The following is a 270,889-nucleotide window of genomic DNA, read 5'->3' on the forward strand; positions in this document are numbered from 1 at the left end:
ATTGCAGTAGCATTTCTTGAATGTATTTAGGAGGCGGTTTAATATTAATCCCGTTATATTGCTCGTTCTTTGCAAAGGATAAAGGAAATACGCAGCGCGGTTGCATTGTCTGGCTAAATGTGTTCCGTTGAATTATCCGTTACTGGAAGGGTTATGACGCCGTGACTCTCGATGCTACTCGTTAGCCCGTCTATGGTTTTGCTTTTTGCATCGTGCGTTCGGATTAATGAAGCGCATGGAAGGCAAAGTTTTGCGCCGGTCTTAATTGTCTCATTACTTTTGTTTTAGGGTTGCGCTGAGTTCGTTTGCTGCTAGTAAACTTCAACCGAATAGTGATTCACCTTGAAGCTTCTTTTTGGAAGAATTTTCCACGTGCAGACGGCTGCTGCTGCTGCTCGCCAACAATCGCCCAATCGACGGCTCGTATTCGGAGTCGCTTCACTTGCGTCTCTAGGCGCCACTCGATTAACGCAGGCGGTTGTAATCACGTTCATTATTTATGGAAGTTTACTATTTGCGGTTGGGCTCAGTCCCTATCCCCTCCCGTGAACGGAGAAGGGGTGGAGGGGCGTCGGGGGGGGGGGGTTCCACTGTATAAGGTATCGTCTTCATGTTGCAGCGAGCACGGACCAGAGCTGCGCCTCAGCAACTGCTTGAAAGAGGAGAAGAAAAAGGGGTTGCAAAGCCAACGGGCTTTGTTGTTTGTCCTCCCTTCTCATCTCGGGGACCATTTAAAAGCACTCATCGTAAGTGGCTGTTCACCGAAGAGTATATATTGTAATGGCGACAGACGGACACTCGACGCACGGTCCATTTGTGCCATGGAGGTAGCGGGAATGGGGGTGGGGGGGGGGGGGGCATGAAATGACTTGTGGAAAAGGTTAGCGCAATTTGGTCAGCGCGGGAAAAAAATAATAATCACATGGGATGAAAATGCGGGTCTTGACACTTACGGAAAGGTCTCGACAACACGTACGCCCGCTCTTATGACACTTGCGTCACATCTGGGGACAACGTTACATTTATCGAGACATTTGCACGCAGCGTATTATTAGGGACACCTGCGCAATCCAATGACAGATGTGTCTGTGCTTGTCGAGGAGGTTACGATGAACCCCCCCCCCACCCCCGTAAGTGAAAATTCATGATAAAGAAAGAGCAGAGCAAAGCATTTTATGGTCGTCCCCTTTCGCAGATGCTCGAAACACATTTTAACTTCTTATAGCGCGCTTTTAAAAGCAGGGAAACGAACAACAACAAAAACGCACAAGAATAAACTGTGCTGAGAATACGGTGCATGTTGTCGTGTCTCTGTGTGACGTCAAATCTGGATGCGAGTGTCTGGGTGTGAGCCGTGGTCAACAACAGCACAGCATGCACCAGAGGAAGAATAGTTTTTGAATTTGTTTTTCATTCTGTTTTGAGTTTTTTTGTTGTTTTTTCTTTTTAATTGAGTTCATTTTTTAATTCATCAGGGAATTTGTTGGTTTTTAATAGTTTTAGTTTTTGGGGAAAATGCTTCATTTTAGTTTTTATGAGGGGTTTTTTTTTTCATCATGGCAGCTATTGCGTCATAAAAATCGAACAAAAAATATAATTTTCAAAAAGAACCATACACAAATCAATGATAGGTGCTGCAAAACAGCCGATGCTTGTTGATGTACAGACATCATGAGATGCAAACTGTTAATGTAAACTGTGCTATTTTTCATCATTAAAAACAAAAACCAAACAAAACAAAAAAAATATATATATATATATATATATATACATTTTTGGGGTCTTTTTTCCGGGGGAGAAGCTGGAACTAATGACGTGTCCATTCTCTTCAATGGAGAAAGGTCATCGGATTGGATTCTAAATTGGAAGCACCACTGTCCGCTATTTGAGGCGATAGGCCAAACAAATACACTGTACTGGAGATCTGGGGCAAAAGTTTCAAGCTCATCCACACGTTTCGCTTGCATAGCAACACACAGCTCGTACGGCAGCAACACTATTACGGTGCTCATGCATGCATGAAAACATACACGCGTGTGCGCGCACACACACACACACACACACACACACAGGAGGATACAGCCAATTAGGCCCACAACCTTCAGAGAAACACCAGTAAGACTTGGAGTCCAGCGCGTCTCCAATACCTAACACAGTCATAAGGCAGAAATAACACACGCACACCCGCGCGCGCACACACACGCACACACACACAGCATGTGAAATAACAAGGCAAAGACAAAACACCGCATTCCATCTCTGACATTTCCAATATCTGTCCATCCCTCAAAACGCCGACTTCAGCCATAAAGTGACTCATTGCAGGGCCGCACACACGAACGCACGTTCCATCAATGCGGCCGCTGTCTGCACCCCCCACCCCCACCCCCACCCACACACACATGAGCCAACCCCAGCCCACCCGGCGACTCCCCACCGATCCCTCTCATAATTACTCAATTATTGAACCGCCTCCGCAATCTTCCCCAATCGGCAGCTTTTTGCAGCACAAATGTGCCCCGACTGATTCCTGGAAGTAACTACAGTACATTATTAGACTTACTGTCTACAAAATGTGACAATAGATATTCTGCATGTCATACGGAGTCATGTTTCAAGTGTGCAAACGCATGTGTCGATAAAAGTGTCTCATTGAATATATGGTGTACGTTTTTGCGTTTTTATTTTCCCCCATCGTTATGTCATTTGTGAAGCGCTTTGTTACAGCTGCAACTGTTGTGAAATGGGCGACATACAGTAGATGAAGTGGGATTACATCGCGTTCTAGCCATGTCCAGCAGAGGATAAAGAATATATGCGAGGGAATATTGTTATATTGTCTGTCTCCATGCACCACCTGCACGCATGAAAAGGGCTAAAATGCCACAACATGGATGCTCATTTGGCTAGCGCGTCAAGGGCCCATTATTTTCTTTGTTAGCATTAAGCCAACGGAGATTGATGAGTCAAAGTTGAGTGGTTGTGTTACGCACACATGTGACTCTCTTCGCTTCATGTTGAGTTTGATGGAAAACTTCAATTGGGGGCGGCATGAGAGAGGTTTTTTTCCCCCCTCTATTTTCAAGTATGCTGTCCTCATCTAATATTTAGTTGTAGGTCTCACAAGTTAGGTCACTTGTAAACTGAGCGACCACTGACCTGAGTTGTTTTTTTTTTTTTTCCAGTACTTCCACTTCAGTTGCGAGTGTGAGTAAGTTTGCTCTCTCAAACGAAACGGCGAACTAATTTTTCCACTTGTAGCGCAGTCGTTTTTGTTAAAGCGGCACTTAAAATGACTCTCTCTGCAGTTAATCGACGCCTTTAGGATGGCCACAGTTTTGATTTCCGTGCCACCGTTCTTCCTTCAATCTTCCCCGTTTCGCCGCGGTCTTCCCTCGCTCCCCCCCCCCCCCCCCCCCCCCCCTCCGCGTATGTGAGCGCGCGCCGCGGCACAACAGCCAGACTATGAGTGAGAGTGCAGGTGATTTAGAGCGGAGGATCAATAAGAAATTTAAAAATCAATGCACTTAGCGCCAGGAAATCAATGGGCCTAATCGGGGTGCCAATCGGAGCAGTCAAAACAATTAAGAAGCAAGAAAAATGTTTAACAACCTCGCCGACACACCAAAGAGAGCCGAGAGGAGAGAGGGAGAGATGCTCAGCCCGAAGGAGGACTACGGGAGGCGGGAGAGGGATGAGATGGAGTGATGTATGGGAAGGAAAGGGCTCAGCGGGCGAAAGCTCCCTGGCTTAGATGGAGCCGGGGAGGAATTGGAGGCTGGGAAGAGGGGAAGAGGATGGAGATGAAGGAGGAATGGCCCAACGCTCAAGGGGAAAGGATGCAGTCCTCCTCGGTTCATGTGATCGGGGGCGGGGACTCTTATTTAGGCTTTAGAACGACACCGGAAATCTACTTCATCAACGGGCAGCACACATTGACCTCTTTGGCGGGTGGTCAAGGCCCAAATTGTTGATTCGCGATACATAAATAAACAAATAAATAAATAAATGCAAGTCAAATCGATTTTACAGAAAATTGGATTGGATTGGATTAAACTTTATTGTCAAATGTACTGTATGTGAAACATACAGCACAGATGAAATTTCTTCCCTCTCAACACAAAACAATTATATAATAATATATAATAGAATATAATATATATTTATATATATATAATATAAAATATTTTACGGTTCCAATTTCTCATAACAAAAAATATTGAACAAAATTGAACAAACAAAGATGTTTCACAATCCAGAATGGAAATAACAGAATTTGATTTTTTTTTCAAACAACAACAACAACAAACCCGAAATGAAAACGTGTTTAAAAGATCTTCCAAAGTCCCAATGAAAGATAAAAGCACACTATTTCAAAATAAATTGAAAAGTTGCAGATACAAAATGAAATAAATAAGAATGCCGATTATCATGCAATCAAAATAAACAAAATACAAACTAAAACAAATACAACTTTAAAAAATATATATATTTTTTTGTAACTCCCCAAAATGTGTAACGATTCAAATTAATGTTATTTAAATTAAAAATGTTAACGTTACTGATTGCTGTGAAGGACTGGGAAAAAAAAGTTGTAAAGAGACGTTGCGTACCATTCCAGAGGATTCTTGTTCAAGTAACTTCAAAGCATTTTTCTTCGAAGTAATAAATAAGTAAATCGTCACGGTAAAAACGTGGCTTGCGTGTGATTAATTTTGGCCTCAACTGTACATGGCAGTCGCTTGCACTTGCCATATAATGAGCCAACGTCACTGTTGTAGTTCAAAATATTTTTCGGTTGGTTCTATTCTTTTTTTCTCAAATGTACTGAGGCCCGGTACATTGACCTTATTTCACCAACTCATTCCAATCCAGAAATTCCATCGAATCAACGTAATCTCCACTCCCGATCATACGCCATGTTTGTCAGCAGCCAATGAGGACTTCTCCAGCTGAGGGATGGAAGGAAACGACATCATTGATTGGCTGCAAAGTGGGTGGCGTTGAGAATGTGTGTGGGTAGAGGTGGCGGGAGGGTGGGGGGGGGGGGGGCTAATTTGGGGTCAATCAATAGATCTCCTCTCTCTCTATCTTCTTCCTGCTCACAACGCTAAAAATCAATGACACAGCCAATAGTTCCCCGCCCCAGTGTGGATTAGTGAACACACAACTAATCGGCCAGTCACTGAAACTGACATCTGGGCTATTAACCTATTGATACGGAGGACACGTGTTGAACACGCGCCCGCGTGCGCACACGCACGCGCCCACATTCCGATACAAACATCTGGCTTACCGAGCGATGCCCCCGACAGCTCGCAAACACAGCAAAAAAGACGAGGAAGACTTTTGACTGTTGGAATTACCGCATCAACTGTGTGGGCCTTTAAGAGGTGTGGCCTAGTGAGCCACTGACTCTCCCCGTGATGATAAATCGTATTATTTTTCAAATTTATACCTAAAGGGAGGGGGGGGGCACCTACTTGAGGAGGACTGTACTCGTCTCCTATGCTAGTGAAAAAATCCTGCACAAAAAAAAAAAATCAGCAAGTGTATCTTATCGTGTGTGGCGGACTCGAAATGAGCAACGCAAAGCATACCAACACAGTTAATCCTATCGCCGCTGACAATTGTTTTTTCCTGTCTCAGTCACAGAATCTGCGGTCCGGCTGGCTCCGGTGTTGACCACCCGAATGAGGAATTGCGACTGTCCAATGTTGAACAGGGTTAACGTTTCGATTGTTGGCCCTTGACAGATCGGGGAGGGGGGAAAAAAAACAACAATCACTCTTAACACCCCATGTCCAAGATATCTGCCAAGTGGGTCTTTGCAGATTTATTGAAAGGGTTTGGATGTTTAACATCATGCGTGTACGCCACTTTTATCATTGTCAGCACCCGACCATATAAATGATATGTGCCCACTTTTTCGAATGTCTGCCTTGATTGTTTTCCGATCCGATCGAAGGGGAAGAACACCACCGGATAATCACTCAGGTCTGACTTTGAGCGTAAATGTGCTCAAATATGAGCTGGTGATCCGTAGGTGTGCGCCCTACGTAAATGTTCACATTAGGAAAATCAGTGCTCCCTTATTCAAGCATCCATGTTCCCAGTCGAGAGAATTAAAAAGAGCGTCAAAAGACCTCTTTTGGTACCTCCTCGGGGAGGTAAAATAATTTGTCGCTGCTTCTGAGGAGGAGCTGCGCGACACCTCCGAAATCACAGCCCGACTGTGGCTTTCATCCCACACTTTTGAAAGCCGTCTTGTTTTCTTGACTTCCTGCGTTCCCCCCCCCCCCCCCGCGCCCTCCGTTCTCTCTCTCCCTCTCTCATGTTTGACTTTTCGTACGTCGGGTTTGTTCTTCCTCATTTCCTCCCCTTGTGTAAAGGAAAAAAAATGAAAGGCCTGGAAACGGGAGTCTTTTTGTCTGACGGTTCCACCGTGCAGTCGTGCAGCCACAAAGCCGTGCATGTCCGACAACCCACTGAGTGAAGCTGCATAAACAAACGGCTTTTTAAATCCCTTTGGCGCGCACAAAAAGCCCAAAGCTTCTTCCGTGGGACTTTGATGCACAAAAAAATATGGCAGCCACGCCGCAGTACATTCCACAAACATGACGGGCAAGCAGCCACAGAGATGGCGGCAAATTTAACCCCGACAACTAACATGGCGGACAAGTTGCGATACAATCTAGCAACATGGCGGCGTGACTGCAACACACTCGGCAACATGGCGGCAAAACTGCAACACACTTCACAAACCCGGTGGACGAGTTTTAACACGCTCCATAAAAACGACAGTGCTAGCGCGACGCACTCCACAAAGGTGGCGGACAAGTTGTAACACGGTCCACCAAAACTGGGCTGTGACCACAACACGCCCCACAAAAATGGTTGAGTTGAGTTGAGACACTCCACCATGACGGCGGCAAAATTGCAACACACTCCACAAAGCCGGCGGACGAGTTTTAGCACAACACACCTCACAGAGGTGGTGGACCAGTTGTAACACATCCATCCATCCATTTTCCGATCCGCTTTATCTCCACAAGGGTCGCAGGGGGCGCTGAGCCTATCCCAGCAGTAGGTGGATGACACCCTGAACCGGTTGCCAGCCAATCGCGGGGCACGCAGAGACGAACAATCATCCGGGCTCACATTCACACCTAGGGACAATGTCGAGTGTTCAATCAGCCTGTTTTTAGTATGTGGAAGGAAACCAGAGTACCCGGAGAAACCCACGCAGGCCCGAGGAGAACATGCAAACCCCACACAGGGAGGCCGGAGCTGGAATCGATTCGCATTATGAGGTCAATGCGCTAACCACTCGAGCACCAGGCCGCCAAGTTGTAACACAGTCCACCAAAATGAGGCGGTGTGACCACAACACGCCCCACAAAGATGCCGGATGAGTTTCAACACCCTTCACAAAGATGGCGGCGATACTGCAGCACCTTCGACAAAGATGTTTGAGCGACTTTAAAAGCGTCAGTGCATAAAGCCGCATGGACAACAGCCTTTAAATCCCATTGGCACGCAGCAAAGGCGCGCAGTGTCCCATGCATGTGTTTTGTTTACATGCGCATTATAGTGTGTCCGATTCCCCGAAATTCAAGTGGGGTGGGGAAAAAAAAAAAAAGGGAAGCGGAGTGGATTTATGACCATTTTTTTTCTACACTGGGCTACACGCACTTCATTTCTACGGTGGAGCTCCGCGATGAGTCACGCTTCAACTCTACATGTGGGCCCATAATCCGCACCTCTCGCCTCCTGATAGAGATGACGAAAAAAGTTGAGCGATGCACTATGCGGCTTCGGCCCGGACGCATCGGTTCCGTATAACCTTCCTATTGAACGGACGGGTCCCGATTTCTCGCCCCCCTCTGAAGTCAATATCAGAGTAAATGGGGAGGATACGGCGGCAATGTGATACAGCCTGGGAATACGGCTCTTTTCCCTCTTATCCCGCTCAGCCATATTGATGTAGCGCCGCCCCGAACCCCCTCCTTCATTTTTGAGCCTTTCACGGCTCAGCCGAAATGAAGTCTTTCAAGGCCACGCGACTATTGGCAGATTAGGAAAACATATCCTATTTTGCAGCTTTCTTGATATGAGGAATAATAGAAGGCGCTGAGGAGGCGAGGAGACGCCGTTTGTCACACGGCTCGCCTGAAATGAGAGCCCTGATCTGCCTCGACCAAGAAAGTTTCCCTATCACCAACGCCGTAATGAACAAGAGAATTGATTGAAAGGGAAAAAAAAAAGAAGAGATGGGAGGAAAAGTCTGTATCATATTCTTTCTTAAGCCGCACAGAAGAGAGGAGGGGGGGGGGAATAAACGAGGAGCAATGTGGCATCGGTGGCACCTCACAATGACGGGCGGAAAATCACAGAAAATTGATCGCATCCCACAAAATGGCTGCAGTGACCAAAGAACAAACACACACACACACACACACATATGCGCACGCGCACACACACAAAAGAAAACCGTGTGAGGTTGCTAGAGACAGAAGAGGAAGCGGGGAAAGAAATAAGCAGCAGGTGCAAAGGGGATGGATGGAAGCGCTGCACTTGCACTGACAAATGACGAGGGACCGAGCACTTTGCAACACATTGCTGCAGTGAACATTTTCCACATTTGGGATTTTCTTGTATTTTACATTGTCTAATTTATTATGTTTTTTCAAAAAATATTTCAGTATTTATTATATGAGTTATACTAAGTGCCTGTAAAATTGTGGGGGGGTTTAAAATATTAAAATAGACCATTAATCTATATGAGGTAAATATATTTTAATAAAATGCTATGTGTTGAATAAATCTCGATGTTTTAAAATTTTAAATTCACAATTTCTTTTGCGTCCCCCCCATGTTATTTTTATTTATCTGCCTCATTGGGGAGGGCTACACATACATAATACAGTATGTATTTAATATAAAAAAAGAAAAAAATATGACATTATGCCAATTAGAATCAAATATGGGTAAAAGAATAACTATCAGAAAAATCAAAGTATGAATAAAATATTTTAAATTGAAAAAGAAAGAATCTATAGCATTTGAGAATTTGCACTCATTTTTGCAAAGCATTGGTGTAAAAAAAACTAATAAATGGATAGGATAGCAAAATAAAGACATTCATCTAAAGGTTTTTTATATATATAATTATTATCCCTTCCTATTTGCTCGGCACAATTTTAGATTGGTTGTTCATTCCAAACTCCCTATTAGAATATGTTTCAATGCTTTATGCAGCATGGCTTCATAAAATAAAATCAAACTAAATTAAATTAGTTTTTGTTTGCTGATTATCATTGATATATATATATATATATATATATATATATATACTGTGTATATTTTTTTTGGTGTAGTCACAACAGCTTTGCCGTCGTGCTGTGTTCAAAATCAAACAAATAAGAGCCATCAAAAAAAGCGATGGTGGCGTAGAAAATGGGGTGTCAAGGTGTTTCGCTGAGAGGTGGAGTGTTCAGAGGCGGTATCGAAAGAAGCAGACGGAGGGAGAGGAACAAGTGGGGAAAAAAAGGGGGCTGGGATGTGGGCTAAAAAGGATGCGGATTAGAGGTGCTACCGCTGGGGCGGCTGGGGGGGGCCACAAAGTGGGAAGTGGGAACCATCCAAGACGCAAAAACCCAACAAGTCAGCTGAAGACGAAAACCCCCTCAAGACACTTCTTTTCCTCCCCTGGGTGTGACACAACTGGAAGACAAGAGAGGACTCTTTTCCCCTGGACAGCAAGGGCATCGGCTTGCTCTCTGCTGACCCCCGCAGGTGGACGGCCCGTCATTGCACGGAGGCCAATCCATCCTACCCCCCACCCTGAGTGTCTCGCTGGCTGATGTGGTGATGATGGCGGCTGGCTAAAACGGACTCACGATTGTCTTGTTCGGAGCACTAGAACAGCAGCCAGAATTAAGAGTTGACGCGCTGCGGGGCATCCAGAGCAAAATAACACTCACTTTAAAAAAAAAAAAAAAATTGGGAAAAAAAACGTCAAGGAGTAAAGCACGTTGACTTGATCAATACGTTGGAGGGGCGCCATGTTGCCGAGTGTTGCCCTAACAGGCTACTTGCAATTGTAGCGGGGGGGGGGGGGGGGGGACACTCTAATATCTAACATAGTCATTGACATGATTAAAAAACATTTTCAACCTTGTTATTGAAGAGGAATTATTTGTGGCCGTGGGGGTTATTTAAAGAGATTTGGAAAAAAAATTAATACGATGCGTGGCATTATTGGGGGTAAATATTTAAATCATATTTATCCGGCTGATAAATAATAACTTGTAACCATTGTTACAAGTAGTTGTAATCGCATCCATTGACAAATAATCAGACCATTAGCATTGTTAATTAAAAAGATGGTGAAATTAAAACGTTACTAAAAGACGTCTTCCATAACACGTGTGAATTCTCAAACTGAATATTTTGAAAGAGGAATATTGTTTTGCATAATTTTACCGACACTAACAAAAATGATTATTAGTTCATACATAGATAAATAGTTCTGCAGACAATTTCATGAAGATGCACACTAAACAAAATATTGTTCAACGTTAATCAAGGGTTCAGAAAATGGCGGCATGGATGGATGCATAAACTACACAAGACCTACACACTATCAATGTAAAATTCCCCAAAATTTAAAAAAAGAATAATAATAATAATAAAATAAAATTCTCCCTGTTTTGGGTGATAATCGTGGTTAGTTTTCATGACCACATTATCGTACTTCAATTTCAGTCACTGGAAAACGCACTTGCGTTGGCCATGTATACTTGCATTGATGGATTATTACATATTGACCGCAGCATTAGGTGATACGGTGGCCACTTCTACGCGACTTGCTAGTCATTGCGTTTCTCTCTGTCACGCATGCACACACACACACACACACACACACACACACACACACACACACACACACACACGGGAATTGGAAGGTGGACAGGTCATGTGAAAGGTTGCATGTGTTTGTGTGTGAGTGTGCGTCTGTGTATGTGTGGGCTAGATAGCATGTTTGCTAATCTGGAGCGTTGGGGGTGTAGGTTAGGGTCAGTGCTATGAAGAAGGGGAGGGGGACATACGTCGCAGTTGTCGTATGACGGTGGTGCCATGGGATACGAGTGACCCGAGTTTTTTTTCATACAATCTGAGATTGGGACTTTTTTTTTGTTTGTTTGTTTGTTTTTGTCTTTGACTTGTTGTGAGCACACACTTCAGATTTGAGTGTTATATGGTGGCAGTCAACTCACTTGGACTCACTAAAAAAATAAGCAGAACTTTGTCAGAAAGGAATAAAAAAAGCCGTTTCATGCCATCCACTCTCGGGTGATGTTTACTTCAAAGCTAAACGTAAAACAAAACGATTTATAAACAATGTTGCCTTAGGAAAAGCAACTTAGCTAAATGCTAATATAAAATGCCCCTGACATGCTAACAGTTAGCATCGCTAGTTGCGGTTTTAGAGCCCTTTCAGCAACTGATCACAAGTGATTGAGCAACACATTGGGGGAAAGGGGGCCGGGGGGTGAAATTTCATAACGGTAAGAAATAGATAAAGTAGTAATTATAGTAGTAAACGTAGACATTGTAGCTGTATGAGCAGTCATTGAAGCAGTAGTAGACATATTAGACTTCAAGTCCAAAAGAGAGGCACCTAATGTCATACTCATACAAAACATCTGTTTGCGGTGACTCAAACAAAAAAAAAAACAAGACAAAACAAACAACAACAAAAAAATAGCCCACAAGCCACATGCTGCTTCACAGAGTCTAAACGCAAAGACAGCACACAGAGGATCATCATCTTTCAAGCACTTCCAGAATGAAATTCAAATTGGCCCAATCAATTATCTGTGGCTGTGTGTGTGTGTGTGTGTGTGTGTGTGTGTGTGTGTGTGTGTGTGTGTGTGTGCGTCACACTACACAAAAGTCAACTGTTTCACAAGCAGATCTGGACCCAACAGCACAGGATAATGGCTCAGGACAAAGCCTCAAAATAATCTTTCAGAGACATTCGACAAACAGGCCTTTGGTGACTTTGGTTGGAAGAAAATGTTCACATTTGTTGCAATTATTGTTACGTGTGTACCCCCTTTTACAATTGTTGTCCTCAACCATTTGCCGAGCAGATCGGGTCGGGCAGAAGAAAAAAAAAATCCTTCTTTGCAAATTGCCACGCCACAAGATCTCAGGAGTGTGTATTAGTGAGATGTGATGAACTATTATCGCAGTGCTCAAATTAGGCCAGGTTGTCAGCCTGTCCCCACTCTGTTTTAGCCATTATCAACACGAAAATGGAATTTGTTTTTTTCAATCACACCCCACACCACAAGCTAATCACTCTGATCAATTTTGAATAGGCATTTGTGATTTGGGCCTTTGCTGGCCTTGGTCAAAAAAGCGGGAAAATGCCCAAATTAGGTCTGATTGATTATCGTTCATGTGTACCATGCTTTCGCTATTATCACAATTGGGGAGGGAGTTAAAAAAAAAAACACTCTTACAGCACCTCAGAATCGCTCAGGATATTCTTTTCCAACAATTGAGCCTTTTGAGCATATGGTCAAGAAAAAAAATGCTCAAATTAGGCCTAATTATTGTATGCGTTTACGCTGGGGGGGGGGGGGGTGATGACTTTGAACAGACCCCACCACAGCGCTCAGAATATCTTTGCTGATTTTGATGAGGAGAATCGCCCCGAAAGAGAGACCTGACAATCGGGAGGGAGAGAAAAGGCTGAAATTGGCCCAACTTTGAGTTCCCCACTGCACATCTTGGATTCTTTTCCAATTGAACTCCCATCGTGGCTCCCCCCCCCCCCCCCCTTGACGCTTGTGGACCCCAAATAAGGTCGTTCGGTCTGCAGGGGTCATCAGTCTGGGATGAAGCCTGACCTCTGACTCCTCCAGGCCTTGATGTATTCCGAGCACAAAAGGCGGCAGACTGCCGTGGCCCTTTTGGATCAAATTTATCACCTCGCTGGCGTGGCTTTGTGAAGGTGCCGACCGCCACCGCGGGCTTGACCGCCGCCATTTTGCCTCACAGTCGCGCTCGGCCATCTTCACCCGCCATTGATCCGAGCCCCGTTTATCAGCTAATCAATACGGCCATGATCGGGAATTGACTGTTGACTCTATTCAATCGCCACTACGCGTCTCGCACATGGACACACACACACGCACACACACACAAAACCGTGCATTTATACCTTCTGTCCATATACCATATTTACCTATGTAGCAGGCATCTATGGGTTAAAAGGTGTTGTTTTGTTTTGTTTTTAAAGTGGAGGCCTTTAGTGTCATTTTCAAAATAACATCAACTCATATTATATGTGGATTTCTTTTTCTCCTATTTTTACACAACTGCTGTGGAGGTGGGCATCCATACAGAGGGAGGCTTTTATTTCAACACATTTTTAGAACAACACCCACATATATGCCACTTTTTTAGGTACACCTCCCCAGTATGGTCAAAACACAACCATTGCCAAAAGAGCGAACTCCATAATTACGAGACTATCAACATGGACTCACTGACTTGTCGGGCGTTCCTTTTTTTCCATGACGTCACACACTACGGAAATATGACACAATCATCAAAATAAGTGTGCCAATGTGTGTGTGTGTGTGTGTGTGTGTGTGTGTGTGTGTGTGTGTGTGTGTGTGCACCTTGTGACTGGTGCGTATTTGCCACACAGGCCACGAATACATTCTGGTGGTCACTGTTGTCCCACTTTTTGAAATGCACGCGCGCGCGCATGCGCACACGTGTGAAAGGAGACAAGGTGCAATTGCAGTCTCTCGCATTAATTGAGAAAATGGCCGAGCGACCTTTGAACCCTGCAGGTCATTACCGCATTGTGCGGCGGGCCCGAGAGAGCGAGGGGACGTTTGGGAGGTGTGGAGGGGGTTCGCCGTGCGCAGAAAGTGGATTCGATTTGTGGCTTGATATTGTGTTTAAAAAAAAACTAAACTGTGCGAAAGGATTTGGAGAGCACGTTTTTATTTATTTTTTTTTTGCGAGTTTGAATACCACGTGGAAAAACGTTGAAGAAGCGGTAGATAATAAATTATCGTACGTCCAACATGTCCACTCAGCAGTATTTCCTACTTTCGTTTTTTTTTTAAACCAACAATCCGCGCCAAATGCAACATCGAGTGTCGTTTCTTCGGTGGTCCACCGGTGAAGGTATATTTTGTATCAAATCAAGTTGCACGTCACCACATGTGCTTTTGAGGAAAAGGCGATATTTAACTGCGTCCTCGCGTGATAAACGCTGACCTATTTTTCCTGCCATTCATTTGGCATAATATGTGTGCGCATTTCAAATGATTATTGACAAGGTTAATTTCGTTGCATTTACAACGAAAAGTGATTTTTTTAAACAGAATTTCGTAACATTAAACTGCATTTCCATACATTTGCTTTTTTTTTTTGCGGGGGGGGGGGGGGAGCATTTTTAACTTGAGCACGCAGCAGTGCACCAAAAGTCCAATCACAACAAGAACAAAAAAAATAATTTTAAAGGATGTCATTGAAAGACGCTAAATGATGATACGAAGTGAAGTTGAGCTCTTTAACGGTTGTAAAATATATCAGTTTGAAACGTTGAAAGAACCGATCAGTTTGATTGCCGGATTGGGACCAGGAGCAGTCTTCACACGAGCAAAACCTTGCAATTCGATTTTTATTCATTTGTACGCAAATTTACAAAAGAGTCTGCAACGTTGTTGAACACTCCGGGAAAAAAAGACACAGAATAATTACATGCAACGAAGATTATTATGCATTCATTGACCCTCCGTTTTGGGGTGTTTTTCAATATTCTGTGGATTGGGTTTCAAACTATGTGGTTAAAATAAAACAACTACGTTTCAATTGGAAAAAAAATAATGTAAAATATATTATAGTATATATTATATATATATATATATTATAGTACACACACACACACACACACACACACACACACAAATAATAACACACTAATAATACAAACTGTAATCCGAGCCATTCAAAAAAAGCTAAGCAAAGCCTTACCAAAGACAATTTAGTGTCATTAAAATGACCACTAACATTATTTTGTTTATAAGGGCAGAATTGTTGATCAAGAATCTCGTTGTTTGGATGCTGGTCACCCCCCCCCCCCCCCCGCCTCTTTCTGCACTGAATGATTAAATATGTCGTTGTTACTTTGCATGATAATGTAAATTAAAAGAAATGCACGCACACACACACGGACACGTTACTCTCCAAGGTTGATCAAAGGGGCAAATGAGTTCCACTTCCAACTTTACAATTTACAACATTAGTGAGAGAAAACCCAAATAAAAAGCTAATTGACCACGAATACAACTAAAATGAGCAAAATATATTTTTTTAACAAGGCAGGATTGTGCAAGTAGCCAGGATTAAACATTGCATGTGTACCTAATGCCATGTTCAATGAGTGGATTCTTTACGTATAATTATGCCCCTCACCCCCCAAGCCAAAACAAAAACACGTGCAGAGTTACACTAACTATTGTACAAGGTTGATCGGACCCACGCAAATGGCGCTCCGCTGAGAGTCACGCTCACACTTCATGCATCATTCCTCAAAATATGCCACAATTAAAACAAACACACAAGTGCACATCACAAAAACAAAACGCCGTTGAACACTGAACACGTCCATAAACGAGGATATAGAATAAAACAAAGTAGTGTCAGTCATCAATCCAGCGCGCCAGGAGCGAGGGCGCAGCGCGGCCGGCCACCGAGCCAGCGTCCCGGGGCCCGGATGTCTCCGGGTCCCCTTGGCCGCTCTCCTCCTCGGCTCCGCCGGGGAGAGAGAGCCGCTTGCCCGGCCTCTTTATATACAACGGCCGGGCGGATCTGCCTCCTCCTTTTAATTGATTTTCCCATAATTAACTCAGTGTGTCCATCGATTTCCCCTCCACGGCATCGCCTCAACGTGGACGCTGTGTTATTGTGGACACCAGCGGCTCGACGGCGACAACCGGGAGGCAATATCGACCACGCGTGCTGCACTCATCGCGCGAGAAGAGGATGAGCGGCGTGCAAAATCGCGGACCTGCACTATCACGTGTCAGTTATGAGAGGCTCGGGTGGTGTGTGTGTGTGTGTTGGGGGGGGGGGGGGTTACACAGGTACACGCGTGACATCGGTCCGCGCATATTCCAAGTGGGGTTTCCAATCAATATGAAACACACACACACTTCACACACACAAAACGTGCGTGCGGGCTCCCCACGAGTCCCGCCTGGAAGTTGGCAACAGAACGGAGGTGGTACAAAAGAAATGTAAAAGTAGGCACCCCACCCCCCCCCCCAAAACACTTTTGCCACTTTTGAAAGAATCATAATAATCATCAGGAACATTACCAGTGCTTCCATCGGCGAACGTCTCCATCCACGCGACGCGAGCCACCTTGTCTGGACAACAGTGGGGATGGAGGGGATGATGGGGTACATGGGGAGGCAGCAGAGGTGGCGGGTGGGTGGAGAGGAGGGGGTCCTTGATGCGGCTGGGATAGGGGGGCTCAGCAATAAAGCGAGGGGGCGTAGGAGAGGGGGGCGAGTGGTAACTCCCCATCCTTTTATAAGCCCCCCCACCGCCCTCCCTCCCTCGTCTTCTCCCATTCTTTCCCCATCCCTCATCCTCAACGTGGAACTCGCTCAGCGGTTGCCATAGCGACCCGGTGGCTGTGATGCTGAGGAGAAAGAAGAGTGAGAGGGAAGGTGGGATGGATTTTTTTTTGGGGGGGTGGGGGGCTGCGCGTAAGAAAAATTCTTAAACTTTGCTCTTCGATGTGTTTGTGACGTCACACACCCACCGTGCATCTTGCTTCCCGCCACGTGAATAACAGGGCCTTCCATTTGGCGCCAGTGGAGCGCTCGCCTCATTGGCGCCCTCTCTAGCAGACAGTTGGAATTACACAGGATAAAGGAAAAGGGAAAGACGGAAAAAAACGAGTGAGAGAGAGAGAGGACAAAATAAATTTATTTTTTGTGTGGCTGTGAACAGTTGCACTGGAAAAAGTTCATTTTGTTGTGAACATTTTTGAATGTGATATTAAGAAAATAGAGAAATAATTATGTGTTTGTAATGATTACATGTAAGCAAAATGGACTCTGGTACAAAGCAACTTCAGATTTTTTTTTTAAACCAGCGCATGAATCTCAAACGTGTATAATATAAATTTGTGAATTCAAATTCTACCCAACTATCTAAATCAGGGATGGGCAATTTACATATTGGGCGGGGTCGGAGTTTTTCATCAGTGTGAATGGCGAGGGATGTCTTGCAAAAAAATTACAGTTCAAGGATGCCACAAAACTGGTGTGCAAGAAATCAACATTTAGTGCAGGAAACCATTTTGTACAACCCCCCCCCCTCCACCCCCTAAAATCATCTCACTCAAAATTGTAATATCATTGAGGTAGGCTTTGGTTTGTCCTGTATATCATTCCAAACCGGCCCAAAAAAATATTAGGCCGACTTACACTTTAGTATAAGGAAGCACAGTATAAGACCCAGTGCATCTAGGACACATCTAGTGCTGAAGGGTGATATTACAACATAACACTGCAGCTGACCAATGTATAGACCCCCGCACATTCAAAGATTAAAAAAATGCTATCAGTAAAGTATCTGCCAGCATCGGATCTCCCCCCCAGGTGTTTCATTTCCTTGCCAAAATCTTCTCAAAGGTTCTATTTTTGCAAAATGGCAAGCACCCTCAGGGAGGTTGAATAATTAAGTCATTCTCGGCTGACGTACGGCACACTGTTACATGAATTTACGGCTGTGGAAGATGACATTTTCCAATGGAGCGGGTCAATAAGCAGCAGCGGCGAGAAGCACCATACCCCGCAGGTTAGACAAACAATAACGCCGGTCCCCGTGGGTCGATAGTGTCTATCAGCTTTAGATGACACGTTTCAATAGCGTGCTGATATGGGCGCCCGAGACGGTTGGCGTCTCCATCCAATCAAGAAGGTGAGAGGAACACCTGCGGACGGCGGAATAAAGTGGAAGGCCGGCCGCTGCTCGGCCTTGCGCCGGGCCCGCGTGGCATTAGCTTCTAGTTGCGCCATGCAATTTGCACACACCAGAACACCTCTGATGGTGTTTTAGGCCAATAACGACAAGTGTGTGTACGTAATAGAAATGTTTCAAGTAATTCACTCAAGGTTATTCCCTGTGTGATTTGACAAGAGCGCCATAGCAACGGCTCCTCCAAACCCCCTCGGGAACCCTTGACCCGGATGGCGATGGGCCAGGCTTCAGGCTTGTCGACTGGCTGTACAGCCAGTCGCTGTATCTCCGCTGGTCTAAACACTATCAGGGGCACTTGCTGACATTTACGATACAAATTAAATTGTAGCCCCCTTTCCGAGTAGGAAAGAGGAGAAGCGGGAGGAAAACAGGCCAAAATCCAAATGTCAGGGCCGAGGTCAAGCAAGAGACTAGCTGTGTGCGAGGTGTCAAGTCAAGTTTAGTTGTACAGTCCGTAGGCTTCTGTGGCGGCACAGGGTGAAGTCTGACAAGATTTGTTGAAATATTGCATTAATTAATCACGTAAACAACAATGTAAATACAAAGCCCGGGAAGGTTGAACTTGCGGTATGAGAGGCCAAGACTCCACCAGTTTCTCTGGCAAGCAGCGGCAGCGGGGCTTACCCAAGAGGGAGGCATTCTTCGGAGAAAGGGGACATGACAGAGCGTCAGGATCGTCATGCGGACTTCCCAGGCAGCGCTTCACTTTGCAGAAGGCATCACAGCCTTGAAGGAGCAGCGCCCTGCAGAAGCGTGAGACTTTGCAACCACTACGATGGCCCAAGGCGGGCTTGGAGCACTTTGGCTGGCCATTTAAAAAAATAAAATAAAATACTGTGAGACGATGCTTTTTAAACAAGATATAAATTTGTATTTTCCCAGCCCATGAATCAAAATAAACATTTGATTTCATTCCACTATACACATGTATATTTTGTTACACACACACACACACACACACACACACACACGACAAAATAGTGCATTGTAATTTGTGGAGAACTTGCATATTTCGCAACAATATTGCAGCAGGGAGACAAACTTCAAGTTATTTGAACGTAGGAGTTGCAGGTATAAAAGTGGCAAAGTGGACTGCAGTAAAAAAATCTTGAACAAAAAGTAGTTAGACAACAGACCTCAGGGGCACTCCAAGTACATCCAGTCGAATGTAGATCTCTTCGGGGGCGGGCGGGTGAAGAAGCACGGCAATGGTCCCGGTCAATTGAATCAGGTGTGTTGCAGCAGGGAGCGATGGAAAACAGGCAGGACAGCGACCCCTTAGGGCCGACTTTGGAAACCATCTGCTCTCGTGGCAGTGCCAAGATTTTCTCTTGAGATCTCTCTGCTTGAGCACCAAGATCGTAGAATATGATTACACCAAATAACATTTCTGGTTTAAATGGTGACTATCAAATCTTTAAGCGGATGGGTGGGTCAACCGCTGGCAGATTTTCACGACAGGGCTCGGCCGCTATCCCCCATGAACGGTTTGGGATTGCTTATACTGTATATATCGTAAGCCTTCCGGCACATGTGTCAAACTCAAGGCCCGGGGCCCAGATCTGGCCCACCACATCATTTGATGTGGCCCGAAAGCAAATGTTGACTTCTGATGCTTGCTAAAAATTGTGCCAAAATTTCAAAATGTCGTATGTAATATATGAGAGCTATTTTAAGTTTTCTTGTTTCCAAAACCCTCATTCCAGTAACTTAAACTACAGTTGACCAAACCATTATTCTTGACTTCCTTATATGATTTCACCGTCATAACGGCCCTCCAAGGGAACCGCTAACTATAAGGTAGCCTGTGACAAAAAGGAGTTTGACACCCCTGCCTTACAGTATATACAGTGGTGCCTTGAGATGCAGTAAACTTGCATTTCAAGGCAACATTGTACATACTGTAATGGATATTTTTAGCAAGAAAAAAAAAAGACAACGCTAAACAGATTAAGGGCAACCACACCTTTATTAATTGTATTAGTATTCACCCATATATTACCTTCTGAATATAGTTAAACATAATGTGAACCGGCACGCATTTGTTTTTTAAACAAAGTTCTCAAGAAATACATTTTTCCTTCAACATAATTACATTTACAAAAAAATGAACACCCCCTCGTCCCATAAAAAAGGAACCCACCTCCCGACAAAAAAACCTCATGTCCGGTCCTGTGGAGTCGAGCCCTTCTGACCAAGCCAGTCTTCTTCTAGTGGTTTTCCACACGAAAGCAGGGGGGCCTTATTGATCGCTGTCTCCAAGTGAAGTCCGGGCATTAGTTCCGGCAGGGTGACCAGACAGGGTTCCGTCAAAGACACTCTAGCAGGGATGATCGCACCCCGGATGTGTGCACTTTGGATTTTGATCTCCTGAACATCACTCGTATTGAGCGACACACTGTCCAGTCTTGTACGCGTATGACTTGCTGAGGGAAGCACTTGAAGCTCACACACACATCTGAAATTATCATCCCGGCAGCTGTGAAGATGACTTGTCCACGGTGGGCTGAAGCCGGAAGCTAATCACTGATGTCATCTACTGCTGACCACTGACTGCAGCAATCACACGCCGCAGAGTTATCTTCTTAGGACAATCCGGGACTCGGCTCGCTTATCTTAAGAGAGCGTGTTTGTGTGTCACCAAAGTTAAGACGCAAAGATGACTTTTTTTCCCTCGCCTCACTTTTCGACTTCAAACATATTACAGGAAGGTGACAACATTTTTATTCCCGAGGAAACCATGTCAAACGTGAAAACCCGAGCACTGGGGCCAAGTGGAGATTGTGTATGATAACGCTAAGGGTGAGCTTCTATAGCATGTATACGCGGGAGGGAGAAAAAAGCCTTCGACTCATCTCTGTTTCCCAGTGCAAAATTTGTTATGGTCAGACGGCAAACTTTAACCGCAAGGAAACTGTGGTCAACAGGAAAAAAAAAAAAAAAGCTGGGAGGTACAGTAAGTGTGACACTGCAATGTTTCAAGTTAAGGTTAAGACGCAACATTTTTTGCCCACTTATAGTACAAAAATATTGTGGACAGGAGAGAAATTGTATCCATAATGAGACTGTGGGCAGTCTGAATATATTTTAGTGTCGTGACCGGATTTAAGGGTGATGATGTCCACAGATGCAAAGATCACTTTTGTCACTTTGGTTTTCGACTTCAGAGTAAATACCAACATTTTATCAGAGGAGACTGTGAGCAATAAAATAGAGCGCGGGAGCCAAGTGGGGACGATGGGACTGCGAGACTACAGCTCCTTAAATTACGATGCACAGATCTTTATTTTTCACCGACTCGCCTCAGTTTTCCACTTAAAAATATATTGCGGCAGGGAGACAATGTTAACCTCAAAAGCAGACTACGGGCAGAACAAAATCAAAGTGCTGAAGCCAAGTGCAACGGTAGAATACGAAATTGTAGCATCCCTAGTTAAGGGTGAGCGGCAACCTTTTTTTCCCTAATTTTCCCCGTCAGCTTGGTTTGAAATTTCATCTGCAAGGAGACTGCGGCCGCTCCGGCAAAACGGTCCCTGTGGGCGATAATCCTAGAGGATACAGAGCTATGAGTAAGGTTCTTCAAAGTTAAGGCCCAAAGATTTCTTTTCCTTCTACTCGCCTTGGTTTTCCACTCTGAACATTTCGCAGCAGGGAGACCATTTTCAGCCAAAAGGAGACTATGGGTTGTATAAAAACGGAGCGATAACGCAAAGTGGAGACTGCGGTGTATTTTATACACCGCAGCAACCTGAGAGAAAGTTATCATAGGTTGCGACCAAAACATTGATTTCTACGACTTGCGTCGGTTTTAAATAAAAATAAAAATAAAAAAAAGATCACAACTAAAATGAACAAATTTTATCCAAATGGAGACTGGGGGCAACTAGAAAACAGAGCGCTGTGGCAAAGACTTTTTTTTTCTTTGTCACAGAAAAGTTTGAAACAAAAACGTTCGTTGTATCACTTATAATTTAGTTGTAACTTTTCCCATATTGACCGGTACTGTATTTGGAATGGACGAGTTTTGAGGCTTTCAAGCAACACACGTGAACGCCCAACTGAATCGGATTCAGCTCTGACTCGTGTTAAGTGCGGCTTACCACTGTGTGTCCTTTTGTTGGTCCTGCTTCGCCTTGTCCTAACATTTCCTTCTGCTGTCTTATAAGGTCGTCGCCTGGATGTGAATTCAAACGGAAATCAGAAGCATTCGTTGTCTCAACTTAAAATCCAAGGGTCAAGGCTTACAGTCAACGAGCGGTGCTTGCTACCATCTAGTGGCCGCTAGAGGCATTACACCAAAGGAAAAAACCCCAACACCCTGCACCTTTCAACAACATGCCAATATGGTATCATAGCTTAAAGTCCACCTACATCCCTCAGTGATTGTCCTTGTGGGCGGCAGCGGATGACGGCGGCGCCACGCCGGCACTCAGCAGCCGGCGGCCTTCCTCGTAGTCGTCCTGGTCCACGCTGATGAGCAGCCGGACACCCTCGGAGCCCGCCGCCACCCTCAGCGAGTCGGTGATGAAGACCCCTTTGAGGGCCTCCAGCAGCGCCCCGCTCAGGTAGTCCACCCAGAAGGCTTCCAAGTTGTCCAGCTCCGTGAATTTGATGTCGCACACGATGGCGCCCAGGTCTCGGGCGCGCAGCAGCGAGTCGGCCTGCCTGAACAGCTCGAACTGGCGCTCCAGAGGTTGCCGCTTGTCTGACGACACGCCGTCGCGTAGCGCCGACTCGTGCTCCAGGTACTCGGCCCGTACTCTCAAGCGGATGTCTGACAGCGGGAGATGATGATGATGGTGGTGGTGGGGGGCCCGATGGAGGGAAGTGGGGGGGGGGGGGCGGGAAGAGAAACAGGGACAGCAGTCAGAAACATCAAAGCGATGGTGATTTTACACTGCACGGTACCAGTTTGGCCCTGCTCAGCTTGAATCACTTGTCTCACTTTGCACATGGCATCCATCTAGACTACAACAAGGATATTATTACAGATATTGAAAACTAAAATTGAAAAAAAAAATAGTTAAAATAAAAGTGAGTGGTTGGCAAAAAAAAAATCCAAATTGCAATTACATTCTAAAACTAATTGTAATCAGAGCAAAAAATGTCCTTTGTTTTAGACTGTTAATTTTGTCGGTGAGCTTTCATGGTTTATTTCGGTCTTACTGTATGAAGGAACAGAAGAAACAAGGGCATTTTCAAAATTATGGGAATTGTAGCTGAGCTTATATAATGCTTTTTGTGGCCATTTTTTTTTTTTGCACAACACATTTCATACATTAAAATATATACTAAAACCGATAAAAACTAACAAGCCTGCTCTTAAAAATTGAATGTAAAAACCAGTGTTGCCCTGGTCTCGAGATGCAACTTGTCATCGATTAAGTTGTTGATCCTCCCCCCCTCCCAATTCAATTGAAAATTTGTTTCGGAAAAAAAACTAATTATTGCCATTCTTTTATTCAAAACATGTTGACAGTGCAGAAAATGCAGAGTCATTTGGTTGGTATGGTGATAAAAAGTAAGCAAAAAGCAAATCTGCAACTGTCACATGGGCGCCCGTGTCTGGAGTGGTCTTTAAGACACTTGTCGGACGCACTAACCTCCAGGAAAATACATTAAAAAACATTTTTTAAAACTTATGTCATCCATATGACCCCCCACCCTACCCCCCCAACCTTTGACTGAGAGAAATTGTCCCTGGTTTTGAAAGTGGAAAAGCATTAATAATGAGAGCAGAGCCAAGTCGGTAGCACACGGTGGAAACTGGATGACATTGGTTGGGGAAAATCACACAACGCCAATCACATCAAAAGGGAGCGAAGTGAAAAGCGCTTTCTCCAATAGGAGCCTGTGACCAAATAAGCGGAACACAAACTGGACTGGGCATGTGCACATTGTCGTTCTTTGATTGAGCTTTTGCTGAAAGCAGCACAAAAAAGTGTCAGGGAACAACAACAACAACAACAAAAAGAGTCAGGTAGAGCAAAGGAGCCATTTTTGTGAACTGGGAAGGATAAATACTGCTGCCATGGAAGCGGTTGACTTAGGAGACGGTGTCAGCTGCGCACTCGGCAGTGGAAGCTTAGCAATGTGCGGCTCAGGAATTCGGTGTTTGGTTATTTTTTTTTTGGGGGGGGGGGGTGAAACGATGAATCTGCTCGGAACAGGACCGGCGGTCATGCAACAGCACAGCGAGGAAGGATCAGAGGATACATACTGTGCTGAGCACGAGCGCCGCCGACAGACAGCGCGGTCCCCGCGTGTCACTATTCCAGAAGAGCGCAGTGGAAAGCGGCCGCTCGACGACTTTGGCTGCAACAGAAACTCATCTGGGCCCCTCCAAAGCTCTCTTTAGTGAGGAACAACAATATCGATGGAACCTTTCATAATTATTAGAAATTAGGCCATCCTCTACGCCTACAACAGTGAGGGAAAAACAAAACATTGCAACAGGTTTAGGGCTACAACTAAAGATGATTTGAATGAGAGCTTCATCTGTCAATTATTATTTTTTCAATCCAAAAATGGAAGTGGATTAAAAAAAAAACAACACTCTTAATTTCGTATCCCCTTTTCCAAAACAAGACATTATTTCAAATTGCCAGTGCATTTCCTGCACTGGCAATTTGAGTTCATTACGGGTTTTGGTCCATGCCAGAAAAATCCGCCAAAACGCGGAGCGTTGTTTTCCAGAGAAAAGCAGGTGCAAATGTCTGATTTTGATGAAACGCAAAGACAATCGGTCCGCTTTCGAGGAAGGCAACAGAACCCCGAGAAGAGGTCTTCTGTCAAGAGGCTGCAATTAGGAGAATGTGGGCAAGTTTGACGTCTCGAATCAACGTCTCTGAACCATGAATCTCTTGGAAAGATCGCGCTCGCTTCACGGTCGAGCCCTTACAATATGGCCAAATGACCGTTTCGAGAGGAGGAACGCCATCGTTTGAGTGCAGTTAATCATCCTCCTGCTAATGAACGTTCAAAGTCAACCCTTGAGTGCCATTTGTCTGCGTCGGACTCCAGCGGGGCAAAGTTTGCAAAATGCCAACATTAGGGAGGCAAATGTCAAATTCATTCGTGCATCGATTCTTGCATAGCTTAACATTTTACAAAAGAGCGGACACTGCAATTACACTGAGGGGGGAAAAAAACAAAACAATTCAGTGCGGTCACAGTGAAATCGGTCGGAATGATTCGGCACCGAGATCCCTTCGGTAGTTCTCATAACACACTGGGGCATTCATTACGATCAGATGTGGTCAACCACGGCGCCACATCTTCGATGATGGCACCCTTAAGTGTGAAAAGAAGTCAACTGCTGTCAATAGCAAAAGTTGGTGAAAACAAAATACTTGCTTTGTCTTATGTCACATGAGCTCCGGTGTGTTTTGAATGAACAGCAGATTTTTTAAAAGTGGTCTGAACTCACATTTTCCTCCTGTCAATTTCAACAGTAGAACAACAGCAGACAATTTGACTCCGAAGGTTCCCCCTGGCTAAGTCAAAGAATCCTTTTCGAAATTAATTGGTTCTGGAAGAAATTACTTAACTAGAACATTTTGTAAGTAGAAACGCGTCTTCTGTTCCAAGACCCCTCAAAATTCAGACATAAATGTGTTCTAGAGCATAAAAATATGTAACAAATGCCTCCTCTTTCCTCCTTTTATGCCGCCAACATCACGAAGCGCTCAAGAATTCTGATCGACTGTGGCAGCGGAACACGGTGGAAAAGGGGGATGAAGGAGCAGAAATGAAATGTAGGTTTCGATGCAAGCAGACAGATCCAGACTCGGGATGGGCATGGGGAAAACTATCAATTAAATGTTTGTATTTTGTTTTTGTTTTTTAAATAGATAGGACAGTCTCTGAATGTTCTGGACCCCCCGTTTCCACACCGGCGCTGTTGAGCAGACTGACAGCCCGCAGGAGTTTGCATCACAGTGTGGATCGGAGATGAGCCACGCAAGAAACGCAAGATGCCGATGAATGCGACCTTTGAAAATCATCACTGCGACTGGCGTTCCCACACAATCAAAGCAACAACAAAAGTTCAAAAACCGTACAAGGAGTACATCCGAACGACTTGTGTGGAGGGAGCCCCGGTTGCAGTCAAGCGGCGCTCTCCATGACGCGGCAAGAAACGATTGTTCTGTTCTTAAAATTGCATTTGTACAACCATCCCTAATTTAAACTTTTTTTTAAATTCTTGTGGTATGAAAATCACATGCAGAACAGATGGATGATTCGACTCAAACTGAGGGGACTGACATTGGAGTTTAAAATTGTATTCGTATGTCGTGTGCAGCACCGAAACACATTTGAGTGTCAGATTATTCGATTCTTCTTATATTAACTTGGTTTGTCAATGACTTTCAGTGCAGGGAGGCCGAGTGTCACATGATCACATACTGGAAAAGGCTGCAAGGTTTTATTGACTTCGGGTCATTTAGTGAATACCAGACTGGGAGCCAAAAATGAAGAATGTGTTTTTCTGAGTGGCAGTTGTGCACGTTGGGAGAATTTGCCAAGGATTATCCCACCACTGGAGCATTCAAACGATAACATCATTTGAATGTTAAATCGGAGCGGACATGACAGCCAACCGTCAATGTGCTTTGGACGAAAGTGAAGAAAGCAACATTCACATCTGCATAAAAGATGCCCGTGTTTGTAGAGGTATCGCGGTTTTAAGACAAAAATGACTTGGTATGCGACCATTTGATGCGTTTCATCATGGCAGCAGCAAAGCAAAGCTTGGAGACGCGGCATGGATAAGGGGGGGAAAAAAAAAACAGGGCATGGTTTTGCGTCAGAGAAAATGTGCAGGGCATAGATAGACGATCGTCGACTCTGAGGGAATGAAGGTGCTGTTCTTACTGCATGATGCTTTCTGAGCTGGTGCTGCTGGTGGCAGTTGCTGGGCCTGCCTGCCGGTCTTCTTGGGCTTGCGACTCCAGCCGTGCCCTTTTCGTCGTTGTCTTCTCCTCTGCAGGGAGACTCCAGCCACTGCAGGGTCAGACCCTGAGACGCAGAGCACAAATATGAGTTGGGATATTTGTCATAAGGTGGACAAAAGTAGTGGTCGTCAGTCATGTACTGAGGTTGTTGTGACGGATGAAAACCCGCTTCCATTTCATCTAAGAGATTAATCGGTTTAAAAAAACCCCCCTGAAATTCATGTATTCATTAAACCCTCCCATAGCTGGTGGCAGTGGAAGCATTTATTTCATAAAAAAAACTTTTTTTTTTGTTTTTGTTTTCCCCGTCATCACGCCCACTCTTCACTAATGGTTTCATTTTGCTGTCTGTTTGCTCAGTTTTGACCCATTTCAGAAATACATTGGCTGGACGATGATCTGGCTTTCCAGACCACTGGAAACGTACCTGAGCAAAGTAGGCCTATAGGGTTCCTGGAATGGTAATTGTAGCCTTGAATGAGCAGTCCTACCTGTTCTCACTTGCTGTGTGGAGGGAGGAAGGGACATTTCTGCGTGTCTATAGGAGGACACCCTTGGGCCAGAAGTGCACAACACCTCTCTGTGCTCTACCAGGCTTCGTTTGTCAGTTCTTTCTGGAGACACTGCAATGTCAGAAACATACGAGGTGAATATTCATCAAGGGGTGGGGGGGGGGGGGGGGGGTACAGACTGAGACAGTAAATAAACACCTCTCTTAAATACCCCCCCCCCCAAAAAAAAACATGGTATGACTTCACACTACCGTTTGCATGTGAAGATTATGGAGTTAACTGCTGGGCCCATTTGTGGTCTCTTGTTGACCAACATAGCAACAACTACTGAGGCGTGCCACTCGGATGAATTCAGGGATGGCGTTTTAGGGGAACAATGACTTTGTTGCGAATATGAATTGCTTTAGTCGCCTCAACCTCTCAAACAAAAACAAGACGACCAAAGTGCTTATGATGGCAAAAATAGTCCTTTCCTTACAGACGTACAACTATGAGACACGAGTGCCCCCTCGTTCCCTCCATTCTCACGGTATGACACATACTGTGTTTATACCAGACATATGCAGTCGACCCAGCACACTAGCGCTTTTGCGAAAGCAGACTTTCATATTCGCTGACTCTTTTCAATCTATTTAAAAATACGGCCAGTGTTTTTTAATCAAATATAATTTATAAATCCTGACTACATTTGTGGTCGTGCTATCGGACTTCAGGACTCACCTGTTCGTCTCCTCTTGTGGGACACGAGAGGCAGCAAGTCGTGTCGGGTGAGGACCCTGAGGAGCTGCAGAAGTGGCTCCAGGTTGCCTTCACTAATATACCCTCGCCTCTCCAGCTCAAGCAACAACTCAAGTCCGCTCCTGGGCTTGAACCAGGCCACCATGGGTTGCGGGAAGCCTTGCGACTGCAAGCGCTTCCAGGCCGCCAGGAGCTTGGGACTCGGGGCCTCGCCGGGATTGAGCGGGTTGTCTTCTTCAGGCATCACCGTCCAGCCGGCGGGGTCCATGGGGTGAACGGGGGTGCAGGTTTCACTCAGGAGGAAAGAAAGCACGTCGATATCGGCGTCTGTCAGTTGTGAGCCGACAACTTTGAAGACCTCGTGGAGGGACAGCAACCCGTAAAATTTGAGGCACTGGGTTTCATCCCAGTCAAGTGAGCGCCTCAGCGAGCAGCTGGCCATCTCGACGTCACACAGCCACTTTAATATGTTACCTGTGTCAACACAATGAAGTGGGGGAATGCATATCGCGTATAAGTCACCACTGAATTTCATTTTGAAAATCAGTTCATGTAGCATGCGGTACCTGAAAATTCGACAGTACAGTAACGACGCGTTTACATCCCACCACTGATACGTCACGAAATCATGGCTTGAAACAGGTGTCTTAACAAGCTAGCTGAACCAACCAGCTAACTGTGTTCCAGGCAGAGATAGCCTGACATTCACCGAAAAATGCCTCCCTCTTATTGTTTTTGTTGTATTAAATTCACCTTTCCAAAGTATTTCCCCTGTGAAACAAAACAAACAAAAAAAAGGGGCTGGGGAGGTCGTTCGTCAGGTGAACACCTTCGGTGGAATTCCCAGCGTTGAGAAATGACACCAAGCCTGCGACGGGAAACACGAACATTACAAGAGTGTTTAAACAGCAGACGTATACTTACTACTTACTACAGTAGAAATAACTAATAACACAAGATTTATCGAGTATATATCTCAATATTGCACTTACAAGCGTGAGCTTCGGTTACCACGGGATGATAACGGTGATAGCTACGTTGCGCTAATTATACAGGTCTTCATAAGAATGAACTATAGTCGATAAGCACGCCTTTCCGGGCTGATGAAGCTATAGAAGTTAAACTGTCATTGCGTTGACAGGACGATATTTTAACAGACAACAGAGGAAAAACAACTCCTCCCTTTAAATAGACAGCGTGACAACTTCCTTACGTTGAGAAACTGGCCAATCACAACTCGAGTTCTGCTCAGAGACGACGCATTTACGGCTGGTTTGGTGTCAGATTTTTACTGTCATCCAAGGGGTGGGAACCCCTTCCCCAAAAGAGAATAGCCGATCTCAGGTCAGGTAACACATTTACATTGCCGCAGACCATAGATTGATGGTCTTGTGTCAGTTTTTAATCCATATCGCCACAGTAAACAAGAACTCCCAAAGCTGATTTCAGATCTGTTTGGACCAAGTGCTCTCCGTGTGTGGTTTTCCAACCAGATCGTCGGAATAACACGTCACTTCCGTCAACACCCGGAGACAACTCGGATTTCTTCGATTGTGTGAGTTTTTTTGCTGCAATTAGTCATCTAAACCTCACCTTTATCCATCTGTTAGGGTGAACCTCCAGTGAAGTTGACCAGTTTTGTTCTATTGTCAACGCATTTGAAACAAAGACGAAGAAGCCACTGGTAGAAAAATAAGTGACGCGTCGTGAATGTCTTTCGCTGTTGTCGTAGCTCGTTCACCCGTTAAAGCAATGTTGTTTTTGGCGTGTCGGACTCGCTGAATATGTGTCTGACTCATATTTTCCAGTGGAGAAACATCACTGTTTCCACGGTTGGCCACCATCAGCCACATTAATGATCCAATGTTAGATGTTCAATAACCAAGTTAAAATAAAAACCGAACAGACTATTTTTGTAAAGTCACGTTTTGGAAGTATGTCTCGTCTAATGTTAGCAACTTCTCGTTTTAGGGTTCAAGAAAATTAGTAGATGCAGGTTCCAAAGGGTGAGAACTGCCAGGTGGACATGGAGAGCAAAGCTGGAGATGTTTTTGGTGCTGAGGATGCTCGTCTGACGGGCACGGCTGGTGTAACTGGGATCCTTGCTAAGTAAGACGTTTAGTATCAGGCCTGCGCAAATAATTCAAATGTAAACTTTCCATGATGTGTCCATCCTCAGGCTGGGCCTCCCCAAAGGCTTTTCAGCCAGCGTGGCTAAAGAGTGGTTGGACCGGCGGCGGGTGTCCATCCGGCCGTGGGCCAGTTTCGCAGACCAGCGCAAATTCTCCAAGCCACGCAACTTCGGCGAGATGTGCCAGCGCGTGGTGAAGAACGTGGACACATACAACAGCAACTACACTTTCATCTTCCTTGGTCTCATCCTTTACTGCATGTAAGCAAAGTTTCAGTCATTGGATGACACGTCTACACTACCCGTGTGTGAACGAGCATTTTTTAAATGTTTTAATTAAACAGAAGATTATTTCATGGCCGGGTTTATTTCTGTTGTGTGATGATGGATATCGGGAATGTTTTCATTTGTCTTCAGAATCAGCTCTCCCATGTTACTGATAGCGTTGGCCGTGTTTGTTGGTGCCTTCTACATCATCCACCTTAAATCGCTGGAGTCCAAGCTGGTGATCCTTGGTAAGTATTAGGGCCTGACTGATCAATTGGCCGACCGATCTTACTGGCCAATATTTACTTTGCTTCCCAAATTATTATTTTTTTCTCCTTCCTGCACTAAAGTTAAAGAAATATGAAAAAGGCCAATGTTTTGTAAATCTGTCAACTGTCACAAGGCAAGGCTCCACATAAATCCGTAATTTTGTACGCCTTTGTTTTTAGTCTGCACTATTGCTTTTATTTTTCAGGCAAGGAGCTGACTGTCCCGCACCAGATGAGCCTGGCCGGAGGAATCTCCTTACCAGTCTTCTGGTTGGCTGGAGCCGGAGCCGCTGTCTTTTGGGTTCTGGGTGAGTCCGTTATTTAAACACATTTCTCAACTAGTGGCCGATTTTAGAATTACACCCAAAATAAACAGGAAGCAGAACAAAATAGATTAAGAACAATCCTCGAAATAAGGAGACCTCGCTTGTCATTTACGTTTTTCTGTGTCTTTGAGCCTGACATTCACCCAGATTGAGTTACAACCATGAGTTGTTGAATACACCACATTGACTAGATAAATGCTGACAAAGTCATCCTGAAGGGCGTTTTTGGTAAAACAGAGAACCATTTCATCTCGACTTGTTTTTATTATCCCCCCCAAAGGTGCGACCTTGTTTGTGATTGGCAGTCACGCTGCATTCCGAGAGCTGGAAAACTCCGAGATGGAAGAGCTGCTCATGGAGGCCGTGTGATACACGTAACCTTGGTTTCAACGCATTGCTGTTACACACGTATGATCATAATCATCGTTTTACGGCGCATTCAAGTACATGATCATGGTATGCCAAATTTGACTTCTTTTATACACGGACGCATCTTATGTCACCATATTGTATTGATGCACCTCTGAATGCTACTAAAGTGCACGTTTTGAACACATTGAATCCGATATTCATTCTGCAGTACTAAAATTGCCTCTTTTTTTCTCCATTTGATTTGAGCTTGTGACATAATGCTGGCGGGTGACGAATTTTGACATTTCATGTTTTCATCGGGTCATATCTCAGGTGTATGTGATAAAGTTCTTCCATACAAGCAAAAAAAAAAATGTCTTGGTTTATTGGCTGACCTCTCCTCAAGCACAACATGTATAAATATGGAATTTTGGACAAACCTGCATCTCCAAGGCATGCTGTTCAAGGTCAAAGTTTGGCATCCTAGATACAAAATGTGACGGACTGGAAATTTCTCACTCAGGTTCAACTCTATTTGCTCTAAAAACAAACCAAAACATTTACTTTTATTTCACTTTCTTTGCTCAGGTTGCTAACCTTCAGCAAACAGGCCTCACCCTATACCTAAAATCAGTCTGACTTGAAATTTCTCATACGGTTTTCAATTCAAGCTGTTGTAAAACAAAACAAATCTATCATTTACTCTATTTGACTTTCTCTGCTCACGTTGGTATTGTGAGCAGACAGGTCACAGCCCTCACCTCAAATCATTCAAATTGACTTGAAATTTCTCACCGTTCAACTCAATTTGCACTGAAGAAAAATAGCCTAAAATCAATGACGACAACATCACAGTAATGTGGACTTTGCTTGAAATTTCACTCACAGATGCAATTGAATCTACAAAACAACCTCAGGAAAACGGGGGTGAAAAATTATAGCACAAGTAATGTGCGCAGGTGAATTTTGAGTAAAATGCGTCTTTCATTTTCTCAGTATACTCCATGTTTGAAGCGGGAAGGGACATTTGCTCTTATCTTCCATCTCGAGCTCTTGACTCAAAATGTGGCATCACCTCCCCGCGCTCACCCTCACCACCCTTCTTATGACCTGTGATATCCGTGCTCCAGAGGAACCCCATTGCTCAGGTTACCATGGCAATGACCTTGGAAACCGCCCCCCCTCTCTCATGTGTCTCTCACACATGCCGTCTTATTCACTGCAGTAAAGGCGAGGATCGATATTCTATTAAATGGAGTGTGGTTGAAGGTGTGGGAGGGAATGGGGGGTGAGTGAATTCACACTGCAGTGAGATGGGGAGGAAAAATACAGGGCGACGTAAAGCGAGTGTGTACTCGATGTTTGGATGCTCGTTAAATGTTCTTTTTAAAACTGATGTGAATCGTATGAGCCTTTGCTTTATTATGCTGAGACAAAAGCGATGTGCAATGTTGGGAGTCACACTAGGTCGCAGCCTAGTCTTATCGTCACACATTTCAAAAATCATCGCTTGAAATTACACAATATTTAGACATGCATATTGAGTGTATATATATAAAATTATATATTATATATATATACATACCTGTAGATAGATACATACACACACTTACCCAAGGAAAATCCACGCAGGAATGGGGAGAACATCCAAACAGGAAGGCCAGAGCTGTGGTTTGAACGGTGGAACTCTGTACTGTGAGGCAGACCTGCTAGCCAGTCGACTACTGTGCTGCTTGCATTTGTACATGGCATTCTAATTTGTTTGACGGCAACTGTTGTCGGTCCTTACTTCTTGGGAGCTGGTTGAACCATCCTGGGTGTCTCCTCAACCCAATGGCCCCCGGATGTAGGCGCCCGGGTCCCGATTCGGCCCTTCCTCAGTGCGCTGGCACAGCACATCCGTAACATTACAGCAGATGGCAAACATGAATGTGAGCCAGCGTTCAATCACTGCTACATTTCCATAGGCACACTTATAGGATTTAATTGCTTGTGCTAGGGCGGCCCGGTAGTCCAGTGGTTAGCACGTCGGCTTCACAGTGCAGAGGTACCGGGTTCGATTCCAGCTCCGGCCTCCCTGTGTGGAGTTTGCATGTTCTCCCCGGGCCTGCGTGGGTTTTCTCCGGGGCGGGGGCTCCGGTTTCCTCCCACATTCCAAAAACATGCATGTCAGGCTGATTGGACGCTCTAAATTGTCCCTAGGTGTGAGTGTGGGCGTGGATGGTTGTTCGTCTCTGTGTGCCCTGCGATTGGCTGGCAACTGATTCAGGGTGTCCCCCGCCTACTGCCCGGAGATGGCTGGGATAGGGTCCAGCACCCCCCGCGACCCTAGTGAGGATCAAGCGGTTCGGAAAATGGATGGATGCTTGTGCTAGGACATCAGAAGACCTGCCAAGACCTGTCCCAATGGGCAGACCATAGGCCTACTTGAGGCATGGACCTCTGAAAACTAAAAAGAAACGTATTTATATTATTTGATTTTATCACAGTAGCTGCAGTATTTTGTGTTCCAAGTATTAATGTTGAATTTTTGGCCGTTTGTGAGACTGCCAAATAGCGGGAGTCGACTACAGGGTAAATAAACAAGTTGAATGGATAGAGTGGTTAACGTGTTTTTTAACTTGCTGATTGGCTCCGAAATTTTGATCGTGTAAATTGTATAACCGAACCTAAACTGGAAGTTGTCGCTTTGTGTTATGCCAAATATGGAAGCCAAACTTACCACAGTTTAACCTGATAAGATTTAATGTGAATTAAAAAAAAGTTCTTGAACAAGGAGGGGCGACACCACCAATAAGGGTTTTCCTGGGAAAAACAGATGGCAGAATTGCTCAACTTTTGCCAGCCAATCAGCAATCAAGAAATACTGTTCTGTTGTTCTTTTGCAAAACACACACACACACACACACATTTTTTTTTTCAAAGAAAAAGCCAAAGTCTGCATGAGGTTGTATTAAATGTTTCTAGATGTTTTATTGGTGTTGCTTTCATTTCTTTGACACACGTTTGTTCTTACCAAGTAGCCTCTGTTTGGATTCTTTTCAATTGATCTTGAACGACAACCTTAAGGCAGCCAGCCTGAAACCGCACACAAGCGGACCAGGACTGTCATCTTCATCCTCACACATGATCATCATCATCATCTCCACCATAGCGCACACCGACAGCAGTGGCGGCCATTTTGAAACGGAATGGGCCAAAAGAATTGGATTAATAAAATGGGTTGTTTTCTTATTACGTTTTTTCCCCCCAACATTTCCCATCTTTTATTGTATGGGTGTCATTTTAAATTCAGTATAGAATTATATAGATTTCCTAGAGCACACAAAGATTGGTGATGTGATGGTGGGAGGCGGTTTCATAGTAAGAACAAGAACAATGCTGTCACACAGTGTACACAAACGAGAGACAAACAGAGGGGTTGGGGGGGGGACTGGAGTGTGGGGGTTGCGGTGCCTAGGTATGCCCTCTACCCCTCCGTGATAATAATAATAGAAAAAAAAACCAACAGTCCCCCTACCTGACATATTAAAAAAAATTAACACAACAACAACACTGTGGCGCAGGTGGGAGTCAGTCAGTGTGATGGCTATTTGTGTATGAGGGGGTGGGATGGGGGTGGGGTAGATTGGAGGGACATGGGAGAGCAGGGTGGCCCTTTTTCAGCCGAATCGGCTCCTTGGAATCTACCTGTACATAAGACAATATGCAGCTGCCGTTTGGTAGATATTATTATTGTTATTCTTATTATTATTATACTGGTTTATGTACACAGCAGTGAAAGAACACATGCAAAGACTATCATATGGGAGGGGGCAGTGATGGAGGGGTGGAGTGTATGTCGAAAGTTGTAAAGGTGCTTTTGCTGTTTTGAATCTTTGGGGCAGTTGGGATGAAAATTGCTTCAAAGCGTTTTTTTTTTTTTTCTTGGGTGGGGGAAGGGGAAGGTGATTTGGAGGTGGTGAAGTAAGTGGAAGAAGATGAGGGAGAGAGGGAAGGGAAGGGGAATGTTTTGGGGCGATGAGGAACAAGATGCTCCAACGATCAATAATAAGTCTCCTTCTCCACCCAACCTGCATGAGAGAAAACAACAAGGACAGCACACGCACACACACACACACACTTCGCCATTAACTTCAGTTGCAAGAAAAGGACAAAGGCAAAACAAACACAACAAAAATACAGTAATGCTAAACTATTTGAATAAGAAAAAATCAAGTAACAATAAAAATTAGCTCATTATTTAACTAGATGATGAGTTTATACAAAAAAATAATCAAAGATATGGAACATTAAAACGGAATCAAGCTATATTTACATAATAAATAACATAACCCCCCAAAAGTAAAAAGGTGCAAAATTAATCAAAATAACATTTCATTTATGAAGATGAAAATTAAATAAAACAAATCAAAAAGAAGCACAAATAAATCAATTGAATAAATAAAATAAAAATCAAGTAAACCTAATTAGAAGAAAAACACACAAAAATGACATTACACAGACAATAAAATAAAGTGGATGACTGAAATGAAACTTGAAAAGTAAAAAGCAATGAAAAAATCTTAGGAAGAAATAATACCCCCCCCTGAAAAAAAATCTAAAAAATAGAAACTGAATCAAAAATAAAGTACACAACATAAAGTTCAAATGAGAATGCTGATAATGTGAACTGAAACTGACCTCCAGGGTTCCGGCGGATGAGGAGCTTTCGAATTTCATCATAAACAAAGATGAGGAAACTGTAAGGGAAGGCGCAGAACCACCAGGAAGGCCTGCAAGCACACACACACCAAAAAAAAATCTGAGTTGAGGAGCAGCGTGGTGCGGCGCTCACGCTTCCAAAGGGATCGACATCCTTTGGTTAATTTTCCGAGCATCATGAGTCGGTGTGATGAACCATCGTGATTACAATAGTGATTAAAGAACAGCGAGGAGCATTTTGGCCATGACGTTGGTGCCGCCGTCATCATCGGTGGGAGGAAAGGAGGCAACTCTTACTTGAGGGGGTACATCCTGAGGGCCACATCCATGCCGGGGCAGTAGGACAGGAAGGCAGCCAGGGCCGTCTCCTCAAACAGGCCGAAGATCAAGATCTTGTTCCTGTTTGGGGCAAATAGTGAGGACGATTTTTAAAGAGTCGTCTGGCTGGCCAGCCATTTTCATGAGGGCGGGCGGGGGGGATGCTGCACTGACTTCATGCCCTGCTGGAAGACGGAGTTGCGTCTGGTCTTGCAGATGATGACGTCGGCCCACTGCACCACCACGATGCTGACGAAGAAAGCCGTGTGGCACGTGAACTCCACGATCTTCCTCTGCTCGTACGTCTGAAGGCGACATGGCAAGTCGACAAGAGTCGCAACGTCGTCCGCCCCCACCCCCGCAGGATGGTACGGTTCACGCGAAGAAATGAAGAATACGGAATGTTCTTATGTCACATCGTACCCATTGCTGTCCATAGCTGTCCTCCAAGTCGTTGCAGGCGCGGTCGTCCCAGTCCAGGCGGATGCCCACCAACCGGCTGGGCAGGAAGCCATTTTCGGCCAAGATGACAAAGTAGGAGAAGAAGCCACCCAGGGCCTGGATCATACCTAACAGGGGGGGGGGGGGGCGGTAGGGGAATCAACAAGCCGAGGAGGCGGTCAGCTTCACTCTTTCACACAAAGACACGGCAAAATGCACACAAAAGGGGGCTGGACCCACCGATCTGTCCGTAGGCGATGCTGATGAGGCGCTCGTTCACCAGCTTGTCCCTGAAGGGGTTCCTCGGCTGACGCTTCATGATATCGCTCTCTGCCGCTTCGTAGGCCAGCGAGATAGCTGGGACCTGAGTAAAAGTTAGCGTGTTAGCATGGGTAAGAAACGCTAATTAGATTTTGTGGGGGAAATATGCCTTATAGGCTAAAATTGTCCTCATGCTTGATGTCGGCATAGTACGCAAGCTATCTCATTGCATCTCCTTCCGCTATTTGCTCTCTAAGTGTTTCTTGCTTTTTCTTTGACTGTTTTTATTTCTGAGTTTTCCAGTTTTACATTTTTTGATTAACTGAATGGTGTCCAGCCACAAGTCTCAATCGTAAACAAACACAGTGCAGCTTAGAAAAAAACAAACAAACCCCAAAACAAAACAAAAAACAAATACAATCCCCCCACTTTTTGAATTATTAACAATGCATAGCCAAAGAGATCAAGACAATTTCAACAAAATAAAAAAATTGCAAACATACAGACACAGCAACTGACCAATTGTCTAAATTTGTGAAAAACCAAATAGGAAAGTGACCATATGTGAACCCCAGGAAAGTGTACCTCATTAACACCCACTCCTAATTGATGTCAATGGGAAATTCCGTTTTGAAAGTCCTAATGGAAGTCGTCTTGCGCTGACAAGAGCTGGGCGGCGCTCACCATGTCGGTACCCAGGTCAATGCAGAGGATGGTGATGGTGCCCAGTGGCAGAGGAATGTTGACGATGATAAACAGGAGGAAGGGTGTGATCTCTGGAATGTTGCTGGTCAGCGTGTAGGCGATGGACTTCTTCAGGTTATCAAAGATCAGGCGGCCTTAAACAGTAGTGGCATCAACAATTCAGGATATGAAGAAATGACTGATGCAATGGAGTCGTCCGCACTCACCTTCTTCCACTCCGGTGACAATGGAAGCAAAGTTGTCATCCAGTAAGATCATGTCCGCGGCTTGTTTGGACACGTCAGAGCCCGAGATTCCCATGGCGACGCCGATGTCGGCCTTCTTGAGGGCAGGAGAGTCATTCACACCGTCGCCTGTCACAGCCACGATGGCACCCTGGGAGAGATGGGGAGGTTAAGGGCTTGTTCAGTAGGCCTCGGTCGCCATCTGCTCTCTTATTTCAGTACTGCACAAAGACCTCCATTTAACCTTCAAGGCGCAATGTCGGCTGGCCATTCGCTTTGACCCTTTTCTTTCAGATGTGTTCATGCAAATGTCAAAACATCACTGGGGGGGGGGGGGGGGGGGGTTCATTGATAATAGTGTTGATAGGAAATTTTACCTATTGTGGTCACTTTTGGCCATTTGAAAACTACATACAAACTAAAATTTTATTTCTGAGTTTTCCAGTTCTCCCCGGGCCTGCGTGGGTTTTCTTCGGGTACTCCGGTTTCCTCCCACGTTCCAAAAACATGCACGGCAGGCTGATTGAACGCTCTAAATTGTCCCTAGGTGTGAGTGTGAGCGCGAATGGTTGTTCGTCTCTGTGTTCCCTGCGATTAGCTGGCAACCCATTCAGGGTGTCCCCGCCTACTGCCTGAAGACGGCTGGGAAAGGCTCCAGCACCCCCCGCGACCCTTGTGAGGATAAAGCAGATTGAAAGATGGATGGGTGGATTGTTTCCTGAAGAAGGTAGCTGACTGTCCTCCAGTGGAGCAAATGAATGAAACAGCTTTTATTTTAAACATGTGAAGAAACCCTCTACTGACCATTTAATTTAAGAAAGCGGAGGCTCCCTCTACTCACTTTAATGAGACGATGAGCCCATTTCAGAAAGGCTCTGCATGATGTGTGCATTTTCTTTTTAAATTATTTTTTTTTTTCAATCTTCTTGGTGTTTTAAAAGAAGAATGTTACTGGAATTTTATTAAGACACCTGGGGAAAAAGGCATCATATATCTTTTTGAAATCCAACATAGTGTACATTACCTGTCTCTGGCAGCCCTCCACAATGATCAGTTTCTGCTGAGGGGAGGTTCTGGCAAAGACAATTTCAGTGTGGTTCCTCAAGATGTCGTCCATCTGATCCTGAGAGAGATCTTTCAGGTCAGTGCCATGGATAACGCAAGCCTTGGCATCTCTAATAAAAACACAGAAGCAACGTTAGGGGTCTTTCAAACATTTTAAAGGGGAATTTGTACCTGAGAGTCTTACCTGGGGTTGACTTGACTGACGGGGATGTTGAGACGAGCTGCGATGTCCTCCACCGTCTCGTTGCCTTCGGAGATGATGCCCACTCCCTTGGCGATGGCCTTGGCTGTTATTGGATGATCTCCAGTGACCATAATGACCTAAAAATAAAAAATAAAAAATCAACGAGCATACGCCATGAAGCAACTTATGTGACAGAGAATTGAGACTTGGGTTTCTTCTGAAAGAGGCTCTACCTTGATACCAGCAGATCGACATTTGCCCACGGCATCAGGCACGGCGGCGCGGGGAGGGTCGATCATCGACATGAGACCCACAAAGCAAAGGTTGTCCGTCTGGAAGTTGACGTCATCCGTGTCGAAGGCGAAGCCTTTCGGGTACTGGTCCTCTGGCAGCATTAAGTGGCAAAAGCCTGGAAGGTGCATAAAATGGATCAGTCACTGAAAACTGGATGAAGTGTGAATCGATGTTTCTGACTGATTTATATCGAAAAAGACTATAATTCAGAATATGATTATGAATTCACACAAATGGGTCACTTACACCATTGCACTCTAATTAAAGCAGATTTGCTTTGGTTTCCAAGCTCTTATTTACACTGACTGGAGTCCTGACTAATAGAAGAGTAGTGCCTTGCTGCCATCTTGTGGCACCACATCTCTTCTTGTTGAACATTGGTCGATATTATGTATAAGAAAAATACTTTCCAATATTTATCTCTATTTCTGATACTGTATTTGTGTTTTTCACCTCAGATTTTTGTATTGCTGAATATTTGTTGTGGGGGTTTTATGCGTGTGTGTGTGTGTAATAATAAGTCAGTTTTTGGCCCATTACAGAAATTTTCAATATTATTTCAGAATATTACTTTCTGTCACAAAGAAATAAAATATTTGTGCCTTTTTACGCACCCTTGCAAGAATTCCTAGGAACTACAGGTATATTTGGGGAAAACGCCCACATTAAGTTCTTTGCGCGGATAATGATTTGTTGGTGAAAAAGAAAAAAAAGCTACATGTATATTTTTGAAAAAATATTTTAAAAATGCATTTGTACAATCAAAGGCCACACTCACCCCAAACGGATTAGTAAATAAATACCATTGGCCACCGAGTGAAAAAAAAAGATAAACGTCTGTGATGTGATGATGAGTGGATGAGAGAAACAAAAGCACTTGTCCTTACCCAACACTCTCTCTCCCAGTCCTCCCAACTCCATGTAGGCATTCTGGAAGGCCTCCTTCATCTCCTCGTCCATGGGCTGCTCTTTGCCCTGCAGCAAAATGGTTGAGCAGCGATCCAGGATCCTCTCGGGGGCTCCTTTCATCACCAGCAAGTAGCGGTTGTCATTGGGGTCCTCCGTCTCGTGTACGGAGAGCTAGAGCGGATGAACACAAGGCGTGTTTCGGATGAGATGCTTCCTTTTAGGTGTAAAACGACAGCATCTTCTGTCGCAACTTACTTGGTATTTGTTGGTGGAGTTGAAGGGGATCTCGGCCACCTTCTTGTTCCTCTCCCGCATCATCCTGACCGAGCCGCAGGACAGCTCGATGCACTTGAGCAGGGCCGACTCGGAGGCGTCGCCAGCCACGTCGCGCTTGAGGATGGCCACAGAGTCCTGTCCCGCCTTGAATTGAGCGCGGTTGCACAGGGAGGCAATGCGGGCCAGCCCCTGCCACGTCACCGAGCTCTTGTCGAACGAGGCGCCTGGAGGAAGAGGGAAAAGCAACACTTCAGGTTTAAAAGTGGGGATTTCCAAAGATGAAGGCTGAACAATTAATCGTATTCAAATCGGCATTGCAATGGAGTAGAATGCTATTTTCAAATGGCATATTTTGTAACGGCTTTATTTTTAATATCCATATACTGTACTGTATTTGATCTGTTTATTCATTTGTATCATGTATGGATAAATATCAGTTCTTAAGAAGTGCAGTGCAGATGTTTACAGATCATTGCTTCACGAAACATGAAAATTAGGCACAGATGTATATTTTCCCGTTATAACTGCGGATATGGCGATGCTCCGAATTAAGGGGCGAGCACAGAATTGCAAAACTACTGTGCAGTTAATAAAGGCAGATAGGAACATTTTGGCTTAATTGCACATTTGTGTCCGTGACCGCCTCAGAGTTTCTCACACTCACCAGACTGGTCCTCGGTGGTGTCGGCCTCATGAATCTGGTTGTCGAACCACATGTGGGCCACGGTCATTCTGTTCTGGGTCAGGGTGCCCGTCTTGTCGGAGCAAATGGTGGAGGTGGAGCCCAGCGTCTCCACAGCTTCCAAGTTCTTCACCAGGCAGTTCTTCTTCGCCATACGCTTGGCGGTCAGGGTCAGACAGACCTGGACACATGGCGTGTCAAAATGGACTCTCATGTGCAACATGGCAGAAATCAATGCAGGATGAACCCCACTCACAGTGACGGTAGCCAGCAGGCCTTCGGGCACGTTAGCCACAATGATGCCGATGAGGAAGATGACAGCCTCCAGCCAGGAGTAGCCTAGGATGATGGCCAGGACGAAGAAGCTGACGCCCAGGAAGACGGCCACGCCGGTGATGATGTGGATGAAGTGCTCGATCTCCTTGGCGATGGGGGTCTTGCCCGTCTCCAGGCCAGACGTCAGGGTAGCGATGCGACCCATGACCGTGCGGTCTCCGGTGCAGATGACGATGCCACGCGCCGTGCCTGGTTTTGGCAGAAAAGCGGAGTACAATTGAGTCGGTTTGCAGATTTCTTTTCCCTTGGTTTGTTCTGCCAAGGGAGTATCTTGGTAGATACTCCCTTTTTAAAACGCTAACATTCCCATTACTTGAGTTACAACGAACTCAGCCTTCTGGCTCCACGTACAGATTGCCCCCTAACACGAGCGCCTTCATCCTTACTCATATGCAAATGTTTTTGTTTTTTTTTAATAGAAGGTATGGGGAGACCGTTTTTGTACATTTGCTTTTTTTAATGTGACATCTTGGTGTCTTATGTTGGTGTTCAGCCTCGCTTCAAGGTAGTGGGGATGTAGACGTGGCCCTTGCGCACATGTCTGCCCACACCTGCTTCGAGACATTTGTTGATAGAAATTTAGCAGTACAATTCTGAAAACTGAACCGTTAAATGGGACGAACAGAGTTCCCTCCCACTCTGTTGCCTGAGAAAAACTATATCAATTGTTTGGGGAACACACGTGTTAAGACTAACATACAGTACCTTCCACACAGTTGGTAGAGAAGAAAGCCACATTTCGCGTTTCCAAGGGGTTGTCATGGGTACAGTCGGGTGACCTGCTCTGAGGCTCTGATTCACCGGTTAGGGAGGAGTTATCCACCTATTCAGGTGAAAGAAGACAAGAATGTCGTGAGTTTGTTGGGATATCTTGTTTCACGACCACGCCGCGGTCCAAAAGCTGCTTGTCTCAACCTTGCAGCCGTGTGCTGAAACCACCCGGATGTCGGCAGGGATCCTGTCTCCTCCCTTCACTTCGATCAGATCTCCGGCCACCACTTCTTCCGCGTTGATTTGCACCTTCTCTCCCTCTCGGATCACCAGCGCTTGCTGTAAGGGATAGTTGGAAAAACATACCATGAAGGCTCACGCAAAGGCAAAAACACTTGACTAAAATCTGACTTTTGGGTCGCGTTACCTGAGGCACCATGTTCTTGAAAGACTCCATGATTTTGGAGCTCTTGGCCTCTTGGAAATACGAGAAGCAACCGGTAATGACGACGACGGCCGTGAGCACAATACCTAGGTACAACTACACAGACAGGCAGATCACAAATGTGATATGAGCAGATGAGAGACAGCACACATGATGGACAGGCATGTGACTCACATTGTCTCCAGCGGGGTCGTCCTCGGTGGCGGCCTGAATGGCGTAGGCCAGGAAGCAGAGGATGGCGCCGATCCACAGCAAGATGGAGAAGCCGCCGAAGAGCTGGCGACAGAACTTGACCCACTCCGGGGTGGTGGGGGGCGGAGTGAGTGCGTTGGGGCCATCCCTGAGCAGAAACTCTGCTGCCTTGGCATTGGTCAGTCCCTGGAGGGGTTTCCAGATAAAAAGAGAGTCTATGTTATATTTCAAAGCATTTTTCCCCCCCATCAATGATGGAATAACATGTACTACTTGGTATGGTTCTTGAGGCCAAAGTACTGTTTTGGAAATGGGACAGAATAGTACTTACTTACTCCATTCTGTTGGAACAGAATGAGCCTTGTTGGCTCACTATTTCGCAAAAATGAGGAACTTGCAGCTGGTTAATCAAGCCAGAAATGTTGTAAGTGACTTAATTGCTGTTCTAGAATCTACAGTCAGCATCGGCTCAGTAGTTGGCAAGTCCGAGCCAAGGTTATTCGTCTTAACAAAAACTAACAAAATAACATTAAGAAAATAAAATGAAAAGGAAAAGGCTAGTAAATAAAACAAAGACTAACTGGAAAAATATATGTATAGTCGTGAAAATGTCATGTGATTTTGTCTTTGTCAATTAATATCATACATGAGCTTTTGGGGTTCATTTTAAATGTATTTATGTATATTTATACTTACAATACCTTTTTTGGCACTTGACAGATACTTCCATTTATTTTTAAAAAGTTCAATACTGAAACTACTTAAAACTAAATTAAAATGAAATACTGTTGAAAAAAATAGAATACAAACCAACTTTATCTAGAAACTAGATATACTAGAAACCACATATAGATGTGTATCATTGTATTACATTTTAATTGTTGACTTTTATTCCTTATGTACAACACTTAATTACAGGTGCTGATGATGTGAAAGAGTTGAGATAACTAGTCCTTGCTGGACTGAAGTGCTGTGAGGCCATCTAGTGGACAAAAGTAAGAACAATAATTTACTGTACCTGGACAATGTCCGTCTGAAATTTCCGGCAAACTTCTTCTATGGACATCTTGTGTTCCGTCTGGGGGAAAAAAAATGAAAAAGAAAAAATATAAGAGAGGGGGAGAAAAAGTACAATCATGACACATACACAGATTTAACTTGCCTAAAAATTATGCATGCAGGATAAACTATGGTCGGCCGACCGGGGCAAGCGAGCGGCCAACGGCCGAACGCTGCAAACACACACGCACGCACTAAACAACGCTGCAGGTAAGAAATGCTGCTAATGTCCAAAAATGACAAACACAGAACTGTTCCAAACAAAAATACATAAAGACATAAATGCAGAGAAAGTGGAAGCAAACGTTACAAACCACAACACACATTTTTGCATTTGTTTTGTGGTACTAATGTAGCTTTTACTTTGTGTGTTTGTTTTTTTTTGCACGTATGTTTTTGTCTCTCTGCATTTTCATGTTTGTTTTTTTTGTATGCATCATTTCTGCGTTTGGACATTTGCAGTGTTTTTGTTTTACAGTTCTTTTGTGTGTTTTTTTTTTAATTTGCATGTGTCTATGTCTTTTTTTGTTTGCATTTTTTTCCCCATGTGTTTTGCAGCATTCCTGTGTTCAGAGCGTTCGGCTGTTTGCAGCACGTTTGCCCACGTCGGCCATTGTCATGATCAAAGTGTCCAAATTAACACTGGCAATCGCTCTTGATTACAACCAGAAACTTTGAGGAAGCTCTTGGACTTGCTGAGGATCGAAATGGGCTCCATGCGTGCATTTCACCCGACAAAGTGTATCATGGCAGCCAGTTGAGTCTGCGATGAGGCATCAAAGTGGTGACTTCCTGATATGTCTTATCAGCGAAAAAAATCATAATATACTGTATATTTTTAAAAAATCAGCAACATTTTTTTTTTCATCCTCAGTATGATTTAGAAATTTTCATTCTCTTCGCACAGTGTCCGCGCCGGATGTGAGAGACCCTAGTTAAATGCGAGGACATGAGATGTAAAGCAGACTTGAGAAGTAAATGTAGAGGTTTTTTCTTTTTCATACTCACAATGGGCACTTCCTTCTTCAGGTCGTCCATGTCTTTAGTTCCCGTAGCCCCCCCCTTCTTCTTCTTGGGGGATCGGTCATCTTTGTCCTGTGTGGTGGCAACGCGGTAACTGTCTGACCGGCCATACTACAGACATACACATAGGTTTTATACATGCCTTCCAACTAAAAGTGTACAAAATAATAGCTTGTGTTCCTTTTATCTCAGGGGCGGGGTGGGACTGGTGGTGGTGGTAGGGGAGAGGGTTGGGGGGGTATCCTATTCCCACTCACAGAGGGCTATTTTGGAGAGCTGACGACATCAGAGCATAGTAGAAATGGGCATAATAGCGTTTTGTTGTGAATAGACTGTTGAGTGATGATGTCTTGAAACAACGGAAGCAAAATGGAGTGGACAAATTGGCTGCATTCCGCAGAGCTTCTGCTGAGTCTCAACCAGTTTGCTGTCTGAAGTAGGACAACATGAGAGCACAGGGAAGTTGAGCTCATCCGGGCAGCAAAATTGTACTCGCTATGACTAATGTATCGAAATGGGAGTCCATTTGAAATTGAATTTGGTTGAATGCCCATGCCTAGTACGTAACACACCCTTGCGAAGCGGCCTAGAGAAGTGCAGTTCTAAAGTGAGTGGCACATCAACAACAACTGAGGCAAATTTGAGCATTTTCCCTCCCTTGCGATGAAAGTCAGAAAAGGCCCGATGACAGAATATTTCAAAAGAAGATCGTGAGTTTAGTTTGGGGTGGCTATAGAGTCATCTGTTTGTTTTTGTCTCTGATCCCAAAATGATCCAGTCGATGACAGTAAAATGGTAAACGTGTTCAATAGTTCGGATCACAGGTTCACAATAGAAATAACAAGGTGAAGAGTTCGTAACTTTACTGTAGTGCACTGTCCTTTACTTGTATTGATACAGCCCTAGTTTTAAGCAATAATTTTTCAAGTATACTTCTTCATGCCCTCACATGCGTTGTCGAAATAGTAAAACAATACACGGAAGCTGCTGTCAGCCACGGGCTACATCACAAGCCACCCCGCCAGGCCCCGCCTCTTAAAGGTGCAAGAATGACAAATAATCCTGAACATCAGACTTTTTTGTCTTTATGAAGTAAATCCCAATGTTGCTTTATTTCCCTTCCATTGTGTGAGGATCTGTCATGTTTTTTTACAAATCTGTTCATATGTTAAAAATGGCGTGTGCTCCACTTCACATGCCAAATGTCTATTAAACTGTGAGAAAGACGCTCACATTAATCAGGCAGTATTAACATCGCAGATGAGGCACACTTGGGACATGAAAGCGTCGGCCTGAGCTGTTTTGCGTTTGATCACTGTTGATCAAACCGTTCGGGGTGAACGGACTGGAATGGGCACACGAGGATCTGTAATCAACAGAAATGAGGTGAACCCACTAAAACGTTACATCACACGACAAAGCAAGACATCACAAGTGCACTTTCCATCGCTCCAGCCTCGCTCCCGTTGCTGAGGTCGACGCAAGCGTCCTATCAATACGAGGTGTTTTTTTGTTTTTGTTTTTGTTTTGTAGCATTGCTGAACTTTGTGTCATTTATTCTGGGATTTAGTGTGGGCGTATCACAGTTCTGGCATTTCAAATGCGAAACAGGTCAGTGACTTGGAGTATCGTGGGTTTCTGTTTTGCGGTTGGCCTACTAAATATAGCGTCAGTCACGAGATGGGCAATCGCTCGCATTGTCAAGTGCCGTTGCTCCACCCCGGTCGTTATGAAAGATTATGCTACTTATTTGCATGAGAGAAAATCACATCCTCACACACCCACAAATGGACATGAAGTGTGCCGTCATTTTTTTCCCCCTTTGTGTATTTGGACTGAGATATCAAAACAAGAGAAATATTTTAAATTGAGGAAAAAAAATGTCAGAAAATGGGCAGCACGGTGATGGACTGATAAGCATGTCTGCCTCACAGTGCAAAGGTGCAGGGTTCGATTCGGGCTGCGACCTTCCTGTGTGGAGTTTGCAGGTTCTCCCCGTGCCTGTGTGGGTTTTTTGCGGGTGCTCTGGTTTCCTCCCACATTCCAAAAACATGCATGGTAAGCTGATTGAACACTCGAAATTGTCCCTAGGTCTGATTGTGAGTGCAAATGGTTGTTTGTCTGTGTGTGCCCTCCGATTGGGTGGAAACCATTTCAGGGTGTACCCCGCCTACTTCCCCGAAGACAGCTGGGATAGCCCCGCGACCCTTGGAAGGAAGAAAATACAGGTACATTTCCTTTCCAACCAGTTTAGACTTCAAATGATTCGACAAAGACTGATGTTCGATTCTGCAAACGGGCCAAGTCAGAGCTGGACCAGCGCCGCGTAACAGATCAAGCGGGGAGCACTTTGGAAGCCCTGCCAAAAAGGCACACCTAAAACTTGCAGTGGACTATGATGGTAATTCGCTAACCACAAAGCTTTGACATTCGTCAAGGCAGTGCAGCGGCAACATTGGTGAGGCTTCCGCCCAAAACTGCACAAAAACACACACACACACACACACCTGCTGAGTTAGACGCAAGACAAATATTAGCGCTTTGCGTCATCTCCTGGCTCGACTGTGTGAGGCGGCTCGAGTCAAATACGGTCTATGCATAGCGGACCTGACTTTCTGGTTTAGTAGACATTTGAAATAAAGATTGATGGCATCTCTCGCTCGACCCAAACTAGCTCACTAAGCCTTTTGTTGGGAGTTTGGCAGTGAAAAAGGAGCGGTTTGACATACACGCACACGTGCACGCGCACACAACCCGAGACCTCTTCCTGTACTCTGACACAGGTGAGCAAACCTCAGACTGTAGCAAGACCAGACAGGCCTTGTGAGGTAGGCGAGTATAAAGATGCCATGGAAAAGTACCCATGCGAGAGTGACAGGAACAATGAAAGATTGTCACTTTCTATTCAGGCACAAAAAGGTTCGACTGAAACCGAACAGATGACTGCTGGTTAAATGGATGTACAATACAGGTGACAACATACAGTAATTAGCGACACTCGTGACGATAACCAGCACGGATAATGGGTGGAGTCAGACGCAGTTGAATGCAGATCTCTGCCAAAGATTCGCTTCAACGTTCAAGATTACAAAGGAAGCTGTAGATTGTCATGTGACTGTGCCAGTGGAACATCGCAACAACAACAATTAATCGCATGAATCGACAACTAATCGATTATCAAATTAATCGCCAACTATTTTATTCATCAAGGAATTGTTTCAAGCCATTGTTTAAGTTACATTTGTCCATAACGTCTGATTTCAGCCTCTCAACAATAAGTGGTCTTTAATTTCTGTAGTCCGCTGTAAAAGCAGTCTGAATATCTTTTGTGTTTAAATCTCCGGCTGGCTGATAATTGAATATCAATTCCATCGACATGTGATGGACATCAATATGCCTTTGATAAAATGTTGAACAGAAAACAAAAATAATGGAGGCAAACCCGACCCCGGTATTGTGCGTGTTGTAGGCAACGCGCAGCTGACTCCAAACACAAAGAAGCAGGACGTGTGCATGCGCCAGTGGCGTATTCACGGGGAACGTGAGTGTGCCGTACCTTGGTTCAAATAAAGGACCAGTCGACCTAGTACAACTCTCGCAAATGATATTTTACATCAGGGGTGCCCATCTTTTCAAGCGGCCAACCTCCCGCGATCGACCCGTTGCCGATGGTCTTGGAGGTTCTGCTGCAGTTGCCTAATATGGCGGCTTGAGTAGCATCGACAGTCGTAAGTGTGGCGCAGCAGCGCTGAGTGGAATGCGAGGCAGGCTGGTGACAGACAGGAGCGCACACATGGAACAGGAGACACGAGTGGGAGGTGAGAAGCCGGGCCAGATCGAGAGTGAAACAAAGCAGGTGGCATTGGGGGTGGGTGCTTTGTTATCCATCCCCAAAAGCCTCGAATTAGATATTGAGCGCAATCTTTGTCCACTAGCCTTGTGTCAGCCTCTGACAAGCACTGACCCAAGTCCAAATAATTGCACCTCACTTAAGGTATTTGTGTGTGTATCCGTGGCCGTCAGATAACGCAACTCAACTGTATTTCTTGAGCGCTTTAAAACAAACACCGCTGTACACAAAGTGCTGTACACGGAGCAAAAATAATTCATACACCCACAAAAAATAAATTAACCAAAGCCAGCAGAAATCTCAAAAATAGTCTAACTAAAAATCAAGTCTCATGATGAGTCACAAGCCAAAGAATAAAAAAGATTTTTGAGGTGACTTTTAAAGATGGGCAGGGAGGGGGCTTGCCGAACGTTCATTCCAAAGAGAGGGACCAGCAACGGAAAAGGCTCGATCCCCTCTGAGCATCCGCTTCGTTCTCGGTACCTTGAATAGTGTCTGGTCCGCAGACCTGAGACACCGGGCAGGAGCGGAGGAGCTCAGAGAGGCAAGGTGGGGCCAGGCCCTTTCAAGATTTAAAAAGAATGAGCCAGAGTAGGAGTTATATGCTCCGTCTTACGAGTACCGATCGAGAGACGAGCAGTGGCATGTATGTGGGTTCATAAGTGCAAGTATGAGAACATTGTGTTTGGATGAGTGTGGATGTAAGACATTGTAACAGTCTATGGAGAATGTGCGAGGTGTGTGTGCTTGGGACTGAAGCATTGACGGCCGCAGGGAGGATCATACCAGGCTGTCTGCCCGCAAAACACACCCAGCTTGCTGGCAAACAACTCGCACGAGCGTGAACAGGTGTCATACCCTGGAAACTGACTGACTGCTACTCCAAATAAACTGGACATACCATGCGACAAATATTAGTGGCGGAACAAATAACTGATATTGCGATACAACATATTAGCTCTGATGGCAAAATAACTGAAGAACAAACCACGTTTAAACCACGACTCTAATCCCGAATGGGCACTTGTACCCCTTAACCCAAAACCAAATCCGAACCCAAAGTGTGAGGACTTTTACAAGGATGATCGCCCAAAACATTGACTTCGCCCATGAAATTCCGTGACAGAGACTCTCCATGCTTTGCTTCGCCACAGGTGAGGTGCTTCTGAATTTATAATCATAGTTATTTGTAATGTAAAACAGGGTTAGCTCAGCAATGTTGTGAGGCCATTCACCTATGAGTCAAAATTTCAAATCCCCAAACTATTGGCTACTCTGGTCACCCACTCATGAAAACTAGTTGCAGCACCACCGATGTTATGCAACAGTTAAGTCGTGTTCGGCCATGTTGCTCAATGTCCAGCAGGAATAACTTTGCCCAAGACTTCCCCAAGTGATTAATCGTCAGCTGTTAAACCGGCACATTGGAATAAACCGACACAATGGCGTTCTCTGTTAACAGTTCAGCTAGTGGCCCCGTTCACAATGCCTGTCATGACCAGTTTTGCTCCCCATGCTACGGGTAAAAGCGATAAAGCCACTATCTGGTAGTGTCAGAGACGTATCACAGACAATGGTGGTCTGACACCAACATTAGGCACTCACTCCTCACCCCCCCCGGTGTGATGAAAGCAATTGCTGCCGCCCGACAACCATTTCATAGGTCACTCCACAGGCTAAACGTTTAAGCAAGTTCAAATTGACGTCACAGCGTAGTGTCATTTAATTGCCAAATTACAAAGGCTGCAATTTGGGACGTGAGGGAGGGGGGATGTGCGGACTTCACTTTAGTCCGATAGTAAGCTGTATTTCTTGATCATTGTTTCATGAAACGCTGAAGTGTTTGAGCTGCAGGTTATTTTGCATTAGTGTTGGGTAACTTACGTTGACGGCACACTTGTTTGGCTGAATTTTGTAAAGTTGGAGTGAACGCTGAAAGGACTGCAGGTCAAAGTATTTAGTAACAACTAAGTCAATTAGATAAAGAAAGTCTCTTTCATATTCATTAATGGTTCGTTTACCTAGCATTGGAAGAGGACCGTGAAAAATAAATTGCATATTGAAGAGCAATATCGCGGGGGGGGGGGGGGGGGGGGGGGACTAAAAAAATCTAACTGAGTTGGACCATTTTTCAACACCTTTCAGCACGAATCAGTCCAGATACTGGCGCCGAGTTGCTAAGTGTATCCATTTTGAGCGTGCTACGGATGTAACGCAAGAAACCTGGGGCACTTGAAAGTCAAGGTCGTGTTGTTTTTAAAATTTTTTTTTCCCAAACATCAAAGTGTGAGTGTCCAGCTGTCGTGCACGTCTCTGCATTATGTGCCTCTGTGTAGTTCCACAGAGGAAACAGAGACCCGTGTCTGGAATTACAGCCGCTCCTGCAGCTAAAACAGGTGAACGGAGCGACACACAGCTCTGACATCATCGGGCGCTGGCTCCAGGCTCCCTTCTGGGTACCTTAAGCTAATTACCCTCCACCGTGTCACTTGTGGACCTGAAAAACGGTCTTGAAATGCCAGTAAGTCGATAAGTCAGTACTGCGGGTCTCGCTGTTGATTCGTTTGCGCAGGCCGGCTGACATTTTGAGAGTGCCGCCATGGCGACCGACGCTGTGGCTACAAGGGTCCCCTGATGGGATGCGGGACAAGTAATAATTGATGCATGTGTAAGTGAAGACCGCATTCCCGGTTTGTATGTGTTATGGGTGTGCGACGTTAGCGGATGTGATGGTGGAGGAGGCACGCATTGCGGCAGAGAGAGGTGGCGGGAGATAGACTGGAAGAGAAAGAGGGATAGACAAAGACAGTGTAAAAATGGCGGAGTGACGAGCTAGTGACGTGGGCCAAGTTTCACTCTTAGTTTTGCGGCGGAGCGTACCAGGAACGGGAAGCGGACAGTGGGCAGAACGTTGCTTTTTACGTGCAACTTCATTGAGGAAGTAGTTTTGTGCGGTTTGTTTCACTTTCTCTTGAAACTGATCACAGAGTCTGCACTGATCGCGCGACCTGTTCACAACTCTCTTTTAATCACAATGACAGCAGGGCATTTGACTATTTTTGATTGGCGTAATTAACAATCAATTACTGTTTACATTCTAGTGCACCGGTGTCAAACTCAAGGCCCGGGGGCCATATCCGGCCTGCCTGGTCATTTTCTGTGGCCCGCGAAAGCAAAATCGATGCTAAAATCTGGACCGAAATGTCGAATTGTCATGTGTAATAAATGTTGAGATTTTGCGATACTTTTGTTACCCTGTTTACACTCACTTGAACAATAATTGAAGAAACTATGATAGTTGACTGATTTAAAAATGAGTCATCTATTAATTTGTTGTGTGCAAGTAATATTTTTGTGGTTTCACTGTCATAACGGCCCTCTGAGGGAAGACTTAACTCCAAATTGGCCCGCGGTTGCAATGGGTTTGACACCCCTGTTTTCGTGGTATCTTAATTTTGGATATTAATTTGTTGTCAAAGGAATGGAGTTCAATGTGGATATGGTGGTAGGCTTAGGGGAAGTGTGTGCTTGCGTGCGTGCGGATGTCCTTGCATGCATGCAAAGATGTGTGACCTTGCAAGGTTATTGGGCCATCTGTTGCTCCTTGCAGCAGGGCAGCGTTCCCTCTGGGACGTCGTAGAGGGGCTCAAGGGGACGGGGGGGGCGTGTTTATCGGATGGGATTAGCCATACGTTGGATTGGCCCATTGGGTTAAGTCTTTTTCACCGCGATACAAACATATGTTTCAATAGAGTTGTGTGGTCACCAACAAAACCATAATTGGGATTAGGATTGCTGGTTGACTTTGAAGTTGTTTTCATTTCAAAACTTAGTCGCTAGTACTTGATGACCACCTTTCCTACATCCTAGTGCCTGTACAATGGTTATCATGCTTCCCTCTATAAAAAAAAAAACGGGCATCCTTGTGCAAATTGCATTGCTCACATGTTGAAGTCTCGTGAAATTTGACGTATAAAGTTTTGCTTGAATTTTAACATTTAATCTTTTGGTTGAATGACAAATTGTCACACTTTTGGTGGGTTTGACTTCAGAGTAACTAAATCAGTGCAAACGAAGATCCGGAGGAAAAAGATAAAGTGCGATGTGCTCCTGCCATGCCTTTGCAAACGTGAGCTTTTTGGAGCTGGGGAATGGACGAGACCACCTAAAGTCTGCTTGGTGACACCCACGCCCACAAAATGCGCAGATGGGTTCCGGATCAACTGAAAGGCTGCTGAAAACTCAACAGTTAAAGCAGTGGAATCAGAGATTATAAAACTTCAAAATCTTTGTATTAATTCAAAACAACATGAGGCAGAGGAGGATAATAACTACAATGATTGCATGTATTAAAAAAAATAATTTGGAGCCTGACAGATGCAATTTTTTTTTATTGGCCACTGCTGATTCTGATATGTAGCAGACTAAAATTCAGATAACTAATCAGCTGATCAATTAAAAAAAAATGATAAAAATGTCCTTTTTAGACCCTTAACACTCAGGCCAATAAAGATATGAATTACAGGCAGAACATTTGACGGTTGTACAATATTTTGTGCTTTAGGAAAGTAAAATCAGCCAGTTTTTTGCAAATTGATTTTTTTGGGGGGGGGGGGGGGGGGTGTATGAATGTCTTATTTTTTGTTGTAATGTGTTATACACACACACACACACACACACACACACATACTGGTCCTACTCGCGTGAAAAAATGTCATACAATTGCGGAAGGCAAGAGTGAATAGTAAGACAGTTCAGTTGTCTGACTAGTGAGGACCAAGTGAAAACTAACACATGGACCTTAAGATGTTTCAACCTTAAGGGTTTTGAATAAACGATCAAACGTCTTCCCAGAGTCGAAGCCTTTGTTGCTGTGGGTGCCTTAGTGTCACACCTTGTGTTGCAACATATTCAAACATGGAGCACGCAAACATCTCCAGGACAACAAACACCCCGATTCAGACACGTCCTTGTTGTCAGGCAACGCGACGTCCTCAAGGTAGCCACTGTGTCCATGCCTCACGTTGAAGATAAACTTGACCATGAGAAGCAAGGCAGCGCTGACCTTTACGTTTGAATGGCATTACATAAGCTACTGCGGGGCACTGCTAGCACTGATGCTAACTGTAACCTTTCTTCTTGCTGACCATCCTTCAGCGTAGGACAATGACCTGTGTACGGTGATACTTATTGATCAGAGAACTTCAAGAGGAGAGAGACATTGGGTCTTTAACTGACCGCCAGGCCACAAGCGCAAAAGCAGAGGGATATCGTCTTGACGGACCAATTATTAGATTAGCAGATTACTTTGACAAAGGTTTGTAATTTAAACCTGTGTGGATTAACCGCAGTCTTATTTTAAGACACGCAGCTATCTGCCATCTTTTCCGGCCATTGCAGTGAAGTTGTAGACAAATCTCATGTACTGTTACTACTCCCGAGTGACAAACCGCATCCGATCCAATGGTTTAACGTAACAAACAAAAGCTGTTGAATTGATAATATAAATCATATTTCGGGCTGGTTGGGTCAACACCTTGGACTGGTTGCCAGCCAATCACAGGGCACATGTAGACAATTATTCACACTCACGTTCCCACCAGTTGACACGATCAAGTCTTCAATGAACCTAGCATGCTTTGGGATGGGGAGGACGGATCGCTCCGTAGTTTATCAAGAGAATGCAACGACCCAAAACGTTCAGACGGTTTCTGACAAAGTGTGTTTCCATCAACGAAATCGAATGCCCTCTAGTACAGCGCTCAGCATGAACTCACTGTGGTAGTGCATGACAATTTTGGTCGAAAACGAAGTTTCGGTGTGTACTCATTTCTGACAACTCTCATTTGCAACCGATGGCTCTTGGGTGCAGATTATTTAGTTTCGTAGTTTAGTGTGCCTTCGAAAACCTTGATTGTGAAAGCCAACTCAAGGTACCGCAATCCAACAGATCTGTTGTCTCATTCATGCTCAACGCCGTAGTCGCTCAATTTGTTCTCCTTTTCAGACACTTACGAATGCTTTATTTTAGATTCGATAAGCTCTTCCCTTCAATTTCAATTGAGGAACATTGGCCGATCGGTTTGATCCAGCGCTGCAGGTACAGTGGGGAAGGACGTGCAGCACTCTGCACCAAAGCGAGGGCTGGGCCTCTGCAGAGGCCACACTCATCCATCTCTAAAACGAGCACCCACTTTCGCCGACACAAGCCTGCCATCCTCATTAGCAGAGGGTGGGGGTGGTATGATGGTGGGGGTCTCAACACTATTCAGCAGCCATGATGACCTTCTGACAAAAGCTGCAGTAACACCACTTCCACCTTCATAACTTTAATCCGCAATTTCGACCTCTCAAGCAGAGACCACACCCTATGGAAATCCTCCACCTGACCTCCTTCCTCATCCCATCTGTCCTCCCTGATTACCCGGCCCCCACAATGCACCGCGACCAGGAAACGAGAGCCACAGTCATGTGAGCCCCGGGGGTCATTATCCTGTAACAGGATCTACAGCCAGGCAGCCCCTCCCTCACCTCTCCCCTCTCGTGTAAATCCATCTCGCTACACCTGCACTTGTGTCCTTCCTTTCTCACCGTCCAGCCCACTTTCCAGCTAACAAGTCAGGGATGTGAAGGTGAAAATTGCTCTCGGCATGCACCGGTGCAAATCAGAACAAAAGAGAATTCACCATTCTTTTTATGTATTCATTTAATCATTTTTACACGTGCTTAAAAAGCAAATGCAGCGTCGCACATTTCAAGCAAGGGCCTATCGCGGCTCTGCACTGGGAATTTCCACAAAAGAGGCCCCGCCCCCACTTTGACGCAGCACGCACGTTGCATGCGATGTGCCCCCTGCGGCCTTGGGAAAAGGACAGCTGGCGCACCACATTCATCGTGGTGTGCCAATGATACAAAGCCGCATCATCCAAAGAGAGGAAAATCATACGACTATCCACATGCCCAACGTTTCTACTTCTGCCTGAGCATATTTCCCCCCACCGAGGTGATGGTTTTAAACCCTCGCATCCCCTTTTTGACGCAGCGGCCTGTCACCTCCCTCTGCAGGGACACTGCAACGTGCAAGGGGGGGGACCCCGTCGGCTGCCTGCTGTCACTGCAATGACACCGGCCCCCTTCTGGCTTGCAGCGTCACGCCACTGCACTGCATCCCGGATTGATGCAGTGGTATACACACGCACATACACATTGCGCAATAGCTTGCGTCTGCATTTACATACGCCGGGATGATTTTTTTTGTCCCCTCTGGTGTTATTCTCAACAAATTACACACACAAACCTAACAGGATCCATCTATATTTTTTTTATCCTCACTTTTATCGGAGTGTGGGTAAATGTATTCACTTATAGTGATTCGCACGTCTCTGTTACATCACAAATTAAGGGGGAAATAAGCTGGTGAGGTGCTTATTCCCGGTAACCGCATTATGACGCATGGGTCACCGAGGGTGCCGGGTGATGAGACTGCGTAGAGCTTCAGGGGGACATGATGCGGGGCTTTGGTGGAGGTGGATAGGTTGGGGTGCAGGTTGGCGGGCATGGAGAAAAATGATGAGGGGGTGGGGCGACATGGAGGTCATGGCAATAAAGCCACTCATGTCCTCTCGTGGCCCTAAAACCAGTATTTTACTTAAATCTTGAGTGAAAATATACACTAGCACCTCACCTTCTCCCCCCTCCCCTTATATAAACCGATTAAGGCCTACCTAAAATGGCTGGCAAGGTTATAGGCAAAAGTGAGGCCTATGAGGAGACACAGAGGACACTGGGTACTCGTGTTCTTTGGGGCCTTTGAGCAACACTTTCCATAATGAAAAGGGTGACTGCCCAAGTGTGTGCGCGCGCGCGCACGTGACAGTGAAAGCTATTATGACAGCAATAAGACAGTAATCTACAACAAGAGGACAATGCTCAAGAGACGATGGCAAAAATGAGCGAGAGTGAAAGCTAAACGGTAGCTACAATTGTTTTGTCGCAGTGTGGCTGGAGGCAGTTCCGCATTACCGTCAATGTCACTCAACCATGCGCGGGATTTCAAATCAGGGAAAAAAATACAATGACATCACGTTTTCATGTCGGGGTCGCCCACCCACTACCCTCCCAAGCACCAGCAGCTCCCGGTTTAACGTCCTCGCCAGTGAGGTGTTGGTGATGGCGGACTACCGTTCGCTTCTCAGACCGCTTCGGGTGTGTGTCAGTACGGAGTTGAAGGTGGGAGGGTGGTGGTGGTGGTGGTGGTGGAGTGAGGAAGATGGCCTTACCCCCATGTTGGCGCAGTCGCTCTTCTTATCCTCCTCGCAGGTTGAGAGGTGTGCTCTCTCTGGAGCACCCTTAAAACGTCTTGCGGTAGACGGGAAGGGGAAAAAGGGGAGAAGAAAGAGAAAATGGTGGAACGACCAGTCTTGAGGTAAGACAAGCGGGAATGCAATGGAGTCTTAAGGTTAGTGCGTCACCGACAAGTTGCCGTTCCTAACGGGGCTGTCGCAAATTCAAGCTCGGCGAAAACGTCTACGAACAGCCCCAGTCGCGTTTTGTGAGCCTTGCTTTAAAAGAAACGTCGCGGTCTCACTCCGAGCATCACGCGTGGATTTACCACTCCACCAAAAGGACCGGCGTTCCTAACTCACGAGCCGCACTACTCTGCCTGCGAAACGCTTGTATCCCTCCGCGGCCCGGTAACAGCGCGAACTGCTTGACGCAGTACAGTCTATCCTCGCGCCGCACAACTCCGCCTGTGAAAGAAGCGCCGCCCGCAGCGAATGGCTAAAAAGTCGGATTGCTGATTTGAATACGCTCCGCCCACCACCAATACCGTCGCCAGTGAGCAACACCCATACTTCACCGCTGGGTTCGTTGTCCAATCATGAACCTGAGCATCTCTTCTATGATGACCAATGGGCGTCAAAGTTATGTTCCCGCCGGCAAATTAGAGGCAAGCTTGGCCCCTCCCGCTTTACTGCAGAATTCAGCGGCTAGCTTGCCGTGTCGCTAATTGTAGCCACGGCAAGATTGTAATGTAGAAACTGAGGAAAGGTTAGATTGGACTAGCCGTGCCTTAGTGTTTGTTCTCGTGTTGCATGACAAGCAGTTCAGGGTTCTTTGTGGCATGTCGATGTGTCACGTGGTCAGAAACGACCGCTATCAGGCTGTGTGTGTGTGTGTGTGTGCTGTTACAGATGCATCAATGCACTTAAGCAGCAGCAGTAGCAAGAGAGCATTGCTCACAATGCAGAGTCAGCATTTACGTATAAATTATTCATTGCGGTAGTACAGGGGCGGGGGAACCTTTTTCTGCATTGCAATTTTATAACGTCATAAATGTATAAAATATGAGGCAGCAATGGGAAAAATAATGATGTGAAAATAAGCAATTGAGCTTGTTTTAGGGTAAATCAGAGCCACTATAAATCAGGGGTGCCCCTTAAGCAGATCGTGAGTGATCGGTAGCTCGAGAAGGGACTGTGGTTGTGCTTATGGCAGTACAGAACAGTAATTCAATCACTGCCTAAAGCACTGCAAGTTTTATCCTATTGATCTAGCTGCCTGTCAACGACAGTGAACGAGTGTGTGTGCGTGTGCGCGCACACATACACGTTCACAGAGGCGGCCCGGTCGCAATGTGTGGAGTTTGCATGTTCTCCCCAGGCCTGTGTGGATTTTCTCCGGGTACTCCCCTTTCCTCCCACATTCCAAAAACATGCGTGGCAGGCTGATTGAACAATCCAAATTGTCCCTAAGTGTGAGTGTGTATGGTGGTTTGTTTCTGTGTGCCCTGCGATTAGCTGGCAACCGGTTCAGGGTGTCCCCCGCCTACTGCCCGAAGACAGCTAGGAAAGGCTCCAGGAGTGTGTAGACTTTTTTATATCCATTGTAACTTGGCTCAATAAAGGTTAGGAATCATTGCACTTGACGCTCATGAAATGTCCTTGTTTCCCTAAATGGAATCAAATGCTCAAATGTTCGCCACCCGTGCTGTAGTGAGAGTTCAGCAGCAAAGGTATCATGTTTTTATTTTGCATTCCGCAAGTTGACACTAAAAAGAGCAGCCTAAGCTCCAGGCCAACCGTGCTGGATTAGCTATGAACGTCATTTTATGTAACCGTGCCACAGAATCAGCAGAAGGCGACCCTTATGCAGCATCCACGAGTGACGTTTCGTCCCCGCCGCATTTCTTTCCCATGCGAAGGGATGACGCAGCGGTGAGGCTTCAACCATGCACTGCTAATTTGCAAGGGAAAAGCAGAGCCTGTTCTAACACAAGGCCCCCAAAGCGTCGCACAAACACGGCACTACCGTTTGACGTGCTTAAAGGGGGCTCGTCGCTTTCCAATCTGCTTGCAAAATGGCTGCCGCTGCCTATCCTTTCCTTCCTATGTGTTTTGGAGGAGAGGCAGAGGCTGGAGGCAAGGAAACAAAATGCACCCAACAATTCTTGGTTGCCACAGCAACACAAGTCAGATGACCTTGTCTGAGGGTTTGTTCTGCTGAGTCAGAAACTGAGGGATGAGGGAAAAGAGGGGTGCTTGTTTCCCCATTATGTTGTTGTGGTAGGATGCTCATCAATTCGGCGGTTGCAAATGTACCCTGTACCCTCCATACTTAAAATATAAATACTTGAGTAAGAAGCGACTGTGAAAAGTAAAAATATTGATTAAACGCCTGTACCATACAAAAAAGTGTAGCCTGAAATGTACTTCAGGAAAAATGAATTGTTACTATGCAATCCGTTAGTAGAATTATTTTTTGCACATTTGTGGATTTTCTCTACTCAGGCTCGTTAACTTTCCCCCATCACTAGCGGGGAAACACTGAATATGCATAGCATCCCCAAACAAAACCTATACTCTGCACACAAAATATTGCCCCCCTTTCACTAATCTACACAGTTTTAAACAAACAAATCACATTTCTTGTGGCGTGTTGTTCAAAACAACGTGTTCCTCCAGCTTTGTCACATCACAGTCACCTCCCCCACCCCCCCCCAAAAAATGGTCAATTAGCTCATGACAAAAAATAAATAAATCCATAATTGTAGGTCTGTCGGATGCAATCGTCTCATCTCCCAAAGCACTAGTTTTCAGCAAAAACCTGAAACAAAATGTAAACAAAAATCCAAAACACCATCTTGCTTGAGTTACCAAAGCATTGCATTGTTCCAGTTGGTAGTGTACCTTCTATTGTGATCATTGACTGGTACCATCGTGCACACAGATCTCAACACGACACAACCTCAAAACCATGTGCAATTACAAATTTTAACCACCCGCCCCCCGCCCCAAAAATGGTAATTAATTATGCTGTAGTAACTACATGCTATCCTACCGTAGCATGCCAGCCCCGGCCGTCCACATCAAAGACTGCACTCACACTCACCCGCTGACCACACAAAAAGCCTTTCATACATCACAAAAGCAAACCACTGTGCTTCTATCATCTTCCCCAAAATGCTTTTTCAAAGGTCTTAGAGCCACGAGTGGTGATGCATTAAATAAAAACGATGAGCTGACAAAGCACTGTGATGATTTTTTTTTTCAGCCTTAAAAGACACCCAAGTGCACAATGAATGAAGTAACACGTCAATTGGTCCAAATTAAGTAATATAGTGAGCGCAACTAAAAAGTTGTCAGAATAAATAACATCAATAGTGGGGTAAAGAAGAGGTACCTGAAAAAAAAAAACACACCACTGGTCCTCATATCTAGCACGGTGTCACGCACATTCACAAGTAAGCGCACGGGCTGAGACAAATGACGGCCATGGAGAATTTTTGGAAACGTAAGTGACGTGAGCCGTGAGTCAGGGCAACGGATGGATGCCGAATGTCACAAGGTCTCAGTGTCATGCACCGCAGGCTCGCAGTGACTCCTGTGCTTTATTTAGAATCACACATACTGAATAATTTTGTTGTGTGTGTGTGTGTTTGCTACTTGCATTATATTTCAAAAGAATTAATTGCCTGATTAGGTTTTTTTTTTCCCCTCCTATGTATCGGAACAGGAATCAGGAACCATATCGGTCAGGGCCTATTACAGGCTATAGGTTAGATTAATAGTGGGAAAAAAAAAGTCTTGAAATGATTTGTCTTACTCTCGTTACTTCATATCACAAAAAAACGTGACTAGATCCAACCCCAACGGTGGTCCACGGACCCCAGTTTGAATAGCATTATGTGGACATTTTCATACATTTCTCGCATTGGCTCATGGATGTCGTAAAACACAAGACTAGTACAGAGAGTGCTACTTGTTTGCCATCCATTTCAAAACAAAACCGGCAGTGACATGCCAAAAAAGAAGCTTGTCCACACTTGCACGAGCATACTTTTGATTAGAAAGGGTCGTTCGCATGGGAGTCATCTACGCGCGTTCGCGTGTGTGAAGGTGATCCCGGCTAATCCGCTTTTAGAAACGTCTGACATAATCTGTGCTTCACTCGCAGGGTCGCCAGCAGTGAGAGGGGAGAGTAAGGCGCGGAAAGGAGGGTGTGGGGCTAAACACAGACTCTGGATCACCGGCGATGGATGATGAGGTTAAGGAGGATCGCCAGAAAGGGGGAAAGGGAGGGATGGAGAAATGACGGACACGAAGGAGTGAGTCAGGTGGGTGGGGATGGAAAATTCCAGTGGGTGTTAGCGTGAATGACGGATAACAACGCAAAATATAACTCTGACCGCGCTTCAAGTCATCTGAGTGCCATCTGGCCAATGGAATCCACATCGCAAGTGGACCATGTCGCACGCTCACCTATGTTACGAAAGAAGAAGAGGAGGAAAGATCGAATCAGCCGACCGAATCAACAGCACTTTTTCTGCTGGGTCATCGTTGTTAATTCGGCATCTACAGCGTTAGATGCAGCGGCCCGACGGTTAAACGGCTTTCAGAACGAGAGCTGGATGAAAAGCTCAAGTTATCGTTCCAATGGAGGTCAAACTCCACTATAGTGACCAAAAAAAAAATACAGCTATTCGAAAGTAACTTAAAATTGTAGAATTAGCAGACAAAAAAAAAAAAAAAAAGCACAAAAATGCAAAGAAAAAAAGTTTACTAGGCTAAGGGCAAACTAGCTTTCTGCTGCTCTTATCGCTCATTGGTGAGCAGTGCTGCACCTGCTAGGCGCACATGAGACCGAGCAATGGGTTTGTTTTTTTTGTCTTTAGTATGCTTGTCTCTTCCTGTCGTGCTGGAAGAGCAGGTGGCTGCCGGCTGGCTAATTTTGGAGTCGGGGAGGGGGGGTGGGGGTCATTGTGTGCCCAGACGCTGTTTGCCTTTCAGGTCTGCTGAGCTTGTAGTGTGCCACGATGCCATAAAGCAAAAGGACCGTGTAGGCTGTCTGGAGGCACGTCACAAGCACTGATTTTGTCGCCCCCTTTCCTCACTGCAAAAGTAAGCTGTGTGATAAGTGAGCTGCCACGCAGAGGGCAGCCAGGGGTCCAAGCACCCAAAGGGCCAAACGTCGTCTCCTTGTAATTAGAGTAGTCATAGTGCAAAAAAATATATTGGGGAAAACATTTTAAAAAAAGCACACAAACGTTGGAAATAAATACATGTATTCTAAAATATGAGACGATATTAAATAGAAGAAAGGGGGGAAAATGCAAAAATATTTAAGGAAAAGTTTACAAAATACAAATAATATAAAAAAACGTTTTTAAAAGTTTGACAAAATAAAAAACTTACAAAGTAAGATTAGATATTACATCATTAGAAAAGCATGAGGAAAAAACATCAACATCAGAAAAAAAATCTACAAACGTTTGGCCCCCAAAAAATGAGTGGGGAGGAAAAAAAGTGTAACAACATCACCATCACTTGATTAGTATTATTTTTGATGAGCAGCGCACGGCAACAAACTGACGAATAAGTTCGTCACCATCTTGTAACACTACATGAGCGTGTGCGCGTGTGCATGTGCACAGCGGCTCCTCGAGGAGCGACGGGAGTGCTGCTGCACTGGAGGCCATGTGCACATGTATGTGAGGAGGAAGCGGCCCTTTAATACCTGCCATCCAATCACGCGGCGGGAAGGGGGATGCTGGGAGCCGGCTGTCCTTGGAAATAACCTTGCGGGGAAGCTGACAGGGAGGGCCTCGGGAATGGCGAGGGGAGATGCAGCATGCCACATACAGTATGTGTGTGTGTGTAAATTGTACACATACACGTGCTCAGTTGCAGAAGACGAATGAATGAGAGCAAGCCAGATAGTTGAAGGACGCGAAAAGGATTTCAAAGTTCAGCAGCTCCCGACTGTCTGGTCCTCTAACACCGGAGAAGAATTTCTCCGAAACCAAGTTAAGATCATGTCAAATCATCATACATGCTTGAGTCACTGGCCCCATAGGAGGAGCTGTTGCAATCAACACCTGTCACAGGCATGAAGCAAGAGAAAATCATCAGCATGTGGCGAGCTTCTATTTCAGTGGCGGTTGCAATGGTGGGGAGGGGGTAGAGGGGGGGGGGCCTCCCCCCCACCCACTTCCGAATAGGTGCTATGCAATGCCTTATACTGCGTCATTGCCATGAGTGTATCACAGGCGGACAGGATACACAGTGATGACACTGAGAGGCAATTAATTATTATAATTAATACATAGAGTAAATAATTACAGTGAAGCAATCCATACCATATGGTGTGAATACTTGTGAGCGTTTGTGCGCACATATACATATATACACACACACACACACACACACACACACACACACACACACACACACATATATAAAGGGTCGCGGGTGGGCGTGCCAGAGCCTACCCCAGCGGGTACACACTGAACTCGTCGCCAGCCGATCCCAAATTTCAATATTAAAATGAAGTCAAATTACTGGAACAAAGTCTTCATGTTCATATAGTATTTGAAAAACATTTGACGTTTATGAGAAAAGTAACCATTTTACAAAGAATAAAGTCAGCATTCTGTTTAATAGGAGTCTAAATCATCTACAAAAAAAGTCAAGTTTTCATCTTTTCATGACTGATCAGTCTTAAACAGGCACGTTGGATGTCGAACATCCATTGAGGATGATTGACAGGTCACCTCCATAAGTGGAATGTTCATCCTTGAGCCGATATGGAGGGCGCTGCCCCGTCATGGCCGCATATGTCACAAAACCCTGGTGAGTGAAGGTCGCCGTGGCGACCATAAGACCCTCCAATTCATTTCACTCCACGTCACATTGCTCATCTGTCACACGCCATAACACACACACACACACAAACGGTACAATCACGTGTGTGTGTGTGTGTGTGTATTTAACTTAAAATGTATTTAATTTTATTGTGCTTTTTTTTATCTGCACATTCAGCTGTTAATTTATTTTGAATGTAGTGGATTTCATTTCACTGTATATAACTGTAAATGTATTTCTTTGCCCTTTACTTTGTTTTTGTAGTTGACGTCGTTTAGAACAGTAGGTGTTGAGGGTGTTCCTAATACTTTGGGTGCATGAAGGGGCCTCTCTTAGTCTGATGCCGTGCAATGGTAATAATGAACTATTCAATTGAACATTGTATTTTCGGCAAGGGTATTTTTATTTTTTTTGTGTACTGCATGCACCGAATGTTCGTGTCTATGACTAAATGGCTAGCCCCAAATAGTAAAAAAAAAAAGAGTGTGACTCAACACTACCATTTTGTGATTAGAAGCTGGCCTCGTCAAGGCTGAACTTTTTCTTTTTTAAATATTAATACATTGGATTATTGCCAGCATCCCGACAAGTGGGAGTCAGCTAACATCTTGAATGCCGGCCACAAATTAGGCCGCCCACAGCATGTCTGCTCCGGGCTTCTCCTCACCGCTAATAAGTGCACACAAGCGCATCTGGCCTAAGAAAAGTGCTTACTCGTCAAACACGTCAACAATACAAAGAATGACAAGTGAGAAAACAAAGCTGCTAGGTCAAGCTGTTGCTGCAACTCCCAACTGAAGTTGGCTGCAAAACTGACACAAAAAAAAAGAATTGTACCAAGCCCTATAATTTAATCTAACGAAAGTCTGCTATCTTAATGCTAATATACAATGGAAATGCCATAGACATGCTAATGTAGGCTAACAGCAAACCACTTAAGCGCACTGTGGTTTGTAAGTGTTGCTGCATAGTTTATCTTACTTCCAGTGTAGTACCTGGTTGCGCCCCAATACGTTGGGCCGCACTGGGAGGGAGGCGGTATCATGAATGGCAAGAAGAGGCAGAGAAGGTTCCCATCTAACACGGCTGTCCGCAACAGTAATTTCTGTTGTTCCCACAGAGCAGAGCACAGTGGAGCCTTGAAATACGAGTTCAAATCATTCCATCACCATGAAATCACTCATATCGCAAATCATTAGTCACCATTCAAATGACAACAAAACAAAAATAATGAGGAAAAACAATAATATGAATATTAATAATATTGTTCTGCATAGAAATGGTAATGACTTCAATATATTTGAATAGTTTTTGTCACGCTGAATCAATTTATTGCTGCTCCTTCTGCTGTGGCCACCTGGGGAGTATGTAGCTGGGCAGTATAAAAAAAGACAGATGAACACTGTTCACCGAGATCTCTCAACTCCTCTCTGAGCTCATTGGTACGGCACTAATATTAGTCATTCTACACAGTAGATAAAAAATAGATGACTTTAAGTACTGTTATTGAACCCACGTGTTCAATCTGTGGCTCGAGGGGTTGAAGTGGCGCAACATAGGTAGCTATTTAGCATTAGCATCAAGCCATCAGACTAAAAGACGAAGCTATGGGGTTGTTTCAAATCAACAAGTTGTAAAGTTTCATTCTCTTTTGTTTTGTGCGTCAAGTTTTACACTAATTATCAAGCGGGCATGACAAAGAAACAGTTTGTAGCAAGCACTTCAAGCCTCTTGTATGTGTGGAACGGACTATCGTTTAAAAAATGATATGGTCTCTATACAGTGGATTGCGAGTGGTATCCCATCATCCATATCCAACGCTGTTATCCGATTTATGACTCAGCACTTTTTGTGTGTCTTTCTAGCTCTCGGTTCTCTCTCCTCTCCTCCTCTCCTCCTCTTCTTCCCTTAAGAGTCTATTTTTAGCTCCCACTCGACGTCTTATCGGCCTACATATTTGCATCTTACATGTGCCCTCTTCCGCACGCGGCGGACATCTTGCGTGTGAAGTGATGGGTGGCGTGGAGGCGATGACGAGCATCCAGAGCCTCACGGCTGATTGACTCGCGAATCACCCCTCCCACCACATGCAGTCCTGTGAGACATTCCCTGATGCTCGGAGGAAGGAGAGCTCCCAAGGTTATACTGTATATGTGCCAAGACACGGAAGGGGCGGGGGGGGGGGGCAAGCTATGTGCGCGCACACACACACACACACGCAGGCTTACTGTCTCCTTGACAAAGCTTGAGGGGTGTTGATTGTCAGATTTCCATTTAAAGTGTGACACACATGTGACGGCACCAGATGAGAGGTCATCGGGTGGCGTCAGGAAAGCCAAATGAGTGACACGCAAGGACACACGTGTGGCCATGAATGCATCACGACCAATCGGCCTTTTCATTTTTGATGTCTTACTCTAATCATAGCGTGTCATTCATTTGAGTTGGATCATTCTCCCGGCTGTATTCTAAAATTCACTCGTATTTTATTCATTTATCATGGTATTACTTTACTATTTGTCTTTGTATTTACACATCTGACACCCCTTCAAGGCTTATCTCATTTAAAATATTTGTTGTAAGATATAAAGGAATGGAAAAGTACATGTAACACATGACAAAATTACGTCAATTTCTTTGATGATTGAGTTATTGTTTTTAACCTAATTTTCCAGAATTAGAACTGCTTGAGACTAAACATGACATTTGTTTACGCACGGCTGAACTTGAAAAAGGTGTTTAAATATTATTAGAATTAAAACATTTCATTTTCTCTACTTTGATTTTTAAAATGTGATATTTAAAATATTTTTTTGTCTTACCACATCTAAAATATTTATTTTACATTTTATTATGAAAATATACATGAATTTTGAACCTTTTAAATTTTATTTTAGAAATCCATAATAGTAACAACGATTTTATACCAATCGCTGTTTAGGAACTTTTTTTGCACTTTCCAAACCAAAAATAATTACACTTAATTTTAGGATAGTCCATATTTAATGCTCCCCAACATTTCCTGACCTTTCAGGCACTGCCCCCCACCCCCCTCAGTATTTAAAGAGCAAAGCAGCGCATGTTGTAATTTTCGTGTCTGCTCTGCAGATCACCCACAATGCAACAGTGCAAGTCTGTGGCATCCAGTTGTTCACATGGGCTGTATTAGCCACATTATTGTGCCCGGGGACGTGCTCAGTGGCTGAGCTCAATTAGGATTAAGTTGTGGCATATTAAAATAGACCTGCATAGTCGGGCGCCAATGTCAAACGGTTAATCTCAATCTGCGTGCCACAGAATCAGGACGAGTTTTATAATTACAAGGGAGGCTATTTTGCCCTTGGAATGTTTCCTGTGTGGACATGCGGCCTTCTAATAATAATCCAATGACAGCCAAAGGAAATCAGAAATTGAAGCAGTGCAATGGCAAGCCAGCAATATTTATTGGGCACGTTTCATATACAAGGTAGCTCAACGTGCTTCACAGTGTTAAAGATGCAACTCAAAGGCATTTACGAAACAGGGAATAAAAAGTCGTCTTTACATGTAGCGCAAGAACAAGATTTTGGAGAAATTGAATATACAAGTGCTTGACAAGACCTTAATCATACTTACCCTGATAACTAAACAACCGGTCTACCTCCCATCCACCTATTTTTAAGCCTTCGCCTTGCCTACCTACCTACCAACCGACCCAACTTATTATTCAAATATTTGATGTACGTGCTGACATACTTTATACAAACAACTGACTGAAATAATTCCCTTGTAAACAACTACGTTCATGACCTACCTATTTACATAACCATCCAAACAACTCACCTGCCTACTTGGCAAAGCAAAGCAAAGGAAACGCCTAGCAACAGTAGCTGCTCTCATGCACCAACAACGCTCAGGACAGAACATTTCCAGATTTTTCACCGAATACTTACGTACTCTTACTCAAGTCACATTCCAAAGTATCAGTAGCCTACTCTTACGGGAGTATAATTTTGGGCTACTTTGCACAGGTTGTACATGATAAATCATGTTGAGGCCGCTGAGTACATAGGAGCCCAAGTCATTGAAAGAGTGTTTGGGTTTAGGTACACACACACAAAAAAAGTTGTCTGTGTTAGGAAGGGCATCTGATGTAAAATTTGCGCCAAACATCCACCTATCCTGGGGGTGCTGGAGCCTATCCCAGCCATCGGCGCTCACACAAACACACCTAGGGACAATTTCGGGTCTTCCATTAACCAGCCACGCATGTTTTTGGAATGCGGGAGGAAACTGGAGTACCCGGAGAAAACCCACACAGGTACAGGGGAGAAAGTGCAAACCCCACACAGGAAGGCCGGATCCGGAATCGAACCCTGCACCTCTGCACTGCGAGACCGGCGTGCTAACCAGTCGACCACCGTGCCGCCTTGCGCCAAACATCTGCCAGCGATTGCTGTGACGATGTCTGACAGGAGAAAGTAAGCGCCATCTTCGAAAATGTTCGTCATAAAACGACTATTATTTTGGCGTATAGCTATACTGGTAACCTGATCATCCATTTCTTGGTAGCTTTAACTCATCAGTATGGGTAGTTGTTCTTATTCAACCTTGTTGGATCAAAGTCTTGATCCAACGTGCTGGATCTAATCCACAACCCAGTGCACTTAGTATAAATAACCCAACATTGGCTCGATCCCTGTTTGGACAAGGCGCTGGGTAAGCAATTTGGGTTACGTACTTTGAACCCAACAGTTTTAAGAGCGTATGATTAGATGTGGGTTTCACAGCTCGAACGGGTATTCTGAACAACAGTGGCTGTATAAGCAGGAACGCCTCACTAAAGTGCAAACATGAACGAGTAATTCAAGATTTGTGTACTCTAAAAGGAAGATGGAGGCCATTAACCAGTGATTTATTTTCCCTCTTCCCATTTCACTGTGTTGTTAGAAGCATTTCCAGTGTGTGTGTGTATACGAATGAGTCGACATGTTTGCACTTGTGCCCAGAAATGTGATACAGGATTAAAATGAAAGGAGTGCCATTGACGACAATGATGATGATGATGATGATGATAATGATGATGGTGGTAGTGGTGAAGAAAGAAGCAAGCTAATCAAATAAAAACAAAACCAAACAAAACGTCCCGTGCCAGATAAATGTAGATATCAAAATGAGTGTTGACTGCCAACGGACATCTGGATGATTGTATTTTAGTGTGTTTGGTCTGGATCAGAAAGGAAACACTAAAAAGGGAGCCACAAAGCAGCTATACAACAAGGCAACTCGAGCTTTTGTCATCAAATATTCATCATTTCAAACCCTCTGGCAATGTTATTGCACACAGAAAACATACGTACTGGGACCAACAAAAAAAAAGTCAAACAAACATACATTACAGTAAAATGTATGTGAACATTTTAGGAAAAATATGAAAATAAGATTTTGTTGGACAGTGATACTGTGTGTAATATATACCGGTATATATAGATACGGTATATACTGTATATACCGTATATATATATACACACACACACATTTTTTAATGGAGAAATTAATTGTCTCACAAAAAAATTTGAAGATAAATGCTTTTAATGGATGCAATGCTACAAAAATACATAAGTATATAATATATTAAATATTAAAGAGTACAATCTATACACACATGTAAGAATTCATACATTCTTATTTGGGGTCAAATCCAATTTTAGGCTCATCTCAAAAAATGATATAAACCGTTTTAAAATATACTAATACCATTAACCTTGTTTTGTTCCTTGAATTGATATATTATCATAAAAAAATGAAATAAATATATTTAGAGATACATGATCTGTTCGCTATGCGTGTTGTGTATTCTCTTCATGATATGTCGCTCCATGATAATCGCACTCAAATTTGCCTGACAGTGTCGGACAGGTACTCATTTACAATATGATCACAATCAGGGTTGTACTTTGCTGCCCCTTTTCGTGATTGGATCTTTTGATCCAACCTTTCATTCCTTTCCTAACACACACTTTTCCTCCCGCCCAAGCGCCAGGGCGTTTTCTCCAAAGCATCACTCACCACGTTGCTGGCGCTCATCCCGACACCTTCCTCTTGTTCTCCTCTCGCACATGGTATTCTTCTGGCCTGGTGTTTGCACAAATAGCGTACACGTGATGAACCAGGGAGTAGAGAGAGAGAAAAAAAAAAAAAAAAAAAAGAAATACAAAGAGGTTAGCTTGTTTGAGGGTATCAAATTAATGGCCAAATCACAATGTCACACACGCTACTGTTCGCTTACCCCACACAACAGTACTTATGCATAAAGCGCCGGAAAACAGTCAATAAATAATGAAATATATCATTGCTACTCTTTGTCTCTCACAGTGACAGTCTGGAAGGTAACACCCACTACAACTGGATGGATTGCTGTACCGGTGTATCTGACATAGCAAAGCCATATTGAGTAGTCGCCCTAAAACATTCCACCGAGTTCTGATAAAACTGCTACTGAACCAATCACAACTTTGTAGTTCTTGAAATAGACATCCAAGGTCATTGCCGAGGTGCTGGGCCTTATCAGGCTCAAGCAGGCCTGTACTTAGAAATGCAAGTGTGTGTGTTCGTGTGTGTGTGTGTGTGTACTCACCAACCAAGCCAACAGCACGCAGCCAAACATGCTCATCATGGTCATACACATGATGATGGAACCATCATGTGTGCTTCCACATAGTTGTTTGTTTGTCCAGTGGCGGTGACCCGCTAATTCTTCAAGCACCTACTTTTCAGGAAGTCTTTCCATCTTCCGCTGTGTCCAGCGCAGTTCTCTCAATCCTTTCATCGTCTCCTCTTCTATCGCTATTTTTAACTGGCTTAGCAGTGCAGAAGCGAGCGGATGTTTATTCTCGGCCTTCGACGGTTACCTGCCTCGCAAATCAGTCGGTTAATCTCGTCATGCAGGAGAATGTCCTTGCTTGACATACCGGTACATAAAAAGAAAAAAAAAGTGAAATCTTCAAGCAGTGTTGAATGGGCCTTGCTTGTACGCCTTTTTTCATCGTGACTCTCCCAAATTCAAATCAAATATTGACACCATGGTTTGGCCGCAGTAAAATGAGCAATTTAGCACCCACCTGTGTATGACACCTGGTTCCAATCAGAGCTCATATACTCAAATGCTAATTGGTAAGTTTGTCAATGTATGAGCCTTGGAATGTGCAACAAATGGCTACTTCAAAGCAAAATGGCCAACATCTGCTCAATTTTTTGTGTGCCCTCTGTTATGAGAGACGAGTCCAACCAAACCAATATTGTGTGAAACAGTCAACAGTGAAACTATCGTGTCGGTCTCTCAGATGCTGAGTGCAGTGGAATGAAATGCAGCAAATAAGGGACATACCCTGGCATGTGGGAAAAGAGACCCACAGTTGCCGATAAACTTTCAGCCATTTTTCTAATGGGACAAACGGTCAAACACACACACACAAATACAAAATGACAACACCCAAAAGGAGCTGCTTTAGGCCACAACTCACACCCAGACACTCCAATCCACGTACTTGGCCTTAAAGGCACACATCCAACACAATACTACAGTACATTGAGTAATTATTTTATGAAACTGGTCTATTTTATTATTTGGTCATGTTTAATGGTGTTTGTATACATTCAATACAGCGCTATTTACCTCTGAAATGTGTTCGTTTCTGGGGCGGGGTATCGTTTTGTAGGTGTACACTTGACCAAGAACATTTGCAAGACGTTGAGGAGAGTGCTTTTTGGTGCAGTCAGTCTCCATGCAGGAAATGAATCACGATGGTCTAAAAATGGCAGTTTTTCATCTCACCGGAGGATGTGCAGCTTAAGATAGAAACAGATGAGTCAGACAAGACTGACGTGCTTTATATTTGGTATCAACCATGCGTAAAATCCGTTAATAAAGACCTCTGATGTTCTTTTGTGATTTAAAGAAGAAAGCACACCTACCGTTATTTCTTCCGTGTTAGTTTATTTTTTTTTACAGTCAAGAACAAACCTCAAAGCCTCGTGTTTTAGATCTACACTGCCATCGCCCGGAAGATTGGTAGAATTACATCTCCATCGAAAATGATTTGCAGCATGAGAAAACATTTTGATGATTTGGACTTACACATCACCACAGCTAATTTCAAATAAAACATTGGGACATTTACAGCAAACAACAACAAAACAATATGTTATATAAATATATGCCATTTAATATTTACGAACGACAGCTAGCTCACACAAGTCAAGTCAAGTCAACAGTATTTATAGAGCACTTTCAAACAGCCATCGCTGCATACAAAGTGCTGTACATGGAGCAATTTAACATCCACAATAAACAGTAAGACAAATCGGTAATAAAGGCGGTAGAAAGCACCAAACAGTAAAACCAAGAACAAATCTAAGTCATGCTGAGTCGAATGCCAAAGAATACAAGTGAGTTTTGAGGAGGGTTTTGAAGATGGGCAGCGAGGAGGCTTGCCGAATGTTCAGTGGGAGGTCATTCCAGAGAGAGGGACCAGCAACAGAAAAGGCTCGATCCCCTCTGAGCCTCAGTTTAGTTCTTGGTACTTCTAATAAGGTCTGGTCCACAGACCTGAGGCGCCGGGCAGGTGTGTAGGGGCGGATGAGCTCAGAGAGGTAAGGTGGCGCGAGATTATTCAGAGATTTGAAAACAAATAAGAGGATCTTGAAAATAACTCTAAAATGAATGGGGAGCCAGTGAAGTCAAGTCAAGTCAAGTCAACAGTATTTATAGAGCACTTTCAAACAGCCATCGCTGCATACAAAGTGCTGTACATGGAGCAATTTAACATGCACAATAAACAGTAAGACAAATCGGTAATAAAGGCGGTAGAAAGCACCAAACAGTAAAACCAAGAACAAATCTGAAGGGATGCCAGAGTAGGAGTTATGTGCTCCCTCTTACGAGTACCAGTCAAGAGGCGAGCAGCGGCATTCTGGACCAGCTGAAGGCGCTTAATGGAGGACTGGCTGACTCCAAAGTAAAGGGCATTGCAGTAATCGAGCCGGGATGTGACAAAGGCATGAATTACTGTCTCAAAGTGTTCATGTGAGAGGAGAGGTTTTATTTTGGCCAGCTGTCTAAGGTGAAAGAAGCTGGATTTAACAACGGCACCAATTTGCCGATCGAGTTTGAAATCACTGTCCAGTTTAAGGCACAAGTTTGAGACTGTTGACTTAAGATAAGGAGACAGGGGGCCCAAGTCTACAGGATGGAATGTACAAGGGCCACTGGGACCAAACAATATCACCTCTGTCTTCTTTTCATTGAATCTCAAGAAATTTTGTGCCATCCAGGTTTTGATTTCTTCCAGACAGGATAGGAGTGGTCTTAATGAGAAGGCGTCTTTCTTGCTCAGTGGGACATAGATCTGGCAGTCATCTGCATAGCAGTGGAAGGGAATACCATGTTTCCTTAAGATGGAACCCAATGGGAGCAGATACAGCGAGAACAGCAGAGGCCCCAGAATTGAGCCCTGTGGAACACCACATGACAGGGGAGCAGTGCGTGACTCAGAGCAGCCAAGGCTGACACAGAAGGTTCTGTCAGCTAAATAGGACCTAAACCGCTCAAGAGCACTGCCACCAATGCCCACCAAGTGCTGCAAACGAGTCAGCAGAATACTGTGATCCACTGTATCAAATGCTGCAGTTAAGTCCAATAAAACTAATCACACGTGGTCTCCAGAGTCATTTGCCAGGAGGATGTCATTAGAAACGCGTAACAGGGCTGACTCCGTGCTATGCATCGTCTTGAAACCTGACTGGAAGACCTCCAAGATGTTATGTTCATCCAAGAAAAATTTCAACTGCATGTGCACCACTTTTTCCAGAATTTTGGAAATGAAAGGCAGTTTGGAAATGGGCCTGAAACTTGACAGCACATCTGGATCAAGACCAGGTTTCTTGATCAAGGGTTGGACCACAGCATGTTTAAACTGTGTTTAACTGCTAAACACAAGATAATGAATCCCCTCAAACCAGACAACGTCAAATTCCTGATCGAACTTTCTTTGACAGTAAAGACCTGGTAACGAACAAGTTATTTTAAGATTGCCACCCGTCCCGTGAAATACGGAATCGTCCTTTAATTGAGAATCAAATGTTGCTTCCGGTATTGAAGTACTGTACTGTAATAAGGGGCGTGTTTGGACCGTATTTTTCTAATTGTCCCATGCGTCTGTCACACACACACACACACACACACACACACACACACACACACACACACACACACATACACACACACACACACACACACACACACACACACACACACACACACACACACACACGCGCGCGCGCGCACACACACGCGCGCGCGCGTGGTCACTGAATTTACCACTAGTGAGCAAAATAAAATACATCAAATATTAAAGCATTGCAATTTTTCGGGACAAAAAAAAATCATGGCACAGTGTTTTAAAAAAAACTAAAACATTTATTGAATCGACATAAGCTCTGGAAAAATCAATAGGAGATTTTTCTTAAAAATAAATGATGATTTCACAACATCAACACATGCACTAAAAATACTACAAAGAGCGGGTGAGGAGGGACTTTAAAATGATTGACCCGTTTAATCAGGAGAGTAGCGGGCTTTGCTAACTTTAGAGGGAACTAATCCTTCACTACAGAGGTGGAGATTGTGTCAGATTTCAATGCCGTAATCCTGATTTACCCTGTTGTCTGTGTCATTATAACGGCAGTTAAACGAAAGTACTTCAAAAAAAAAAAGTAACAGATACCAATGACCATCTCCATTTGTTTCATCCAATTGGATGTAACATGAATCCATGATAAAATCTACAGTTGAAAATCCCCAACATTCGCCTGAAAAACTTGATTTTGTACTTTTGCTGGCTCAAAATGCTGACATTGACAACATCAACAACAACATTTTTCAGGAAGTTCACATTCTCAACTCACAAACAGACACACATTTCTGTACAGTGGCACGTCTGCTTACACAAACATGGCAGAAGACACAAAGCTGTCCCCCCGGCTGACGTCGGCATCCTGACGGTACTCCTGGGACTCGTTCCGGCTGCGCTCGTAGAACGGCGGCGCTTCGCCGTTGCCAGGGTCGTCCCACCCGGAGGGCGCGGCAGCGTAGTAGTGCACCCGCGCCCCCTCGCCGCCGCCGTTGTCGTCGACCTCGTTGCCATTTGAAGCATCCAGGTCCTGTGACACATTGACACACATATTTCTGCGGGGGTAAAAAGCAGGATTCAAGAGGATGTGGGCTTTTGCTTTTCATTCTTCATCTTCATCTGTCAGTTACACCATGGGGAATTATAGTCTGCCACCATCTACTGGTCAACAGTGAAACTGCACCCCAAAAAACGGGAAGCAAAACAAAATGGTTATAAATTGTAAACATGCAAAAGAAAAAAAAAACAGCAAAATAGCGAGACCATGAAGCAGGAACATGGAATGAAGGCGGATGAGGGCCGCAGCCATTAAAAATGTTGGCTATTAAATATCTTACTGAAAATTCAATCGATTTAGTGGCGTCATGGCAGATAAATACAACAGACATACTTCTGCTTGGTGAAAGAAGAATGATGAACACGGAAGAGAAAATAAAATGACACATGGCAATGAGCGACCAACTGGTTTTCACGTTGAGGTGGTCAACATTTCCGAGCAAAGTATTTCTTCTCTCGAAATATTTTGCCAGTTCCAAAAGCACATTTGAGTAAACCTGTTTGGTTAATAATGGATCAGGAGGAACTGCGTCAGGCTTTTGGCATCCGAGTGTGCAGAGTCTTGGAGTTGTTTTGGCTTGCGTGTGTTATTCTCACTGTGACTGGCTCTGCATCCTGAGTTCTGTAGTATTGCTCATGTAGGAGGCGCTCCTCGGCAGCTGGGGCGTTATTGGTGGTCACCTGCTGCACACACACACACACACACACACACACACACACACACACACAGAGTCACCTTTGAAACATATGACAACACAATGCTCCTCCATCTCATTTTTGAATGACATTTTCATGTGTTACACTCATTACAATCCCTCGAGGGAACATGCAAGAAAGACTCACTGGCCGAATAGCGGTGTTGTTTTTCTTCTTGGGCGGCGGGGGCTTGTGCTTGGGCGGGCCGCTGCAAAACACGAATAGTTTTTTTTAAATTTTTATTTTTCCCCCGCCCCAAGCGGCTCACAAAAAGTGGGAGCGAGGCATGACACCCAACACTCACTCTCCGTTGAGTTTGCCGGCGCGATGTTTGCGGTACATGGCGACGGCCGTGCCGATGATGGCCACGATGAGGATGACGCCGATGATGGCGCCGATGATGCTGCCCGTGGTGGCGCCTTTCTCGGGAAGGCGTGTGCCTGAGGAAGAACAGAGAATCGTTCATTCAGCTCCTTTTTAATTACAGTTTGTGCATTATTATTGAAATGTACTTTGTTGAAATAAAACCACAACCTCGTTTTCAGTGCACAGGTCCACGGCGCTATTGTAATATCTTGTTCGTCATGATGGTAGCACTTGAGAGTCAAATATTTTTTGAGGTGGTATTGCGCGTAGAAAGATTGAGGATCAAGTCATGGAAGATAAAGAATATATGCCTGCGATTATCGATACAGTATGCGATCCAGCTACCCGTGTTTCTCCACCGTTTGTGTGCAAGTGAACCCCGGCCGACGCGAACTGCGAGCATGTCAATTGCCATTTTCCGTTCCAGCATTCACATTAAGCAAGCGGGCCGTCCTTAAGGCAGTGTTATTAGGTTGTTTTAAGTACACAAGGTGCAATTCTCTTCGTTTTATGTTAGGCAACTCTAATTAAACAGCCTGAAGCCTCATTTATTTAGATGAATTGTTCACTAATTGCCAAAGTGCTGCTTGTTGTTAAGTAAGCCATTTACACACGCTTATGAACTATCAAATGTCATTACAAGCCTAGTTCTCAAGAATCGCTTAATAAGGGTGCCCTTATTAAAAAAAAAAAATCGATCGTAAAGACTCTCAGCCTGCATTTGGTTCCACTAAAAGTACAAGTGTTCTCAACCCCCCCCCCCCCTACACACACACACACACACAGACACACATGCAATGAATATCGACGTTGACAGAGTGATGTCATTAGGCGGCATTCTTCCCTGGGGGATTATGCAAATGAGGAAGCGATTAAAGGGCAGAGAAGACTTGATGATGACTTGACTGGTGCAAACTGTGTTCCTGCTAATTGGATAGGACATGGTTTCGACTTTTTGTGCTTGTCTAATTTCCTTTCTCTTCTTACCATACACGTCTTCTACTCAAGGCATTTTTTTTGCACACATTCAGAAGTGTCTTCAGGTGCGTTGCTCCTAAAATACTAGATTTGTGCACTTCAATGATTCAATGAACAGAATTTTTTTTTTGTACGGTCTCATTTACTGTCATGCAAAACACATATTTACATATCTTGGTGGGGAAAAACAACATCACGTGTGTTCATACTGTATCATCAGAAGCACATATCCCAAATGTCCCCATTGCGAGACTGACAGGCTTAATCAATTCGATTAAATGCATAATATTATGCAGCATAGAACAAATGTGATTTATTTATTTACACCTTAGATCAAAGAACACTGACGACTACACTCAATAGGATGTTGATAAACCACATTCGTTGTCAAGCTTTAAGAAGATATTAACGCAATGTAATCTGATTTAGGAAAAAAAAAGTATTTCTTCACAATAACAAAAATGAAAATGCAATTAATGGCCTTTTTAAAAAAAATCTGATTTATGAAATGGTGAAAAGTAAAAGTACCACGTCTGATTACATACACTAAGACTGTATACAAAGAGTGAAAATAAAATAAAATAAACGATTAAAAAGATACGTGGTCCTTCTGTCTTAAGTGTCTGTCGGTCTATGTTTCGATTGAAAAGATTTGTATTTTGCATTGTAAGGGCAAAAACAATCATTTCAACGAAGCGGTGTTTTTGTTGCCGTCATCGAATGTAGTGTCGGCCACCGTCCACATGGCGGTGCTGCGCCTCCTTAAAATACAGCCCAATCGCTTACTGTGAAGGGTTTGCTTTTGGATTTCAGTGTGATTGCGCCTCATTGCAACAATTGCCTTTTTTTTTTCACCCCAATACGGAAAACCACCATCCACCATTTTGGCTCCTGATATGCTTTTCACCCATTTTGAACCGACTTTGTGGCCGGCTCTTTATCTCAACAGTCATTATCCGGCCCGCAGTGTCATTGTGCGGCTCAGTGAGAGGGACGCTGAGAAGCGCTCCCGCCTCTTTGATAACCTCTGCCAGGGAATCCTGGAGGCGAGGGAGCACGACCAAGGCCAATTTACAACATGTCAACGTGAACCGGGTGCGCCCTCCGCTCGTTCCTACTTAATAACAACGCATTGCACTTTGTGTGTGTGTGTGTGTGTGTGTGTGCGCGTGTGTGTGGGCATACCTGGATATACACTTCCTGCATGCACCCCCATTACACGGTAACTACAAACTGCAATTCCCCTCAGAAATACCGTATGGAATTATGTATCTGGAAATGCCAGGAGACGCCGCTGGCTGAGCTGAAATGAATTCATGACTCATAAATCTAGAATTGTTTATTTTTTTTTCCCCAATCGCAACATATTGTATCCTCACATCCTTCCATGCCTGTCAGGTGGATTCTTCGCAATGATGCCTCGAAAGAATTCAAAACTTTGGAGGTTTGGATAAACAGATCACGTGAGGCCGCGGTGTGTGTTTTCCTTGAAATGAATAGAAATTGATTGCATCCGTTGCAGTATCCCTCCCCAAAAGACAACAGAAACGCTTGTCATGGATTTTTAGGATTGTACTTCATTCAAACATTTGTCATGATTTAGTGCCGCCTTCCAATTAATTGCGCTGCTCCTTCTGGTGTGGCCATCTTGGCCACCAGGAGGCCAAGATGTGGAGCCATGCAGACCAAAACAAAACAAAACAAAACATAAACAACGATTCTTCTACGACTGCTACTTTAAGTCACTCAGTAAGACGCTGTAATGTTAGTCATTTTCACAGATGTCTGTATTACATGCGCGCGCGCGCACACACGCATTCGTGCATGTTTTCACAAAGTCAAATATTACAGAGAGCATTTTTCTAATGAAAATAAAACAAGACAAAATGAATTCTTGGGGGAAGGCCGGAACGGATGAGCGGCATTTCTGTTGTTTTCAATGGCAAGCGATGATTTGCATAACACGAAGCGCCTGTTGTATTGCATCACGGCCGCCGGCTCCGACGTCGACACAAACGTGCGGCTCGGACGAGAGCCCCCTTTCACAATCTTGCGCAACAAACCCTGCCCCGTCGCACACGCATGCGTGCATGCATATTTAATAGGTAGCGGGGAAAAAAAAACCCAGAAGAGGGAGAATGCAGCAGCACTCCAGACAGAATCAAGTCGTGTTGTTTGTGTGGACAAAGTTCACATTCCAAGCGAACAAGTGAAAAGGTCAGCGGTGCTCCTCTGGGCGGATCAATGTGAGGAGCGGCCTGTTAGTTACACATGTATACCTTCCCATCCGTCCTCGACGCCCTGACCCGTCACTCAACCATACACTCTCTCGCGCTTCCCACGGGGCCCAGAGGAGCTAGTGGTGGTCGTGGGGAAGATGGAGTATTAAAGGAAGAGGAGATGAGGATGGATGCTTGGCTGCAAGTGTCGCAAACGAACGCAGATCCACTTGAGCGAGTTGAAAATGCTGCCAGGTTGTTTGACGTTTGGATGTCAAGCAATACATCAATGTTTATTACTACCTCCGGCGTTCCAGGAGGTCATGCCCTCCCCCCCCCAACCCCCACTCCCCTCTCTCTCTCTCTCTCTCTCTCAGGATTTCTTGATCCGATAACTGGTTGCATAGAAGTTATTTAATGTGGATTTCACACAAGAGGTACATACACACCGCACCGTGTGACCGGTTGACAAACCAACACACCAAACGAACAACATATCAACCGCTTCACCGGCAAAATCAACTGACCAGCTTGGTCAGCCAACCGACCAAAGAATCAGACCAAGACTGAACCACGAAGCAACCATCCAATGGGGCTAATCGACCCAACGACAAATGACTCACTTCCTGTACCTGCAGTTCAACATGTTGAGATCACCGTGACCTGGATGACTAAAAGTCTTCCCACACCAAAGCACTCGATGACTCAAACGTCGAAGGCCGCTGTGAAATGAGCGACAAATTATGACTTTTCCACTTTGTACTTTTTATTTGCTAAACGACGACAGTGGACACTCTTGTTGGATGACCTCAAAGTTCGAGCGAGGATGAAACACTCAGCCAGAGAGGGACTCGTTGGCAGATGAGTGGAGGGGAGCCGACGGGGGTCCGCGGAGTGGAGTAGAGTTCTGGAGAACAAAAAAGTGTGTGTGTGTGTATGTGTGAGAGAGCTGATGCAGACGCAGAGGCAAGCCAAATGAAGGCTGTGATTAAGAGGCTGGCTCCAGATAAGCACAGAGGGATCTCCCTCCCCCCTACCCCCCCCCCCCCCCCCTCTCCCCCCTGCACAGCTGCTTGTCCGCTTGCCTTGACTGCTCGCACACACCAAAGCATGAACGTCAGGAAGTGGCAAGACCAAAAATCTTCCGTTCTTTCTCGATCCCGCGACTCCTGGGCAGGACAACGATAAACATGCCCGGCTAGCCTGTACAGCCCTTGGATAACCCACCCCCCCCCATCCCCCCCCTCCCCAAATGCTGCTATAATTTGGGATTTTGCCTGTTTTGGTGGAGTAATACATCGGCGCAAATCTGCGCCGTCTCCCCGTGCATTTCTTATCTGCCGTGCCTAACAAGTGGAGATAAGCCTGTTTTTATTACCCTCCCTGACCTCCTCCACACATACAAAAAAAGTTTGCACTCCGAAATTGCCATTCCTTTCACACTCGCCGCGCATCCATCGCAAAAAAACTTTTCGCCAGATAATGTGGCTGCTTTTGGCTTAAGAGATTAGGTGCTTGATGGGGAGAGGACCCCCCCCCCCCCAAACAATCCCACTGTAGCCAAGATCAATTCCTAATGGGTTGGCTTGACTTTTTAAAAGGGACAGTCGGGCAAAAAAACCAAAACCAAAACAATTCTCCGAAAGCCTCGGGTGACCTCTGGGACGGGGCCGGAAAGGCCACGTGGCGGTGACGCTTTGGGATTGTCCGGCTTCGTGTAAATCCCTTCCCCGGGTTACTCTCTGCACAGCACGCTCGTCAAGAAGACGAGCAGCGTCTGTTTAATTATATACACCCGCGCCGTTTGATCATCACCAACACCATTAATGTGCAAGATGGAGCAAACACTTGCTTGATTTGCTATTCCCTTTCAAAATCTCCTCCTTTTTCTTCAGATATGTACATCCAAGTAAACTTTTCGCAAAGAGACATGACGGAGTTTTATTTTTTTAGTGTGGGAGGGGTGGGGGGCTGTTTTTTTTAACTCTTAAAAATTCCTTCAAATATGTCATCCTCCCAAAACTGCTGCGCATAAAATTGTTCATATTTTCTCCCCACTATAAACCAGGCGTTCTTTTTAAAGCACGTCAGCCTGAAATATAAATAAAGTCTCACGTTCGATGACAGCGTGGACATCAAGGGTGATTCATCCAAATGTATATTGCTGATTAATCAGGGTTTTTAAAATTTTTTGTCGATTTTTTTTTTTTTGGGGGGGGGTTCATTTTTTCCCCCAATGCACCTCTACAGGCACCAATTATACGGAGATTTCTGCTGTTTGCGGGGCGACCGGGTCCTCTGTCCTCGTGAATGGGGGGGCTCCACCGTGTAGTTTTAAGTTGTACTATCGCCATTGACCACTAGATGGCAAAAATGGCTTCAATGCACCTGCAAGTGTGATATACTGCCGCCCCCCCACCCCCACTACAACGTGAGTGGGCCCTTTTGCAAATTTGTAATGACTTGCAGGACAAAGATTTTGTGCGAGTTGATTTTGAAAAAAAAACCCACTTAATTGCACTTCGTGTTGGTTTGTCCTTGAATAGCAATTTTTTTTATGCAAGACTTGAAACAACCCCTGCCTCGGCATACTCCTGTTAAGGTAAAAGTGAGATTAAAAATGAGACTTTTTGTCGGTAGGATTCAAAGCGGCCGTTTTTTTTTTTTGTGTAGCTTTAGCCTTATTTAAAGGACACTTTTCCCATTCTCACTTTCTTTTCAAATGAAACTCCTCTGGCAAATCGCACCTCAATTCATTCCAAGGAACTACAACGGCTTGAAAACCGTACCCAGACACAAAAACGTCCCTGGGATCTTCTTTCCCATAGTGAGTGAGAGGCGATCACGCGACCAGCGCAGCGCCTGGAGATGAGATTAGGACAGAATAAATTGATGGCCTCTGAAGGAGATTAAGTCAAAGAACAGCGCGTGTAATCTCATTGCTCACTAAGAGAAATCCTAGCCTTTGGATTTGGGAGGTTAACTGGGCACAACCCTTTGCAAATCTATTGATGCTGAGCTGGGCCGCGGTGCGAAGAATGCGGAATAATCGGCCGCACGGAAAAGCAGCAGTTTGGGTGCGGAGCGTGAAGAAAAAACAGAATACGCGAAGCGAGCGGAGGATCTCGCGAGCCGCCGCGTCGACAACGGCGCACGCTCTTAAATTATTCACAATCAATGCATGTGCTGCAGTGCAGATAGTTGCACTCGCCTCACGTTTTTGACATTTTGACTTGAGACAAAAGTAGAGGGACAACGGCCAAGTTGTACTGCTGTGAGTCTACTGACTCCGCCTCTCGTTTCATCTTAGCAGCCCTTGTTGAACGCGTAAAGAAAAAGATTTTGAATAGGAAAAAGGTTCCTGTCCATCCACGCACATTGTGCTGTTCCTTCCATCTGGTGTGCGCAGTTTGGCCAACAGAGGGCGGTCACAGCTCCTGAGTAAGCTACAGTAATAGTAGTTCTTTGCAGAGGATAAAGAATATACACTCGCAGGCATTTTTGATTCGCCTGCACATGTTGTGCTGCCATTTCTGTTTCAAGGGTAAAACTCGTCCATGGTGTTTTACATTGTTTGTTAGCATTAAGCTAACTTGTCTATGACAAAAGCAAAACAGGGAACTACAAAGAAAAAAAGCAAAACACATCTAACCAGACACCCAATGTACTCTTCTGGTTTGATGCCCTAATTTGAAACCCTAACGCGAGTTTGAAACCCTACTTAGAAACTAGTTAGCTAGTTTAAAAAATATATATATTTTCGCTTTTGTTCAGCATTCAGTTATCAGTGTCAATATTAGCATCATTTTAACTGAGGGTGCCATATTCATCTCTTCTGATTCGCGAACAAGTAACAATGGATGGATCTCATTTCGGAACATTCCTCGCTCCTCGACGCTTAGGAACCGACCTGGACGTTGTTCTCACGGCGTAATGTTAGGAGCATCTCAATTGTCTTCAATACACATCAAAGTTCAAGGCTCGAGCAGCGAGGAGGAGCCAGCGGCTAGCTAAAACAGAGCAACACACGGCTCAAATGCTGAGCAGATGTTGCTGGCTGAACTGAAGTCGAGCGAGGTACGCTGAGGTCTGCACAGCTACGAAATCTATGGCAGGGGTCCTTTTGTGTTTTTTTTGTTTTTTTTCTTTTCCCATTTTTCTTTATTTATTTTTTGTGCCGCAGAAAGCCAAAAGAAAAATCAAAACTCAGACCGGATCTAATGATGCTGGCCAAATTGAGCTCTTTTCATTTCATTCGTAATCAGCTGCGATGACACGCTTTTTAAATCCACTCAGCCAACAACACCGAGCTGGCCTTGTCTTGCCTACATGAGGGCAGCATCATTTTATTTTATTTTATTTTTAAGCCGCGTGGTAGTAATGGGGAGACACTCTTTACATGATGTGTGTGTGTGTGTGTGTGTGTGTGTGTGTGTTGCTGGGGAGACAGTGTGTTGACTGCCACAGTGCATCAGCACACTTGGTTGCCTTGGGAGAAGGGAGGATCTCTCTCTCTCTTTCTCTCTCACACACACACACACACACACACACAAGGTCGCCGAGTGCCTCTGTCTGTCGATATTTACAGTCCACTTTGCGCGGCCGTAAACAAATGCACAGAAAAAGAGAGTAAGCAGAAGGGGGGGGAAGTGGAAGAGCTGTGGCATGAGTCAAATGTAGCCACTCAAGGTTTGCAAAGGACACCTACACACACACACACACACACACGCATACACACACATATTGAAGCTGCTGTCATCCACAGCTAACGCCCTAATACTCACATGGCACCCCATCCCGCCAGGCCCACCGCTTAAAGGCACATGCAGGTAGACACACTACAATACATACACGATTTTCTATGCTCAGAATATTTTTTTTTTTTTTGTGTGTGTGGCCCGGTGGTCCAGTGGTTAGCACGTTGACCTCACATTGCAGAGGTCATTCAATTCCAGCCCCGGGCCTGCGTGGGTTTTCTCCGGGTACTCCGGTTTCCTCCCACATTCCAAAAACATGCATGGAGCACTCTCTGAAATTGTCCCTAGGTGTGAGTGTGAGCACGAATGGTTGTTCGTCTCTGTGTGGCCTGCGATTGGTTGGCAACCGGTTCAGGGTGTCCCCCGCCTACTGCCCCAAGACGGCTGGGATAGACTCCAGCACCCCCCCCGAGACCCCAGTGAGGATAAAGCGGGTCCGAAAATATCGGAATATATTTCAATGTGTTCAGAGTCTGAGGTAAAGGTTAAATTTAGGATGCCCCAACACTACTTCATGAGTACTTGCATATGAGTATTCACCAATACCAAGTAGCAATACCTGGCCATGCTGTTACGTCTTGCGTTTGGAATTCAATAGCATTTATGGAAATAGTTTTGAATACATTAAATGACAGCAGTTAGCTTTGTGAAATGATACGGAAAGCAAGACAGATGATAGAATACGTCTGCAATCGGATTTGACTGACAACAACAAGACATAACTTCTCTGTACAGCCCCAAAGATAAAAGATGACAGGAGGAGCGTAAAGGAAGAAGATTGATTCATTCTCCGAGACGCATACTCGGGTAGAGTTTAGTACACACAACAAGAAACAAAAGGAAATCTACACTGTCAATGGCCCAAGGTTAGAATATCATCCAAACACGACTGTGCTTAATGTATTTGGGGACTGGAAAAAAAAAAATACATATCGAGCATTGCAGCTTTCAATTGCGTTCAGTCATAAATTGCATCCACTTCAAGACCATTTGTCTGTCACTGTATCTTTTCTTTTTCGGCAGGAGAACAAACAGCATTAGGCCAAGATAAAAGCTTCAAAACACCAATTTGCAGTATGCCTTTAAGGTTACAAAAGGAAATCAAGCATAACAACGAGGAGCATGTAGCTCGGTCTCCTTAGCATTCCTTGTTTGAACCATAAAGCCCCCATTCCACTGAGCGGCAAACAATTGCAAGTGTTTTCGAAGGCAGCGAATGTTGCGTTCACTTCAGGGTTCGTTCAAGGTCGCAATAGTTTCTGTGATTTTTTAAAAAATTCCCTTACGGCAAGCAAAGCACAGATGAACGTTTCCACAATGTCTAGCGCACATTTTCGGCCTTGAAAGAACCTGGACGAGCCTTGACATGAACGCGTACTTTTTTTTTTTTTTTACCTTTGCCAACAGTTGGAAATGCTTGCCCCTCATTGGGATAGGGACTTAACTAGTAATTTGGCCTTGTAACATGACCGTTTCGGCAAAATGCACGTTCATTAACTCATTCAGTACCAGCCAATTCTGGACCAAGTCTGAAAAGACGTTTAAATACGTCTTTGGGAGTGAACGAGTTAATATGTTGTGTGGACCCGTTCCGTTTTGTTTGTGGTGGTGACACTCATTCATTCGCTCACTTTAAAAATATTGTTTCACAGTACTGCATTTTTCACACGCGGCAAAGCATTTTTTCGGCTAACTTTGCTCCTGAAAGTTGGCGTCCTTTCGCCTCGATATTCTGAGTAAAGGCCAATTTCACAATGCCAATTAAGTGGTAAGGGCTCATTTATGTTGCGTGCTTCATTTCAGTGGGCAAAGTTAGCAACAATGGTTCATTTCATTGAAAATGTTCAGGTAGCGTGTTCAATGGCCGCGATGCTGAATTGGACCCGCTAACGGGTCAATTCTTGCCTCCGGGCCGTTTATGTTTGACATTACTGGCTTGAGTGCCTAAGATTGCAGACCTGTTTTTCTACCCGCTCAGCCTCCAGGCACCATGTAGACAGTGAGGAGTAGCGTCTGCGTTTACCTGGCCTCCCACCTCTGGCTAAAAGGCACTCTCACCTCATTAGGCGGCACTGAGCCGAGCTCCAACGCCATTGTCCTCTCTCGCGTCTCCCGTCTAACAGCCGGCATGCTGCGCCGTAATAGGGCCGCGGTCTACTCCCCGGCAAAAGCAAGTCATGGCCAATTGGCGGACATGTCATCTTGCAGTCTTGATTCGGTTTTATTGTATCATGCTTCCACACAGTTACGCCTCCTCAAGTGGCGGTTAACCTTAATAACGTCTGCATTGTGTGGCCATAAATGAGTAATCGTCTCTTTCGCGTAACCACGCTGCGGCCGGGGGAAGTCTGCCGTGCGGGAGCGCGGCACGGATGGCTCACACTAGAAAACAGTCGGGACCGTCGGTGTCAAGCGTAATACAGAGACTGGGGCGTATGTGCTTTTCTAGACTTTGTAAGGCTACGTGGACAGCCCCGTACAATATTTTGAGCCTGAGCGCGTTGACATACACCATTCAGGGGCAGTGCTGCGGTCTCCAGCCACCCCACCGGCCACATGTCTCGGGGGGGGGGGTTCATCAACGTGATTTTGGAGCGCAGACAATTAGTTCTGGCAAACTGACGTGTCAATGCGGTCGGCCGCGCTACAGCGAGGGACTTGGATGCTCTGCCACCATCAATTTAGAAAGACCATCAATCAATCATTCAATTTAGGTGTTGATACCAGTGAGCTGCATGCAGGATATGAAAGGATTCTTTCGTAACATTGAAAGTACTGAACATTAATCGAGCTTATTACTTTCACACCTTATCTCACAACCAACCTAGCTGAGAAGTCATTGCTTGCAAAATGTCAGCAAATGTGATCACTTTTCACTTCCTGCTTGTTTTACGAACGCGTTGGTATATGATGAAACTCTGACTGCGGATAGTATGACGCAACAATGACTTTTCGGCCACGTGCGCCGTATCGTGAAGGTGGATCTCATCTTCCGGTTGCTACTTAGTGTCGCTTCAGCCTGGCCACTCCACTGCAAAAGTTCCGGCGACGCCTCTGGCGCCATCCTATTCAGTACGACGCGTAGCACTGCAAACTTCATAATGAACAACAGGTGGCGCTCAGGATCACATTGATTTCAGGACCGCACTTGAGCGCTTCCACTCGACAAAGATTGGTGTGGATTTTTGGTGTCATGTTTTTTTAATCCTGGAGAACCCACGGGGTCAAATTTGGCCCCTATAAATTCGCTACTCAAACGCTACCCTTAAATCCCAAAGGGTCGAATTTGGTCCTAATCGTAAATTAGGATTAAAGCATAACATTTTTGAAAAAAACATATATTTTGGTATTCAGTGAACATATAGCAGTCATTTCATGTATAATTCCTCATTTTCCAAAGAAGAAAAGGGTTCTTGGGTTCTCCAGGATTAACTCCACAGGTACTGTCTAAGTCACTCCTGGGCATATTCACTTCATAACACAAAATCATATCGATTCCATTAGCAGGCTGGAGGGCAGCACAGGAGGCGTTGACTCTTGAACAACTTAAGGAATTTGCGTGTCAAATGGAGCCAACGGCGGCACGCGTAGCGCAACATTTCTTCGCACCATCACGGCGATTGCTTGATGAAACACGCAGCGCTTCAGCTCGTCAAAGAACTTTCATGAATTCAAGAGGTAAGCGTCAAGGCCTTCAATTTTGAAGAAAAAAAAAACATTTCAAAGACTTGCTGACTTTTGATTCAATTTGTCATTCGTCCATTCGCACGTTTACATGTGTCAGGATGTCAAGAAAGTGACGATTACAGCAATTTTCCTGACATTGAGGCTATTTTTTTCAGACTTGTAAAATGCAAGTTCGTGTTGGTTATGAATTGGAGGGGTGATAGCCCGCCTGCGTTATTTAGTCTTGGACTTAGGTTGCACCGCGGACATCGTGAGAGGCATTCCACTGCATCCACAAGGCTGAGGAATGAAATGTGTCACTTTTGCGGAATGCATCAACAGTTTGTCATTGCGTTGGAGGAGGGAAACCGGAGAGGAGATGGCGACGCGAGAGAGATGCGTGGGAGGCAAAGCAACGTTAGAAGACGGCATAAAAAGTGCATGGGCGGCACAAGGAAAATATCTTGACAGCATCAACTAATGAGCTCGTTCGGTGATGGGAGGTAATGATGCACAAATACTTGGATACTGTTCTTAAGTCGACTCTTCAGGTTCCTCTCCTTAAGTATTTATTTCTTTTAAAAAGACTATTTACTTTTACTGCCACCACTTGAAAACAGACGTGCCCTTTCTACAGTTTGAAAGTTGATGAGAGGGAATCGGTTGTGTGTAGAGAGTCAAAAGTAGTATTGCGTATGATTGACAACGGATTCTACTTCCTCATGCACACGGGTGGCCAACTGGCAGCCTATGGAAAAAAGCCACACTTGGAGGGAGTGGCCCTCAAATACGGTAACGGATTTAAACATTTTTATTTTTAACTGCAGTTGAGCAGTTTTAAGTTGTAATGAAAGTGTTCACCACTAGGTGGCAGATATTGCTCAAAAGCACCTCGAACACCAAGGCAAGTGTGATCAGATTTTCAAAATAAAAAAATAAAAAATGGAAGAACGGGACACTACAATTACGCTGGAAATCAAGTCTACAATAAATTCTCACGAGAAAATAGCCACCCATCCATTTTCTCATCCACTTATGTTCACGAGGGTCTTTGGGTACACCCTCAACTTGTTACCAGCCAATCGCAGGACACGCCAAAACAAACAACCATTTGTGCTCACAATCACACCTACGGACAACTTAGTGTTCCATTAACCTGTTGTTGGATGTGTGTTTTGGAACGTGGGAGGAAACCGGAATACCCGGAGAAAACCCACTCAGATTTCAGCTTCTGCCATGTCAATCTAAACTGCCAAGGGCCTTCAAAATGAATCGCGATGGCCGATGTGACTCAAACCATTAGCCGCGGGACTGTGCCTTTCACCAATCGGATTTCAGATTTTTCCTCTCCGTGACGTCTCAACTCTCAACTAAACTGTACACAAAGTGCTATACTTGGAGCAGATATCATATATACAACAATAAAGCAATAAATTAATATTGTAGATAGTAGAAAGCACAAAAACAGCAAAACTAAGATCAAGTCTGAATCATGCGGAGTCAAAAGCCCAAGAATACAAATGAGTTTTGAGACGAGGTTTAAAGATGGGCAGCGAGGGGTATTTTCTGTCCTCTCATTGCTTGGACAGAGCAAAACTTGTTTGGACCAACTTGGACTCGCCACTATTTGAGAAAGATCGGTTCAATACGTTGCTGGAAGGTTTGTATCACTGCAACATACAGTATATGCTAATTAGCTTGAAGCTAGCAGACTGAAAGGCTAAGCTACGTGGTTGTTTGAAATAAACAAGGTGTCATTCTATTTATTTTGTCCCACTATTTGCTAAGTGGGTTGAATTGCGTTCCCCGCTACCATGCAGCGCTTCAATCTCAAATCTGTATTTTATTGACACATTATTTACACACGTTTGATGTTTTTGTCACGCGATTAGATTCGGACACTGATTCTGACTTTGTACGTGGCACATTTGAGTACTGTTCTATTGTGTCTTTATGTAATCTGAAATGTTTTTAATCATAGGGACATAATAGTGGCAGCATGAGGAGCTGAATTAAGTCGGCTAAGTCCCCAATTGCAAGCCCAGGTACCGCCCAGCAGTGGTAAAGGATTAATTTCCATCACGACAGCGCTTAGACTAGTTGAAAAGTCTTGATGAATTCAGGTGGCAAGTGTTCAGGAATTACATTTGGAAAATGAAATACAAGACGTTTTAAAAGATCCGCAGACACGCCGTCATTGGTGCCTGAGCGAGTGGACACGTACTGTCACTTTCCAACACAAAGCCGTCTCACCGCAACCTTGGCTGACTTTGTCGACTGCTCTCATTGATTTTCAGAGTGTGCTGGACCACTTTGCAACGTCAAACAATCTTCAAGTATTTAGGTGTCAAGTCACGCGAAATCATGACAGTTGTACCGTACCGGGCTGACAATGCCTTACACCGGGGGTCGGCAACCCGCGGCTCAAGAGCCGCATGCGGCTCTTTGGCGCCGCCTTAGTGGCTCTCTGGAGCTTTTTCAAAAATGTTTGAAAATGGAAAAAGATGGGGGAGGGAAATATATTTCTACATATATACAGCAAGCGCTGCCTTTATTATAAGGCTTATGTAAGGATTTTATTTTTTTTTGCGGCTCTAGACATATTTGGGTTGCTGACCCCTGCCTTACACGGGCCAAATCTTGTTGTGTTTGTATTTTTTACTTGATGGTCACTGCCTCATGGTGGGAGCTGAGCGTCGTGTATTGGATGCGCGGAGACGGGAGTAGCTGGGAAGAGCGTGCTGGAGTTCATTGGAGTTGATTAAATATCTGCGGCGGGCCTCCATCTCTTATAACTGACATTAATATCTGCCATTTAGGGCCGTTGGAGGGCCAAGCATACACAAGTCCTGCCCCGGGTTACGCCACCAATAAATCTTTTCATGCCAAAATACAGGCCGCAAATCTCATCGGGTTCCCCGTGGGCTCTCACGGTAAACGCAGTGGATTCTGCCCCCACCCAGTTGGCCGCTTTGATGCGCGGGTGGGGCTTCTTTATCCTGCCCAAGCGGGGCCTCGCACGGCAGAGTCCGGAAATCAAAGCCGCAGGTGACCACGCTCAACAACTGAATACGCCGTGCGTCGGAAACAATCTCGAGCGCCTGTCGCCAAGAAATTTCTTCTAGGACCAATTCATTTCGTAAGTAGAGGTACCACTGTACAGGTACAAAGAAAACAAACAAACTGTTTTTCAGGTTAATTTTGGCGGGGGGGGGGGGGGGGCGTGCCAAACCGTCTCCGACACATCTGCGCCTTTTCCAGGCGAATCAGGGCCGGCCGGTGCCAAAATGCCAAGAAATCAATGCAACAGACTTATTTTCTCCTCCTCTCTGTTGCTCTCCAAACCCGGCCTTCTCCTTGTCGTCGATCCCCTCGCTCTTATTTTTTCGTCTCCCGCCCCGGCCCCGTGTTTCGCTCCCAGCCTTATTAAAAATGGAAGCGAGTGTGCGCTGCATATTTAAGACGGCACGGCGGGTGGATTTAAGCGGCCGCCGGTGTTTAGCGTCTCCTTGGGGGAGCTGCAATGAGCCCTTAAGCTGACTCCTCTGAGTGGAGCCTGACTGACTGCTGCACGCGCGCTAAACCTCTAATAATGACTTGTGTACACAAACACACGCACGCACACACACACACACACACACACACGCACGCACGCACGTGGGAGCGTGTGTGTGCGTGTTTATTAGCAGTAGGTGAGCAAAATAGCCGTATCGTGTGTTTACCGGTCATGCTACGCGCATATTAAATCTCAACACTGACATCCAGCCGCGGTACATGCGAGGCGACTTTATGGTTGCGCGTTTTGCTTTTTCTTTGGCTTTGTTGCCGCACCACATCCAAAAAAAAAAAAAAAGAATGACCTCAGACGCGTGACCAGACTGCAGCCTGAACTCACCGGCGATTCAATTTCGCCAGCATCTTATCTGACGGCAGCTCAGCTCCCATCAAAGGACAATTTCCGGCTTCGTCTGTGTTACTTTTTCATTTGGGTTTTTGGCAACACGAGGAGGTCCGCCGACGTCACCGGAATTACCGCCTTCTCTCGATGAAGAGAGGCTCACGTGAACCAGCAGCTCAGCTCACATCGAAAAGAGCTCATTTGGGGCCGTGTTTTTGGCTGTTGTAACACATTTCATTCAATAAGTCAAGAAATTGAGAGCTCATATCGCCGGACTTCCGCCCGACGTGCCGAAAGCAGGAATTAACCAACGTGATTTAAGACAGCAGCTCAGCTGGTATCTAAAGATACGTTCCGGCCGTGTGTTGGGATATCCCTTTTGGCTTTTCCACCACACTAAATGCAAAAAGAAAAAAAAACAGGGACATAGATGATGTCACCAGACTTCAAGCACACGTCAATTTAGCCAGCATCACTTCCAGCAGCTAAGCTTACATCAAAAGATGCAGTTTGGTGTTTCACATTTTCTTGGCTTTTTGTGACCCCCCCCCCCAAATCTAGCTAAATCACATGTACGTGCGGGTCCATTTATCCGGAATCACTTTATTTACTTCCTTGAAATATACTTTGCTTATTCTTTGATTGTTTTGGTCACCAGACTTCAAGAACACAATTTAGCCAGCGACAACCAATTCACTGACTTGTGGGGGACATTTGTCTTCATGGTAACAATTTGCCTGGTCCACACAAGAGAACGTGTTTTCGTGTGTGTGCCCACGTGCGTCACACTGAAGCCTTGAAGCTTGACTAGCAAGTGTTTGTGTCATGCTGCCGTTCATTTCAGCTCGCAATTGGGCTCCAATTTTGTCCCAAAGTGTCCTTTGGTGAAAATACGATTGATTGGCTTCCATGCACTTTCCAAAAACCAACACACACACACACACACACATGTACACACACGCACGCGTGTCCACACACACAAGCCCCCCTCCCCCCCTCCCACACACACCATGTTCGCGTGCCCCAGGCAGTCGTACAGCCTGTTGCTGGAGAGGATTAGCCAATATTGTCCATTGCATGAAGGCGCCATTGCATTATGCGGAACAATGAGATCAGTGGCCCCAATGCATGAAAACTCGCCCGATGGGATGCGATGTATTCATTATTGATGCCGCCGGGGTTCTTCCTCCTAACGGTGTGTGACGCCGTTTGATGTGCGAGTACAAACGGCGTGATAAGCGCTGACGCGCGAGGGTTAAAGCGTCTCCGTGCGTCTCTTCCGTTGGTTGACTCCCGCATGTTTGTGTGCCGTTTGTGGATTTTTAAAAGGAGATAAGCAGCTTCCGCGGCGCTGAGGTCCAACAAAATCGAGTCTGAGAGTACACATGATTCACCGTTTGTGAATCATGATGTATTCATTGCACCTCCGTCTTGGCCTAAGCTGTTAACTCATTCACTCCCAAAGACGTTTTTAAACGTCTTTTCAGACTTGGTCCAGAATTGGCTGGTACTGAATGAGTTAATACAGACACAAATGAAGAGTAGAGTTCCACCACTACTGGACGTAACCCGGAAAACTGCAGCCATAGTCGTTTTTCACAGAGGATCAAGAATATATGCTTGTTGGATCTTGTTACATTGTCCTTATTCATGTGCTAACCAATCGGCTACCGTGCCGCCCCCACTGTAAGTCGGCATGTTTCTGATCCCAAAAATTATTTTGTAAAGTACTACAGAAGAAAAGCTAACCTCAAAAAATGTCATGTTAATATTTACATTTAGATGACCAAACGACAGAAAACTTTGCAACCTTTCACTTGCTTTCCGCAAGGATGCGCACTTTGGCCACTTTGGGGGGGGGGGGGAGGACAACACAGACAGAGAGATATTCTGTTCATTCGGATGCCTCGACTCCTCTCAGCTCATCAGTACGGCACTAGTATCATTCGTTCTTTGCAAAGGATCAAGAATAGTTCAAAAGTAAGGACGCTCTAATGATTGGTGACAACTTATCGGTCGATATTTGTGAAAACGTGCGTGATCTGTGACTCCGATGCAAATCGGATGAATGTCCTTCGAACTTCATTCATTAAAAGGAATTTGGGCCACCCAATGCACCCTGGGAACCTCAGTGACTCGATCATATGACGTGCTTGCGTTCTATTGATCGGCATCACAAAAACTAAAGAAAAGAAAAAAAAACCCAAGGATGCGTGTCAGCGCTGATGTTGGATTAAAAGAAGGTGGGCGTGTCTCCCCCCCCCCCCATCCAATTTCTCTCAATAGCTTGACTGCACATTTACTGGGCGTGGAGGAGTCCCGTGCTCCAGGCAAACGCACACGACGTGAGCCTCTTTTGTCTCCACGAGCCCCAATTGTTAATCGCCGCGGAAAAAAGCCGTTATCTGCACATCCTCCAGTCGTCGCCTGCCTCTGCTTTTTAAAACGCAGACAAAAACCTGCCAGGCCGCTTACTCGGGAGCAGCCGTCGAAAGCGGCCATTGTCTCACGTAGGGAGCGAGGCAGGCGCCGAGCGCGCGAGATAAGAGGCGGCGAAGGGCCTGTTCCACAGCGAGACATACAGTACACTCGCGTCTGTAACAAAAAAAACAAAACAAAACAAAAAAAACAATACAAAAAAAAAAAAAGAGCGTTGTCGCTGAATTAATCTGCCAGCTGTGATGAAAGTGAAATAAGACTGGCGGGGAGATCCGAGTTTTCTCACGGAATTGTACAGTACATAACGCGTCACATATACAGTATACTCGAAAAAAATGTGAATGTAAAACACTTTCTTTTTTTTGCTTCCATTTTTCATGAGATGAGCTCAAAGACGTGAGACTTTTTGTCTGAATACCAAAGGCCGATATCTCTTATATTGTTCACAAATCAATCTAAAACTGTGCAAAAGAGCACTTCTCCATTGCCGGGATGATCCACACGCCAATCAAGAAGCGGCCTCCACGGCATTTTTATTTCGCTCCAAAGACGTTTGCTTTTGTCAGCCTTTAACAATCCTTCCAAAATATCCGAGGCAAACATCAGCAAAGTGAGCAATCGCCACACCGGTGAAATTCAATCATCTGTACTTCCTGTTTGCAATGTTCTTCTTTCATCACATTGAAAGGTGACAAACTCAAAAGTGCGCCGTTATCGAGCGCTCAACAGTGAGAATAAAAGCCAAATAAACAGGAGACAGAACAAAATCGAGGTGTGAACTGCACACAAAAAAAAATAAATAATAATAATAATAATAATGATGATCCACCAGATAGCAGGAGCGCCAAAGTGTCTTCAAAGACTATTTGTACTTGAAGTTGCACGATGTTGTAAAATGCGCATTTGAAGTTCTTGTGTCAGTTCCTCTCGCGACCGCGAATCCATCTCAACCCCGATAAGCCTGAGCTGTACTTTCTGGCTAATTAGGCCACAAGCTATCGCCGCCATTGCTTTCATCTTAAATACACGGCGATCAAACGTAATAATCTTTAGCCGACATCAAACTGAGCATGAAGTTGTGCTTACTGCTATGTGTAGGTTTTTTTATTTTGGGGGGGGGGGGTTCTCCCCTCTGGGTCTAGCGACAGGCACTGTTGCAAAACCGAATGCATCACATTGCAATTAACTGAACGGCTTTGGTGCAAATGAGACGGCGGCGGTGTGTTCAAGGAAGAAGATGAACTCCCCGGCAGGAACATGACACCTTGTCATATTAGCGTTGAGCTCGCAGTACTCGCGCCGAATCAAATCCGCTTGAAATGTCAAATTTGGAAATGGAAATGGAACGTCACTGCCCTCATTGGGTCAGCGAAATGTGTCATAACTACCAGGTAGACTAATATACAGAAGCATGTCAGTTAATTAGCACAAGGCCAGAAAATGTATTTTTGTCGTTGAATTAAAAAATGGAGTTCAACTAATATTACATCGATACATTCAACACACAGGGAGGGTTTTTTTTGTTTTGTTTTTGTCTTTTTACTAGAAGGTAAATCGCTACCTCATTTTGATCGCGTCTCATGTTGTAGGCCAAGTTTTGAGAATTTGAAGTGATTTTTTGTTGTTGTTATCTGTAATATGTAAGCTAGACGAGTACTACGTGCCACCTCATCAAGAGATATAAAAAAAATCCTAGCAGGACACTATTACCAAAATGTCTGCAGTCACTCAAGTCACTAATGGATACACTGTAATGAAGGCTCAGCTCCTCTTTCGGTTCCTCAGTACGTCACTAATATTAGACTCCTTCACAGACAATGAAGATTATATCCATCCATCCATTTTCTGATCCGCTTTATCCTCACAAGGGTCGCGGGGGGTGCTGGAGCCTATCCCGGCTGTCTTCGGACAGTAGGCGGGGGACACCCTGAACTGGTTGCCAGCCACACATAGACAAACAACTGCGCTCACACTCACATCTAGGGACAATTTAGAGCGCTCAATCAGCCTGCCATGCATGTTTTTGGAATGTGGGAGGAAACCGGAGTACCCGGAGAAAACCCACACAGGTACAGGGGAGAAAGTGCAAACCCCCCACAGGAAGGCCGGAGCTGGAATCGAATCCGGTACCTCTGCACTGTGAGGTCGACGCACTAACCATTTGACCACCGGGCCGCCATGAAGAATATATTCCGATGAGTATTGTCGGATGGTATTACATGTGTTGCGGCAGCATTTATACTCGGATAGCCATTGCTTAAAGGCTAACAACACCACCTCATAGATGCCAATTGTTAGCACGTATGCATATGGAGTTTCCCATTGTATGTTAACATTCGGGTCGCAGAGTCCAATGTACTTGCTTTCAAAACATAGCACACAAATGTCTTTGTTTGATGTTTAGTTTGACAGTTCACTTCCTCATACCCACTGAACTGGCGCTTGCCGTGAAATAACTTGAGTCACCTGCCATCGAAAAGTTTTGCACTCGCACGTGGCGAGTTGAATCAAACAAAACATGTCTTTTAGGCGCTTGCCCCAAATGATTGGCGTCACGGATTTATCGTCTTTTCTCACCGATATGTTTGTTTATGCCTCTTCCGCTAACAAAGCACAGAACCTCTTTTATAGACGGGATAAGAGCTGTCAGAATGATTTGTGTTCAAAGCGTTCTTCTGTGGCCATCTCTTATGGATCCAAACGGCTTCATCAGAGAAAAACAAGAGAGCGCAGATGATCGCCGTTGAATTGATGCCGTTGACATGTAACGTGACTGTAAAAGTACAATCTTTTGTATGCGCTAGTTTTAGGGAGCCATTCTTAGGTTCTTATTTCATAAGATACACTCTTTGACCCCCCCCCCCCCCCCCCCGGCATGCACGATAGGTTTCCGTTGCTTTTTAGTGACGGCGACAGACGACTCGTTTGTTAAAGATACGAAAAGTGTGTGCAGGAAGTCGCACTGTCTCCTCATTTGCAGCCAGAATCTCACCTCCTTCAGACCTCATACTGTCCCGATGATGTGTCAAACGTCACGCTGCCTCATTCTTTCAGATTTAACTGGGCTGGACAATACACACACCGACACACAGACACAGACACACACACAAGCTGGCTTGTTGTCCTAAGGCATTCGCAGGGGAGCAGTGGATTTTGAGCAGATTGGGTTACTTTGACTGAAGTTTGGGTTAATTCCTTTGACCCATCAGATTGGCTTCAAGATGGAATATGAGCAGGCTGAATTGGTACCGGGCCGCACAGAAAGAATAAATAACTTACATTACTTTCGTTTCATTCATTTTGGAATCTGAAAGGTGTTTTATTTTGAAAAATTAGCGGCTTCTCTGTCAAATCCGTTTGGAGTATGACACTCTTGACGTCAGAAAAGTCAGAAAAGACGCACGAGTGACGGCTCGCCGAAATAAGGCGGCAGAAATATGAAGGGGGAGCCGCCGTCTCATTTCCCCCGCCCTCCTCCCCCCCCTACTGTTGTCCTCTCTCTATCACCGTCACTTAATTCCCCCCAATCGCCCCCCACCCCCCACCCCCACCCTCACGTGTGCTCTGTCGCCTCTTATTTCCCCTCCTTCCCTCCCTCGCTCTCACTCCATCCACACAAATGACTCAGTAAAACAGGTCAAGTGTTACAAAATTCACCCTGCAGCTCAACCTGCCTAATTCAAGGCCTGGCTCGTTGCACCAGGAGGCGCATGCACACGCACACACACACACACACGCACACGCACACACGCACACACACGACTTTCAGTATAAGGATTTGCATGCATGGTATATGTATAGTCTCCATAACGCGGGGGCCATAACTCCCCATTAAACAGCCCCCATCCAGCACCTCTTGCAATGTTGCTCAAGGGGAGATTTGAAGCAGAGTCTATTTAAGTGCAAATTCACATGCATCTTCCTCTAATAGTCAGCCACCGCATCATCCGCTTCAGACCAATAAACACCTCCCTCAAATAGACGCCTCCCCTTCTCCCCCCTCAATCAGGGAATTTTAAAAAAAGGCTTTTCAGTGAAGCCCCCCCCCCTCATTGGACAATTTTAAACACTTTGTAAATATATTTGAACCCCCCCCCCCCCCAAAAATAACTCGACTCACAAACTTTACAGAAAATACTGGACGCATCGTGCCGTAACATGTGCCCCCACTGGTCGAAACACGGTATTCTGATTTATATTGCAATTGTGGGATAAGAATTAAGCATGTTTTCATCTCAGCGGGCTGGTATTTGATGCCCCCCCCCCCGCCGCAATTGACTAAAATTGATGTTAAAATGCCTTCGGGCTCGCATTGCAAACGTCACATGAACAGAAAACGGGGGAGGCGTGACATTCGCGATGCCCGAGGGCAGTGGTGACGTCACTTTCAGTCGACGGCAGGGGGCGGTCATGGCCAAAATGGCAGTGCGTCGTTTTATCCCGATTCCGCAAATGCAAAAATGAATGCGCCGTCGCAGTGACACAAGAAGACGCATCCGAGCGCCGGCTTGTGCGATTTCAGGGTGCTGACAGCAAAACAACCAACCACTTGGAAAAGCCTCAATTTCACTTCCTGGTTGGCTGCTGTGCAAGCATGTCCAAATATGGGCGTGCCGGAGTTCACGTTAGGGAGGGAAGAGCAAGAAAACGAAGTGTACTGTGAAAAAGGCCTTGAGGGTTCCAGTAGGCTCTGAAACGTGATTGTTTCAGTCTTGTGTGTCCTGTGTGTGCGTGTGTGTGTGAGCGGCCCCTGTAGCACAACAGCAGCTTGTTTGCGTATGAAATAAGCTCCACAGGGTTCTCCTCATGATGTAACTTACCTGGAACAAATCCTGTTGTTTTGGTGAATTAAAAAAAGAAAAAAAAAAAAAAAGAAAAAAGAAAATTATGTGAATGCACAATGACCACCAGGGAATGAGTGTGTGTGTGCGTGTGTGTGTGTGTGTGAGCATGACAGCGTGATTCGGAATAAAAGAGATTTATATCAAGCAAAGAATGGTTTGTTGTGCCTCCTAAGAATAGATTCTGTGACGGAAATTATTTTGATGCTGTGTGCAAGGCGCTGTGTGTGCGTGCGCGTGTTTGTGCATGCGCAGAATTTGTCTCATTTCGGGCGTATTTGCCCCGAAGTGCTTTGCGGATCAAATGCACTCGCTGTTTAATTCACCGTTCCAACAGTCAGCGCTCGCCGCGCGCAAGTGCCTAGCGGGGCGTGCGCGGATACGAGCGCACACACGCGCGCGGGCGCACATGGAAACAAACACGTAGAATCAGAGATGGAATATGGAGATGGAGACTTTTTAAATATTTGGTCTGAGGCGCGGCTGTGTCGTCAGCTGGAGAGTATCAAGTGTGTCGCGATGCGGTTCGTGTGCGCACGGAAGTGTGTTGCAGATGCTCGGCGCGCACACACGTACACACGCGCGCGACTCTCATAGTCATATGCAATCATGTGACATCAGCTGTTTAGAAACTTATGTTTATATGTGCGGAGGAAAAAAAAAAAGTCTTGCATTCGAGGCTGCTTGGACATAAAAAGAAAACCTGAAGTTAAACGATTCCAATTAAGGCAAGAGTGTCAGAAACGGGGAAACACTAAAGGTTGCATTTGCACTTCATGCTTCAAATGACACAATTGAAATGTTGTGCTCTCGAGTGGCGCAACCGGGAAATCGAGGGAGAAAAAAAAAAAAGAAAACCCTGCACGGAATCAAATATCTTCAGATTGGAATCAGGCCTCGCGAATGCGGGTAAAAATGCGAGACGCGTCGGATATCAAACAGATCGGATTACAGATGGCCCGTCGCTATTGCGCGGTTGACTTTTTGCCGCTTCACCGCATCGCAGATTTTTCTTATAGCTCTGATTAATTGATTTATTGCGAGATTTTGTGGTGGTGGTTATTTACCCCGGGAGGATCGTTGCACTTCTGAGCCAGGAAGAAAAATGCGCCAAAAACAGAGACAATTTCAAATCTTAAATTATATCTATCTATCGAGAAAAAGAGAGAGAGATGGGTTCGCGCTCTTCGTTCCCCGCGTCTACAAGTCGAAATGCGTAGTCGTCGCAACTCGGGCGAAAGGCCAATTTTATCCATTCAAATCGCCCTGGCAAACCCCCAAATTTATGCCCGTAAGCAAATGATGCAAATAATCCCACAATTCTCTTTACTTCCTTACTAGTTCCGCATGTGATTAGTTAAAACATGAACATAACATTGCTTGCCAAATAAAGATATTATTTTTTTTTTTAAAAGGGGGGGGGGGGGGAACAGTGGTTGTTAATCCAGTGACGTCATGTTTACATTTGGCGGGAGGCTAGCGGCAGGGGAGCCGCTAGCGAGGGGTTAGCAAGCTAGCCCCTTGTGCTGAGACCCTGAATATAAGAACGCAACAAGTCTTTTGTTGGTTTAGGCACTAAAAACAAATGTCATGGCTCCCCAAGTCACGCGAAACAGCTTTGAATTCACTCATCTCCGTCAAATAAAAAGAAAATTTAAAAAAGCAAGATGAGTGAATGTGACACCGCGAAACAACCATTGAAATTGGAAGATGAGTCGCCGTGACAGGTCGGATCGTTTGTGTAAATTCCCCCGGCGTCAACACTTTTGACAAAAACGGTATGTTTTTGTCTAAAGTGCATGAAAACGAATGACAATCAAATGCTTGCACGAGAGGGAAGTCGGCCACTGTCGCTCAGCGACGATTTTCCAAAAACGCTGTCACTCAAAATGCTAACAGCCGGCCAACTTTACAATCCCATTTGCGGACTTTCGATCACCTTACTGAGCAAACGAGAACAAAATCCAGGAGACAAGCACATTTGTTAGCCCACTGGCTGCCACTCAACACGCTAACGTTTTAGCCACTCCACAGTAAACTCTCCAATCGCATTTGCCGATTTCCACGTCACAGGCCAGGCCCGCCTTTGAGAAAACCACACGCGCATTCAACTTCACAGATCCTACACTGTCGAATGTGAAGATTGCAACATTAAGTGGACGAAAACCCGTGCAAAATTTCCACTGGGTCCTGCTTCGATACATGGCGCAGTAATGTACGCCCGAGACCCGTTGTTCTCCCGGGACTCTTGTGACCAGAGCAATTGCATTCTTTAAGTAGCGTCTTGTCATGAACAAACAATCATGCCGCCGCAACACCGTTTTACGTGTCATCAGATAGTTTCTGACTGGACTTATTTATCCACCTCGCGCACACGGGCACACGCCCACACTATCAGATCAGTGAGAGGCTATATCAACACAGCTGCAACAACTCAGCCCTCACGGCTCTCGTCTACGCTCTTCTCCAAGTCGTCCTTCTGAGCCTTCTGCTCGCTTTCCGTGCTCTCCACTTTGCCCTTTGCTCCCACATCGCTATCCTCTCTTCTTCAATCCGCACAACTGTTTTGAATGTTAAGACATGCATTGTTCCGTCTGACTCCGTCTTTCGCTGAAAGACAGGGGGCGGGGAACCTAGCGCGACGGCATTGAATCCAGCGTGCCCACGTGCTTCTGACAAAACGTTGAGAAATCATGCATTTGTTTTTCCAATGTAAAACAGACAAAGGCAGATAGCACAACAATACTCACAGGCATATATTCTTTATCCCCTGCAAAGAATGACGAGTATTACAATGGCTTGCCGTTGAGTGACCTTCCCCGTGTAGATCAGAATGTCTTTGTTACTACCCTCAAGTGGCCACGGTGCACACACGTACCAGAAGGAGAAGCAAGCACAATGTCTATTGAATATGGTTTTTTTTGTTTGTTTTTAATGAAGTGCAACTTAGGAAAATGCTATTTTAGAGGCCGGAGCGGACTAATGGTCTCTACATCCATTTCATTGGGGAAAGATAATTTCAGAAATGTGTTTTGGAGTTGCTCAGCAATCAAAGGCACTCCGAAGACCGTAATATACGGATACAAGCTTGGAAAAGCCCGTTTTCATCTGAATATATCATAGAAGACAAAGTGCTTGCCCTTCAGTGGTACTGTGATGAAAACATATCTCTTCACCATCACCATCATCATCATCATCATCGGTATCAGTGGACAGGAAGAGGTAAACTCACGGGGGGGGGGGGGGGCCCTCCGGGGGAAACAAGGAGCATCCACTTCCCCCTTTTCTTGCTCAACACCCTGCCCGCCAATGTGTGTGCGCGCGTGTGTGTGCACGTGTACAGAGTGTGTGTGTGTGTGTGTGTGTGGCAACAGAAAGAGCAGAAGATCGGATGTCATCGTTTACTGCTCGACAAGCAGGCATGATAGCGTTTCCAATTTCCTGTGAGTTCTTACATCCGCACACTCCAAGTTGGACACAAGACGGGGGAACACAAACGAGTGTTCGAGCTACCGGTCACATAAAAATAAACAAACAAACATACAGTGTGTGTGTATGTACAGTATGTATATATATATATATATATAATTTATTTATTTTTAATGTAATGTCAAGTACTGTGGCACCAGAGGGCTTTCAACATTTTTAAAAATATTTATATGTAATACAGAGTCAATATTTTATGGCCTGCGTATGTTCCTGTTGGTCATTCAAAGAGAAGAGTCCACTTTGGAGCCCTCTGAAATTTACCCGGCAACAAGCGACCGGACCACAACAACAAAAACATACAAACAACCTCCCAAAATAAAAACCAACACTGCAGGAAGTAGATCATAGGACGAAATTCTCAACGGTTTGATCGATGCGGCGCTGCGGGGCCAGTACTCAACCACAACGCATTTCTTTGATTATTTTTGTCCCTTAGAGGGTTTGTTTGGAATGATTGAAGGTTGACCGGTTGATTTTTTTCCCCCTGTGGGGAGTTCCGCTCGAGGGAGATGAATATTGTGGCAAGGCTATCGCTAGCACAGGCAACAGTGCCCGCTAATGATTGTTTGGAGACGGGTGGCTCCAATCGTGCATCCCGATAGGTTGAACGGAGCGAGCGTGTCATGGTTTGACGTACAATCGCTGAAAGAATCCACGGTAAGGCACTGGATGATGCTTTTTTTTTTTTTTTTTGACAATGCCATTTGAAGTGGGTGTGACATGGCGTCAAAATTTCAAGACTATTTGGGAGATTTACCGGGGCAAAAAGGTCGTGCGAGAGCTTGCAGCTTTCGTTCTTATTGTTATCTATGAATGTGCAAAGTTACCCTTTTGCAACACAAAAATACTTCAGAGGAACACCTACTGATTAAAATGCCCAGTTGCTAAAACTGACAGAATTTGCATTGAAGCACTTTTGTGACTGCGATTTTATGTGGGTTTTTGGCGATTGTTTTTGTTCAGAATTTCCAAACTTGCTGCTTTACACAAATGAACGGGAAAAAAAACGTGACTTTTTTTTTTGTACGATGCCTATCTTTTTTACTTTTTGATGTTGGTGTGGCATGGCGCCAAAACGTTTGAAGATTCTAGAGCTCGCAGCTTCAATTCTTATCGCCATTCAGCCGAGCGAGGGGTTTGAAATCCCAAATTGTGATTGGATGGATGACAGATGCTTTCTTCATCCTGGGAGGGGAATTCAATTTGAATTATTGACAAAAAGTGCCCACATCTGCATGAAAGCACTCGACAATGCACTTTTTAGACGATGCCATTTGATTGTGGCTTCTGGCACGGCGTCAAGGCCTGATGAGCATTTGGAAGATTCTCCATGAAAAACGGAGAGCGCTCATTCCAGTTCAGCACTGCTTGCAGCTTTAATTATTATGATTATGGTTTGCAAAAAAGAAACAAAAAAACCCCCCAACAACAACAAACAAATCAAGAGAATGGCTAATATGCACATAATTGCAATGCTTTTACCAACAAACTGTTTTCAGGTGATGGAGAGTAGAAAAAGATTGGTGTGTGTGTGTGCGCGCGCCACCCCCCCCCGACGACAAGGACGCCGGCACATTCATCATATTCAACGCTCAGTGCAGCCAGACAACTCGCGTCGAGAGCATACTTGCATTTTTCATCTTTATCGAAATTACAGAAAGGGAGTGTAAACATCAGCTAATGAATTCACATCTGGGTGCACATTTCGCAAGAATCTGCCAGACTGATCAATTCATCAATCGGGGCTGTGCCTGGAGACGCTTTAGTTACTCCGGAATGGGAAGCATTTTGCATTTTATGTTAGTCTGACATTCTTAAGGTGGCGGGGAAAAAAAAAAAAATTGGCGAAAGGCCGACAGCGTGTCAGGAAAGTGAGCGGTGAGAAGAAGCCATCGATGTGGATTCCGCCGTGTGCCAGAAAGGGAAAACAGCTCTTCCCATCGCATGCCAAGCTGGGATGATATTATTCAATTTTGTTACTTTTAACTTCATTTTGACTTTTGGTTTTCAATTTCGGGTTGTTTTATTTCATTTTTTAAGGGAATACGTTTAAAAGTATCTATTCATTTATTCAAAATACGGTAATTTAAAATATATATATATCAATGTATATAAATTAGTTTCATTTCTTTCCCAAAAGCTTTGCTTTAGATTATATTGCAAATTATTATTATTTTTTTTTAATGGGGTACAGTGGATCGCAGTTGGGCATCTGATTTGGATTCACCTATTCACAATATTCAGAATAAATAAAGTGTGTGTGTGTAGGGGTGGGGTTAGTCCCTTTGAGAGAGAGAGAGTGAGAAACCACTCAAAAGATGTATTTTCTTGTTCTCCAATGTAAATTCGATGTGGATTTTCGCCTCACTTATAGTCGGGGATCTCCACTCTACTTCTTGTACTGCAAAATATATCATTTGGAAAAAAATAACCAGAAAACAAAATGTGCCACATTATTAAAAATAAATAAATAAATCTACCCGGAAAGCTCATGTATGAAATGAGGGGGGGTCGTTTATTTATGAACTATAACATCCTTGTGCCATGTTTAAGCCCTTTATCGGCAACTCCCAAGTGTTGTCAAACTACGAGAATGACGCACCTTGAAGCTAACCACATTCATCGAGTCTGCTAGCTTCATGCTAACAGTGCACACGAAGTCAAACACCGCGGACAGGAAAAAAACGGAATAGCTTTGCCACCGCGGTTGTCATCAACCTTTAAACAACGGATACCTCAACCCAAACAATAAATAGTCACAGGCACATCTTACGGTATGTGCTGCGAAAAGCAACACATTACACCGCACCTAGCTTGCGGCGGGCTTCTTATATAACCAGATATTCGCATTATGCGTTTGTATGCATTACTGTCTATGAACTCGTAGCATTTGATTTTCAGATCTTATTGAAAGAGGCGAAACAACGTGGCGCTTTTTTAAACACAAAGCGCCACGTTTGTACTTGAGTGTCGGACAAACGGGTCTTAATATTTGATGATTCACTGCCTCGGGCTAGAAAGTGAGTGTGAAAGCATCTGGAAAGCACCACTCGACTTTTCTAATTGAGGTCAGAGCAGATATTTCTTTTAATCCCCCGTGAAGGAGAAGGAGGGGCGGCCGCATCCAAGAAAAGCGGCCGCAGCGTTGGGATTTATGAGTCAGGTGTGAGGTCAAAAGGTGAAGCCAAGTCTTCGCTCTGAACAAGCGCATGGCCCAAAGCGGTTGAGGACGCGCACACAAACAAACACTCTTTAATCAACACTGAAGTGGAGCCAATTGCGGCCAAGGGACTTTATTGATTCAATGGCCGATCGGGTGTTTATTAGGGAGGAGGCTTTTATCTATATGACAATTCATGGTCGAAAATGGCACCGCAAAAAAGGACTTTAATAGAGATGTGCATTCCGTCTATTTGAGATCGCCGTCTATTTTTTTTGAGGCAAGAGAACGGCGAGCCCACCTATCATCGAACACGGGTGTGCACAAGGGAGGTATCAATTATTTTGCAAGCGGATGATGTACCTAATAAACTTAAACAAGACCTTTTATTATTTTTTTTCATCAAGTGGTTGACGGATCGGATGATTGACATCCACGCGCAAAAGGGAGATGTCTACTGGAGGTGGCTGTGAATGATTTTCCCAAGAGGATGGCGCTCACACTGATTGACGGGAACATGCGTGCACACGGGAAGCATCGTTTCGAGGGAGTTGTACTTTTTCACCAACCAATTCATTGGCACAGACCGGCATAAAGCTGGTGTCTATTTGAGGGAGGCGTTTTTTTTTGGTTTTGTTTGTTTTTTGTGTTTTCAGGTCGATGACACACCCACCAATCGGCAAACACACACACAAGGAAAGCAATTATTTGAGGGAGGTGTTTTCTTTGATGACAAACCTACAGATTCATGAAAACAAATACACACGCGCACATACACAAACTATTTGAGGGAATCATTTTTCCAAGTGGACATCACAGCCAACAGAGACTGATAAGGGAAGCATCAACCGTCAATGACACACGCGCATGGCATGGACAGGGGAGGCAACTTTTTGAGGGAGGCGTTTTTTTGTTTTTTGGCAAATGATGACCGACCCAACAATTACACGCAGCCAATCACAAATGCGCGCACACACACACACACGCGCGTGTGTATTTTGGAATTAACAGCAAGCTGTATGGCCCAAGGGCCATTGCAACCAGCATGTCTCATCACTGAAGCTGCATTTGAAGACCGTACTGGTGGAACTGCTGTCACTTTGGCTTCAGATCCAGGTTAGTGGCCTGAGGCTCACATTGTGTGTGTGTGTGTGTGTGTGTGTTGGGGGGCACTGGACAGGTTCTATTTTATGCTATAGAGGTCACCCCGTGCACATCAGATATGCACCTTGGCTTGCAGCAAACACAGAAATACTTGGGAGGCTTTTATTCCATGGATTCAGCTTTGGCAAAGCAAAGCCTGTGTGCGTGTGTGTGTGTGTGTGTGCGTGCGCGCGTTTTTAGAAGTCACCAGCCTCCAATCCAAAGCAATTAGAGTGTCCAGATGGCGGCCCTGGCCACACAAGTAAATAGCCGCGCATTGACAGAAGAAGCCCGACACAAAAGAAGAAGCGGCCAGCGATGACACACATCGCGGGCACATGACGGTATCAGCGCAGCGGGCAAACGACGAGGGTGCGGCGGCGGCGTCATCGACACCAACCAACATTCCATCAAGACCCCACCAAGTCAATCTCTTGTTAAAATTTGACCCAACAAGGTTGAGTGAGAGTCCAAACAATGCGGGCCTTTAAATGTCATTCGTGCGGCGGCGTTTCCCCAAACTTTACTGAGGCAAGGCAAATATTTTCCATGGGCAAACTCCCACGGCCACACCAGCAAGTGTCACGGCACGCTATGGTGCAGCAGGGCTTGGAAATCCACGTTGCTTCGACCAACACCAAACACACCGGTGATCCTCCGTCATTATTTTTCACGCGTCGACTTGACGGCCAAATCGGGGCAACGTGGAAAAATGAGAGCAAGGCGGTAATCATCTTCAAGATGGCTTCTCTCGCTATCCCACGGGAGCATTATCACGACGGTGTGTGATGCGCAAACAGATTTATCAAGATTGAAGGCAGGAAATGAGAGTGGGGGCAAAGGCGGAGGAAGGGGGGGGGGGGGGGTAAATAAATAAAATGAGCAGCAGCACTGTCTTTTTTTTTTCCCTGATGGGAACAGGGAGGCGTTTATTTCTGAACAAGTGAATGAGGCACATTCAGGCCACTGACACTCGGGCAAATCCTTGATGCAAAGGAGCATTTATTTTCTCAAGTGGGTTACACACCGGCAGATTGACGTGAGTTTTTGATCATGTCGCTCGCTGGCACACACAAGTAAGACTTTCATTTGAGAGAGCCGTTTATTCTTTTCCAAGTGTACGACACATTCGCTGATGACGTCACACGGACGAGAGAAATGACTCCATGAAGGGAGGCGTTTGCCGTTTATCAAGTGGATGACATGCCCGCCCGTTGGTAAAGACGCAGACACGAGCGTGGCGTCCGTTTGAGGGAGGCCCTTTAGTTTTTTTTGTCAAGTAGATGATGTGCCTGGCGATTGGTAAAGACGCACTTCCACAAGGGAAGTGTCTGCAGTGAAACTCCTCTACAACGAAACCCACATGGGCGAGAATGCCCCCTAGTGTGAAAAAATCTTCATGCATGAAAGCCATTCCCAATTTTTTGCTCCCCCTACAACGAAAAGTCCCCCGTTGCGTAATACGAAATCTTTTTCTCTGCCCTTGCCTCACGACAAGGTTCACTGCAAGGAAAACAATCCTTCCGCAAAAGTCTAATCCGACCTCAGCCTGCCACAGCGACTCCTACTGCTTAGCTCGGAAATGGCAACAGCATCCACCACGCTGGTTTACACATGCGCAGTAGTACAGGAAGTATTTGTTATTGTTAGTTTCAGACGCAGCACGAACGTTGCATTGCTAAAATGGCTACAAAACGGACCTTTGCATGCCAAGGAGTTAAGAAAAGAAGAGCTCATACAGGGGAAAAGTGATCAAAATGAAAGATGGAGGAAGCAGACTAAAAGACATGGTGCAAGAAATTGATGTAATGAAAGTAAATGTTGATCGTAAAGTTCGCAATTTCTTTCTCTTTTTTTTTCTTTCTATGCCGGCTATATGAAGTGTCAAAGTATTTGCTCATACTTTTGGAATAAGAATAAAGAGTACACATATACTGTACGTTGTGTGTGTGTGTTTATATCTGAGATAGAATTTGTTATAGTGAAAAGTCCCTTGTTGTGAAGTTTCTTGCTGCAAACATGATTTCATTGTAGAGGAGTCTCACTGTATTTGAGGGAGGATTTTATTTGAAAAGTTGGTGACGCACCAAATATCACCTGCAACCAAAAGGGAGGCGTCTATTGTCTCAAGCAAACGGTGAAGCCAACGATCGACACAACCACGCACCAGGAGAGCATCTATTTGAGAGATGATTATTTGAGAAAAGCATTTTCTTTTTTCCAGGTGAGCAACACACCCGTGGTTAACGTCCACATCAGCACACACGTGCAAAAGAGGGGCATCTATTTGTTTTTTCCAAATGAATGAGTAAGGAATGAATTGAATCGCATGCATGCGCACGCACACGCGCAAGAACATTGATGATTTCGTTTTTCTTTCTTTCTTTTTTTTTTTATACAACAGACCCCTGATTAAGTGGCACAGGCAAGGGAGATGTCTGCATGAGGGAGACATTTACCGGTACTTTTTATCAAGTGGATGATGTGCTTACTGAGTGGCAAAGACACAAGCACAAGGGAAGCATTTCTTTTTCAAAGTGGATGACGGGCCCAGTGATTAAGAGCACAAGAGAGATGTTTATTTGAGGGAGATATTTACTTTTTAATCAAGAGGATGTGGGCAAAGATGACAAAAGCTTATTTTTAATTTTCTTTTGCTTTTTAAGAGGATGAAGCACTTAGCACAGACAGCCTACTTCCGACCCTTCCCAATGCATCTATAATGAGAGAATCAATGAGCAGCATTGGTCTGCGTTAGCTGCAGCGGTAAAGACACACCAGGCTCTCTGAAACTTCAAAAAGCAACAAGTCTTTAATAATCCCAACCAAGTACAAAAAATAAAATAAAAATACATGAAAAATAGACATGACAATAGCAGCGGGAATCAGTCTCATTCACCTGTTTGCCCCCACCTCCCCCCCCCATCATTTATCTGCTGCTTGAAAATCAATAAAAAAATATAGAAGAGTGAGAACAGAAGAAAGAAAAACAAGTTCCACAGAGCAGTCGATAAAAAGCACATTTCGGAGTAAGAGTGTTGTTCTGCTGCGCGTGTACATTTCAAATTGTTTAGACGACGAAGCACATTTGCCAGCGTTTTGGCAGCAATCACAGCGCGGCAGTCGAGAATAAAGCACTCGCAAAAGGAAAACACTTTAAATTATAAAGCACCGCAAAAGAACAGCAAACCAAAAATAAATCCTTCATGCTTTGCCGTCATTGAGCAATACACAAAACGTGACACCATAAATTAGTACTTCATTTTTTCCCCCTCTCCTGTGCTACATATTTATATATTTATACTATTTACAAGGGATTCTTTTTTTTTTTTTTTCCATGGTGAGATGGAGGATGTTAAGGCTTTGTAAAGTCATCGGATATTTGCAGACAATGGGGGGAAAAAGTCAGTGTGAAAATGAACAAAAATTAAGCTTTTTACTTTCACTGAGTGATCTGACAAAATGGATTCAATTGGAAATGAAAGCACTGAGAACAGACAAGTAGGAAAACACAATGTTGCGAGCAAAGAAATGTTGCTAGCGGACACACATGCCCTCGATATATCATCTCAGATTTCAGTGGCAAAAAGCCAACATCAAATATCGGTATCACAAATGTGAGAAGAATTGCTTGTGGTGCCACACGCTAGCTGGGCTAATTTAGCATCCACGAGGAGTGGGCTAAAAACATAAATATTGTGGTTGTTGTGTTGCGTGCGCACACTCTCTCGCTCTCTGTCATGATACATCCAACATACAAAATAGCAAGAATGTAATTGATCATAAAATGACATGCCAGTCCAGTCTCAACATCAAATATTGGTATCACGAATGTCAGAAGAATTGCTTGTGGTGCCACACGCTAACTGGGCTAATTTAGCATTCGTGAGGAGTGGGCTAAAACGTCAATATCGTGATGTTTGTGTTGCGCGCGCACGCTCTCTCTCTCTCTCTCACAATACATCCAACATACAAAATCGCAAAAATGTAATTCATCATAAAATGATTTCTGTCAGTCCAGTCTCAACATCAAATATGGATTCCATGAATGGCAGAGGAGTAAGCTAACGGAAGCCACGAGCAAACCAAGCTAAGTCTGGGACAAAAAATACCGCCATCACGAGGCATCGTATCATTGCCGTCAAGCTCAGGAGCTGCTAAATCAATTTTTAAAAAATGGTTGAAGCCATTGATCGAAAAGGGGGGAATGCGCACCCCAATGATAACCGGGTCAAATTGGAGCACCCCCCCCCCCCCCCGCAACCCTGTGATTATCAGATCTTTCTAAAACCTTATCCGACATGATTATCCTGTCGTGTGCACTGCGTTAAGAGTGATTATTTCCACACAACAATCATACACGTTTAATATTCACGATGGCAAATCGTATGTGCGCCGTCTACACCAAGAAGAGCCGAGCAAATAAAAGCGAACAATGTGGTTCCAGTTCGGCTCGCTTCCATTTCTTCTTCTACCACTGCGGCTGCTCTCCCTTTGCGTACTACAACGAGATACTGCTCAGTGTGTGCTGTGATGGCCATCTTGAGTACGCCACACACGCCGACATTTTTTTTTCACCCCCCTCCCCCTCCCTCGTGTGATGTCTCTGCCATTTAAAAATCCAGGAAGAAGACAAAAAACGTGCTACGCGTGTTCTTTGTGTAAGGGTAGGAAGCAGCCACTTTTTGAAATGCCAAAAGCTGGAAATCCAAGTAGAAAAAAAAAAGCGTGAAAAGGTGTGTGCGGGGTCAGTAATTCAGCCAACCATCGGATTACTTTGGTGAAAGAAAGCAACGAAGCGCAGGACACAAATCGGACACTTGCTAGACCGCCGGCTAGAAACAAAATACATGTCTTGACAACCACTGAGCAAAGTAGGAGGAACTTTGTGTGTGTGTGTGTGTGTGTGTGTGTGTGGGCCGGTGTCAGGCGATAGCAGGTATGAGGCGTCTCGATCGCAGTCGGGCTGTGGGAGTCGAGCATAATGAGAGCGGCTGCCGGGCGCTTGCGAGTGGGCGAATGTTTCTCGGCGTCGACGCCTCGCCAGCAAAACAAGTTTGCTTTGCCAATTGTTTTTCTTTTATTTTTTTTTCCCCCCGCACAGTGATAAAGGTTGCTCGATGAAGACGCCCTCCCCCCTCCCACTTCCTACGTGACCGCAAACTTTACACGCACCTCAAGACGCTGGTTGATAAATTAGGATTTGTGTGTGGGGTTTTTTGTGTGCGTGGTGTCGACACTGGGGGAGCCAATTGTGCAAAATAATGGGGAGGGGGGGTGATTGAGTTGAATTGTTAAAACAAAAAAAAGCAAACCTGCCGTGCAGTTCACTTCGGTACAAATGTACATTCACAATGACTTTTTTTCCAGGCTGATATTTACAATTTCATAAATATCCACATTATTTTTCTTTTTTTTTTCCACAATAAAAATAAAGATGCTTACAATTTATTGTATACATAGACACTTCAACACCAATAAAATGTACATAGTTTGAGCATTTAACCCCCAACACCCCCCCACCCCGGCCCCATTTTCATCCCCAAACACCAAAGGTTACACACACATAATTCTTTGTAGCAGTGACACACACAAGTGCAAAAATAACATCTCCATTTTTTTTTTGTTTTTTTCGGTGATTGTGGTCAATCTGGTGTGTTAGGTGGGAATGATGTTGCATTCCCACTTGATTGGTTGTCTTTGTGTTATGCAACCCGTTCGTATGTGATGGTGAAATGTGCTGAATGGTCACCGTCATCCTAATGATCGCCGATGTGAAAACGTGCCGAAAAAGGCAAAGGCGTTGCGCTTTCGTCTGATGTCCCCCAAAACTGTTTTTGTGCGACAAAACGGAGTCCTCGGTTTACGAGGTTCCCACAGACGACGAACTAGTTTGTCCAGCGATGTGAGAATACGTCGCCACGCGGTACAATAAGGCACGCTCAAGTTGCCGCGATACTTTCGGTTCTGCATTGGACCAAAGTTGAGACATATTTTGAAATCAGAAGGCTCTTCCGAATGTCCGAAATGTTTTACGGATTGGAAATGGTCGCGCCATCCGTGAATAGAAATGGAAAAAGCCACCGTGTTGTGAGCGAGCCACTTTGCTTGCAATTTTACTGCTTCTGTTAGCGTCATAGCTCGCCCAAGGAACAGAGGGGAAATGGGCGGGGCTTCGCATCTCTCATCTCCCGCCCTCCCCGTCCTTTCTCCGCCTTCAAGAAGGTTATCGCTCCGCTAGGCAAAACAACATTTGTGGACAAGAGCTCACGCTCCTGTTATTCGAGGTGAAAAGCTTAAATACAGTCACCGCCGCCTTGGGCGGCATTTGACCCGGCGACCGGCGGCGCGCTTGAGGACTCCGCTGGGGGCCTTGCGCAGCCATTTACCAGCGATGCAAAAAAAAAAAAAAAAAAAAAAAGCAGCTGACCAGAAGGTCAGGAGAATTCACGATCGTGCCGATACGGCGACTAAACGGCAACTACCGACGTGGCGACGGAGCGCCCGAGCGGGTCTCCGGCGGCTCGTTAGCGAGATGAATTAACAGTCAGGAGACAATCAGGCCCGGAGCCGCATCATAAAGGGCCATTTCGCCGCGTGTTGCCAGTTAGTCAATATAACTCCGCCGGCCGAGGCAAAGCTTTTATGTCCCCCCAATCAATTCTCCACACTTAACGGCATCCGCTAATGGAGAAAAATATGGCGTGATCTCAGAGGGAAATCGATAGATGCTAATGCGGGGGACGCCTCGCTCCATCCGTCAACCGGCCGATGGGCGGCGACGGTTGGCGCTGCTCTTCACCGACACCTCAAGTGGATTCGTCAGCCCCGAGTAACTAAAAGTGGGCTGTTTGACACATCGTGAGGGGGGGGGGGGGGGGGGGGTGGACTTGACGCCGATACTGCACTAGTTTCGAATAAAAAAGGAGTTAGTGGAAGCCGGAGCAGCGCCATAAAGGCTAAGCGGTGACAATCTACTGGTCGGCTAAGCCGGCGACTTCACGCTTCATTGCCAATCAACGTCCTCCTGTGTCGTGACGAGACAAGACACTCCACCTCCGCCGTCCCCCCACACTCCCCCTGCGTCCCCCTCGACCCTGTCAGCTCGGCTCCACCTCACCGCCGTCACTCTCTTGTTTACCGGCTACCTTTTAGCTGCCGGCGCCCGGCAGGACGATTTTGCATGTGAACGCCGTGTCGGCGTTTCGAACCCAAAACGCGGCCCGGTTTTCTACGGCACATAAAGACCCGCGGCTGCGAGGGCACAGACGGACACGCGATGCCAGCGACATGTCACGCGGTGCGATCGAGACTTGGGGGGGGGGGAGAAAGGCTCAGCTGTTCCACGCGCTACCTTGGTCGTGTTTGGCTCACTTCCCGCTTTGACAGTGACAAAGAGGGCGGCCTCGGCGGGACAAAAAAGGCGCACTCCATCATCAAAGTTGGACTAGTAAAAACGATCTCGGAAATGAGCAGCAAAGTGACGACCGCTTCCCATGAGTGGATGGGTAAGCGTTTTTTTATTTTGCGTTTCAACCACGGTGATCGGAACGCCTCGGAATCAATCACTGCCCTCCCTCCAGAATGATTGGCACCCCGGGTCAAGACGCGTGAAAAGCTTTTGAATGAATTCCATTTTTCTTGCAGATGCATACTCTCGGAACTGAAAACCGGAGCTCTCGGTCCCCAGACGTCAAAGCTCTGGAAAGCTGAATTGTCGCAGCGTTTGAGTTCACAAAACAACGCCAATCCATCGCGCCCGCCAATTGTCGCAGCGTTTGAGTTCACAAAACAACGCCAATCCATCGCGCCCGCCAATTCGCACCGTGCCGCGTCATCCACCAATCGCAAAGCCAAAGTGTGTTTGTTTGCGGCCGTGACGAAAACTTCTCCCGGTTCAAGAAGCGCCGTTGTGTTCTTGAAGAACGGGCATCTTTACATGGCAAAAACGAGAACACACACTCACGCGTTAGCGCACACTCACGCACTTACACACGCACTTACACACGCATGCCGTAGTGAGCAACAGCCACAACGGCCCCCCAAAATGAACGAAAGAGAAAAATAAAGTCGACACAAGAGTTGGGGAAAATCACCACCTACTTTCGGTGGAGACCGGACGCGGAGGCATGGGATGCACCTTTGCGGCGTGTTCGATATCGTAGCTCACGTGTAACCGCTTTAAAATGCTTCTCTCGGCCCTCCACATTCCCATTCTCTGCCAGTACCCTCGGTGAATTGTACATGAAATGCTGTTTTTTGTTTGTATGGGGTTTTTTTTTTTTTTTTTTCAACAACAGCCATCTGCCAGGCAGAAACGTGTGTCGCAGGCTATGACGCAAATCTTTGTTGACGGAAATGTTGAAACGGGATGTTTATTCGATGTATTTTTACAGCATTGGAAAACGTTAAGAATGTTTGTCCTCCTACAGAAACCATATTCAAACAAAAAACATATGTTTCCCATTTTTGAAAAAGCTCGAGAGAGAGCTCTAGAGCCGCGGGTTGCCGACACCCGGCCTAGACTGATTAAAAAAAATAAAAAATAAAAAAGAAGACTGTAGAAGAAAAAAAAATACGATCGGGGAAGGAAAGTTTGAGACTTTTAAAGTGGCAATATACCTTGAATCCAGTAACCGGCCCAATTCTACCCTCTGAAAAATAGTCCATCTCTTTGAGCTGTAAAACTTTTGGCTTGGCACACAGCCCCTTTTTTTTTCCCGTTTAAACCAATCGAGCCGATGGCTGCAGACTGCAGAGAAGTGATTTGGAGGTTTGACAGGAATGACAGGGAAAGGACGCGGGAGGAGTGGCGGCGGGGGTGGAGGGGTGTGGGGGGGGGGGGACAAAAACAAAGACAAGAGACGCCAGCAAACAAATCCTCTCGCAACCACTTGATGGTTTAGTGCCTTCAGAGCCCATCACGAGCAACTAAAGCGGCACCCGCCCGCTCGTCACAGCGTGACGGGTTCCCCCGCGAGGAGACTTGAGAACGGCGGGCAAACTGCGTGACAAGCGCATTGCGTTGCGGAGCGCAGAGGAAGTGAATCGTCTGCAGTTGTGACGCCATGAGGCGAGGACATGATTCCGCCATCCTCCTCCGGTCAGTATTGGGGCTAACAACTGTGATTAATAATAGCATGTAAGGAAAATCCACGATGTTTTGAAAATAAAAGAGCGGTTTCGTTCAGTCATCTCGATACGACGGAGGCAGGCACCAAAATCCCCGCGGCTCCTCCTCCTCGACGCTTGCTCTTCCCCCTTCTCGCTTCTGCTTTAAACGTAAACGGCAGTCCGAGAGATGACGGAGCCATCCCGCTGGGACTCCATGTCGTCGTCCAGGTAGTCTCCGATCATCTCGTCCTGCTGGTTGGGCGGGCGCAGCTGCAGGATGGGGGCGCCGCCGGCGAAGTGGTCGTAGCGCTCCTCTTCCTCCAGCTCGTCAAACTTCCTCCTCTCGGCGTCGTCCAGCTCGCCGCTGAGCAGGATGTCCTGAGCGGTGGGCGTGCCGGCCGCCACCTCGGGCCGCCCGCCGACGGTGAGGGGCCCGTGGTTGTTTTTCTCCCCCTGGTGGGACGAGCCGTCGTAGATGGGGCCGTTGTTGTTGCCCACGCCGCCCGTGCCGTTCTTGCTGGCCTTTTTGCCGCCGCCGAATATGCGCGCCTTCAAGTCGCTGCCGCCGTTGGCCCTGTAGCCCTGCTGCCGGCGGCGGCTGCGGGTGACCAGCACGGCCACCAGGGCGGCCACCAAGAGCAGAGCCAGCAGGGAGCCGATCACGGCCCCCGCCACCACGCCGACGTTGGACGGGTTCACTGAAGGCTCTGCAGGGAGGGAGGGGGGGGGGGGGGAGGAGGAAGGGCGGGAGTGAGAACGGGAGAAGAAGAAGAAGAGTGTGAATTGTGCCAAGAGAGGAAAGTCGTCCAACACCAAGCGTGGAAGGAGGAAAGGAAGAGGACCAGAGAAGGAGGTTGGGGCGGTTCGGTGATGTCAATGTCCTGTTGGTGTAAAAGGCCTGACGAGTCCGCGGAGATTTTGCACTTCGAATCAGTCATGTTTTCTCATTTTTATATTTGCTTTAACCACGGTAAAAAAGAGGCTAACTTTTTAGGCAAACTTAAATGATGTGGGGGCGGGGGGGGGGGGGGGGGGGGGCAGTGTATCTGGGCTGCATCAAGATGGCTCCAAAAAAAGGGATTCAAGTATTCAATCCACTCTTGTCAATCTTTCTTAACAGTTCAGAAGCTGAACGCGATCGGCGACTCGGTTTTCTCTCACATCACGGTGGTACGCTGGATACTCCTCTGCACGCCTACTTGAGAAATGACATCTGAGCACCGCAAACCTTCGGTGCGCATTCAAAACATTCCGCCTCCAGTTTGTCTTGAAATTGGCACTTCTGCTCCACGACTTCTCTCGTCACGGCAAGTTTTGAAAAAGACACGTCCGGGCGACAGGATTATCTTTTCTTTCACCTCGGCGTCACTTCAGAATTACGTTTCACAAAAAGCGGCCGGGAGCCTGAGCCAATTAAGTGATTAAAAAAAATATATGAATAAAAAAGATACACACGTGAGGGCCGCACTGACAAACTTTGGTGTCAAGTAGGGGGCCACAAAATCCAAATATCATCCTGGGCCATAAGTTTGAGAGCCCTGGGTAAGACGAATAACAGCCTACTTACGCCGTATTTCCTCATAGAGTGAGAAACGGGCATTGACACAACATCGCGGCCCAATCACGCCGTGTCTTCGAATCTACAAACATGCCAAGGCAATGTAAGACGTTGACGGACTTTGCCAAGTGCTGCCGTTTTGATTGGCAACTGAGTAAAGGGAATGTCTGTGTGGCCGACCACGACTTGTATCAAGTGAAGTGAAGTCATCATTTCTACTCGGAGGAGGAGGAGGAGGCGTCTATTCGTGGGAGGCGTAGGGCTGGAAATGAGTCTCAAGTGGCGGAATCACCTGGCAGCTCCTTCGAGGAACACCCGCCGGTGGAGGAAATACGGCAACATTTGCCGACACGGCGCTTTGATTGTCAGCAGTGAATGGCGCTCATTCTCGACAAAATAATACAGTCCTTGTGCGATAGTCTGAGGCTGCCAGATGCCAAACCGAACAGAAATAACTCAACGGTGGAAGTCGAGGTTACCGAAATCAAACGGGTTCTTCCTTCCTCAGACGGAATCTGGCCCCGATTGAATTTAGCTTCCGATCAACAACGCCGACCGCACAGGATTGTAAGCACACGCTCAAGAAAGCTGAACTTTATGGACATTTGCAAGGGGGCTCAACTAGGTCAGACGGCTTCTCCGAGAACAGGGGGAAGATTAATGTGCCTTCAAGCTTGAGAACGGGGTCGACCCACTCAGGTGAAGTGGCGTGTATCCAGGTAGTCCCTTTGCTCCGCTGACATTTCCCATCGCTGCCTCACAACTGCCCCCGCCACCCCCCCCCCATACCCACCACCACGTCACACAAAAAGGTCTCAGACACTTTGCCCTTCAACTGCTAAGCTTGCGTCCAAGGCTGCTGCTGCTGCTGCTGGCTGGCTACGAGTCACAAAGCGCAGGCGGTGGCGGCGTAGAAGAGCGGGCAATGGCGTGCATGCGTGTGGGTGGGCGGGCGGAACAGGTGGAGGCCATGCGAGGTTTGATCATGATGAATGGCGCGGCGGAGGGTGGGAATGAGATGAAGACGACGGAGGAGGAGGTGAAGGAAGAGTGAGAGTGAGTGACAAAGTGATGCAGCGGAATGACAGGGCCTCCTTGAAGGCACGAAGGAGAAGCACGGCACAGACGCGCCCCCCCCCCCCTCCCCACCACCGGCAGCCGCTCCCTCCTCTCTCTCGTGTCCCCCCCCACCCCCCTCCCTCGCCTCCTCCAAACACGAGTGTCCATTTGATTGGCTGAATCACAAAGAGAAGCCTCTTAAATTCTACTTGTTTTGGAATCCCAACAGGCGAGGACGCCGACGTTCACTCGGCAGTATTTCTTCCGGCGCGCCAACGCTGCGGAGAAGACGCCGCCTAAATCAGAGCTCCCGTATGACTCGTCAGCCATATACTGCGCTCTCTCAACTCATACTTTCCTCTCCCGTGTGCACGGTTTAAAAAAAAAAAAAAAAAAAAAAAGGAATGTTTGACAGCAAAAAGAGTAAACAAAAATGCAAGCCATCCTCAGTGTGAACTTGAAGAGTTTTTGTGTAAAAACAAAAGTGAAGCCATGAAATTCTCATATCTACTCAGTCGGTGACCTTCCTTCGAACAGACAGTTCCGTCATCCGCTTCCCTCAAACAAGTCTCCTCCCGATTGCTCAACTTAAAAAGCCGTGGCTAATTACCCCAATTCGTATCGCCGCAATTGTTCACATGGACATGAAAGTTCAAGGCTAAGCCGATCTAAGCCCGGGAGCTGAGAAAAAACAGCCCCTCGACCACCATACAAAGACAGAACGCAAAAGAGCGCCGAAAGAAAAATGAGTTCTGCGGCGAAGCCGCAGAATTGCATCGCGGCGACCGGACACAGCAACAGGTAACATGGCCTCAAATTCTGATGGAGATGACAGAGAGGCTTAGCCAACAAGTGACCACATTCGATAAAAAAAAAATAAAATAAGAACAATCAGATCAAATGTAGCAACCGGAGATACAGTTGCTCATGTTGACACAGCATTGTTGACCGAGTATGAATGACAGTAGAGTATCACAACTTGCTTGTTCAGTCCGTCTGACCAGCTCCTGCTTCCTTTAACTGGAAGCGCATTTGCCAGTGCAAAAGTCAACAGTAGAGAGGCGCCGTAATCTTCAGCTCCCCGTCAGCGCGTTGGATGATTTAGGTCAAGAGATGCGCTGCTCTGCGTTTAGCAATATCTGGCGCCGCAGACGCGCTTCAACTGGCACAATAAAGGAGGAGATTTACGAGAGTGTGCTAGAAGGCTAGTAAAGCCACCGGAAGCGCAGCGCAACACAACGCGGCACGGCACAGCACAGCAGCGCGACGGCTTGGCACGGGCGTCGGCTTTCGCGTGCCAACGTTTCGGGGCTGTAGGTGCTTTTTGGGAAGCCTGCCAGATGCCCAGCATGCAACCCCGTGACCATTGTCCACTCGCGATTATTCAGTGGGCGCCGACCCTCACCCATTTATCCCACGATGAGGTCGGCCATGAAAAATGTCATCCAAACATAAATGGCTTATAGAGCATTAAAAAATATATAATCATTCGAGTAAAGAAGCAATCCAAGTGAACCCTGGAGATGCATCCATTGACTGTAAAAGATCTGATATGTGCGACAGCAAGGAAAAAAAAACATTTAGCATGGAATCGCTTATAAAAAAAGGCCTTCACTACAACTGACTGAGGAGGAGTTTATTAGTTGGCTAAATCCAACAAGTGGTTAGCAAGCTACTGCTACATAATCTTATGTTACTTGTTATCTTGATGGGAGGATGATTAAAATATTCACACTTGTTACAGCATGTCATCTGTCCTGTATAAATGTATTTTTATTCATTTCATTTCATTTTTATTTAGTCATTTATTAATCCACCTTAAACATTACAACGCGACCGGTACACTAATGCGGTTCCGCAAATGCTACAGAAGGTAATGTTACTTGTAATTCATTCTCAAACTTGATAAGACGTTGACTCTGTTTAGAATTTTAAAACAACCGTTTTCTGTCAGGCATGACTAGAGTTTGGTTAACATCGAACTCAACCTATAAATATAACATTAGCAAGATGACTAGCAGGCTTATCTGGTACTTTTTTTTTTAAGTTGATAAGACTTAGAATAAATAGCTTTTAGTCAATCAACATCAAATTGTGGGTGTTTAACAATAAATGTACACAATAAGCTACATGGCTAGCAGGCTAATCTTGCATGGGTTAGTGAGGTAATATTCCGTAAAATCTGTTTTTGGCTGACAATATTACTGGAAATAAATAGCATTGTCATACTTCATTTTGAAAATTTAACACATAACATCCTGTACATGGCTACTTTAACGCCATTAGGGTTAGCAAGCTACTACGATACAAAAACATCACATGCAACTTTTTCGGTGAGAAAAGGCTCCTAAACACCTTTCAGTTTGATGGTGATTTTAACAGTGAACTGACACAAAAGAAAACTACTGATACTTTTTGGTTGTTTCAAGATAAATTCAGCCGATTCTATCAGACCAAGAAGGCTAACCTTACATGTCTTAGCAAGTTAATGCCAGGTGAAGAACTGTCACAGGGCATTTTTTTGGGGGGGGGGGTTATCTCCAAAAAAGGCTTCGGATAAAAATGAAATATTCAGTTTTCATTCAGTTTTAATGGTGGCTTTTAACAATGAATTCACCCTATGAATATAACATCAACCTGGCGAGTAGATTGATCTAATATGGAATAACAAAGGAACGAACGCAAGCCAAGGTGAAGTTTTATGTGAAAAACAACTCCAAACTCTACAACACACTGTCAAATTAATGACAGTTGTTAATGGAAGGGGGGGAGGGGGAGACAACTCCCATGGTGCAATGCAGCATGACGGCACCGTCAAGCCATAACCTTAATGCTGAGGTTTTGACAGCTAGAAAAGTCATTGTTAGTCACACTGTGGTATTAGGATGCGGTGCAGAGTGTCAAATACTCCATGTTCTTAGCAACACATCAGATGACAGAACACAGTCTTCCCTTTTCAGAATAACAGACAAAGGAGCCGCCGCTTCCTTCGTCTGTGAGATTAGGGCGACACAATGAAAAGCAAATAACTGCGGGTGACACGTTTCAAACATATTCCCGGTTGCCAAAGTGATCAAAACCCCTTTGCGATCAAGTTCACCGCCCTTCCCTCTGTTGCTCCGGCTTTGGCTTTTCCCGCAGACACTGCAGAGGATTAGCCAGCCGCCGCCATCGAAACATTTGACAGAAACGAATCGGCTTGTTGTCATTGCCCCTTTTGGTGATGCGACGCCACACAAGCCCCGTTGACGAATGCCACGAGTGAATTATTCTTGTAACGGCGATTATTTTCAAGAAACCGATTGCTACGCTCGCCACCGTCCGACACCTGCGCTCGACCCTCTTAACGGGAGCCTCTCCAGCTGCGCCGCCTCCCATTTTCTCCATCGCTGCTCGCACTCCAGCAGATGTCTCCTCTAAACCCATTTTCCCTGTCATCTTTAATTTGCAACCGCGTTTCTGTCATGTTACGTCTCCTCGCTCTCGGCTCTGCACGTAAGCCGCGGAAAGAAAATTAATCATGTCAGGTGGCTATATCTTAACGTTTATTTCAATATTCGCCCGAGCTCTCCAAATCACCTTCTCTCCTGTGCCTGTGTTCGTCTAACGGGCAACCGCACCACTATGTCCTTTTAGTTGCGAACCAAAACAGCAGCACCCACAGAAACAGACTCATCTTCATTTAAACTCACTCAATACCAGCTAATTCTGGACCAAGTCTGAAAAGACGGTTAAAAACGTCTTTGGGAGTGAATGAGTTAAGTGTGAACTCTCCAACATGCTGGGAAAGACTTCTCTTCATAAACATGACATTACACTAAATACGATCCTATTTAGTGTGATGTCATGTTTTATGAATCGAGTTCCAGTGGACTCTTACGGGATGGGTCAACTTATGACTTCCTATTGGTGACCAACCCAAAAAGCATCACGGACTAAAACAGCATTTTCCGGTGATTTCAAGTGCTGAATCTTACTCTGTACTGCAGTTTTTTGTGGGGTATTAAGAGAGCTTTCCGGTAGACTGATGTAAATATGTGCAAAGAGTGTGTGTGTGTGTGTGTGTGTGTAGCAGCACATTTCCACCAAGTTTCCTTTCGTCTCCCCTTTTCAATTATTTTATCATTTAATTTACATAATACTTGAAATAACTTTTAATATCAGTCAATTGGTTAACATTATTCTGAAAAGCAAAACATCCCATTAATGATGACTCTTGATCTGAGAGGAAGCGTAGTGGAGTAAAATACTGCCGCGACAGCAGGAGAGGGTAAACGGGTTGGATTCTGTTCTTGCTTTATTCACTCTTGCCCCCTTCTTAAAAAAAAAAAAAAAAAAGCCGTCTCTCTTTGCCCCCACTTTCTCCACCCGGTAAGTGCTAAACATCGCGATTCACACACAGGAACGCGACGGTTAGCCCCTCGGCGTGCGGCTGCCAAAAAGAACATGAGAAATGCATTATCACCTCTGGCTCGGTGACAACCAGATCATGCACTCACAGCAACGGGGAAATCGTCCAAAAGTCAAATAGCAAGCCTTGTTAAATTCCCTTAGTTAGTGAATTAGCTAGCTGTGCTAAGCTAGTTTGCCCGAGGGCTTCATTTTCTCTCATCGGTGGAACTATTAACCCCCGAGTGGGATCACAAATGGTACAGTGTCCTTGACACTTTGCCACACAAGCTCGAGCACAACTTCAGGTAACTCGTACAGTATGACTTAATTCTAATGATATACAGTAGATAGATAGAAAATCAGGCACTTGAAAAAAAATAAAAGTGAAAAATAAAAGCACTGTCAATGGAAACGAATGGATATGAAGGGAAAGTCTGGACAAACCGACAGCAAAACTCCTAAATATAAAAAAAACTCCTCATAGCATGACCCCCCCCCCCCAAAAAACAAACAATGGTGTATTTCTTTCTTTCTTTATTTATTTAATGTCTGTATTTCATTTCTTAAGGCAACCTCTTTCAGTGCCAGTGCTTGTTTCAAGTCAATATAATCTAGAATGCCAAATTTGATTCCCAATGGCAAAACTTAAGCGCAGTGTTCTGGCTGCATTTCAAGTTTTCAGCGTGTCGCTCCTGTCAAGCGCTATACGCGCCTCTCCCTCCCTCTCTCAAGTCTTGTTGCAAATCCTTCAGTGGATGTTGTCTTCCTGAGACAACACTTTAAAGATTTAACAAGGCCGTGTAATGGAGTCGTCGGGGGCTCCCCCGTGCAGGCGCTCTGTAGACACCTTCTAACAAGGCGGCGATTGTATTCAAGTAAGTAGGTTAGGGAGAGGGGCCAATCCTCGAAACAGAAGCTGTTGGCTGAACCACCGGAAGAAAATATAGATGAGGTGTTAACAAGGAGGTGGGTCTGAGAGAAAAAGCATGTCAACCCCTTTGGCATCCCGGATACGGTAAATGGATTGGGTACTTGTATGGCGCTTTTCTACCTCGCGTCCTCAAAAGTGCTTCACACGATTATCTCCTTCACTTACTGATGACGCGGGGATCAAACCACCAACCTCTGGGTTGGGAAACGACCACTCTACCACTGAGCTGTGCCGCCCTCCTATTTGCTTCGATTGGTCTTAAAATGTGACCGGCACGTCGACAGGTTCTTCGAGGCGGCATTGAAAATGCCGGCGACCGATCAGATGCCTTTTTTTTTTTTTAAATAAACGTATGCAGAAATCCAAAAAGTCCCAAGGGTCCTTACATTTTCGATAGCGTGTACAAACAACAAACTGCGGAAGCCAAAAAGCAGCATGCTTCTTCCGAAGCCACGTCCACTGCGATCACAAGCTCCGAGTGACCAAAAGTAATTGGAGAGATGGAGTGGAAGTAACCTCGGCTGCAGCTTTCCATAAAAATAAAAAAAAAACGCACACCACCGAGCCTGGCCGCACCTCCGGCATCGCTGGCAAGCGTTCGCTGTCAAGCATGTTAAGTTATCGAACAAGGGCCGCGTGTGCACGTGTGCTAATGGGCGGGCGGCGGGCCAGTTTGACACCGCGGGCAGAATTGGCTCCAGCGGACCTGTTCCCTGGCTAACTCTCGCATGGCCGGAGACGCGCGCGCGCCTACGCAGCCGCACCGATTTTTCGACCGACCGCAAGCCACCCCGAGGAGGAAGACGCTCCGGCCCCCAGTTTGCCCTCTACTCGAAGGACTCGCGCGCATCGACTCGAGAGGACGTCTATTTCCGGCGCGGCCGAAAGCCCCTCGGACCATGTGTGAGGATAATTTTTTTTTTTTTGAGTCACCGCTGCACGGACGAAGATGGCGGAGGGATGGAGGCGCACGCGCACCCTCCGGGCATCGGCCTAGCAGAGTGGTGGATTGAAGGGATGGAGACCAGTAAAAGCTGTGATGACAGAAGAGCTATAATGGCGTGTAAGAGAGGGCAGAGATAGCAGTGGGAAGGAGCGAAAACTCAAGGGGGGGGGGCAGAAGTCTCATTCCTGAGCAGTGTGATGGTGGGGAGAAGGGGGAGGGCGGGGTGGGGGAACAGAGGCAGAGCCGCGGAGGCTGAAAGACAACCTGCTAGAGATAAGGAGAATGAGGAGTCGCAACCAAAAAGAGCACAGCGAGAGAAGGGGGGATATTTTTGTGGCAGCCCGTCTGTCGTGCGCGGGACAAAGAGGAGGACACTGAGGTGAATGGCCACACAAGCACGGCGGATAGAGGTGCCGCTGTCTGGCAGGCGCTGCCCAACCAGTGCCTGTCGCCCCCCGTTTCTCTTCACTCTTGCGCCTGCATTTTTTTTTTGAATGGAGTCACCCCGCATCCTTCTCGACTTCCAACTGTAAATGCATCGACGGTTACTGTACAAGGGTGGTGAGAATGTCTCTTCGTGCCTTTACATAACTCACTACCAGCAGTACAGACCGACCGACACGCATGACTTTTTAGGCCAATGACAATTCCAATATTGGTCGGAATAAAATTCTGATGAACCAGCCAATTAATAGGAAAAAAAAAGTCACACACAGACACACAATCGGTTCGCCGTCTCCAAGCGCCCACTTGGCGACTTTACGTCATCCGCAAGTGGAGTTCTTGCAGTTGCTGACAAAGGTACTTTTATGTGTGTCAATCTCCTGCACGGACTCCAGCGAGTCTGTTCTGCTTCCGCCATGTCAACTGCGCGCCTCTCCCTGCACTGAACTGAAAAGGCACGAGGGGAGCCGCTTCGATTGTGAGCGAATCAATTCTGCTCCCTAACGTGTGTTCATGAATGAAGATAATGTCCTTATTGTGGGCTAAAACTTGCATTTTCACCATCACACTTTCGACCACTTTTGTCAGTTGCGTTGCAACCGCATGCAAGTCAGATCGTGTGGAAATGCAGCATGATCATGCCCCGTCCGCCCATCTTGGCACTTTAAGTCATGTTCAAACTGTGTTCACAGGTTTGAATGCAAACTCCGGGGGAATCGTTTCACAACCTCTCTTTTGAAATTGAACCAACACTTTAAGTCAAATGGATCCATTCCATCTTTCTGCTCTCACTGCAAATTCAGGTGTCATTTAGTCCTCCTTCCCTGCCTGCCCGCCTCCCTGCCTGTTTTTTTGCTGGCGAGTAAGACCCAAAGTGGGAAGGAGGTAATGGAAGATGAGAGCAGGGTGAAACTGCATCAAGTTGAACTAGAACTGTGAGAGAAAAGTGGGGTGAGAAAGGAGTGGGAAAGGGAGAAGGGATAATATATTAAAAAAAAGGGGGGGTGGCTAGAGAAAGAGAGGGGAGCGGACAGCAAAATGGCAAGGGAAGCAGCCAGCAGCTCAAGCAGCAAAGGGTGACTGATCCGCTCTGAGAGGCTTGGAGACAAGACAGACACACGCTATGTAGCCACAGATAGTGCAGGCCAATAGCTCGGCAGATAGGATGCAGTGGCACAAGCCTCCCATGGGACTTTGACATGCCTTCAGCATCCTCGCTCGCCCCCCCCCTCTCGTCTCTCTCTTGCTCGCTCCATCCCCTTCACTGGATTGCATGCTGGCACCGATTCATCCTGCTGCACACTCCCCGACTTCTTAGTCCATAAAAAGCCTCAATCTTCCTCCCTGCTTGCCTGTGTGCCCACGCTGCCTGGACTTTTACTTTTACACTCCGGCTTTGTTCCTCGCCCGTAAAACCCCAGCGGGAGGCGGCGTGATCGCTTGTGCGACACGGGACGCCCGCACTTGGCTCGGCAGCCAGAACAGAAGGGTCCCACAGGAAGGGCGACGCATGCCGTGGCACCATATGGGGAGACGAGGGAATAGCGGAAAGGCGGGGAATGAACAAAAAGAAGGAGGGCAAAATGCAGGAACAAGGATGGCTCTTGTGATGTCGTCGATAAGTACACAACCCACTACCGGCACCTTCCCCCATGTCAGCTGAAAATAACTTTCTGTTAAGTAGAGGAGAACGGAGGGGGTGGAGGTTATTTTTGCATTACGGGGGAAAATATAGGTATGAATGACACCGAGGGACAGAATTAAAATGGCTGAGGATCAGCTGGAGCGTGCGATTGTGGATTTTAAGTCCCCGTCAAGTGAAAATGTCCCCTTAAGTTGACACACCACCGATGATTTAAAAAAAAAATAAAGTGTTTAAAATTCTTCAAAACCATGAAAGAAAAATCAAGCCCTCGTCTCCACTCTCAAATTCAGTGGGTACGTCCGCTGAATGCGTGAACCCAGATTCAAGCCTTAGTTGACGTTCATCTTTAACCGACAAACGAGTCGAGACCGAATCCAGCAGGTCCTGCACTCTTGCCTCGGTGGCAACAAGAAGCATTCGTTTTACACAAAAGAGGTCATTCTCAACAATCAAAGGACTAACGACGACACCCGAGGCACCATTAAAGCCCACTAGAAGCAAACGTCATCTTCCAACCGAGCGAAACTAACGACGATTGCGGCCTCGCTGCCTTTACACAAGTCTCTCCTGTAATCACCGAACATCCAGAGAAGCTTCGTCCTTTCTATTTCTACCCACTTTGTTTTGTTTTTTTTGATCATGGCGTTCACAGGGTGAAGTTCAGTTTCAGCGGCTCATTAAAAAAAAAAAAAAAAAAAAGAAATCAAACAAATAGCGCAAAAGCAAAGTGTTGGCGAGGGCAACCGTTTGGCGTAGAAACTTTAGCGGGAGGAAAAAGCCGTACGTGATGAAGCGCTCGTCATGGAGGCGGCGTCATCAATTAAAAGTAGGACACAGGAGGAGAGGTCACACACACACACACACACACACGCACACACACATTTACACACGCCATGGACAGAGCAGCTGGGCCTTCGAACCGTTAAATACAAGAAAGTGTGTGTGTGTGTGTGTGTGTGTTTCCCTGGGGATAGCATAAAAGACGACTACACTTGGAATGTGTTAGCTGTGTGATAAAAATTAAATGAAGTGTGTGGTTTTTGTGTGTGTGTGTGTGTGTGTTTTTTAAGGTGATTTCATCTGTGCAACAGGGGACGTGGTTTGACTTGTTCTGACACCACCAATGCAGTATTGCTGAATTGAAGATGATGAAAAGAACTGCTTGGAAGAGCGCATCATAGCTTCATCATCAACAATTGCCTCCAGAGACAATCCACACGTTTTTTTTTTGTTGTTCTTTTTCTTCCCGACACCGTCCAGCCTACGTACGTCGCGCTTCCGTCTGCTGAAGCGAGCGAGTGTGTTTGACTGACCTCTGACCAAGGCCGTGACCTGGTCCCTGCCAGTCCCGACGCGGTTCTTGACCTCGCAGACGAAAGTGGTGTTGACTGCCTCGTCCACCTTGAGCACCTTCAGCTGGTTGTCTTTGATTTGCACCGTGTCGGGCATTTGTCCCGTCATACTGGAGGGAGATGGCTGCATTAGGCTGCGTTTTCACAACACCGCTCAGTCATTTTGCACGATTTGGAGGAAAAGCTCGCCTTCGCAGCATGACAGTGTTCAACAACAAATCCCAGATTACAAATGCTGTGTTCACGGAAGCATGTGAAAACAAATCTTTGCCAAGTGATTGGCTCCATCATAGAAATGCAGAACACAGAAATAAAACGCAGGCACGTTCATTTCCAAAGGGCACCTGAATGCGGCCGTTACGGGATGGCGAGCGGCAATGGCAACTGTCACTCAAAAGTACAGGTGTCAAAATTCACTCATCGACAACTCACTGATCATTAAATTACTTGACAACTATTTTGCTTGTGGAATAATTGTTTGGAGCCATTGTTGAACCTGAAATTGTCCAATTTGATCTCAGCTTTTCTCCTTGAAATATACTGATTGAAATATTCTTCTTTTGTGAAAGCAGACTGATGACGCTTCTAATTTGGAAAACAATGTGCAGAATCGGTGCCCACTGTATCGTGCGTACCTTAGAATTGTTTGAAAAGCAAACACAAAGATGTTCTGTATAAGGACCACTGAAAATGAATGCACAAGTAGACAGTCGGACCGACACCAGGCACAAAATCAGAACTGCCTTGATGCGAGAACACTCAGCACAGATTTTCATTTGCGCAACGTACATCCGAGTCGGCTAATCTTATTTATCAGCGAAACATTTTTTCCTGCCTCCCTCAACATCCAATATAAAAATATGATCTAGCAGCAGGATCTGATTTTCTCTCTCTCTCTCTCTCTCTCTCTCTCTCTCTTTTTGTTTTTTCAAACGAAGGCACAGTCGGGCCATGGTAACGGATTAAAAATGTGAGTGGAGGAACAGCACCAGACGTATTGTGTTTCTAATTCACAAAGGGCTAAACTCCGAGTCAGAGTCCATTATGAGAAATTAAGTGGCTATTTCCATCAGCGCAACACGGCGCTGCAGCGGCCGTATTAAAAAAAGTGCTGATGACGGCTCGTCGCCCGCATGATTGCGGGCTTGAAGATGACGCTCGCAAAGAGGAGGCCACGTGGCGGTACTCACGACTTCCATAGCACCGTCGTCGGGACCGGATTGCCGCTGGCCTGGCAGGTCAGCAGCACATTTGTACGGCCCACGTACCAATTATTGTCATAACCCACGATTGTCACCTGAGGGGCGTCTGAGGAAAGGAAATGAGAGAAAGGAAAGAGGGGGAAAAAGCACAGTGCAACAAATAAAAAGAATGAACTTCAAGCTTTGAGGGGAGGGAAAAAAGCGAGCCGATAAATGACGTCTTACATAAAACTTTGAGTTTCATCTGGAAGCTCTCCGGCGAGGTCTGCGTCCGGTGCGACACCAGGCAGCTGATATCTTTGCCGTTGTCCGCCGCCGCGGGAGCCAGGCGGTATTCGCTGGTGACCGACACCGTGTTGTCCTGGTTCGGCTTGGACGAGGTGGTGGCGTTGCCGTTGGCGGTCGTCACCCAGCGGATCTGCGCGGCGGGGCGGCCGTTGAGGGACTCGCAGCGTGCCACCACCATGGGCTTGGGGCCCGCTTCCACCGTTAAGGGGGAGGCAGAATTCTGGGGCTTCGCTGGAGAAGAAAGAAGAAGAAATCCCCTGTTTGAATTGCTGAACTTTCAACACTAAAGCTTTCAAAACGGAATTTCCCACTGAGATCAGTTAGGTTGGTTAAACCACCACACCAGTGCACAAAAAAAAAAAAAAACCCAAAAAATCGAACTACATGTTGTAGGTCAGGGGTCTGCAACGCAAAATGTTGAAAGAGCTTAAAAAAAAAAAAATCTGTCTGGAACCGGAAAAAAAAAAAAGCCACATACTGTACATATACATATACAGTACACACAGCGGTGCCTTGAGATACGAATGATTTAATCTTTTAAGTTTACTGTCAAACCCAAAATAAATGAAACGACAACGACCACCTAGTTAGTTTTGCTCGCTTCAAGCTCACTACGGCAAAAGCCGTTCAATTCTCGACATTCAGTCATGTTTTCATCAAGTAAAATATCACCTAATTACAGCATTACATTTACAATTCTCGGTAGGCTGGAATGGATAAATGGCATTTCCAATCATTTGAAATGGGGAAAGGTCAAGGAATCAATTCAGTTTGCGTCTGTATTTTCTCACAGGTCAGCCCGGCGTTATGCGTCGAAGTGCACTTAGCTGTTGCCTCAATTGTTTCAGTTCATTCCACCAAATTCATCACACGATTATTTCGCCCATCCTTAGTGGAGGCCACACAGATTAGAAAAAGAATAAAGACATCGCATTTCTTCATGACGCAGACACACTCGACTAGAATTGCAGCCCCATGGTCGTATGCCTCTGCAAACCACTCCAGCGGATGCATCACATACTGCGCGCGGTTGCAGACAAAGCGACTATGCACCAAGTGTTTTGACTGTGAAGGCTTTTAATCTTTCTTACAGCAGAACGTAGGAAAGGCGTCGTGTCGATCCGTCGGTGATCAATAGCAGTGAAAAAAAAAAACATTCCGTTGAGCAGAGTCTTTACGTTTAACCTTTCGGCTAGAAAATGTCACAGCTCAATCATGCCGTCCTTTTTGGACAGCCGCGTTGATATTATGTCATCCCGAGCTCGGGATTTGGCCGCAAATATGTTTCAGTGCGGTCGCTTTTTTAAGTGATCCCAAAATCCAAAAATTGACTCGAGTCCCTTGAGGCTATGATTAAACGGCAAACCTCACCCACTGGACTCTTCGGGTATGTGAGGATGCTTTTTTTTTTTTTTTTTTTTTGGGTGCTGCGGTTGGTCCTACAGTTCAACATTCCAGAAAACTGGCCAGTCACAAATGACGAGGAGGAAGAAGAAGGAAAAAAGGCTGTAGTCCGTTTTGCTAGCTCGGCATGACTTCACTGTAATGCAGTAATTTGACAAGGCCCGCAGAGATGCACTCAAAGAGATGACTTCATAAACTGTATTTATTGGCCACGCGAGATGCTGCCATTTTAAAAAATGGCCACCTCTGAATGCAAATTGGTGTGCAGATCTATCCTCTCCGCATTGGAAGAAAATGTCCAGTAAAATACGATAAAGTCTGCCAGGACAGATTTGTTTTGATGTCGAGGACTGACATCCCAAACTAAGTCACCAATTTTGCTTCTCGCGGTTGTCGAGAATGTTTTTGGTTTCCGTTTGACTTTAAGGCTTTGAGGTCATCCGCTCCAAGTGGCATATTTTGGTCTCGAAATGCAGTCCGAGAGCCACGAGTTCAGCTACAGCCACGACGGGCGCGATGCACTGCTTAGCCCAACGCTCGTCCCTAACCTGAACCTAACCAGAGCACGTCAAGTCAATTCAGAGATTTTTTTTTTTTTTTTTGGGACGCACATCGACATTAGCATGAGTCACCCCCTTGAAGAGGAATTTGAGGTTCCATATCAGCAATTATCTGAGGCAATTGCGACGTGCAGTTAACAAGCTCGCTACCAAAAATTCATCTTCACTTCGGATAGTCCGCTGGTGGGGTCACTCACGTATTTGACAGGGGACGACCCCCTAACTCAAATCCTAAACCCTAACCCCTCACGCTTGAACTGTTCCAACCTCATCCAAAACCTAAACCCGAAGGCTTAATTGTGGTCTGGTGAATTTCTAAACACGTAAACACTGCCCAGCTCACACTGCAAGATTTAAGCATTGTGAATTGTCACGTAAGCCCTACAAGCCACGATTGCTCCCTTTCAAGGACCACTTCCAGTAATAAGATCCTTTCTTTGTTCCATTATGGTCATTAGCATTTGACTTCTTAGCCTATCACCATGGATACCCTCGTGAAAGTGTACACACACATGCGCACGCTCACAAATATGGATGAGGGGTTGTCCTGGACTCTTGACTTTTGGACCCGTCCATTAAAACGTTTGAACAAACAAATTGACGGCTAAATTTTTTCATGTGGATACGAAGGTAGATTTATTTTTTTTCAACAGTTTGAAGAAGGTGTTCGACAGTTGGTTTTTTTTTAAATTTCGTTTTGTTTTTTTGGGTTCAGCGGTTCCAAAACAAAAACTGGTAGACGTACTGTAAGACGGCAAGATACACACAGTAAAGAATTCCTCTTGAGACTTACTGAGCATGACCAGTTGGGTGACTCCCTGCTCGTGTCCGCTGGGGTAGGAAGCGAACTCGCAGATGTATTTGCCCTCGTCCGTCATGCGAACGTCGCTGATCTGGATGGAGGGGCCGTCCATGTTCGGGGGACTCTGCATGAAGCTGACCCTGCCCTTGAGCGGCGAATCTGGGTAGTTGGGTTCAAAGACGGGGTGTAAGACGGCGATGTTCATCCGCTCCCCCTCTTTGGGCTCGTAGATCCAGGTGACCTGTGAGCGGAGCGCTTGTTCAGTGACATGCGTACTGAAAAAGCACGCCAAATATGAGTATTTTCGCTCAGTCGGGCCCAATTAAGAACGATAAACCTGTTCAATCATGGATGCCATCTTTGTGAAATTTAAAAAAAAAACAAAAACAAAGCAACACATGGAATGAGTGCTGCAAATGCCCCCGTAACAAATAAATTCATGAAAAAAAAAATGATGACCTAAACCGGACATACTGCTCTTCTCACAAATAATATCTCATTTATGCTATTAAAGTCGATTATTATTATGTTGTTTTTTTTTTTGCGCAAGTCATGCCATTGGTAAACATCACAGTATTTTGAACTGAAATTCCTCAGTCAATCAAAGAAGGGGTTCCCCTAATAGCAGATGAAATAAAAAAGGGTGAGGAGATATGGTGCAAAAGAATGACGTCGTACTGTTTTATTCTAATTTGAAGCTCTTTTGGGGCCTGGTTTTCTCTCGATGATGTCGAATACAGTTCCACAAAACCCTTTTTACTGACACCCCCCCCAACCCCAAATAACATAAATAAAATCTCCAGAAACAATCGCCTAATTTTCAAAATTCCTACTGCTTTGAGTTTAATGCTCACATGGAATTTTTTTTTTTTATTAATTAGGAATTTTTTTAATAGATTTTTTTTAAACGGCTTCTGTCAACGTGACCTCAAGAGTCCAAAATGACTGTGAGGTTACTTACAAAAGATGCAAAGTTGTCAATTTAGCAACTTTTAAAACTCATCGAACATCAAAAAAAAAAAAAAAAAAAAAAAAAAAAGCAAGGAGCAACTGGTTATGTCGTCTAGCGTTGATGATCTAGCATGACTCAAGTTATCCAACGCAATGAAAATGAAAAGGTGAAGAGTTTGCAACTCAAATGGAGTTCCCAGATATGCTAAGCGTTAGCCGAGCTGCTTCTGCGCTTTCTCCTCCTTTGCATTTTAGGGCAGCATAGATGACCCGTGGCACCGTGCTCCCACTCACAAATCAGACGACGACAGGCATTGTCAGTTCAAACGCGGAAGCGCAACATGTACAGTCTGTCGCTCCCTTTTGGTAAGATCCACTTATCACCGGCATCAGAAGACGTCGCCATTTTCCTGTGAACTCCACCCGGGTGCAGCGAGAACACAGAAAGCACATAAATGGAGCGGGTATGAATATGGATGTGTATTTTCAGAAGCAGCACGCCATCCCAACCACTTTCTCCCCCCACGTCTGAGCCCCGCCTCAGCTGCTCCCAGAGCCTTTTCACTTCATTGAGATGCAACTAAGGAGTGTTGCCATTACCATAGTCAATCCCCTCAAGCAAATCTGAATCTTAGCATTGTTTGCGTGGCGTAGGAAAATGTTAAGGCTAAATGCGATAAAAACCTATTACCCCTCGCCTTAAGGATTATTTCCGTGAGCCATGATTTGTTAGATTACAATTTAATGCTGGACGCAAATAAGGCTCCAATCCCACAACTGACAATTGTGACTAGAGCCAAGCAATTTCAACAAATTATCAGCACAATGAAATACAATTATGGCAGGAAGCTGATATTCGAAGCCGAAAATCGAGAACTGGGAAGGCCATGGTACAATCACTATTTTGGTTTTCAAAACTTAACTGGTAGCACACCCGAAACATTGTGCAGACAAGTCGGTCATAGCGCATATATATATATATATATAGATATATATATACAGGTATATATAAAAGACATGCTGTACTTGCCAAATAGAACACTAGTCAACACATTTTGACTACATTTTTTAAATCAAAGATGCAAATTAACTTTCCAAGATCACTTTTAGGCACCTTGTTTTTGTCTATAGCACTTCCGGTTTTCTTAACAACAGTAGTAGTAATAATAATAAATTATTATTATTATTATTATAGTCATAACCATAATAATATTTATGAATTAAGGGTTAGGTTGAGCAACAGGTGGATTTTTTTTCTTTTGAATGAAACATCACATTCTATGCTATAAATGAGATTTTACACAATCAGGATGGTGCAGACGTATGACTGTTGGCCTCCTCTAATTGCATCGAATCGGGACCACCAGATCAGCCCACCAGCAGTCAAATTTTGCCTCCAATTGACGCATCGGGAAAAAGCAATACCAATGAAACCCTAAAAAAAGCCACCTTAAACCATCTCCCTCTTTGCTGTTGACCAGTGCAATGAGAAAGTGAGCATCAACCCAACTGACCATGGTGAGCTGAATCCCGGTGGTGTCCGTGAAGGCACAGCGCAGGTTGACCGTCTGGCCGGGATAGGACAAGACCTCAGGCTCCACTTTCACACGCTGGCCAGACGCCCCTAAGCACACACAAAGAAGAGAGACAATTTCATTTCTGCCGCTCACGAGTACGACAGAGGAGATGAGAAAAAGAGAAGCGCATCATAAACGGGTGATAAATGGGAGGTGTGTCTGCTGCAACATATAAACCCTGGCAAGTAGGCCACAAGAGTTTGCCGCCGCGTGACTGTGTCTGCGTGGACAGAGCAGCCGAAATAAAAAATAACACCCCCCCCCCCCCCCCAAAAAAAGAGGTCATGTTGGGGCGGGGGCGTGACAAAAGAAAAGCGGTCATTTATCATCCGGATGGCCCTTGCTGCTTTCACCTCCCACTTGCTGATACCAACACAGTCCTTCGCAGCGGCAAGGAGTCAAAATAAATCTGCTTTTGTTGCCGAGCGAGAAACTGAGCAATGGAGCTTTCCAACCGCAATCTGACAAGTATTTGTGTGTGTGTGTGTGTGTGTGTAATCCAGGTCTCTGTGAAAATGTAATTACTTGTATGAGTAAGCCGGCATTAAGTATGTGTCAGCAAGATGGCACCTGTTTCAAGTAAAAGTGGATTACCTGTAAATACGCAACCTCAAATTTCTGCAGCTGGAATGTGTGTGTGTGTGTGTGTATGTATGTGCGTGCAAGTGAGCTCACAATGTACACACTGAAAGGTGTTGGAAATGTTTTAAAATCCGACTCCCACTATACGAGTTAATCGCCTGCGACAGAAAGTTAAAGCTGACGACTTAAGGGCTCGCACGCTGAACACCGCTGCCATTTCACTCAAGCCCTCTAGGTGTCGCCAACAGTTTCAAACTCGTGCCCAAATGCTTACAACTAGGTCCTGATCGATTAATCGGAGGTTTCGAAATCAGCAAAAAATTTGTTTCTACATCTTCCGCACTAGCTATGCAATGAATAAATCAGTTAGTTGACAATCATGACTTTTGATAGATCGATGAATCATTCACATGCCTTTTTGGCATTTCAGTTTCTCTACAGTAAATATTCTCAGATTGCTGTTGTCCTCCTTGAAAGCAGACCGATTATTTTTGTACTCATCAATAATGTTGGCTCCTTCTTTGGAAAAACAACGTTCAACATTTTAGCCAATTCGCTGCAACCGCAACTTTTAGGTGATGCCCTGCGAGACCTCAAAAAAATCGGTTTCCGATTCAGAAGTCGGTTGCGGACTTGGGCTTTGTTGACCACCGTGTCTCGCTTTCGACACTTGCACACACACCGAGGAAAACTCATTCGCCTTTACATAAACAATTACCGGCGGATCCAGTTCGACTGGTTCGCGTCGAGCCAAAGCTGCCGTGTTGAAACTAATATCAAGATTACTGATAAAACGCGCGCACACGCACCGATGAAAAACCATACATAGGCTGGGAGATAAAAGGAAAAGGGCAGCGCTGTCTTTCTTTTTGACGAGCAATAAACTCCACACCTTTTCTTCTCTGGGGAGATGTGAGAGATCAATACGAGCGGCGAGGAATGAGGAAAAGAAAAGAGCGAGAAGGAAGAAAACAAGGCCTTTTCCAAGAATAACAGCAGCTCTCCCCGGACCGGGCCAATTTGCAACCACAAAACAACACGCTTGGAAACCACGGAGGAGCCTTTGGACAAGCACCAGGCGATGGGCCGCCACGGCTCAGGCTAGCTTGATCATCTCCCCTGGTTCTTTCTTTTTCTTCTGCCCCTCCCTCTTCCAGACATGAGAAATTCCTACGCATGGCTTCATTGGCATCTTTGCATCTGCGGGCAGCATCTCGCCTCTGTCCATCAAACTTGAACTAGGCTGACTAGACCCAAATTAGCTCTGGGATGGGGAGTTGCGCTTAAGTTGCCGCGGAATCGAGTGCAGGACGCTGAGCAAGAGAGAGCGAGAGAAAGAAAGAAAGAGAAAGACACAGGCAGGAGCACGATTTGACTGAACTGACTGACACTCCAAAAGTCATTTCAAAGGGGAAAAAGAAACTCAAGCTGCTCCTCTCTCGAATTTGTGGTCAGTGGCCACTTTGACAACAGCAATTTAGGACACGCTTTTTTTCAGTTGCCGTGCAAAGTGTAAACAATTCATGTGAGCATCAGGACTGGAAGATTTTTGCCAATTTTTTATTTTTTTGGTAGGGGGCAAGGGAGGGGGGGGGTCATCGTTTGTAAACTGGATTGAAAAGCATTTACACATTATTGGTATGCTTGGAATCTTTATTGATTTCTATTATTCACTCTGATACTAATGGATAACAGCAAAGCCGGGGGGCGTATTATGCACAAGTCCAGAGAAGGAAATGCTTTTTCCAGGTTGAATTTTAGGACGTGGGGGGAGAATACACGGGCGTGTGTTATTTACAGTACTTTACCGTAGTTGTTGATTAATTCTTGCACCCCCACCCCAAAAATAATCGACGGCTCCAAACTTGAAGAGCTCTCAAGTTGGAGACGACTCCCTCTTGTCCCGCTGCATGTTTTCTGACACATTCGCTCAAAAATGTTTTTCCAAGACGAGGCTTCCCCATCGGCCGTGCATTCATTTTTGACACACCAGTTGACAGGCGCCATTTTCAACAGCCGGACTGTTGCCAGTTGCGCGACTTGGCTGGAAGATGGCGAACCCGTCTGCCTTTTTGTCCTGCAAATGCTACACTCCATGTCGCAGTTACGGGGTGTCAGCGCGACTCGCAAGGGGGCGGCAGAACCACAGCCATCTGTCTGTCTGTCTGTCTGTCAGTCATTCCCGGGCAATAAGAAACAGCCAGCACAGGTCAATTCCCGCCCGACCACCCTGAAGAGACATGCTGGCCTGATGAGACGCCACCCTGCCTAGGGGAAATGATTAGACACACACACACACACACACACACACATTTTCTGTTGATGGTCCCTGAACCCTCAAGACTCTGTCATTCAAGCAGCGGCGACGCTCCAAGCCAAGGGAGGCATTTGGAAAGAACAATTGCGAGTATAAATATTTCGAGAGCGCGGGTCGTATGAAGAGAAAGGGAGTGAGATGAGTCCAGTGGCAGAATGGAGGGAATTGGAGGATAAAAGAAAATAAATAAAAAAAGGCGGGTCAAGGGTATGAGAACAAAAGAGAGCGAGGGCGAAGAGACGGTTGGAGGGGAGGAGAGCGGCCAAATACGTGTGTCGCCTACGAGTGACGCTCCAGACACCGACGGGCGCCCTCAACATCTTCCAGCCGTCAACTTCTGTCGTTGACGGTTATGTCTCGTGGCGGCTGGCCAAACGCGGGCAAACATTCAACAACGATCCTCTGGCTGGTCACGGTGACATTTCCATATTTTCCGCCATTGGTGTGTGAAGAGGAAAATGAGAAAGGAGGGGAGGGGGAGGTGTGGATGAAAGGGTGCGAGGAGGAGAATGCTGTGCCAGGAATAGGGAATGAACGAGGGAAGAGGCGGCGCAGGATAAGGACATGGAGCAGGGGAGACAATGCGCTAAACAAGGTTAACGGGAGACGGCCGGAGGGACAAAAGAGCGACAAATAAGCAGTTGAGAAAGAGGACGGAGAAGAGAGGGTGAAAAATGGAGCTCGTCAGGTATGGAAAGAAGTGGCGCGGGAAGGAAGAAACAGAGCGAGGCGGCAGCGCGCTTGACCTTGTATAAAGCACTTGTCATCCCACACACGTGCGGGTGCGCACACACACAGAACACAAAAGAGCATGCAAGAAAAAAAAAAATCATTCAACAGAAAGCTCAAGTTGCTTCCTCCCACATGCCCAAAATCATGCACGGGAGCTTCATTGAAGACTTCATTGTACGGTGACATGAGCGCGTAAAACTCCTAATTAAATGTGTAAATTCTTTGATTATGAAACAAAAACATCTTTCATCATGAATCGATACCACTTATTTTTAAGTACACATGTCCTAAAGTTCTTGTTTGGAACAATCAAATTTGACTGAATTTAATATGAAAACATAATTCGTAGAAGACTCTGTGGAGCCTTGAATCCTATTTTGCATCAGGCATGTACAGCTTTACAGGTGCCACAACCTTCTGTTTAGTCCAATGTCATGTATAATTCACAGAGAAATGAAAGAGAAGGTCCAACAATAAAATGCCCTCACTTTCAATTCAACATGTTTAGTGCTGAATCGTTTTTGCATAATGACACAAAATAAATAGTGACGAAAACCCCACAACATTAGAAAAAATAAAAATAACAAAAATGACATTTTCTCTCCCGCCTTTCTGGGGCAGCTTGCCTGCATACAAAACACCACACGGGCACAGTCTTGAGCCTGCATCTGTTCGCCTCATTCCCTCCGAGGCTGACTTTGACGCCTAATGGCATCCGTGCCCTCCGCGTGATCCCCACTCTCGCGGAGAAGCGGCACTACATCCGAATGGGGAGAGCGAGCGGAGGCCATCACCTAAAATATCCAACGGCCTTCGCGGCTAACGCACTCTGCCACTTCATCAAGCTAGCGGCCGGCGACTGACAGGTTGGGCCGCCAGCAGATTGCCGGCGCTGTCCGCGACTCTCCTCCTTTCAGACCGCTTTCGGTCGAAATATACCAGCATACTTATTTATCTATATTATACTAGCTCCAGCGCCTGTTCGTGTGGTGCCAGGTGACCTGCAAACCGCAATTACAGTTAAATGTCAATTTTTGACATCATACTTCGCCAGTGCGATATTTCCAAAGTCAGAGGCCATAACGCCCACGCCGAGGGGGAAGATGTGGGCGTGTTATCCTTTGGCTTTTCTCGTGCACCGATTCCTCTACAGCTAATTATGTCCTCATTATTTCCGCAGGTCGGTGCAAAGTTCTCACTTCGTATTAATCTCGAGTTGTTGTTGTGCCCACCCACCGCAATGGTGAACATTAATAGCTTTGACCCAGGCGGTGGCAGAGTGGGCAGTCGCTGCTCTGCCCTGATGGAATCTCGTTTCTGCCTGGTTACTTCCTCCCTTAAGCGAGGCGTTTTATTAAAGCGGAACGGGATGGCTTCACGGGCCAACCGATCACAGCTGATGACTTGACAAGCGCCATTATTATTTTTTTTTTTTTTGCACCCGAAGGCGGCACCCGTGTAATGAAATGAGGTTATTCCTCGACACCGCCGGAGCAATTTGGGCAGGAACACAATGAATGTCAGTGTCGGCAGCGTCACGGTATGCCTGCCAGAGCCCTCGGTGACGCAAACATCCACAAATATGATGAAAATGCGAAAAGAGCTTCATCATTTCTTTTTTTCCTCCCTCTGAGGTCGAGTGGGTCAGATGGTTTTGTGCTCTAGCCTTAAATACAAGCTTGCGATAACCTTCAAAAGACGTCACATGCAAATACTGTTTAATATTTTTCCCCCCTAGCTTGTTCAACGTTTTTTGAAAAATGGTCCTTGATTTAATGACCAAAGGAATTTGTACAATGCATTCAAAGTACAGTAACAGGGTTCCTCTTTTATACGAAAACAAGCGTGTGTGTACACGGCTCCGCAAGCGGCGCAAGTTTGTTTTAGTGAAATAGATCAATCTCCAGGCAGCGTCTTAGCGGTGACGTATTTTTTCTCACACCAACGCGTTCCAAATTTAGAAACTCATTGACTCATTTGGACCAGCGCACACAAGACCCGACACACTCATACACACACACACACACACACACACACACCACCCGCTCATTTGCTCTGCTAAATGTTAGCCGCTTCACTGGCAGTCAAATGCCAAACAAAATAATTCATGACATTTATGACACTTGGAGTTTTACCTGACAGCTTAATGGCATTTTGTATGAAAATCAAATTGCGCAGCATCACGTTTTAATCTAGATTCCAGGCAAGACTGCAGTCTTCGTACTGTTTGAAATTCCATCGTGACGCATATTGATATCGATTTATCACGCAGCCTTACAAATAGGCCAAGCATTCAATGAAGCAATACCGCAAAGAGAGGCGCATAACGAAAGTTGCACTGTATATCACCACGGTCGCGATGAGATCGGAGATCATCACAGCCATGATGAAACTGGAGCCTATCGCAGATGACATTGTTCAAGAGGTGGGGCGCACTCCCTGGACCAGCCAATCGCAGGGCATAGAGAGAGAAAGTAACCAGCAGAGCTAAACCTAAACCGCTGCCCTTGCGCAGCGACCAACCAGCTGCCATTAAATCACCAAGTTGCACGGCACCGGGTCGTCTGACCTTCACGTCTACGCACAGATGTGTCACGCACGCACACACTTGGGTGTACTTTGGTATGCAGAGAGCAAAGCGGGGATGGCAGCTTAGCTTTGACAGGCGAGGCGCTTTGACAAGCCAAGAATAAAACTCGGAAATGAAGACTTGTGCCGCGCGTGTCATCTCCTCATTGACCTTTCCCGATAGACCCTCCAATCGATAGCAGGCGACCGGGTTTTACAAGCAACCGCCCGCGCATTTCCGCTGTCGTTGTCAAAGAAGCCGGGTTTGACAAAGGAGTACGTTGCAATAATAGATTGCGATTTATCATTTGTGCCTTTTTTCTTTTGAAATGGGCTTTGTTCAAGACAGTTTCAGTGAATAACGGAAAGAATGATCTAAGTTTTTTCTTGTGTTCAGGCTTAACTCTTGGTTAATTGTTTATTTCCACGTTCAGATGAAGGTTAATGTCAAAGTAAACATAAAACATTGGGAATGACATGGCCTCCACCGGCTTATTACTACCACTAGAGGTGCAATGATGAAATCAACTAAACGATTTTGAAACGGGGTCGGAACAGAGGAATAGAATTGCCATTCATTTAAATGGGAAAAGTTTGTATCGCAAGGCACCGCTGCATGCTGAACTAAAGGGAGGAGCTTCATTTAGCCAGGGTATAGCTTGGTCTAATGGAGAAAAAAAAAGTGCTTTGGCGCCATTTGGCATCTGTCGGCAAAGCTTTTGGTGGGGTCAATAACCGGTGGCTTTTCGCTCTTAAACACACTAAACACTCAACGCAGAAGCTTGCCGTGAGCCACATCTCTCAGGCCGGATATCATCACCACCTCACCAGGCACCGCCTCTCAAAGGCACAGGCATGTACACGGGCGCTGCAATATTGACGGCATTCCAAAAGCTGCGTTTTCATACATTCAAACTGCGTTTGTATGAGTTCCAGTACATTCTTGAAGATTTTGAGCAAATGAGGATGGGATCCCCCTGCGAGAAAACGCTGGTTCGCCGTAGCGGGCAATTGAAACATGCGGCAGCTCTGACGCAACCAGAGGAAGGTCTTCATTTTCACTTTGTTCAACGTGATATGATGAAATACTTGATAAATGAGCGTACACAGTGTGGCTAGGGGTAACGTGAGAAAAAGTCTTAAAAGACGCGCAGGGCGGGGACACGGGGAGACGCGAAAAGGCTTCAAAAGCGTCAAGGAGAAATGAGCAGCTGGAGGAGAAACCTGCAGAGGGAGGTGCGCGCACGTGGTGCGCGCACCACGTGCGGGCCAGCGAGGGAGCATCCGTACGCTGATGCATATTCCTATTAAGTCGCCTGTTTATACAAACATGCCCCGAGAAAAAGAGAGGATATTATTTGCAAAAATAAGCGTTTACCAATTCAATTTAGTGCAGCGCATTAATATGAACGCCCCGGGAGGAATATATGGAAATGCCGGCTCATAAAAAGTGCATGAACTTTACCTCGAAATGCTAAAATGCCTCTTCTGCGCACGAGGTAGAGCGGGACTAAACTTGGATATGGGGGCGCAGTTTAGACAACAGAATATAGTGAAAGGTCTCCAAAGTGGCAAAAATACGACGACATCGGCAAATCCCGGGAGATTTTGCTGCACGAGTGCGTTTAGTGCTGTCATGATCGTCACAGTCAAAGTTGTGCCATGACTAAGGTTCGCATTCTGTGACCACGCGCGCTTGTTTTTATGTTAGGGCGGCGATGGAAATGGATCACTTCTTTTATTTTATATTACTATACAAGTGCCATGCTTATAACTAAAAAATAAAATAATGCTGCAATGTGGAAAACTGCACTCCGTAACATCAATCCTCAAAAAAATCCTCCGATGCCAATGTTTTTCATTCCACATATTTTTCTGCGCTTTTATTGCCACTACCCAACAGTACCAGTCATGCAAAAGAAGAAAAGTGTGATGATGATGACGATTTAAAAAAAAAAAAGGAGCTCACTGCACAATGTTGTTTCCCACTATGAGATGCAATTCATATATAATACATAAGAAAAAAAAAAACGGAATGCTTGTTGTCTCGCAAAATGGCCGCAAATCAAATGAACAATAATTAAAGAACTGATTGTACACAACTTGTGTTGCTATTTCCCTCCCTGCATGTCAGTTACACATAAATGTTAATGTTCAGCTCAGACATCACTTGCACATTGACGGTGACATGTACTTCCTATGGGGACAAAATAAAAACAAATCACAAAGTGACTGCGCAGACTGCACACCACAAACAAATTGGCCTGTGATTTTGTCTTAAAATTCAACTGGAAAATAAATCAATTAATTCGGCACATCTCAGAAGCGGGAGGGGTGGGGGGGGGGGGGGGGGGGGGGGGGTACAATGTAATGCAACAGTCCGGCAATAAATTGCCAGCCTTCGAGGGGGACCGACATTGCGTTTTTATTGGATGTGTTTCAGACAGGCGCCGATTTATATTAATTGTCATTTTAACGGCTCGACAATGTGGCTCCTGTGAACTGAGCAGGGTTATGATGCGAGGTGTTCCCGATGCACTCGTGTGTCCAGGGTGAGCGCTACAGTGATCTTAAATCTTGAGATTGACCCCAAACCATCAGCAAATACAAAAACAGATGTGGCAATTCGGTGAACCCCCGGTTTACACAATTGATGTTTTCCAATGTGAACAATGAAAATGGATGATAGCGAGAACATATGATTTTTCTCTACTAGTTTCTCCATTGCGCAACGAAGTATTTCTGAGTGCCTGTTTCCACTTTTAAGATTGTACAGCTTTCCAACGAAGGGCAAGGTCAAGCTGTTAATTTGTCACTCCACATTGAGGTTTCCTCAGGCCTTCAAAATTGCGTGTCGGCCGCCTCCGGCTACTTTTGTGCCGCCCCCGGCCAGGCCGATTGCTATTGCTCAACACGGCAAAAAGCTCCAGCCGCGCTGATTGAGCAATGGTTGTCCCTTTGCGGCAGTTACTCCTTTTAACTGCGGTTTCAACGTTGCGCCACGATGCTATCTCAACTGCAGTGCACAAAAAGATCTGAAGCAGCTATCGAAGAAGAAACAGATCAAATCGCTAGTCTGTGCTATCAGCGTCCTGATTTTCCCTAACAGATTTCAGAAACGGGCAAGTATTGCCCTTTTTTTTTTTTAATCCAAGCATGTCGTGTTGATAAAAATAAACGTTTCCTTTGTGTCAAATGAACGTTTAGGATTTTTAGCATTGCAGAAATGGCAAAGTAAATCATCCACTTCTGTAAAAAGCAACCTAGTGAGGAACAAAGTCGCATCCAGAGCAGAGAAATGAATCCAACAGGTAGTTAAAATGTAACACTGCGTTGTGGTGACAACATGTGGAATTTTGGTCTAAAACACTCATGATGGTGAGGAATAGAGGACAGGACGAGTCGGCGAAGCTAGGACACATAAATCCGATTGCAATTAGGAGCATAAGAACGCAAAGTCAACATATTTTTCATTCCTCTTTCCACACCGTCTCAAAAAAAACCCAAACCAGTGGTTTTGACAAGCAGAGGCTGAATCATTTTACCTGGTTCAGGCATACTGAGGAAGGCATGCACTATAATTTGCAAGCTCCATCTGCATGTTTTTCCATAAGAATACTTGTGTAATTGTGATTTTCCTACTCCGTTAGTAGCGGTTAGTGATCCCCTATGATTTGGGGAAATAAGACAAAAGAAAATAAAAACACTGCTTCATGTTCATACTACACACAACGCTCAAGCTGAGGAAAACGCCTGCTTAAGAGACAAGGTGTCGGGGGCAAAATGTGCGTGAGGTACGATTGAAGCAAAATCCACGCATACACACGTTAGCCAGACACACACGCACACACGCGTTGTGGGCGATGGGGGTTGTCTGGTGGGGGTGGGGGGTTTAGATGCACTCTTCTCCACTGGGTGAATAATTCATCTCCAAGGTGGAACGAGAGCGCCATGCTCGCCTCCCTCCTGCTCTCATCTCTTCATTATTGATAAACAGCAACATCTACACTGTACCTGACCCAGGAGAGACTGCGCAGAGGGACGCACGGGAGCGAGTGCGGGGTGGGCAAGGAGAAAAAAAATGGCAATAAAGAATAACTGGCTGGAAAGAAAGGCAGTAAAAATGAGAACAAGGGGGGGGACAAAAAACCCAAAGAGAGGCGTATGACAAGTGGCGAGTTTAACAAGCTGGCTCGGGCCGCTTTAGGCCTCATAAAAAGTCTTGGGGACAGCGAGCGTTTCGTGCATCCAGAAAAAGGCAGAGCCCCCCTGAGATGGACAAACGCCGCGCTGAATAAGTGACGGCTGACAGACACCCAGCTCCCCTGCGGCTTTGTCGGACCCTTCACGTCAGTCTACCTCCACCGCATCACTTCTTTGGTTCCATTATTTTTATACCCACGCACACGCACACACACACTGATGCGCGCGAACACACAGACTCTCCCGGTGATGTAGCCTCATCCTGTCTTTTCATTTTGGAACAAATCCGTTTTTCATCCCTCTAGCTCATTCTGCGCTCCCTTCGTTTTTGAAGCGGCTGATTCATTTTCTGTCTGGCTTCTTCATACAAGATCCGTGTGCCAGCGCTCGTCATGGTAATTGGACTGGCCATGACGTTGTTTCCCCCCCCCCCCCCCCCCCCGCCCTCCGACTCTTCATGAAATACAGTAGAGCAGAACCCCTAAAAAGGCTCACCTCCATTTTGTGTCAACAAGAGACATTTTCAACATTAAGACGACAAGGTCCAGGGTCTTGCGTTTTGAGTTCCATCACTATTTACAGCAATGTAAGCCCAACGCAGTACGCAAGTCACAATTACAGTAAATGTAAGCAATCCTAAAAAAAAATAATAATAAATGGGAAGGTCAAGTCTGGCTTTCAAGGACCCTGTATAATGACCCTTAACTGGGCGCTTTAATGGCACAAAATGGCTGCTATCCTTGTTCACAGTCTCGTCACTTCCCGTATTGACTACTGTAACTCACTCCTCTTCGGTGTCCATCAAAAATTCCTCCATAAACTTAAACTTGTTCAGAATTCAGCAGCCCGGATCATCAAGAGAACCCCCTCCTTCCATCATATCACCCCCATCCTCCGACAGCTCCACTGGCTTCCTGTCAAACTTACAATCAACTTCAAATTACTTCGCTATACATTCAAAGCCATCCATAACCTTGCGCCCCCCTATCTGTCAGATCTTCTTCAAATCTCCATTCCCTCTCGCTCACTCAGGTCCTCATCCTCCCTCCACCTTTTTCTACCCTCTGCCCGTCTCAGTACAATGGGGTGCAGAGCCTTAAGTCGCTCTGCCCCCAAACTCTGGAACTCACTTCCTCCCAACATTCGTAATATTGACTCTTTCCATATTCAAAACCCAGCTCAAAACCCACCTATTCAGACTTGCCTACCCGCCTTAAATCTTTCTTTCTTTGTTTATTATTTTATCTGTGTTTTACTATTGCTCTTGGTTGTACGGTGTCCTTGAGTGTTATGAAAGGCGCTTGCAAATGTGATCTATTCTTATTATAATGGCAGCCTCCTCGTGCCATTTTGTGCATGGCTTCTCGAGACTGTTTTGGTGGGTCTACTCATGATAAACGTGTGTACCAAAATTAATGTAGCTGTGGTTCAAATTTGGAAGGAATCAAGGTCAAGTACATCTTTGAAGCACTCCAGGATGAAGGAGCCTAAAATGGACGTTTCAGACAAAAATGTCAGACAGCCTACGAATGACTACTCAAGTTTCCTCCTTGCTCGCCATCATCACGCCAAATTATTTCTACACAACATTTGCAGCCCTACATTGGACATTCATTCCCCAGTGCTGCGAGAACAGAGCTGGAGAATGAAATATGAAAATTAATGTGAGGCGTTGTACAGGCGCAGTTCACAGCGGTTTGGGGGGCAGCCGCGTAAGTCGAATCTCCATTCAGCCGCCATTACTCATGCGAAGGCTTTGCGCCCAGGTCTGGCAGGGAGTTTGCCAAAAGAACTTACACACACACACACACACACACACACACACACACACACACACACACACACACACACACACACACACACACACACACACACACACACACACACACACACACACACACACACACACACACACACACACACACACACACACACCACAACAGGGAGCTTGTTTATGCACATGCACGCACACAAAGTTGGAAGTGCTCGCCCGTCGGACGCAGTCATGAATTAAAGGCAATGTCACAAGTACACAATTGAAGAACAGTGCCAGGTAATTCAACAAATGTCCTTCTTGCAGTGTGTACATGCATGCGTGTGTGTGTGTGTGTGTGTGTGTGTGTGTGTGTGTGTGTACACATCCATCCTGGCGGCATGTTAGCATAATGTGATTATACGTCCTATTTTTGTGGGTGTGAGAGTCTGGCGAGTTGTCAGCGGATATTTCGGAGGAGCGGTGGGTGTGGGGGCGGGGGGGTTGGCGTGATCCTTTTGGGGAATTAAAGCGGCGCCGCCCCTTAAAGCCAAAGGAATTCCATGACAAGGCCGCCTCGGGATCTAAACACAGCTGTGTGAGTTTCCAGGGTTTTGTTGGCTTTTATTTTGGTCACCTTTGCTTCACCTTGGGGGAGTGCACTTTGTTTCCCAGCAGCCCCCCCCCCCGCATGAGTCCGGCTGCAGACGAACCCCCACCACTGGTCAACTGTCAACTCATCACTCATTCATAGACAGACAGCGCGAGGGGTTCCAATCCCGTTTGTACATCACATTAAGGGATTAAAACCAAACAGCAGTTGTGTCATATAGCGGGAGACGGGGGGGGGGGGGGGGGGGCGTAAAGCATCGTCGGTCTACTAGGGGGATCACACAGCAGGCGAGCAAAATCAATGGCTGCCATATGGGAGACAGAAGGTCAGGCACAACAAGTAAACAAACACACAAGCAACGGCAAAATATCGTCATAAACTGATGATCGCGTCTGTCACAACATCCAGCGACGACCAGCTGGATTGAATTACTGATGAGCGCGCGCGTGCACGCGTGCGTGCGTGCGCATGTGATGGCTCAGAGCATGAAGCAAGGAATGTTTGAGGACGCAAGGGAAGATTATGTTCCAAACAACTGCTCGTCATTAAGTTATTGCGCATGTAAGGACAAAACTTGGCTGTGCCCGTGCTGAGAGATGCCACGCTACATCAAGTGGAGGTGCGAAAACCTTTCATGCGCAAGGGCCATATTTTCTGAGCTTTGCAACGGACAGATGGGCCAGGTCATTAATAGATTAGCGAAAACATAGACATGTTTTTTGAGTTTTACGCATTCAAATCAGGAATTCTTACAATAATTCATTCCTTAATTAACTATTTAGTCAAATAAATACAGCTTCTTTTTAGTGCTGCGGCTCTTTAAATAGAAAACGAAAAAAGTACAGAAGGGTCATAATATTACGTGCTGCCCAAAGCAACTGCTATTGTACCTGGGGGTTGTCGTCATGTACTGTACGTCGTAATGTTTTTTTTTTAAAAAAAAAATTGCATTACAATCCACAGTGAATTTCATTCCTTGGCATGGCAATGACCATCAAGTTATTTTAAGCATTTCAAGCTCATTCATTTAACCTGCTGGATGTTGATAACGGAAGCCGCTGCAGGTTCGGAAGCCACCAACAATTAGACGGAAGGAATGTGGCACAATAAATAAGCCGAGAAGCGGCTACGAGCAGAACAGGCTATGTTTATTTGAGCGGCCGCATTGTATACGTCTTGTTTCCGTCACGCCGGTCTGCAGGGAGCCCGGCGCGGGCGGAGGAGAACGGGCCATTGTCTGGAGATTCAATAGCGCTCAGGTAAGATGAAACTGCTTGTCAACACTTTGCTATCAGTTCCAGTAAAGGAAGGGAAAGGTGCTACCGAGATGGAGGAAGGGGGGGGGGGGGGGGGTGTCAACGAATGAAGGAATGAATGAATGCGTGACAAAGCACAGGGACGGCACTGGGTCCCCCCCCCCCCCCCACTCCACCCCCTCTAATCTGCTACAGTACAGACGATTGATGGAGTGCAAGGGTGGTTGATAAGAATCATTTTGTCTTTGTACCGGCTATTAACATCAACTTTGATGCTTCCCTGCAGAGGAGACAACACGCCGGAGTCATCTTATCTTATCCCCCCATCTTGAGGAATACAACCAAATACACGAAATGATAATACAAGGCAAGCAGGGGTGACACTAAATACAGTCCAGAGCCTGAGTGCAACTACCGTATAAAAGTGCTCATTAAAAGAAGAAAAAAAAAAAGGCGAAGACAGCAACGTGCTATAAAAAGGACCAACAAAACGCAAAGCCACCAGATTGTCCTCAAAGTAACTTTGAGGTGTGCCATCGTTTATTTTCTTTACGACTGGTCGGTCAGCGGCGCGAAGTTGGCGACTATTGTGCAGCCATACGTCTCACCTTTTGAAAAGTAAACATAACAGCTCCTGCAATGAGATTATTTATTTGTGTGGATAGAAAAGATCTCTTCTTAAACGTTAAGGAGGGTAACACAAAAGTTGATAGAAACAATGGATCTCAATGAAACAATGGTTAATACACCATCTCATCAAATATATATCGATATATTTTATTTTTGTTTGTTTAACAAATAGCAACATTTGTACAAACATTTCCAAGACTCAGGTCAAGAGTTACAGTATGTGCTAATGCTAGCATTACGTTGAGCCAACAAGGAGAACGATGAAGATGGACAATGAACTGGTCAACCAAATAGTCCCACCGTTCCAGAAAAAACATGGCAGAGCAATGACAAACAAACAAATAAAATCGGCTGTTTTAAAGGAAATTACTACATACAGGAGAAGTTCAGTCACGCTGCATGGGGAGCCTTTTCAAGACTGGACCAATTTAATTTGGGTTAGTCATTGCCCTACGGACATGAACAATAACAACCGAGGCCCTCCCCTGTGAACTGTTAGAAAGAGGATCCAGTACTGATCAAAGATATCTCCAGATCTTCGAGTTGGAGTCAGTGGGGAAAAAAATGAAAAAGGTCAGAAAATCCAATGTCATTTCTCAAAATGGCCTGCAGTCTACATGACTCAATACATTAGTCAGAGCGACGCACAAATGCCTTAGTCAATGGTCTCAATTTGACGTCAAGCTCTAATTAGCCAACATTTAATTCCACACAATTGCCAGAGTATTCTCGGGTGATACCTGACATCTGATGTCGGCACTGACGATCAAAATCAATGCAATGCTCACTGACACGGGGGTTGATGTGGTTAAGGCTGAGCAAACAGAATCTACCCCATCTTGAAGAAGAGGCGTACCTTCCAGGGGAATCCTCAGTCAAGACATCATTACACTGGCTTGGCGGGGCTTTTGTTTACCATCAAGCCCCCTCGAGGCAGCGTGACAGGAAAAGGATTGTGAGGTGAGCGATAGCTAGAAGGTGCTACGAACAGAGGAGTACACCCCCCACCCGCCGTGCTCGACTGGCCAGCTTCAAGGACCCTTCAATAACACAGCCTCTGTGTAATTAGACAGCGCTCCGTCTCACACGCACAGCAAACAAATCCTGCTATGGGTGCCACGCAGCAGGGTTATCTCCCCTCCCCGCGCTGGTGCCTTTTGCCTTGGAGACCCGACGCAAAAGAGGGATTTGTACAGATTTAATTACGTTCATGATTCTGCCATCTTTAGTTGTAATCACTTAGGGTTGCGGTTAAGTAAATCCTCCTTCCTCGCAGGCCACCCTCACCCTTTTGTTGCCTTAAGCTAGGCATACACTGTACAACTTCAGAAGTGTAAGACTGAAAATCCAACTAGCGTTGTGTGACTTAAAAAAGAAAGATTGAAGTGCTTACAGTGTTCGCCGATAGCATTACTGCATCAAAAGGTCTGCAGGTGTCGATAGAACGTGCTTCAAACTCTTTGTCGACTGTTAGAACAAATCAGCGACATTGCTGCTTTCCGCGGAGCTGAAACAATGCTAAAAACATTATTTCTTTTTTAAATAACTGCTGTGTCTTGGTCTTTGCGAAAAAGCCACAGAGAAAAACAAGCCCCTGACGCTAATTTTTGTAAAATTGCTGGATCAGGGACTGAACAGATGATCAGGAATGGATCCACCTGTGCCTTTCATTAAACCCTAAGCCTAGCCCCAACCCAGAAAAAGAAAGCTATCGCTACTAGCTGTAGCTACTCATTTTTGGACATTGATTTTCTTTTTGAGTTTACTCATGCAACTACGGAATGCGTCCAATGTCACTTAGAATCGTCTCGGAATCAGTCTTCACGGTGCTGTTCTTTTCCAAGGAACTTCACTGACGGCATAAAGAGTAAAACCTTAAGACTGTCAGGTTATTTTTCGTGTCTGCGTTTGTTTTTTGACAAGCAAAAAATGTCGTCCGTAAGTTCAAGGACTGGTCAGAAGCAACCATTCGTCCTTTGACCAACTCCATCCGAAGACATTGTAAGTAATATCAGTCTGTCAGCCCTTTTCGAAGATTTCTGCCAGAAAGTCAAAGTGACTTCTTGTGAGTGAAAATTGAACAGGTGCAAACTCTTTGTTTCTTTTGAGTGCTAAAGTGCTGCATGTTTTGGAGCATTAGGCTGGCGTGTTTGTGCCCTGACGTACGACTGGGGCCAAAAGGTGGAGGAAGCCTGCCGGCAGAGTGTGACGCTTTTGCTTTCTGCGTTTGTGTGTATTCAGTGCACCTCACAGCCAAATCACAGCACCGGCAGGCAGCCTTTCTAAAGAGAGGGAGACGAGTGGAGCAGATCAAACACAAGCCAACTAATCACAGACGCCGGCTAATTAGCGCAGCCCTCAAAGGGGAACCAGGAATGAGTGATGATTACCCCTTATGAATTTCCCAATGACGCCGTGCCGTCTGCCACCACAAATAGTCGCAATTCAGGAGAGCGGACGGGGGTAAAGTGCAGCGAGAGCCACCGTCTTTTATCACTCGAAAGCAGCACGGGGGCAAAGCGGCGCTCGATATCTCTTATCGGAGTTTCGGTCATGTGCCCAGAACGCGCAAACACCGGCGCTGACTTTTAATCTCGCCCTTTCGCAAATTAGACCGCACGTTGAGTTTTCCCATCAAGAGATTTCTAGAGCGGTTAAAATCCCAAGAGCGCAGACAGGCCCGCCTCCGGAGCATGGAAGCAGGTTGACGTTGCCGAGTGCAGAGCGCGGCTGCTGATTAGTGCTCGGATCTGCCACGCTGATCCCAGATTTCCACGAGATCAGAGGCCGCGCTATGGAGCGCGGGCGGTGGCAGCGGAGGCAACCAATTAGAGAGGTGGCGCCCGTCCGCCGATGCCTTTCCTCCCGCTGAAGCCATCAAAGTGACGTGCGCTCCCCAGCCCTGATCCTCCACATCCTCCTTCACCAAATGCTTGCTCGTCTAATCTCAGTCCATCAACAGTCAGAATTTTTTTTTTTTATTAATTTTTAAAAAGTGCCAAATATCGGCACTTAGTTTTGGGCATATTGTAGTTTACTGAAAAATAAAGTTATTGTTAAAATACAACTCTTTCAAAAAGTAAAGTGCCTCTTATCCCTTACAAATTGTCCCCAGGTCAAAAAGTAGTGGGAAATTGGAATAAGCATGTGTCACTGCTGAGTGGGGGTGCAAGCGGACCAATCGACACCCACTCCAATTGCTGCATGGGCTGAGCGTCTGAAAGAAGTGACCAAACTAAACACATCTTGCACCACAGAAAAGGGCTGCAAATTTTGAGCCATGTTAACTCGCACCGCACAGTGCCTCGGGTCACAGGCTCCAACTCCTGCTGTGATCCTGAAAAGGATAAGCCTACAAAAAAAACAACAAAAAAAAACTTGACTGGCACTGCACAGTGCCAGTCATTGGACGCATAATGCAAAAGCATTATTCATCCAACTAATTCTGCCAGACAAACAATACCCTTTACAAACCTGCCTTCCGCCAGTCAGCGATTTGTTTCACAGGATTACGACGTCAGAGTTGCCCTTCACACAGCAGACGAACAAAAAATAGCCGAGACTTATCGTCACCCCCCCCCCCACCCTTCCGCCTGCAACTCCCCAAAAACCTAACACGCTTTGGAATTTTAACCGCAGCATCAGAAAGCTCAGTAACTTGAAACGAATTGGTGTGGCTAATCAAAGATAGCAAAATACCAGATTTGGGAATAGAATTTAAACTTGGCAATTCACAGCTGAGCGAGCTGCGTGGCGGGAGGAACAAAGCGGCGTGCAGATAAATAAGGACATATTGGATGGGAGGCAGAGTGAGATATGGAAGAGCGTCGGGGCGGGCTGCAAAGCAACAGCTGCTGAGCATCACATCTGCTCCAAGTGGAGTCATCAGCAAACAGACAGACTGGAACCTACCCGCCGAGGCAAGCCCCAGGGAAGCAGTGTGGGAGATGGAGGGATGGGGGTGCGGGGGATGGATAGTGGCGTGGAGATGAGGACGACGCAATTAGAAAGGAAATGAGAACAAGCCCACACCCCCTCTAATCCAGTACAAACTGCACATGTATATTCTTTGGAGTAATTTGGCTGTTTGTCCACATTTTAAATATGGCGCTGCCTTGACAGACGAGTGACCTGAGTGACTAGAAATCACCTCAATTCAGGAGAAGCAGCGGTTCGGGACTCGGTTCGTCATTTAATTCAAAAATAAATCAATTAATGAAATGCATGAATGACATGCAAAGAATTACAATTTGTGCACAGTTCTTAAAACAACCAAACAATGTTGCCTTAAGAACGGCCCGCTCGATTAATGCTCACAAAACGCCAGCCATGCTAACGTTAGCAACGACGGCCATGGCTTTACAAACGTTTCAGAAACGGACATTTGAAAACAAATGAGCAACATGAGCAGACAAAAACTCACGGGAATGTATTCTTTATCCTCCACCCAAAAAAAGTGATATTAAACACATTCATGTGTCGCTTTTAGAAGTCGACTATGATTCCTATTCCTTTGTCTACATGACTATTGTACTGCCTCATGTCGGCCAAGGTGGGAAAACCATAAGGAACGGTAGAATGAAATGAATTGACGCATTAAATTATGACAACCAAAGTGTTCCATTTATTATATTATTACTCAGTTTTGTATACAATGTTATAGAGGAAGATTTTTCTTTGTGAAGAACACACACGTTTTCTGGGGAATGGATTAATGACGTTTCTATTCATTTCAGAGAGGAAAGGCGTTTTGAGATACACGTGCTTGAGCGCGGTCAGAAAAATGTAATTTGTAACTCAACGCGCAAATACTTTAAATTGTAGGTTGCAGAAAACAATGGCCTGAGGTGTCTGTATAGACAGGGCAAATTATTTCATTCAATGACGACTGCGCTTAGAAACGTCATCTGCGTTTATTTCGGATAGTGACAGACTTGGGCGTGTTGATTTTTAATATCCTTTGGAGGCAATTACCATTCTATGCACATAATTGGACGGCTAATTTGCTTTTTCAGGTCAGTTGTATGACGGACAAAACGGCATTCTGTGCGGCGTTCTGGAACAAGGAGTGGAGAAGATCACCACATTGAAGTCGTTTTAGGAACGCGCTTTCATGACAATGGTGATTTGGTGTCGGAAATTGCTGAATGGTGAAGTTTCTGAAAAGGCGCGGCCTTGCGCGCGCACCAAAACAATGGAAGGCAGCGCAGGGCGGCTGTAGCCTTTGTGCCGATGGGAGCAAAAAGTAGCTTGATTAAAGTGCGACTGACACCATCAGAGACGCATAACGATGCGACGCGTTTGTGGAATGATATTAATCAACATGATCGGTATATTACAGTTTGTGTCGAGTGGAGTGGAATCCAAAACTAAATAAAAAGGACTATTATGAAGAAATCTGAGGCAACTATGCAAAACGAATGAGTTGTACAGCCCCGGTTATCATCAAAAAGGAATCGCACAACACTGTGGACTGATCTCGCACGCACGCACAGGTCTACTAGAATGCAAATTCTCCTGAAAGATCATCTTTAAAAGTGTTCATGGAACTCGTTTGCACACTTGAATTCCTCTGAGGTTTTGCTGTTTTGGCTAGCAACAGGGAGGGTCATGACTCAGCTGTTGAGTCTTTATATCTTCATGTCCGCGATTCCCCCCCCCCCCACCCCCACCCCCGCCCCCCGATAGTAAAATGGAGGCATATCTTAGGGCACAGCTTCTATTAGTGGGTGTCGACTATTTTGGCGTCTGACGGAATGCTGACCGACGGACTGGTGCGCTCCCCAGTGTTGATTTCATCAATTGTAAACACGCCAACGCTCATAGCTGCTAGCAAACATTTGTTTCAGGACAGCGTAATAGTATATCGAGTGTTACCCTGCATATGCCAAAAAGTGAAGGGTGATGTGCCCGTAAATTTGACAACTGTTCAGCAGCCCATGGCGAGAACAATCACTTCACACTGTTTGTAACCTCGGACATGGAGACCGTCTTTGACGGGGGGGACACGCCTATGTGGGGTTTTTTTTTCTTCTTCTTCTTTTTTGCATGGAAATGTGGTCTTTATTCTTCTTGCCTTTTGGCCACTCTTGCCTTCCTTTGCATCCTTCCTCTCTCAGGCTCAAGTCACTCGCCTTCTTTTTCAACAGCCACACCAGCAGAACAAGAGAAGCCTGTGAGGGCAAAGATGAAAGACCACTGAAGGGAGGTGTGTGTGTGTGTGTGTGTGTGTGTGTGTGTGTGTGTGGTTGCAATGAATGAACACTCTATCCCTCATCCCCTGCCAAGGCTGTCCTGTCCAAATACAATGGTAAGAAAACAACATTACAGGGGCAGTCAGGAGGGTCACACAGCAGCCGGCCGGCGTGGTTATCCTGTGTTTACTCATCCCGTGCAGGTAGCAAGCGAGAGGTATGAGACGATTTACCCCCGGCGTCACAGGTGCGTAGACCTCACGCACCCCGAGGAGAGGTGAGCGCCCCGAGAAGATCGCACACTGATCACCCGGTGTTGCATCAGCCGACACTGCAGCGAAGTAGACCTCGTCATTTGGCAGCAAATGAAGGGGAAAGAAGTGGAGCAGTTGATGCGAGCCTCTCACAGAGAGCTCCAAGTTAGCAAAAGGACAAAGCTGAGACTTGCGCTCCCGTCTCGGCGAAAATGGATATTGTAAAGTGGTGGTTTTTTGCCATCCCCCTCCTGAGCTCGTTGTCGTCTCCTCAAGTCTGAGCAGGCCCTCACCTATCGTTGCTGCCTCGCTACTTAACTCATTCAGTACCAGCCAATTCTGGACCAAGTCTGAAAAGACGTTTAAAAACGTCTTTGGGAGTGAATGAGTTAAAAAGAAAAAAAAAGCCGCCATGTGCCATGTTATACATTTGAAAACAGTCCAAACATACTCAGGCGAGCCTGGCGAGTGACGTGCGCATCAGTGAATGAGAGTAGACGGCCGTTTTAAGCTCAGGTTAGCACGTCCGCACATCAAGTCCCTTGGTATCAACTGTGGCCGTTGCAGCGAGCGAATGAATGAGTGAATTTATTTCCGGTATGTTCAATAAAGCGATTCCAAGTACACTAGCGGCTGGGTACGCTATGTACTTGACCACTGAAAAGGGGAGTTATGATACACTCCAACTTGCGCTGGAAGGCAACCATCAACTCAGTACTTGTCAGGTGCTCTCAAAACAGTTTCCCTTCTTGCCAGCCTTTTTAAAGGTTTTTGACTGAGCTTTCAAAACCCACAAAATAGTGTTCCTTCACAATATAAGCACCAACCTTTCCAAAATACAGAATAGACCCATATTTTTCGCCTGGAAAAAAAAAAAGGTAAGCATTTTATGTTCTTTAATAATCAGCAGATAGTAGATTGGTTTCAGCAAAAAAAAAAAAAAATTGAAGACAATTTCCAGTTTTTGTGAAAAGAAATGTGTCGAGTAGAACACAGTGACCTGGAAGGTCGAGTAGATTTGAGATGGACACATTGACCCGTTGGAACTCAATCGTGAAGCGAGGAACCCCGATACTGCTGTCACTATCTTGGGTTCTTTCAAGATCTACCAGCAAAGATGACAACCGATTGAATGTGTGATGAAAGAATCTCCATCTTCGGATCTCATAAGCGGTGTACTCAATTCCACAGAACCAATCTTCACGCTCAATAAATCCACCACTGGCGGAGACATCATTTCATTGTAGTTCTCTTGGAAGATGGACAAATACAGCGTGACTTGGAAATGAGCTTTTCTTCAGGTCTTTGGACCAGGTTTTGGCAGGCTGACCCGCATTGGTTGACTGAAGGGTCTTAAAAGTTTCAAACCAATCCAGCAATAACGTTTCAGCCAATTCTGCATACGCGCCAATATACAAGAAGATGAGCGAGAGCACACCACCACCCGCTCCTCCTCGTCGCCGGCGGCAATGAGCACCGACATCCAGCCGCACGCTTGATTCAATTCCCTCGACGTTGACTTAACACCTTCTCCCTTTGCCTCCGCGCCTCACCTTGCCCCTATCTCAATCTCGCACCTTACATTACCCCCCTCAGCCATCCTTAATCGCTTCGCTCGTCGTCTGCTCGGTTAATTTTCGGAGCAGGCTGATCCAACGTTTTCTAGTTTGGCGGAGGTGGGGGGGCGGGGGGTGTAACTAGAAGTTCTCCGAGCTTTGCACGGATGGCTTTTTGTGTCTGCTCCATCATTAGCATGCGTTTGACAAGCAAGCAAATGAAAGGATCAGTGATCATACTGATCTACAAACGCAGAATTAATACTTGTGCTCCCACTCAATGTGACTCTTGTTTTGGATGTCTCGCACTCATGACTCTTTAACGAGGCGCTCAAAATAGATGCAGATGAAGGGAGAGCGAGAAAGCAACAGAGCGCCAGAGACAGAAGGCATCCTGAGACTCATCCCCAGGGAGCCAGCTGCTTTTGGGTGGTTGTTCAAGAACTCCTACCCTTGGGGGTTGGGGGGTGAAGAAATCCTGTTCCATTAACTCTGCGGTGGTTTCTCCCCATTTTGGGCGACTTTGCTTCCTACCAGTCACTCCCCTTCTCTATCCAGGCGTTGCACCTGCGCCTCATTACGTTGATGGTAACGGGCTTCCAGCCCCCTTTTAGCTACTGCCAACATCCATTTACGTCCACCAGCTCGGCCGTCACTCACCTGGCCACTCGCCTCGTCCCCCGGGCAAGCCGTCCACACGTGATGCCGTTTCCCTTTCCCCCCCCCACCCTACCATCGCTTGTGCCACTACACATTCGGCCACAAATCGGCTTGGTCAACAGTCAGCTGATCTAATGATTTTGTGCCAGAACGAGCCAGGCTTCCAATTTGTCAGCAGCCTGTTCGAGCAGCCGCTGTACGTTTCCTGCTTCTATAGTCTAGAAGACTCGACCACCTAAAAGCGCCTTAAAAACACATTCAAACAAACCAAACTCACGCCCGCAATTTTCTTATAGCGCGTGGCTCACTTTACTGGGGTCTGTGCGGCAACTTCTGTACCGTAGCTGTGAAATTTTCACCAATTTTAAAGTATGCCTTCAAAACTACATTTGAAGATTTTACCCGAGTCGCAACGACAAACGCACGCACACAGACAAAAATCACAACCGGACCACAGGCTGGCAAAGATGTCATGGTCAATTCGACAAATGAGTAGGAAACATGTAAATGAACCATCGTTATTGTCTTGAAAAAAGGAGGGGGAAAAAAAAAGATTGAAATTCAATGAAACGCAAATTTGAGTGGCCTTTAATTATGTAGCACGTAGCGAGTACGACTACTTGCCTGCACGGACGTCTCATAGTGCTGTCGTCGGTTTTATCTCTCTAAATATTAGATGTAGACCCACATTGAGCAAAACGTACAAGCAGCACACACTGCTTTGGACATTGATGACATACGAAAGGCAAATATGGGCGAGTAAGCCCATAGCCTGAAACTATCACTTCACTCAGGTACTCCAGACTGGCGTCCCGGCTGTATTGTAATTACCAGCTTGTGAGTGTTAAAAAGATTCAACTCCACCTCGACAGATGTGTGCCGCTGCCAAAGAGAAACTGCATTCGGCACGTGTTGATATAAAGCTTCAACAGACATCAGTCCGCGGCTGCTGTTGGTGCAAGACAAGTCAAATTGCCCCCGACTCGGCACATAACTCCGTCTTAATGCGACTACAAGGATGAAATGCAGCGAGGAGCAGAGCGAATCCCCCGAGACCGTGACTTTCATCAAACGCTTGCAACAATCAACTCGGCCCCTTTGATCGATACGATGAAATGCTTGAATTCTGCATTGGATATGTAATCAGTGTAGCTTAACGATTATAGCATGGCCACCATCAGATTCTTTCAGGGCCAATTCAGCCCGGGGTCGGCTTTAAAGGTGCGACTATGTCCACTCCACCTGAGAAATGAATGTAAGTCCAGTATGCCAGTGTGAAAATGCACTCGCAAGGGGGAAAAGACACCCCCCTCCGCTCCTCTCAATATTACCCTTGATGGGTTCAGAGATAACCCTGCTGGAGATGAGCGGCAATCTAGGCATGGCGGTCAGGCTACACGCCGCATATTAAGTCTTCTAATGTGGCCAAAGTCAGCTTGTCGCACGCCGACGCTGCGTAATTATGTCATCTGCTCGGGACGACTTTTGAAAAGGGCAGACGCGCAGCGGAAAGCGAGCGTCATTCCATGTTCTGAAATGTCACTGCATGTGGAAAATGGTGTTAGTGTGAGCTCATTAGAAAAGAAATGAAGTTAGATTGAAAGAGCAAAAGGGAAGACATTAAATGTATGTTATATCAAGAAAAAAAAGGTTCGTTATTTTTGGGGTTTATCTCGAATTAACTGCCGTTGAGGTTTTATTTCGTCGGTTGGAATACATCCCGTTGAGGCTTTTCGTACCTTGAAAATTTCGTATGAAGAGACGTTCCGAAGTAGATGTACCACTGTATGGGTAAAAAGTCAGGGGTTTTTTTTGCTTTGTTTTGTTTTATAAATGGGTGGCACAAGAGCCACCCCCTAATAAAAAGTTTCAAATCGATCTCTCACAGTTCGATTACAGCCAGCTCTTCTTGAATTGTAATTCTGTTCCATAATTTTGCCTTCCCAGAAGAGGCCAGGAGGGGCCGAAGCTCATATTTGTGTGCCATAGCTCTGCCCACGTCGCCTATCTGCTATCGGACAATTCTTCACAACCGCGGGTGACGGCGGCGTCCATCAAGAGAACCGGATCTCCTCTCTCCCGTGGCCCCGCCGTGCGTCAAGCCAAGGTCGACAGCCCCGCCTCACCCTCGCCCCCATTTTTTTTTTCAAATAAACAACAGCAAGGAGAGGAGCGCCAGGCAGGGGGTAGGGAACGGAGGAGGAAATCAAAGTAGGACACACACACACACACACACACACACACACACACTAAGCGGAGACGAGGAGGCCATGTCCGTCTCGGGGAAAGGAAGCGCCGTTTAACAATGTAAAGGAAGAGTGGCGTACGTGCCTGTTGTGGGGATGGAGAGAAGCGAAGTGAAGGAAGGAAGAAGCTGACAATGGACTGAGGTGAAGAGGGTCGTGTCCCACCAAGACGAAGAATTGATGGCGTTGCTTTTTGCGTTCCTTTATTTCAGTTTCAGTGGGGGGGGGGGGGGGGGGGGTGTTAGATTATTGATTTTTTTTTCTCTCTTTTCGTCTTATTCATTACCGGGTTCCAACACATGCTGCTGGTGCACTCTCTTTATCCTTGTTGAGTCCCAGGCCGGCGAGGGCAGTTATTGCGGCAATTACAATAAATAAAAAATTTTAAAAATACATTAAAAAAAGGTCACTATTCCACAACAGTGACAAAAAATTAGGGCTGAGCGATTATGAAAAAGTGCAATGTTTTCCCCTCTGATTATTTTATGTATGTTTGTGTGTGTGTGTGGAGGCGGGAGGGGGGTTCAAGGGCCTCTGCCCGTGTAATAAATCAAACTGTTTCGCAATGAACAATATTGGATTTAGTATACATTGTTTTATAAATTCTATTTTGTTGTTGTTGTTGTTTGTTTCCAAATTGCAGCTTTTGCAACTGGAAAATTGCATTCTACCACACTGCGATGTCCGTTTGAATGCGAGTATTGTTCGGAGGAACAGATCATATCATTAAATATTGGGATTCCAATTTGACAATTGTGGGGAGAAACCGAGCGTTTGTCCAGAGTTTAGAGGTGCAACGAGTGAAAGTCTCGTGACAATAAGCTGCTTCCGAGGGTGTGTTCGTCGTTTGTGATTGATTTTGTCTCTCTCTTCTCCGGATTTATTCCCAGGTTCCCCTGCAGGCATTGTTGTCTTTTGTAATTGCTCTTTGCTGTGACCGCTCTCCTTGTTTACACGAGGCTGCAAAAACAGACGTCATGGCTTGCACTCTTTTCTCCTCGTTCATTTTCCCCAACTACCTCAACATGTGCCGCGTTTTGTGATCTCTTTGTTGCCCCTCCCTGTTTTGCACTCCACTTCCTTTTCATCCGAGCAGGTACTGTTCCTGATTTTGATCTTTGTTTTTTTTTTTTCCTAGTCCATTTTTTCCCTCCAATTGGATTGTTCTTAAAACTATGCACGATGCAACCGCATTCCAGGCAAACTCATTTGTGAACTTAAGGCATCGGGTGGTTTCTTCTGGCCTCACCTGTTGCACAGCAAATCTACTCTGACACGATGAGGAATACTGGCCAGTCGTCGTGTATGACTATGCGGTAAAAAAAAAAAAAAGCGCAGGTTGAAATCAGAGAACAGGGAGGAGGGGGTGACTGAGGGAAGTGAAAATTTTGGGAAGGATAAGAAGAAATGATGGCATCAACAATCCATGTGGGGAGAGGGTGGGGGGTATGTTAACGAAAGAAAGAGAAACAGACGAGTAGGCAAAAGTTGGTCAATGGAGCCCGAGGGATTTCTATTTAAATCCAGAACAATTGTGAACGCTCCTTTTAGTTTACACAAATGCATCCTAACCACCCCCCCCCCCCGAAAACCTCCGGCAGTATCTATTTTAAATGTGTCTTTTCAAGGAGAGTCTTGCATCCTAATAACAGTTGGCATCACAGCAATCCTATCCCCTCAAAATCATTTCAGGCTTCTTGTGTCTCTTGGACCACACACACACACACACACACACACACACACACACACACACACACACCATGCACCCCAGCATGACTGTGCCGTGTCAGAGCTAAATTCATGAATCACTGGTGCACAAATCAGCCGCGAGCTTGTTGCGAGACGAGCAAAGTGGGAGGGGATAGAAAGGACAGGACTAAGCGGTTCAAATGATTCACTTTAAAAGCTCTTAAAAAGACGGCGGGCGGGATGGAGGAAGACGGCTCCCGGCAACCTACGTGAAGAAGCCAGCGGACACCCGCAGGGCCTCGGTGACAAGGACTAGTCAAGCAGCAGACTCGACACCCCCCCCCCCCCCCCCGTTTCCAAAGACACCATCTCCCTGCCGTCTCCTCCTTTCCTTCCTCAGGCAGCCATGTCAGAAATCCACAACAGCGAGGAGCCAGCTAACGAGTGTGTGTACAACACATGCGTGGGGTGAACATGCAAATCCGCCATGAGAGCCGGAACAATTTTATGAACGTTACGGTACACTTTCATGTGGGGGGGGGGGGGGGTCCACGCACAGAAAGTACGTGAGCCGCCAATTCGGCATAGACGATCCAATCATCGCCTGCTGCCGAGCCACTTTGCCCTGTAGGGGGGGGGGGGGGGGTACTCAATGACAGGCCTGTGCATTGATACAGGTGTGGCGAGCAGGATGGAGAATCGGACAAAAGATGGTCTTTTCAACGCCCACCCTGCCCCCTGCCTGCTCACCTGGATTAAGGAGAGTAGAGAGGGATGATTCTCAAAGGGGAGGAACTGAGAATAATAGTCTCTTTGTATTCTGTCACGTCTCGTGTAACGTTCCGTCCGTGTTGCAATCTTTTGGGTTTGTTTTTTTTCCCCAAATATACTTCGCTGTACTGTCCCTCGCAGGTGGGAAAGGAAATTCACAGCCACAGTGACTGTCTATTGGATTCTTACCCATACAAAAAATAAAAATAAAACAATCCTGTTTTTACTTGCTTGGTGATGCATAAACGGACCATGAAAGTGTATTTGGGAGGAACACTTGCCAGTCTTCCACGCAGATTACTGTTTGGGTCGTCTGTCAGTCTGGGCAAAATAAAAAAAAAACAACTCAAGTCCCGCAAAGCGTATCGACTTGTACAACATTGTACTTTGGGAATTAACTCTTCAAAAGTAATCCGATTTCAACATCAGTTTGAGATTCTTGTTGGATGAGTCGGGCTACGCTGGTGGCCTCGTGGCTGCCTGCGGGGGAAACGAGTGTGTGACAACTTCGAAGCCGGGCCCGGCCAGCCTGATCCCGCCTGAGCCACACGACGGGTTCACTCAGCGTTCGGCCGCTCTCACTTTCCGCCCCGCTAACGACCCAATCTAAGCATCAAATGGAGCCCAACCGCGTCGAGGCACGCGCGGGTTTTTACCCGCCGCGTGGCCACGGATGTCATTCCACGGAGAGAGGGGTGAGATAATCGGAAAGGAAAGAGACTCAGTGTCACAGCAGCTTAACCTTAAAAAAAAAAAAGTACTCACTGGTGATAAGGGTGTGAGGATTTGTTCGTGCCAGAACAGAGAGAGAGTGAGGAAGAAGAGTAGGCAGGGCTCCAAGACTGAAACCAATTTGGGGAGCCGGGCACGCTAATTTCTCAGTGGTACAGCAAAAAATAAATAAAACACAAGACGCTGCGCCAGTGCGATCAGCCAGGTATTAGTGACTTTCGATTCATTTGTACCAAATGTTAAATATTTGTGAGAGTGCAATTTCGGTGAAAAGCACTCAAGTGTGTTGTCCTTCACGATAGATATTCTAGGACCGGTGAGGATTCAACACAAGAGCCTTAGCCAAGAAGAAAGAGAAAGGTACATTTCACAGACAATAGCAGGAGACGTATGGATTGATAGCGGCAGGTGATTCCCAGGCACTAAGCCTGCTTCTTCACAAGATGCGGCTAGCGGCTTCTCCAATGAGTCAACGAAACCGTCAAAACTCATTCGTCAACAAATCCAAGTGCCTGGCGAGTGTAATACTTGGTGGCTAGCCCTACATTGCTCAGGCTAAAACGTCATCAAACATAGGTTCTGGAGGAGGAAAAACAAAAGGGTAGAGGCAGGTTGCAATTTGGATCGTCTTAAAGACAAACTTCGGGGGCCGGCGCAAGTAGCGGTGACGGGGAGGAAAGCGGTGGGTGGCACCACGGAATACAAAAAGAGCGCTCGGGGGGAGTAACGCGCGTTCCAATTAGCCGGAGCCGAGATGTGGGATTGATGACTCACAAGAAGAGAGGGAGCGAGAAACGAGGCGATGCAGCACGGGACGCGACGCTTTAGCGAGCAGATGCGTCAATTATGCGGGTCCAAATTACAGCCAGAGGAAGTTTGGGGCATTAGGGAAAGAGACATAAACAGGCAAAGACGGCGAGAGGGCTCAAGATGAGCGAATCAGGAGGGGAAGCCATTGGAGGGAAACGGTGCGGCCAAATGAAGGGACGGCCAATCAGTGGAGGAGATGGGAGACAAATTGCTCCAAACAAAGCCGGGCCAGCCGTCTCCTTGGACGCCGCGTCCGACATGCCCCCGTTGGAAAGAGCGCAGAGCGGATAACGGCATCAACCTCCAATTGATCTTAATGCGAAAACGGCTTCAGGGGAGGATCGAGATGGCGTTTTCAGGCTCGGGGGAGCAATGGTGGCGTTGCCGCCGCTCGCACGTCGGCGTCGCGCCACACCGCCGTCGAAAGCGACAAGTGGCGTGCTCCATGGGGCAGTCATGAAAACTTAAGGCAACGAAGCAATGCGCTTCATGATCTCGCGATTTGACCTTAGTTTTACTGCTTGGTGCTATTTATCCTCTTTGTTACTGAATGATTGCTTTACTGTTGTATATGTTAGTTGCTCCATGTACAGCACTTTGTATGCAGCGATGGCTGTTTGAAAGTGCTCTAGAGATACCGTTGAGTTGAGTTGAGCTGAGCGCATTAAAAGATGGTCAGGTGTACCACGGCAAATGTCACTTGACTGGGCTGAAAATAAAATCTCAATAATGAATGAACAACACAAAACGAGGTGGCAATACCGTTTCACAAACACCTTCCTGTTGCCTCATGATCGGACGTCTTACAAAAGGGTGAAAATCCATCCGCTCATTTTCGACACCGCTTTTCTTGTTCATGGTCACAGGGAACGGAAAACCATCAGAGATGACTTTGGACGAAAGCGGGACGACACAAGCCGTTGAAACAGACAACCGCTTCCGTTGCATCGGAACTGATCCCACATGAAGTCAGACGAGTTAACAGCGAGCGCGCCCCCACTAGTTCAGTTCATCATTGGCACCCCCATGATTACAAGTTTTGTTTTGTTTTTAAAAAGGAATCGTTTGGATTTTTACAGTTTACCCATTTACTGTATTGGCCCGAATATAAGACAATGTTTTTTGCATTGAAATAAGACAAAGTGGGGGGTCGTCTTATATTCGGGGTCTAGACATTATACCCAATCGCGACGCTAGATGGCGCCAGATATCATTGAAGCGAATGCTGAACTTGACTCCCCAGACCACGAAGAATAAATATAAAAATAGCGGTAGCATGAAAAATAGCGGTAAGAAAGAAAAGAGAAGAATAAGAAACAACTTTGAAGAACTTCAGAACAGATTGCGTTTGACTGTTGAGGTTTCGCCACATGTAGGAGGACAGGAAATTTTCTTCTTTTATGACAGCGTGTCGTTTTCCACTCTCCCGTCTCCAAGGATCACAGCCGGGGCAAGCGTGAATTGGAAGCAGTCGGCTCACGTCGGGAGGTTTTTCGGGGTTGCATGACAACATCCAGAGATCTGGACGGGGCCCCTTTCACAACAAATTCAATTTCCTGCTCCACAGCCAGCCTAGCCAACCAACACGAACACCCCCTCCACCCCCTTCCGTGTGCGCGAATTCTGACATGACCTTGTCAACGTCTGATGTGATGAAGACGCAGCACATGTGTGTATTATTAGTTGAGCTTAGTCTGGCTGCGGTGATGCTGTTGACATGCTGTTAGGGGAGGGGGACGAAACATGGGGACTAAAATAGAGCTGACCGACATTAAAATAAAAAGTCCGATGGTTTCATGCGTTCTATAAATTATTTGCCGTAACCTTGCGAGGCGGCTGGACTGGGGAAGAATGCAGGTACGCGTTCTTGCTCGTCTGCAGAGCGATACGATTGCGCAAGGCCGGACATTTCTGCAACCTTTCAACAGATAAGACATCAAAGAGATGGCGGCCCCTGGAGTGATCATGTTCCTTCATAAAAAGACCACTCAAGTCTCTTCTGTACGGAGCTATTTGTACCTCTAGACTGGCTTTTTAAGGGACCAGACTGATTGTCAAGCCAATTTTGTAAAGGGTACTCTTCTACTTGAAGGCCCCGAAATGAGAAAACAACATTAGTTCAAGGTTTCTGGTGACCGACAAGGGGAGAAGAAAAAAAAACAACCCTAAATGTGGTGTGAGGTGGTGGCACCACAGTCCCAGTGTTGATAAAACATCAGGAAAGCAATTTAACTCGTCAAACTGTCTCTTTACATTTCTTCGTATGGTACATCCTAGTAAGCATTGTAGCTTCGCTGCCCAATGAAAGCTTTCCAAATCCACTTCATGACTGGCCAACGCATTTTTCTGCGCCCTCAAAAAATGAAAACATTTTTTTTACTTCTTCTTAAAAGCATCTTAACAAGCGTCTCCATCAAAACTTGCACTTCTGCTTCAACCGTACTCACGGCCGTTGTATTTGCTTGGAAGACCAACGCTGACAAGATGAAAGGCCATCAGCGCTTTTTTATTTTTACAAACCAAGTGCCGACAGCCAAAGATAATCAACGTAATAAGGTACAGTATACACGAAAGGTAGATTTTTGCCGAACCAAGTCAGATGAACTCAAGAAAATCATCCGACCGTGGAAATCTGAATTCTGCAGACGGCGTCAATGTGAAGCGCCGACGTGATGCTTTGATAGTGTGAAGCTGTGTGTCACTTTCCCTTGATACCGTTAACAAATGAAGCTTGTTGTTGGTTACCGCAAAATGAATTCTGAAGTCTACAATCTGGTTTTATCTGTCAATTTACAGAAAAATGTATCCATAATAATCAGGACAAGCTTCACCAAGTAACAGGACAATGACGCAAACCAACACAACAAAGGACGTCGGGTTTCAAGGTCTTACATTGGCCAAATCTGTCAGCGGACCTTAACGACATAGAGCATGCATTTTAGCTCCTGGAGAGGAGAATGGAAGGAGAAATTCCCAGAAACAAACAAGAACTGAAAGAGGCCGCAGTAAAGTCCCGGAAAAGCTTTTGAGATTACGAAAGCACGTTGTTGTAAATAGCAGGAAATAAAAGCTGCAATTCTGAATTTTTGTCATCTTTCCATCTGAAACCCAAATGGCCTCGGTATGAAACTCAAGAATTGACCTTGTCATTTCGATACCTTTGGAGGTGGATTGTACACAAGTGCAGAGACCGAGTTGACAACGAGAGACAACGTGACCTGGCTTCCTCACACATTTCAAAAAGATCTAAAGTAGGTTTACTGAAGAACAAATGTCCCTTGGCGTGAATGGTCGCCTGTCCATACGTGTCCTGCAATTGACTGCCGAGCAGTCCAAGATGTACACCGCCTCTCGCCCAAAGTCAGCCGCCTCCCCAAAGACAACGAGCACTATTGAAAACGGATGGATGATTCAACGGTGCACTCTATTTTACCTCGACACCTGATTCATCAACTAGCAATTCCACAAACTCGACAAGATTCTCCCTGATCAATTGAAGCGATTATTCTTCCCGTGGCAAGATAATGCGTACAAAAAAAAAGAAAAAAAAAAGAAGCATAATTTCTGTGCAACGAGGACACAGGGAAGGTGATGGAAAGACGTTCCGCGGCGCTGCCATTTCCGCAGCTTTAAATGTTTTCAATATCACGTAAGGGCACTGCATCATCTACCATTCAATAACCAATCAATAACGCAAACCACCTTCCACCTCGCGACTACATTTAGACACATCAAAGGTGACTGCTAATGAGAAGCGGTGCATATGGGTGCTTTAAAAAAAAAAAAAAAAAAAAAAAGGACAACGTCAAGGGCCTTCCTTGCTGCTTAATTCCGTACAGTTGTGCCGAGAGCTCCATGGAGGAGATTTGTGAAATGGAAGAATGTGACAAAGACAGACGTGGGGGAGGAGGGAGGGGGGGTTGAAGCGAAGGGAGTGCGAGAGTGGCGGCCAGGCTGCGGGCTTGTAATAAAAAGGGAGAAAGGCGAGCGCTCGCAGTCCTTCACGCACTCCGCAATGGATGGTTCTTTAACTATTAAATATGAGTCCCGGGCTTTCAGGGCGAGACGTGCGGAGGGGAGCTGCGACTAAATTGCAAATGAGTCGATCGTTTGCAGCCGTCTTCCAAATCCTACTTCATCCCCTCTGTCAAGATGCCGCGGGCGCGGGATTTCACCACGCCGGCGTCCCGACCCGCACGTCTCCCGACAATTTTACTCCAGCGGAGTCACGGGCAAGCGCATCTCCCAGGTCTGAGCCATTAAAAGGAGGCTTGGCTCTTCTTCCAATGGAGGTTAATACTTGTTTGCCACTTTGTTCGTCGGGACTGTGGGCTCTGTTCGATATAAGGGATTGCACATTTGGCAGAGGGTGTCTCAGCTAATGGTGTGGAAATGTGTGTGGTACCCAAAGAGGAAAAAAAAAAAAAAACAGCCTGAACATTTTCATGCAAGATAAGCTGCTGACATACTACTCAAGCTAATAGCACACTCTTAAAATCATCCATTATAGGGAATCGCGGATGGTTCAGGCACATTAAGAAAGACTCTCAAGCATACTGATATAATGTAGCGCTTCCAAAAACATCGCCGACTTGTGTTATTGGAAACTCCTCAACCGGCCAATTCTCATTAAAAGACTTTTTGTAAAGGGGGGCTGCCTTTTGGCTTATTTTACTTCGGATCAGACAGGAACAACTCCAGCAGTCTGGATACTCCCTCGGAGCCAAGCATAACTAAAGCGCCGGGGGGGCGGGGGGGGGGGGGGGCGCTCTCAGCATGATCTCAGCTGGTCAGCGGGAAGATGGGAGGGTCGAGTGGATGGGGGGGGGGTTCCTGACATGGAGCCGCCACAGACTTATCGGTTCTCTCGCACTCTTTTCACTCGACAGTTTGAAATGAGCAATAGGCTATCATCATCAATTAATTGACCACTCTCAATTATGTGGAATGGATTGGTGATGAATCATGTTTTCAGGCAGCGGTGGGGTGGGGGCCGAGCTTTTTTTTTTTTTTGATGAATCTCTTCAAGACTTTTTGTCTGACTTATGGAGTGGAGGGAGCTATTGGAGTTTTTGTGTTTTATGGTGAGTCATCAAGCTTTGCTGCCAGGCTTCGATTCCACATGCAATGACTGAAACTCCAATTTCTTGCACTTTAGCTTCGCCCACCTGTCTAGGTTCAAATTTGGGAGAAATTGTACTAAATCCCTTGGACAAGTTCCCATACGAAGGAACAATGGAAACGGCCAAATGACCTGAAAACACTGAGCAAAAATTTCGCGCTGTCTGCGTGTTTTCTGACGGGGTTCTCGAGACTTGTTTGTGGGTCTACCCATGATGGATCTGCCCATCAAATTTCATGTTGTTAAATGGAGAAAAGTGGCAAGACCACCCAAAAATGACAGTCGATCAAAATGCCGAGTCTGGTTGGAATGGCGACTTCAACCCGAGTACGGCACACCGTGATTTTTGAAAATTGAAACTGTGGTTCAGCGGAAATTGAATTTGTGTTGGGCAAAATGTTTTTGTGTGATGTTGTCTCGAGAGAATCTGTTGAAAAAGCAGCAAAATGGTGTAACTTTATCATTTCTCACTGTTCCGCTTGACCCTTTTGTCTCGGTCTTGAAGTCGAATCAGGCCTTTGGGTTAGCTTTTTAAATGTCAGTCACAGATTAAAATTTTTAATTAGCGATTCAAGCTACAATAGGGGCAAGTGTTTCTAATAGTGCTGCAAAGGTCAGTGTTTTTTTAGGGGGGGGGCAGACCCCTTTTACAAGATTGTCCGTCGAAGTTGGTCATTCGCACGTAAACGTGACACTTTGTCGCAAGAATGTGACGGAAATGGTTTTAAGAGGGACTCCGTTAAATGAGGAAGCGATTAAAACAGGACTTCCTCAGATGTGATGTCTACACAAGATAACACTGCTGCTGATGGTAATGATAGACGCACACACACGCACACACACAAACACGCCAACGTGCCTCGTCATCCCGCAACGCGACGCCACCTCCTCCTCATCATCGGAACGCCAGTCGACTTGCAGTATTCATCGGATGCTGAGCTCCTGTTTGTGCTCTCAATGTCACAACAAGATCGCCATCACCCCCCCCCCCCTCCCGCACCGATTTAACGCCCACCCCCCAGCCCTCCTGCTCCTCAGCTTCATCTCTGGAGTCCGCTAATATTCCCCAAGTCAACAATAAGCCTGATGGATTCTCTGTGTTTCAGGTTACCGGTAATGAAAAGTCCACAAAGCTAAATGATCACGCGAAAGCTCGTTTATCAAGATATACGAGTACCAAAAGCCTGGAAGACATCCAGCGTGTACATCATTGCGGCCCGGTGAACCGTCTACATTAGAGTGGGGAGAGTTTAAAAATGAAAAGCGCCTGCTGTTGAAATGTTTGCAGCTCATTTCATAAAAAGAGCGTTTCATCCAGAGCCGAGATACCATTGACAAAAAGAAAATACATAAAAAGTGGAAGGTTTTTGCAAGTAAAATTACACACAGAACAGCAGACACGCATCAACACACGCGTGACCTTTTGAAAATATTGACATTTATCAGGCCGGAGCTGAATGGGGGAGGACAGCTCATTTAAATGGACCCTTGTGATAAGTCTTAACCACAGCAATCATTAGCGCCAAAATAAACAAATGCAAAAAAAGCCTTCGCCGAGCTGAGCGCTAATGAGGTACTAAGCACTTGCCTGTTCCTTCTTTTATTAGGCAGGAAAAAGGATAAACTCATGACGATCCATCAATTACATTCCTCTTAATAGAGCCAGCGTAATGCTCATTCTGGGCTGCGGCGATGATGAATGGCGGCACACTTGGCAACGCCGCAGCCCTCGCGCAGCATTGCTCAGCACGCAGGCAGGGAGATGCTTACAGATCCTCACGCCCGTTCAATGGCAACACGGCTCCTACGAACAACACAACTACGCATCCACTTTCCGGAATGAAAAGCCAGAGTATTCCGAGAAATAATGGCGGCAATGAATAGAGATTAAAGACAGATGGTGAGGCCATTAAAATAAAAAAAATTTAAAACGGGTGGAATATACGTTAGGACTGAACGATTTAGAACAGTGGGGTCCAATTGCGTTCCTCGAGGGCCCCGAGCCAGCCTGTTTTAGGGGGTTTTCCCCCCTCCCCCGAAAGACCCGATTCAAATGATCAGCACGCCGTGCTGCAGAAGACTGACAAGTATCCTGATCATTTAAACCAGGTGCAATGCAGTCGGGGGAAAAAAAAAATGCTACATAGGGGGCCCCTCGAGAATCCGGCGTGAGAAGCCCCCCCATTTAGAAAAATAATCTAATCGCCTTTTTCTTTTTCACTCTCAATCCATTGCATTTGAAGATGCGATTATTTCTTCAGGGGCCTATATTTGAATCCGTATGACAATAAATAATCAGATTTATGATACATGAACTCTTTATCATCTTTGACGAACAAAAATGCAAATGTCTTGATCTACTTCAAAAAGAATAGTTTCAACACTTGGACTTGCAGTCTTTTCACCGTTCGCTGCGGCAATTTCACGCGTACTTTACAGAGGCCGGCCCATCCGAGCCGGTACAGATTGCATCAATAAATACGATGAAACCAACACGTCCTTGCTTTCAGTTTTGTCCGCATAAAACCAATCAATCAAGCAACATACTGCGTGTGTTTTGAAGACGCCGAATGTGAAATATCCATCGAAACTTATCGTACTGCATCACAAACATACGGGGCCAGTACCGGTTCTGATCGTGCCGCCACAACTTGGCCCACTAAAAACAGGCTGAATGTTGGGACCCTGCACAGAAACTCACTTGACGGTGGTACGACTGGTCAGGAGCTCCCACTCCTTGCAGCACTACCGGAGCCCCCAAAAAGTTGATCCAAATCAGGCTCGTTTCGGCTTGTAGCATTTAGTCGTCTCTCTGTGCAGTATGACGGAACGCTGAAGAAATCTGATCTGATACACTGCACCCTGGTCGTACAACTATTCAAGTTGTCCAAACGGAAAAAAAAAATAAACGGGGGGGTTCAACATTGCTCTATTTTCTCCTCCCCCGTGCAGTTTCACTCGCTACTCCCAATACCGAACATGATTACTGTTGACGTTCCCACCAATAAAACAAAGAGGGGTCTCAAAGATTTTTTTTTCATTGTGGTTGGCTCTGATTTTTAAAGACACCAAACCATGAGAGGAAAAGGACCACGTTTACAAACCCATCAAGTGATTTGTACCAGTGTGGCAACCCTAAGCACGCGTCTCAGGGAGATACCCTGTTCCTAAATTGGGTCTTTTGGGTCTTGTTTGGCATAGAGCAGCCGGATAAAATCCAGGCGCGAGCTCAGCTGCAACTATGTTGACAGACCACGTCAGGCTATTTTTCCCCGCCTCAAGCCACCATGTTGCTCCTGCCATAAACAGCATGGCCTTGCGTCCAGCGGGGGCAGGGTGAGGATTTGAAAACGCCAATGACTACTGTCACTCAAACAAAAGCATTGGGATGGGGGCTGGGGGGAATAAAAAGACGAGAACAAGGCCCTTGTGCGTGTGCGTGTACTAGACAGCAGAGTATTGGAGGGGTCGTGGGGTGGGATGTAGATTGGCGGGAAGTTAGGAGCAGCCGGGTGGGAAAGAGGGGAGGAGGATGGGGGCGTCGTCCTTGGCCGTCTTAATCGCTTGCTGCCGGCTTGCTTTCCAATGATTGAAACGAAGCTTCCTGAATACCATTCAGCATAACTTTGCGTCCCAAGGTTTTATTTTCCCCACACACTGCTCTAAGGTGAATCAAATGAGCTATGATTCATTTAAGAGCAGGCAGTGAGTCGGCCTTCCTCCCTCGCGCATGACCCTGCGTGCCCACCAGTTTCTCAGCCAGCTCGCCACCCCCTACACGCATGCAGCTTACTCAGCCATAAAGACAATGCCACCCCCCCCCCCCACCCGCGCCCCACAAAACTCCCCTCCACATAAGCCGAGTCCTCTTCAATAAAAACATCACCATGGTAATGGGCCAAGCTTTTCTGACCCACATCTCTTGCTACTTTGACATGGAGGTGGCATTCCAATGGATTTTTTTCTGGAGATATCACTTAAACACTGTAAAATTACGGCTGTAAAAACAGGAAGGGCATAATGGCTGAAATGATCTTTTCACAGGTCTGTGGATTCCTCATCGGTGATCAAGGAGAATTTGTCAAACGTCCATCCCCGAGTCTCTTCGCAGTCTAAATCAGGTGAAATGGCTGATCAACAACTAAGCATTTTGCAAATCAATCCATAATTATTTTTAATAATGGATTCATTTTTGAGATAGCTTGTTTTATTTACAAATGTCCAAACCCTCAACAGAGAACAGTCTCACATTTCCTTTTTGAAAGCAGACTTATCTGTGTGCTGAATCTAAATTGCAACATCTGTTTTTCATTTGGAGAAACAATGACCAACATTTTTGCCTGTTTTCTGCCATGTAACCGACCTAACAAGTAACTGACTCGTAATTCCTTTGTGTTTGTGAATTTTCCGCACTGTTAATTTGAGATGATGTTACTTTTTTTAATATAGGGATGCAATTTTTTTAATGTCTTTTTTTTTCAACAATAAATAATCATTGGTTGCAGCCCTAGTCTAGATACAAGCAAAAACAATCGAAAAATGAATAAAACACTCTTTCTTTGCTGAGTGACATTGTGTATAATCTTGCTAGCAGCTAAAGTTAGCAGGTGACCGCACACACCATCATTTTGACATGAAATGTAGCACAAGTGTCAAAAGATCGCTGTAGAATTCATCATTCATAAATAACACTACCTTTGATGAGGAGTGACAACACATAGCTGCCCTAGCTAGCGGCGAGAATGAGCAGCTAATATTAGCCACCCATCCCACTGCTTGAACTTGATCTCTTTTCCAGTTTTACACGTCAGACTGTAAAAGAGTGTAAAAAGACCACCGCAAAATTTTAAATTGACCGTGAACTTTACCTTTGAGAACAAGTAACTACGCCAGCAGCGAGCACGTGGAGCCAAAGTGAGAAATGGCCACCATTGCTGCGACTTCTTTTTTTTTTTTACCGTCCTAAATATCACGCAAGTGTAAAAAGACAACTGTGAAAACAAAGATTGATAAAGCAAGCTACTTTTGGCAGCAAGGGACGACAGTCACGACATGTCTCGCAGCTTGCTAAATCAGTGGAGCTAACAGCTAGCGTTGACGGTTGACACAGCTACTTTGATAGCCATCTTTTTTACATTCTTAAATGTTGCGCAAGGGTAAAAAACCCACTGCAACACCAAAAACGTAAACACACCGTGTTTTACAATGAATGACGACATGTACAGCAGCTAGCCAGTGGACAGCTGCTCTACAGCCGGGGGGGGGGGGGGGGGATTTGTTAAATGGGTTTCTTAAAATTAAAAAGCTCTGCATTGTATAAAACATCATAAAACACTGCCATCAAATGAGCATAAACGTCTCGGAAAATGGATGGTGGAAAAAAAAAAAAGTAAACTGGTTTTATAAAGTGCAATTACCATTTCCACTGTTGTACTCATGTGTTGGATGTGGGCCTTTAAGGGGCGTGGCCTGGTCAGGAATGTCATGAGCTGCACTTGGGAGTGAGGGGAGGAAAAATAATAAGCGGGCACACTCGCAAGTCAAGATAGCACCGTATTCTTTTTCTTCACATGCAGTGCATTTAACCACAGAAGTCTCTCTTAATTAAAAATGCATCGGCTCATTTTGAATTCAGTATGAAACTTCCAAAAGTGGGTAAAAATTCAACCAGCCACTTGGCTCAGACAGGTGGAAAGCGAGGCGGACTAAGTGGTCAAAGCACAACAGGTATGAAGCGCACCAACACACAGCCGTTGTGTCGACTTAAGTTGCACAAATAAAATGATTTAAATGCATGAAAACTCAAAAGGAATGCTTCTGCCGGTACCGCTTAAGCTGTGCATTGCTCTCTACTCATAAATATGGACGAGCTTTTGTTTTGTGCCTCCACAAGTACTCCTCTATGCTCTGTGCAATCAAAGTGAACTTAAAAAGGTCCTCTGCATGAATAAGTCACCAGCGTGCACTCACGGTCAACGGCGAACACTTCGAATAGAGCGCCGGGTGCGAGCACGGTGGCTGCAGCAGCCCTACATACTTGCCCTAATTACTCCACAAAACAAACTGCCGAGGCACAGAGGAAGCTGAGAAAATGTTCAACTGGTTTTCATGACACTCGCATTCTTATGTTAATAAGCTAGCTGCATGCCGCGGATGCTTGCTCTACTGACTGAATCGCTCCCAGCGGCCTATCACCTGTTCGCTCGACAGACTCCAGAGGGAAAAGACGCCCCCCCCCCCCCGCCCCCCGAGTTGTGACGTCACGTTAAATCCGTCGACGGGCACACCGGAGAAAGAGTCTTCTTATGCTCCGCCCTTTCGGTGGATGGAATGAAAATCAGGAAAGGTGTGATTTTGCATAATCATGCTGAGAAATAAGCAAATCATGTTGCTTGGAGAAAGTATTCATACACGGCGGTGCCAATACACAGTACAGGGCCACACAGATAGGCTGGAATGTCATTTCTTTTTTATTTCTTTTTTGGGTAGCAGAACATATACGCACGCCATCCTCCATTTATGCTAGCGTGTCATTTAGGCTGGTATGCTAGTTAATACAACTGATGAGCCTCATGTGAAGGTGGTTTGTTATATACAGGCGATTATGTAACATGGGTTCATAATGTGTACATGCTAGATGCACGGCGTTGATGATTTATGAACCTCGCCGTTTGAAGTGCTTTGCCATCAACGTGAGGAATCATTCGGCAAGTTTGTCGTTTCGTATCCCCCCCCCCCCCCCCCCCCCAACGCGGATGGATCCATTGCATCATCGTTCTCTCTCTCACCAGAGTGAAACTCTTTTGCGGTGCAATGATTAACCGATTACTCAACAACTATTGACTAGCAAATAAAATACTGTTTTTTTTTTCGTCAATTGTCCAAATCATATGAATTTCAGCTTGTCAACAGTAAATATTCTCAGATGTCTGTAGTATTCCCTGAAGGTAGACTGATGTTTGTTTTAGGTCAAAAATTAAAATGAAATTTAAAATTTGGAACACAATGATGAACATTTTCCATATTTTGCACCATGTTAAGGACCAAACCAGTAAGCGAATCATCATTAATTTACATTTGTGTATTTCTTGGCACAATTTGAAATTGTTACTTAGAGCCCTACAGTTCTTTCAGCGATATACTTACTGCAATTTTCAGTTTCACTGTATCTTGTTGAATAACTAGCAGTTACACCATTGTAAATAGCAATACGGACCTTTGTCAGCATTACCTGAAACTTTACCATCCTGCTTTCTCAGGGTGAAAGTTCACGAGTTGGATATCGTGATGTTGTTTGCCGTCAAGCCGGCCACCTGTCAGATGGTGGCCAACACTACCTTCTCTTTACACCTACTACACTTGAGCAACATCTTAATCCGTTACGGAACAAAATTTGCACAGATCGGCACGAACGGGTGTCTTTTATCAACAAGTTCGAGAGTAGGCGAGTGTTTCCTACAGATGTCATGGGAACGTATGTGAAATGGTTTGCTCAGTGAATGACTCACAGTTGTATGTTATGGGGTGACAAGGGGGGCTGGGGGTTGCACCTAGGCAAACAAACAATAAATTGTTCGGGTTCCCACTTTGCTATTCTCTCGAGTACATTAAGAGCAAGTTTGCAGGGCCTTGCAAGTCAAGTGGAACTAACCGAGGTTGATGTGTGGAACAAAGCAAGCATGGCAAGGGGAGATTGGTGGTTTTGGTGCAAGGGACCAAGGGACCAAGGACACAAAAGTAAGTGTGTGTGTGCGTTGAGGCAGACGCAGCTGTCAATCACCTGCGAACAGACACCTTGCAGCCCCGCGGAGCCACACCTTAAAACAGGCACTACGTCACTCACCGAAACTCCGATCAAAGAAGCGAAACGAGCCCGAAAACGCGATAAGAATACGAAATGTCACACGCACACCGCCTTTCTGCCGCTTTTTAAACGTTTTTATCAATATTTAACTGGCTATTAATATTTAAAAAACGGCTGTGGATGAGGGGCACCTGGTCGGACTTCCGCGTCCGTGACAGGTGGTCAAGGTGGCATCGAAACTACGCATGGACAAAACTTGTTTGGGCATTCGCTTACCGTGTGGTAAAAGTGTCGAGGCGAGGAGCAAAAGCAGCACTTGAACGCAGTCTTGTCCGGCCATGGTCGCTCCGAAATGTTCCTGAGGAGGGGTAAGTGGGGGCACAGCAGGTTCACTTCGCTGGGAAAAGAGACCGGAGAAAAAAAAGGGGGGGGGGGGGGGGAAGTAGTCCTAATCTCGCTTTAAAAAAGTGGCCTCCGGGCTGGAGCGTGTTCAGTTGAATTCCGTAATAGAACACACAGGTAAACGATTCCGCTCTTTTACTCCCGGCGGGTTGACTCACTCTTGTGAGCGTGCCTGCGTGTTGCCGCGCTGCTTGCGCTCCAGCAAATAGTGCCTCTTTTTTCACTCCATCTGAGCGAGCGAAGTGACGTCATCGGGCAGAGGCGGCGTCACAGTCCCGCCCCACTAACCTGCCCAACCTCAAGTCCCTGAAAGAGCGGGCTTGGCTGGACCGGGTTGAGTTTCAATTCACTTAGGTAGGAGTGTTTTGTGTACAACTTGTTGCAATAGCCCAAAGCAGTTTATACCTTTGGAGATGGGAAAAAAAACGTATCTTAAAGAGTATATTTGGTACCCTCGCAAAAGTGAGTCACTCAGTGTATCCAGAAGAAGTATATTTAAAAGAAATACTTTCACGGAGACAATAGCCAATCCATTCAGTGCCACCGGTTCAATGATTGCGCAATGGACGGGATTCGGCAGAGGCTTCTAGCGCCCTCTCGTGTTTTACATCAAATACAAGTCAGAGAACAGTGCAGACTTTACCAACCATTGTTGAGTCAAGGTATGGCATTTAAATTTGAAAAATATTGCTGCACAAACAAACATGTACCATAATGTATATACAGTACACTCAACTGTGATCTCATCTCTAAAGGACTGGGGTCACCATCCTTTTGGAAACAAAGAGCTACTTCTTGGGTATTGATTAATGCAATGGGTGACCAATTTGATGATACAGTAGAGCTAAACATAACTTTAATTATTATCGTGAGAGGAGGGAGTTTACATGTTGTTGGATTCAAATGGATAAAAGACACGGTGTGACGACAGTAACAGTTAGTTTTGTGTGGCGAGTAAAGAGAGATGACTTGCCTTTGTCGGCCGCCTCATACTAAACCACATCTCCACAATTAAGAAAAAGATTCATCCATATGAAGGTAAGCAGTGAAATCGAAAACCGGTACTTTTTGTACTAAACAATGCACTAAACAAATATGAATTGCTTCGGCACACAGGTCGTAATTTAAATTCCAACTGCTAAATTGATTTAGAAAAAATAGATAGTTTTAATCATAGTTAATGTGATCGTTGATGGACTGCATAATTCATTTAACAGTGAATTAATAAATCAAAAGTGAATGATAATATGCCTTCATGGTAGATTTTACCTTAAGGCTAGCGTGATAGCATAAATTGTAAATGATCATTTTAGTTCTTTTTGTGACTGATGCTGTTTTACTGACAATTCGTTAGGCTATGATATTTGGTCTACATCTAAGAAGATTGCTTGACTTTTCTGTTGCTCGGATAAATGGCATTATTGTGAAACTTTGATGCTGAAATGAAAGGTATGTTGTGGCTGTTGTTAGCTAACAGCCTTGCCAATATTTTTGGCCAAATTACTCAAAAGACAACCCAAACAAAAATGTTGTTCTATTTTGCTCTGAATGCAAGAGCACACTAGAGCATGATCACGTTTCGGTCTAATCCTTAAACCCAGGTGTCCTGCAGCCAGCATAATTACATCTCCGGAAGTCGTGCGGTTCAAAACCAGCATTCTTGATCTCGCCTCCATTTCCACCAGTGTCAACATCTTATTTAGGTTATTCGGCAGGGTGCGAATCGTGAAGGTGACGATAACCATCAGAGGTCAGGCAATATAGCGCGCACGCAAGTAAAACAAATTATAGCATATTATGTCCTTTCCTTTACAGAGATTTCATTTTCCCTTAGATGCTTGGCCAAGCAAAGAGAAGCACTGCGAATTTTAAATGCCAACAGAGTTTTCTTGGGCTTTATTATTATCGTTTGAAAGCCACTTTTTGTGTGGAGCACCATTCTGCTCCGTGACGGTGTCCCCATAGGGCAACGACCCCACCTCCTTATAACTGCGATTGATGTGCATACATATTGACTTCAATAAAAGTCGCTCTAATATCTCCAGTTACTCTAATACTCCAAGAGTTGACTTTCCGACAATAAAAACAACTACCAAGCTGCTTTCTTGCTCAGAAATGGACAACAGACCAGCAGAAATGTTCACATTGTTTTCCATGAAAGGAGCCAAGTGAAAGGCAATTACAGAATTTGTCGTGCTAAAAAAGGGCCAACGATGCGATGCCCATTTATAGGTTGCAAAAGCAGTGATTTATTGACATTAAAAAATTTACCAAGGTCATCATGCCTCACCTGTATAACTTTACATAAGAAAAGAGTGTCGGCGAGCTGGCAGCAGACATACCACCCGAGCCAAGCCGTTTGGCAACTCAATTTATGTTAAATTGTTGAACAATTAAATTGTCAATTCAGGACATTTGAGGAAGTACTTCTTTTCACATGACCCATAAAGAAAGTTGTCCTCCAAGACAAGTTTCTCCTATGGGAGACCAAATAAAAAGTCAAATCAAATCAAATCAATAGACAATATATTCCTGTTATTTCTCTGAGCGTTTATACAAGTACAGTAAATGCGGACAAATACAGTTTAAAAGACAATCCCATTGTTTTAATCATATCATTGTCATTTTGTCACAAATTGATTAAAGATGTAAATTATTATTATTATAAGATTTTATTTTTAGGACATACCTTGATGAATTGCTTTAAATTTTTGACTTGACACATTTTACGGTTGGGAGTTCATTAAGTGTTGAAGTCTCACGAGATTTGCTGTTGTGTCGGCTGACGTCATGCATGACGGCGGTTCGAATTCCAAAGGTTTGTGCAACTAGATCACTGTGTTCATTTCTTCTTTCATCCATTGTACATCCCCCACGGCAAAACAACCTCCCCTACTCTTTTTTTTTTCTTTTCTTTCCCACTTCACTCAAAGCTCATCAATTTCTTTTCTGGCCCTCTCGCACCCTTCACTCCCTCCGATCCTTTGCCCTACACGTCGCCAATCATCTTTCTCGTGGCGTTCTTTTCTTTCTTTGTCCGCTCGTCCTTCGCGCCTCTCCTCCATTCAAGCCGTCCCCAGAATCTCCGAGGGCCCCGTGGCGCTGATAATGAGACGCGTAGTGAACAGATACTACTCACACGCTGGCGGTGGATTCATGAGAGTGAGTCTTATGGCGATTATTTACCCACAAACGAGGGGACGCACGTCCTCTGCTCACACTTCCCTCGTCATTACACGAGAGCGCTTCGCCTTTCGCTTTCCCTGTCATTACACTCACGCGATAAGATTCTCTCTCTTTCCTTCCATCTGGCCTACTCGCTCCCCCTCACCCCCTTACGCCCGATGGTAATTATGAAAAAATAGTGCTCAGGGGAGCTGATAATACCTTTAACTTAATTAAAGACATTTATAGGATGTAAAAGACATGTCGCCCGAGGGGGGTTGGTGTGCACCCACACTCACCCAAAACTCTTTCATTTCATCTTTCTCATTCCCTGCCTTTCATGTTGCAAGTTTCACGCAGATTCCCTTTCTTGAGGACAGGAGTTTTTGCAATCATTTCCCAAACACAAGTGGAAAAGGATGTCAACCCCACTGGTAAAACTTTGGGCGTATCGAAGCACTGCTTGGCAACTTATAGGGGACATTAACCCCCAAACTGAAAATTCTGTTGAATTGAATGAAACAAACAACTATAGCGTTCCTAATTTATCTCTGAAAACATTCAGTCAACAAATGAAAAGTGCATTTTGCAGTTCAAGACGTGCCGTGCCCCGAAGCCGTTTACGATCATCTTTCAATCTGTTGGCCTCGACCTCTGCCATGATTTTGTTGCCATTGCCACTGTCGATTTTGCCAATTTGTAGTCTCGGCTGAGCTTCGTCTGGGAGACGAAAGCCAGAGACAACTTCAGCCTTCGCAGACAGCGAGATGCGCTTCTGTTGAGCCCAACTTTTCAGAGCATTATGTGCTCCGCGCCGTGCCTCCGTAAGTACAACAATGTACGAGTCGATCAGTAGTGTTGCTAAACCATGGAGGGGAATCCTGCGCTGTAAATTTCGTTCCTAAGCAAGGTCGCGGCGGCAGTTAGCTCCCACGGTTCTTTGAAAACAAAGGTATTTTCACTATTTTGTGGGGGGGGAAATCGGACTTTGAAATATGATGGGGCTGAAAACCTTGTAAACGGGGTACGTCGAAATGAGGTCAAGTTAAACTGTGCATCGCAGCACACTATTTTCCTCTGAATTACTCATGGACACGTTCCAGCCCTACAGTCATATGTTCTCCGCAGCTCCACTAGTCTAAACCCGCTATTCTGATTCATATTGCATTTGTCGAACACGAATAACAGCTCAGGTTCAGACAACAGGTTAGACGTGATCGGTGGTTCCCTGAGCTCTGGGCAGCTGTGATGTCCTTTTCAGTCGACAGCAAGTAATAAAATGGCCGCCCCGTGAAATTGATGAATACGGCATGATTAGCACAATCATTTGCTGCTTGTTTGCCAGTAGTCATGGTAAATGTCACCTTGCGCAATAGAAATAAAGAGTGACTTGAAATAATCCATAGAGTCCAAAATAGTTCACGGCGAGGTCTGCCTGCGCAACGTATGTGTCATGATTAACAAGCGTGCCAAGCTCACATAAGTAATATCCTCTTAATTTGGATAGTAATATCTTATATCTTCATATCTCGCCGACGATACGGTACAATAGCGCTATATCGCCAAGCACGAGAGAATACTCGAGAAAAAAAAAAAGCAGTACTTGCATTCAACCAGAACACAGTTGACCAAACAGCAAAAAACAATGGTGGAATATACATTATCAATGAGAAACTAATGTGTGTTGTCGTTTTAGGACAATTGCACTGAGCAGCCAGGACAGAGACGTGTACCACTTTCCTCCAAGCCCAAAAGTTGAATGGTTCCTTAAAACCAGTATGGTGTGTGTATAGTTGAGACTATCAGGCTTTCACACACTCTGTTTCCTGTGCTGCCTGTATCCTGTTTGGTGGGAAGACCAAAAGAAAAAAGAAAAAAAAAAGCTAATTTAGTCCACCGATGCTTTTCTTTGCTTCAAACGTGCGATGGCGTTTGTTTTCATCACCGTTCTTCTCCTTCTGTCAGTGTTGGAGCATCCCTACCTTGTCAACGCCACAGGTAGGCAAGCTTTTCCAAGAAATTCCCCCAAATGTTGTGACGTTAACTGTCGGCTGGCGGCTCCCGTTCGGAGAAATTGTGTGCTGGACCTGACGCTGGCTATTTGCAGGCACCTTCGGTACTAACTGGGATGAAATTGTGGTGAGAAGAGAGCAGCAAGCCACCACGTTGGAGTGCATCCTTACGGAAGCGAGGGCCGACGTGCACGTCATCTGGATGGTCAAGTACTTCACTGGGGGCGGCTGGACACTGGTGCTCTCGGCCAGTGAGCATGACGAGTTCTCTGGCGGCGCTTTGAAGCCTTCCATGCGGCTGGCCGACCCCAACTTTCTGCTCACGGGCAATTTCTCGCTGCTCCTTCAAGCTGCCAAGCAGGACGATGGCCTCTACATGTGCTTGATCGAGCAGGAAAGGAAGACGATCAAGCAGAAGGTCATCCTATTAGCCATCCTCACTGGTAGGACAACAAAATGCAATCTTCACTCAGCCTGAACTTCTTACACAAAGTAATGTACTTAACGAGGTCCAAATATAGGGGCAAGGAATTGTAATCTCTTGCCTATCCTCGATATCGACGATATGGCCTTCTGTCACTGCTTCGCAATTATTTTCTGCGACACCCCATTTCAGAAGAAGAAAACATTTCACCCCCTTTCCCCCAACTCTCTGCTGCAACTATAAATACTGTTAGGATATTGGATGGATGGATGATTTGATCAACTTCAATTAGAAAAAAAAAAAAATATATATATATATATATATATATACAGTATATAATAAAAAAGTTAACAATTATAAATAGATCTTAAAAATAGTAGTATTTGTCTAAAACTGTTACAAGAACATTGTGTCCCTATGAACGTTAAAGAAAAGGATAAACAAGAGAGCAATCTGCGGAATAATTTTATTTTGTTCATACTCCCCACGCACACTCTGACAATGAGAGCTCCGCTGCCACCTACTGTAGTGGATGTGCAAGGATACTTAATTGTAGTAAGGAGAAAAAAAAAGTGTCTTTGCTGGTGTCGCTCACGCCAGCACCGCCCCCCACCCCCGATATTGGACCGCAGCTCCCCTATATGAGAAGGGCTGTCTGATAATATGATCTCAGATTTTTTGGGGGGGGCAAAATTTAGCTTTCCAATTTTATTTTTATTTTTTTTTCCCGTAAGATAATAGAAAAGTACATTTGCAGACTCACCGACAACACATCACCACCCCTTAAACATACACACATGTACAGTGGACGCCCATAAATTTGCAGTCCGGCTCCTGCAGATTCACAGATTTTTTTCCTTTTTTTTCATGTAAAGTCCACACAGGAAGGCCAGAGCCAGAACCAGCAAACCGCCATGCCGCCTATTGATTTACCAATGAAAGAAATTTTGATGGATGGTAAATAATAACTGATATATTTTTCATGAAGGCGTTTTTCAATTGGAACAACTCCAATAGCGATCTTGCCTCGCGCCACGGTTTCTCCCTTTGTCCCTGGATAGTGACTTCCCATCTGCGACTCTGCCTCACCATAGACACTTTGCGTTCTGGGCTGTGGTTTAACTTGAGGTGTTTCACAAGGCCTCTTGGGTTGCCACAACTCGGTACTGTTTTTCCACAAACTGCATCGTGACTGTTTGGGACGCAAATCACTCCACATTGATGACTCCTCCTGGCTTAACATGCACATCACGCACCCAAGCGGAATAAAGAGCATTTGCCACCAACCGCGTAATACTTAGACAAGATTGCCGTCATTTAGTGAGCTTTCACTGTGTTCCTGTTAAACTGTACGTTACCACTCAACTGACTGCTGTATCTATCAGTGTTTTGATTTGGGAATCGGTTTCGCAGATCAGCGGTATCGATCTTTCAACCCACACATTACTTTCCAGAGTCTATAGCTCAATTTGCTACGACGTGAGAAAGTTGCAACTCAAGTCTTAAGCAACTCGGAAAAAGAACCTTTCTGATTTCTTCTGTCTAGTCTTCCACATTCCCCCATCGCCTGTCCCTCAGAACAGCACCTTACGTCTGATAGCCAAGGTCACTCCGGGGACTTGTGAATGGATCTCCTGGGAATCACCGGATGGCACCTCCTTAAAGACCGTGCTGAAGCGCAACGCCGGATTCGTGGCCAAAGTTCCCCAGCTAACATACGACGACGCCGGCTCCTACAAGTGTGCAGTTCACACCTGTTGGAGCGACACCGTGTTCACGTTTGCCGTGAACGTCGCTGTTGACGGTGAGGAAAGAAGCCAAACATGACGGCGGTGATGATGAGCGAGCCCAAAAGCCCATCAGCGGCATTATTTATTAAAGCTTGCTCTGACTATACTGCTCTTCGGTGTATTTATTTTATGGAGTAATTCCACAATTCCAAACACTGCTGTAGATCTACGTACAAAAGTCTACCACGCCAGTGGGTATAACACTCACTTTTGTATGTATTATTTATTATTTGGTTAACACCCTGCCGCTTTTTTTCCTCGGCAGCTGTCAGCGTGGCCTCCTTCACCAGGGTGCAGCATGGTGAGTGACGCCCGCAGGAAGTCTTGAGTCAGCATTTGTCTAATCAGACAGAGCAGAACGCAACAAGACATAATCCCTATTGTTGCGGCGATGTTTTGCCCCATCTGCACTCCCATCTGTGCTTCATCTTCCAGTGGAACCTCGAAGGCTGAACACAGTCTGGTAGAGAACCTTGCCCCAGTGCTGATTGTTTGGATTTTGAATACAGTGGAATCTCGATTTAATGGCCTACCGGAAATTGCCGGGAGGGGCTCATCCGTTACACCCGAATGTCCATTAAATTGAAGTACTCCGTATTTTCCGCACTAAAAGGCGCACTGGGTTATTAGCCGCACGTTCAATGAATGGGCTATTTTGAATTTTTTTTCATATTATTGCACTGGACTATCAGGCGCCATCTACTATGCATCCACTAGATAGAGCTACAGCCCTTCGTTTGACTCGAGAGGCGTTCATGACCGCCTCCAAAAAACGTAAATTAACGATTACTTCAATGAAACTACAAAAATTGAAAATAGAGTAATGCATCAAAACATCCATCCATCCATCCATTTTCCGAACCGCCTGATCCTCACTAGGGTCGCGGGGGGTGCAGGAGCCTATCCCAGCTGTCTTCGGGCAGTAGGCGGGGGACACCCTGAATCGGTTGCCAGCCAATCGCAGGGCACACAGAGACGAACAACCATCCACGCTCACATTCACACCTAGGGACAATTTAGAGCGTTCAAACAGCCTGCCATGCATGTTTTTGGAATGTGGGAGGAAACCGGAGTACCCGGAGAAAACCCACGCAGGCCCGGGGAGAACATGCAAACTCCACACAGGGAGGCCGGAGCTGGAATTGAACCCGGTACCTCTGCACTGTGAAGTCGACGTGCTAACCACTGGACTACCGGGCCGCCCTTGCATCAAAACAGAAAATCATAAAATAAATTCTGTAGGGGGGCTATAGAATTTATTTTGTGATTTCTTCACTTGATTTTCTGTTTTGATGCATTATTTTCCATTTTCGTAGTTTCAATGAAGGAATCTTTAATTACGTTTTTCGAGGCGGTCATGAACGTCTCTCGAGTCGAAGGAAGAAGAGAATGCGCGGAGATGTACACACATACCTATTTGTTGAGACTGAAAAACATTCACATGTTTTTTTTTTTGTTTGTTTTACTGTTATCCTGTTTAGACGTTCTTTGACGGTTCTCTTTGCTTGTCAACCTCCTAAGTTTCAGACTTCTTGGGGTTCAACTTGGGTCCACGTGATTAGAATGGAAGCCAGCATTTTTATCACCTGTCTTTTAAAGCTTTTAACTCCTGCCAGTTATATTTTAAAAAAAAAGGCAAAAGATAGAAAGAACAATGCAAAAACATTCTTATCTCATCACATGTATCAACAATGCTATTCTAACCCCTGCAGGCCCAACTATCTTCACCGCCACTCAAGCGAGGACATCCATCCCCCTGACCTGTCCCACTGTGCTAGGGGACTGCGTCTTCCTGTACTGGCAATCCTCCAGTTTGAGCAAAAACAAGCTGGTGTACCACTACGATCACTGGAGGGGCAATACGCCCAGCATGGAAAGCGCCAAGCTCCAGCTGGCCGGCTCACCCTTCGACGCAGATGCTGGAAACTTCTCCTTCTTGTACACGCCGGGCTTCAAAGACAGCGGCCTTTACGTCTGCGACGTGCTCGTCAACGACCATATCTTCAGCCAGAGGACGCTGCTGAGCGTGTTAAAAGGTCAGTGTCAAGAGTTAGGTCGGGAGCGGAAAAAAATAAAATCCCCAACAATTACATTACACATCTTGAGGGCATGTCTATCATGAGTCAAACCACAAAAAGTTGCCATGCCCGACAATGTACAGCAGATCTGCAATTTTGGTTTCGACTGTTTATGTTTGGGTCCTTTTTGTCCAATTCCTCCCAAATTTAAACACCACGTCAGTCTTCATGTCAATTATGAGTGAGCCCACAAAAAAAGGTCTCAAGATCCCGTGCCTGAAAATACACAGCAAATCTGCCATTTTGGTTGAAACCATCCACAGTGGGGTCATTTTCAGGGCGTGTCCTTGAGGTTTTGTACGATTGCTACCAAATCGGACCCACGCCAACATTGAATTTGGTATTTATGGCCGTCATCAGTTGACCCACAAAACGTCTCAACAAACACGTCGATTGCAACTCCCAAAAGGGCCGATTTCCTCTGCAATTTCGTGTGGGTCCCTCAGATCTTTTTGGTGCGCGTCTACCCAATTTCATGTCAAATGGTAAAACTGGTCTCAGCGGCTGATTTTTCACAATTTCCTCGAGTGCTGCTGACTGACTTTCCAGAGATCCACATCAGATGATGAAACCAAAAAAACTTTTAGTATTGAGCGATTTAACATTGCCTGTAGCTCACTGGCGAGCACATCTACCTCACAGTTCTGAGGCCACTGATTTAAATCCAAGCTCCTGCCTTGCTATGTGGACGATGTTCTCCTTGTCTCCCTGGAGGTGTTCATTTTACCCACCAAACCGATATAAATCAGCTCCACTACCCTTAATAAATGAACTTGAATGAACCCAAGTAAATTACGTTTGACCCGATCCTCGTCATTTAGTTCAATCAAACATCATAAATTATGTTGACCGAACCCAAGTACGTTAAGATCCACCAATCCCATTGCTTAATGCTTAAAGCAAATCATTTAATGATATGGAATATTTTTTTCATCCTTTTTTTGCGAGTTCATTAAAATACATTCAAATTATACAATATATGTTCGTTGAACACATTTTAACACTTCCATGCACCCTGTAACCTGATAACATGATAAGGTGTCCACTGCACTACCCGCTGTCCCTGAAAGGTTTAATCATGCATGACCAATACACACAAATCCAAAGAAAGCAAAAATAATACCGATGGTATTATTTTGGCGTGATCGGGGTGCCGTGAATTTCACCAGGCTACTACAGTCAGCTCCACTGGTCTGATCGGCATCATTCAATCAAAAGCTAAGATGATTTATGGATGCAGTGATGGGGCGAAGGTCCAAACCCACCCTGGGTTGAGGTCCAATGAGCGCGAAGGCCGCATCTCATGACTCATTTCCGCACTCCACTGGGAAGGATGGCCAAAATGATAGCTCGTGTGTGTTCATTATGTTTCAAGCAGCCCCATATCATCGTTTCTTTTTTTTTTTTTTTCCTCTGTTGTTTGCTACTTGTCTCAGTCTTGTTCAGTGGAATGGGCTGACATTTTGGAAGAAAAAGCGCCTCATTACATCCCCGCTGAGAGCTAGATGAGAGGATTTAGTCAGCTTTAGAGGCGGTCATCTAACTTCATATGCGATATGTCAAGTACTTGTTATCCTCCCAAAACGTTGATATTTTCACCCCCCCCCCCCCCACCCACCGCAAAAAGAAAAAAACAACATGTCAAGATTCAGCAAAGCATCCATTTTGTATTGCGCTTGTCCACATTGAGGTCACGGGTGAATTGAAGCCTGTCCAAGCGGACCAAAAAGTGGGCTAACGAGCAACATCCACAGCTGATAAAAGTACCGGTACTCACACTGTGCACTTATTAAGTACAAGTCGAGAGACTTGGGTTGGAAAAAAAAAGACTTGATTGTACTCTAAAGTATTGGTCTTTTATGAACATTTTGTGACATTCTCAGTGTTTTTTCAGTCAGTGTTTCGATGTGGCTCATGCTTTATGACTGTCAGGTCATAGCTGTGCATTACCAACGGTAACAGCTGGAATTTCTTGACCTCTCCTTTTGAGTCGGAGGGTGTTTCCAAACATCAGTAGTGTTTCCTGTTACATGTCAGCATTAAGCTAGCAGACTTGAAGGGAAACATGTTTGTTTTAGACCAGTGGTGGGCAAACTACGACCCGCGGGCCGAATCCGGCCCGTTGGTCTTTTTAATCTGGCCCGCCGAAGGTTGGTCCACAATTAAGGTTCGATGTGAATGATTGCATTCATTTCAATTGGACTTGTAATGACAGGCATTTCACCGCCAGGTGGCGCATTGACTTGAAGTTGCAGAACACGGGGGGGCGGGGCAATCTTTTTGACCACCTAGTACCTCTGTATCGCTCTACTTCTACTGGTCTGATCACAACCCATCTGCAGCGATGCACAGGCTAAAATAGCTCATCAACAACACTTTTGTCATTTAAAAAAGTATATTAATACCGTACTTTCATGCTTTTGTTCTGTTGATGTTTGATATGGACTGTCAACAAATGCAATTTTTTAAAATTACCATAGCTCGTGCTGACCTGGCCCTTCTGTCAAATTTTAAAAGTCAATGCGGCCCCCGAGCCAAAAAGTTTGCCCACTCCTGTTTTAGACTCACAATGTGAAGTTCCCTTTGATACACTGTACGGTATCTGCAGTCCAACGCAGCGAGCAAAAGTAAAGTCAGAGTACAGATCCCGGTGAAATCTGTCTCGGTGGACGAACAAAGTATTTATACTTGGTTCCATCCCTATCGTCGACAACAATACATTTCAACAGCTCAGACAAGAGCAGCGCACTGCGTGGTATCAAAATGAGTTTGAAGCCATTTGTTGTTGTTTTTTTCAGGCCAAATTATTATTGCCGCTTGAAGCGACCGCACTCCTCTGCTGGGCTGCAGTTGAGAAGCGGTTGCCCGGCAACATCATTGTCATTCTGGCACAGCTGCCGCGCCTGCTCGGAGTGAGTGAGTGCTCGGAATAAAACTGAATTATAAGCAGAAGTTGTGCTTTCTCATTCGCTCGGAACACTCTCTCGTGAAAAGCACAAGTGCTATATGATAAGCTTGTTTTTGGCAGAGACCCCAAATGAGCTGTTTTCCCCTTGCTCCAATTTGGGAGTTTTCGCTAGGCCAGACACAAGCCGCTTGCTAATTATCACACAGAAATAAAATTGAACCCCCCAAAAATCCCAGCGCTCATACTCTCCTTTGAAAGGAAGTTTAATATGAATATAATGGTAAGTGTTGAATTCTTCTGTAGATTCAAAAAAATATGCACTGCAGGAGGTGTTTGTAAAGGCGACTGAAGTGTGTTGCAGCGAGATTTGGTCGACAGGATTTGCACAGCCGGTCAGTAGCATGAACTGAAAGGAGTGAGAAAAAAAGTGATGGTTCAACACGAGGCACACAAGAGTTGCGATGCATCACTCCAGAGGTTGCGATGATTGCTCAAGCGAGCCGAGGTACAGCTGAGTCCATTGCCATCATTTTTCAGTGTGAGTTTCCCGCACTTGGCTATACAATGGCAAGCACCACCGGTGAATTTTATCAATTATAAATAGCGACTTTTCTTTCCCCCTGAAAAATACAAGATGAATTTCATGAAATTGTTAATTTGTTTTTTTCCATTAAAAAAAAAATCTTGTAAAACTTACTTTTTCCTGAAAAAATACAAAAGTAAAAATTACAATGTAAACTGGACTTACTTGTTAGATAACTACTTTTTAGTAATATGACTTGAAAGCACAATTACATTTCTACCATTTGCCCCCTTTGTTTAATTTATCTTCGTAATATGACCACCTTTTTGTTGAAAAAAAATGTGCTTCTTTTTTTTTCTGGGAAAAAAAGCATACCTACTTTGTGGGGGGGGGGAAGGCAAATTTTAGTCCTTTTTTTAAATGAAATTTAGTGCATTCTTGTAAGGTCACTACTTTTTTGTCAACCGGAAAGGACTTTGTCGTTAATTTATGACTCTTTACAGAGAGACAGAGAGAGGGTGGTGGGGCGAGAGCTGTTTTTTTTTTAACTTAATTTGTGCTCCCTGCCCTGAAAAGAAAGTGTGCGTGTGTGTGTGTGTGATATATATGTGTGTGTGTGTGTGTGTGTGTGTGTGTATATATATATATATATACACACACACACACACACACACGTATTTTTTTTCTATGAAAAAAATACTACTCTTTTTCTTAAAAATAAATAAATAAATAAGTAAATAAATAAATAATAATTCTCATTGTAGAATTTTGGTTGTTGTGGCCCCAATCTGTTGATTTTCCATGAATGGGCCTTATTTCACGCTGTACAACACCCACACCGACACAATAGCATCCCTTCACAGGCAGAAAAAGCCAAGATATGCGTCCCTGTGATGGTGGCCTTGGAAGAGTTTACTAATCACACTCCCCGGCGACATCCATCACACCTGCCCAGACATGACGAGCCGATCAGTCACTGTCACACATGTGCAGCCCCTACACACACACACACACACATTTATGAGCGCCCACACGGCAATCATGTGACGCATATATTTTTACCCCACCTCATTATGAGTATCATTATGTGTGATTATACCCGCCGGCCTCCCACGAAGGCTGTAGGTGGCCCACGCTGATCACACTAATCAACGCTGAAATGTGTGTGTTTTTATGTGACACAATGGAGGGGGTCGGCGGAGCCTGATTACACCCAGATGGATTCTCATTTCGCTTTGATGAGACACTAAGCATCAGTCACCGTCAAGTGGGGCATTAGCAGCAAATCACTTTAATGAATATATATTATTGTGACCTCTCCGTAGATGGTACTCTGTGGTGTTTTTTTTTTTTTTTTGTTCTCTCACGTGGCCATCCACTTTAGCCCATCACTCCTGATCCGTCCTTGGCCTTTTCTGCAATCAGGCCAGCCATTAAGTCACCTTCTCATCCCGCCTGGCTCCTTTGTCTTCCCTCCTCTTCTGACATTCTCGCCGACTCATCTCGTCTTCTGATTTCGATTCCATTCGGTCACCGTTTTTGCGCTGCCATGTAAAACAAATAACGGTGGAGCCTTGAGATACGAGTGACCCGACTCGCAAGGTTTAACTTGGGAGCGCTTTGTGGTAGCAGGTGACCTTACTCACTTCACAGCAAGGAGCAGTTTGGAAGATCATTGCTAAATATGCTTCCCAAAAAGGCTTCAAGCTATTTAATTCGACTCCCTATTGAATAGTCAATGACTGGTCAAAATAGTCAAACTAAACATGAATAAAAAATAATGACATATTGTGCATTTAAAAACAACAACGTAGCCACAGCAAACTTAGTGCTAACATATTGGCACCCAAGCTAACGATTAGCATCTATGTGGCAGTGTGGTTACCATTTAAGCAATGTCAAACACAAATGTTGGCGTAACACACGAAGACAGACAAAATAACAGTCACGGGTATCTATTCTTTATCCGCTGCAAAGAAGAATTTATCTTCCTGTTGTGCCGAAACCACCATACTGCCCTCTGTTTAATTCCTTGTCGTCTTTTTGCCTTCGCGCTTTCCGCCTCTCCTGGTTCCGCAGTGATGGCCTGGCGTTTGGGATCCAAGCTGCAGCTGGAGTGCTGGGTCAGCGAAATTTCCCAAGTCCGAGAGGCATGGTGGGAATATCAAAACAAGCGTTGTCCGCCGGCGATGACGACAAGATATCCCGGCAGTGTCGTCGCCACTCTGCTGTTACCCGTCACCTTGGACACGGCCGGCAACTACACGTGCACCTTACGACTCAAAAATGGCCAAACCATCAGCGCCATCCACACCGTCAAGCAGCAAGGTAATACAAACATTGTTTTTTCATTTGGTTTCATTTTGTCTAAAAGGTTACCCTTCAAGTTAACACTTTAGCTACCCGCTAAATCGATCCAAAGAGCACATTCACAAAACAAATCAGCAGGTTTAAGTTCCACGGAAGCCAGATCAACAAGGAATCGTGAAACATTTAACACTTTTTCGTGATTTGTAAACTTCAATCGAGTTGGACTGTTCCACCCTGTATAGATAAGACAAATCAATAGAAATAACCACCATGGGAATAATTCGGACTCGATTTTGACGGTGATTCCGATATTTAGCAGAATAACTTTCCAATTCCAAAATCACAATTAATTGGCTCATATTTTTTTTAAACTTATATAATGGATGAAATAATTTCTTTTTTTGGTCCGTTAACGCTCACAACATTAACGATATGAATTACCGGCAGAACATTTGCCTGTTTAATAATACTTTGTCCTTTAGTACTTGTTGAACTTTACATCAGAGAGAAAGGAAAATGCAAAAATTGCCCAATCGTACTGTGTTCATGTTTTTTAAAAAATGGCCCAAAAAATGACCCATTTGAATTTTTCTGATTTTAAAAGAGCTAATAGCCAATTAATCAGCCAGACACATGTTGACAGTATGCTTCACCCAAAAAGGGTTTTGCTCGAAATTCCTTCCAAAAAAATAAAAAATAAAGTCCATTCTTCCTCGGCCAATGTGCCACTCGTTTACAAAGTTTGAAGGAAATCTCTCGCACGCCAATCAAAGCAGAGCCTCTCGCCTCTCTGCTAATGTGACCCATTTTTTGTGTGAAAAGCTTCAATATTCCCAAGGCTTCACGTCCGTTTTTATGAGACATAAAGGTCAACGTTTTCCCCCATCGCACTGACTGAGCTGATATGCCGATATAAGGAGACAGAACCCCGGGACATATCCTCCAACAATAACTAAATAATTCAGGCTTATTGTGTCGGTGGTTGAGAACAGGAGGATGTGACAGCGAAATGGATCACCCCCCCCCCCCCCCCGCTCCCCCCACCGCGGTTGAGATAAGTCCGATGCATCACTTGCACCGCGGCACCCATGGCTCATCATTATGCATCCTGCCACCACAGCAGCTATGGGAGGAATGGACACTCGCAGCGTGGGGATGAAGACCAGGGAGCCATTCTTTTCGAAGGGGAGGCATTCAGAGATGGCAGGCGGGATAATGGTCAGATTTTTATGGCCTTTATGGAAAGGCAACACGTTTTTTTTGTTTTTTTATTACACCCACCAAGGAGATTTTTGTTTGTTTCTTTGTTGCCAAAGCTGCTTGGAGATAAAATAATTCTACACGCCCGTGTTCATTGTGCTCAACATTTCAAAACTTTTCCCACATCACTTACAACTTGAACAAGTGAAACACATTTTGTGCATATTTTCAAGAAAAGAAGTCGAATACGCAACCTTCCTCTTATAAATTCCAAAGTAACAAGTAACAGGAGAATTCACTCGAAATGGGAGGCAATCAACACACATCTGCCACCATTTAAAGCGCCCCTGATTAACCCCAATCAAAGTTCAGATGTTTTAGCGGGCTTTTCTGTTCACCTGTTCATAATTCGCTCCACCCTGACTAAGATCACAGTTTCTGCTGCAGAAAAACAGCCCAGAGTCATGTTGCCACACTGTGCAGTTGAGTTTTGGAAAGTTGGCCAATCTGTTCAACCTTGGTTTCATGGGACCGTCCATTATCGTCACAAAAGGTCGCGGGGGGGGGGCGGTGCTGGGGCCTATGCCAGCTGTCTTCGGGCAGTAGGCGGGGGACACCCTGAACTGGTCGGCAGCCAATCGCAGGGCACGCTTAGACAATGTGGTAGTACCCGGAGAAAACCCACGCGGGCACGGGGGAGAAAGTGCAAACTCCACACGGGAAAGCTGGAGCCGGAATCAAACCCTGCACCTCCGCCCTGTGAGGCTGACGTGCTAACCGGTCGCCCACCCTTCATGGGACCATTTAGGGAAAATAAATCAATCAAATACATCACAGCCACCAGAGATGCTGAATATAAAATGGCTTTGAAAACGTATTGAAGGAGGTTGCTTATAATCTAAACATTACAGTGTATGTATCAAATACCCGATGAGGTTTTAAAAATTGGGGATTTTTCATTACGGCTTAGTTTTTAATTTGCTTTTGACTTTAGTTTTTTTACATTCAGTTAGATTTAATTCATTTTCATTTGATTTTTTTAAGAAAGATTAATTTTAGTTTAATTTCTATTAGTTTTACTTCTTTTTTTGTTTTGCTATTGGGAATATTGTTCAAGTGCAAGATTAAAAAAAAATGTTTAAACGGTCACTAAGTGTATTCCCAAATGACCGACCTTCCTTCTTCTCTATGGGCATACAGCAATATAAAAATAAAAATAAAAACCTTGGACATGAACCTTGGAAGCCCTTTAGCGATATTAATTGACAAAGATGAAAACAAAGGATATTTTCACAATAACGATAGTTTTCGGTCATTTATTTTGAAAGCATTTTCATTTTTCTTCGATTTCAAGATCAAAAATATTTTGTCCGTTTCACTTTTTGGGTGAATTTCCTCGAAGGGTGTTGCAATTTCTGCTCCAAATCAAACAATGCAATGCTGCAGAAACAAGAATTTCTTCCCCCGGCTGTTGTTTTTCATCCATGTGCATAAATTTCCCTCAGAAGCCATACAATATAAGATCGCAGGAAGTAGAACTTCTTTGGTGTGCCGCCCACCTCAGCGCCCCCAAGCATCACCCCCCGCCCCCCAACACCACCATCCCGCTGTCTCCTCATTTAAGAAGGAAGCAGTGCAATCAAGTGCCAGTGGAGGTAAAGAAAAGGTGAGAAGATGAGGGCGCAAAGCGAGAGAGACAGAAGCCTTGATGCCTGGCTTCACTTTGCACTCGCTTACCTTAATTTGCGTGTTCAATCTGGCACGGGCGAACAGCGCGGGTAACCGCCGCCTTCCATGAGCAACACATCCTTGCCAATCGATTAAAGTTCATGGGGCACAGGTGGTGATTGGTTGTGCTGGGGGGGGGGGGGGGGGGGGTGCTTTCTCTTTACAAACAAAATTTGTCACAAGCGCTTGACTGAGCCGCACTGACCTGCTGCATAAATTGTAGCATAATTATATACAAGTCAATGGTGCCTTTTTTGTCTTTTTTTTTAATTCAGGAAATAGCACTCTAGAATAGTGGATTTCATAAAAAACACTGAGTGATAATATAAATAGTCATACCTCGGTGTTCGACCATAATCCGTTCCAGAAGGCTGTTCGAAAACCGAAACCACACTCTTTTTAAAAAAAGAAAAAATCTTTATTGAACACGTCTGCTCACGATGGAACGCTACACGAGGAAGCATCACTTCTTCGTCTACCCGAGGAAGCGTCACTTCCTCGTGTAAGGAAGGCGAGAGGAGTTAAGTGGCGCATTCAAGTGCACTCAGTTTGGTCGAGAACCGATTTTTGGTCGTAATCTGAGGCATAAAAAACTCGAAATTTTTGGTCGAAAACCGATTGGGTCGAGAACAGAGACATTCGAAAAACGAGGTTTGACTGTAGAATGAAAAGTAACTGAAAGTTTCAGTTGTGTTCGTTTTTTTGCAGCTACCACTGGTGTCATGCAGTCACAAAACGGAGAAAACTATTACAAGTGATTCTTTATTTGCACAGGATAAAGAATACATGCCTGGGAGTTTAGTTATGCCTCTTGTGTAAGTGTTTCTGCACTGTTTGCATTCAAATATCCGTGGCCTTAAGCATTATAACGTCGCCGCATCGATGCTGCTTATTAGCCCATTGATGGCGTTTCCAAGTATTAGCGTTAAGCTAAGGCACTTTAAGGCAAAGTCATGTGGTTGTTTTAAACACACAATATGTAATTTATGTGCACAATTTAAAAATCTTCAATGAAGCTATTGTGCATGTTTTTGAAATGGTGGCAATAGCCACACGCAAGCTCCGCACGGGAGGCCAGAGCCGGGATTCAAACACATTCGAACCTCAGAACAGTGAAGCAGACATGCTAACTTCCCACGTGGTCCTCTATCAAGCTTTTTCTGTGCAATGCAGGCCTGTGTTCTTCCAAAGCCATGTCATGGCCATTATGCAAATGAACTTAATGGGCCACACACTGCACTCAGTGCATGTGTGTGTTTTTGTGTATAGTGCAATACAATTAAAGAATATATGCCTTTGAGTTATTATAATAATAATAATAATAATAGATTTTATTTATAAGCGCCTTTCAAGACACCCAAGGACACTGTACAATAACAAAAAACACAAAACAATACGGGTTGAGCAGCGGCAGCCAAAACGCGCCAGCGTTCACTCAACCCGAAAGTCATAAAGAAACAAGGGAGGGAGAGGGGGAGAAAAAAAAAACCACGCTCGAACTACCCTCATTTGAGGATAATTTGAGTGAGGCAAAAAACTCCTGCACAAGCATATGACAGTTACAACAGGTCACAAGACAAACAATGAAGATTATTGTTGTCTGTCCGCATGTGCTTATGCACCGTTTGTGTTCAGATATCCGTTGCTTGAAGAGCAAAAGACTGTGATCACCGATGCTAATCGCCAGCCAGTCGATGGCGTTTCCAATGTTGTCTTAGCATTAAGCTAGTGAGTCATTCCCTCGGGCAAAGTTGTTTGGTTGGGTGTCATTCCCTTTGTTGGCCGGCTTGAAGCATCATTTTTGAAGACTTTAGCAGAGAGTAAACTAACGCTTAATGTGAAGTGAGTATTTCTTTATTTCATGACTTCTCACTATTGCTCAACTGCAATTAAAGGCGGCGTTGCTAAAGTTTGCCATGATGTCTACTCTTTAATAGTGTTGATATTTTTTGTGACATCACCAAGAGAGTGAGAGAGAGAATGTGTGTGGGTTTGTGTGTGTGTGTGTGTGTGTGTGTGTGAGACAGATTGATGCCAAACAGCGCCTTCATCCTCCAATGCGCCCACTGTACGTGTTAGTGACAGCTGCATGATGAAAATACATGTAACATGCCTGGAGGGCGGGTGGGGACGTGGCGTCTTTTATATCGAGTTCAACTGTGGCCCCGACCCGCCGCCTTTGCGATTCGCAGAGCAACAACTTGTCAACTCCAAGAAATTGAAGTTTGTCTCTCATTTTTCACTCTCTCTGGCAGAGAGCGCCGTGGCGCCCTCGTCGCACTCTTCTTCCCCCCACCTCCTCCTCCTGGCTTTATTACTTCTGGTCCCCCTGGTTGCCGCCACCGTGGCGGTGTTGCTACGGCAACAGAAACGCATCTCCCGTCGAGGTGAGGCTATGGCTCTGACGGATGCGGCCCAGAGCATCCTCTGGGGTTGCTGTAATGAATCTGACCCTATCTCCTCCTATATGGGTGTGTGCGTGTGCGCCCAGGTATTGAGCAGTCGCCGTCTGTCCACTCGGGCGAGACGGAGAACATCTACGAGAACCCAGAAGATGTCAGACAGGTGCTAAAACGTGGCCATTTCCCCTCCTGATGTATCATCCGGGGGATTTTTTCGGGGGCCCGTCTCAATAGTTTTTTTTGGGCGGGGGGGGGGGGGGGGGGTTGTTTCTCCTCTTTTCCTACTTCCTACTTCCCAGCCTTCCTCTCTTGTTGCTCATTAAAGCTTGTTCTGCTCTCCTTCCCAACAGGCTCTTACGCAGGGATTGGTCTATATGGTGAGTTATGGTGCAACACACACACACACACACACACACACAGGGAAAGCTTTTGTGTGTGACAACTTGTAATAAAGCGAATTGTAAAAAAAAAAAAATCTTTTTTACATGTTGTACTTTATTTATTTATTTTTTTAATGTCGGCATCTTTCACCCTTGTATTTTTGCCCTCCAGGATTTAAAACCAAGACAAGATGATGTCTACAAGGAACTGGAGCGCTAAGCAAAAAGAAGCATTGTATCACCTGTGTGTGTGTGTGTGTGTGTGTGTGTGTGTGTGTGTGTGTGTGTGTGTGTGTGTGTGTGTGTGTGTGTGTGTGTGTGTGTGTGTGTGTGTGTGTGTGTGTGTGTGTGTGTGTGTGTGTGTGTGTGTGTGTGTGTGTGTGTGTGTGTGTGTTTGCTAGCATGTCATACGTGTGTTTGCGGAGTCTCGCTGGCATTCTCCTCACACAGTCTGCACATCACGCTGACACTGTGGCACAATATGGCATCACGCGCTGACAGGCAACGCTCCACCGCCCGCGTTGTTGTTTGTGTTGCGTGGGCTGTCTCTACGAGTGTGCGTGTCGAAAGGCAAATAACACTTTTTATTTTTTTATTATGATTTTTTTTTTTCAGTGAGTTGGCCTTTGTGCCCCCTTTTCGGTGCCAGAACTGATCAGCTCCATGCACGTGCCACCCTCATGCTGCTGTCCAATCTGCTCGCCTGTGTGCAGCAGCGGGGGGGGGGCTTTTATGAGGAGCAGTTACTGGATTTTATAATAGACTTGAATAGAAATGGCATTCAAGTGTGTAAATGTTCTCAAGAGCTATGCTGATTTGTTCGTATGCCATTATGGGGTTAGCAGTGATGAAAGAGGCTTTTATTTTGGCAAAGAGGTACTCGATGTTAAAGGAGACTTCTTGTGCATTTTCCTCCCCATAATGTTAAGCCATTCTTGTCTTTTAACGTTTCCATGACATGAAATTATCTTGCGTTGCTAAAAGCCAGTCATACAACAATAGCATGAAGGTCGAGGAAGAAACGGGTTGTTACAGATTTTGAAAAGTACTGTACAACTTTTTACTGCGTTTTAAATCAGAGGTGCGGGTAAACTTTTCTTGACATTTTTTTTTTTTACACTGATTCAGAATCTGTCCTCAATTTCTCTCTCTATAACAATAATAATGATAATATAATCATGATAATATACTGTAATAGGGCGGCCCGGTAGTCGAGTGGTTAGCACGTCGGCTTCACAGTGCAGAGGTACCGGGTTCGATTCCAGCTCCGGCCTCCCTGTGTGGAGTTTGCATGTTCTCCCCGGGCCTGCGTGGGTTTTCTCCGGGTGCTCCGGTTTCCTCCCACATTCCATAAAAACATGCATGTCAGGCTGATTGGACGCTCGAGATTGTCCCTAGGTGTGAGTGTGGGCGTGGATGGTTGTTCGTCTCTGTGTGCCCTGCGATTGGCTGGCAACTGATTCAGGGTGTCCCCCGCCTACTGCCCGGAGATGGCTGGGATAGGCTCCAGCACCCCCCGCGACCCTAGTGAGGATCAAGCGGTTCGGAAAATGGATGGATGGATACTGTAATATGTACTGTAGTCATATATTTAGTGCCACCGCAATGTGTGATACTTTTATTATGATTATTATTATTATTAATTATAATTATTTTATCATTTTATGTACTGGGCTACAGACGGGAATTAGCTTTCTGATAAATCTGGTGCAAGGATCTTCTCTGTTTCACCAATTTGATTAACGTACGTACATATTGTCCATAAAACCTAACAAAACAAATGTGAATGTCATAATTCATCAAAATCCTAAACAGATCGCTGAAACGCATTTTTACAAATATTTTTGTGGGGCGGGGGGGGGGTGTCAATGAAGCCTCGAAATTGGGGCAATGTATTTGTGTAGTTCGATATGTTTTCTTATTTCTAATGATGTGACTTGGCCGTGGAAAGGTGTTTTTGTATGTTATTTACATTGTAGTTTATGATAGCCTCTTGTAGGTGATTGCGTAGTGCCGCCGGCTTTCGATTCGAGCTCGCTTTTTCCAGCGAAAGTTGTGATGAAGGACGATTTGCCTGCTTTTAAGGGCTCTCGTTTGTGTTTGTTATCGTCTCTTTCGTGCTATAGCTCTTACGGTGTGTCCACAATGGAAACAATGCATGTGTAAAGAATAAAAACCAACTGTGGAACATTCGTACGCTTTACCCTTGTCCTACTGGGTTTGCTACAAACCACTCAAACGGATGAAACGTTCCAACTAGCGTCCGTGTTCGCGGTAGGACGTGTTTGGCCATCGCGGGCTGCCGTCTTTATCCAGGAAGTATGGCCGCCCGGTTGTGGCTTCGTTGTGTTTTCGGACCTCACCTGCAAAGAATTCATCGCCGCCCGGACCAGATTTGGCCTGATGGACGACTGGTCAGGACGGTAGGAGCATGCACGCCTTTCCTCCTTCATTTTGACGCGGTTGACTGAGCAATTGGAAGCGTTTAGTGGCTGTTAGCGGAACATGTCGCTCTGGGCCGCTACCTGCGGTAATTGTCAAATGTTTCTCAATGAGCACTACCTGACATATCAATAAGACGATTACGAGTTCATATAATGAATGAAACGAAGGACATGCTGCATTATCCTTATTTGCGTGTGACGTTTTACTGCTTTTCACCATTTCATTCAATCTCGATGACATCCGTCTGCTCATGTTAACGTTAGCCGGATGTGCAAAATAGTTCCGGTTCTTCATGACGGGTGGTGATTAGCTGCATTTGTTAGTTAAGTCGCACTTTTTAGGGAAATGACACACGAAGTGCGACAAATAGTTCAATGCAGTTATAAATGTATAAAATACGCAACATTTTACAATTTAAAAATAAAAAAGATCAAATGGGAATAAAATGACTACAAATCAACCCAAAATAGCGCACCGGCTCTTCCTGGACTTCTCGTCTAGGCAAATGTTTTTATACTGCTTTTACCTAAATGTCCATTGAGGAGGCAGCTCTGACTAAAAATTAATTCCATGATTCGGGTGCAAGGCTCTGCCGATTTAGATAAGATGAACAACAATGGTGTTTGTATGGTGATTGTTTAGTTTTTTGGGGGGGGTTCACTTTGTACAGGGATGGAACTACCAGCCTGGGAGTTTGGAGAAACACACCGACAGCATTCTCGGTTGGGTCAGTATCAAGTGTATTGTCAGATTATATTATTTGGTGTGCAAGATTTGGGCCACACTAAAAACAAGAGTGGCACAATGATGACATTTGAGAGGGGGGGGGGGGGGGGACAACAGCAAATATATTTTGGGCGAAACTTTTCCTGAATAAAGTTGAATATTTCAACGTTAAGTTTTTTTTCTCCACTTTTCTTTTAATTGAATCTCATAGTGTTTTATTCTTTTTTTCAATGAAGCGATGATGATGACGCTGATGGTGCATCATGTGTTTTTGTGTTTTTCCGCCAGGCTTCAGCCATGTGGTATCTGTCCTACTGCAGCTCTCCCTTACTGGTTTGCTATCTGTATGGAAAAGGTAAGAAAAAGGGACTTGTTCGAGAAGTGTATGTATCTATCTATTTATTTTAAATTTGTTTACATTTCCAATAGTAAATAATGTAATTGTGGGAAAAAATCAGTTTCAGTGTCAAACTGTGGCAGTTATTCAAAACAGGCAAACGTTTTGAAATTCCGAACTGTGATACAAGAAGCAATTGACAATGAAATGACTCAACAATCCGTTTTCTTTCTCATTGCTGTTATGTACAAAAATACAATACATGTATTGTGCTTTTTTTCAATCATTTTCTTTTTCTTTTTTTTTTTACAGTTTTGTGAGGTTTTTTTGGGGGGGGGATCGCCGATGTCCCCACAATATTGTGACAATTATTGGTGTGACATATCGTGTTAATGTCATATCGTGACTTTCAGATATCGTTACATCACTCATCAACACAATACCTGAAAGGAGTTTAGAATTTTCTATAAATGACCACAAAATTGTGGCAAAGCACATAAAACAGTGGGGATCACAAGCATCGACACCCTGATCTAGCATGTACACGGTCATTTGTAACATGTTATATCGACAAGTTTTCAGTATTTTCAATAGTCAACATCGATAATAATATATTTGTGTGCGCGTGTGTTTTAGGCTACATCTGCAGCAGTAAGTTGGCGCCCTTGAGTCAGTACGTGGCGACGACGTTGCTGTGTCTCCTCGGCGTGGCGTGTCTCCGAGGTGAGGCCGCACAAATGTACACGCCCTACGCCAACGGACCGTTTCATGGTGCTAGCGAACAGTAGTCGCACGGACGGGTAGGCGTGTCAAATAGACGAGAAAAATACCCAGATAGACGTCGCCTTTAAAAAGGATGCCATACCACTCTTGGACTCTCACCCGTATTTCGAGGTGCAACCGTGTCACATTCTTGTTTCCCTCCCTCAAGGCTGGGGAAGATGGAAGAACGCTCAGTATTTGGAGTTTGTTTCCGTTTTGGAGGAGGCCAAGAAGAATCACTCGCCGGACGGCAAGGTGAGCTGGTGCCGTTTCCAGCCGGGGATTGAGAAGAAAAAATGTCTCCATTTCCTGCTTCCCTTTCTTGTAGAAGAAGCTGAGATGCTACAACTTTGACTTCTCTCACTGGCCTGCTGATTTCAGCTGGACCGAAGTCAGCAACCCGTAAGTGTGTGGAGTAGGGATCTTTTTGATCCCACTTCTTTTCCCAGACCCGTAGCGGGACACGTATCACTCTTGATTTTTGTATCACTCACTTTTGATTTGCACAACAGGAAGTCCAGCAAGGCCGGCGTGTCGCTGCTGAAGCACCAACCCCGCCCGAGGGGAGCGGCGGACAGCGCGCTGCGCTCCGTACGCGCTCTGTTCTGCCACGTCGTCAGGTGCGTTTTGGCTTCCTAACCTCGCTCGCGACGCTTTGCGCAGACTCACTCGCCATTCGGCTTTGCCCCAGTTACCTCATCGTGCACTCCTTCGGGAGGAGGATGCTCTATCCGGGCTCGGTGGGACTGCTGCAAAAAGCCATGAGGCCCATGCTGGAGCAAGGCCAGGCCAAGCTCATCGAGGAGGTAACGCGCGCACACCATCTCATCTCACCAGCCAATCATTTTAGAATCGTGTGGCGTTTACGTGAGGTCGACTGGAAATGACTGCTTGAGCTTTGTCTCAACCATTTTTTAAAAATACACTATACCTTGTTTGAGGTACTGAACCCAACCAGTTGAAATGCGTTTTCGCCAAATCCTTCATTAGTGAAAAATAAAAATATGATTTATTTACAAATTCAAGACATTAAAAAAAGACATTTATTAAAAACAGAAAGAGTAAATAACATTTCAAGACATAAGTATACGTTGTTGTTTTTCTTTAATATCACAACATACTATCATGACACACGTTGACTACTGAGCAAACTAAATTTCCCACCGAACTGATTGGACAAGCAATGTCATGTGATCATCTGCAGCCAGTGATGGCCAAGTGGGCGTGTCATAACTAATTGACATTTTGAGTTGGGTGTGTCTTAACCTCCATGGCAGAGGCTCCATGGAACGCCTGAGACCAATTCACCGATCGAACCCAGGTTAAGAGCCACTGCGCTCTATTCACTTTTCGGAAACGCTTTGCAGCCTCCCTGTTTGCTTAAGCCAGAAAAACAAACAAAACGAAAAATGTAAAAATCTGATCGGTACCCATCAGCCCCAAAGCCCATGATTGAATCCGGACAACCCGATCGTTAGTGTTGTCATAAAACTAAACCGAGTGGGAAAATTATGACTCGCAGTTTGACGGCCAGAGGAACAAGCTAGTGGCCTGCGACGGCAACGAGATCGACACCATGTTTGTGGACCGCAGGAGACACGGCGGGTCCAAGGCCCACACGCTGGTAAATCACTGGGTGTGCGTGCCTGTGTGTGTGTGTGTGTGTGGTGAGTTACGTGTGCATTTCCCGCCTCCCCCAGGTCATCTGCTGCGAGGGCAACGCCGGCTTCTACGAGGTGGGGTGTATGAACACCCCGCTGGAGGGTGAGAACTCGTCCTCGCGTGCGTCCACGATTCTCCCGTTTCCTGTTTTGCAGCAGACCGAACCGTGTTGCGTTTGATGCGCTCCGCAGGCGGCTACTCCGTCCTGGGCTGGAATCATCCGGGCTTCGGAGGCAGCACGGTAAAAGCGTTGTCCTTGTATTTGAACAACCCGCGGCAAGCGGGAATCGGCAGAGGGCATGGAAAGAAGAGTACGAATCACAAAAGGCGCGTTTGTCTTGGCGCGTTGCAGGGGGTTCCCTTCCCACAGAATGAAGCCAACGCCATGGATGTGGTCATCCAGTTTGCCGTGCACAAGCTGGGCTTTCAGCTCCCCGACATCGTCATTTACGCCTGGTCCATCGGCGGATTCACAGGTAGCGCAGAGTCGCATTTGTACCGTATCGTTAGCGCTTTGGTCATTGTTGGAGTTTTTATCCGATTTTTCAACCGTTCCGATGACGCTGGGCAACAGCGCATTTTAATCAGGGATGGCTTTATGCGTCCAGAAAAGTAGTTTGCACGCAGATTTCAAAAAAATGTCCACTTCTTTTTCTTTTGGTTGTACGTCAGGGTCTTGAGGAATTTTCATGTTTTAATTGTTTTTGAGTTTCGCAAAATACGGTCTGTTGACCAGTGTTCTGATTGGGGAAGTCCGGCCTACAAATTTTCACACTCCGAAAATGTCAATTTTCCCCGTAATTTTTTTACTAGCAAAAAAAAAAAAAAAAAAGCATATCAAAATTCAATTCAATCTCTCTTCACCAACAATTCAAATCATTCCAACTCGAAAATGCCAAACAAACGACGGCGTTCGGGGTCCACTGTAATCCTGTCCAAAACCTTTTTTTGAAAATTTTTTTTAGAATTAGCACCGTCCAATAAGAACAAGTTTTCCATAATTGCTTCACTTTCACAGTCCGGCATCTGCTTCGCTGCAGCGTTTCAATCTTTTCACGGACCGAGATCCGCCGTTTGGAAATGAAAGGCAAAATACCTGAAAGAGAGTCCAACTGTATACACCCCCCCCCCCCCCCCCAAAGAAAATGGCTCAACCCGCCCTCCCTCCTTTCTCTGTAGCCAGTTGGGCGGTGATGTCATACCCCGAAATCAAGGCGGTGGTGCTGGACGCTTCTTTCGATGACCTTCTACCTCTGGCCCTCAAGGTCATGCCCGAAAGCTGGAGTGAGTGCTTCCACGGGTCGATTCTTTTTTTGCCGCCCGTTGGCCTCGGCGCGCGCTCACGCGTCTGCGCTTTCGCCGCCAGGGCCGCTGGTTCATTACACGGTGCGGCAGTACATCAACCTCAACGTTTCCGAGCAGCTTCTCAAGTGAGTCCGACAAAAGTCGTTTTAACTCGGGCGCACTTGTGGGAAGGCGTCTCTCGAGCTGGGTGCCACCTGTGCGCTTGCCTCCGCTCAGATACCAGGGACCCGTGCTGCTCGTGCGCAGAACCAGAGATGAGATCATCACCACCACGTAAGGCTCACTCTGAATATTCCCTTCGGGTTATAAGATCATACACTGGCTTAAATTTTGCAGGCAACTTTTTTTTTTGCTGTGCAGGAGTCCCGTTGACGTCGCGTCCAACCGAGGGAATAACCTCCTGCTCAATCTGCTGCAGTTCAGGTCTGCGCTCGCCGCCGCCTCCGTGCGGCCTTATGCACGCTTGGCAGCGTTTCCTGTTAGCGGCCTTCGCTCGGACCATTTCGCTGCGGCTGCGCAACGGCCGCGCGTCTTCTTCTGAAACGCCGCTAACGTGCGTGTGACCTTGCCAGGTATCCCAAAATAATGACCTTGGAAGGGTTGGACGTGGTCCGACAATGGCTGCGTGCCTCCACCCACGGAGAGGAAGGTAACGAACGGCTCTTTTCATTCACAATGTTCCCTCCCCATCTCGTGGTCGACAGTGGAATTGCATTCAAAAAATAAACGAGCGGCAAAGAAAACGAATGGACTGTCGCAACGAATGCTAACTCGCTAACAGAACGAAACAAACTCATCCGTGTGTGATTTGTCTGCGCGTAGCGTCCGTGTACAGCGGCTACCAGGTGGACGACGACTGGTGCACGTCCGTTTTGCTGTCGTACGGCGGCGACGCGGATGTGAAGTTTCCCTGGAATTATGGTGAGAGCGTTTTCATCGTCCTCTTGCTCCTCATTCGGCCAGACAGGTGACACTGCCTCCGCCTGTGTCATCACCAGGTGAGCACATGACTATCCGAGAGAAGCAACAGCTGGCTCTCTTCCTGGTAAGAAAAATCACTCGTGCCTTCAAGTCGTGTGTGCATGGAATCGGAAAAGAGGATGCAAGGAAAATATGCAAATATATTTGTATCTCGAAGATTTAGAAACTTTCCCACTTAGTTTTTTTGCACTTCACTCGAGTGGCTGCGTGTGTGACGCTCTCCTTCGCTAAGTCAAATTTAGTCTCTGCCACCGTGGGAGCACGGGAGCAGGCGTATTGTACAACCACCAAATTGTCTGCTGTGTCTTCAAGGGGCACTTCCACACAGAGAAGCCTTTTTTATTTTTCTAATATATATCATTTTAATCCACTCTGTCACCATGGCAACCGTCTCACCTGTGCTCCGGGCTCTCCTGACTGCTGTAATATATTTCCAAGGCAGCCGGCCTGGCTTATTGAAGTCATTTGACATGAAAGGAGCGGCATGCCATCAATTATGGCTCACGCTGCGCTTCCCCTCCATCGTTCTCTTACATTTGAGGAAAAAAAAGTGAAGTGGAAAATAATTTGTTGTCCCCCCCCCCTGCCCCCCCCCTCCTCCGGAAGGCTCGCAAACACATGAGAAACTTTGAAACGACGCACTGCACGCCGCTTCCCGCCTCAGAGTTCCACCTCCCGTGGGAGCTGTATTAGGAGAGAGGGCCGGTCAACATGGCGTCCCCCTCGGCACGATTTCGTGACTTGTTTTGTTTTATTTAAGTGTAGTGCTGCTGTACTGGTTGCCCGCAAAACAACTAAATCATGACATTTTTAATAAATGCACATTTTCCATCCTCAGCTACAGTTTGGGATTACAAATGGAATTATTCTGTTGTCCTGTCAAATGAGCTGAATAAAAGTCTTTCAATCGGAGACTCATCTCTTCTGTAGTTTTGGGTGCGTTTAAATATTGATCAGTTTCTGTAGAAGAGCGCAACATTTGTTGGTAAGTATCTCATGAGAGGAACGGATTCCATTATAGCACCTCCGAGCCACAGAATAGGAAAAAATAAAATATTAAACATAATATTTTAACCTGGCAACATTTTGGTCACTGAATGTTTTTAGTGTCTCGCAGTTTCATCTCTTTGGGAGAGTTCATCTCTAACCCTCAAGCTGGAAAAATGGGCACTTCCTTTAAAATAGGGTTACTGTAACAAGCTCTGTTTAGGGTTTCACAACCACAAAGTGGGGTTTCGAAACAGTCGGAGTTTGAACCCCAAACCCTAGTTTGAAACCATACTTTAAAAACCTAATCCTACTTCAAAACCCTGATCCAAATTTGAAACCTGAACCCCAGTTTAAAACCTGAAACCTAGTTTTAGCTCTACTGTGAAACCCTAACCCTTGCTTGAAAACCCTACTTTGACACCTTAAAACTAGTTTGAAACCCTACTCTGTAACCCCAACTCTAGTTTGAAACCTGCGCCTTAGTTTAAAACACTATTCTGAAGCCCCAACCTCAGTTCGACAGTGATGTGTTCCTCGAGCCGGTCCTTGGCCTCGAGGACCGAAGGGCGTTCCTTGGCCTCGGAGTCAAGTCCTTGGCCTTGCCCTTGGGTTGCCGGTCCTCGGATACAACGAGGGATTAGAGCCCCTAATCCTTCGTCCACAGGTATAAAGTGGGCCAGAGGACCGCAAAAATCCCAAAGAAATCAAACAAAATCCATCCAGGGAAACCCACGTTGATAACTTTGTCTGGCGCTTTAAGAGGGGCCAGACAAAGTCAGTACAACGTGTAAAAAGCGGCATCACAGTTAGTTTCCATCACGATTCGTTCCGTTCGCGATCGGCAGTATAAATAGCGTGTAAAGCCTTTCTGTAACAGTGGTGTCTATTATTTAGTTATTTTTGCACAGTCGTCACGTTTGTGCGGTCGCACTAGAATGTTTGTTTGAACCAAGTAATTTGCGTTACAGCTGGAGTCATAATGTCGGCACTTCACTTTCGGATTTGGCCGTTGGGATTTGGAGTCCTTTTGCTCGATTCCAGTTATGTTTGCTGAATGCTTTCTCATGTTTGGAATAATGAATATCGATAATACATAGTTTAAAGTCATGGTTGATTTAATTATTTTTTTTATTATTATTGTGAAATTGAAGGTATTAAATTAATTAATGTAGTATTAGTGGGAGTGGTAATAATAGTAGTACTCAGAGAATGTTTAGAGATTCAGCCATCTCGTTACCTCTGCGTCCCGCGTCTAGACGCATAATTTTCCCACGGGACGCACAGTTCCAAATAATGTGTGTTTTTGGGACGCAAGGAAATTTCTCAGTCAAAACAAATAAACAAACAAAAAAAACTACGGCAAGCCTGAGGATTTCACGGTAACAATCGTTACCGGTAGCGTGTCGTTTCCATGGCGTCATTTTAACGGTACCGAAAAATAGTTTAACCATAAAAGTCACCGCACATGAGTTGACTGTGTGATCAACGCGATTTCACTGTGCCTGCATGTGTGTTTGTGGTGTGGTGTGTGAGTGTCTTTCTTCTAATTTACTTTCGTTTTGTTTTTATTTTCAGTGTTGGGGGGAGGGAGGGGGTGCAACAGATAACATTATGTGCGCATGCGGGTTGCTACCCAGTTATCAAAAGGCATCTGGCCCGGATTCGGCATGAAGCTGGCACAGCTGGCCTTGAGTCGGCACTGGCATAATGCATGTGGGCCGAACACGGCCCAGGAGTGGCAAAGGAGGCACTGGGTTGACTCTGGCAAACCAGATGAGGGCCAGTTGTGGAGTGAAGTATTTGGGCCAGAAATCAATTTACAACTCCAACCTGTATATGGCCAGCCAGTATTGAGCCACCCTTAAATGCAGTTTCAGATTTATTTTTTCAGCACACAGCCTTGTTTTAGAATTGCACACAGATTCGGAATTCCATTCATCACACACACACACACACGCACGCGCGCGCGAGGTTCAATCAGGCCCGCAGGATAATTTAAAAATTAAAAAAAAATGCATAAAAGACAGAATTAATATTTTTAATAAGGTGCAATTCATTGAGTATCCGCTAGGGGAAACTGTTTTGACCAAAGAAGAAGACAACAGCAGCACTCTCACGTTTACACATTTAATAGCACTCTCCTTAGTTGGTAAGGTGTAGGCAGGGATTACATTTAGATTTTATATGCACGTGTAAATGGTTTAAAACTTCTTTTCTTTATAAATCTTGTGTAATCATAAAGTGCATTACTATATTTTTCAATTTCAATTACTTGTTAAAGTTTGTACAATCAATGGGATCAGTTGCAATGCATATATGTGAATGATAAAAGTAAATTTCACATTTGTTGAAGGAAATGTAAGGTGCTTCATGAAATGTTTTGTAAAAGATACGTTCATTAAATTTCAACAATTTCCAAATGTTCTTGTGCTTCTCTATACCAAAACAAAGGAAAGACATTTTGTTTTGGTTGTTTATAGCAAAGTATGGTATAACTTTAATGGTCCGGCCCACTTGACATCTACCGAGGCCGTATGTGGCCCACCATGTGAAATGAGTTTGACACCAGTGATGTAAGGCGTTTTTAGCCGAAAAAAAACAACCATGTACAGAAAAGCGTTTTTAGCCGAAAAAAACGACCATGTATAGTAAGGCGTTTTAACTAAAAAAAAAACAAAAACGACCATGTATATTAAGGTGTTTTTAGCCGAAAAAAACAACCATGTAAAGTAAGGCGTTTTTAGCCGAAAAAAAACGACCATGTATAGTAAGGCGTTTTTAGCCGAAAAAAAACGACCACGTATAGTAAGGTGTTTTTAGCCGAAAAAAACGACCACGAATAGTCAGGTGTTTTTAGCTGAAAAAAACGACCATGTATAGTAAGGCGTTTTTAGCCGAAAAAAAACGACCATGTATATAGGAAGGCGTTTTTAGATGAAAAAAAATGACCATGTGTAGTAAGGCGTTTTTAGCCGAAAAAAACCGACCATGTATAGTCAGGCGTTTTTAGCCGAAAAAAAGGACCATAAATAGTGAGAAGTTTTTAGCCAAAAAAAATGACCTTGTATAGTAAGGCCTAAAAACACCTTACTATACTATGTCATTTTTTTCGGCCTAAAAACGCCTTACTCTACTATGTCGTTTTTTTTCAGGCTAAAAACGCCTTACTATACTATGTCATTTTTTTCGGCCTAAAAACGCCTTACTATACTATGTCGTTTTTTTCGGGCTAAAAACGCCTTACTATACTATGTCGTTTTTTGGGGCTAAAAACGCCTTTCTATATACTATGTCGTTTATTTCAGGCTAAAAACGCCTTACTATACTATGTCGTTTTTTTCGGGCTAAAAACGCCTTACTCTGTCGTTTTTTTCGGGCTAAAAACGCTTTACTATACTTTGTCATTTTTTTCGGCCTAAAAACGCCTTACTATACTATGTCGTTTCTTTTCGGGCTAAAAACGCCTTACTTACTATACATGGTCGTTTTTTTCGGGCTAAAAACGCCTTACTATACTATGTCTTTTTTTTCGGTCTAAAAACGCCTTACTATACTATGTCGTTTCTTTTCGGGCTAAAAACGCCTTACTTACTATACATGGTCGTTTCTTTCGGGCTAAAAACGCCTTACTATACTATGTCATTTTTTTCGGTCTAAAAACGCCTTACTATACTATGTCGTTTTTTTTCGGGCTAAAAACGCCTTACTATACTATGTCGTTTTTTTCGGGCTAAAAACGCCTAACTATACTATGTCGTTTTTTTCAGGCTAAAAATGCCTTACTATACTATGTCGTTTTTTGGGGCTAAATCGCCTTACTATACTGTCGTTTTTTTTAAGCTAAAAACACCTTACTTTACTATGTCGTTTTTTTCGGGCTAAAAACGCCTTAGTATACTATGACGTGTTTTTTTTGCTAAAAACGCCTTACTATACTGTCGTTTTTTTCAGGCTAAAAACGCCTTACTATGCTATGTCTTTTTTTTCGGGCTAAAAACACCTTCCTATACTGTCGTTTTTTTCGGCCTAAAAACGCCTTACTATACTATGTCATTTTTTTCGGGCTAAAAACGCCTAACTATACTATGTCATTTTTTTCAGGCTAAAAATGCCTTACTATACTATGTCGTTTTTTGGGGCTAAAAACGCCTTACTATACTGTCATTTTTTTAGCTAAAAACACCTTACTATACTATGTCGTTTTTTTTAAGCTAAAAACACCTTACTTTACTATGTCGTTTTTTTCGGGCTAAAAACGCCTTAGTATACTATGACGTTTTTTTTTTGCTAAAAACGCCTTACTATACTGTCGTTTTTTTCGGGCTAAAAACGCCTTACTATACTATGTCATTTTTTCGGCCTAAAAACGCCTTACTATAGTATGTCGTTTTTTGGGGCTAAAAACGCCTAACTATACTATGTCATTTTTTTCAGGCTAAAAATGCCTTACTATACTATGTCGTTTTTTGGGGCTAAAAACGCCTTACTATACTGTCATTTTTTTTAGCTAAAAACGCCTTACTAAACTCATTTTTTCGGCCTAAAAACGCCATACTATACTATGTCGTTTTTTTTAAGCTAAAAACACCTTACCATACTATGTCGTTTTTTTCGGGCTAAAAACGCCTTATTATATACTATGTCGTTTTTTTCAGGCTAAAATTGCCTTACTATACTATGTCATTTTTTTTCGGCTAAAAACGCCTTACTATACATGGTCGTTTTTTTCGGCTAAAAACGCCTCACGATACGTGGTCGTTTTTTGGGGGCTAAAAATGCCTTACTATACATGGTCATTTTTTTCTGGTAAAAACGCCTTACTATACATGGTCGTTTTTTTCGGCTAAAAACGCCTCACGATACGTGGTCGTTTTTTGGGGGCTAAAAATGCCTTACTATACATGGTCATTTTTTTCTGGTAAAAACGCCTTACTATACATGGTCGTTTTTTGGGCCAAAAACGCAAATGTCCTGTTGTGATTGAGATGGGCAGATGACATAAATCGCTTTCTCCGACAGGAACTGGTGGAGAAGATCGAAGCCAAGAAAGCTGCACAAGAGCAAGAAATGACAACACAGAGTATTATGACTTTTAATATGTTGTGTTGATCTTTTATTTAAAAAAAAAAAAAGTGTTTTATGGTGTCATTCATACATCTAAGTAGGACACTGGGCTGGCTCTGTGGCCCACTGGTTAGTGCGTTGGATTGTGAAGGCAGAGGTCCAGGGTTCAAATCCAGCTCCGGCCTGTCGCGCTTGTGTGTTCTCTTCTTGCTGGCATGGGTGTTGTCCGTCCACCCACCCAACCATTTTCTCATCCCCTTGTCCTCACAAGGGTCGTGGTCGGGTAGGTGTGCTGGAGCCTCCCCCGGCTGTCTTCGGGCCATTGGCAGAGAGGAGGGGGCATCCTCACCCGGCTGACAGCCAATCAAAGGACCATTTGCACTAAAAACGCCTTACGATACATGGTCGTTTTTTTCGGCTAAAACGCCTTACTATACATGGTCGTTTTTTGGGGCTAAAAAAGCCTTACTAAAACATGGTCGTTTTTTGGGGCTAAAAACACCTTACTATACATGGTCGTTTTTTTCGGCTAAAAACGGCTTACTATACATGGTCATTTTTTTCGGCTAAAAGCGCCTTACTATACGTGGTCCTTTTTTTTCGGCTCAAAACCCCTTACTTTACATGGTCGGGGGTTTTTTGAAACCCTAACCCTAGTTGGAAAGCCTCTGTTGAAAGCTCGTCGTTTGTGGTGAGGTGAATAAACACAAAAAGATTAGACATTGACTAGATTTTTTTGAATCCAATTTTTTTTGACAACACTTGGAATAAAAACTCACAAATCAACATGATGATGATGATTTTGACGATGACGCGTTATTTCATCTTGCTAAAGTTGTCCATGGCTTCTTGGACTTTGTCCAGCTCCGTCTGACTTTGTCGCAGCTGAAACAAGAGACATAACAAGCTCTCGTTAGTGGTCGACACCCTTGAACGCAGACCACCCCCCCCCCACCCCCAAAAAAACGTGTTTTCTGTTGCGCTGTTGTCACCTTTTCGCCATCCTGCTGCTGCACCTTGAGCGGCACCTTGTCCCTGTAGTCGCCGGTGGCCATCTTGTCGTGCAGCTTCTCCATCAGCTTGGCCAGCTCGCCTTTCTTCGCCTGCAGCTTGGACAATTCTTTGTCCACGTCGATCAGACCCTAACAACAACAACATGAGCCCCTCTCGGGTTTCACGCGCACACAACCTCACTGGCACAGACTGGCCACGTCGTGTGGCGATGTTAGCGTTGGGGGACGCGTCACCTTGATCATGAGGTTGACGGTGCATCGGTCGGACGCGATGGCCACAGCGCAGCCCGCCGGCACCACCTGCTCGGCGCTCAGGGGGATCACAGCCTGACTGTACGACAGAGTTTGGATCTGGACGTTGGACGTCTGCACCAGAGAGACGGCGGCGGCGTCCGCGCACTGAAGGTAACCTGGCACAGGCGCGCATAGAGTGGATGGAAGAGGCGCTTGTTCAAGGGAGCACAATAAAATGCCGTGACCGGCCGATGATGTCATAGATATGCTACAGTCTGCGTGCCATGGGTGAAAATTCAAAACCAAAACAAGACCTTTTCATGATTTGGACTAATAGTGGGCAAGATGGCGGAAAAACGTCACAAGATGAGCATCAGTCAATATTGATTGTGATTGGGGGTTTTTTTCCCTTCCAATTTTACAATAAGAAAAACAATTAAAGAGGAATTAAAACAACTATCAGAAAGAAACTGTTCAAAAACACCCAAAGAAATCATGACAGACTCCCGTTGATGATCTAATGACGAAATCATGACAGCGTTCCGCGTCCACCACTGACGATTGATGCAAGTTCACTGACGTGAACTGCTGGTTGATATAAAGATTAAATAAAAACCTTTTTAAATAATGTGCTGTTAAAAAAAAAAAAAAAAAAGCATCTGTGGTAGCAAATGGAGCTGAAGTGCATTTATATTATTATTGTGCATGTTAAATTGCTCCATGTACAGCACTTTGTATGCAGCGATGGCTGTTTGAAAGTGCTCTATAAATACTGTTGACTTGACTTGACTTGACGTCATTGGAGATGTCCAAGTCTATTTCCCACGCCAAGATGCACTTCCTGTTCTCTGTTGTCATTTACATATAATTTGATTTGGTACGCTTGACAGAGTGAGTCACTAAAAGCTTTTAGGTCCAACATTCCTTTTACAGAAATCAACACTCACACGTGCTCGTTGTGTTCCACACTCTACCCCTGCCCTTTGGACATCCGTCACGTGCGACCTCACCCGATTTACCATTTGTTCAAACCCACCACGTTTTTAAAATGCGGACGGCGTGCGAGTGAGCGTCGGCGTCCGCTTACAGTCCGCTCGAGTCTTGGTCAAGTTGTAGTCAGCCCTGAGCGAGCGGATGGTCTTGACCACGTTCATGACAAAGTCCATGTTGCGGTCCACCTCGTCGCTGTTCCAGCAGAACTGCAAACACAAGAAGCAAATCAAGTCAACCGTCACCTCTTCACCAAATGTGCTTGGTTTTTGGGTTTTGTTTTTTTGTCACTCACCTCTTGAGCGTCGGGGTACGGCGTGACACAGATGCTAGGTGCGTCGAGCTGAGGCCGTCGCCGCGGCAACCTCTGGTAGAGCTCCTCCGTGACGAAAGGCATGACGGGCGAGAGCAGGCGCAAGCCCACATCCAAGCACGTGTACAAGGTCTGCCTGCACACGCCGGCCTGCTTCTCGTCTCCCTCCTTGCTGAAGACGGGCTTCACGCTCTCCTGCGCTAGCAAAAAAAAAAAAAAAAAAAAAGCCGACGTCAACGTGGTTGTTACGATGACAAACGCTCAACCTCCGTACCAGGTAGACGTCGCAGAGCTCGTAGAGCCAAAAGTTGTAGATGGCGGTGGTAATGGCGGGGAAGTCGTATGCCTTGAAGCCGGCGTGGCACAGTCCGACGGCGGCGCTCAGCCTGGACAGAATCCAGCGGTCGGCAACACTCTCCTCGCCGCACATCTGCCGCAAACAAACAAGAAGAGCACATCCGTTTTGTTCTGTGATGCTCTGGATGTGGTGCTTTCCAAAGTGTTGGCACTTGGGCTCCCCCTGGTGGTATGTGAAAGAATCATTGCCTAAGTACACTTCAATTGTATTTCAATTTTTAGGACGATCCATTTGCGCACATTGCGTTATTGTCACCCAGAAGTACATCATGTGACGTCAAACAAACAAACGAATTGGGAGATGCTAAATGTCAGCTGCACTCGCCTGGGCTTTCTCTGAGGGCACAAAATTGTCCCCCAGCGTCTTCATGGAAAACTTGACGGCGTTCCACAGCTTGTTGCAGAAGTGACGGTAGCCCAGGATGCGATTGACGTCCAGGTTGATGTCCCTGCCTGAAACGCACGCATGCAATAGCAATTTTGAACATTTAGGGGTTTTGTACTAAACTGTTCAAAATGACGAAAGAACCACACATCATAATCGCCATTCAAATTTGGATTCGCCTTTCGTGTTGACAGTAACGAATGACTTCTGAATGGCATCAAATGGTTACTTAATCCTTGCTAAAATGTAAGAAATATGGTGCCCAAAGCACTTCACAAAGTCTCACATTCACTCATGAGAAAACTATTTATCGGTAGAGTACACTGGCGCAATTTGGTGACCGCTTTTGAAAAGTTATTTTCCTTTTTAGTTTAAAATTACTTACTTTCACCAGGATCCCTGAGCATAGCGACGTCAAAGCAAGAACCGGGCACGGTTTTCTGTGCCAAAAATGCTCGCAAGCTAGCTCATGTCATGGACGCCACGGATGAAACCTGAACATTGTGAGATGTTTTGTATTTCTCTCAGTAAATGTGCTGCGGCAACAGTCGCAGCTTTTCTCAGAACACCAAAAAGTCTGAAAATGGTTCACTGATCGGTTTTCGCGGCTGGCTCGAATTCCAGTTTTGAATTAGCGCAGTTGCGTCGAATCAAAGGCCAGATTCGATGTAGTGTCGGTCCAAATGTTTGCTTCGCTTGTTCACCTTGGCTGGTGTATGCGCACAGGGCGAATCGGAGGGCGTCTGTGCCGCACTCCGGGATGCCGTTGGGGTAGTCTGACTTCTGGCCCTCCTTGGCTCGCTCCACCTCCACTGGGTCCAAGTTACTGAATGTGAGCTGCGCATGCAGACCCTGGAGGGGGGGGGGGGGGGGCAGAGGAAAGAGGCGCTTAGCAACACAACAATCCAGGTGCGCAACAAGTGCTGCAGTGCCCCCTGGTGGCCTGCTCTCTCAATACCAGGCCTCAAGGCTAGTCAATTCATGATAGATGCCTTCAATAAAAGCTCTTTGGTTGCTTATTAAGCTTACGGCAGAGAATGGTTCTCGAGGGAGCAATGTGAGGAACAAAAGAATGTGTGCGCGCGCGCGTCTGCGAGTGTGACAAACGCATCAAGGAGAGATCAGGATTCACCTCCAGGGAGATCCCAGTAATGACATCAAGAGGGTCGATGACGTTGCCCAGAGATTTGCTCATCTTCCTTCCGTGGGCGTCCCTCACGACGGCGTGCAGATAAACCTGTGCACAATTACATCACTTCTAGTTGTTGCTGTTGTTTGAGTGTCAATTAGGCTCAGAGGTGTCATCCTCAAACGCCCCCCAGCCCCTTCCCCCCTTCACTTGGGTGACTCATCTCACCTCTTTAAAGGGCAGCTTGCCGGTCAGTTTGAGGCCCATCATGACCATGCGAGCTACCCAGAAGAATAGGATATCGTGACCCGTCTCTAGCAAGGTGCCAGGGTAGAAAACACTCAGGTCCCGAGTCTGTAAAAAGAGGCGACGTTGGAGGAGGCTTCAATGGGACTAATGATGACGGCCTTTCTCAAACCTATGACAAAATTCACAGGGTTTTGTGCTGATTTACAAGTCTAGAGAGCATTTTCAGGATGGTAGTACAGACGGTGAAGTTTTGAATCTCTGGCCATGGCATGTGGGGTCCCTCAGGAGTCAGTCCTTGGACCCATTCTGTTCAGTCTGTAAATGTTTTGGCTATCACAAGTATGCAGATGGCACACAGCCAGATCCATAAATGTCCCCAACTGACATCAGTTCAACAAATGCTTTGCGTCACTGTCTCGAGCAAATTGCCAATGGGATGAACCAAAATTTCACTTTCCAGAGAGCAAGTCGGAAATCTTGGGGTGCTAATCGGGCAAGATACATCGCTGCTGCATGTCAAAGTCTGGTCAAACGTAAGCTACGTGGCAAAAACGTAAGCTACGTTGCCACGTCTTGCTACGGAAAGATATTGTACGTTGCACCATCTGTCCAGCCTGGTGCCAACTCCTGCGTCTTTAAAAAAAGGAAATATCTCCATGTGGAGGCAATTTACATGGGAAATGAAACCGGCGTTGGCACTTAAGTTTGGTGGCTCAAACGACTCTCCGCTTGTTCCTGCTGTGGCGAGTTGGTTGTTTGTACCTCATTAGGCCAGCCGAAGATGGAAAAGGGGAAAATGCCAGAGGAGAACCAAGTGTCCAGAACATCCTCGTCTGAAACATGACAACAAGAACTGAATTATTCAAGACGACTTCAGCAACCCATTCGTTCATTTTCTACAGTGCTTAATAGCGTTGCGGGTGAGCTATCCCTACTGACTTTGGCACAATCGCAGGGCGCATACAGATTTTCAAACGCAGAACGTCTCGCTAGATAATTTGCGAATGGCAAGCACGAACAGTGAATGAATGAATGAATGCTCCACTTTGGGTGACCTTGTCTGAGTGTAACTTTGCCAGAGGTCACGTTGAAGCGCTTTGCCGCCTTCTCTCTGGCCTCCTCCGCCGTCCTCCCGCTCACCCAGTAATGGCCGTCTACGTCCTTGAAGGGCACAAAGGCGACATTCTCATGAATAACGCTGCAAAGGAAATGACAATGGGGCATCTTACCTCTCCCGGTTTCACGGAGGGATCGTTGACAGTAATGAAGTAAGCGGGGATGCGGTGACCCCACCACAGCTGCCGAGAGATGCACCAGTCCCTGCGAGGAGCCAAAGAGCACATATGATACAAAATGGACTTTTGCCCAGATCGTCACGGTTATGAACGCCGGACTTGCCCTCGTCATCAAATAGACGGACGGGTATTGATCAGTTCTTGCCTTATGTTGTCCATCCAGTTGAACCAGGTCTTGAGGTGGTGGTCCGGGATGATTTTTAGGCGACCCTCTCGGACGGCGTCGGCGGCCTGCTTGCCCATGTCCGCGCAGCTGACGTACCACTGCGGCTTCAACAGGGGCTCCACAATGTCCTTGGAGCGACTACAAGTAAGCAAAAACCACAAATACAGTAAGCGCACGCGCATATGCACGCACAATTCCAAATGCCACACAAAAAAAAAGCCAAACAAAAACACACACAAACATACAACGAAAATACGCAAAACAGAAATTAAAAACAGTGACACAAAAAAAAAATACACAAAGTAACAAACAAACCAAACACATAAAAAAAAAAACAGAAACAAACACAAAACCAAAAAACAATATAAACACTAAAAACAAACACTTCGGGAAAAAAAACATGCCAGAAAAAATAAAATTAAAGAGAGAAAATAAAAAAACAAACCAAAATAAATATACAAACATGCAAAAAAAAAAACGAATGCACACCAAACAAGCATACAAAAAATAACTCGAAAACAAAGACACACAAACACAAAGAGAAATTACCAAAAAATTTAAATTTAAAAAACAGACACAGAAATATGAAAAGACACAAAAATCTAACAGGCACCAAAACAATATAAAGACAAAAAACGCTACAAATAAAATAATAAAATGAACACACACCAACCAACATAAGAGGTGCCACCCACCCCCACACACACACACACACACACACACACCAACCCCCCCAAAATATTAATTTAAAAAGGCAGGCAAATCCAGGCAGGCTGCGTCCATCACCTGCACACGGGCACCACCATGGGGTTGTCTTTGACCTCCCTGAAGTGGCCCCTGTCCTGAAGCGCCTCCAAAACCGCTTTCCTGGCCTCAAATCGCTTCATGCCCTGCGTCGGGAAGAAGCGCGCGGCAAAGTGAGCCAGAAAATTTTGCCAGAGCCGGCGTCTGGGCGCAGGCGCGTTCGGACGACGGCGTACCAGGAAGGGAGGCGGCACGTTGATGAGCAGGCCGTTCTCGTCCAGGATGTTGACGAAGGGCAGGCCGTGACGCACGCCCACCTCGTAGTCGTTGTGGTCGTGAGCCGGCGTGATTTTCACGGCGCCTGAAGGGCAAATGTTGAAAATGCGGTCAAGCAAATAAAAAAAAAAAAAAGAAGACATGGAACCAAGCCTCCATTGCAAACTTAATTTACGTTTGTGCATTTTCTGCACCATCAATCTGCAATCGTGTTGCATTTTTAATAGCGAGAAGGGAAAGAAAACCTATTTTTCAGAATTGATTATTTGATATTTTTTAAAAAAGGGAGGGGGGCGTGGAGGGAGGAAGTCAGATGAATCTATTATTGTGTGTTGCAGCCCTAGCGCTGTGCGCTGCTTCTGCATTTGGTCACCGTGGAAGCTCAGAAAGCTTTCTCTTACCTGTTCCAAAGCTCATGTCCACAAAGTCGTCAAAAACAACGGGCATCTTGCGCTCGCAAAAGGGGTGCGCCACCATCTTGCCCTTCAGGTGTCGGTATCTGGAGTCGTCGGGGTGCACGGCCACGGCCGTGTCGCCCAGCATGGTCTCGATACGAGTGGTGGCCACGATCACCTCCTCGTCTGAAGGCGATTCAACAAAGCCGCGAAGACGGCGTCACCGTGCGAAACAACACCGTCGACGTCAATCGTTCCGCTCCCGTTACCCGAGCCGTCCACTTTGTAGGCAAAGGACACCAAGACGCCGAACTCCACTTTGTCTTTGTAGCCTGGCACAGGCAGCAGCGTTCGGCCCGTCAGCTCCTTCTTGTCCACCTGCGAAGCGAGCAACACTTTCACGCAAACAAACGCGACCGGCATTTGGCACGCACGAAGCGCCGGCCGGCCCAGACCGGCTTTGGATTCAATGTTTCGATGTTCAAGTGCAGAGGGGAGCAAAGATCTATTGCAGGCAAGATATTTGTTGGAGTAAGCCTTATGAAGGCACTTTTCTAATAGCAAATCATGTATTTGAATTGCATTTATCGCCCCCCCACAGCCCTGCACAAAAAGATGCAATGCAATGCGTGCAATAAAATCGATTTGTTAATTAAAAAAAAAAAATCTGATCAAAAACATTGTACAGCGGTACCTCTACTTATGAAATCAATTGCTCCTGGAAAAATTTGTAAGTAGAGACGCATTTTCCATGTAAATGGCTTAATTCGTTCCAACCCCCTACCCAAAAAAAAATTCAGACAAATGTTTCCTAAAGCGTAACTATGCATCAAAATATGGAACAAATACATGATGCAATTAGATTATTGCACAATAAATGAGAGTTGTGGTAGAAGTCCTTCTTAGCCAATGGGATGCCAGGATGAGGCCCCTTAATAGCCAATGGCAGCGCAGCGCTCAGTATGTTGCGTTCAGGAAACTCGGGAGCTGCGACGAGCAGCCCATACTGTATATTTTTACCTTTGGTAGCTTGAAATTTCTTTTGTAACCAGAAGCAATATTTTCCTGTTGAGGCGTGATGCCAATTTCAAAAATATAATTTGCGTTGTACATTCGAAGCATTTCATCTGGTTCGTCTGAGCTTGGGCCTGTTCGTATCTTCCTTTGGAATGAGTTGGACCCCTCAATGCCACCCCGGCCCGGTTTGGCGACTGACCTCGATGTCCGAGATGGCGGAGTTGAGCGAGCAGGACCAGTTGACCAGCCTCTTGCTCCTGTAGATCACCCCCTCGTCGTGCATGCGGATGAACGCCTCCTGCACCGCGTAGGAAAGTTTCTAGAGGGGGGCCGAGGGGACAAAACGAAACAGGAGGCTGAGGAGGACGTTTCGGCGGGTTTTGGGGTAACGAGTTGAGGGAGGCTCACGGGGTCCATCGTAAAACATGCTCGGTCCCAGTCCAGAGAGGAGCCCAGCTTCTTCAGCTGGTGGTAGATGCGGTCTCCTTTTCTGCGGACGCAAAGAGTCCAAACTCAAGACCCGGCCGGCGCTTTCTCCACGTCGAGCATCATCGTCCGGGCGCCACTCACTCGTTCTTCCACTTCCACACTTCCTCGATGAACTTTTCCCTGCCCAGGTCGTGGCGGCTCTTGCCCTTGTCCCTCATCAGCTTCTTCTCCACCACCACCTGGGTGGCGATGCCGGCGTGGTCGCAGCCCGGATTCCACAGGGTGGTCTCGCCGCGCATCCTGTGCCTGCGGGCAGACGAGAAGCCGATGATCAAGGCTCGACGTTTCCCCGGCATGGCTGCGACCTTTGGAGCGTCGCTAACCATCTGGTCAGGCAATCCTGAATGGCGTTGGTGAGGGCGTGTCCCAGGTGGAGCGATCCGGTCACGTTGGGCGGAGGGATGCACATCATGAAGATGCCTTGCGGGTTGGGATCGCCAATACTTTGCCTCTGGGGACCAGAGTCAGTTCTGTGTTTTTTTTTAAGATCGCATTTCATCATTTTGCAGTCGAGGAAAAATGATTTCAAGACATCAATTCAGAGAAAGAAGCACCCGGACGGCGCGTTTACGAGGGGTAACGACTTGAGCTCATGCGACGGCGCTTACCCCGTATTCGGGCTTGAAAAATCCCTGCTTCTCCCACCAGGGATACCAAGCGGCCTCCACATATTGAGGACTGTACGAGTCGGGCAGCGGACTGACGACATCTGCGAGGAACAGGCAACACGTCGAAATATTCACTTGGGGCTAAAAACGCAGTTCACGTTGCTCATGTTAAACGGCTCCTCCTTACCGGCGGGGCTAAAATGGAACAATATAACGCCACAGCGGCACCTTGACCGAAGAATTTAATTCGATCTGTGGCCGCGCATCAAATGAATGGCAATGCCACTACATACTCTGTTGCAGCCCCACAAAAAAATAACTAAGATTTTTGTCATGCGTTTGCAATAAAGAAAATTTGCTGTCTTTATATTCTGAAATGAAATGAAACTAATAGCGTGTTAAGAGAAATCACCTTTTTTCTCCCCAGTCGGAGTAGGAATATTGTAGGAGATGACCCCCAACTCCTTCTTCTCAGGTTTGGCCTTTTTCTTTAAAAAAAAAAAAAGAACATGAGTAGACTAAATCATACCTTTTAAATCACATCTTTGATTATTCTTACGTTAAGAGCTTACACATGCGACATGCGGTCATTAACTCATTCAGTACTGGCCAATTATGGACCAAGTCTGAAAAGACGTTTATAAACGTCTTTGGGAGTGAATGAGTTAAATGAATGGTAGATAGATTCATTGGATGCAGTAAAAATAAAAATTGTAGGAAAAAACATTTTCCACGTAACAATTTTTTATAGTCTTCACACATTCAATGCCAATTTTAAGACTCTACTTTTGCCTACCACGTAAAAAAAATAGATTTAAATACCTGCATTGAATGCCTGGATTCTTTTCTAAAAACGAAAAAACGTCCTTGGCACTGAATGAGTTTGAACTGTGTACTGTAAAATGAGACTCATACCCATTGTACAGTACACAGTTAACTCATTCAGTACCAGCCCATTCTAGACCAAGTCTGAAAAGACGTTTAAAAACGTCTTTGGGAGTGAATGAGTTAAAAAAAATAAATCTGGAAATGATCGGGCCCATGTGCCTGCTTGAAAAAACCTCAAATGTGGCCCTTGAGCACCAACCCCGCCCCGAGCTCAAGTCTCGAACTTGAGCGACGTTTCACCTCTGTGGCTGGCTGCGTCTTCTTCTTGGCCTCCATCTCCTTTTTCTGTTGGAACTTCTCCAGCTTTTCTCTCTTCTTTGCCTCTTTCTTCAGCTGCGCTTCCGTCTTGGGCGGCCCTGAAATCGTCCCGACGTCTAGATTTCGTCTCAAAACAACAATGAGCAATGTACAAAAGTCATTTGCCGACCGTTCAGCGTCGCTTGCGCCATGTCACCGGCGGCAGCGGATGGATTCGAACAAGCTTTGGCCTCTGCGTTTGTCTTCACCGGCGCCATCTTCTCGCACAGCGTGACTTTTCCCAGCACTTTGATGAAGTGCGGCTGGTTGATGCAGGTGGTGAACCATCTGGTCACGTTGGTCAACGCGTCCCTGTCGGACGGCTCCAGAGCCTACGTGAGTAATGGCAGACAAGAGGACGAGTGAGGATTCGGCCCAACGCAGAGAGACGTGAGAACACACACGTATTTGAAGGGCAGAAGAAGAGCCGAGGCCACGGCCATGTCGGCGAGGGTGACGCTCTCCCCCACGAGGTAGGTTCTTGGCTCCAGCATCTTATCCAGAACCTTCAGGATGCGCAACAGCTCAACACGGGAAGTCTGCTGGAGCTGAAGCGTAACACGAAATGTTAATAAATCACTTGGAGGGGGGGGGAGAACAAATGGCCCTGTTGATCACAATTAAGCAGGGAAACACTGATATGCCGAGTCAATTACTAGACACTACCAAATAACATGTTTACCATTATTAGTCATTTCATGACAATTTACAAAGTTCCTGCTGTTACTGATGTACTTTCTGGCATTTATGGGGTTTCACACTGTGACTTAAAAAATAAATAATTGATGAAAAACTCCCTCACCTTTTTGTCCAGCGTCACCCCCATGAGGGGAAAGACAACGGCGCACGATGGCGGAATGAGCTCATTGTCGGCGAAGCTGAGCCACTGCCACACCTCACTCTGCTGCTTCACACCCGAGCCGGCCCTCTTCCCTTGCGCGGCCAGGTACCAGGCCACGGCGTTGGCCCCGCTCAGCACGGCGCCGCCGTCCCCCGCGCCCAGCACCAAGGCGGGAGTGGAGCGGGCGCAGAGATTGGCGGGGGGGTTGTCAGTGACGGTCTTGACGCCAGAGGACGGCCACGCCTCGGCGGCGAGGAGAGCCAGCAGGCTCCGGAAGTCATCGGGGTGGGGGGACACGTAAAGAGTGGCCATCCCTGATGGAGACACACAACCAAGGATTCAGACTACAAAAATCAACACTGGAAACAGGCATTATTCGCATCTAACATGAACTCTTAAGTAGACAAAATGTGATGCATGCCATGTTTTTAGGGCAACAAAGGCCAGTCAAAACAAGGCTTTGAGGTTGACAAGTGGTAGCCCTTTATTGCTGAAGTTAGGTCATCTTTATTGTCAAATATGCTTTATGTATGACATGACTAAGAAGTAAGCATGCTCGCCAATTCCAGGGCACATACACAGAAATGAGATTTCACACTCACATTTACATAATGGAAAAACACAGTGTTCAATGAACCTATCAGATATGGTTGGCAAATATGTGATGCAGCCGCAGTATTTGGTACGTAGTCTGCATGTCGAAGGAGATTCGAAATCAGATTTTGTAGACTGTGGGGCAGACATGCCAACCACTCATCACCATTTCATATTTTATAGAGCCATTGTCGTAGTGTATGAAGTTGAGTATGCATCGTATATTGGAGTTGAATTCCAAACAGACGAGCAACGAGAAAGTGAGCCGCTTAAGTTTGATTGTCGCCATCTGTCAAAATCTGACTCAAGTCAATGCTAAGTTAGCTCTCGCTTTCAAACACAGTCAAACACCAATTTTAGCCACAATCGCGTGCTTAGTACGAGAGAAAAGACGTTGTCTGAAAGTGGTAGCGTGGTGAGGCTAAGTATGTCCACGAGTGCGATGCTCCTACCTTTGAAGGAAACAATGAAAGACGCCAGCCGGTCAAAAAGCTGCTCGCCGTATGAGATCTCTCACGCCACACTGAGCGGTCTGATGCAATGAGACGCCACTTCCGTGTTGCGTCACTTCCGTCCCGGCACGGAAGTCTCCAAGTAAACTTTTTCCAACCATTTTTTTAAGACGACTGAAACACACATCGTTTCATTATTAAAATAGTCGTTAAAATTGTAATCTATTCTTTAATGCTTTGTTTTGTTTTTAGAAAATTTGTTATTATTATTATCGATGTTAATTTTATCTCTTACTTGTTGATAACTCATTTACATGAACGGCATCTACACTACCGTTTTGAATAAACCGTTAGTGCTATTGTATAAAGGGTGGCTCGGTGTTGACTGGTTAGCACGTCCACCTCACAGTACAGAGGTGCAGGGTTCGATTCTGGGTCCGGCCTTCCGGTGTGGAGTTGGCATGTTCTCACCTGCGTGGGTTTTCTGCGTTTTCCTTCCATATTCCAAAAACATGCATGGCAGGTTAATGTAACACTCTAACATGGGTTTGGAAATGCATATCCTTAATCACATGTGATGACATAAGATTATTTGAGCAAAGATATGTTGACCAAACTGGTCGCCCTTCAATTACGTAATCATTACCTAAGCAATAGCACTCAGTTTGGAGAGGGGTGGTGATTTCTCTTTTATTCAAATGTACAACACAAACACATTGAATCATCTTTATTACAATGATTTTAAAACAAAGGCACATTCAGGGTCATCAAACAGGTCTTGCCTTTACCACACATCAGAGGTCATTTGCAAAAAAAAAAAAAAAAAAAACATTTTAAATGGTCAACAGTGATTTAAAGGAGACATATTTGACTTTTTTTCCCCCAATCTACAATTTAAAACAGTTCCTGAATGTCTTAACGTGTCTGTGGCGTGTCACTTAACGCCATATTTGTTGTGTTGCTGAAATCAGCTGCTTTTGAGGGGTTGGCCTTGTCTGATGTGAGTGGGCAAAGGTGGGTTTGTTACCATGACCACTCACGGGGCGGGCACCGAGCCTTGCAACAAGAGCAGCACCCCACCAAACACAAATTCCCCCAACCACTGGCACCAATTTCACAGAGATTAAATGTGTGTCACTTCGTAGAAGCTAATGCTAATTTGAGCATCCAATAAAACTCAATGCAGCTTTGCTTACCTTTTGGCTTTGACGTAATACTGTAAGGGTGTCACACTAGTTGGGGAACTTCAACGTGGTTTGCAATGACCGTGAGTTTGAGTCTCTTAAAATAGGTTTTCAGTGTTGTCCAGCTGTTGCCTGAAAGTGGCATTGGATCTTCACCCAGCCGTGCTTCAAAGTCTTGGGCAGAGAAGCAGTCTAGGTGCTTATCATGTAAATTCTCGACATTATTCTGACAAAGTTTGTGGACGTGCAGAATATCTTGCTTGCAGACACATTTTACAAGTTGTCAGATAAAAGAGATTCAATTTCTAGACTTGATGGGTGGGGCAGGAAATCGAGAGCCAACTTCTTTTTCCATAAAACTGTTAAAAACTCAATTTTTGTCAAGATATCCCCTTTAAATAGATTAGAAGAATCGTTTCCAGTACAAGAAAAACAAACCCACTCCAAAATGTTCCTACTCAGTCTCTGACAAATCAGTGTGGAGCGGTGTCGTTTCCCTCTCCCGTCCAAAACCTTCCGTGAAGGCCCCAAACAGCACATCCACCACCCCGATAACGATGCTCCCCCCCACGACGACGGTATTGAACACGCCGGCGACGCTTCTCCACGCCAGCCGGCCCGTCCCCCCGCCAACAGCTAGCGCCTGATCCCCCATCTCCATGGCCACCGTCCCGGCGTAGTCCCCGCTCTGTCTCAGAAGACGCCCCCCGAAGAACTTGCTTACCCGCCAGGTCTTGCCCAGGGCGTTTCCGCATATCCCGACCGTGTCGCCGGCCAGGGTCCCCACGCCGGTGACCCCCGTGTAGCAGCTGTTCAGCAGTGCGGCAAGCATGGAGGAGGCGCAGTCGTAGAGATTGTAGATGCAGTCCATCAGGAAGTCCAGCAGCGTCTCGGCCATCCAACGTAGCCACGACAGCAGGTCCGACGTCAAGAGGTAGAAGAGGGAGAAGAAGTCTCCTGGGAGGGCAGTGAGGACGCCGAGGTCCTTCCGGAGAACGTATATCACCTGCATCAAAAGACACAATGGGAAAGTCATGACCTCAAATAAAACATCTTTTTTTTTTTTTTTAATCAATCTTTAGACTTAAAAATATATCGATTATTTTTCGGCCAGCTTTGGGAATGTTTAAACGGAGCTGAAAAAGTACAACCAATTTGAAATCAAATGAATTTAAGGTTATCTCAGATCGAGTTCGGGAACATGATGTATGCTGAATTCAATCACGCTTAACTGTGCAAAACAAGATCAAGTTGTCTCAAATGGGATTCACAAAATGTGTGGATGGTAAATTGAATTTTCGGTTTTCGGTCATGTCGATAGGTTTCGGAAACATGGCAAATGTTACACCGAGGGGAAATTTGTGAAATAAAATACAATAAACCAGTTCTCTGAGGTGGCGCTCAGAAAAAGGACAATGAATTCAATTAGGATGTCGACGAATGAAAGAATAAAAATGAATACAACTAGAAAAAGTCAGTGGAGATTTTTAAAAACAATTGCCATCTACAGTATAAGAGAGCATTTGGGACAATTGTAAAAATTGTAAAAAATAAAAAAATTAAAAATGTTAATTTAGATGCGGTCTCATCAAATCAAAAATAATTCTGGTTATCCCTGATGTGATTTGTAAAAATTGCAAATATTAAATAATAATAATAATAATAATACACAATACTTTGAATAATTAATAAGAAATAGCAAAACCTGAAACAGATCTTTTACCTGTCCAGGGAATTGCGTGATTCTGGAGAAGATGGGCCTGAGTGGAGTTTTGAGGATGGACAACGTGGTGGAGAAGATGCTGACCACAATGTTGCTGGAATTGCCGTCTGCCTTGTCCTGTTCAGCGACGCGTTCAACATCACGCGTCTCATCAGCCTCCTGAATGCCACCACCGCTCTCCTTCTCCCCTGCGGATTTCTCCGTCACGTCCGAGTCTCTTCCATCCGAGTCTCTTGCATCCGAGTGAGTCGCAGCTTGAGTGGAGTCCAAATCTTCAATCTTGTCCGGTGCACGGTCTTGGGCTTGAAGATCCAACGTGACCCCGGCTGACCCACCCTCTGCCTCCCCGCAGCCTCCGGAGAACAGCTCCTGCACTCCCAGCGTCTCCTGCAGCTCCTCGACGCTCAATCGCTTCACGTTGTCATCCTCATGGAGCGACTGGCTAATTAAGGCCATCGCGAAGCTGCCGTGGCCGCCCGGGACGGAGCAGCATGCCGCTGACCACAGCGGCTCCGCCGCACAGCCTTCGACCCCGGTTAGGACGTAGAGCTCCCCGCCAAGAGCGCTGCACTGCGAGGCAACGTCAGAGCGGACCACTGTGGAGACAATCCAATCCCAGTGTTGGAGGGGGTCGTCTATCGAGGGTGGTGTGCGGTCGCTTCCTCTGAGAAGCGCTGGAATGAAAATTTCGACTCTGTCCTCGTCTATTGCCTGTGCGACACAAGCAGAAAGTCAATTCCAATTTTCATCACCATTAAATTAGTGTATTTGTTTTTATTTGGCTGAACTGCTTTCAGTGATATGTATATGTCAGAGTTTCTTCAAGAGAGAGAGAGAGAGAGAGTTTTCTCCGGGCACTCCAGCAGGTGAATGGGACACTCAATATTGTCTCTGGATGTATTTGTGAGCGCAAAGGGTTGTTCGTCTACGTGCGCCCTGTAATTGGCTGGCAACCGGTTCAGGGTGTCCCCGCCTACTGCCCGTTGACAGATGGTATAGGCTCCAGCGCCCCCCGCAACCTTTGCGACGATAAAGCGGATCGGAAAATGGATGGATGGATGGATGGACACACACACACACACACACACACACAGACACAACACACACACACATTACGTTAGTGTGGCTAGATGGATGACTGCTTAAGTTGAAGATGAGGAGAGAGGAGCGTTGGCGCGGAGCGCAGATGCGTATTTGGCACCGAGTCGCCGCTTGGAATTGAAGCGGATTTACATGGGACAGGAGAAGTGAACCAATCTCTTTTTTTTTTTTGCTTCAGCTTCTTGTTGACTTTGAAACTTAGCTTGTAGCCGACGTGTGCACATTTTGAGCATGACGTCTCTGGTTCACTGGAGAAAGGACACTTTGTGATTCTCTCCCGTTTCATCTCAAACTGCTTTAAATACCAAAGCGGATGAGGGAAAAGTGGTTCGGATTGCACGACTGTCCCGTGTTTTATGTTATGTGTTGTGCTTATTATTTTACTTTATGTTAACGGTTTTGTTCAGCGCTTTGTTACAGCTGCTGCTGTTGTGAAAGCGCTATATAAATCAGCATGTATTGTATTGTGTATTGTACGACAGCATTTCCAAAGCACATATGAGCATATTTGAAACATTGCAAGTCGCACCAATGTGACAGATGTGCCCTTACCGCAATCTCCTCTCCCACTTGTCCCTGGGTCCATTCGGGGCCGAGACGGAAGGCCAAGGCGACGGCCGTGTCACTGTCGGGTCTGTGCAGGGTGGCGAAGTCGTGGCCGCCGGGCGTCTTGTGACACCGAGGGCTCAGCGCCGAGCCCTCGCGCCAAGCAAGTGTCTGCCCGTAAAAGCAAAGGCCGCATGGGATGTCCGGCTCGGCGTCGGCGTCAGCTGGCGGTGACAGGCTGCAGCCTTGCACCGGGCCCAGCAGGGCCAGCACCCACACAGCGACAGTCAGCATGTTGCTGTGTAGGAGGGTGATGAGCTCAGCAAATTTCTCTCACAAAGCCATACAATGTGTGAGAGAGTTACAAAGAAATACGAGTGTCTTGCTGTGTCCCTCACTGGCTGCTTGCTCCTAAAATCATGTTACAAGTCAGCAAATGAGCAACTAACTAATGCAGGCTCTATCTTGCTTGCTTTCCCCCCCACCACCACCACACTCCACTATCAGCTCCACCCACGGCCCCTCCCCTTGCCTCCATGGCGACGGCTTTGACTCTACGAGACAAGCCCTGCTCACACCCTCCGCAACCTGCCGCTTACCTGTAAATCAGCATTCCCAAACACACGCCGGCAGTCATCAAGCGACATCCAACGCGTACAAGCCTTGTTTGACTGGCTGCCTTTTTCTTTGTCGTAGTGCACATTTCTCGTGCATGATGGTGACTGGCCAGGGCAACAATGACATGAATTATACATGACCATTATATATGCGACTGAGCAGAAAATAGACTGCTCTGACTTGGTGCAGTTTTTAGACTTCTGACTGCGTATTATTTAAAGTTTTTTTTTAATTATTATTATTTCAGTTGGAGTTATCTTGCTCATTTTCATAACGGTTACATCACATTCTTGAAAGTCAAGTCAAACAGGTGCTTCTGTGTCTACTGACCAAAGTTCCTCCCTAAAACATTTAATCCTGTAGCTGTCTCATGCAGACTGCAGCTGATGTTCAAATCAAAGCAGTGTTGAGTTTGTCAGACAAACAATCTGCTCACTGTGATCATCCTTTGGGAATCTGGCCAGACTGCTTTCAAGCGTTGGGGCAAACACACCCCTTGGGCTTCGCCATCACGATTCCTTTTTTTTTTCCCCCCCTTCATACACCACAGTAAAAATTCATGTTTCCAGTGTGAGGGTGCAGAATGAGGGCGTGAAAAATCGATGACAAACTTTGAATCACAAGTGACACGCCTGCTTTGAAAGCTGCAAAAATAGATTACTCACCGTTTGCTTTGTAAGGAACAATAAAGCTGCCACAATATCAATTTAAACGAGGCCCAAAGGCGATTTATTAAACCATGTTTGAAATGTTGTAACCAATGCGATCAAAGTCACTTTTTCTTCGCTCCCTTTAAAAGTTTTTGGCACACCTACAACATCCTAATAAAGCTTGACAGCCTTATTTCTTTACATGGGAGGTTGTTTGAAAAGTGATGGTGCAGTTTGAAAACAGTCCACACGGGGGAGTCCTTGAAACTAAACTGTGGAAAGCGCTGTTTGGTACAAGCATGGACTAGTTCACGAAATTAGTGGGGTAAATCTCACGTAACATAAAATAATCCCTTGCACATTTGTGGTGAGCTATTCACAAAAAAAAACATTCTTAACAAGAAAAGCAACACTATCAGAAAGAACTTTACAGAAAAAGCAATGACAATTAAATTGAATGTCAAGAATTAAACATTATTTGCTGCTCCTTCTATTGCGTGCATGTAGGCCACCAGGAGGCAGTATAACACAGAATTCCACACATGGGAGATGGTCATTCCACAGTAACTTCAGTAAAGTTTGTCATTTTTTGCAGAGGATAAATAATGTATGCCTGAGTATTTTCTTTTTACATTATTTGTCACTCCAATATTTGTGTTCAAACAATGATTGATTGATTGATATAGCCACTAATGTACCTGCAGGAGCTAAGTTTAGCCTAGTTGGAACAGAAAATGTTCAATTCCTCATTAATGGCGGCGGTGCTCGATTCCCATCCCGCAAATAGCTGCGGACGACTGTATTTACACCTATACAGTTTATTCGCTCACATGTAAACACACGCACGTCCACGCACGCAGAAAAGCTCACTCATTAGGGATGTCAATGACCAGCTCGGCCTCGTCACCCTCGCCTCGGTCTTCGTCTCCTCGCTCGCTGTCGATGTCGCTCTCGCCATCATCCTCGGCGGCATCCCCGCTGAGCATCTGTCGGGGGACCCAGCTGAAGGGGCCACTGGTCGTCGAAGCCGCAGCCGGGCCCGATGGGTAATTGGCGGTCATGGGCGCCACCACCTTGCGGGTGTGTGGGTAGGAGGAAGAAAAAACAACAACAACTTAAGCAATGGGAAAGAAAGACTGACACGTGATGCTTGGAGGGGGTGGGGGATGAATGAATGCAATACGGAATGAATCAGAACCAAGTCAAACTCAAATGACCAAAAACCAAGAGGGAGGGGTTGAGTTGTAAAATTATCAATAAAATTCAGTTCAGGCATCGTTAGCCTCTTACACACAAAGATCCCGCACAACTTCCGCAGAAGGCTTTTTCTCATTACAACAGGTTGAAAATGATGTCATTTTGAATTAGAATTAAAGGTAGCTGAATAGAACATTTAACTGTTTTAACAATAGAAAAATTAACCAATTTGTTGAGGGGAGGGAGTTTAAATGTCATTATCCTTGTCTGATGTTGTAATTTGTTACGGTGTAAAAATAAATCAATACAAATCCCCACACAATGATTCGGGAGTCGGGCAAAGGTGAATGATTCCCAACACAACCCAGGACATGTTTGCTAAATGTTAAAACAACACGCTAACAGTGGCCTAAGACTGTCTTTTGTTTGTTTGCTCCCCTTTTTCCATCTCTCACCTTCCCGGCTGGATCTCTCTTGTTTTTGGGCGCCTTTGTTTTCCGCTCTTTCTTCACTCGATCAGCAGGGGGAGCCAAATACTCTGGTGGGAAGGGCATCTGCCCAGTATGAGCGCCCACATACACAAATGGGAGTGGCCCACGTGACAGAAAGATGACAAGCAAACCAACACAAAAAATGAATACTGTAATGCGAAAAAGGAGATAAATAAAATGACAAATCAACTTGTTGGTAAGGCTCAATGATGATGATGATGGAGGAGGAGGAGGCAGTGGCGGGATACGAGAAAAGGCGAGGTGGCGGGAGGGAGAAAGTCACTCACAGTGTTGAGGTAAGCTCCGGAGCCGGAGGACTGCAACGCGTGTACACCCGGACGAGATAGCAGGGAGAGGTGAGGCGAGGGTGATGACGGTAGACACGTGCCCGGGCTACTTCTTCGCCTGGAAAGGACACAAAACACACTCAATTGCGCTTGCCTCTTAAAATTGCGTGTGACGGAGCGAGAACATGTCAATAAGCCAAAGGTTACAACATCTGAAATACTGTGCAGGGAATTTGTATTCAAAATGCGGGATGACCCCCGCACTTTTAGTCATCTGTGAGTTTGTGCACTTCGGTAGTTGCTGCTCTTTTTGGTTAGCAACAGCGTTGCAAATTCTTCAAATGTACCCATGTGAGGATAAGGGACTCAGATGATGGATGGATGAATTCATAAGTCAGGGCTGATTTATGTGACTTACTTCTTGGCTCCATCCCGTTCTCGTTCCCTCTCCCGGAGTACTTCTCCCTCACTGTAGTCCGAGGACACAGTCGCGTCGGAATCTAAACGCGACAAAGTGAAAAGCTGAGCACACATTTTAACGGTGAGAATTCTCCATGAACAAATTGTTTTGAGTTTAACTACCTGAGGAATCTTCATCCACCCTCTCATAGGGAAGCAGTCGGTCCAGAAGGAAGCTGAAATTTCACGGATGAATATGTCACAAAACATAATCAAATGTATTGGAGGTCCTATATTAATTATCTTTACTGTTTAACAAATTGATAAACGAAGCAAATGAATAGACACATCTTTTGAAGTCACCAAAAAAACAAAGGGTCGATAATGCTTGTTGTTTTTTTTAATTGGCTGTCCATTTTGCCATGCACAACTTGATGGATCTGACAGTGGATCTGTGGATGCACTGAGTCTGGATGACCAATATTGTTTCAATAAACCACAATGCACATTGTGGAGGAGCCATTGTTCGGGGGATTTAATTAAAAGAATTACAAGGTACAATAAATAAACAAATGCAAGAAAAATATTTTTTATAAACACCCTGTTCTGTATTTTTAATGGATGAACATAACTCGTACATTGCTTTTGTAATATCCACATATATTCTTTAAGTTCTGTAAAATGCTTTTGTGACAGCTGTTGTGAAAGCACTATCAAAATAAAGCAATATCGTATTTATTGTAAATTGTAAAGCAACTGAGGATATCGAGTATAATATGGCACAAACCTTTTGTCCCGGGACACTTTGAGCAGTTTTCTCTGTGCCCTCCTCAACTCCTCTTGGAAGCATTCGTGCTCCTAGAGAGAGAAAAAGAGAAATTTTAATTTGTTCTCGCCATTTGAATGTATATTTGTACTTTGTAACTTTAAGATATCCTTTATTTGTCCCACACTGGGGAAATTTACTTTCTACTCTTTACTGAGAACACATTATTTTGAAAGCATAAAAGTCTGAGCAAATGCTTAACTGATTTTTTAGTGTAACACGGAAATTATTTTGCGTGCAAACGCCCCCCGCCCCTCGTTGTACCAAGTTGTCAAAACGGGTACTGTAAAAATGACAGTAAAAATTCCGTTTCAATGTTGTTCTTCAGTACGTTGATCACTTAAGTGGGCTAAGACTATTTTTCTTACATTGCAGATTGATTTAAGTTACGGGATTTACACCTTACTTCTTCTGAGGGTTTTTTGGAGAAATTACTTACGTACAGACTACGAGTGTCTCTGCCACCACTACAATACTTACATAAACCAAAAATTTCAACTTTCGTTTGAGGTTCTTGTATTTTCGCTTGTAGTCGACTTCGACGTCTGCTTGGCCGTTCATTTCTGAAATGCACCACTCACATTAACAACGACATCTTAAGGCACATAACCACAAAGTATACAATTAAAATGTAAAAGGAATAAGCACGAGCACATTAGCATTCTCAGACTTGCCGTGCAGGGCAAGCTGGCTAAGCTAGCTAAACACGTTAGCAGACGAGCTAAACTCGCTCAAAATACACGCCGGTGAGTTGAAAATAATTATAGAAATCCGGTCAGTTTTTTGATTTGATTTGTTTTGTTTTACGATTCTAGCGTAGCTTTTACCAGTGCGGACAGCTATTCGGAAGAATCTTGCAATCCGTACCTCTTCCTTTAGTCTCTCTCTGGCGACATGGTTTTGTTTACGCTCCGAACGTCGCGATGTCATCCCGCGTCATGTCTACGTAGTAGCGACGCAGGCGTCTGTCTATTCCGGCTTCCTCCCGTTTAATATGGACACAATGTTAGGTACAATCGCAACAATGTCTTTAGCTGAGTACTGTATTACTTTAACAACATAATTTTATTTTTGGTTGTATTTAAAATAAGACATTTTTAAACACGACTTTTACTTTGGAAAACAATGATCAACGTTTTTCCCACGTGACTGACGTGTGTAATTACTTGAGGTTCAACCTTAAAATTAATTTGACGATCTGAACAAAATCAGTTTTGCACGGCACTGTATCTGGCCTTGATGCTTTGAATTGTCTCTCAATGTCCTCTGTACAGCTGCCTGATGGTGAATTTGCTGCACAGACCACACCGTAGATTCACTTGGCAGTACCCTGCAGGATGAATTATAAATCGAGGAGAATCTTGCAGGGGGTGCGTCATGTGACTCACTGCATGATTTTGTGTGTGCGTGCCCGCGTGGATGCGCGCAGAGGTGGTGGAGACACAGCATCAATGTACATTTACACTTAATGTATTTAAAATGGAGGAGATGAATGGGGCAGAGGAATGAGGCAGGACAGTGGCAATTGCTTAGATGCAGTGCAGAGATCGTTGGCATGGCAACTCACCCATCTTGCACAGGCACACACACACTGACAACATCACGGCTCTTAAAACCCCAAACAAGACCTTTTCTCTTGTCATATTGTCTGCCTTCCCTGCCATTTTTAGTGAGATTCATACAGATGGGAATCCTGCTAAAATGCCGCAGTGTCATTTCGGGGCAGTAAAAAGCACTGTAATGGTTGCACCACATCACCGCACCGACCTACCCCACACCTCCCTTTGACGGAAGATCGATGAGGTACACTGACAAATTGAAACCCGCCCAGAAAATTTGTGACACTGTAATTTGTAGCTCCCATTTGTTGTGCAAAGCCCAAAATAGCCTCTTCTTTCTATGTCCGCTGCCATGAATCACATGGTGCCGGCCTCTCGGAGAGCCGTCAGCCCTCCATGCAACACTCTGTCTTTTTAATGGTGCATTCTATGTATTCTCTTCTGTTATTTTTAGCTTGTCATCTCTTTTGACCCGCCCCAACCCTCCACACGTACTCACTTGGGTCTACTTCGTCACCTTCCCCGTTTACGTGTATAAGTTCTCTAACTTGTGCTTTGTGGCCATGTTCACTGGAATGTACGGAAAGCGCACCAAGAATGACTTCAACAGAGGCATGCTCTCTGAACACAAGGTAAGCTATCTACTTACCTAACACCTTCCACACCTGACGTACAACTGTACTGATCTACGTACATACTGTACCAACCTACACTTGTACTTTCCAACCTGCCTCCCTTCCTTTGTTTCACCCTAAGTCTGGCATTCGAGACCCGCTATTCAGCCAGCTTTAGCTCTATCCCTCCTCTAACACACCTGATTCAAACGATCAGCTCATCAGCGAGCTTTGCAGAAGCCTCATAATGATCCTGCTCAGTTGAATCAAGTGTGATGGAAGAGGGAGCCATCTAAAACAGCATTAATATGAGCTCTGGAGTACCGGACTTGGGCACCGCCTGATCGATACCATCCTTCCTACTTGCCACTCTACCTTTGTACCAACCTTCTAACCAATCTACCGATCTACAGAACAACCGACCTAAACCTTTGTATCTTTCTTACCTGCCTTTCCCGCTTCTTACTGTAACATTAGCAGTAACGGTGTCCCACAGGGTTCTCTACTAGGACCACTGACATTAGCACATAATGGGTCAGTCCTCTCTTCTATGTCTTCTATCCCTGAACCAGAACCTAGTGCATCACCTTAACATAGGCAGTATTCCTTGTGTTCCAGGACAAACTTATCCGAGCTATTAAAAGAATCCACCATGAAGTGGATGAGTGCAGGGAGGCAGAGAGTGAGACGTACATCGACTCAGTACAACTAGAGGTACAGCCTTCTTCTTATTCAATTATTTATACCAATCATTTCTGGAGGTAAAATATGTAGTGGAACCTGCAAAATTAAAGCATTCTTTGATTGGATCTCATTAGTGTACCTAGTATCATGGCCAGCATGTAGCCGTGTGTTTTTTCAGAGTCGGTTCGACGAACTGGAACGAGAGATCCGAGCCGAGTTCGGGAACCTCCATCGCTTCCTGGATGAGGAGGAGCAAAATGATCTCGAGCGCTTGAAGCAGGAGCGAGGAAAATTCCTGATGGGACTGAAGAAGAGGGAGGATGACATCTACCAGCAACGGAAGGACCTGGAGAGAGCCATGGCCGTGCTTAACAGCAAACTGGCCGAGGAAGAGAGCATCAACATGCTCAAAGTGAGGAAAATATCGTATCAAATTACATTTGCATTCAGGCCAGAATGCCAGGCATTTGATGAAGTTTTTTTTTTCACTCCTTTCACTCCAGGACATCCAAGATCTTATTAAAAGGCAAGTCTATTCATCAAACTTGTGTTACGTACTGTATGCTTCACATCGCGCCCATCAATCATTGACATCCTCCCCCGTCTCATCTGATCCAAGCAGATCTCAGGTCAGATTTGTCCTCCCTCCAGAAGTGGACAGTGAACTGCTCTCAGGCCACTTTGTGGGACCCATACAGTACAGAATATGGAAGCGCATGAAAAGCTGCCTTTACCCTAGTATGTACATATTATAAGAAAATGTGAAAATGTCTGCAACCAAATTGTCACTCCGCCGGACACATCTTCAAGGACGCACCTATAAAGTTTACTGTGCTTGCTTCCAGATATTACACGGGTAACGTTCGACCCAGAGACGGCCCATCCTCTCCTCTCCGTGTCCCCATCCTGCACCTCAGTGCGCTTTGACGACGCTAAAGACATGCCAAAATCCTGCCGGGACAACCCCAAACGCTTCCACCACTACTACTGCGTGCTGGGCCGCGAGGGCTTCAGTGTGGGGCGACACTACTGGGAGGTGGAGGTGGGCCAGAAAACGGCGTGGAGATTGGGCGTGGCACGGGCCGACATACCCCGAGGGGAGATAGAGGCCACGGGCACGTCCGGTGGTCTTTGGACTTTGGCCCTGAAGAACAGAGACATCTCGGCTTGCACCGATCCCACACCCGTCAGGGTCAACGTGCCACTTCGCCTGGCTCGCGTCGGTGTGTTTCTGGACTGTGAAAAGGAGGAGGTTTCTTTCTATAACGCTGAGAACATGGCACCTGTCTACACATTCACCACGGGAACTCTCCTGCTTCCTTTGTACCCCTTCTACAATCCGTGTGACACTGACGATGGCAGGAACACGGCTCCCATTAACATCTTTAGCCCATCGCTATGACCGAGGGCTTTGTTCACCCTAGCAGTGTTGTTTTCGTCAACAGTAATGAAATAATTTCATTGACACCTTTATTTTTCATGACTAACTCTTGGAAGATGATGAGTCGAAGTGCGAGACGTCACCAAGGTGTTCTGTCAAACATTCAAAATGCACGCCCATCGCATTCCAATTGTTCAAAAAGGAGAGCCTGCTCACTTTAGGATATATAACACAACTGTCAAGATGTTTCCACAATCTGTTTGAGATTAATTTTATACTTCAGATTTCCATAACAGCTGGTGCGATTGGGATGCTAGCTAACTTCTAGCTAAAGTTAGTTGTGCTAGCATCAATTCACAAACGTTTGTATTAGCAACTGTTAAGTTGTGGACAAGATTTTAGACATTGTTGCTGGCCCAACATAAAATAAGGAACAAATGCCACCAATAATACAGATACTTTACACTTTTGGCCATTGCATCAGAAAGCTCCTTCCGCCACTCTGACGCCATTGTGGTTTTTTTAAAGACAGCATATAGCTCTAGATACAGCGCCTCCAAGGTGGGCATCGTGTAAAGTCAAAGGAACCAAAGACTGAGGAAGAACTTGTAGCCTGGCCTGGTAGTTTTGGAAACTTTGACAGCTTCAGCGTCAAGTGTTTGGGGTTCCTGCAAACACATGGCATGTTGTCAAGGTTATGGAAACCCAGAGCACGTGACTGGGATTAGCGGGTCGGTCATACGACAGATGGGCTTACGCTGAGTGACATGGTGTTGACAGTCAGCTGACCTTCATGACAAAAGGTCCAAATAAACACACACACACACACACACACACAATACCACTGCACAAATATGGCCAGTTTATTTTTGGTGCACTTTAAGCAGCAGCTTGAGAAGGAAAAAAAAAAAAGTTAAACAAATTCAAATTCAATCGTGTTTGGATGATTTTTTTCTTTGAGGAGCCCTGGAAAAGCATTTCATCCATCTCATGCATCCTCCACTAACAATAAAAGACGCACAAATACGTACAAGTTACCACAACTTTTACTATTTACTGTTTAAGGTTTTGTGACACATTCACGCTCATGACCTTGTTGAGCACAACATCACACGGACGCACGTCAATGCACTTCACACAAAACACACGCGCGTGTATCACAGCTCGGAAATGGCACGCACATAGAAAGTGTAGGGTGACAAAAGCCTGCGTTGTTTTCCTTGACCGTGCTGCGTTCAATGACATCAGTTACATTTGAACACAACATGGAAATACTGCGCCGCGAGAGAGCAACGTACGAAATCCAAAACAGATGTTTCATCAGTGTTTGGCTTTTAACGCTTTCATGAATATTAGTTGCTGTCATCTATAGTGTGTGTGTGTGTGTGTGTGTATATATATATATATCTATAAATATTTATATTTACATATGCCTTTTAAGCTTGCGGGGGAATTGGAATGTGTTGCCTTCGTTATTATTTAGCATGATGCAATAACCATTCCGTACACAAAAAAAGTCAATTCGAGGGTTAATCAAGCGGTGTACACATGCACTATTTACAAAGCCGGAGTGTGTGTACGTGTGTTGAAGTGGAACCCGTCAGGCATGCCAAGGACCAACCTGCTGCTTGTATTGACACAGAGGAAGTGTAATATTTTGGGGATTTGAAGTGTTTTACTGATCTGATCCTCAACTAAATCCTAATACACGGCATAGGCAAATGCTGGAATATTGTCTGACATTAGCCTGGAAAACTATCAGCAACATTTTTCTTACCGGTAATTGACATTTCATTCATTTTTATTTTTCTTCTGTGCTTCTCTGATGAATCTATGTAATCATCAATTGAGTTTATTCGATTTCTTGACCTTCCTCATCCTGTAAAGGTCCTTTCGCACTGCGCTGGCTTACCTTGCTGCACATTTAGAAGCGGTGACTTAGCGGCCAAGGCGGCACCGGTGCTCGACTGGTTAGCACATCCGCCTTTTATAACGTTTATAAGCAATACATTTGAAACAAATTATTATTTTCGTACAATATTTTGCTATATTTACGTGCTGTGTTTATGTTCAAACATGACAGAATCCTACATGACATTAAATATACTTTTGAGGAATGAGGTAGTAAAACGTAGGGAAACACTGCTTAAATGAAGTCTGATTCTATGTGTGTGTGTGTGTGTTTGTATATTTTAAAGTTATACAAAACCCACTGTGTGTTTTTTTTTTTCCTGAATGTGACTGGATCATGTTAATGTGGGATGGATATCACTTTTTTTTTCATGCTAGTAAGTACACAGGCATTCAGCGTGAGGCAGAAAAGTGACAGCGAGGCCAAATTGTTAAGACTGTTGTCATGAAGTGCACAACCCGGTGTTAGAAAATACCTTCCGGTGGAATTTCTACTTGTAAACTCTGCGTTTGCAGCCTGGCAGTTTTGTGGTGGGGATTTCCAAAGAAAAGCCTGCAAGAAATACAAAGATGTTACGAAACGAATGATGGATTGTTAGGCTCTGTACAGGCAATTAGAACAAGCAAAGTCCCGAATTCGAGGGGAGGTGGTTTGATTGTCGACAGTGCTGGTGTGTCGCTTGGGGCTTTCCAATGTGAGCAGTCAGTCCTCGGGTGGTGGTGGTGATGATGGTGGGAGAATCTCCATGTTCGCCAGCACCGCTTGATTCGGGATCCACTTCGGGGGCTTTAGGGGGGCACGGCTTTACAGAGAGGAACCTCCAATTAACATCAGCTTGATCTGGGCCCGGTTCTGTCATGTTCCGCCCTGTTGTGTTTTTGTTTGTTTGTTTCAGCAGCAGCTGGAGTGTGGGGCGTCACCCTTCGGCGGTGCGCCGGTGTCTGATCAAGGCAATCAAGTGGCTGCATATTTCAGGACTCTGACTTCTTGTCTCCGTTGTGGGACTGCAGTATTGCTCTTGTTCACTACTTTTGCACAAGTGCTATTTTCTAGATCTCTCGTTCTTGTTCCTAGTCGCTCTCCTCATCATGGGATTTTTTGGGGGGGTTTGTGAGTCCTTGTTAATTTGTTGTAGTTGCTCTTGGCTTCGTGTGATTGAACTAAGCTCGTTTCGTTTTGTGTATTTCTCGGTGATCATTGTTTCCTTGTAATTGGCAAGCGCCTTCTGTTCTCATTTGGTTTTCAGGGCCTTTTGTTGTCAGCGCTTTTTGTTGACTGCTTTGTCGGTCTCTCGCGTTTCTTTAAACAAACCTCTTTTGTGATGGCCATTTATCCGAGTCTGCGTTTGTGGGATCAACACTCCATCCGGTCAGAGTTCAGACCGCTTGTCAGGTTCAGGGGTGCCTGCGATGAAAAAGTTTCAGGTTATTGATGCAAAATTGTGAAAGATGTTTTTTGTTTTATTTTTTAATGTAGCTTTAAAGACCCTGTAAAGTGAATTAAGATTAGCTTTCAAATACATGATACATGTTTGAAGATAATTGCTGAGCAGAGGTGTCGTCATTTTTCATAATTTTGAAGCCTCAATTCAAATTTTTGTTGAGGTTTTTTTTTTTTTTCAGACATTCAAATTTGGCGGGTTTGTTAATGAGTCTTTGGCGTGTCAATTGTAGAAGACATTTCACTTGACAAGGACTTTAATTCCGCCCCCTCATACCATTGGGGATGGGCTCTGTCAAGAACGGAATGTGGTCATCGGATGAGGGAGGCTCATAAGCCCCCTGGGTGGCGGATGAAAACATCTTGTGAGGTTCCGGAGCCGGGCTTGGGGCTTTCGGGGTGGTCGGCTTGGGCTCCAGGGTATCGCCGACGGGTTTGGGCTCAGTTGCTGGACTCGCCGGACTCTTGAGTACCGGGCTGGACTTGACGTCGGCCGGTTTGGGCACATCCAGGTTCACCGATTGAGCAGGGTGGGTCTCGACATCTTTGGTTTCAGGCTTTACTTCCGCGGCCGGCGCGGCACTCGGCTTGGTTTCAGCTACCGGACTGGATTCGACGTCTTCCATGGTCGGTGGTGGTGGAGCACTTGATTTAGTCTCGGGAGCGATGGAGATGCTCACGGCATCCGAGTCGGGGATTTGCTCAGGGGCGTCGGTGTCGGTGTCCAGCGGCAGGGCTGTGTTAAAGCCAACGCCCGAGTCGCTGGTGTCCAGGTTGCCAATGCCGACCTCCTTCGAAGAAATCTCCAGTCCCTGCGTTCGCACATGCAACGGGTCACCACACCGCGGAGGCATTCAAATGATGCATAAACGGAGCCGTGTCTTACTTTAATGTCCACCTCAGTGCTCTGAGATTTCTCGGTGTTGTCGGCCTGCGAATGCTTGGACTCCTCGCTGAGCTTGGTGATGTTCTTGACCACCTGTAAGCACGCAAAACAAACCTTTTGTTTTATTTTTTCATTGCGTGAAGAAAAACACAGTGTGAGTGTGTATGTATACAGATGAACTGAGAGTGGCAGATAAAGAGCTTAAAGCGAGCACATTTTGCCTCCTATTTGGAGAACTGTATGAGTCTTCTTGTTTTTCTTGACTGAAAATGATGTGATTGATAGTCTCCTAATGCAAGTGGATTTTGCTTCGAGTGTTTTGAGAGGGCCATTATGATTTTTATCTGTTGAGGGTGGTTCTGGAATATATAACCATCTACCAAATTGCATTTTTCATGCAACAGCACCTTATTCTTGTTATATGCCAACATTTTCCTCCCCCCTTTCACAAGGTCAAGCTGACGTCTCTGCTGGCGGGTCCAACCTGTCTGAAGGCTTCCCCCTCGTCCTCCTTGCCAGCATTCTGGGCGATCTTCTCCAAGGTGGCGGCCCTCTTGGCCCTCTTCTGGACTTTGATCAGGCAGGACAGCAGGCAGGCCAGAAGGAGGAAAACCAGCAGGCTCAGCAGGGCGATGATGGCCACGTAGATGGACTCCAGCTTGTAGGCTGCCAAAACACGCATCGGTTAACAGGACTGACCTTGATTTGACTTGGTGGACGTGTTTTCACGCTTACGTTTGAGTTCCATGTGGATGCTGGACACGGGGAATCCCTGCGTGTCGGTGACTTTGAAGAGGCCTTCATCGGAGCGCTTGACTTGATCCAGGAAGACCAGAGATCCCTCCACGGAGAGGCGACCCTCGAAGCCTAGCTTTGTTTGGGCCTGCAGCCAGACGACATGTGCATATTAAAAAATAAAAATAAAAACACTCGGGAGCCACAAGATTCCCAAGTGCAGTCTAATCACACGCAAGAACAATCCAAGTATTCTGCATCATACCTGTATTGACTTCTTCTTTCATGTTTTTAAATATTAAAAAGAGCCTTCTACAGTGTTGTATTTGGAAAAACAAACACTATCACACTATCAAAGAGAACAATAAGGAATTAAACTGTTTGTGCCTCGTGATGTCACGCTTGAATGATGAATGCTAGTTTTATTAGTCTGTCAATGGCGTTTTACCTTGTGGGCGAGCATTAAGCTAAGAAGCCTTTCCTAAGGCAGAATTATCGATCAAACCCATATTAAGAACCACTGATCTAGAGCTTGCAATTTGAGATTTAAAAAAAATTGAGTCGGATCAACTCTTAAGTGTGGACTTTATTTAAAAAAAAAAAAAAAATCGTGCTTACGTCAGTGAACTCTCCTCGATCCATGAGTAGGCGCATCTGGTGGTCCGTGTCGGCGCTGTAGTAGAGGTGTACCATGGAGCTGTTGAGCATCAGGTTAATCTTCAGTCGTTCGCCGTGATGCAGGTTGACAAAGTGCTGGTGCTCTGAGGAAGTACACGCACGGCATCAGTTGAGGGAGTAAATCACATTCGGCTGGTGAGATGTCCGCATCGCGTCAACAAACCGGTGGCGTATTGAGAGGGAAGCTGCCGAGGCGGCAAAAAGGTCAGAAAAACTGAAGCTGAAAGACGGCTACAAGAGTGAAGAAAAATATGCTGGTAAAAATAGAAATACCGATCCAACGGCATGACTCAAGTAGAAATTAAAATAAATAAATACATTTTTAAAAAGGAAAGTCTAAAATGTAAAAAAATAGTAAAGAGTCAAAATCCATTTTGACTGTCAATTATAAATGGTTCATTTGCTTTCATTTCATTGTAAGTCTAATAAGATCAAACCATTCACATCAAATAAATCTGACATTGTAATACAGATTAACTCATTGCCTATGTTAGTTAAAAAATACATGGCAAGAGGACCTTGAAATAATCTTGTCTGAAAGAATTCGGTCCGTGTGTGAGCGCCAGGGCGTGAGTTGTGGCCCACAGCAGCTTCTTGTGACTGTTGCCATTCTCTATTTCTTTTTTTTTTTTTGGGCTCTCCTTGCACACATAAGAGGGCATCACAGTCAAAGTACCGCCGAAATGGGTTTCAAATGTAGGAAGAACAATAGAAAAATTGTCCGAAAAACACATACTCCAGTAAAGTACGGATTCCTGAAAAATCTACATCTGTACAGAAATGCAAATACTTGTTGTCCCTCACCTATGACCTGGAGACAGATTTTAATCCGAACGGCGCCTTGAGCATCCCTGACGGTGTAGCTGCCATCGTCGGCCACCGTTGTCGACCTCAGGACCACGTGGTGGTCGCTGACGCTGATGCGACCCTGGTAGCCTTCCCGGGGTTTGTCTGTGCTCGTCAGCAGCACCAGCGCCGGTCTGGAAAAGAATAAATATATTATCATTTTGTACTTTCCAACTTTATTCCATTAGATTAGATGTTTTTTTTCTTGCAAAAACCTTTTTTAATTTTAGTCATGTATTCTTGTCAGATTACATCCTTTCCCCCCCTCAAAGTAATTTAGAATCGGATAACGTGAAGTGCTTCTAAAATTTAAATTACTTGAGATTGTGACTCTGGGGTTTTTGTTAGCTGTAAGTTAAAAACAATAAATCATGAAATATTTCACTCTGTGTGTATTAAATCCATATAGTGCATATAAAAAGTCTACATACCCCTGTTAAAATGTCAACTTTTGGAAGTGGAAAACAATCAAGTTCAGCTGTTCCAATCGGCAAGAAAAAATAAAATCATGAAAATGAAATTTCGCTTGAGGTCTGGTGGCTCTGCATGATATCGGATCCACTGGAATGGATTGAAATGGTCAATTTATCAAGATGCGCCTCAGAATTAGATTGCGTAGGGTGTGCCTAATGAAGTGTCCAGTGTACCCTGGCATGTGCTGGTTCAACCTACTTGGATGTCAGGTTGGCCTCCACCGCACTGGGCCTGTACTCCAGGGTGATGGGTGGCGTCACCTCCAACAGCGGAATCCGGAAATTTTCCCCGTATTTTACCGTCTGCTCATTGTAGCAATCTGCAGGCGGCACGAGCAAAGAGATCAGTGGGAAGCAATCGAGTAGAGAAGCACGGTTACTGTACTTCAGTAGGTTTGCCAGGTACCTGAACTTTACAAATACAAGTACTACTCCTTACTTTGTGAAAAATACCCCAATTACTTCCTTTTTTTATATATAATCCTCTGCATTGGCAACCGTGGCTCTCCTTACCCACGCGCAAGGGCATTCCAGTACGTGAGCACACTTTGGGTTTACTGAACATGACATAGAGCCAAAAACCCAAATACGAAATTCACATTGCACGGCAAATGGCTCCAAGTACGTAGGAGGAGGAGGAAAGAGCTTCGGTGCTCGAAGGAAGTCTGAGTGGTATAAAAAAATAACAGATTGTCAAGAAGTGAGGGAGCAGTGATCCGGAAATATGGGGGTGGGTAAAATCGGCAACACAGCAGGGAAGGACAGGAAGAAAGGGAGGAGAGCGGGCTGATGCTTAACGAGCGGCATAATGACAGGCTGCCGGCAGCACTGGGAAGACGCACGGTGATCACAGCAAATAATACGACGCCGTCATCGGCTGGCGGCGCACTCCATATGGTGCGCGGCGCGCGCGTTACGGCACTGCGCTCGCCTTTGACACACGCTTGCATTCACTCGCATCTGCTTCCATTGGGCGCTCATTTTTTTAAAAATAAATAAAAATAGGCTCTTGCATATTTTCTGCTGATGAATGAATTGTTCGTGCAGTTGGACCGTGTGTTTGTCATGGGTGAGGAATTGTTCGTGGGATAATACGGTACCTTGGCTTGACATCTTTTGAAACATTTCTATGCATTCGCCGTTAATCCAACACCACCAGTTTCAGGTTTATTCTTTTTATATATATATATATATTTATTTATTTTTTTGCTGACATGAGTATTTCTATTATTAGACTTTTTGAAGTTTTTATACCCAAATCACAAAGTTTATGTCCCATTGCAACATTTATTATACACGTGTATACAGTCATACTCTGAGGACCATTATTAATGACGAATGAAAAGCACACATCTCTCTGTAATTCCATCATCAAATAGTTTCAGACATTTCTAGAAAAAAATAAAATAAAATTCAAAAATAACATTTTATCGCGAGTGCTTTTCTTTGTTTTAAGGATGTCAAATGTCTTTTTTTTTTTTAATGACTTCTTATTTGCGGTTTGGATTTTTCAAGTTTTTAAATTCACGCAACATTTCAGCTTTTGCGCTTTTTTTGTATACTGTACCTGAAAACTTTTTTCATTTGTTGCTCTGGCAGCAAGCTAATGAACAATTGTACGAAAAATAGCGTCAATCTGCAAATTTTGATCCAAACCCATTGATCATTGAGTTTTTGGGTGAAAATACGTTCAATCGCAACACGTCGACGCAATGCACGTGCATCCCGTACCTCGAACGAAGAGCCTGATGCGTCGGACGTAATCGGGGTCTTCGGGGTTCTTCACCGTGTACACGCCCTCGTCTCCCTCGACCAGCGAGTTGACAACCAGGTGGCTCAGGCGAAGGTTTTTCTTGGCCCGGTTCCCCACCGCCAGGCCGCCCCGCATCAGCATCACTTCGGCCGATCGCGGGGTCGGGCGAAACGTCACATCCAGCCCGGGCGCGTGCAGCAGGATGTGGAGGTCTTCGCCGAGGAATAACATCAAGGATTCCTCGTTGACTGCGTGGGAGTGGAGGGGACGTGGGGTCATATTACCGGAACAGTACGGAAGGACTCAAGGAGGGTGCCGCGATCATTTATTCCATACTCACCCTTGCCAGACACTGACAGCACTGCAGATACAAGGAAAAGAAAAGAGGCCTCTCGATTAGTGCTCGGTTTTAGACAACCTCTGTTGAGCTTTTTCTTTCTGTTATTTTACATGACGCTTCTTCAATGCAAGAAAAGAAAAGGAATGGGTTGTCAAACCTGTTTACGTTGCAGGTCACGGTTACTCTCAAATCACATAAATATGCCATCGCTGTGTAACGCGATGGCAAAAATCGTAGTTTGGTATGTAATTCGTCTTTCGGGTCGCCCACTTGGCGGAGTAAAATGAAAATGAAAAAAAAACTGCTTGTCTTTTGTGTAAACAGAAAAGATTTAACAACAAATTATAAAAGGCTTAGTTAATTTCAAGTCTTTCAAAATGGGCAGATAAATTGCTGATTTTGAAAACCACACACATGCACACACACTCACCATACATTACAAAATGAAAATCCTAAAGCAGGCTGTAACTGTAATGCCACCCCCCCCCCCCAAACAAAATCACCTTTGACCTTTGTTAGAATTTAGACAAAGTTGACAAAGATAATGACTTTTTTTTTTTTCATCTGCCAATTTTTTTGCAGATTTTTTTCTGTTGTGTAGGACAAATGTTCAGCATGTAATTTGTGATTTGTATTGTTGGAATCCAACATGTGATTTCATTCATGCTATATCCATCTGTGATCATCGTTATCGGTTCTCAAAGTTTTATTCTGCCACTCACCCACTTGGCCGCTGTGTGAATTGTGTGACTTTCCTACCTGTGGCAAGCAGAAGGGTGAGCGTGACCACACAGGTTTTGCTCATCGTGGCTGCTTTGTAGCACCTGGAGAAACAAAATCGATTTTAAAAAAAAATTGCCTTTACAAAGCTACTCATGCCCAGGGAGGTTATCATCAAGACAAAGTTTGATGATTGGGCTTTCAAGGAAAACCGACATTTACTCAATAACGTGGGACAACTACGGCCTTGTAGTGAGACGAAAGTGTGCACTTGCTGACAACTGTGCACTACTAGTACGAGCAGTGAAGCACTAGATTCGAACGAGTGTAACTTCATCATGCTACCGAGGGTCCTAGTAACACACGCTTGTCAACCATGACACAGTTCTGCATCCCAAAAATTTTAAAGTTGTCACACTAGCGAGGACAAAGCGAACACATTGACTTAAAAATGGATTTCAAATATCACTGATATTGAATAAAGCCGCTTGAGCATTTATTTACGATTCTTCCGATCCAGCTTTGTACTCGCAGGCCCAAAGCGGCATCTCCCGTCACTCTCCAAGAATTTCTTTGAAAGAAGGCCAATCGGCAAATCGGCACAATTCCCCCGAATGTCGCACCGATCGCACCAACCTGATTTAAAACACAATAATTCATAACCGGGATTCGTCTTGTTCTCCAATACGAAGCCAGCGTAATCTGTCAAAGCCATTACGGTGACAGCCTCGCAGACGACGGCCGATTAAAAGGCGCCACCGGGGAGGTATTAGGTTGATGTGAGCCGCTTTCCTCTGCAGCGCTGACGCGCACGAGGCCAAAGACATCACAAGATGTGCGCGTGCGAGCAAAAAGACATTTTGCTGCAGTTTTAACCTCATTAAAAAAAAAAAAAAAGGCCCAGGAGGAAACTCGGCAGCCATTGAATGTGATGTCGCCAGGCCAACCGAGCCTATTTGCGCAGGACATGACAAAGCATCCTTTTTATAATGCTCGCCGGCAGCGGGGGGCCGTCCGTGCGTTTGGTACCTGGGCCGTTACAAGGCAATAAAGCGACTTAATCCATCTCCTAATACCACTAACGACGTCATAATTACAGACATGCAAAAAATGATGTCTAGAAAAGTGCACCTTCAAGACAGATTTCTAAGCATGTCCGGGAACAGATCGATTCAAATTCATGAGTGCCAATCACCACAGTCGAGCTAGTCTGTCACAGTGAAACTAAACAAATAAATAAATACATTGAAGTTATGGTGGGTCGGCGAGCTGACCCTTGTGAGGTGAACGTGAAATCTGGTTGGTTAAAAAAAAAAACAGTCCCGTTGCAATTAGAGTTAACATCGGAGCAGCACGAGCCTGGACAGATTAGGTTGACATGGCAACACAGAGAAGCTGCAATTCGATTGGACAAATAAATAAATAAATAGAAAATACGAAAGGCATCTCTGCTGATCGGGGTCTTCTGTTTTGCACATCCTTTATTTGTCCCACACCGGGGAAATTTACAATGAAAATGTTGAAGTGAGGAAGAGGTGAGATGAGCTTCTATGGCCTTTGTGTACTTTGTGATTAAAAAAAAAAAAATGCTGTACTTTGGCACACTCTTGTGGTAACTATAAGCAATTGGAACGTTTTTGGAGGGATGCTAATTTTGGCATCAGGAAATTTTGGATACACTTGTAGAACAAGTGTTCCTAATAGTGTCACCATTAAGTGTATTTAAAAACAGTAGTGACACATTGAACAAAAATACAATCAAAATTTTTGTCCCCGGTTTTCATGAGCTAAACTCAAAAGAGCTAAAACACAGGTGTCAAACTCAAGGTCCGGGGGCCAGATCTGGCCCACCATATCATTTTGTGTGGCCCGCGAGTGCAAATCAAGCATGTCAATTTTTCCATGATGTTTGCTAAAAGTCTGAACCAAAATTTAAGATTGTCATATGTAATCCTTCATTACACGGAGATATTGCAAACATTACAGGTACAGCTCATGCCAGATAGGGCTAGAAATCAAATGTTCCATTTATATGTCGACAATTTGTCTCCTCACATTTATGTTTCCGTACTCTGCTCCGCGACAAGCAAACAGCACCTCGTGTCATCGTTTACTGTCCAGCTGCCGAGGCTGTGCGGTGACACTTCAGCGAGCACGGAATATGCGAAGCGCACCAAAGCGTCCACTGAGGCGCCGCGCCGCCCTTTGGGCCGTGAAGCTGCAGAGCGCATACACATCAACCATCTGCCCCCTCTGCCTCCCTCTCCCACATGCGCGTATGCACTCGTTGCCCTCCATCCTTTCCAGCGCACTTCTTCTTCTTCCTCTCCTCTGCATCACCTGCCCTGCGTTCTTCTTGCTCGCTATCTCAATTAATTCTTCCCCCCCCCCCTTACGTAACATCAGCCACTGCGTCTCGCGGTGGAGTCAAAGCCATCTCCTGTGCTCCTTCGCACTCGACAAGGTCAAGCAGGTCTATGTGCGTGGCTTTTTAAAGAGACGGAAATAGCTTTTAGTGACTGCAGATGAGTGCGCGCGTGGCCACACAAAGCCCGGCTGTGTCTCGAGTCCTCATCTTTCACTTTTGCGTCTCGCCACCGCGCCAGCATGCCACAAAACGGGAACAACTGCACGTATTGTTGTGCGCTGCCTTTACTGCACCGCTCAAGATATTTATGAGTCAATGCGGCATGGCAAAGGAAAGTGGGTGAGGGGGACATTGCCGTTCTGATTAATCAGCACAAGGGATTGGCTGACTAATCAATTCATCGATTAATCAATCGTTAAGGATGTTTCCTTTTGGGTTGTTTTGATTGATTGCTCTTGTCTTGAAGCAACAGAGGTAACCAGCGCAGAGCAGAGGTTGTTTTTGGAATCACTCCCTATCCAAAAAGAGGGTAGGAGTTGAACCGATTAATCGACTAGTCAAAGAACCACTTGTAGTACTTCAATGAAGACTCGCAGCAATCAGAAGAGTCGATGCTCGGGAGGCTAACCGCTATTCTCATCCACCTGCGGCCTGACATGATTAGCGATCAGTCGACTTCAAGATTTAAACGTATAGTCGGAGGAGTAAGGTCGACTCTTTGGCTAATTGGCTCAACCTCCTAGTACGTACTTTGTTTTTGAGGTCACTGTTTGGCTGTAATTCATTGCAATGAGGGGAAAAAAGTGAAATGGGGAAAACAGGTTCAGCTTGAAAAAGAACAGATGTATCAACATTTAAAATAAAACAAATACGTTCTTTCATGTTGTTTTTTTAGATAGCATATCGCATGAAGTATACTTATATATAGTGATGTGTCGAAAGTCCCCTGGTAGATTTTTTTTTCTTTTGACATTAAAAACAATGAAGGTTTTTGGAGATTTTATAGCAATAATTGAGTCTTAATTCACATGCTGAAAAACACATGACAGTGCTCACATCATGTTTTCAAATCTTTGCCCGCCCTTCTCATGCAAAGGACTATTCAATTTTTTTAATCCGCTTTTGCAGACCGGATTCAAGAAGAGGGAAGCAAAACAAATGTATCAAATATTTATGACAGACGTTTCACCATCTTACGTGGATCCCGTACATTATAATAATGCAACAGAATGACGTCAGTCACGGCACGCCCAAGTAGCATTCTCAATGAATTTGTGGATTTGACTGATTAGTTATCGATGTTGTTGTCGTGGGGAATGAGTGAACAATTCCAAAAGGAAGGAAAGGAAAGGAACAGAGGACTAAACAGGTTCATTTGTGGCAAGCAAACGAGTCCGGAGAGCAGACCGGCTGTGAAAGTGATGAACTAAAGGATGAGACAGGCTCCTTGCACCCGTCACATTCTCTCAAATCATCGAGGAGGATGAGGAGGAAAATGAAGGCGGCTGGGTTAACACATCGCGTTATTGACAAAGCATGCGGGGGTGACAAACGTGTCATCTGCTGCTCTGCGAATCGTCGATGTCAGTGATTCGCAAAGTGTGGGCTCCCTCACATGGCATTGAAAAGAATCACAGCCAGGAAAGTTCAGTTTTATTTAACTTTGTACGAGATATGTATTTAAACGTCAACAATTGTTTATTTGTTTCTAAGCTTTTATTCAACACCGGTTTGTATTTTCTTCATACATTCATTAAATTTTAATGGAATCATTGTTTAGGTACACTTTTAGTTCCTTATATTTAAGGACAGCGTTATGGTAAAAACTGTGCATGATGTTACGGTGGATTGGAGTCATATTAAATATACACAACCAGTCACAAATTTCTCAACACTTTCTGATGCTATTGAATAGTGACGTGTCTCCATACATTTGGACTGCACTACACTTTTTAACCTCTGCTGGTTGAATGCAAATACATGAAAAATGATACGTATTACAGCAATTACTCATTTTCAAACGCCTGCAATTTTAACATGAATGTAGCAGCATCACAATACAACATCAAATTAAATGTTGTACGTTTAACAACAAAATGTTCAACCAAGGCTAATAAGTTTAATGACGGTTTACGATCTTAACGCTAACGAGAATGGGGAAAACGTCATGGAGGTTAATGGGAATTCATATTACAGAAATGACAACTTCTACTTTAAGTACATAACAAACATTAGCACATAAGTTACAGCAATTACAAACCTTCACAGAACTTTGACTTTAGGGCAAATGCAGCAGTGTCACAAACAACAAAATACAATTAAACATTGTATATTTTAAAATCAAAACATATGTAAGTCTGTTAGCTTAATGCTAACATATAAAACTAATAATAAACTCCATAAGTAACAGAAATTAGCATAGATTTCGACGAACACTTACTCGGCATAGTAGGCTGCTGTTTTATTACTCTTGGTCACAATCGGGGAGAAAAATATTTGTTGAGGTGCTAATCGCTATGAAAAGTTTGACAACCAGTTGCTCTTGTAGTGCTTTCGCGGGCTGCGTTTCTGCAGTGGCGGCGGCGGGGTTGTTGGAAGCTACGTTGGAGCCTCCGGTCAGCTAATGGATGCTGTTGAGCCTTTTAACTGTTCACTATAGAAAATCAGATACGTATAGTATAGGCGCCCCTTGAGATGAAGTTACATGATGCTTAATGTATTCCTCTTATGAACGCGAGCCTTGAGTGTTAGGGCTCTCACCTGTCACTTTATTAGGGACTGCATCGTCGAGGCTGCCTTTGTAAACACGTTTTGCGAAAAAGAAATCAAGTTGTCAGCGTGGAACGTGGAAAATAATTTGTCTGGAAATACTGAACAAGGTCTTTGTTTTAATTTAGGGAAACATTTTGCAATTTGTCATTTAAAAAAATGTAATTATTAAAACAATATTTTAAATTTTATTTTAGAAAAACAATTTTAAAATGACTCATACGACAATTATATTTGAAGAAAATTGAAGCATAAATTAAAAACATGGCTAGAATATTTTTTTGAAAAGACGTTAACTCTACTGCATAATAATAATAACATATTGGAAACACATTAAGTGAAGGTAAAAATAGAACTATGAAATAAATAAAATAAACATCAGTTACAAGTTGAAATGTAACTAAAACCGATTTCACCAAAACATTGGAAACACTAGTGCAGACTGCCAGTCCAAAACATGCATCACATCATAAACGTGTACCGCAGTTGTCACCATGGAAATCGTCATTATTAGGCTGCTCAAGTGTACCAATTGAAGTGACCATGATTATAATTAAAATCAATATTCTAGCATTTTATTTCCCCAGAGGCTGACAAGTGAACATGCCACTCGGCACTCAGCCCAAGAAAGAAAGAAAAAAAAAGAGAGAAAAAAAAACACAGAATGAATGAATGACAGAAAACAACCCTAAATATTCCACGATCAAGCAAATGGAGTGTGACAAGGCTTTGAAGTCCAAACGGTACCCCGCAGGGCCCGGGACAGCAGACGCGGCACGCACGAGCCGTGAAAAAGCTGCAGAATTTAACCCGTCACGCGCCGGCCACATGCGGAAAACTCGCCCGTACGTGAGCATCGACGAACGGGGAAGCGAGACGAGCGGGGCCCGGAGGGGCGCCTACCTGAGTCCGATGATCCGGCAAGTGTCCGTCCGTCCCTTTACTCGGTTTGTCGGCGGTGCAGATGTGCGTGAATGTTGCCTAGGTGGGGTCCCTCCTACCTCACTCTCCCTCCTCCAGAGATGCTTCACTACTGCTGCTGCTGCTGCTGCTGCACTCAGCGACTCCGGATCCACATTTGGAAGAGGTTCAAAAATGTTTCGGCCACTCGGAAGCGCTCGACTCCTGTCGGGAAACAGGACATGCGCACACACGCACACGCAGCGACCCCACACGGCGCCTGTCCCCGCCCCACTCGATCCACGGCGGGACAGCCGAATTGAATCGATGTTCGGCAAAGAGTCTCACGAATGAGCTTTGTGTCATGTTGGTATATTTTGCTCCGTTGAGAAGTGACAGATGCTAAATTGATCTCATCTCAATGGGACTTTTGAACGGCTCATTTGGGTGTTAAAAACCTCCACCTGGTTGCCAGCCAATCGCAGGGCACAAATAGACGACCATTTGCGCTCACACTCACACCTAGGGGCAATTTACCCCGGAGAAAAGCCACGCAGAAAAAGAAAACTCATTTGAAAACTAATACAGAAATTACTGTAGTAATGTGAAGTTGCAAAGTACACAAACAATGCAGCACCACATGAAATTGTACTGTAGCACTACCCACAGGCATATATTCTTTATCCTCAATGAAAAATGACAAAGAGAAGGTGACTGCATTTACTTTCTTGTCTATTTCCCCTCTTTATTAATGACTTTTCTTTTTTAAACAACTTTCATAGAACGTCCTGTTTTTGTTTCACAAAAAGGCAAAACATCTCATTGGATCCCATACAAGAACTGGAGCAACAAAGAACTTTTTTTTTTTCATGCCTGAGAGGTATTGTTTTGATATCATGATCATGAAGAATTGCACTTTGGACTTTGTAACATCGTGTCCCTCTCAGGGCACTAAATCAGGTATAAAAAATCAACACCTCAATCAAGACATGAGCATGAATAACTTCACCTCGGCCAGTATAAATATTCCTTGAGCCAGCATCCTCCTTCCCCCACATGATATATCTCCCCCCACACTTAGAAAATGATGGCACGCCATTTATTCGATATGCTTCATATGCTCCAAGAGAAAACAGTCCAACAGTGTTTTCCCCTGCCGGTAACAAGCCATGGCAAATATTTTACATTGCCGCCACATCTGCACACGTACGGGGGTGACTTCCGGCTGATTGCGCGGCAAGGACGAAGCGCATTAGATGTTGATGACGAGTGAAAACGAACTCTTTAAAAAAAAACAGAAGCAGCCAAGTAGCGAATAGGAGGGCATGAGGCCCTAATGGAACATTCGGCGGTGGTTAATGGAGACGGGAGGAAACTCTGTTATGTTCATTTTCATCTCAGTGTATTAAAAGGAAAGGCACCCATTGCACTTCTCATACCAGGAAACACGAGCCTCCACCTTGTCCAGCCAGATGGCTTTTTTTTGGGGGGGTTGTTTCACCGCACAAACATGATTTCCCCGCTTTGAAAAACAGCTGATTACCAAGAAGCGTCCATGAGCGCCTTCAGTGGCAAAGGGGAGGTGGCGGGGATAATGAACGGGTTATTATTCCCATCCGGCACGCTTTAAATAATGCTTGATTTAAAAAGTACTGACGGTAAGTACATGGCAACCGAATGCGAGCGGTTGTGGGATGCACTAGTTTTCCTAGATGTACCGATGGAGTCAACAAGCGCGCGGCAGGAGGTTGCCATGTCAAGCTGAGTCGTTAGGCCCTTTCATCCTGCTTGTAAAAGCTGGGAGATTTATGTAAAAAAAAAAAAAAAGTGGACAAAATGGACAGGAAACTGATGACGGAATCGTCTAGGGCCCCGACTGATCAGGATTTTTTTCAGCCCGATATTAAGTAGAATAAAATTTGGATGACTGATTAATCGCCCAAACAGTAGCCTGATTAATTGTAAAAAATATACATATATTGACTAAAATGTCTTCTTTTTTGGTCCCTCAACACTTACAATAATGATAAAGAAATGAATTATGAGCAGAATATTTCAATGTTTTACAATATTTTGTTCTATGGTATTTCTTTGACATCACAACATAAAAAAAAATTATGGGCTGGGATGTTTGAATGTCATTACTTGTCTTATGTTAATGTGTATTTTTTTTTGGGGGGGGGGGGGTTTAAACAGCTAAATATTGATTAGGCCCTACACTTGTTAGTTGTTCTGGGTAGTCTGAGAGCCACAAGTGTGTATAGAGGTATGCCCAGCTGGCAGGAGTGTGACGTTTAACACCTGACACTCTCCTGTTGCGTTGAAAGCAGTCGTTGCTGTCCGGCAACTATTTTACAGGTGTCACAACACGTGGCTTTTCCGTGAAATTTCTGGGAACACCCACAACTTTTTGTGAGTAATTATCTCCAAATGTTGGACGTTAAAACTGTTGCAGCTCTGAAGCTGTACATTTTTTGGGACATCTTCTCAAAAGAGTCGATTTTGTTACTGTCAAAAACCTCTTCCGGATGCTACATCAGCCGCCTGCTCCGCCTTCTGCCGTCGTCAGGCTTCGGCTGGGGCGGTGGGGGGGCGGACAGCTTGTGAGCATCAAAGTCCAATTTGTTTTGCAGGATCCCGGAGAAGACGAACTCGGCCGAGACGACCGGGAGCGACGCCGAGACGGCTGCGCGGCACAGCGGCCAGTCCTCCGGGCAGGAGATCACCACCGTGTGAGGCTGATGAGGGAGGACACAAAGCAAACACACACACACACGTTTGTTTTTGTCACTTTAGAGATTAGGGGAAGACACATTTGGCACGCTAACTTAAATTAATTCGAATGCATAACTTTTGTCAAGAATGGCAACATTTCATGAAGGCATTTAGATGGGAAACTTTAGCAGCTTATTTTACCAGGAAGTTTGTGTTGTATTTATACAAATCCCAAATTCTAAATGCAAATGTATAACTTGAACAAACAGAAAATAAATGAGTAACAAAGTAAACCAATAGTAGATTCAAATAATATCAATTAAAAACAAGCAATACAAATAAGTGCTGGCCGTTTCTGCTGTGCAAACCATGGCCTCTAAGGGGCAGTGTGGAGCATGTGTGGAGTACAAATGGGAAGATAAAGAGTAAGAAAAAAAGTTGTGATTTTGCGTTTTTAGTTTGTGCCTTTGAGTGTTGTCTTGTTACCGGTCTGTTGGTGTTCCTACAGCATTTGTGTGTCAACATTCGTTTTTTGAAGGAATATCACCGCCGTAAATCAACTCTAATTTAGCACTAGCACGAGAATAGAAATTTACATGGACTGCTAGCATTAGCACTGTCAATGTTTCTAAAATAAAGCATGTCTTGTCATGTGGGAAATATCTACAATGTGTCTTTTTTTCTTGTATCTTTAGTTTTAAAGTAAACTCCAACTCAGAGTGTCAATCAACCACTTCAAGCGCGTTCACAAAGGGCAGAAAAACGCACACGTCACATGCTTGCTGCAAAAGCGACACAGAGCATTCAGGAAGCCAAAATTGGAATCCCGATTAGATTTCAATTGCCCAGCCGTACTAGAAAATACACTCGATGTGATCGCACTTCGCACCTTGTGTGAAGAAGGCATCTTAGGGAGAAAGGTGGCTCCGCCGCAGGAAATGATGTCTCTCATTTGGTGTGGCTCGGGCTTCACCGACTTGGTGATGTGGATCTTGTAGCCCTGGAAAAGAACACAAAGCAAAACCATGATTTTGTTTCTTATTTTTAAATGCCTGCACAGAAATGATCAATACATTGTTGTTCTGAGTGGTTCTTCATGTTGTTGCGGCTTTTTTTGGGGCGGGGGGGGGGGGGGTCATATAGAACAATCTTTTAAATGACTCAGCACAGTGGCCTAGCCCAGCACTGACTCTGTTTAGATCCTGCGTTAGCATGCCGGCTCAGCCCATCATCAACATTAATCCGACCGCCACGTAGGACGGAAGAACAGAAATCCTCTCGGTGATAAACGGAATGAACGCGTTAGCGCACCTGTAAGAGAGGCTGGCTCCTGGCCAGCCTCAGAGACTCCTTCAGCCGGAAATTGAACTTCTTCTCCTGCTCTGGATCGCTCAGGATGAAGGCGTCGGGTGGCAGCAAGCTACCGGCTTTGTCGCTCTGCAACAAAAAGGCTCAGACCTTGCAGACGTACGCTAGAACTTTTTCATTTTCAGTGATCGTTCCGTGACCGACCTTGTCCAGCCAGTGTATGTTGACGATGGGGATCCCCTTGGCCACCGCGCACATGAACTTGACAGTGCGGCGCACCTTGTCCGCCACGAGGCAGTTCATGTCTGCGGTGCCATAAGCCACAGAGCCTCCAAGACGGGCCAGCACTCTCTCCCCGGTTTCGTCCACCACGCCTGTGAACAGCACCTGAGCAGGAGACACCGGTTACTGCAACGAAACCAAAACCAAGGTGCCATGACAACTTCTGCCGGAAGCACATTTAATCCACCAGGATTGTGTTTTTGGCTCCAATGGGGATTCAGGTTAAGGTCAGCCATTTTAAGGTAAAAAGAAAAAATTAGTTATAAAGTGGACATCATTTTCTAAGTACTGCCTGCACCGGTCTCCGTTTTTTGGGGGTACTCTGAACAACAGAGCAGCACACTTGAACAACGTTCAACAACACACGAACCTTATAAGAGTGGCTGGCATCACGTAGTCGGCAACTCGGTGACAGGGAAGCGGAAGAGTTGCTGGTGGTCACGGGGGAGGATTTCACGGAAGGATCTCCCTTTGAAAGATCAACACATTAAAATCAGTGTCGGGAAGCCATTCATTTCCCACGCCGTTGATTAGTGCATCGACGGTGACGTTAGCAGTGAGTCAGGGGTGCTCCAGTGGGCTTGTTGAGGGGAAAGAATGTGTCATGCTTTCAGTGATGATGACTTGAAGCGCATGAGTTGAAAAAGCAGAGATGAAAGCGGACTTTCCTGAAAAAAAGGAACGTCCGCTTTCGTTAATGGCTCAATGATGGATAGATTCCTCTCCGTGACATCATAGGCGGACAGCCAGCGGTGTGATACTCTCCGTGTGGGTGCCAGGTACCTCACTCCTAATATCGCGCAAAGCTCTTGCAGATACTCTTTGATATCGGCGCTGTACTTTGCGTCCGTATAAAGATCATCGCAAAGTTTTTCCACTTGAGATTCCAAACCGCTGCAGAATTTCCTTACAGAATTCTGAATGTGGTGACAGGCGTCTCCATCGATATCCAGCAGGTGTGGCGCACGAGATCGCAGAAGAGTTTCAACACCTCCCTTCTCGCCCCTCGTGTCACTGGCAGAATCCGACAGATTCGAAATTAAGTTCTCCAGTGGTATGGAATCTTTCTCAAAATTTTCCAGTACGATCGAGTGGATCGCGGCTGCATTAACTACAGTTAATGTTGTTGAAAGGTAATGTTGTACAACACACTACATTTGGCCATAAAGTAATAAAAAAGTGCATTGTCGTTGGGACTTATTTGGGTTTATTTTTTAACCTACAGGCCTATTATCTTTTACATTTGAAGAGTTAATATAAACGAATACAATTATATTCAAGGTGATTTTTTTCCCCCTCCTCATTCTCATCTTGGCGCCCCCTGGAGTCCCTGGCGCGCATAGCATCCACCTCAATGTCCCAATCGGCGAGCCGGCCCCGTATTCTACTTTGACAAATTCTGTCTGAAAGGCACGAGCCAAAGTATGGCGGCTCGACCGTCATCATCAAGCGAAAATCTCGTGAGCACGTGGGCAACCACCGATATTTCAGAGTTCATTTCAGTCCAACATCCAATTGAAGAAAAAGCGTAGACCGACTTGACTTACCTGGGCGCCTTGACCAGAACCGCGGACGGATGTCGCGTTTCCGTACTCAGTGGCTACGTCGGGGGGAGAGTCCCTCGCATTCCTGCCCCCCTGAGCACAGGACGCTTTGGCTCTTCTCTTGGCCTGGACAGGAGCTGGATTCTCATCTTGCACTTCTGCCTTCATCCCTCGCTTCCTTCCTTCGACCACGTCTTTGGTCTCCACCTCATTGCTGCCCGGGGGGGTGACCAGCGCCTCAAAGACTTCACCTTTTACCGTCCTCTGAGCTCTGCCCCTGATGTTTCTTTGAGGGAGGGGAGATTCACCGGCGGAGTTGTTCCCCTCACATGCATTTGAGGCTTCTTTTACAGTTGCTCGCCTTCTCCCCCTCGTGACGGGCGCCTGTTTTGAACCGGGCTTCCCCTTGTCATTCTCATCACAAAGCGCAGTGGGGGAAACGTCTGCCTTCTTGCCCCTTTGGCCCCGCGACCGAGGTGCAGGAGCGGGACTCTGACTGGAGATAGGCGGGATTGAGCTGGGCCCGGGTTCGGTTTTGCGCCCGCTTCCTCGTTGCCTCCCTCCTCTCCCACTCCGAGAGCCGAGGCTGCTGCAAGACACGTCCGAAGCGAGGGAGTTGGAGGAGCTGGATCTGGAAAGTGCACCCGGGGTAGGAGTGCCGCGACTGTCCTGCTCCGGTGGTCGTTTGGCGGCGGACCCATCGGACGTCTGCGGCCCTCGGCCTCGACTCCCTTGGGTGCTCGAAGCGGACACCTCAGAGCTGACAGAGTTGGAGCGTAATCTGGTCCTCTTGGCCGGGACGTCGTCTTGATCCGCGGCTGCTACGGGAAGAGCAGCGGCGGTTCTTCTGGTTCCTCTTCGGCCTCTCGGGGTGGCCTCGGGTTTTCCTTCTCGGTTGCGTTGAGTCGCTTTGTCTGCTTTATCCCGTCTGGGTTGTTCTTCCGTTTCCGTTTCCAGTCTCTCGCGTCTTTGTCGATCCTCCGCCGCTTCCGACTGTTCCGTTTCTTCTCCTCCCTTCTTTCCCCCGCGTGCATTTGGACCTTGTGGTCTCTCTTGCTTCTCGCCTCGAACCCCGAGGGGATCGCTCTGCCGCCTCGTGGCCTCTTCCTCAGGCGCACTCCCAGCAGGCCCGGGCTTCCCCATCTTGCTTCTTGTTTGTCTTTTTTCACCGGGCTCCTCCTTTTCTCTCAATTGGGACCGCGTTCCTTTTGAGCGTTTGACAGTGACACTCGTTCCGACTTCAGTTTGACTCTGTTGGGCCAGTGGGCCTGGTTCCTTAGCGCTCTTTGGCGGACAGTCAACCGCAGACGGTGCAGAATTTGGGATCTCACATCTCTCGTCCTCGCCTTGAGAAGATACGAGCGACTGAGTCTCATCTTCAATTTGCAGCGGCTTGGCTTTTCTTTTCCTCGAGCCGGGGATGAAGATCTCGCTGTCAGCCTCTTCCTCTTCGCACGTGTCCATGGGCGGAGTTCCAGCTGAAGAAACTTTGGCTTTTTCTTCTTGACCAGGACCCGGTTCATCTTCATCATCGTTCGGCACGGTGTCAAAATTAGTCCGAGTCTCCTCTTCTTCTGGTTGTATCGGAGTTACCGATGGGGGCTCATTACTGCCCCCTGGGCCTTCGGCTCCGTTCTTTGACGGACTTTTCTCATTCCAACTGTCTGATGGGATTTCAAGAGTACAGCTGAGGGACTGCGTGTCCTCGATGATTTGCAGCGGCCTTGCTTTTCTTTTACCACGCAAGACTGGAGGAGAGTCCTCATCCTGATCGCTCCCCTCACTTGTCGCCGTAGGCTGGGTCGCAGCTCTACTTACAGGCGGGGTTGTAAATGCGCAAGAACTTGGAGTGGCTAGCGTCTCTTTATTGAGCCGCACTTCGCTCGCGTGCAAAACTTCGATTGAGTCTTCGACATCCGTTTCCTCATTTTCACTCAGAGTCATGGGCTGGTTGGGGGCGATACTCAAAGACAGATGATGAGCCGCTAAACTGCAAGAATTTGTATGACGTTGTCGGTCTTTATCAAGCCGTACTTTTCTTTCACGTAAGACGGCAATCAAGTCTTCATCTCCGCTTTCCTCGTTGGTGGTCACAGGCTGGGTCGCAACAGCCAAGACGTGGGAACTCGTACTGGGCTGCTCCTCGTTATTTGACTGCATTTTACTTTCATGCGAGACTTGAGTTGAGTTTTTGCTGACAGTTTCCTCACGTTTACTCAAAGTTACACGGCAAGGCTGATGATTAGCGGACAAACCGGAAGAAATCCCTTTGGGTTTCATTTCTTGATCAAGGTGTACTTTTCCTTCAGCCAAAACTGGACTCGAGTCCTCGTCTTCGCTTTCTTCAATTTCAGTCGCAGCCATGGGCTGGGTTGCGGCTAAACCCCAAGGTTGATGATTAGCAAGCAAACCGGAAGAACTCCCTTTGGGTTTCATTTCTTGATCAAGGTGTACTTTTCCTTCAGCCAAAACTGGACTCGAGTCCTCGTCGTCGCTTTCTTCAATTTCAGTCGCAGCCATGGGCTGGGTAGCGGCTAAACTCCAAGGTTGATGATTAGCAAGCAAACCGGAAGAACTCATATCGGCTTTCATTTCTTTATCAAGCTGTACTTTTCCTTGAGCCCAGACAGGAATGGGGTCTTCATCGTCGCTTTCTTCAATTTCACTTGTAGCCATGGGCTGGGTTGCGGCCATACTCATAAGCTGACAATTCACAGTCAAAGCAGAAGAACTCGCAATGGGCTGCGCGACTTCATCGAGTTGTACGTTTGTTTCGGATAAGACTCCCATCGGGTCTTCTCCATGACCGTCTTCCGTTTGACTTGCAGCTGTGGGCTGCCTTTCCACGATGTCCACGTCGGTAAAAAGTTGAGTTGCTTCTTCAAGCTGCGGCTGCTCTGCGCTCGCGTCCTCGGCTTCTCTTGGACGCTGCGCTTCCTGACAAGCAACCACGAGTTTGGTTTCAGCCAAAGCGAGGGAAGAAGAGGTGGGCAATCCAAAAGGAGGTTGGGTCTCCGTCTCTTCCTTCGGCTCTTCTTCAGACTCACTGCAAGGCTCTGAAATATAGGCCTGCGTTTCTTGAAAAGCAAGATTTATCTTCGGACTCAGCGCGGGCGTGGCTGGACTACTGTTGGGCGCCTCGCAGGCCTCGTAGGCCTGGGTAGCCTCGATGTTGAAGTCGTTGCCGAGCGAGGCCGTCGTGTCTGCATTTGGTGGCTTTGTATACGCTTGCGGATCAGAGTCGAAGGCCTGCGTGCTCTCCATTGCCAGAGCTTGGGCCGCACTCTGAAGGTGGCTGCTGTCAGACAACCCCAGCTGGAAGGAAACTCCCCTGCTAGCCAGTTCGTCCGTGCCCTCGCCGGATGACTCACAGCCCGAGGCTCGCTTGGCGCCATTGTGGCAACTCCGGATCTGCCCTTGGGGCTGAAGGATGAACGACTGCGTCTCGGCCACAGCAAAGTCCTCTTCCTCCTCCTGGCCGTTTAAGGTCGCCGCTCTTCCCGCACCGTTGAAGACACCTAGGTAAGGCAAGGGACTTTTTGGAAGGGGGCTTTCAGCATTGTCTTGGAAATATGGAAAAAGTTACCAAATAAAACTATTTCCCACCCCGGGGCTACAGTTTGGTTGGGATCAGGTAAACCCCCAATTAGGCCTGTGTCAGGGATATTCTAACTTTGGAGTTCTAATTATATTAGTTTTTATTTGTGTTGGAATTTTTTTATGTAGTTTGTTTTAATTCGTTTTCAGGGCAGTTTTATGATTTTTTTTTTTAAACTTGTTTTAGTTTTTTCACAAATACTAGTCATGAAATTTGGTGTGCAAAATGAAATAGAGCTTGGATTTCTTGTTTGGCAAGTTGCCAACGTCTCAACATGATTCGTGGGCTTAATTTTTACTTTTTTGGGGGGGGAGGGTATACTGTACATCTTTTTTTCATATATATGAAATAAAAAAGCGAAGTACTTTTTACCTCGCGTTGCATTTCGGGCGGAGTTAAATGACAGAAGCAGGGCAGCCAGTTGCTCAACACTAACTTACGTTCAAATGGATCCAGGGAAGGTGGGAGGAAAGCTTGGGTTGCCATCTGTTCCACGTCTCCTTCTGAAAACATCCAGGTGAAAATAACAACAACATCCTTAACTCAGAGCATCATCATCTTACCAAAACCTTCTTAGCTGCATAGCCAAAAGAAATGCGAGACAAATCTACTGAAATACATCCCGAATCTGCATGCATTTTCTACTGCGCTTGTCCTAATTTGAGGTCAGGGTCAGGGTGAACTGGAGTCTATGCCGGCTGACTTTGGTTAAACCTTGCGTACAATCTGTACCGATCATCAGCCAATCAGAAGAAGCACTCACCGAGCCTTCAATGAACCAAGCATGACCGTTTCGGGAATGTGGGAGGAAGCCAGAGTCCCACGGCAGAACATGCAAACAGCACCGATTCTAAAACCCGAACCTCAGAACTGTGATGCAGACATCGAAGTTAAAAGTGTACATTTAACTCATTCACTCCCAAAGACGTTTTTAGACGTCTTTTCAGACTTGGTCTAGAATTGGCTGGTTTTTAATATGTTTTAAAGTGTTTTAGGAAGGTTTAAGTCTGTTTTGATACGTTTGATTGCGTTCCAAGCGCATAGGAGGGGTAAAACTATTTTTTGGGGGCGGGGGGAAATTTGATACGGTCTCTCTCTATCGCAGATTGCCTTTCACTGGTGCGTATCCTCTCGAGAAACAGAGGTTCACGGTACAAAGGTAAGAATTCTCAGTTCTGACTGATGAGTATGTGTATTTAGCTTGATGACAGAGAAACAATCACAACAAGGAACACATTTTTGAGGCCGCTCTTCGTCAATTGCACAGATGTAACTCATCTTGTTTTTTTTACCTGGCAGTTGCACAGGGGTCGAGCAATTTTGCACATGTGGAAACTGTAAACCTTCTGTCCGTGGAAGAGTTATTGCATTTTCCTCTTCTTCCGCATCTGTATCACTGTCCCGCTCAGCAGGGGGCGCACTGGACTCATCCACATCAGTGTCTTTGTCAGACTCTGACTGAGCAGCTGCCGCGGCGATACCGGGAGTGGCTGAGGAGGGCGCGGTGGCGACAGGTGACGAGCGGGGAGGATCTTGGACCGCATTGCTGTTATGTGATCCCGCAGCTGAATCACTGACATTCGCTTGTGTATTAAGAGCGAGGGCGGCCTGGTCGTCTTCCGGCTCTGAAACGTTCCCAATCAAGGCTAGCCCGGAGGGTGCCGTATCCCCGCTCTTGTCGTCAGCCTCCTCGTCCACATCTGTGTCACTGTCGAGCTGGAAGTCATCTGGCAGCAACGGAGGAGCCGCGTCACCTTTTTTACCCTCGGCTTTCACGTCAGGATGACCTTCGCCTTCCTCCGGCTGCGCGGGGGGTGCCGATGGGGCGCCTGTGTCGTCGTCGTCCACATCTGTATCACTGTCCATATGAAAGCAATCGACATCCGACCTCTGGTCGGGCACCGCTTTGGGCTCTCCAGCATCCTCCTCCACGTCAGTGTCGCTGTCCATGTTAAATTTAGAGATGGCATGTGGGGCCTCGGTGCTTGTGGACAGTTGCGGCAACTCCGCCTCCGTAAAGCTGGCCGGGGTTTTCAGCTGCTGTAGCACAAAGTGTGCCCTTCCCGGCGTATGGCCATTTTCTGCCGCCCCCGCCTGCTCCTCATCACTGTCGTCCACAAACGTTAGCGTGTCCTTTTTCTGCTGTCCCGCAGCATTCACGTCCGACTCTTCTTTGCTGAAACTGACACGACCGTGAGACGTCTCTCTGGTAGATGATGACGGCGTGATGGGTGTTCCATCCGCACAGTCGGGACTATGGAAAAGACCGAGATTATTACTCGGATGTACAAGCATCTTGAACTTTCCGTATATCATCGTGAGGCCATCATTGGTGTTTTTGTAGCTATTCATCCACTTCCATCAACACTCGTGCTCGTTGGGGTCGCGAGTTAGCTAGCACCAGGGTGATAATAGTTTTGGGAATTTTAATTATAGTTAGTTTTTATTTCATTTTTTAGTTTTTTTTTTTTTTTTTTTAAACATGGTTTGTTTTAATTAGATTTCAGACTGGGTTTGTTAGTTTGGATAAGTTTTATCCATCCATTATCTGAACCGCTTTATCCTCAGGAGGCTCGCGGGCGTGCTGGAGCCTATCCCAGCCGTCTTCAGGCAGTAGGCGAGGTACACCCTACACTGGTTGCCAGCAATCGCAGGGCGCACATAATCGGACAATCACACCTAAGGACAATTTAATTAAGAGTGTCTAATCAACCTGCCACGCGTGTTTTAGTTTTTCAAAAATGCTTTCTTTTAGTTTACTTTTTTTCTAAAATGCTTTCTTTTAGTTTACTTTGTATTGGTTTTAGTATTACTTCTTTTTTTTTTACGTCACGTTTTGGGCTGAGTGTGACAGCCTCTCCAAACAGACAAGCCACAAGCATTGCTGTCGCCTCAGGGCGACATCATCCGATGGCATGTTATTAATTTATTCTAGGTGACGCACAGCAAGGACCACAACTCCCTGACAACTGTTCGACCTTCCTTCAGCCGGCAGTGCTGTAATACCAAAAATAGATAAATAAATACATTTGTAACCAACCCCAAAAGCTGATATATTCAATTTAATGACCAAAGATAACATGTTGTCAATGTTTATTGCAGTTTCAGTTAGTTGTTTTTTTTTGGTAAGCATTTTCGTTTTCATTTGATGTTCACGTAATTCTTTTTTCAACTTTAGATTTAGTCATTACGTTTTCGTCAAACTAAAATAACCTTCATTGGTACACCCTGAATTGAGGGATCAGTTAAAAAAAAAAAAAAAGTAAAACATACCTTTCAGGGACTATTTTGTTTGTGGGACTCAAGAAGGTTGAGCAGGTGGGGCTGGAAACTGATCCTGTAAGTATTCAGGAAAATTAGGAAGGCAGACACCACAACAGAGGCCAAAATGATGAATTCAGTGCAAATTCAGTGCACTACTTGCCCGAGAGGAGGGAAAATGACGGGAAGTTGAGCTACATCGACCATCCCTACTAGCTAAACCGTTTTCTGTACCGTTACAAATCATACACATACCTTGAAGCTTGCGCCGGCCCTCTCTGTTCCTCGGCCTCTCCCCGTCAGAGTCCGACTCTGATTCCGGGACCAGAGTCCGCTGCAGCTGGACTGGAGTGGCCTCAAACGACACACAGCTGTTCTTTGCAGGCTTCTTCTCTGCTTTACCCAAAGGCGATACCTTAGCCCAAGCCTGCGACATCTGGCCGGCACTCACCTTGAGGCCATCTCTCTTCTCGACAGAATCCCTTCCTAAACTGATACCAACGTCCAACGGCCGACCCCCGATGTTTTGGTGTGCGTCGTCTATGCCGAGGTACTGACATGGCATGTCCGCCATGAACAGACGGTTCCCCTCGCTGAGGGGGTAAGGTATGTTGGGGATCAACTTGACGCGGCCAATGCGGGTGCCGTTCATGCTGCCCAAGTCGCGCACCACGGCCTCAATCTCCACTCCGCTGCGGGATCCTCGCCTCTGATGGAGGGAGATGCGGATGGCGGCGTGCTGTTTAGACACGGAGGGCGCCAGCAAGGGCAGCGTGCAGGTGCTAACGTCACGACCGAGCACGTTATCACCCATAAAAAGGGGAAATTCTGTGGACAGGAAATGCAGTGTCAGCCAAATTAGGGGAATAGTTATTCAATAAGCATGCTTAAGTTGGAGTTTTTAATGAATTGATGCCTTTATCTTCCCTTTTTCTGAAAAGTAATATTGGCTCGAAATATTGGTGATTGGTCACCTTGATTACTAATAATTGGTATCAGCATCGGGTGTGAATCAAAGCCCTTATGTTGAGACTCCTATCATGACCTACAGAACGTTGGTTTATTCACTTGCTATTTGAATGCTAGAAACGAATCCACTCCTTAGTTTCCGCTCAGAAATTGCGTTCACTGTTTGCACACACAGCGGTAACTTGATTTACAAATTTTTAATTCGTTCTGTCTAAGCTCCTAACTTATTACACTCGTGCCAGTGTATCTGATCAATATCACCCGCTGAAATGCCATTGGTCCAATTCACTCCAAAAAACACAAATCATTGTTTAAGTTTCTAAAGAAAAAGACACTCGCACTGTATCGCAAATACAACATTTTAGTGGGTGGTATGTGTGCTTGGGTTTAGTACGTGGCCCACTTTGGCCTCGGGTTCCACTGTCTCTGGTGGCTACAGGCCTGCCTCTCACCTCTTTCAGGAACGTGGTCATTCTTCAAGATGCAGAGCTTGGCTAAAGGTTGCCGTGCCTTGTTTGGCTTATCTTCCTTTTCCTCCTCATCTGACTCAAAGAAGGAGTCGTTGACGGCCTGAGTAGCGTCCATTCCTCGCCAGGAAGGAGGCAGTCTGCCAATCATAATCACACATTTCATATCCGATTGTTGTAGCCTTCTTCTAAACCACCATCAGATGCTACGAGGCTAACGTTAGCGTGAACGGCTATGTGCTCCTGCGAGAACGTTCGCATAGCAGCTGCCCTGACCGAATCCGCCCCCAAATCTTGTGCTTTCATTGCGTTAGCGAACAAACTGATAAAATGAGTTTAGGACTCAAACGTAACTGCATACGTCTAGCACAAAAATAACAAGGCAAGTTCAAAGCAACCGGATTGTTGACCATTCTGGTGGCTAAATATTGTACATTTTCCTATTTGATATCATAAGTATGAACCTAGAACATGGTGTAAGTAACTGGTGTATACTTGCCTCGCGGAACGCCACTCCACTCAAAGAAAAGATAAACAACTTTAACGTTTTTCCGGGTGGCTCGAGATCACGCCTACAATAATGTCAAGACCTCGCGTAATTGGTCATGGTGAGGGTATTTCATATGTACTACACACCCATTGGCTATTTGCACTTCCCTTCTGGATTGTCAAGTCTCTGATTGGATCAGAATCATGGAGTTGTTTCGCGCCACGTGTTTCTTAAAGGGAACGCGGAATTTTAAAAAAAAATGCTTAGTGTCATTTCCTGAAAGGGAATATTTGGTTGCTGCCATACACACTCTAGTTATTTTTTACTAACCTATGTAAGTATTCCTGTGGTTAGATAATTTTAAAAAAGTAGCCTGTTATGTTTTGGCCATTTGGTCTTGCTATGAATTGCTAATGAAGAGCCTTACTCTCCTTCAATGTATACACTTAAACATTTATAAAATATGTATATCATCCATACCTCTTATCAGTGCCTTAATAAATGCAGCGAGGTTCGAGCGAGGTATACGAATTTTTACGTGTGGTTTATTATTCCTAATGCCCGCTTGGCCATCTTGTCATGTTGGTTATGCAGCCTTAATAATATTGCTTGCAAAGCAGATATTACATGACTTAATAATACAGCGCTATTATCCTGGTCTGTTGCCACTGGAAACTATGCCTGAGTGTGCTGAATTAGTTTCTTATTCCTCGTGGTTGAAGGCCCTGAAGTCCATTAATGCTCACAAAAATTATTTACTCAATAGTAATATATTAGTTTGTT

General features: G+C 45.4%; 12 protein-coding genes across 31 annotated transcripts; 4 read left to right on the forward strand and 8 right to left on the reverse strand.

Annotated features, from left to right (window-relative positions):
• Window positions 1-20,049: 20,049 nt before the first annotated feature.
• On the reverse strand, window positions 20,050-29,492 carry dedd2 (death effector domain containing 2). Of its 6 annotated transcripts, none has more exons than XR_015101225.1 (8): window positions 29,299-29,492; window positions 29,060-29,174; window positions 28,289-28,780; window positions 27,548-27,679; window positions 26,977-27,120; window positions 22,471-22,873; window positions 22,200-22,273; window positions 20,050-20,714 (listed from the first exon to the last, which is right to left on the reverse strand). XR_015101225.1 is itself a non-coding variant. In XM_086113967.1 (7 exons), the coding sequence occupies exons 3-6, from the start codon at window positions 28,746-28,748 to the stop codon at window positions 22,476-22,478; spliced, it is 1,134 nt and encodes a 377-aa protein (XP_085970093.1). In that variant the 5' UTR covers window positions 28,749-28,780; window positions 29,060-29,174; window positions 29,299-29,492; the 3' UTR covers window positions 20,050-22,273; window positions 22,471-22,475. The 6 variants fall into 6 exon arrangements, 3 of the variants coding, with proteins under 3 accessions (XP_085970093.1, XP_085970091.1, XP_085970092.1); XR_015101224.1 differs by having other exon boundaries at window positions 20,050-21,647; XR_015101223.1 differs by having other exon boundaries at window positions 20,050-21,647; window positions 22,200-22,873.
• Window positions 29,493-29,631: 139 nt separating this feature from the next.
• On the forward strand, window positions 29,632-31,860 carry rabac1 (Rab acceptor 1 (prenylated)). Of its 3 annotated transcripts, XM_086113561.1 has the most exons (7): window positions 29,632-29,650; window positions 29,800-29,861; window positions 30,278-30,415; window positions 30,486-30,698; window positions 30,855-30,952; window positions 31,180-31,281; window positions 31,580-31,860. In XM_086113561.1, the coding sequence occupies exons 3-7, from the start codon at window positions 30,297-30,299 to the stop codon at window positions 31,666-31,668; spliced, it is 621 nt and encodes a 206-aa protein (XP_085969687.1). In that variant the 5' UTR covers window positions 29,632-29,650; window positions 29,800-29,861; window positions 30,278-30,296; the 3' UTR covers window positions 31,669-31,860. The 3 variants fall into 3 exon arrangements, with proteins under 3 accessions (XP_085969687.1, XP_085969686.1, XP_085969688.1); XM_086113560.1 differs by lacking the exon at window positions 29,632-29,650 and having other exon boundaries at window positions 29,666-29,861; XM_086113562.1 differs by lacking the exons at window positions 29,632-29,650; window positions 29,800-29,861 and adding an exon at window positions 29,862-29,990.
• Window positions 31,861-34,598: 2,738 nt separating this feature from the next.
• atp1a3b (ATPase Na+/K+ transporting subunit alpha 3b) lies at window positions 34,599-58,083 on the reverse strand. Of its 2 annotated transcripts, none has more exons than XM_086113559.1 (22): window positions 57,609-58,083; window positions 45,465-45,551; window positions 44,416-44,475; window positions 43,380-43,583; window positions 43,188-43,301; window positions 42,965-43,099; window positions 42,755-42,872; window positions 41,970-42,238; window positions 41,696-41,894; window positions 41,011-41,255; window positions 40,734-40,926; window positions 39,786-39,961; window positions 39,553-39,689; window positions 39,328-39,478; window positions 38,286-38,454; window positions 38,059-38,213; window positions 37,354-37,477; window positions 37,096-37,241; window positions 36,847-36,977; window positions 36,652-36,753; window positions 36,334-36,425; window positions 34,599-35,723 (listed from the first exon to the last, which is right to left on the reverse strand). In XM_086113559.1, the coding sequence occupies exons 1-22, from the start codon at window positions 57,612-57,614 to the stop codon at window positions 35,695-35,697; spliced, it is 3,042 nt and encodes a 1,013-aa protein (XP_085969685.1). In that variant the 5' UTR covers window positions 57,615-58,083; the 3' UTR covers window positions 34,599-35,694. The 2 variants fall into 2 exon arrangements, with proteins under 2 accessions (XP_085969685.1, XP_085969684.1); XM_086113558.1 differs by having other exon boundaries at window positions 45,465-45,590.
• Window positions 58,084-74,907: 16,824 nt separating this feature from the next.
• On the reverse strand, window positions 74,908-178,681 carry LOC147204229 (nectin-2). 3 transcript variants are annotated; one of them, XM_086112838.1, is made up of 10 exons: window positions 178,343-178,681; window positions 135,512-135,621; window positions 133,038-133,287; window positions 130,218-130,511; window positions 129,981-130,098; window positions 128,752-128,900; window positions 76,698-76,833; window positions 76,541-76,601; window positions 76,295-76,378; window positions 74,908-75,671 (listed from the first exon to the last, which is right to left on the reverse strand). In XM_086112838.1, exons 1-10 carry the CDS (start codon window positions 178,404-178,406, stop codon window positions 75,453-75,455), a joined length of 1,485 nt encoding a protein of 494 aa, XP_085968964.1. In that variant the 5' UTR covers window positions 178,407-178,681; the 3' UTR covers window positions 74,908-75,452. The 3 variants fall into 3 exon arrangements, with proteins under 3 accessions (XP_085968964.1, XP_085968963.1, XP_085968962.1); XM_086112837.1 differs by having other exon boundaries at window positions 76,295-76,381; XM_086112836.1 differs by lacking the exons at window positions 74,908-75,671; window positions 76,295-76,378; window positions 76,541-76,601; window positions 76,698-76,833 and adding an exon at window positions 110,143-117,170.
• On the forward strand, window positions 177,922-201,581 carry g6fl (g6f-like). Of its 2 annotated transcripts, XM_086112835.1 has the most exons (11): window positions 177,922-178,003; window positions 183,599-183,631; window positions 183,741-184,088; window positions 185,616-185,873; window positions 186,125-186,160; window positions 187,572-187,895; window positions 193,448-193,696; window positions 198,862-198,993; window positions 199,098-199,171; window positions 199,359-199,385; window positions 199,561-201,581. In XM_086112835.1, exons 1-11 carry the CDS (start codon window positions 177,922-177,924, stop codon window positions 199,606-199,608), a joined length of 1,611 nt encoding a protein of 536 aa, XP_085968961.1. In that variant the 3' UTR covers window positions 199,609-201,581. The 2 variants fall into 2 exon arrangements, with proteins under 2 accessions (XP_085968961.1, XP_085968960.1); XM_086112834.1 differs by lacking the exon at window positions 177,922-178,003 and having other exon boundaries at window positions 183,494-183,631.
• A 97-nt stretch (window positions 201,582-201,678) lies between these two features.
• Window positions 201,679-208,518, forward strand: abhd16a (abhydrolase domain containing 16A, phospholipase). Of its 2 annotated transcripts, XM_086114518.1 has the most exons (20): window positions 201,679-201,811; window positions 202,504-202,560; window positions 202,848-202,914; window positions 203,533-203,619; window positions 203,828-203,913; window positions 203,987-204,060; window positions 204,171-204,278; window positions 204,350-204,464; window positions 205,181-205,282; window positions 205,359-205,422; window positions 205,512-205,561; window positions 205,673-205,796; window positions 206,500-206,604; window positions 206,687-206,750; window positions 206,842-206,898; window positions 206,986-207,048; window positions 207,198-207,274; window positions 207,448-207,546; window positions 207,624-207,670; window positions 208,213-208,518. In XM_086114518.1, the coding sequence occupies exons 1-20, from the start codon at window positions 201,710-201,712 to the stop codon at window positions 208,297-208,299; spliced, it is 1,635 nt and encodes a 544-aa protein (XP_085970644.1). In that variant the 5' UTR covers window positions 201,679-201,709; the 3' UTR covers window positions 208,300-208,518. The 2 variants fall into 2 exon arrangements, with proteins under 2 accessions (XP_085970644.1, XP_085970642.1); XM_086114516.1 differs by having other exon boundaries at window positions 205,181-205,394; window positions 205,476-205,561.
• Window positions 208,519-214,387: 5,869 nt separating this feature from the next.
• Window positions 214,388-226,480, reverse strand: vars1 (valyl-tRNA synthetase 1). Of its 5 annotated transcripts, none has more exons than XM_086114075.1 (29): window positions 226,393-226,480; window positions 225,308-225,660; window positions 224,910-225,053; window positions 224,663-224,837; window positions 224,449-224,564; window positions 223,733-223,808; window positions 223,321-223,421; window positions 223,036-223,163; window positions 222,794-222,958; window positions 222,632-222,713; window positions 222,423-222,542; window positions 221,476-221,584; window positions 221,213-221,392; window positions 220,772-220,896; window positions 220,578-220,681; window positions 219,771-219,929; window positions 219,560-219,650; window positions 219,386-219,491; window positions 219,093-219,163; window positions 218,310-218,435; window positions 218,085-218,189; window positions 217,657-217,804; window positions 216,893-217,020; window positions 216,485-216,730; window positions 216,193-216,405; window positions 215,995-216,106; window positions 214,908-215,083; window positions 214,653-214,802; window positions 214,388-214,545 (listed from the first exon to the last, which is right to left on the reverse strand). In XM_086114075.1, the coding sequence occupies exons 2-29, from the start codon at window positions 225,656-225,658 to the stop codon at window positions 214,477-214,479; spliced, it is 3,876 nt and encodes a 1,291-aa protein (XP_085970201.1). In that variant the 5' UTR covers window positions 225,659-225,660; window positions 226,393-226,480; the 3' UTR covers window positions 214,388-214,476. The 5 variants fall into 5 exon arrangements, with proteins under 5 accessions (XP_085970201.1, XP_085970202.1, XP_085970200.1 ...); XM_086114076.1 differs by having other exon boundaries at window positions 216,485-216,640; window positions 224,636-224,837; XM_086114074.1 differs by having other exon boundaries at window positions 224,636-224,837.
• A 582-nt stretch (window positions 226,481-227,062) lies between these two features.
• On the reverse strand, window positions 227,063-231,420 carry LOC147204233 (uncharacterized). The gene is made up of 3 exons (XM_086113881.1): window positions 230,953-231,420; window positions 229,300-230,010; window positions 227,063-228,582 (listed from the first exon to the last, which is right to left on the reverse strand). The coding sequence occupies exons 1-3, from the start codon at window positions 231,238-231,240 to the stop codon at window positions 228,031-228,033; spliced, it is 1,551 nt and encodes a 516-aa protein (XP_085970007.1). The 5' UTR covers window positions 231,241-231,420; the 3' UTR covers window positions 227,063-228,030.
• An 846-nt stretch (window positions 231,421-232,266) lies between these two features.
• ino80e (INO80 complex subunit E) lies at window positions 232,267-236,406 on the reverse strand. Of its 3 annotated transcripts, none has more exons than XM_086113884.1 (8): window positions 236,282-236,406; window positions 235,895-235,977; window positions 235,376-235,446; window positions 234,772-234,824; window positions 234,608-234,689; window positions 234,190-234,307; window positions 233,867-233,965; window positions 232,267-233,287 (listed from the first exon to the last, which is right to left on the reverse strand). In XM_086113884.1, exons 2-8 carry the CDS (start codon window positions 235,973-235,975, stop codon window positions 233,081-233,083), a joined length of 711 nt encoding a protein of 236 aa, XP_085970010.1. In that variant the 5' UTR covers window positions 235,976-235,977; window positions 236,282-236,406; the 3' UTR covers window positions 232,267-233,080. The 3 variants fall into 3 exon arrangements, with proteins under 3 accessions (XP_085970010.1, XP_085970008.1, XP_085970009.1); XM_086113882.1 differs by having other exon boundaries at window positions 236,242-236,356; XM_086113883.1 differs by lacking the exon at window positions 233,867-233,965 and having other exon boundaries at window positions 236,242-236,357.
• A 1,080-nt stretch (window positions 236,407-237,486) lies between these two features.
• LOC147204235 (zinc-binding protein A33) lies at window positions 237,487-239,694 on the forward strand. Its single transcript, XM_086113885.1, has 6 exons — window positions 237,487-237,605; window positions 238,206-238,301; window positions 238,450-238,683; window positions 238,775-238,797; window positions 238,894-239,009; window positions 239,117-239,694. Exons 1-6 carry the CDS (start codon window positions 237,537-237,539, stop codon window positions 239,671-239,673), a joined length of 1,095 nt encoding a protein of 364 aa, XP_085970011.1. The 5' UTR covers window positions 237,487-237,536; the 3' UTR covers window positions 239,674-239,694.
• Window positions 239,695-240,497: 803 nt separating this feature from the next.
• Window positions 240,498-255,614, reverse strand: LOC147204236 (uncharacterized). Of its 2 annotated transcripts, XR_015101270.1 has the most exons (13): window positions 255,476-255,614; window positions 249,475-249,539; window positions 248,716-248,736; window positions 248,354-248,623; window positions 246,822-246,942; window positions 246,108-246,283; window positions 245,244-245,386; window positions 244,626-244,773; window positions 244,375-244,556; window positions 243,891-243,983; window positions 243,282-243,816; window positions 242,876-242,968; window positions 240,498-242,116 (listed from the first exon to the last, which is right to left on the reverse strand). XR_015101270.1 is itself a non-coding variant. In XM_086114437.1 (12 exons), exons 2-12 carry the CDS (start codon window positions 249,518-249,520, stop codon window positions 242,934-242,936), a joined length of 1,770 nt encoding a protein of 589 aa, XP_085970563.1. In that variant the 5' UTR covers window positions 249,521-249,539; window positions 255,476-255,614; the 3' UTR covers window positions 240,498-242,933. The 2 variants fall into 2 exon arrangements, 1 of the variants encoding a protein (XP_085970563.1); XM_086114437.1 differs by having other exon boundaries at window positions 240,498-242,968.
• A 588-nt stretch (window positions 255,615-256,202) lies between these two features.
• On the reverse strand, window positions 256,203-269,782 carry mdc1 (mediator of DNA damage checkpoint 1). Its single transcript, XM_086113043.1, has 11 exons — window positions 269,602-269,782; window positions 268,436-269,008; window positions 268,193-268,256; window positions 266,212-267,173; window positions 265,360-265,422; window positions 261,325-264,839; window positions 260,148-260,246; window positions 259,700-259,882; window positions 259,499-259,624; window positions 259,077-259,187; window positions 256,203-258,210 (listed from the first exon to the last, which is right to left on the reverse strand). The coding sequence occupies exons 1-11, from the start codon at window positions 269,780-269,782 to the stop codon at window positions 258,004-258,006; spliced, it is 6,084 nt and encodes a 2,027-aa protein (XP_085969169.1). The 3' UTR covers window positions 256,203-258,003.
• Window positions 269,783-270,889: the final 1,107 nt, after the last annotated feature.

Source organism: Hippocampus guttulatus, chromosome 6 (assembly GCF_054856545.1).
Source record: "Hippocampus guttulatus isolate MCC_2025c chromosome 6, RoL_Hgut_1.0, whole genome shotgun sequence".
Taxonomy (NCBI): domain Eukaryota; kingdom Metazoa; phylum Chordata; class Actinopteri; order Syngnathiformes; family Syngnathidae; genus Hippocampus; species Hippocampus guttulatus.

What these genes read in the sequence shown, in the direction of transcription:
- dedd2 (XM_086113967.1), bottom strand. Translation starts at nt 28,748, where the DNA reads ATGGCCAGCTGCTCGCTGAGGCGCTCACTTGACTGGGATGAAACCCAG. An exon ending in CCACAAGAGGAGACGAACAG is followed by an intron (nt 27,680 to 28,288) that starts GTGAGTCCTGAA and finishes CTGACATTGCAG; the next exon opens with TGTCTCCAGAAAGAACTGAC. An exon ending in AGCTCAGAAAGCATCATGCA is followed by an intron (nt 22,874 to 26,976) that starts GTAAGAACAGCA and finishes TCCCGCTGTCAG; the next exon opens with ACATCCGCTTGAGAGTACGG.
- rabac1 (XM_086113561.1), top strand. Translation starts at nt 30,297, where the DNA reads ATGCAGGTTCCAAAGGGTGAGAACTGCCAGGTGGACATGGAGAGCAAA. An exon ending in GGTCTCATCCTTTACTGCAT is followed by an intron (nt 30,699 to 30,854) that starts GTAAGCAAAGTT and finishes ATTTGTCTTCAG; the next exon opens with AATCAGCTCTCCCATGTTAC. An exon ending in GTCCAAGCTGGTGATCCTTG is followed by an intron (nt 30,953 to 31,179) that starts GTAAGTATTAGG and finishes TTTATTTTTCAG; the next exon opens with GCAAGGAGCTGACTGTCCCG.
- atp1a3b (XM_086113558.1), bottom strand. An exon ending in CTCTACCAACTGTGTGGAAG is followed by an intron (nt 42,239 to 42,754) that starts GTACTGTATGTT and finishes TGCCAAAACCAG; the next exon opens with GCACGGCGCGTGGCATCGTC. An exon ending in CTCAGGATGTACCCCCTCAA is followed by an intron (nt 36,426 to 36,651) that starts GTAAGAGTTGCC and finishes GTGTGCTTGCAG; the next exon opens with GCCTTCCTGGTGGTTCTGCG.
- g6fl (XM_086112835.1), top strand. Translation starts at nt 177,922, where the DNA reads ATGTGTGGAACAAAGCAAGCATGGCAAGGGGAGATTGGTGGTTTTGGT. An exon ending in GAAACGCATCTCCCGTCGAG is followed by an intron (nt 198,994 to 199,097) that starts GTGAGGCTATGG and finishes GTGTGCGCCCAG; the next exon opens with GTATTGAGCAGTCGCCGTCT. An exon ending in CGCAGGGATTGGTCTATATG is followed by an intron (nt 199,386 to 199,560) that starts GTGAGTTATGGT and finishes TTTGCCCTCCAG; the next exon opens with GATTTAAAACCAAGACAAGA.
- LOC147204229 (XM_086112836.1), bottom strand. Translation starts at nt 178,406, where the DNA reads ATGGCCGGACAAGACTGCGTTCAAGTGCTGCTTTTGCTCCTCGCCTCG. An exon ending in CTCGACACTTTTACCACACG is followed by an intron (nt 135,622 to 178,342) that starts GTAAGCGAATGC and finishes GTGTGTGCTTAG; the next exon opens with GGGCGTCTGGCCAGCGTGTG. An exon ending in CACCCAACTGGTCATGCTCA is followed by an intron (nt 130,512 to 133,037) that starts GTAAGTCTCAAG and finishes TTTCTTCTCCAG; the next exon opens with CGAAGCCCCAGAATTCTGCC.
- abhd16a (XM_086114516.1), top strand. Translation starts at nt 201,710, where the DNA reads ATGGCCGCCCGGTTGTGGCTTCGTTGTGTTTTCGGACCTCACCTGCAA. An exon ending in CGGCGTGGCGTGTCTCCGAG is followed by an intron (nt 203,620 to 203,827) that starts GTGAGGCCGCAC and finishes CCCTCCCTCAAG; the next exon opens with GCTGGGGAAGATGGAAGAAC. An exon ending in GTTTCCGAGCAGCTTCTCAA is followed by an intron (nt 206,751 to 206,841) that starts GTGAGTCCGACA and finishes GCCTCCGCTCAG; the next exon opens with ATACCAGGGACCCGTGCTGC.
- vars1 (XM_086114074.1), bottom strand. Translation starts at nt 225,658, where the DNA reads ATGGCCACTCTTTACGTGTCCCCCCACCCCGATGACTTCCGGAGCCTG. An exon ending in GGACATGAGCTTTGGAACAG is followed by an intron (nt 220,897 to 221,212) that starts GTAAGAGAAAGC and finishes TTTGCCCTTCAG; the next exon opens with GCGCCGTGAAAATCACGCCG. An exon ending in ACGTGCCGCCTCCCTTCCTG is followed by an intron (nt 220,682 to 220,771) that starts GTACGCCGTCGT and finishes TTCCCGACGCAG; the next exon opens with GGCATGAAGCGATTTGAGGC.
- LOC147204233 (XM_086113881.1), bottom strand. Translation starts at nt 231,240, where the DNA reads ATGCTGACTGTCGCTGTGTGGGTGCTGGCCCTGCTGGGCCCGGTGCAA. An exon ending in AAGTGGGAGAGGAGATTGCG is followed by an intron (nt 230,011 to 230,952) that starts GTAAGGGCACAT and finishes TGTGTCGCACAG; the next exon opens with GCAATAGACGAGGACAGAGT. An exon ending in TCACGCAATTCCCTGGACAG is followed by an intron (nt 228,583 to 229,299) that starts GTAAAAGATCTG and finishes CTTTTGATGCAG; the next exon opens with GTGATATACGTTCTCCGGAA.
- ino80e (XM_086113882.1), bottom strand. Translation starts at nt 236,344, where the DNA reads ATGACATCGCGACGTTCGGAGCGTAAACAAAACCATGTCGCCAGAGAG. An exon ending in AGTTGAAATTTTTGGTTTAT is followed by an intron (nt 235,447 to 235,894) that starts GTAAGTATTGTA and finishes TTCTCTCTCTAG; the next exon opens with GAGCACGAATGCTTCCAAGA. An exon ending in GGTGGATGAAGATTCCTCAG is followed by an intron (nt 234,690 to 234,771) that starts GTAGTTAAACTC and finishes TGTCGCGTTTAG; the next exon opens with ATTCCGACGCGACTGTGTCC.
- LOC147204235 (XM_086113885.1), top strand. Translation starts at nt 237,537, where the DNA reads ATGTTCACTGGAATGTACGGAAAGCGCACCAAGAATGACTTCAACAGA. An exon ending in AGAGCATCAACATGCTCAAA is followed by an intron (nt 238,684 to 238,774) that starts GTGAGGAAAATA and finishes CTTTCACTCCAG; the next exon opens with GACATCCAAGATCTTATTAA. An exon ending in ATCCAAGATCTTATTAAAAG is followed by an intron (nt 238,798 to 238,893) that starts GCAAGTCTATTC and finishes TGATCCAAGCAG; the next exon opens with ATCTCAGGTCAGATTTGTCC.
- LOC147204236 (XM_086114437.1), bottom strand. Translation starts at nt 249,520, where the DNA reads ATGAGCAAAACCTGTGTGGTCACGCTCACCCTTCTGCTTGCCACAG. An exon ending in GCACTGAGGTGGACATTAAA is followed by an intron (nt 243,817 to 243,890) that starts GTAAGACACGGC and finishes GTGCGAACGCAG; the next exon opens with GGACTGGAGATTTCTTCGAA. An exon ending in GACAGAGCCCATCCCCAATG is followed by an intron (nt 242,969 to 243,281) that starts GTATGAGGGGGC and finishes TTTTCATCGCAG; the next exon opens with GCACCCCTGAACCTGACAAG.
- mdc1 (XM_086113043.1), bottom strand. Translation starts at nt 269,782, where the DNA reads ATGAAATGTGTGATTATGATTGGCAGACTGCCTCCTTCCTGGCGAGGA. An exon ending in AACAAAATAGTCCCTGAAAG is followed by an intron (nt 267,174 to 268,192) that starts GTATGTTTTACT and finishes TCTTTTCCATAG; the next exon opens with TCCCGACTGTGCGGATGGAA. An exon ending in TTCCCTGGATCCATTTGAAC is followed by an intron (nt 264,840 to 265,359) that starts GTAAGTTAGTGT and finishes TGCCTTACCTAG; the next exon opens with GTGTCTTCAACGGTGCGGGA.